The sequence below is a fragment of the Vidua macroura genome, chromosome 24 (genome assembly GCF_024509145.1).
Source record: "Vidua macroura isolate BioBank_ID:100142 chromosome 24, ASM2450914v1, whole genome shotgun sequence".
In the NCBI taxonomy this organism is placed as follows: domain Eukaryota; kingdom Metazoa; phylum Chordata; class Aves; order Passeriformes; family Viduidae; genus Vidua; species Vidua macroura.
Window position 1 is genome coordinate 1,640,328 of NC_071594.1, and position 279,678 is coordinate 1,920,005.

Genomic DNA, 279,678 nt, shown 5'->3' on the forward strand with positions numbered 1-279,678 from the left:
TTGGAAGTCAATCTGCTCTGGCAGGTCCACCCACAGTCCCAACACGACCTGTGAAAAGCTGTTTCCCCTCCTTCCCCCAGGCAAACAGGCACAAGGCCTGGGAAGGGGCAGAAGTTCACCTGGCAGGCTGTGTCTGCACACTCCCAGGACTGGGGAGGAGATGGGACAACATTTGCCCTCCTCCTGAATTGCAATCACCACACGGCCAGCCTGTGTCAGCACCAGGGAAGAGGAACTTGTCCTTCCCACCTGGTTTACTGTAGTCATTGCCCAGCTCCCCTCTACCCCATATCCAGCCCAAGCATCCTGACTCTATCCTGTCTGAAACACAGGACACCTCTGGAGTGGGAGCCTCACTGCGGACACAAACCACCCAAATCCTGGACACTTCCAGGATCAATTTAGAGGGTGAGTCAGGTTGTGTAAGGGCAGCCTCGTCCCAGAGTACCTGCAGACCCCAGCTCCCTGCAGCCAGGGACTTTGGAAGCACCACTGGAAAGATCCCCACTTCAGCAGAGGTGCCACAGCGTCACTGTGAGGTTCAGAGGGGCAGCACAGCCAGCCAGGCTCTGCCTGCTCTGCTCTCCTGCCCTGCAGAGCTGGGCACCCCTTACCTGCTGCAGATCCCACCTGAGCTCGGCCCTGGCCTCCCCCAGCACTCCTGTTCTGAGAGGTTCCCCCCTTGTGCTCCTCCTGGGAGCCCATCCCTCCTCCCGAGGGCTGCTGGCTGGAGCACAGCTCTTCCCACAGCTGAGCCCTCCCGCAGCCAGGAGCCATCTGCAGCTGTTAGGAGCGAGCCAATAGCAGCAGGACCCCACAGACCTGCTGGAAGCTGGGCTGGTGTCCTTGGCAGGGCTGGCAGGTTCCTCATCCGTGGATGTGGATGACAGCAGGCTCCGGTGCCTTCGCCGGCGCTCTCTCTGCTGCTCTTCCTCATCCTCCAGGGTCCTCTGCCTGGCCAGGCTGTTTGGGGGGAAACACAAGGACGTGGGGACGCTTATCCTGCATGGGCACCCTGAAGCCCTGGTGCCAGACAAGAAAGGAACTGCTGCACCCTGGGCAAGGCCAAGGGCTGACAGAAGTCACCTTGCTGGAGGAGAGCGAGGCCAGCAGGAGCCAAGTGCCCCAAAGTGCTCTCACTCCACCCAGCTGATGCAGGCCCTTCTCAAAGCAAGCACTTGACTTCCCAACTCCTATTTTCTCCTGCTGGGGGGAGCACTCATTTCAAAGGAGTCCCTATATTAAGCAAACCTTGCAGGGGAAGGACATTGAACTGACCAGAACCCTTGAGCTACCACACAGACCTCACCCACACAAACTGGAAGGGTAACCACTATGGCACAAGATTTTAGGCCAAAACCAGGATGTGGTGATGACAATTTAATTATTATAGAGCAAAAAGCCTCAGATGCAAAAGTATCAGAGGGTGAAGGCAACTGTGGAGAGGTTCTGCCTGGGGATGGGGCTGGCAGGGCTCCTCTTGCCCCCTGCATGTGCAAGGACTGAGAATTGTTTATAATCACAGACTGAGCCAAAAAGACAAGGTTTGGAATCATCTTTGAGCATTTTATTTTGCACAAACCAAATGTGGGGTTTTTTGGGTTTGTTGTTGTTGGTTGGTTGGTTGTTTTGTTGTTGTTGTTGTTTTTGTTTTGGGTTTCTTTTTGGGGGGGGTTGTTTTAATAAAATGCCACTTGGAATAAAATGTTGTCTGGAAAACACCAGCGCTGCCATCCTTTCTCTGTGCCAAAGCTGCCCACCCTCTATGCTGGTTCATGAAACGTGTTGGAAAATATTTTTATTGGCTAAATGGAGCTTTTCAGAGTCATCTCCCCCAACACGAGCCCTCAATCAGCCACAAACACTGCAGGGACCCCCATGGAGCTCCCGGCACCCCAAAAGAGCCTCCCTGCTCAGGGTCCACGCCAGAACCTCACCCCAGCTCCGGCCAGGCTCAGGCTTTGCCATGAATTTGACTTTTAGCGAAAGTCAGAGGGGCAGGGCCGCGTTACGGCGAGCGAGGACTCGCAGCTGGTTCCGAGTTACTGAGTAATCACGGCCGGTCACAAATTAAACCGCTTTACCCCCCGCGAGTGTTTGCGGCTTCTGTTCTTCCTGCTCGGGGCAGGCGGGAGCGCGGCGGGGCCAGCGGAGCGCGAAGGGGGCCCGGACCGGGCCGAGAGCGCCGGGCTGGGGACAGGCCGGGCTGGGGACAGGGCAGTGCCGGGCTCTGCTGCCCTGCCCTGCCCTGCCCTGCCCTCCGCTCACCCCACAGCCCAACAGCCCCAACAGCAATCGGACCCACGGCTGGGAGCTCCGGGCGGGCTCCGACGCCACGCTCGGTACCGGGACAGACGGGGCTGGCGAAGGCTGCGATGTGCCCAGGGAGCATCCCCGGCCGGGACAGCCCGGCCGTGTTTGCACAGCCCCGGCGCTCTCCGGGGCAGCGAATCCTGCACGCACCTCCCAGCGGCAGGCTCCCGGCTCGGGGGACACACATCCCGGGGCCTCTGCACTCCTGTCCCTCGAGCAGTGACGGTACAGAGCACTAATGCCGGCCTAAATCCTCACGACGACCGGGTACTTTGATTTTACACAGTCTCCTTCGAAGTGAAAATGGGATTTTCCTGCCTTGAATTACCGTGGCTCCTTCTGAGGCAGCACAAAACCTGGCACTATCCACAGGCAGCTCCTCGTTATTTGTAATTAAGTGATCCACCCATCAGGCTATGGATTTGCTCTGCCAATCTTTCCCTCCTCTTTTCAAAGAGGGATTTATTTTTCGCTGTCTTACCTTTTTTAACTCAAAGAGATAAGTAAAAGACTTTGGCTAGTGTCCCTGCCTTGTCCTCTCCTGCGCTGTCAATGATTAGTGCAGAGATTTCTGACATTTCTGCTGTTTCAGTGCTGCCTCATCTCAGGAGAGCTCAGGAAATGCCTTCGGGGTTGTGAAGCACACGGGGTGCAGGACCCAGCTGGCCTGGTGTTGGGGTAGGTCCGTGACTTGGAGAGATGGATCTGGACAGGGCTGGAGTGGCCTCTGGATCTGTCCCACCCACGCCAGAAGCAGCTGAGAGCTGGTGGCCTCCAAGCAGTGGGGTCTCAACTAAAATAAGGAAGTTTTTCACAGTGAGAGTGGGGAGGCCCTGGCACAGAGTGCTCAGAGCAGCTGTGGCTGCCTCTGCATCCCTGGAAGTGTCCAAGGTCAGGTTGGATGGGGCTTGGAGCAGCCTGGGATAGTGGAAGGTGTCCTTGTCCGTGGCAGGGGGTGGAACTGGATGGGATTTGAGATCCCTTCCAACCCAAACCATTCTGGGATTCTGTGAACTTCCCTTTCTTACACCTGGTACTGAGATTTGCAATTAAGTCTCGGAGCCATAACATCCACTTGGGCCAGAGTTCCTGCTCTGATTTGTGGCTCTGAGTTTCCATCACCGCTCCCGCACAGCCGAGGCTGGCAGGGCTGCCCTGGGGTCTGCAGGGGGTCAGGGCTGATCCCACCTCGCTCCAGCCTCGTGCGAGCGCCTGACCCACCCCAGGGTGCCCAGGAGCCTCCCCTACTCTGGAGCACTCTTTGGGAAGGCCGAGGGAGCTGGCGGTGCTGCGGGGATTGCTCAGGGATTGCTCAGTCAGTGCCGCTGAATCAGGGCTTGCTCAGCACAGGATGGGCTGCGGTCTCCGCAGGACACACACCCAGGGGCTGCATGGGCATGGGGGAGGGGAAACGCCCCCAGCCAGCTCAGAGCAAGTCTGGAAATAGTCTCAGATAGTATGTTCCTCAAAGAAAGGCAAAACAGACCCAAAATGTATCCAGCATGGGGCGAGAATGCTTATCCAGGTAATTTTCCTGTGCCTGGCTCAGCTTCCCCAGGCAGCAGAAACAAAAACGCCTCTGATCTTGCCCAGCCACAAGAAACCCCAGCAGCGCCGCGCTCTCGTGGGGCTGGCATTCACCCCTGCGAACAACAAACACCCCCAGGGGAGCTGCCCCCTCCTCCCATCCTCCCCAGGCCCCTTCGACCACCAGCAGCCCACCCTCACCCCTCCCAGCCGGTGGTGGGATTAATCCACGGCACTTACCTGGAGAGATCGGACCAGTTCCTTCTGCTAAAGGACATTCCTGCCACCCGGGAGTTTCAGAGAGCCCCCGGAACCCGAGCAGGCATCCAGGCCAAGGTGCCGTGGGAGCCGCGGGGATCAGCGCTGCCCGGAGACTCTGCTCCCCGAGAAGGGAGGGAGGGAGGAACTCCCTGCAAGGTTATTTCCCTGTGCACCTTTACCCTGCCTGCCTCCCGCTCCCACCAGCTGCATCACATGGTTCCTTATCTACCTGACACAGGCAGGGCTGTGATTTGTGTGCCAGCGGCGCGGGGCGAGAGCCGCCCTGCCCAGCAGTGCCACGCAAAACCAGAGCCCTCCTCGCTGCCAGGCTCCGAGCCGGGACCCGCGGCTCGGGCCATCCACGTCTCCCAGGGTTTCGGAGACAACTCCCTGCAGAGAACCTGTTCTACCAGCCACAATCCACCAGTCAACAACTCCTGCAGCCCGGCGGAGGAGGTGAATTACCCCGGGCCGAGTGGGAGGAGGTTGGCTCCCGGGGATCCAAAACAGTCATTAAAACACCTCCGGCTGGGCGCAGTCCAGCCCTTTCCAAAGAGCTTGGGAGGGTCCCCTGCTCCTTCCAAGCCTTTCTAGATGTCTCGAATGGAGCTGTCAAGGTCTTCTCATTCTTGAGCTTTGCTGCAGCAGTGAGCACTCACAGAGTCTCGGAGGGGCCTGGGGCATGGGGGGGATCCAATTTTTGTGGGCTGGAGCTCTGTGCCAGAGAGGACCTGTGTGCCCAGCTTTATCCTGCACTTCGACCCAGCCCATCAAACCCATCCCCCCCTCTGGCTGTGCCCACCCTTACACAGAGCAGCACCTCCTGCCAAGGGCAGGTGTGAAGCTACAGGGTCACTGGGGGAATGGGGGTTGTCTTAGGGGAGGATGGGGGGCCCAGGCACAGCAGAGCCGGGTCCCTGTCTGGATTTTCCTACAGCATGGCCACAGCCCCACTGCTCGGGCTGCCAGGCACTATTCCCTGCAGGAAATGTCATCCAGAACAGTGTCAAGCAGTACAACCTCTGCTTGCAGTGAGACCCATCCCTGCACCAGCCCAAGGAACTGGTTGTGAGGCTGGGCTGGCTCTGCATTCCTCCAGCCCACAGGGCTGTGCCATGACCTGAGCAACGATTTTAATCAAAGGTTCCTGATTAAAATCCCATTTCTAGGAGATAGCCCTGTCAAACGAGCCGCCCGCTCCAAGCAGGGCTCGATCTCTGCTCTTCTTTCTTCTTGAAGTAATCGCTCGTCTTTCAAGTGTTTTCATGTATACAGAGAATTCAGTTAGTTGTGGCATAAGGGAAAAAAAATTACTTAAATAACCTTGCAAGCATCCTGCTAATTGCTGACAGACTATATATAGCAGTCCAGCACCAGCAGCTCCTCTAGAGCAATAAAAACTCTGTGATTAATGCACGGCAAGCACGGCGCTCACAAAACTCATTGCCAAAGGACAGCACTGGAGCACAGGACTTAGCGGGGTTTTCCAAAGGATTAGACTGAACGTGGCAGTGAAAGAACACCCCCAGCTAGGATCTACACAGCAAAGGAATATAAAACCTCCCAGTCTGCAATTCCTCTGGTTATTAAGTTGAAGAAATTCTAGATGGGCATTTAGTGCCTGGGGATTAGTCAGAGGATGAGCCTGGCTGACACTCGCCCCCTCGCTGACACTTGCCCCTTCCTGGGGCTTTATTTGCAGCTCAGAAACCCTTGGAGCTGAACAGTTTTCTCTTTATTCAAGATCCCTCAGAGGGTTTCTCCTCCATGGGTTTGCCCCGTTTTCCTCAAACCCAAGGAAACGGTCAGAGGAGAAAATATCCTTCAGCAAGAAGTTTCCAGGGCCTATTCCCCAGTGCTGGGAATCTCCTCCTTTATCTTGGATGGATCCTGTTGGGCTGTACAGCAGCACAAAGCATTGACCTCTCATGTCTGGAGATCTTTGCTGCCATGGAGCTCCTGTTTTCCCTGATGTTCCTCGCATCTTTTCATGTCCACCATAACCCCAAAATTTCACTCCCAAGGAGGTAAAGCCAGCCTAGAGCCCCTCAGCTCATAGATGAAGTCATGCTTCATGGATTTTTCCCCTGTGTGTCACTTCATGCCCCTCTAAACCTCCTTTATCCCAAGCTCCAAGTGCTGCCAGATCTTTCTGAATGTCTGCATCACCAGTCTTCCCCTCTGCTGTGACAAAATCACAGGAATTATCAGCAGTTATCTCACTGCTGTTTCCTCTCTGCTGGTTGATCTCTTAGTTCTGTTTGGACTTTCCCTCTGAACTGTGCTTGACCTAAAGGTCTTTGCTTCTGGAAACCCAGGGAAATGCTTGTTTCCCAGGTCACCCTTATCCATGGGCTCATTGATGCCTTCAGCAAACAAGTCACTTTGTCAGACCGGATTTCCCTTAACAAAGTTATTTAGGCCACCCTGAGCTCATCCTCAAAGCACAGCCCAAGCTGCAGGTCCTCAGAGCTGAGGGTGATGAAATCAGGCAGAGATGAGTCTGTGAGTTCTCTGGATGCCCAGAGAACCAATCTGATGTTTATCCAGACCCACTCCATTCTCCAGGCTGTCCCATCTGCTGTTCCAGACCCACAGCCCCGAGGGGAAGGCTCTGTGCTTGTAGCCGAGGGAGCAGAGCTGCAGGATGTGCCCTGAGCAGAGAAGCCAAACCCTTCTCCCCTGCTCTGCCCAGGGGAGCTGCACCTACCCAAGGAGGAGCCCAGAGCTTCCCCTGGTGTGATCAGCAGAGCTCATTAATACCCTCTAAGGAGCTAGACCAGTTTCAACAGGGATGGTTTTTCCCTTGGGAACAGTGTCCTGTGTCTCATCACAGTGCAGAGCCTGTTTCTTTAGCTACAGGGTGGTGGAGAGCTCCCAGTTTGCACAACTGTGCTGTAATTATGGCATTCCTCAGCTTCTCCTGGGGCCCAGCTCTGAACACTCCACTTCCATCCCTTGTGCTGTGCTGGTCCCTCAGCCTCAGCTACAGCTCAGCTCCTCCCTATCTCATCCCTGCTGCTCTGCCATGGTGGAGCAGCATTTTCTTCCCAGGCTTCCCTCCTGAGCTGGGACATGGGGCTCCATGGCCAGGAAAGGGGGTTTCCACTCTTGCTCAGCTCCATCCCAGTGCTGCAGTGGTGCCACAGCTCCCAGAGGTCCCACCAGCATTTAAAAGCTCTGGGAGCAGCTGGAGGTCTCCATCCATCCCTGGGATAGTGCTTTGCAGGCCCTGGAAGTGTCCAGGACCCTCCTTCCCCCTAAAATGTACTCAGCTTTTGGAGAGATGTGTGTGATGGTACAGAGAGAGGTCTAGAAGGGTCTGGAATTGGTGCTTGCTCAGAAACTGAACCAAGCCAAATCACAGCCTTTTCTAGGAACAGAAATATTCCTAGGAAAGGAAATATCTATTGTCTGAACTGCCTGGCACCAGCTACCAGAGGGCTTATTTTCCTTTAGAATTTAGCTTTTTATTTAAAAAAAAAAAAAAAAAAAAAAAAAAAAAAAAAAAAAAAGAAAAAAAAAAAAAAAGAAAAAAAAAAGACAAATCTTGCTGCAGAAATTCCACCATGGTGACTCATTGTCCTTCAGGTTGCCATTCCATTCCCTGCAGATTGGCCCCCTCATCAGATGCCATCCCTGTCACACTCCAGATCTAACAATGGCAAACAAGGGACATCCCCCAAAGTGACATCAGTGCAAACTTCTCAGGTGATGGACAGAACAGGCCTGGCTCACTACCAGCAGCTCTGTGACAACTGCACCCCCACAGCACAGGGAGTGACAGGATCCCAGGGTGGCTGGGCTGGAAGGGACCTCTGGGGATCAGCCAGTCCAACCCCTGCCCAGGCAGGGTCACCTGGAGCAGGGGACACAGGGATATATCCAGCTGGGTTTGTCTCCAGAGAGGGACACTCCCAGCCCTCCTTGGGCAGCTGTTCCAGGGCTCTGCACCCTCCAAGGAATGAAGTTCTTCCTCATGTTGAGGTTGAACAACTTGTTTGAGTTTGTGGCCATTGCTCCTTGCTTGTCCTGTCCCCGGGCAGCCCTAAATTGGTTGTGATTCCTGAAGAGTCCATGAGCAGTGAGGGACAGGGCTCAGGCCCAGCAAGGGCAGCTGGACAAGAGGGATACGCCCTGCTCACCCTGAACCCTGCTCCTCCCTGTAGCTGCAGCACCTGAGCCTGGGAGGCTCCAGGAGGGGAAAATTCCTTCCCAGTTTTTACCACAGGGGACCCACAGGACCACGTGACAAGGCAGGGGTGACAGTTGTGCCATGGGGTCTGATCCTGCACCCAGAGCCCACAGAGGTCCCAGGGTGATGTTTCACCTTCACCTCAGGGACTGCAGCCTATGCCAGCCCTGTGCAGGGCAAGATGCTGCAGTCACCTGCAGAGGCCATGGAATAAACTTCACTCCCTTCCCATCACCACTGACCTTTCTCCCATCCTCCCTTTGCAGCACCGGCCCCCAGCTGAGCTGCAAATATTCAGGGAAATATTTGGGCACAGTTCAGGGGTCTGTGAGCATGACTGGTCAGCAAGGAAGTCACACAGCCCCTGTGTAACTTGGAAGGGACCACGTTACAACCAACAAGGAGGGATGTTTTCCGAAGTCCATACTATCTTAATTATATTTTTTTTTCATTCTGTACAATTTAATTTGAAATTTGTGTAATTTTAAGATTCTAGTGCTTTGCTTTGATTTCTTTCAGTCCAGGCTGCAGTGGAGAAAAGGGCAGGACAGTGGGGACTGGGCTCTGCTCCTCTTTGGAGGAGACAGGGCTGACTTCCAGTTCCTCTAGAAAAAGACACCAGTGACTCCTCCAGCATCAGTCTCTCTCCCTGAGAACAGCCTTGTGAACTCCCCCATTTGGGTTGAATTTTCAGTAAAAATGTACTGGAGGGTTCCTAATTCCGTGAGCAGAACCGGAGGTTGTTGTCACCTGGGGGGGAAACCACCATGGCACTGCAGAGCTGTGGGGTGAGGGAAGCCAGCACCATCCCTGCATGAAGGGCTCAGCCTTCCCCTTTGCCACGGGAGCGCTGGGATCCAGCTGGCCCAGGGCCACAGCAGCAGCTCCAGAGCAGAGATGGAGAGGAACACTTGGATCACTCCCTGATCCAGCCAGGAGAGCTCAGAGCTGACTGTCCCATCTTCCCCTGGAGATTCAGTCCCACTAAAAGAGCTTCCTCCCCCACACTTTTCCTGTGCTCCTAATAGAACTGAAATCTGTAGAATTTTTTGTTTTCCCATGGTGGTCCGTGTGGTTTTCCACCAGAGAGGGATGAAAATGGAATCCAGTGACAGGAGAACATTATACCTTGAAAAAGTAGGGAATCTTGTAGAGGGAAAAGTTTTGGGGGTGGGTTCTTCTCTCCCCACTCAATCTAAAACACAAGGTGGCCTCTTGTACAAAGCCATCTGTAGCCCGTGACAAGGGCATGTGGGCCCTGGGACCTCGCTGAGCACACTTGGCTGCCCTTGTGGCTGCAGATTCACCTTGGGGAGCCCCTAGGTTTGGCTCCGCAGCAATTTTGGGTGAGCAGGGGCAGGCTGGGCACAGGGACAGACTGGGCACAGGCATGGGGACAGACACAGGGACAGCCTGAGTGCCCAGCACTGACCAGGGCCTGGTGCACAGCAGCCAGCACCCCTATGGCCTTTCATCTCCCTTCCATCCCTCCCCAGCACCGTAAACTCCACCCCTGTTTTTTAATTACTAAATTAGCATAATTGTACTAAGCTCAGAGAACTGTACTCAGCCCCTGCTGTGCCGTTTTCTGCTTCTGTTCCAGGCCTGAAGAAGGCTTTGTTTCCATGAAACCTCTCTTGCATTTTCCAGCTCTACCAGTTGGTCGGGTCACAGTTATTAACTCTCCCTGCACATCTTTCTTCCTCTGCCAGGACCTGTGTGAGTTCCCTCTGGGGATTCCTGGAGACATCCCAGGATCTCAGACCTCGGCACTGCTCCCACCTGGGCCCTGAGCTTGGAGGGGTGAGCTGCTAACCAAAACCTTCTGCCTCCAGGGTGGGCAGGCTGGGCCATGGCAGACCCTGGAGTCTCACCACACACTCCTGGGAGCTGAGACACCGGTGTTGGCCACGACAGAGACACTTCCCAGGGCTGGGCCTGCCTGGAACCTCTCCTGGGGTGCCTGGGATGAGGACAAAGGAGTCCTGGCACCCTGCTAGGCTGCAGCTGCTTGGCCAAATTAAGCTTGAAAAGATAAAAAATGGGCAGGAAAGGCTCTGTGTGCCCTGCAACTGCTCCAGTCCTGCAGGAGGATGCTGAGGGGGGAAGGGTCAGGTGGAAAAACAAGGACTGAGCATCCCAAAGACTGAGCCAAAGGAGCAGATTTTCCAGTGGCAGCCTCCTCTGATCCATTCCTGTTCTGGGGAAGAGTTTGCATGTGAGTTTTGAATCCTCCATGAAGGAGCTGCAGGGTGCTGTGGCAGCCTTGAGTGCTGGTGGCTGGGCTAGAGAAGTGTCACCAGTAGTGTCCCCCCCTCACCCTCTGTGCCCAGGGACAGTGAGCAGCTTGGCTCAGGATCCCTGAATTGCCAAAGGAAGGGATGTGATGCCAGAGGAATTCAGCTGTCCTGGAGACTAACCCAAACCCACATCCCAGTGCCTCTCCCTCACGCCCACTGCCAGCCCTGAGTCTGCTGTGGGAAGTCCTGCAGGAGCCGTCTGTATGGGGCCATCCTTTGCCATCTCTTTCTTTGGGAATGCAGTGATTTCCTGGGAAGGCTGATCTCTCTTGGAGCCTGCACACTTTTTTGATGCCATTTCCTTCCAGCCCTGTCTGAGCCCTGCCCTTTGCTCCCAGCTTATGGCATTTTCTGCCCTTTACAGGCTCACTCCAAAGGGATGGGGGGTGCTGCAACACACCCCGGTGTGGCGTGGGCTTGAATCTGTGGATGCTGCAATTCCTCTGGATACCCTGGGAACACAGACAAGGCACTGCTGTAACTACCAAGAGCAAGCTCTGCATGTGGGCTGAGCATCTCCTGCAGTGCTCCCAGCCAGGAGACCCCAGAGATTTGAATTCTCACTAATTCACCCCTCCAGCCCTGCTCCAGAATGAGCTGACACATTCCCAGCTGCTCTCAGTGACCAGCTGCAGTTTGGGGGGCTGTGACACAGAAATGGTTGTGCTGGGGGGAAGCACAGAATGTCTGGCCTGAAATATGGGCTCATCTCTGGAATTAAGCCTTGAAATGGGGCTGCCCCAGTTGCCATAGCTCCAGTGCTTGTGGTGGGCAGCTGGTGAGGAGTTGGTGTCTGGAGCTCTGGAGGCTTTTCCAAACGCAGAGGAGAAGTGGGGCTGGAGAACAGGCAGTTCTGTTCCCCCAGCCTGGTGCCTGGGGAGCTGCTGCACCCCTGAGGCCCAGCAGGGGTGGCCCTGAACGGGGCCAGGGGGCTCAGCAGAGCTGGTGGGGTATGAGGAGCAACCTGGGGCTGGAAGGGATGAGCCCAAAGCCTGCGTGAGCCCAGGGTGTGGTGTCTGAGTGCCAGCATGGGGACACTGCAGGGTGACCTGGCCCTGGCCTGAGTTCCCCCAGTGAGGAATCCACGCGGCCTCGGCCCAGGACAGTCCTTTAATGCACGTCTGGCTGCACGGGGACATCTTGGGGTGCCACATCTTGGGGTGCCACATCTTGGGGTGCCACATCCTGGGGTGCCACATCCCGGCTGAGCCAGGCACGGGGGGAGCAGCTGCTGCCTCTGGGGCGTCTCTGCAGGGCTGGGAGGGGACGGGTGCCAGTGGCCCTTGGGGACAGCACGGCCGGAGCAGCTGGTGGAGGGGGGACGCTGTGCAGGAGCAGGGCTGAGGGCATTGCTGGAAGGAAGAAGCTCGGGTCTCCTTTCCACACCGTCGTCCTTGTGTTTCAGCTCAGTGGGAATTCAGGGAAGGGCACAAAGGGACAGGGGAGCAGCGAGGGCAGGCTGGCAGCAGGGATGGGGACGGTCTTCTTGCCAGTGCTCCTGTGGGAAAGAAACAGCAGAGGGGCGGCTTTGGCTGTGGGTGCTGCCAGCAGTGCCCACAGGATGAGGGTGGCACAGGCAGCACGCCCAAAGGGGAGCACCCAGGAGAAGAGGAGAGGGGCTGGCAGGCACCCCATGGCAGGGAGGTGTGGGACAGACCCCCAGGCAAGTGTGGGGTGGGACATGGGGACGGGTGGCCTTTTGCTGTAGGGAGTGGGGACATTTCCAAGCACAGCCCAGGAGGCTGAGGGAGCACAGGGGGATCAGGACCCGGCCCTACCTCTCACTGCCCCGTGGGGGACTTGGCAGCGTCGAACATCTTCTTCCTCCCCTCCATGCCCGACATGGCTTCCACGTTCTTGCGCCAGTCGCCCACTTCCACAGGGCGTTCCTGCCGAGGGACGGGGCTGGGGATGAGGGTCTGGCAGCCCTGCCCCATCCCTCCACTGCACAGAGCCCTCAGCTGGGAGACAGCTGCCCCCTCGCAAAGTCCCTGTCTCTCTGCCGTGTGTCCCTGCACAAGGAGCTGGCAAACAGCAGCCTGATCTCCACAGGGAGGTCTGGATCCATGTGGATACTCCCCTCCTCAAAGCCTGCATTCATGCACCAGAAGGCTCAGTAATCCCAGAAGGATTTCTTTAGGAGGAAGAAACCACGTGGGACTTTGGGTTTACACCAGCACAGTGGGGCAAATGTTTTTACTGAAGTAAAAACACTTCCTGCATTGCCCTCCCACCTCCACCTTCTCTGAGCCTTTGGTGGGGACTGGGATTGTTGGTGTGACAGTGAGAGCCTGACAGACACTTGCAGAGCAGAAGGGCAGGTGACAGCAGCTCTGGGCAGGTGACAGCAGCTCTGGGAGCCCAGGTGTCTGCTCTGCCACTGCCCAGCATTCGTAGATTACAAGCTGTGCCCCAACACCATCTCACCACATCTAGAACAAACCCAGATCTGTTCTCCTCCTGGTGCTCAGGGCTATAAGCACAGTTTTCTGTCCAAAGGGCTGGAAAAGTGCTATACCACAATGGGGGGACAAAGGAAAAACAGCTGAAAATTGAGATTCTCATCCAATTCTCATTCAATCTGCTGAGCTGGAACGAGCTGGTGAAACCCCTCTGGGGAGAGGGGATTCCCAGCTGTGCCTGGGGATGAGGCACAGCTCCTGGTGCTGGGGCACCTGCACAGCCCAGGCAGGTTTGGGCATCGCTGGCATTGGGACTTTCCCTTCTCACACCTCTGCCAGGCTGGTGAGAACCGAGTCATTTATCTCAGGCCAAGTGCTGGGCTGCTCTGTTTTATCTAATCTGGGTCCAGGAGTCCCCTGGGAGATTTCTGGGTGTAATTGTGCCCAACAGGAGCTCTCGTGGTTCCCTGCAAGATCAAAGATCAGACTCTGCATGTGCAGCTCAGCCATGGTGCTGAGGGGGCCCAGCTGAGAGACCCCCACACACTCTGGGAGGGAAAAGCACCATGGACTCAGCCCTGAATCTCACATGTCACCATCCACCAGTTGCCTGACCCAGTCAGACTGGTCCTACGTGGTCCCACGAGATCCCAGAACGGGAATGGCCTCACAAGGCTCTTTGCAAGGCTGACAAGGGGTGAACACAGGGTGCCCTGGAGAAGGGCAAGGGCACCCCTAGGAAATCTGTCCATCTCCAGCCTCCAGAGGAGTCACCCACCTTCTCAGTGTCCTCCTTCTTGACAGACTTCAGGTTGGCCCTGAGATCCATGGACACCTTGTGCTTGGAGCCCAGCAGAGCCCTGAGCATGGCATCGGCCGAGACACGAACCCGGCGCAAGGGAGGGCGCTTGAACTTCCCTCGGAGATCGAGAACTTTGATTTTCAGATCTTTAATCTGCAGGGGCAGGTGAGGAGCAGGAGTGGGAGGTCACTGCTTGGCTGCCTTGCACAAGAGCCCCTGTGGGAAGCAGTAGGCCCTGCCAGCACCGAGCCCCAGAGGGATCTGCACCTCTCCTGCAGGACCACCCCCACCAAGGCTCGGCCCACCCAGGCTCAGAGCTGGGCCCAGCCTGCTCAGGCAGCAGCTGTACCACAAGCAGCTCTCAGACTCACAGGGGTGACCAGGAGAGCGAGGAACCTCTCTGTGGACCCCAAGGACAGTTGGGATTCCCTTGGGCAGGGATGAGCCTTGCTCTGAGTGGTGCCTTGCAGAGCAAACACCAGCCCTGAGAAAACCCTGGTGCCTGTCCCACATCCCAGCTCAGCCTGGTCCATGACACATCCCCATTCAAGCCAGAGCTGCCACTGGGAGGGAGTTTCCAGAAGGAACCAGCCTGTCCTCCCTCCTACCTCCCGGGTGTTATGGTTGCATTTCGCTTCTATGTCGTATCTCTCCTCATCCACAATTTCCACCTTCTCGTGCAGCTCCCTGCACAGGTCCTGGGGGCCAAAAAAACAGGAGAGCAGTGAGCAAGGCCCCCCATGCTCCCAAGGAGCTCACTCCACCTCCGGCCTGAGGAATACCTGGAGCTGGCTCAAGGAGAGCCCGCTGGTGTGCAGTGGAGTGACCCGCTCAGACAGGTACCTCTCCTTCTCTGCCTGCTTGTCCACAATCTCCTGATCCCACTCCTCTTTGGCTTTGGCCAGCATCAAACTCTGTGAGCACAAGGAAATGGCAGAAGTGGGAATTGAACAGGCCCCTGTTTCCCTGAGCCTCTCACAAACGGTCTCTGGGATGGGGCAGTCTCGTGTGCCACCCCCTCCCTGCTGTCCCCAAGCGCACATCAAAGCCTCCCCACAGCTGGGTGGGGCGGGCGGGGCGGGCCGGGGCTGTGGGGCCCTGGTGCCGCTGGGGGCTGACGTGGGCTCTGCTGGGGCAGGGAATGTTTATCCCAAGCCAGAGTCCGGGGAGCTCCCAGGCTTGTGCTGCAGCACAAACGGGCTGAGGCTTCAGAGCCGAAGGTGTGGGGGTCTCTCCCCACCTCGGTGAAGGGGAGGTTTGTTTGGACCACAAATCCCACATGAGTGAGAAGAGAAAGGTGGAGTGGGAGCTGCTCCCCACAGCCCATCCTTGAGCTTTCCTCATCCCTGTCCCACCGACCACACGCTGCAACCCGGCTCCTTTCCCCCAGCAAGAGAAACCCCAGGGAGTTTCCAGCCCTCAGGACTCACCTTCAACAAGAGTTTGCGTGAGGCTGTGATCTTGGATTTTCTCTAGGGGAAAGGGGAGGGAAGGAAAACAGCCTTTGAAAACAAACGGGCAGCAAACTCAGAGCAGCACCAGGGTCTCTCCCAAAGGGAAAGGCACTTACCTCCCTGCAGGCAGGGGAGCAGCCAGGGAGGAGCAGAAAAAACAAGAGAAGAGAACAGGGCATCAAGGAATGAGAGTAAAAAAGAGGGGACAGTCAAGGAATGCATCTCGTGTGGTTGCAGTTGGTTCCTTATTTCTGTATCTCACAGCTGCCACCAGCACGTGAACCAGGTCTGAGGTGAAGGTGCCCTCTGGAAATGCAGTGGGAGGGGGCCACAGCCAAGAAAGCCAAAATGTCACTCAGATGTGGCAGGTGAGCTGGCACTGTGCCCATCGTGCCAACCCCAGCTCAGTCCCTGTGGTTCAGACACCCTCGTTCTCCCACTCCCAGTTCAGCTGGGTCGGGATGCTTGGATCCTGTCAGGCTCACAGGGTTGGGACATCCCCAGCTCGTTGCTCCAGGAAAGCTTTACAGGGAGTTCCCACTGGGGATTGTGTTGTATTTGTGCGATGTGCTACAGAGAGCCTCACGGCAAATCCAGAGGTGCTGCACCCCCTCAAATTTGCATTTTGGGATCTAGGAAAGCCCCGAGGTTTGAACTGGGAGACTGAAAGGGCAAACAATTTGCATTTAAAGACAGCTTTTGCAAGGGGAATGGCACAGAGGTCTGGGGCAGGGCAGGGTCTCCCAGCTGATCCTCCCCAAAGGGACAAGCGCAGCGGGGCCAGGCTTTATGGGATCCGAGGGGACCGCAGCTACTCACGGCTCTGGCATCGCGGCGTGTGCTGTTCCCTGCCAAAGAGAGGGAAAGCGGCTGAAACAAAGGTGCAAGTCCCGAATGCTGAGGCAGAAGGCGGCGAGGGGGCGATGCCGAGGTGCGGTGCTGCCCCGCGCTGTCGGCGGAGGGAAGCGGCTCCGCAGCCTCCATCCCCGGTGGAACACGGGCCGAGCCGCCGGGCTCCGGGAAAACCTGCCCGCCTCTCGGGCAAGCTGCAGCGTGCCGCCAGCCGGCCCTGCAGGGCTCGGGCTCGGGCTCGGGCTCGGGCTCCTCGGGGCTTTTCCCAAGCTCCGAGCTGTTCCCCCGCCGGCTGCGTCGCCCACCCCAGCTCGGGGCAAGGGATGGAGCCTGGAAATGTCAGGAGAAATGGGGGTGCCTCGGGGGCTCCCCCACTGTGAGGGCTCAGGGAGTCCTGTCCTGCAGCTCCCGTGGGCAACGGCAGGGATGGGAGAGCCAAAACCCATCCAGGGATGGAGCAAAGGGCAGCAACTCTGCTCTGGAACAGGGCTGAGAGAGCTGGGGGTGCCCAGTCTGGAGCAAAGAAGGATCTGGGGAGACCTGAGAGCCCCTTCCAGTGCCCAAAGGGGCTCCAGGAGAGCTGGAGAGGAGCTCTGGGACAAGGGGTGGAGGGACAGGACAAGGGGAACGGCTTCCCACTGCCGGAGAGCAGGGTTGGATGGGATATTGGGAAGGAATTCTTGGCTGTGAGACCCTGGCACAGGTTGCCCAGAGAAGCTGTGGCTGCCCCATCCCTGAAAGTGTCCAAGGCCAGGTAGGACAGGGCTTGGAGCAGCCTGGGACAGTGGAAGGTGTCCCTGCCATGGCAGGGGAGGCACTGGATGGTCTTTAAGGTCCCTCCCAACCCAAACCATTGTGGGATTCTCTAAGAGCCCACAGCTGAGCAGGTTCCTTCAGGAGTCACATTCCAGGTGAAACACTCAGGGTTTCCTATTTTACATTTGCCTGGTGATCCCAAGCCCTGGCAGCTGCTCCAGCTCATGCTGCTCCCCTGGCCCTGCTCTGACTTCACTGTCCCTTCCTGTGCTGAGCAGCTGGGGCACCCTGTGAGCCCAAGCAGCAGAAAATGGGGGAAATAGCAATCCTTTTAAATCTTTTTTTGTCCTTAAACAGCATTTTCCAGGTGTGGGTTTAGTCCTTTTCTTGGGAGCGAAATGGACAAGCTGGGATTTTTTGCCTTGATCCTTTTGCATCCCCCGATATTTGGAAACTGTTTTAGACCCCAAGGATTCGTGCTGGGGGAAATAAAAAGCTGGTCTTAGCTGCTCACAGGTTTGTGTGGAGCCTGTGCCAAGCAAATCTCAGGGCACTTCCTGGCTCTGCCCCTTGTCCCTGTTCCCACCCCATGCCCCCACAGCTCAGCCAGAGACATGTCCTGAATAAAGGAAGTTTAAGGGATGGCGGGGGGGGGGGGGGGGCGGGAAATGTAATAAAATCCCAGCAGGAATCATCTTCCCCAGAGCCCCCCAGTCCACCAGTCCAGATCCCTGGATTTACAAGGAAAAATCCCAAGAACAGGAATTTCTTTGTCCTCAAACCACATCAGACAGATTCTGTTTCCTGCCTTTGTAGAGGTTTTTGGTGCTGTGACAAACATCCCAGGCAGCACTGGTGCCTTGAACAGGCTGGGTCCCAGCTGCTGCTCCCAAGTTTATTTCGGGGTGGCAGAGGAGCCTTTCTTTCCCTGGAGCTGAGAGGGCTGGGAGCAGCCTCTCAGCGTTTCCATTGTTCCCTGCTGGAGCAGAGCCCAGCATTCCTTGGGGTGGGATCCACAGCACACCTCGAGCTCACGACCTCTGCCAAGGTCAGTCACATTTTCGTGCCAAATGGTCCTAAATTGGTTTCCCAAACAACTGCAGGGACTCAGCTGTGCCAGTGAGACATCCCCAGCAATCCCCAGTGCCAGGACTTTTGGACTGCAGCTGAATCTGGAGCATCCATGAGAGACTTCACTCCCTGATGGGGACGAGAGGATCTGAGCAAGCTAATTCTGCACTATTTGCACTGTCCCAGCTGTGAAAAGCTAATAAAGCTTATTGAACCACTGGATCCTGGAAATCCTTAAAAGAAATAATCCCATAAACCCAAACACAGTCAATCCTGACATCCTCCCCCATCCCAGAAGGCTGGAGACAAACCACAAGCACTCTCCCAGCTACCAGGACTCCACACTCTGTTCCCACCCCAAACCTCCCACCAGTGAGCCAGGCTGGAACACTCGGGCAGTGCTCCCCAAACAGTCCTGTTTGCCATGGTTTGGGAAAAAACAGGCAAATACCAGCTCAAAGTCTTTGTCCCAATTGCAGCCTCACCAATCCTCTCTCCAAGAGCGGAGGAAATGTCTGATCCACCTCAGAGAGGGGGAGAAATTCAGGCAGATTCTCGTGCTGGGGGTTCCTCTCTGTCACGTGCGAGTGCCGGGGGTCTCGTACCCATCTCAGCACCAGCACGCCCAGAGGGGGACAGGGGCAGTGGCAGTGGCAGTGCCTTACCTGGCTGTGCAGGAGGGAGGTGACGCCTGGCCTGGGGACAGCCGCGCTCTGCCGGGACTGGGGCTGAGCGGGGGTATTGAATCCCAGCCCTGCCTGCAAGTGGTCGGTAAAAATAGCACAAATCCCCTCCTCTGCAGGCATCTGCTGCAAGCCCCGGGAGTGCTGGGACTGCTGCTCACACCTGGGGCCCTGCCTGGAACACAGGGACACACACAGGTCACCCGTATGTCACTGCACTTGTGTCCCAGGGCACCCACAACCCCCCTTTGGTTCGGAGAATTCCAGGGCTGTTTGCATGCGAATCATCCCAGGCTGGTTTGGGTGGGAAGAGACCTAAAAATCATCCAGTCCCAGCCCTGCCATGGCAGGGACACTTTCCACTATCCCAGGCTGCTCCATGCCCTGTCCAACCTGGCCTTGGGCACTTCCAGGGATGGGGCAGTCCTGTGCATCCTGGGCACCCTGTGCCAAGGCCTCACCACTTTCACAGGGAAGGATTTCTCCCCACTATCCCATCTAACCCTGCCCTCTGGCAATGTGAAGCCATTCCCCTTGTCCTGTCCCTCCAGGCTCTTGTCCAGTCCCTCCCCAGCTCTCCTGGAGCCCCTTTGGGCACTGGAATGCCCCCAGCTCAGACAGCACCTGCTCACATGGGGGTTGTTGGGGACACACAGACAGGCTCAGGCTGACCAGAGCTGGTGATGCCGTGGGGATGGGCTACATCCTCCTGGCACCTCTGCCTAGGGTCTGTCCTGTGACAGCTCCAGAGATGCTGGAAAAGGCAGGGGAGGGGGTGTGAACAGCCTGGGAGCTGCTGCCATGCTGAGCCCTGCGTGGTGGGGCACACACAGGACAGTGCTGGCCAGGCGGCCTCCTGGCAGCCACCAGAGCAGGACGGGGAACCTCAGCAGGCCAGGCTGCATTGCTGAGGGTTGATGGTGCAAACCAGCAAATGTGGGGTCACACCTCAGGCCAGGCAGGGTGGGGACCAAGGAGGGCACAGTCCCCTCTCTATGGAGGAGGACCAGCCCTACTCCCCCAGCACAGCACTGCAGCTTGGCATGCTCAAGCAACTCCCAGCCCCTCACAGGCCCTGAGGTTTTCCCCATGAAAAGCAGTGAAGAAGCTGCTGTGTGTCCCCACTGCCCCCCACAAAGCCCCTTGCCCAGTGTCCCTTTGCATGACAAGGGCTGCAGGGCAGGCAACACCTGTTCCCCGGGATATTTTTAGGGACAAATTTAGGAACAAACAATTCCCAACGTGGGGCCCAGCAGGGACAATGCATGGCATGTTAATCCTGGGGCTTTTATGGCCAGGAGAGGGACAGAGCTGCAGGAGTGGGGTATTGTAAAATGCAGGCGAACCCAATGGGAAGAAATGATGATGTCCAACTCCAGTTCAGAAGGCTGGATGATTTCTTTATTATAACTATGCTATAATACATTAATATACTATATAAAGGAAGATACTAAAATTAAAATTGTTCTAACTACCATATCTAAGCACTAACAACTCGTGACCCTGTTCTCGAGAGTCCAGCCACAGGTGGATTGGCTTGGATTGGCCATCAGGCCCAAACAATCCTCACCAGAACCCAACCAAGCAATCACCCCAGGTAAACAACTCTCGAAACACATTCCACATGGGAAAAACAAGGAGCAGAAATAGAAATTGTTTTCTCTTTCTTTCTCTCTGTGCACCTCTATGAAAAATCTTGAGAGAGAGAGAGAAATGTGCTGCCACAGTGGGGCAGCTCCCATGGTGGGGAGCACAGACAGCCCCCACCCTGCAGAGCCTCCCTGGCTCCTTCCCCCTGCCTGGACACCAGCAGGAGCTGCTGGGAGATGGGTGACAGTAGCAATGGCAGTGGCAGTGCCATCCTTGTGTGAATTGCACCAAGCAAATCCCAGTGGGCAAGGGAGAAACCCCCCCCTGCATCCAGCCCACCCCCGGGACCCCTGCAAGGACCCTTGCCTGGCTCCAAACGCCAGCGCAGAGGATCTGCTGTCCCCTCCGAGCAGGAGGAGGAGGCTTTAAGCAGCCCCGTCAGACCTTTATAAGGAAAAGCCCCCTCGGGGCCAGGCCTCCAGCATCTTTCCTCCCGGATGCCTTGGAATTGTTTTCGGAGCACAGAGGAGCCAAAATTAGCCTGTGACAACGGCGCTGCATTCCCGCAGCTCCGGGGATGAGGCAGGGGCTGCTTCGGATGCCATCTGCTCCAGTCTCAGGTTTCATCCTCTGCTGGGACCCGGAGTGAGGAGGAAAGGGCAGGAGAGGGATGGGGCAATGGGACCCCTACATTTGGGGTTTGTCCATGGGTTTCAAAGCCCCAGCTCTGCCATGGGGGCTGCACAGAGGGACTGGCAGGGGACCGCGATGTCCCATCCCTCCTCCCCAGCTGACACAGAGGGGACGTTCCGAGTCCTTGGCTCACAGACCACAGGGAGCTGCCTCCAGGTGAGGGGTTGTTTTATCAGGTGCCACCTGGGCCTTGGGCACCACTCTGAGCTGGTGGGGGTGGGAAGGATCAGGCTGGAAATCTACAGGGTAGAGCAGTGCTGAGGGCAAATTCAGAGCAAAATAATGAAACTATATCTGGGATTGGCTCCGTTGGTCAGAGCTGGGTGCTGATAACACCCAGGTCATGGGTTTGATCCCCATTCACTTTAGAGTTGGACTCAATGATCCTTGTGGGTCCCTTCCAACTCAGACTATTCCTTGATTCTGTGATTTGTCCATGTGCTGCTGCTGCTACAAATCAAATATCCCCCTGTTACTGGGAGCCACTGGTTGAAGGGAAGTGTTCCCCTTGGGCTACCACCAAGGGGATGGATGCCAACAGGTTCCCAGAGAGCTGTATGGGGAGGTCAGACCCAGCCAGGAGCAGGTCCCCAGGGACAGCTGCTTGTCCCTGAATGTCCCTGGGATCTACAGCTCACCTGTGTTTAGTCTCTTACAAGTGGACCCTCTGGCATGTGTTTAGAGGGATGGGGCATTTTCCCCCTCAGGACCTTCCAAGTCCCTGGAGGGTGTTGGTGCATCAGCCCCACACCCATAGCAGGGGCTGCCAGAGCTGCCCAATGGTCCCTGGTGTGGGATGTGCCCATGGAGAGGACAGTGTGGGAATGCCATGAGAAACTACAGTCATTTAGCATAAGGCATTTCCCCAGAGTCCTCTGCCACTCAATGCAAATGAGCACATGCCCATCACCTGTCAGTTTGTGGTTGTCATCTCCCCAAGTTCTGGAAAGTTCCCTGTTCTCATTGTTCCTAATGGTTCCCTCTGTAAACCACTCCTTCCCTTTTCCCTCATTGGCCCAGTTTGTGTTACCCCATCCCTTACACCCTCTTCCCATCGGATCATTTGTACCCTAGTTACTCCTTCCCTCCCCAGTTATACTCTGGCCCCTCCTTCCCCGGGGCTCTCAGAGTCTGCCTCCCCTGAGTGTGGTTGTCTCCCTGCTTCTATTTCTGCCTCCGACTCCGTTGATCAATCCTCAATAAACCCACTCAGATTCCAGCAGCTCAAGAGTCCTTCTGTCTTCCTGGTGGGGATTTTAATTACGCTATCCAGGCACCCGTTGACCAGACAACTGAGGGTCACCCTGTGGGACTCGGTCCGGGGTAGCCTATACCCTGGCTCCTCAAGGTCTTGGGACTCCAAATGCAAAGGTACCTGACTCCTGTGAGCGGTTCAGCTGCCCCACATGAAGCCAATCTCCCTGAAGAAATGGACTTGAAGCAATGCAGGAGAGAACTCTTCCCCTCCTCAGAACCCTCCCACCCATGCTGTCCTCACCCTCTCCCAACCACCATCCTCGTTCCATCAACCCCGATGGAATTCACAAAGCCAGCAGCTCCCAGAGCATCCAGGACAGACTGAGAAATGACAGCTGAGCCTCTGGTGTCCTTTGGGACTCATCCTCACTGCCACGCTCAGAGTCCAGACTGGGGGGTGACAGGAGACCCCCAGCTGCATCAGGCTTGTCACAGGACTGGGACAGATGATGCCCCACAGACTCACCACGGTGTGGGAGAAGGTTTTCCTTCTGTGGGACAGCTCAGGGACCAGGGGACAGCGAGGTCATCCCCCTAAGCCAGGTGACTGCAGGGTCAGGTGGCAGTGAAGTGGTGAAGGGCCATGGGACTTGTCCTGAGGAATGGTCCCCCGTGGTGTTTCTCCTGCAGACCATCCAGCAGCTCTCACCCCTCCTGAGCTGCTCACCAGCAGGAGGAACCCACCAGTCCCACCTGCTCTGTGGATTGGTGGCAGTGCAGTGGAAGCTCCTGGGATGCTTCTGAGCCGATGCCTTCTGCAGCCCTGGGGCAAATTTCCTCACCCTGCTGCATCTGTGAACAAGACCCACCAAACCTGAGGGATGCCCAACATGGAAAGGGGGCCAGAATTTGGATAATTACCACAGCCCAGCCTGGGATAATCAGCACAGCCCCATGCCAGAACCCAAATATTCCCCAGGGGCTGAGAGACCTCTCCCAGCTCATCTGCCCCACTGATCTTCACCCCATTGCGTCAGCCCCACCAGGGCACCCCCATTTCCCACTGCCTGGCGAGGCAGAGGCTTCTCATCCCTCTGGGATGTGCTGCTCCATGTCCTGCTCCTGCAGCCACAGCCCCGTTCTGGGAACCCCAAACTCCAGAGACCCCCTTGGGCCTGGTGCAGCTCAGAAGAGTGCCTGTGCCAGCCCCTCCATCTGTGGGCACGGGACTCACCCTCCCCACTTGGCTACAGAGAGCAAATCCATTGGAAGCAGCTCTGGGGCTGGTTGCCAAAGCAGGACAATTATCCCAAAATGCAAGAAACACCTCCCACTTCTAGAAGTATCATGGCCAGTTTGTTTTTCTCTGCTTCAATACTTTGGGGAGGCCTGAAATGTTTGCAGAAGGTGCCAAAGTTGAGGAGGGGTCCCCAGAAGCCAGGGGGCCCTTTAGGAACAGCACAGGCTCCTGCCTCGTGCCTCTGGCACACGGAAAAGGCTTTGTTAAATAAGGAGGAATTCCCTACTTTGGGATAGTGGAAAGATATCATTGAAATGGAGCCACCTGCTGAAGACTTTAAGCTTTCAATGGCTTTGCCAGTGACACATGAAACCTTCCCAGTGCTGATCTTCTGGGCTCCTCTCACCAGGAGGGGGATTTGGGCTGTTCTGTGCCAGGAGCAGCCATGGCTCAGCAGCGACATCAGTTTGAGTATCACAAAGTCCAGGCTGGTTTCCAGCCTAAGGCAAAATATTCTACATAAGCAGAAAAAGACTGTTCCAAATAATCCAAAATTTCTGGCCCAGGCAGGGACCCTGACAGAGTTCTTGGACATTTTCAGGTATTTTCAGATTTTTACATGTCTCTGAGGCACATCTCAGTACCCACTTTGGGCTGGGCTGGGCCACCCCCGCCCCCAGAGCCACTCAGTGGCTCCTGCTTGGGGACAGTGGAGGACAGACGGGTGCTGGCATGTGCTGGTTGTTCCCCCTGCAGCTCCAGCAATGTCTGGGCCCTCGTTTTGTTTCTCCCTGCCTTTCCTGGGCTCCCACACCTCAGCTCTACTGCTGGGGAATGTCACAGTCACAGTTCTGAACCGCCTGGGACACCGAGTCCAAGACTGCAGCAGGACCCTATGGCTGGGGAATTAATGTGCAATCCCTGCAATCCCTGCCCCGACCCCCTCAGCACCCCAGGACCTGTGGAACAAGGACAGTTATTTTTTCCTGCACGCCAGTGCAGGAGGATTCAGTGTAGATGGCCAAGCTCCTCACAGCAGTGCTGGGGACATCCCAGCCTCTGCTCCCTGCAGCATGGACACACAGACATAGAAGAGCTCTGGGCAGGTGGCATGTCCCAAACCAAAATCCAGTGATTTAGGAATTGTAATTTAGGATGGCCAACAATGAAATCATTTTAGGAACATCTGGAGGAAGTTGGATAGTTGACCTAAAGCCAAAAAGCAGAATGCTACTTGGTACAGCTGGTTGTTTTTTTTGTTTTTTTTTTCATTTTTATCTAAAGAGGAGCGACCCACAAGCTCAGAGATGATCCCAGGAGAAGCAGGGCAGTGCCAGGCTCTCCGCAGGGCACCTGGTGATGGAGGAGGTCCCATGTGACAAAAGCATTGGCACCATCAGGCTGCACCTCCCTGTCTCAGCACTGTGACCCCACTGCCCTCCCTGGGGCATCCTGTCCAGCCAGCCCCAAACTGATGCCAAAGCCAGACCTGGGATGTCATCAGGTGGAAAAAACTCCTGTCCTCTGCACCCACTGCACCCTCGTGGTGCTGCTGGGAGGGTGCCAGTCCCTGTGGGTGCTGGCAGAGCCCCTGCCCAGGGTGGGAGGCACAGGGCAGCCCCCCAGAGCAGCCTCAGCACCGGGACACCCTCGGAGAAGTGTGGGGAGGGATGCTGGAACAGGGGCACTGCAGGCTGGGAGCAGCAGAGCCAGATTTTCAGGCTCCTGCCTTTGAACTCAGGGTGCTCTGGGGCACCTCTCCCCTCTCTGGGGCTCTCCCTGGAGGCCCGAGGGGTCTGGCCAGCCCCTCCTCACCACAGGAGCCCATGTGCTGGAGGGGCTGAGGGGCCACAAAGCCACCCTGCATCTCCCTGTTGTGCCTCAGTTTCCCCACCTCTGGGGGCATTAGAAACGCTTCTTGTGGGTCCTCTCCTGCTTTCCAGGCTGCCTGGGAGTGTGCTGGCACCATGTCCCTGGCACTGGGGGATGCTCCAGCCTCTGGCCCTGGCCCTACTCCACTCCCTGGCCGGGTTCCTGGGCTGTTTATTTGTTTTTCAGTCTCAGGGTGTCTTTTCCTCTGCAGAGACATTCAGCCCTCCCAGGGGAGATGAAGCCAACCCACCTTCCACCCCCACGCTGCTGGCTGGGCTCTGACCCCAGCACCTGCTCCAGGGTCAGCCTGGGAATCCACCCAGCTGAGGGTGGGGCAGGTGTGGGTGTCTGCTCAGAAGAAAATCCCAAACCTGGAGGCTTGGGGAGCTCTAAAGTCCCTGGGGGATATGGGGTCCAGGCAGGGAGGCTGGATGTGTGTTGGACTGGATGAAGGGTTGGGGATGAGGATGGAAAAGCTGAACTTTCCCATGCCTGGACCTGAAACGCTGACACAAGGATTTGTGTTCTCTTACTGTCCTCTCCCTCCATTGACTGCCTGAATTTCTCCCCAGCTCTGGGGTACCGTGGCCTCTCTGCTGCCTCCTCATCATGAGTGCCCAGGGATGTACCATGGCCAAGGCTAGTGCTTACACACCCACCTTGATCATTTTCTCTGACAGTTCGTTGTTGACAGTTGCAAAACAGAAAATATCTATTTACAGGGGGCAAGAGAGCAGAAAAATTGAAAAAAAAGGAGTCACACTGAATAAAATGGGTAACTTTTGGAACCCCCTGGCACTGGGTGCTCCCCACCCTGGCACCCACCATGGCACAGGCTTGGGATGCTCACACAGCTTTGATTGAGTCTCACTGAATCCCCTGACTCTGGGAGCTGGGGATTTAGGGGAAACCCCAGGACAATGATACTTGCCCTGGAAATGCTGTGTAAGCACCAGCACCTTCCTGACCACCCCATTCCCTCCTGACTCGTGTGCAGGGACCTGGTCTGGTGCTTGTGCACACAGGGCACCACACCTGAAGCGTGTCCTGTGGAGGGTCCCACCATCCCTAGAGCCCCCCATGTCCCTGTCATGACCCTGGGATGGTGCAGAGCTCCGTCCGTGCAGCGTTTGGGTCCAGCTCCATCTGCACCCCCGGCCTGGCCCCGTCTCCTCTGCACCCCCAGCCGGGGAGGTCCCAGTGAATGCAGCTCTGAGGACCAGCTGGCCAAGGAGGCTTCGCTGTGTGGAACCCCCCAGTGCCTGTTCCTGCAGAGCCAGCACGAGCCTGGCCCTGCACAGCGAGCAGGCTCCAGCCGTGCCACCGTCCCCAAAGCCACCCGGTGCTGCCCCAGCATGGGGACGGGACTCCCCGGGCCCGTGGGTGCAGGCTGGGGTGCAAGGTGGGGTACAGACTGGGGTGCAGAATGGGGTACAGAATGGGGTACAGACTGGGGTGTAGGCTGGGGTACAGGCTGGGGTGCAGAATGGGGTGCAGAATGGGGTACAGACTGGGGTGTAGGCTGGGGTACAGGCTGGGGTGCAGAATGGGGTACAGAATGGGGTACAGACTGGGGTGTAGGCTGGGGTACAGGCTGGGGTGCAGAATGGGGTGCAGAATGGGGTACAGACTGGGGTGCAGACTGAGGTACAGAATGGGGTGCAGGCTGGCGTGCAGGCTGGGGTACAGACTGGGGTACAGGCTGGGGTGCAGGCTGGGGTACAGGCTGGGGTACAGAATAGGGTGCAGGCTGGGGTGCAGAATGGGGTACAGGCTGGGGTACAGAATGGGGTGCAGGCTGGGGTACAGGCTGGGGTGCAGACTGGGGTGCAGGCTGGGGTGCAGAATGGGGTACAGGCTGGGGTACAGAATGGGGTGCAGAATGGGGTACAGAATAGGGTACAGAATGGGGTGCAGGCTGGGGTGCAGAATGGGGTACAGGCTGGGGTACAGAATGGGGTACAGGCTGGGGTACAGGCTGGGGTACAGAATGGGGTGCAGGCTGGGGTGCAGAATGGGGTACAGGCTGGGGTACAGGCTGGGGTGCAGAATGGGGTACAGGCTGGGGTACAGAATGGGGTGCAGGCTGGGGTGCAGAATAGGGTGCAGGCTGGGGTGCAGAATGGGGTGCAGGCTGCCGTGGCCCAGGACATAAGGACACCCCGCTCCGTGATTCCCACGCGTCCGGGAAATCTCCGCAGGATCCGCAGTGCCTCCGGCCCCGGGCTGGGCTCAGGCTCCGGCTTGCGGAGCGCGTTGCTGGCTCCAGGCGCTGCTGTCTGCGCTGCCTGTCGGGGCAGGGCCATCCCTCCCTGCTGCAGAGCCACAGCGCTGCTCCCGCGTCACTGGCACACAAACCACCGTGGGAATCCCTGGGGACACGGCGCAGCGGGACTGGTGATCAGGGAGCCTCGGGGTGCCGGGGGGGTTTTGGAGCCCACTAGGTGATTCTGGTTTAGGGGTCATGACTGGCAAAGCTCTGTGCAGGATTTGTGCTCTCCCATGCCCTGTGGGTCCCACAAATCAAAGCAACACCAGGGTAAGAAGCTGAAAGTCCTGTTAAGGGACACTTTTGGTCCAGGGAATTGGGGTCCCCAGCATTCCCCAACAGCCCAAGGACATCCCAGGGTAAGACAATGTGCAGCAGCATGGCTGTGTCACCACACCATCGCTCCAGTGCCCTGCTGAGGGGTCCCTGCTGCAGCAGCAGCTTTCCAGGCCCTTTTTAAAACTGGAACCCAGCCACAACCATTTCCCAGTGTCACTGTCACACGGGCAGAGCTCCCTGTGGCACAGATCCTTCGGGCACAGCCTCATCCATCCCCTGTCCTGCAGGAGAGCCCTGGGGTCCCCACCAGTGCACCAAGTCCTGCACATGTCACTTGAATGAAGGGTGGTGGGGCCCCAGGCAGGGATGTCACCTCCTGCCTTGTCTGAAGCACCAGGTGGTGGCCCTGCCTGTGTCCTCTGCCCCGCTGTGCCAAGGGGAGGTGGCTGTGCCCACCCAGCTCCTCTGTCCTGCCCCGGCAAGGGGGAGCCAGCGCCAGCACCGGCCTCCCCGGGGCCACTGTCCTTGTCTCCGGGCTGCGCAGCAGTGACCTCACTTGCCCGCAGGGATCCCGTTCTCTCCATCACCTGTCGAGCCGAGGGCCATCTCCATCCGACTCCTGGGAAGCTGCGATTCCCTGGGCTGTCCCACCGGGGCTGCGTCCAGCTGCACCACTGCAGAGAGAAGGCTCCTGTCACCCGCTCGGCCAGTGCTGGGACACGGGGCCAGACACCATCCCCACCCCATCCAATGTACAGGATGGCAAAGGGCCCCGTATCCCTCAGACCACCCCAGACAGAGGGAGGACGTTAGAAAGTCCCTGTCCAGGGATACAGAGAGGCCAAACCCACGGGGCATCCCAGCCAGTGCAGCGGGACATGGGAACATCAACCTGCAGACCCACCCCGGTCCACAGGACCCCCTTTGTGATTCCCCAAACCACTCAGGGATGGGAACCTGCGGCCAGGGACCTCATCCCGGGCCGGGTTCTGCTCCTCGAGCCGCGCTGGCTGCGATACCTGCTCGGCAGCTGTGCCGGGCGCGCACCTCCTGCATCGCCTGCTGGTTCTTGAAGCGCACGAGCCCCATGGTGATCTCAGCGTTCCAGCCCGGGTCCTCCTGGGCGCAGCGGAAGTCGATCTCGAGGCTGTCGTCCATCACCACCGTGAAGTAAATGTGCCGCTCCTTCCACTCCACGCACTCCACGGCCTTCATGCGGGCGAAGCTCAGCTCCTTGCGCCGCGAGCCCTTGGGCTCGAAGAGCTGCAGCCCCTTCTCCGTCAGCAGGCACCGCTTCTTCTTCCAGAGCTGCAGCAGCCCCCCGCTCCGCTTCTCCAGCACCCCCTCCCTCAGCACCTTCTCGGGGGTCATCACGGCTGCTCGGCCCCCCGGATCCTCAGCGCCCTGTGCCGGCCCAGCCGGGCATTACCCGCCGGGGGAATTCCAGCCGCCCCACGCCGGAGCCGAGCTCCCCGGGGCCGGGACCCCGCGGTGGCCGTGCTGCCGCCGGGGCTCGCCGCCCTCTGCTCCGGCTCTCAGAGGGGGTGAGCCATGGGGTGCCCCATTCCGGCCGCCAGCCTGCCGGGGCTCCGCTCCCCGCCCGAGCCGCGTGTGGGATCCGCGCTCCCGGGAGCTGTCGCTACTTGCCCGGCCGCTCTCCCACTCGCATTCCTGCCGCCTCGCCTGGCCCCTCCTGCTCTCAGGCTCCCTTCACGCCCAGACGAAGCCCGACCAGGCCCGGCGCAGCCCCGCTTCACCCGGGAGGAGCTGTTGGGGTGCCCGAGGGCAGGCGTAGCCTCAGGGCCTTCGTGTGAACAGGCAGGGTGTGCGATGGGGCTGCATGGCAGCGGTGCAGGGTGTGCGATGGGGCAGGGCTCGGGGACTTCTGCACGACAGCCCAGGGTGCAGGGACAGGTGTTGGAGGTGCAAGAGCAGCTCTTGGGGGTGCAGCACCAGGTGTTGGGGGTGCAGCCCCGTGGGCACAGGGCGATAGGGTTCAGTGCTAGTGGGGAAAGCGGGCTGTGGGGCACAGGGCCGACTGGGCAGGGGGCTCTGTGTAAAATGCCAGCCAGGCAGGGGTACAGAGTGCAGTGCCAGCGGGCAAGGGGGGCTGGGGGTTGCAGTACCAGCCAAGAAGGCACAATGGGCTGCAGTGCCAGGGCAAGGGCTTCTGGTGTGCAGTGCCAGCTGGGACAGTAGGCTGTGCGTGCAGCACCAGCCAGGCAGGGGCTCTGGGGACTCCGAGTGCAGCCCAGAAGGAGAGACAAAAGCAGAGAACGGACAGTAGCAATGGGGCAACCCCTGACAGCCACCCACCCCCCCAGCCACTCACCCAAGGGTGCTGGGCCGCCCCTCAGCACACAGAGCTCCCATCCCTCAAAGCCCCTGGGACGGGGGTTTGAAGCCCCCAGGCTGTACCACAGCAAGGAGCAGCATCCCCCAGCCCCGTGTGACCTGTACAGGGGGAAGGAGCCGTGGAGCGGGGCCGGCGCAGCGCAGCCCGGTCCTCCTGCCTGATCCTCCCCGCCCTGCAGCCAAACACCGTCTCCTTTCCAGCCCGTCTCGTTCCCGGCCACCGCAGCACCGTCTGTTCCTGTGCCAGCGCCTGGCACCGAGGTTCCCCGGGCCGGGCTGGGCTGCCGGGGGGCACATCTGGGGACTTGTGCGGGCCGTGGGCTGCCAGGGCGGGTGACGGTCACAGGTGGCTCGGCAGCTGAATGCGCCCCTGCAAGCGCTGAGTGGCTCCTTCACCCAGGTGAGGTCTGCAGTGGGAAGAAATCCCCCCGGGAATGTGCTGGGGTCACTGACAGGGGCTGGATCAGCCCCTGGCACGCAGACCCTGCTCATGCACCCCTCGCAGACCCCAACCCCGCAGAGCCCCCGGCTGGAGTCCCCTCCTTCCCCAGCCCCTCCATCACTGCCGGTCCCTGCCGGGGGCTTTGCCGGCAGCCGCCGTGGCCAGGGGGCAAGTCTGCAGCGCTGATGAGATGTACCTCATTATCCCTCATTAAGAGGGCAGGGCGGCTGGCGGAGCCAGGAACTGGTTCGTGCTCCCTGGGGCCAACCTCGGCACGCTGGCAGAGATCCCGGGTGTCCCAGGAGACCCGGGCTCCTGACGTCAGGCGGCCCCGGAGGTCACCCTGAGCACCCCAGCGCTTCGGAAGGAGCAGAGCAGTGTGGGTTCCCCCTCCAAGGCTGTTTTCCCACGCACGGGTAACGCTCAGCTCCAGGAATGCCGAGCCCTGGGAACTCGGGGGGAGTAGTTTTGGGACTGTCACTGTTCTGGTAAGCTGGGATGTCCGTGGGCAGTTCTGGCTCACCACCCAGCTCCAGCTCCATCCTCAAAGCCCGGGGAAGAGCCAAGGGCTGCCAACCCCTGCCCGAGGCCCCCCCATCCCTCTGCTCACTGCAGTCACTGCTTCTCCAGGCAAGGTGATGGTCCCGCAGCCCTGTGTGTGATGGAGCTTTGACAATGTCCTTCTCCACTCCCGTCTCCCCAGCTGTCCATTCATTCCCAGACACACCAGGCAGGGGTCTCACCCTGCCAGGCTGCGCGGGGGGACATGGCACCTCCTGCCCTGCAGCAAACCCTGCAGGACTCGCTGTGCCAGGCTGTGGGTGAGCCAAGGGCGCTGCTCCATGGGCTGCCCACGGCTCATCCCATCCCGGGGCCCTCAGGGTAGGGCACGGGGCTGCCGGGCTCTGCCCTGCCCTGAGGTGACATCCCCACAGAGCTGGGTGACAGGGTGACATCCCCTCTCACAGCCCCGCCGGCCGTGGGGCTTGGAGGCTCCAGTCTGACCCCTCAAGTGGTGCCATCACCTCCAGGCTCCAGGGGGCTTGGCCACAAGCCGATCCCGGGTTTGTCCCTTCAGGGCAGGTTTGGGTTTGTCCCATCAGGGCAGGCTGCAGCCCCCGAAGGGTGGGAGCTGCCGGGCACAGCGCGGCTCTGCTGCCTCGAGGGGGAGCTGGACCACACCTGGGCACAGGTGAGCAGACACCTCCGGCTGGGCCCTGCCGTGCTCGCTGATCAGCAGAGGGTAGCAGATGGTCGGAGTTGTCCCACTGCGGCTCTGGCAGGAGATGCCCAAAAAGCATCTCTATTCCCACCCTGCTTCTCCTGGGCCATGCCCCACCACCTCCTCCAGCCCCCCTCATGCCTCTGTCGGGATGTGCAGCCCCCGTGATCCCATCCTGGTGTCCCCATGGTGGTCTCTGTCACTCCCTAAGCCACTCTGAGCGACCAGTGCAGGGCCAGCAGGTGTGTGGCACCCAGGGCAAACCCTTGGGGCATGGTCCCTGTCCCAGAACATGGCTTACCCGGGACCTTTGGGGCTGGGAGCTCAGCGGAGACCCACTAGGCAGGAGAAAAGAGGACTTGGGGAGGCTGAACTTCAGTTTTCCACTGTCTATAGAAGGGTTGTGGAGAACGGAGACACAGCCCTGCCTGGCAAAAGGGCACCAGACACCAGGCACAGGGGCACAACAGGAAAATCAGGGATTCACAGAATCATTAATGTTGGAAAAGCCCTCCCAGGTCCCGAGATCATCCATTCCAGCCACTCCCCCAGCACTGCCATGTTCACCACTAACCCACGTCCCCACGTGCCACATCCACAGGTCTTGTGAACACCCCCAGGGATGGAGACTCCACCACTGCCCTGGGCAGCTGTGCCAGGGCCTGACCATCCTTTCAGTGGTGAAACAACCCTTTCAAGGGTTGTGTGGCACAGTGCTGTGACAAGATCCACAGTGCTGGGACCTCCATCCTCAGGGGGTTCCCGTACCTAAGTGGACACCAAATGCTCTGATCAACCTGACCTTTGGAACCCTGCCTTAAGCAGGAGGTTGCAGTTAAGACTTCTGCTGGTCCCTTCTAACCTACATCTTTCCATGGCCCTCCAAAACCAAATCCAGCATTTTCTCCTGGCTTTGACCAGGCCTCCAGTAGAATTGGCCTCTCTGGGGTCCGTCACATGTGAAATGTCACTCTCTCATAGAACCACCAACTGGTTTGGGTTGAAAGGTTAAGAACCATCCTGTTCCACCCTCTGCCACAGGCAGGGACATCTTCCACTATCCCAGGTTGCTCCAAACCCTGTCCACCTTGGCCTTGGACACTTCCAGGGATCCAGGGGCAGCCACAGCTTCTCTGGGCACCCTGTGCCAGGGCCTCCCCACCCTCACAGGGAAGAACTTTGTCCTAATATCCCATCCAACCCTGGCCTCTGGCAATGGGAAGCCATTTCCCCTTGTCCTGTCCCTCCAGGCCCTTGTCCCAAGTCCCTCTCCTGCTCTTCTGGAGCCCCTTTAAGCACTGGAAGGGGCTCTGAGGTCTCCCTGGAGATTTCTCCAGGTGACATCCCCAACTCTCCCAGCCTGGCTCCAGAGCAGAGAGGCTCCTGCTCCTCCCCTCTCTCTGACAGAACCTCTACAGTTGCATGAGGAAGGGACTAAATAAAGACTCATTGTAGCTTTATTGACCAACCAGCACTGCCTGGGCACGATCCCATCTGGGGCACATCCAGCTGAGATGCCACACCAGCAGCACAGCATCCCCCGCAAGCTCACAGAGAAGGCAGTGGCTTTCTGACCCCTCCATCCCTGCAGCAGCCCCACCTCACACCTCTAAGCAGCTTCCTGAACCCCCACCATCTCTGCAGGAGCTTCCAGAACAAGCTCCCCCTTCCTTGGGGGAGCAGCAGGGCCTCTGCCAAGTGAGGGAGGCACGTTTGGGTCTCCACACCAGGCTGGTAGCTGGGCCCTCTGTGCTGCAGCCCCCAACCCTACCCGAGCCTGGGCCGTCTGCCCCCCACACCAAGTGCCAGCAGACCCCTCACCCCAGGCACCACACAGCCCAGAGCAGTGGGTCCTGCTAGAATCGAGAGGGGGGAAGTTTTTTGAGATGGTAAAGACTTAACTCCTCTTCTCTGCTTCATAAACACCATGTAAAACTGAGGGTGTGATGAACAGGAGAAAGCAGGTTGATAAAGGAGCCCAAGTCCTGCCCCAAAAGGGGATTTCTGCCTCTGTTGTGCTTCTCAGAACACTCTCCATCTCATTTACTCAACCACAATGTTTTTATCTTTAAAAACCCAGAACTCAATTGCCTGTGGAGTCCCAAGCTGCAGCGAGGCTGATCTGAGTCTGTCCCACCAGTCCAACAGGAGAATCACAAAAAGGGAGTGAAGAGTTTAGATGGAAACCAATTAAACCTGGGCAGCTGCCAAACTGGAAGCTTAATGACCCACAAGCTGCTGAAAAAGCAGGGAGTAGGTGAAAAGCTGTTAATTACTTGGCACTGCTGGGCACGCCTGCTTGGAGAGGTGCCACCTAAAAGCACTGATAGGGGTTTTGAGAGCCTGAGCACACTGCGATGCTAGCAACACACCCCAGAAGGGCCGTCCCTGGCCTCCCACGTCAACCTCTGCTTTTGGAATAGCTATCCCCATTCCTGGAAGTCTTCAACGAAAGGGCTTGGAGCAACCTGGGTTAGTGGAAGGTGGAACAAGAAGAGCTTTAAGGTCTCCTCCAATCCAAACCATTCCATGCTGATTGTTGGTGGGAGCAGAGGGGGAGCCCATCCCAGCCGAGCTGCAGAGCTCAGCTGGGCCGTGTCAAACTGCACCGACACATTCCTGCCATTGGGCGTTCATTTCAAGCCAGGACTGCAAACGCCTCCCCAGCTCTGGGCACCCAGTGCCCGTCCCGAGCCCCAGACAGCGAGTCAGCGGCAGGGCCGGGCCCGGGCGAGCTCTGATGTCGCTGATGTTTTATTGCTTGCTCGGTGTCACGGCTGAGCACGCGGCCGGCGGGACGGGCAACGCGGAGCAGGACTTGGGCACCGGGGCCTCTCTGCAGTGGGAGGGAGTGGCCCCCCTGTGCCACCTGCCCCGGCAGGACCCCACAGGGACAATGCTGGGACCCCCCCGGCTCCGGGGAGCACGGGGGCAGGGCAGGAGGGGCCGGTGCTGCGAAGCAGCGGTGGCTGGGGTGACAGTGGGGCACTCGCTGCAGCGTGGGGCGGGCGGGCAGCGCAGGACGAGCCCCGGGCGAGTGCAGGGCTCAGCCCTGGGGCTCACTGTGAGTGGATCAGTGCCCCGGCACCCTGCCCGAAGCCAAAGCCCTTGGGACCGAAGTTCTTGGCGTAACAACCTGCAAAGGACGGAAAGGAGACAGAGGTGAGGCTGGCACAGGAGCAGGACCTCCCCAAGGGGCACACCCTGCCTGGACAGGACAAGGTTTGCCAGATTTGTTGGGCAAACAGAGGCCCTGGCTCAGCAGGAAACTCTCCAGCTCTGTGGCTGGCACAGTCCTTCCCTGAAAGCAGCTGCTGGGCCACCCCTTCCCCAACCTCCAACCCCCCTGGGTCCTTTCACCCCTCCCCTCAGAGCCCAGGACAAGGCAGCAGGGAAGGTGGGGCTCACCTTTGCAGTAGATCTCCCCATCTTTGTCTGCCAGGGTGGTGGACTCCAAGCTTTTGCCACACTTGGCACAGCGGAAGCAGGACTTGTGCCAGGACTGCGGGACAGGAGCAGAGCCCGGTCAGACCCCAGGGACAGGACAGCCAGGCTCTGCTACCAACCAGGCTCCCTGCTCTGCTCCTGATCCAAAGGGGCTGGCAAAGAGCTCTGAACGGGATGAAAGCTTTTCCCTGGAAAGCACTCCCGGTCCCACAGGGAAAATACAGAGAGGAAACACCAGGTGTGGGCACTGCTCCTGTGCTGATCTGGTTTTTGGAGCCCTTTTGCTGACACTCTAAGAAGTCATTTGTGCAGTAATTTCAACAATAATTTGTAAGGAGCAATCCTCCCCCTCTTTGGGAACTGCTCTCTCTTAACCAGCGAGATAAATCCCTCCCATTGTCCAGCTGAGACCCACGGCTGGGGTGGCAGCAGGGATGGACAACTGCCCCACACAACCACAGCTCCAAGGAAGGCAGCAAACAGAGAGGAAAAATGCCAAAAGCAGAGAGTGTTTAAAAATAACCCCCTGTGGTTCCAGCAGTCCCTTGGAGATAAATGAGCTCACAGCCTTCAGGCAGACCTTAAGTAGCCAGAGCTGCTCACCGAGGAATTTAAACAAACACTTGGGAAAACGTGAAACCTTTTTTGGAAGAAAATGTGAAATTCATGGGCTGGAGGAGGAGGTACTGGATGGAGTCATCCAGCAAACATTAGCACATGAAATGCATGCTCTGGAATCCTCTCTGGGTCTACTTTAATGTAATTGCTTCACCAGCTTTGGTTCTCTGTAAACATTGGAGCCAGAAGCTGACCAGGAAGCGCAGATCATGGTTTTAAGAGTAAATTCAGCTTCTGACCCTGGTCTGACCGTCAACACGTCCATCACAAGCCAGCTGGAGGGTGATGATGCCGAGGGGCCCTTTCTGTTGACCCCTCTCCTTGTTCTGGGGACACAGGACCAGCACAAAGCCCCAGGAGGACAGAGCCCAGCCAGGTCAGGGAGTGACACCTCATCACTGGTGAGGCTGTCCCAGCATGGCCACCTGTCCCCATGGCACAAAGCCAAGCAGCCTGGCTTGGTGTCCCTGACAAGCTCTGCATGTGCCTGACCTTGTGGGGAGGGCAGCTCCAGGCAGGGACCTCATCTGGGGTCCCAGGGCTGGCAGGGCAGAAGGGGTCCCCAGGCCTTGCAGAGGAGCTGGGCTGGGACCAGGTCACAGCTCAGGGTGCAAAGAACCGTGGTGAAGGGGTGACCTTGGCACAGGGAGTGCCAGGGCTGTGACAGTGACCTTCACACCCAACCCTGAGCTGACCCAGCCACCACCAGAAGAGCCCCAGGAATGTTCACCAAACCCGTGCCCACAGCTCCAGCACCCTGCCCGACCTGTGGACAATGCTGACCACTGGAATTCATTGCCTGCCCCAAAGTCCCTGCCTGTGGCACAGAGGGGAGAAAGAGGCACCTTTCAGTTAACAGTGACACTGGCCATGGCACATGGCACTACTCACCCTCCCAGCACATCCATAGCAGGATGTCCACTGGGACCTCTGCTGAGCAGGGTCATAAATATTTAATATAAAATGTCTTTCTCCCCCATCTACAAGTCTGTGAGAGTGCTGCAGCCTGGACAACCTGGCTTCCAGACATGCCAACATCTCCTTTTGGTGCCAGGCTTCCAGGTGAACGTGGCCATTGGACCCAAGGCCAGCCCTGGCTGAGGGCAGGTCCAGACCCTCTCTGAAGGTGCCCCTGCCATGTAGCACCCTGTGCCCACCATCCCCGTGCCCCGTGCCCACCATCCCCTCTTACCTTCCCAGCTCCGATGACCTTCTCGGCCGCGTACACGGCCTGGCCGCAGCGGGGGCACCCGTCAGCTCCTCCCACCTTCTGGGCCATCCTGGCTGCATTGGGGTTGGGGGGTCGGTGGGGCTGGCCCCTGTGGGTGGCAGGGAGCTCATGATCAGGGATGCAAGGTGCAGCAGGAAAGAACTATGGGATCCCAAATCCCAGCCCAGTTTAAAGTGAAGTTCAGGAACAATGAGCCCCATGGAAAGCTCAGACTGGGGGCTGTGTGCTGGGAGAGGGTGGGGAGCATGCTCAGTGCTCAGACATGTCCCATCCCATCCCATCCCATCCCATCCCATCCCATCCCATCCCATCCCATCCCATCCCATCTCATCCCATCCCATCCCATCCCATCTCATCCCATCCCATCCCATCCCCCAACACGGTTCAGTGGGATTCCCTGGAGGGGCAGAGGGGCCAGGCAGCCCATGGACACTGCTGGGAGCTCAGCACGGGCTGCACAGCCAAGCACCACAGGACAGGTGTGGGGAGAAGGTGCCCACAGCCCGTGTCAAAAACAAGGCTCAAACTCACTCTTCATATTTGATTCCCAGGGACTCGCCCTTGTCCGTGCTCAGGGTCCCTGCTCCCTGCCCATAGCCGTAGCCCTTGGGGCCGTACTTCTTCCCGTAGCAGGACTTGCAGTAGATTTCCTCACCATGCACGGCCACAGTGGTGCTGTCCAAATTCTTCTTACAGACCACTAGAACAGAGGGGAGGGTGTGGCATCAGCCTGCTCCGCCAGAGCTCACTAATTAGCCGGGGAAAACAAGCCCTCGCAGGGACAGCAGAGCTCAGCTCTCAGGGAGCAGGGAAAGCCTCGCCAGGAGCCAGCTGCAGGGAGCAATGCAAACCGGGCAGATAAGGATCACAACAAGAGCAGTGTCTGGCTTTAAAAGGAAGCAACCACCAAAGCCAACAGGGTGATACCAAGGGAAGGAAAGCTCTCTTAACCCTCTGGGTGCTACTCTCCTGCAGCTGCACTTAAACCATGGGCGTGAATTTCCCCTACGAATCACTGCAGGATTCTCAGGCCTGGGGATGGATGTCCTGGCCCCACGCCTTGTCCACTGCAAATCCACAGCAGGAAGCACTCGGGGCAAAGAAATATGAGCAAATGTGGTTTTCCTGGTGTTTGGATGGACCAAGAGCAGCCCTGTGGCCGTCACCACACCCGAGGCACTGCAAGGGCTTCACACATTGGGCACAGTCACCTCTCCAGAGCTCCAAGGCTCACCTGACACCTCAGCCCTGGGTTTGGGGGTGTGCATGGGGGGTCTCAGGTGAGAAACAGTAACTCGGCCTGGTGTTTGAGCCCTGGGGGTCAATGTGGGATGTAAGATGGGACAGGAGGAGATGGCAGCCAGGCTCAGGGGCCCTGCTGAGCCCACCCAGAGCTTGAGCTTGGTGCTGGGCTCAGGCCTTCTCTTGATTTTTAGGTTTCCATAGAGTCACAGACTGGTTTGGGTTGGAAGGGACCTTCAATTCGGATTATCTGATTCCAACCCTTTGCCATGGATACTTTCCACTATCCCAGGTTGCTCCAAGCCCTATCCAACCTGGTACTGAACACTTCCAAGGATGGAGCAGCCACAGCTTCTCTGGGAAGGAATGTTCCACCACCCTTTGAGTGAGAATCACTTCCTTGTATCTAATCTAACTTTCTCCCTTATATCTAATCTAGATTGCCCCTCTTTCCATTTTAAAACATCCCCCCTTGCCCAGTCATTATCTGCCTGTGTAAAAAGCCACCCTACCTCTCTTTTATAAACCCCCTTAAGGTCCTGGAAGCACCAGCTCCTGTCCCAGCTCTGCTCACAGCTGCCCTGTTCCTTCCCAGCCCTTCCTGAGACACTCTGCCCAGCCAGCAGGAGGCCACCAGCACCCAAACTCCAGGTGATGCCCAGTGCTCACGTGCCCCGTGCAGGATCCCACTCCTAGGGCAGAGTCAGCAGCGCTGGCAGCCAGCCCCAAACAGATCCGGCTGCAGCTGCCACGGCTTCCCCATCCTGCTTTCCACGCCTTAAATGTCGAGGCTTCCAGCAGCTTCTTGGCCAGCAGTTTCTTGGCCTTTCCCAATATCACAGGAATGCAAACAGAGCAGAGTTCTCCCCTCGGAGCAGCACAAACTGAGCAGGGGCAGAAGGCCCTGCTTCCATGACTAAATACAGCCAGGAGAACCCTGTGTGCCTCTGCTGGGACACGGAGGAAAAGGGAAGCATCTCCTGCCATCTAAGGAGGCTCTGGCAGAGTCCTCTCCTGGCTACATGCTCCCACCACAGCAGGAGCTGGGCATGGAGAATGGATCCCAGCTGGGAGAGACCAGAGCAGGTAACTGGTTCCAAAGCTGCCAAGCTCCTGGGCTCCTGCTGGGGTCTCTGCATTGCCCTGGAGTGACACTACTCAGCCAGACCATCGGGAAGGAATTTGGGCACTTTCACTGGCATTTCAAAGGGTTTTGTCCTGAGCTTTGTCCCGGGGTGGCAGTGAATGGTCTCAGTGGGATCTGGATGGATTTGGAGCTCCAGCCCAACCTTTCACAGTCCCTCATCTGTACTCACAGAGTTTTGAGAGGCAACAGAAAAATTTTCTTACACAGCCCCCAGGTTTGTGCATTGCAGAAATTCCAGTGTGCTGCACTCAGGAGTTAAGGACCCTTTGTTTTTCTAAGAGCAGCTGAGCTGCTCTGCAAAACAATTAGACAAGAGCTGCCTCTGCTTTCCAAGGCCATGGGGCTCATTCCAGCTCAATTCTGCTGCACTACCCAGGCAGCTGGATCATGGCCAGCAGTCAATCACCAAGTTGCTCCCTGAGCTCTAATGCACTGTGGTAGGCTTGGCTCCTTTTAGATGATGTTTTTGGCAGATCTGGTTGAAGTATTTGTTATTCTCCTCTAAAGATAATGGTTTGAAGTTCCTTGATGGGGCCCAAATGTAGCACTGGGGGAGCAGGCTGGGAATGCAGGAGCTCAGGAGCACCACCCACAACCTGTGGCACGGACTGGGAGCAGTGGGCAGCAGGGTGGGCTGGCACACGAGCCACAGCCTGACTGGGGAGCCACAGCCAGGACAGGCAGAGCTGCTGAGTACATGTGGGGTGGCATAACAAATGCCTGCAAAGCACAGGGACAGCAGCCCGGAGCCCAGGACCACTCCCTGGGCACTTGCTTCCATGAACACACACGAGGGACCTTCTTCCCCACTCTGGCCGTGTATTCCCACCTGGAAGAAATGCCTTTAGCCTCATTTCGTGGCTCCTGGAGGCCTGCCCTGCTCTCTGGGTGCCAGCATCCCATGGCAGCAGCTTTCCCTGCCAAACCAGCTGTGTACACAAGGGGTGAGGGCAACATTCCCCACCCTCCTTATCTGAGGCCAAAGAACAAACAGGATTTCCTTCTGCAGAGCAGCTGCCATACAAACCCAGCCAGTCATCCTTGTCCTGCCCAGGAACTGCCTCAACAACTCCCCTGCTGAGCCCTACCAGCCAAAGCAACTTTGCAGCCTGGAAACTCCCACAAATGGGAGCACCCGGCCACGCTGCCCCCCTGCAGGGAGCAGCAGCCTCCCTCTCCCCCTGTCCCAGCCAGCTGTAGGTGCTGAGCCCCAGGCAGGCTGGACAAGAAGGATCCAGCAGCCAGGCTGGGTGGATGTCGGGATCTGTGATATTTAAATAATCCCGAGATATTAGAAAGTCTCTGTCTTTCAGCCCCGCTGCCAAAGAAGAAGTCATAATTCATCTGTGCTGGTTTTCAAGGTTGTTTATTTCTTCTCATCTAAAATATTTTCTCTCTGACCTGCAGCAGGTCTGTCTGGCAGGACAGCGTGCGGGGCTCTGCCCCTCAGTGGGATGTTACAAACATTCTGTACTAGAAACTACGTGTGCCATATTTACAATAACATGCCAATATCCATCACCCATGTTGAACAGTGTGTCCCCAGCCTAAGCCAACAGAAAAATGCCAACAGCACAGTGAAACATGGAGGGCATGAAGGAGAAGAAAAAGGACAAGGCACGCCCAGTTTCCTCCATCTTTCCCCCTTTGAACCCCTTATCTAGAATCCTAAAATTCTACTTTTGCACCTGTACCACACTAATTACTACTTACATCAAACACTCAGAGCTTGTAATTCATCCTGTAAGATTGAAAACTCTTTTCCATGGACGGAGATCAGAGCCAGTGTCTCTCAGGGCTCTGTACAGGGGGGCTGCTGACCCCCTGCCAGGGTCCCAGAGCTTCCAGGGCAGCCACAGGGATGCCCTGGATTCCCACAGGTGGACACAGGGTCATTGCCGGGATCATCCCATGAGGACACTGGAGTTTCCCTGCTGGAAGAGATCAGTTCCAGTGTGTGCCTTGTTTCCAGATCCCACCTCTGCTTGCTGCCCCTATGGAAAAGATCCCGACTGTGCTCCCTGCTGTGATGGGATGGTGAGACTGGACCAGGGCACTGGGATCAGCTGAGGAAACATTGCAGGGAGATGCAATGGAGATGCACTTCTGCTGCTCTGTGGCAGAGGCAACGTCTCGAGGAGCCATCAGCAGACACAGGCAACGTGTGTGCTCCTGTCCACAGAATTCCAGAGGTCTGGGTGGGAAGGGACCTTATAACTCATCCTGTCTTACCCCCTGCCATGGGCAGGGACACCTTCCACTAGACCAGGCTGCTCCACACCCCATCTCCTGTAGGCACAGGAGAATCACTGGTTCTGATACGTGACAGTCTCCAGGGACAGAGGACAGCAATCTGGTACCACACAGGCTGAGGACACCGCTCATCTTTTGAGTCAAATGTCTTGCAGCCCCTCCGGATGCCCCAAGTTTAAGGAGATGCTTTCAGCACTGCAACACCACCAGCCCTGGGATCCCCAAAGGCAGGGAAGAGTGTCTGGGGGCTTGCAGCAGGATCCCAGCACTATTTGAAGGATCCTGCAGAGGGGGCAGAGGAAGGGAGCTTGGCACTGGATCGCTTGCAGCCAGATCCTGTTCTGCTGCCCCTCCCCAGAGGTGACACTTGGGTCCAAACACACACCAGAGACACCCTCAGTAACAGTGGATCTGCAGACAGGCTGGGGGTGATGCCTCAGCACTTCTCAGGTGGCTTTCCATCAGCACAAGGGCCAGGACAGGACCAAATCTCCCTCCCATCATCCCCTCAGACATGAGGAGACTCCATGCCAGTTCCCCAGGCTCAACCACCTTTTAGTGTGGCAAAGCCACTCAGAAGGCTAAAGTCAGCCCCACCTCTGAGCATTGCACGGGATGTGCCACCTCCTGGCACCATTGCTGGGAGAGGCCCTGTCTCATGCTCCAATCCTTAATATCTGGACACAGACCAGAGGACCCAGCCCGGCCTTTCCTTGGAGTAGGGATCGACCAAGTCTTTGTGTGGGTGCCAGCTGAGGTGTGCCCCGACAGCTTGGACAGCCCATGTCCTGGAATGATCTGTGCTCTTGCCTCACTGGGGGGCTGAGAGAGCCTGAGGAGCCTTGCCCAGGAAGCAGAGAGGGGGGCAGGGAAGGGGTGGTACTCACTGCACAAGAAGCAGGACTTGTGGAAGCTGTTGCCTTCACACTGCACCTCCTCAGCGAAGTACACAGCCTTCTGGCACACCCCACACTTCTTCCCTCCTCCCCAGTTTGGCATCCTGCAGGGGAAAGCACAGTCAGGAACAGGGCAGGGCTCTGCGGGGCCGGGATGGGGCGGCTGGAGCAGGCCCTGGAGCTCCAGCACTTTCCCACATCCACACATGCAGAGAGCACCCACAGTGTTTGCAGGGGGCACAGACTGCAGGGCTGGCAACGAGCAGAATCATTAGAACTCGGGGACCCAGCAGCCAGCAGTGCCAGCTGCCTCCCAGGGACCACTGGTCCTGTCTGCCAGGAGCAGCAGAAATCCCTGTCTTGGAGCCGTGGGACCTCACAGCTCCTGTCAGTGCCAGGAAAAGGGAGGAAGCAGCACAATGCTGAGAGAGAGCAACCCACAGAGTTAGCCAGGCACCTCCTCAGGTCACAGCCCTCCTGCCATGGTCAGGGTGACTGTGACTGAGCCTTGGTGCTGGAGTGACAGCTGCCACAGCCATGGACACAGTCCCAGCTTCTCCTCCCTGACCAACTTTTCCATCTCAGCCACTGCAGGGCAGGGGACAGTCAGGGCTGCCCGAGGGCGGGAGCTGGCCCCTGACACCACCAAACCCCAGGCTCTGGCACATGTCCCACAGCACCGTCAGCTCCTGCCTGACCAACCCCTCCCAGGCACTCCTGCACTCTGGTATCTCAGTCTCCTCCAGGACTGCAGGCAGAGTCATGGAGCCTGGAGAATCTGAAAACAAGAAGACAGTGCAGGGCAGAGACCTGAGCACCAGCCTAAGCCACTGTCCAGCTCCTCAGCAGGCTATAAATGCTTCTATTTCTCTTCTCATTCCTAAACTGTGTCTGAGGAGACACCATCAAGAGCCCCCTAGATCTGCAGATAACTCCAAAATTCTGTGAGTTGCTGACACGAGCAGCAGAGCTCCAGCCCAGAAGGGCCTTGACACTTGTGAAGACCAGGTCAATATAAACCTTGAGACATTCACACAGCAAAGTCCTGCAAGGAGATTCTGAGGGAGCCAGGCTAGTTGAGTATGGCCAAGAGCAAGCTAAGGAGGATCAAACAGCAGGGATTGCTACAAGGACAATAAAACACTTTTTGGAGGGATCAATGATACAAGCAAGGTCAATAGGCACAAGCTGCAGCCTGAGAGGTCTCCAGGGGCCTCCTTCCATCAACACCTCTGTAATTCCCCATCCTGCTCCCATCTGGGGACAGGCAGCAGAAGTCACCATGTGCTTCCTGACCCCTGAACAGCTAAAGCAGCAGGACAAGGTCTCCAAAACCAAACCCCATTTTCAGAGTACAAGATTTGCCAGCCCACCATGTGTGTAGGATCTCATCACCTCCCTCAGCTCAGCTGTGTGGAGATGAGGAAGGAACCTTGGTCTGCCAGGGCACACCAAGAAGCCTTGGAGCCCCCCCTTGCAGCAGATCCTGGGTCACCTCGGGCAGCTGAATCGCCATCCCTGGGCCTCCAATCCCAGTGGCTCTCCCAGCTGGGGAGGTGGGTGCTAAACCCAGCAGGACTGGGGGTTGTACAAACATCAAACAGAGATGGGGGAGCATGAAGGGCTCACAGGAACAGCAAGATCCCTTCACCTCCCAGGCCATGGGGAAGTCAAGATCTTCCCTGTGTGGGAGTATTTTGCCAGGAAAAGGGAAACTCATCCCAGCCTGGGTACCAGGGCAGGGGTCAGAACTGACTTGCTGACCCCACTTAATCCTGGCCACAGCTCCCAGACGCCTAGAGGGTCTCAGTGCAGGCCAGGCAGACAGAGAAGGGGAGGAGCAGGGGCTGGAGAGGCTGGCTCCCGGGATGCTGGGAGCCGTGTTTGGGGTGTGATCACAGCAGCTGGGAAGTCTCTTTTCCAAAGGCCCTGCAGGCTGAGCTTCCCACTGTGCCAAATCCCTCCCTTTCAGCCTGATTCTTCCAGTCCCAGCCTTTGGATTGCCTTAAAAGGACACAGGCTGTTTCTCTCCAGAGCCTGTTTATTCCCCTCCGTCAGGAGGAGTGCTTGACCTGGTTCAGGAGTTTCCTTGGAGGGCAGGAACATCCAGCAGCACCCCCTGAGCCCTGCATGGTGTGGGAGCCCACCAGCCCCTTTAGTCCCTGTGTCAGATCCCACCACAGGAATGACACATCACTGGCTACGATTCTTCCAGGTCCCCCATCCCTTTCCAACCACCACAGCTGGCAGACCCCATCTCTGGGATTCCCCAGGCCTGGTTTGGGGGCAGCCTCTTGCCAGCCCTCCCTGCTCAGAGCCAGGGCATCCACAAGTGCACCCCATGGTTTGGGACCAGCTGCTCCCCTTTGCCTCCACAGCACATTTTGTTCCCCTCAGAGCAGCAGCAGTGAAGGAAGAGGCTTTGTTTGTCCTGAACATCAAACCAAGAGATTAGCAGTGGGACACCTTCCCCTGAGCTGCCTGGAAGTCTAAAGGAGGAGAAAAACTGCTTCTGGGTGAAGCTCACCTGACATTTGCCACAAGAGCAGTCCAAGCCCTTTTGCTGCTGCTGATTTTCCTCAATCCACCATGGGAAGGTTGCAGGTGCCTCCACTCAGTTCAAATGATGCCATTTGAGCAATTTGAGCAGGTGACTCTCACCATGAAGCCCAAACACAGCCCCAGCAAAGCCACATCCCAGCAAAACCTCCTGGCACACACCAGGATGGATTTTCTGAGTGGAGAGACCATGGAAATTACTTTGTCTTGGGGATCCATGTGAGGGCTCACAGCTGGACACAGAGAAAACCTGAGATAAGATTTGCTGAGAATTCCCTGTTAGTTCACAACACACCCTCCACGTGCTGTGAGCTCAGCAGGCCACGTGGAGACCAAGTTTGTGCTACAGGCTTTCAGCAGCAGCAAAAAGAGGAAAAGAAAAACCCTGCTCTGGTGCCACGACCTGACCAGCCGAGTCCTCACTACTGCCATCCAGACAGATCCATCCTCTCAATTCCCTAAGTAATGGCCACTTTAAGATATGTCAGAGTGTTTACAATTCCTTCAGCATTATTTTCAGAATACTTTGCATATTTTGCCCAATTGCAACCCTTGGTGACCACAGTGACACTTCTCCAAGTCACTCTGGGCCCCATGCAAAATAAGGAACAGGAGGTGACAATCCTGCAGTCAATGACCTCACTGAGCACAGGCAAGGGACTGCCAAAAAAACCAAGATTATTCTCCTTCCTCCTGCAGCTCCAAAACTCCCAGCAAACATATCCAGAGCCCTACAAACACCACTCTCAGTGCCAAGCAGGGCTTGGCCCTGGAGCAGCTCCATTATCCACTACAGATAAGGGAAGAGGTCCCCAAAACCAAGATCCCATTCTTTAGCAGCAGCTGCACTGCGGGGAGCACAGACACAGGGGAGGCTTGTGCAGAAGCACCCAAGGTTGATACTTGCTGGAGATTAACCCCAGTTCCAGAGTCTGATGTTGCAGCAGTCCAGCTCTCCAGAAAAGAGCAGCTTGGATGGAGCTTGGAGCAACTGAGACAGTGGAAGGTGCTGCTGCCTATGGTGGCACTGGGTAACCTTCGAGGTCCCTTCCAAACCAAACCTGTCTGTGGTTCTATGAAATCCGGGCTCAGACTCACGTACGTTTCAGAGGTGCTGTGTTGCACCAGTCTGGGAGGCAGTGTGAGCTACACTGAACAACCGGGCATAAACCAGTATGGAACCAGTGTGTACGGGTGCTTTGGGTTGTCATCACTGGCTGTAAGGGGAAGCAGTGAGCTGATGCAGCCATCAGACAGCAGAAATACAGTCATCCTCTTGTTCGAGCGGGTTGAAAGGTCAGTGTGCTCCTGTCACTGCCCCCAAAGCTGACACCCTCCACCCTGCCATCCTGAGAGCAGCTGGGTGGGAGCTGCTGGAGCTGGAGCAGCGCCTGGGGCTGTGTGGATGCAACCCCATGGCCGTGGGATCACTCAGGGCAGGTGCTACCTGTCACTCTGAGGAACATCCCTGCAGCCACCGGGATGTCAGCTCAAGCATCAAACCTTCTGCAATAGCTGGAAAATCTTCCCGTGTCTGTGCCCTACTAAAATCCTACAGTAATTAATTGCAGAGCAATCACTTTGTGTTTGGAGATCACTGAGGAACAGCAGACTCATACTGACCCATATAAAAAGTCCCTTTTTTTCCAAATGAGAGCATTAAAACAAGTGAATGACAGAAGAGCACCATCAGTGCTGCACAAAATTCACTCCTAAGCCTGTTCACAGCAGTCCAGGCAGAATTAATCCATGCCCTGGCAAAGGGAAGAGTCAAAGGGGAGAAAGCCACAGCAGGAGCCCCATGCCCTGGGGTCTGAGTAGTGCCTTCCAGTTTGGAGAGCAGCTGGCATGGCCATAAAATGGGCAGAAATCTGAAGCAAGAGGGACCCAGACAGATGAGACATGGGCAGAGCAGAGAGGAACCAGCTCCCAGGGATACACCAGGGAACTTCCCCTGGGAAAGCCCCAGGGGATGGCACCAGGGGTTCAGCATCAGGACCTGCAGTCAGACCCATGGAGGGCTCTGCCCCAGGCAAACAGGAACTGTCACAGAGCAGCTTTCCCATCACCTGGGCACAGGTGGGAATAGCTCTACAAGGGGCAAGCTAGAACTGTCCCCTTGTCCCCTGCTGTGTCATGAACTGGGAGGAGCAGTAATGTGAGGAGACTCTGGGCCACCAACAGTGTAAACAAGGATAAGTGAAGGTCATGTGTGACCCAGTGATGTTGAACTGGTGAGCAAGAGAACGGGGACCTGAGGCTGGTGAGCTCAGAGACATGGGAAAACACTGGGAATTACCAGGGAGAAATCACAGAACTGTCCCAGGAGATGCAGCTGGATCGCATCAGACGCCTCTAAGGGCTTTGCTGGAATAGGAGGGAAGGAAGTCAGGAGGCTCTGAGCTCAAGAGTGATGCTCACATGTGGCTCATCTACTCTATGACTCCAAGAGCAGTCAGGCTTGACTCCAGTAGCAATCAAATGATTCTGGCACAAAGGCAGCCTCAGGCTGGCTGTGCAGAGCAGGGGCCTGAGAGAGGCCAGCACAGAGCTGAGCCACCAGCCAGACACGGCTCTCACAGCCACGGGCCTCTGCCTGTGCACACGGCTCCCGAGCTTGGCTTACAAAGAATTCACAGAATGACCAGGTGGGAAGAGACCTTCAAGATTATCATAGAGTGCAACCCAGCCCTAACACCTCAACTAAACCATGGCACTGAGTGCCACATCCAGGCTTTTTTAAACACATCCAGGGGTGGTGACTCCGCCACCTCCCCGGGCAGCCATTCCAGAACTTTATCACCCTTTCTATAAAAAACTTTTTCTTAATATCCATCCTATATTTCCCTTGGCGCAGCTTAAGACTGTGTCTCCTTGGAAGCAGGGTCCTCCATGAAAATCCCAACTTTATCCAGAACAAAAGCAACAGCATTTTCAGGGGTGCTAAGAAAAGCTCGTGACTCCCACAGGGATCAAGATCCATCGCTGAACTGAGCCCACTTGAGCTTCCCCAAAGCCCTGAAATGCCCCAGTTGGTTGCATCCTCCCCACTTGGTGCTGCCTTCTAGGAGCAGGGAGCGCACTCAGATGCTCTCAGGCACTGCCATCCTGCCTGGAGAGCCCCTGATCCAGGGGACAGCAGAGGCTGGCACAGAACCCATGACCCACTGGAGCAGCACAGCCCTGAGCTCCGTGGGAATCCTCCCCAGGACCCACTGCACCTTGCCAGCCTCACCCCCAGCAGAATAACTGAACATCCTGAGCTGGAATTGATCCACAAGGATCACATCCAACCCCTGCCCTGCACAGACACCCCAACAATCCCACCCTGGGCATCCCTGGCAGCACTGTCCAAACACTCCTGGAGCTCTGGCAGCCTCAGGGCTGTGCCCATTCCCTGGGGAGCCTGGGCAGTGCCAGCACCCTCTGGGGAAGAGCCTTCCCTGATGTCCAGCCTAATCCTCCCCTGACACAGCCCCAGCCATTCCCTTAGGTCCTGTCCCTACTCACAGAGAGCAGAGATCAGAGCTGTCCCTCCACTGCCCCTCAGGAGGAAGCTGCAGACCTGCTCTGACCTCAGGCTCCTCTGCTCCAGCAGGAACAGAGCAAATGAGCACAGTTACTCCTTGCAGGGCTTCTCCTCTCACCCTTCCCCAAGCTCTAGAGCCAGGAGGAGCAGCGCCCAAAGCCAGCCTCACCCCTCACACTATTTTAGCACCGTCCCCTTCACATGTAGAGAGAGACAGAAGATCTGATACAGGGACTTGGCAGAACCCGGGGCTTTTGCCCAGTGCTCCTGAACCCCCATCCCGCGGGCCGAGGGCTCTGAGGCTGGAAAGCAGCACCTGGAGCTGTGCTCGAGCCTGTGCCCAGCCTGGTGCACAGCAGTGCAAATCTCCTCTGCGAACTGACCTGAGCCCACATCTGAGCTGCCCCAGGCTCCCTGGAAATGAGCTTTACTGAGTTCAGTCGATCTGATGCAAGAGCTTTGGCTTCCGCATCCCGCCATGTGCGCGGCTGCTCCGGCACCGGGAGCAGCCTCAGGGGGTCCCACCGCTCCCGTGCCCACCCACGGGCACACGGCGGGGCTGTGCCCCGCTCTAGCCCCGCACCTCCCCCGCTGCGGCCCGCCGGGCCGGGGGGCGGCGGGGATGAGGCATCCTCAGGGGATGGAGGGAGGGATGGAGAGGGATGGAGGCAGCTCCGGGCTGGGGGAGCGGCAGCCCCGGGCACGGGCGGGGAGGCGGCCGCCTCCGCCCCGCACCCACCTGCGGCCGGGCCGGGGACGGTGCCGGGGTCGGTGTCAAATCCGCGGTCGGTGCCGGCGCCGGGGTCGGGCTCGGTGTCAAATCCGGGGTGGGTGTGGGGCTCGGTGTCGGTGCCGCTGCCGGTGTCGGGAGCCGCGCTGGGGCCAGCGGTCGCTCGGCGCTTTTGTCGCTGGCGGGGCAGGGCGGGTCGAGGGGCGGCGGCGGCGGCACTGATGTCACGGGGCTGGCGGGGGACGGCCCAGCCCGGCCCGGCCCGACCGGCCCCCACAGCGCCCGGCACCTCCTGACGCTGCGCGGGAGCCCCGTCCCACCACCAGGGGAAGGATCCTCCGGGGCCCTAAAAGCCCCTGGTTCCCAGCCGGCCGGAGCACTTCCCAGGTGTTTCGGCGCTATTTGGTTCTGCTGAACGTTTTCCTCTAAATTAAGAGACGTTGGAAGATTGGAGAATGAACAGAGAGCAGCGCTGGGGAGAAGGATATGGGGTGTTGGTGGATGAGAAGCTCAACGTGCCCTGGCAGCCCAGAACCCCCCCTGTGCTGGGCTGATCCCCCAGCGTGGGCAGCAGGGCAGGGGGGATTCTGCCCCTGTGCTCAGGTGAGACCCCACCTGCAGAGCTGCCTCCAGCCCCGGGGTTGCAGCACAGGAAGGAGCTGGAACTGCTGGAGTGAGCCCAGAGGAGGCCATGGAGCTGCTCCAAGGGCTGGAGCCCCTCTGCTCTGGAGCCAGGCTGGGAGAGCTGGGGGTGTTCACCTGGAGAAGAGGAGGCTCCAGGGAGGCCTTACTGCAGCTTTTCCACAAATAAAAAGGAGTTTATAAGACTTCAGCAGGAATTGTTGTACAATATGGGTGGTAGGGCCCTGGCACAGGGTGCCCAGAGCAGCTGTGGCTGCCCCATCCCTGGAAGTGTCAAAGACCAGGGTGGATGGGGCTTTGAGTAACCTGGGGTAGTGGAAGGTGTCCCTGGCAGGACAGGTGGGACAAGATGGGCTTTGAGGTCCCTTCCAACCCAGCCCAGGCTGGGATTATGAGTCTCTCGTAACAAATTGCAGAGCAAGGGAGTGAGGAGAGATTCTCTGGCAATGGCTCCCATGGGAACCCACCACAACAGTGCTGCTCTGGGTGCAGACAGATGGAGGGAGAAATATGCACAGCCCCAAACTGCACGGGAAAGGCCACAGAGGTGTTGGGAAAACAATCTCAGCACAGCTGGAGGACGGGTGGGTGTCTGGCTCCCTGTGAAGGGAGAGCTCTGAGAAGCGAAGAGGCCAAAGCAGTGCAGGAGCAGAGACACTGCTGCCCTTCCCTGATGTCCCACACACCCTCTGTACCCTCACACGTGTCCCTCTGAGCCCAAGCAATCCCAGAGCAGCCTACAAAAAGTGTGGTTGCAGGGCTGCAAAGCTGCTTTTCCCTTTTCCTGCATGTTTCTGTGCCAGGGCAGTACAGGAGCCCAGGAAGGCCCAGGACCTTGTGACAAACAATTCCAAGGCTCCAGGGGATGCTGTTTACACTCTGAAAGGCCGAGGGTGGTCCATGTGTAGGCCCTGCAGCCTGACCTCCCCCTGAATGCTCTGTCTGGTTGCTGCTCCATGCTCAGAGCCCTGGCAGGACCCCACATTCCAGCTGCAGTTTGGCTGTCCCCTCACATGCTCATCTCTGCTGGATGTGCAGCTTGCTGGGGTACGAACTCCCATTCTCCATCCCCTTAGGAAACAGTTTCCTGAATCTGTCTCCCTCTGGCACTCCCCCTGTGCCTGTGGAGGAGAGCAGGGATGGGAGTGGGACACCCTCCCTGATCCCAGCAAAGCCCACACAGGCTCAGGAACCAGGTGGCACCAGACAGGGGAAGGATCTTTCCTTTCTTAGGCATTTTTAGTGCCCTGGAAGATTCCAAGAAGATGCCAGCCATCAGTGTTCTGTTCCCTGGACCTGGAGGTCAGCAAAAGGCTGCCACTTCCAGGAGCAGCTGCACAGGAAGCTCCTGGAGGGGAAGTCAGGAGAATGGAACAGTTTTGCTGGTGGCTAAATGGCTTCCCACCCTGAGCTGCTGCCCTGGGAGCCCCTGGGGCATCTGTGCTCCATGAGGATCTGCCAGCCCTTGCAGCAGGTGAGGCTGGAGAGAAGCTGGATGCTCCAGTGCTCCTGATGGCAGTGGCCATGGACAGGATTGCCAAGGGAGGTCAGGGTGCCATTGGCAAAGGCTCCCATTGAATTTTTCTGGCCTGGACTGGCCTTTTTCTCCTTGACAAATGGAAGAGGATACTGAAGAACAGGCAGCCTCACACGAGGAGGCTGATGGCTACTCTCTGGGGCTCAGTGACCCTTCCTCCCACTCCTCTCCCAAGGCACCACAGCTCGCTGAGGGCAGGCATTCTGCTGGCAGGAGCTGGGGAGCCCAGGCTGCTGGAGCTGCTGGGATTGTGCAATTGAAACTGGCAGGAAGGGAGGAGGACTGGGAGGGCAGCAGGGAGCTGGTTCCTTTGGACCTGGAAAGCTTTGGCAACAGATCCCACAGGAATTTTGCTGTGAACTCTGGGCTAAGAAATTCCTGGCACAACTGGAGGCCATTTCCTCTTGTCCTGTTGCCTCCCACTTGGGAGAAGAACCAGACCTCCACCTGGTTCCAACTGCCTGTCAGGGAGTTGTAGAAAATGAGAAGGTTTCCCCTGAGCCTCCTTTTTCTCCAGGCTGAGCCCCCTCAGCTCCCCCAGTTGCTCCTGGTGCTCCAGACCCTTCCCCAGCTCCGTTCCCTTCCCTGGACATGCTCCAGCCCCTCAATGTCTCTCTTGCCATAAGGGCCCCCAAACTGCCTCCAGGACTGGAGGTGCCTCAGCAGTGTCAGCATAGAGGGACGGGCACTGGTCCTGCTGGCTACACCTGGCTGGTACAAGCCAGGATGCCACTGGCCTCCTTGCCCACTTGGGCACACTGACCACTCATGTTAAGCAGCTGTCAACCAAAACATCACCCCTGCAGCTGCTCCTGGGGGCCAGGGATGTCCCACAGGGATCCCCAAGGCCTTGTAGAGTGTTAGACATATCCCAGAGCTGATGTCACCACAGCATTTGGGAATGAGAATGCTTTCCCTGGGGTTGGGAAGCCTCTGCCAGATGGCTCAGAGGCTGTGTCTAAGCCAGGGTGCAGGAGATGGTGCTGCAGATGCCAACCTGCAGCGGACTTGGGCAGACCTGCCTTCTCCAGCCTCCATCTCATAGAAGCAAGGCAGGGGCTGCCAGGTTTCAGAGGTTCTCCTACTCCTATTTCTTTTCTCCAGAGGAGGCAGAGCAAGTGGATTAAAAGCTGCCTGTCAGCTTCGGAAAGGATCCCTGTATCTCCCAGTTCTACTGCTGGAAACTTCATCTCTGGTCTTTGCTCTGAAGGGGCCTGAAGGGGACCAGGCTTATGAAGGACCCCATTGCAGAAAGAGCGGGACCCAGGCCTGGCCCCTTCCAGCACTGGCACAGGATGCCTTGTGTGCCAGAGGAACACTCACAGCTCCTTTAGGGAATGCAGAGAGCCCAGAGCCATCCCAGCTCACCTCCCCCAGTGTCTGCCCAATGGGAGAGTTGTGTCTCTTGGGCTCTGTAACCTGGGGCTGCCTGGGGCTGTCCCTCTGCCTCTCACTTGCTGCAGCCTTCCCATCTCCTCAACAGCACCCAGCAGAACCCAGGGATGCAGGACAGCAGGAGTTTTCTGTTCAAGAACTTATAGCCAGGGGTGGGTCAGTCTCTTCTTCCAAGGAACAAGGGACAGGACAAGAGGAAGCAATCTCAAGTTGCCTCAGGGAAGGTTCAGGTTGTGTTGGGTTGTGTTAATTGGTTTGTTCTCGGTTCCCCCCGTGTACGGTTGCACCCCAAGTTGCCTCCCTCTCCTGGGATATCAATCCTTCCTCCAATCCTCACATTCCATTAGAAAATTCCCTGTCCATGAATCCCCTCCCAGGCACCTTGTCTGTCACTCAGTCCTCCATCCCCCTTCTCTGGAAACTTCCATGAGAGGCGTCTAGTGATTGGACCGGGCCAGGAACTCCTCTCATTAAGCCCTCTGAAAGGTTGTTTTAATTGTCAGTTATCCCCCAGTTTCCTCCCTTTTGTTCCCTTATTGGTAGACAGCTGAACTCCTCCTTTGTCACTCCCCCTGTACTTAAGGTGTTGTTCCTCTGATCTCGGGGGCTCTCCGGAGTTGTACCCCCTGCGGCCAGGGGCTCCTCGTTCTTCTCAATAAAGCCTTGGATTAAGTACCCTCCGAAGTGCCTACTCCCTTCCTTCACCGTCGTCAGCCATGTCCTCCCGAGGAAAGGGCTCATACCCTTAGCTGCCCTTCTGCACTCCAGAGCGTCGGAGCCAGCAGGGAAGGGCAGAGCGGCTGCCCAGGGGATGCTGTAACAGCTTGGCGCCCAATGTGGGGCCCCAAATAATACTGGACCCAATGGGAGAGACTGTCGATTCCTTTTCGGATTTATGTCTTCAGTCTTCTGGCCAGCAAGCTACCCCCAGTGGGAGCAGACCCCTTTTTGGTGGGTGGCACTCCTGGGGGATGGAAGTGGTAGCTCTCTTTGCACAAAGGGAGTCACCTCCCGTTGAAGGACACCGTCCAGGACCTTTCTTTTCCCCATGCCGGACAAGTAAGTATCCCCTTTTCTCTGTGGGTCCCAGAGGCTCTCTGGCACAACACAACCTCACACTGACCAAAACCAAACCCGAATTCACTACCGATTTCCAAAAACTGCGGTTAAGAAGCGAAAGCACCCAGATTTTAGCCCTTACCGCGCAGCAGCCTGTGCAGCTTTTAAAACTGCCGCCAGCAGCAACGCCGCGCTGTGAGAAAACCCGAAAACTGCACCACACTGCTGCGAGGGGGAGGGGCAGGCAAAGCCCCCCTGCTCCCTCTGAGCCAGCACCCTGTGGCTATACCTAAGGCTATCACTCCCGACTGCACAGGGCTGCACAGCCTTTCCGTGCTCTAAATAAGAGCGAAAAAGAACAAGTGCCTTGTCAGGGACTGTTTTTGAGCTTCCCACCCCACTATGGAGCGGGGATACTCACCCAAATCAGTGCGGTCGGTGTCCTGGTCCAACGGGGTCTTCTCTTCACCTGAATAGGTCTCCTCGGGGCAGGAGGAGCTACCCTCTTCTCCCTCTTAGAAGGTCTGGCTCACCAAAAAGGAGCTGCGTTTCCCAGAGGCGCAGGATGTCCACGAGCCTTCTGTGGGATAAATCCCAAAGTCTCTGCTGGAGAGCTATGTCCTCACAGCTCTGCCAGCAGATGCCAAGCTGCCTTAAGGTCTCCGTGGTCTTGTGAGGCTCCGAGAGCTCCGGAGTGTCCCGTTGGAGCGGCAGGCCCAAACCAGCCCCGTGTTGGGCGCCAAAATATTGGTGTTACCAATATCGAGAACGGGACATGCCTAGGCTTGTCTGGCCCCTGCTGCTGAACCAAATAGCGGCCACTGTGGTGTTTCACCCCAGAAACAGTTTTGGCTAGCTGAATGTTGCAGCACGTGGAGACAAGTCCAGGCATGTCAGAGCTCCAGTGGCAGTGGGATGGAGCTTCCTCTCGTAGAGGGTCCGCTTCCTCACAGGTTTTCCTCTGCCGGAGAAGCCTTTAAGGCTATGGTGAAGGAAAGGAGTTGGTTCTGATGGAGGGTTTTAATCCAGAGCTTTTATTCTGGCCCGCAGGCCTCTGAATGTAGCAACGGCTCCAAGCAGAACTCCCCAACTGTGTGGCTGCTCACCCTTTTACCTGGGGGAGGGGAGGAGGGAACGGGTAGGGAGCCCACCAACCAGGTATGCAACAGGAGGTCTGAAGGGACAAAAGGACACCTGGATGGCCCAATGCCCCCTGGGGGTGGAGGGCATCTTTTGAATCTGCCCAATCACTCAATGCCCTTCTGGAATGCCAGGAGTTACAGTGCTGGCAGGGGTCAGGGAGAGGAAAGGAGGAGTGATTGATACACCTGGTCTAAGCCCAAGTACCTCCAAGGTGGCATCACACTGCAACAGATTAGGAACCCCATAGAGGAGTGGCTGCCAAAATTGCCCAGAGCAGCTCAGGAACCCCAAGAGTTAGAGCTGTTGGGTTCCTCCCCTGCACCATACTGCATTCACTTTATCTATACCCCGCTATCTAACACTAATCCTTTTAACAACCTACTTGCAGTATCGAGAGGAGTTCACTGCCAAAAGATGGTGTAATATTCTAAGCCATGTCACAGCAGACAATCTGTACCATTCACATCCCAAAAGCCTCCCTAAGGTTTGTTTCTAATTTTGTGGAGATCGGGCATGGGCAGGAATCCCTTCTCAGCTTTTAGGAGGGCCCTGTACCATCGGGCAGTTGTCCCTGTTGACACCCAAATAAACCTTGATTGGCAAATGGACTCGAAAACACAATTCGGTCAGCAAAATTCAAAAGAGAAGCATTGACAATTTGGACCCAAATTGCAATTCAGAAATTTTTCACTGGGCCAAGTCAAAACAAATTGCTGCATCCCTGTTCCTTCCATGGGTTGCAGCAGCCAAAGCTCTAGGTGAATGGAGCCACCTAGAGTGCTGGGTGGTCAAACAGGTGAATTTGACATCCACGGCCATCAGCTCCCTCCAAGAGGACGAAGAGATTATCAGGCAGGCTACACTCCAAAATCGTGCGGCCATAGACTGTCTCCTGCTGCTGCATGGAGACGAGTGCCAGGAATTTGAAGGACTTTGTTGCTTGAACTTAACATCAAAAGCACCCAAAGTCCATGCAGCTCTCCGAGAAGTGAAAAGCCTGATCGGACAAATCACGCAGGAATCAAGGACTGGTTCAGCAGACTGTTCAAGGACTGGGGACTCTCGGGGTGGTGGGCTTCAATAGTGAAAACAATTCTGTTGGTTTTTGTTGTTCTTTTTCTAATTATGTTAGCATTTGGAATTCTATGTCTCATACTTTTAAAAGTCATCAACAGTTTAATCTCCACTACCTCAGAAGTCAACCACACAGAGCTTTTGGACCTAAAGCAAACTAACAGGCCCGCAACTCATAAGTGGTGGATGAATTCACATTCTGGATCAGAATAGGCCGACAATTTTCTTTTAATTTTTTTTTTTAACAGAAAAGGGGGAGGTGTTGTATTGCACTAAATAGTTTATTTAGTTGTTGTTTTGCACTGGGTAATTGGAATTTGCACTGGGTAGTTTTCATATTGCACTAAGTGGTTTGTATCACATGGTTTCTTCCTCACACCCTTTCCTCTGTCCCCCAAAGCCCCAGTGGTGGTCTCTCCCCAAGTTACTCAACCTCCTTGCCCCTCCAATCACTTGTGTCCTGTGGCAAGCACATTTCTCTCTCAGGATTTTTCATAAAGGTACACAGAGAGAAAAGAAAGAGAAAACAATATCTATTTCTGCTCCTTGTTTTTCTCTTGTGGAATGTGTTTGGAGAATTGTTTACCTAGAGTGATTGGTTGGATCATGGTGGATTGTTTGGGCCTGATGGCCAATCGGCTCCACCTGTGTCTGGACTCTGGAGAACAGAGTCACAAGTTGGTAGTGGTTAGATATGATAGAGAAAGTAGTATGTAGTTTTTAGTATCCTCTTTTATATAGTATATTAATGTATTATAGCATAATTATAATAAAGAAATCATTCAGCCTTCTGAACTAAGTCAGACATCATCATTCTTCCCATTGGGTTCGCCGACATCTACAATAGCATCCCATGGGCTGTAGCCCCTCTCCTCCGCCCCCCTTCCCCTGGGTTTAAAATCTCCTGTAGCAAGACCCTCAACCTCTTTTCCTGTCTTTGCCTCCCTTGGACTTCCCTGGAGTGGTTCCACAATAAAGTGGGACTATTGTCCCGAGAGGAAAGAGCGCCTCCAGTCTTTTACTTTTGTCCTTGTGGGATTGAGAGGGGCCGGGGGTCCAGAGCTAGCCGGGTCGGATCCCAAAGGCCCCGGGATCAATCTTACAAGCTCCTGCTGCCTGCAGGAGACATCTGGCAGCAGCAGAGTCCAAGAGAGGCCCTGGCACCCCGAATCCGCAGGTTCATACCCTGGAATGGACAGGAATACCTGGGAAAAGGTTGGCAGGTTGTCATGATGCAATGACTGCATTGGAGAGAACTTGAAGGACACTTTGCCAAGCCTTGGGAGTCACGGATGGATTGCCATGATAGATTAGTATCCCTGCTGGGGATTCTCTTGGGGATACCAGGGTGGGCTGGATGGCTCTCAGATTCCCTGCCAAAGAAAGAAATGGCACTTTGTGCAGGGGACACCTGAATGCTTCAGGCCCCACCAGAAAGATACAGGCAGAGCTGTCAGAGCCAAGGGAATTCTTTGTAGGCCTTTGTTTCTGCTGGTGCTGCGCTTTCTGATTGGAAAGGTCTCTGCCAAGGCCAGGATTTAATGAAGCCATTTTCTCCCTTAGGTATCCAAAATACTTGGATTTTTTCAATTCCTTCTGTGCCCGCTATCTTCCCGTTCTGACTGCGCTGCTTCTGGTCAGTGCAGCAACAGGTACCTGGGAAATAGCAAATGAGGATTTTTCCTTGTTTTGCCCCTTTGGAGGCTTGTAGTGTCTGGAAAGGACTGACAGGAGTGCTCCCAGCAATCAGCTGGTCAGGCCAGCTGGGAATGCACTTGAGAAAAATGGCTGCTCCCCCAGGACAGGGGTTCTGCAGGCAGCACTTTTCAGCCCCTTCTTGCCCGTCCCTGACATGGCTTCAGGCTGTGCTTTGCAGCAGATGGATCTCCTGGAGGAGGGTTGTTCATGGTGGAGGACTTGGACTTGTATCCTTTCTAAGATTTGCTTCAAGGGCCAAAAAAGTCACCATTGTGTTGGTTGTCTTGTTCTCCCCCAAAATTCTGCCTCCTAAAGCAAACCAGGAAAGTCAAAGTCCACCAAAAACATGTCACAAACTGCAGGAATACTTGAGCTGGGTGGATGGCAGAGGACATTTCTTTCTTTTTTTTTTTTTTTTCTTTTTTGCTAATTGAAGGCATTACTTTTCTTGTAGATGATTATCAAACAGCACAACTCCTGGTCTTAATTTTGGAGCTGTTGAGTTTTTGCATGGCACAAGGAGCACATGAGGGGTTACATCCTCCACTGGGATTTGCTCTTGATCAATTCTGAACACACATTTCTGGCCTTGAGTGAGTAGCCTTTGGCATTTCCTTCTCCCAAGCTTAGTATGTCCTGGGTGGAAGGTGGTCCAGGGGACACTTGAACTTAGGATTCATAGGAAGGGATGGGAATGAATTTCTGGACTGCAGCCCTGGCCTGTGGCTCTGGAATCCTTGCATTTCTCTCTTCACAAAGGTGCTCTGCACTTCCTAAGGAAGATCATTGCCCTGAAGGATGAGCTTTATACCCGCTACATCACCCAGGGAAACCTCTTTGCACCCCTTGTGCAGGCTCTGCTGGACGATGGAGCTATGTCCAACCTGCTCCACTGGGCTGTGCTGGAGCTCTTTGAATTCCTCAGACTGGTGAGTTCAGCAGCAGCTTCAGCTTGGACATGGCCATGGTCTCTCAGCTCAACAGGCCCAGTGCAGCCTCCCGCTTCAATGCAAGTGTCACAAACAGCCTCGGGACAATGCTGACTCTGGTGTCCTTTGCCATGGGAAGATGAATCATTCTTTCCAGATTTCAGCTCTTGGCTTCAGGGCCAATCTGAACTGCTTCACAATTGCTCTGGACAAAAGTGTTTTGGCTCTGGCCAAGGAATCTGTTCCTTTGCAAAGGAAACTCGGAAGCTTTCTGAACTTCGGCCTGTGACCACTGGAGACTTGAAATGGTGTGTTGTTCCTCCGCAGGAAGATTTTAAGTCCCTGGTTGCCCATGTCTGTCCCTGCGAGGGAGGATTCAGCCTGCCTGGGCTTCAGCCAGCGGGAGGACACAAGTGCCCATGGAGCTGGATTGCCTTCCCAAATGGGCCACAGTCCCTCCAAACTCTGCAAGTCATTGCTGATCCTGGCTGAGTTGGAAGCAGCAGCAAAGCTGGAGTCACTTGTCCTGTCTCTCTGCAGGGTCCCATCCCTCTCGGGCAGAGGTGCCAGAGCCTCAGACCAGGAAGAACAAATGAGCATCAATGCAGCCCAAGGTGGGGCAGCTCAGACAGCACCAATGAGCTTCAAGGGCTCCTCTTCACAGAAGGCAACCCTGTGCCCACTGCTGATGGCCCTCAAGATGGGAGAACTGAGCCCAGCTGCTGCCCTGGCCAGGGCCAGCAGAGCTGCCGCGCCAGGGCAACGCAGCACGGGCAGCAACAGCCTGGGGGCTTGCAGGGGGGCTTGGTTAGGGCTCAATTCACCCAAGCCCTGCCCATGGACACCTTGACTGCTGGGGGGAAGCCTGAAGAAAGGAGGGGCTGGCCCTGGAGTCTGGTGCTGACCTGGGGGCACAGTCTGGTCTTGCATCTTCGGCATCCCTGAACTGGGCCCACTCCTTGGCTCTTGCCCTGCCCACTGGCTGGTCTGGCTTGGGGCGTGGACAGAGGAGATGGCACTTGGGTGTACAAAAATTGCACCTTTCTAAATATTCTTTCAACATGAGAATTTCCTTTTTTCTTTTTTCTATTTGGCAGAGACCTTGACCAGTGGAGTCTGCCAATGATCAAGAGGAAGTAGTTGTTGCATCCTGTAGTTCCAAAGAAAAGATCACCTCTGGCCTAAGGAAGGAAACGCACATTTTGTTGTTTTCAGGCTAGGAACAGTTGGATGTTAAATAGTTGTAGTTTGTATTTGGTTTAGCTCTTGTTTCTTAAAACATTTGCTGTTTTCTGTAGATAACAGAGTTTGTTAGAGTTGGTAGAGTTTGTTCAAGAAGGAAAAGTTTACTTTCTGTTCAAGTTCCCAATAAAATTGTTTGAGCTTGTTCAAAAATAGGTGTTAAGATTAATAGAGTAAGGCTGAGCTGTAAAATTCAGGAACTGACATTGGACTCTGTAATTGTAGAAGATGTATTATTGATAAATGTTACTGGCATAAATGTTCTATGAAACTGGAATGGGTATTTTTGCCTGATTTCCTCCGAGTTCCTGGACAGTGCAGTCAGCCATGGAATGCCATGGGGAAAGGGGGACCTCTCCTGGTCTCATTTCCAGTCTCCTCATGCCAAACCAGATGAGGACTCCAAAACATTTCTAGGAATCTTCACGTCAATTGCTCGGGACAGCCCCAGCTTGGCATCTAAGGCAATTCCTTTTGCTTCAAGTTGTGTTTATTGCAAACTCAGACCTACAGGCTGGGAAACTGCCCCAGATGTCTGTCAAATTATATAATCTGTTTTTCATATGGACATGACAGCTTGACTCCAATGTGCTGTATCTTTCACAAATACCAGAAACAATGACACAGACTGCAGGGGTTTGGGGATGGCTATTGGTGTGGGTCACAGCCAGTTCTCCAGAGATGTGGCTGTGCAGGACTTCTTGGCATTTGGTAGCTCAGTCCAGTGTCCAGGAGTCCTGGGAAGAGGCAGAAATCTCCACAACTATGCCAGGGTCAAGTTCCCATCAGGACAAGAAAAGGCCTGGTTTCAAATGGCTGATAGGCCCAGCCAGGCAGTTTTCACAGGAGCCTGCTCTTGCCAGCTGTGCAAACAGGGTGGGCTCCCTCCCAGTCCCACGGCTCAGGCAGGGAAGGGGCTCCCAGAACCCAAAGCTGAACTGCCAATGTGGCTGTGCCCACAGCTTTGGGCCAGGGCTCCAGCTCATGCCAGCCTGGCTTCCCAGCCCCAAGGAATTCCATTCTGGAAGCAAGAGGGGAAAAGCTCAGCAGCTGCAGGCCTGCTCCAGCACAGACCCAGCATGCTCATCCTGAGGAAGAACCAATCCTGCTGGGAAGAGGCAGGCTGGGGGAGGAAGGCATGGAGAGCAGCCCTGAGGGGAGGGACTTGTGGGGTCCAGGTGGGTGAGAGGTAGACATGGCCCATCCACATGTGCCGGCACCCAGAACCCCCCCTGATGCTGTGCCACTCCTTGTGTCCACTCGGGGACTCCCGGCTCGCTCCGGCACAGCGGACGGCGGGGGACACTCTCCTGTGCCTCGGGAGGTCGGGAGGGCGGCTCAGGCTTTTGGCCTTGCAGGGTGAGACGGTTGCGACGATGGTGGATGTAAGGAGTAGACTCCAGTCAGAGGCAAAGTCCAGGTTTATTGAGGAGAGCTCCGGGGAGATCCACAACCCAGGGGAACCAACCAACAGAAGCCCCTGAACTGGGCTGTGCAGCACAATATAAACAGGGGTAGAAACATGGGGGGAGATCACCCAGCCACCCATGGGAATGTTTGGGGGAATGGAAAGTGGGGAGACAGACTCATGGGGAATTCAATAGGGGAGGTGGGAAGGAGGGATCCCTGGCCCCCATCCAGTCACTCAATGCCCTTTGTGGAAGGTTCTGGATGAATGGGATGGGGAGTCGAGTGATGGACAAGGCACCAGGGAGGGGACAGGGGAATGACCCAGCAAACTGGGGAGAGATTGACATCAGGGAAGGAGGAGGGGATTGACATACAAGGAGAGGGATAGTTCAGGGTAAAACCATGGGGGAAATGGGGGATAAAGGGATGAACCATAACAGAACTGGTACAAAACATGAAACTTAAAAACACAGTACAACACCCCCCTGTGCTGGGCTGGTCCCCCACCGTGGGCAGCAGGGCAGGGGGGAATTCTGCCCCTCTGCCCCACTCAGGTAACACCCCACCTGCAGAGTTGCTTCCCACCCTGGGGCCCAGCACAGGAAGAACATGAAGCTGTTGCAGCATGCCCAGAGGAGGCCACAGAGATGACTTAGAGAATTAAGGAAAGGCTGAGAGAATTGGTGTTGTTCAGACGGGAATAGCAAAGGCCTTGTGGTGACCTAATTACAACCTTCCAGTACCTGAACAGAACCAACAAGGAAAATGAAGGGAGACTATTTACAAGGTCCTGGAGTGACAGGACAAGGGGGAACAGTTTTAAACTGTAAGAGAAGAGATTTTATTTTGGATATTGGTAATAAATTCCTCCCTGTAAGGGTGGTGAGGCGCTAGCACAGGTTGCCCAGAGAAGCTGTGGCTACCTCATCTGTGAAAGTGTTCAAGTGTTCATCCAGCCAGACTGGATGGGGCTTGGAGCAGCCTGGTCTAGTGGAAGGTGTCCCTGCACATGGCAGGGGGTAGAATGAGATAAGCTTTAAGATTCTTTCCAAATGAAACCATTCTGGGATTCTGTGATTCTATGATATGAAGCATGGGAAGGTGATCACCCACCCCACAACCCATCTCCTGCTCCCCAGGAGTGTGTGCAGAGGGATCCCAGCCTGCAACAACCCACAGCTGAAAGCCTTTTTCAGCAAGGAGAATTATTTGGTATTGACTTACTGTAAATAATTTGTCTTGTTGCTTTCACACCCACCTGAGAGGGACCAATCTGATTTTTATTTATGCCTCAGCATATGTTATATTCTTATGGGGGTTGTAGATGTGCTGGCAGCCCTGTCCCCAGGAAGGCTTCACCTGGCAGGCAGTCAGGGCAGAGAAAGCCTCCATGATCGGGCTGTGAGTGGGCCCTCCACTGTCAGGGTCAGCTGGCCAGACCCCAACAGTGTGAAAGTCCTTGTTCTCCTAGCCTGGCAGCCAATGAAGAGGTCTGGAATGCATCCGATTGTGCTTTCATGGTTGTTTATTTCTTCTTATCTAAACATTCTTTCTCTGACCTGCCGTGGTCTGTCCAGAAAGGAAGCCATGGCCATCTGCGTGCCCTCTCGGGCAGTGTTTACCTTTTATATCAAAAGTTACATATACTATGTTTACAATTTATTACCAATACCTAACATTTATGTTGGACAGTGTGTCCCTACCTTAAACCAATAGAAAAGTGTCACTATCACAGCAGGACATGGAGGACAAGAAGAACAAGAAGCAGGCTAGGACACGCCCAAATTCCTCCATCTTATACACCCCTGAACCTCATTTAAAAAAATCCCAAAATTCTACTTTTCCACCCTGTGTTAGTTCAAATATCACACTACTAAAACCCTTGTGACTTGTAATTCCTCATACAAAATTGACAGCCCTTTCCACAGGTTAAAATCGAAGCCACAGATGTTTTTGACTTCATGCTAGGGTCTCCAAGCCCCCTGCCAGGGTCTCGAGACATCCAGGGCAGCCAGAGGGATGTCCTGGACTCCGACATTCCACCCACTGGCCAGTGGGGCAAATGCCCGCCAAACCGGGCCCTGGGAGGAGCATTAGCCCACGGCAGCAGCAGCTAGCTGCGACACACCGGGAGCCAATGCCTTTGGGCACCTTGGGGCGAGCGGGGGCTCGCCTGCTGGGTCCGCTCGGCCCCCTCTCCGCCTCGCCTGTTCTTCCCTTGAAGCGATACGCGGAATAAATAGATAGACTCCATAACCTGGGGCAGTTATGAAGTGGGTATGTATGCCAGCGCCCGGCACAAGTGAGATAGCTCTCCAAAACTTGTGCCCCGAGCCTCAGTCTGACCCACCCCTTTATTCCCAAAGATGTTCCATATGTAATATATTGCACAACTTTTTCATGCGTATTCAACCCCTGGCCCCGCCTGTCCTCGCTTCTCATGCGAAGTAAGTCCACGCCCTTCTGGGCATGCGTGGTTTGCTGTGGTGGTCGTACGGGGGTCTCTCGGTGGTCCTGAGGCTGAAGATTGTGGTCTTCCTCATGATTGAACTTTTGAACTTTTCCTCTCTGCGCGTGCGCTTTTGGTCCTTTGGTGCTTATCTGAGTACGTCCGTCAGTCTTGATAGGCTTGGAGACAGAGGAGCTTCTTTATCTGGGTTCTTTGCCTCTTCTGGTATTGTTCTTTATGCAGGAAGCTTCAGAAATTTGCATTTTCTTATGCCTTTTGTACCAGGCAGAGGTTTCTTAAGTAAAAGGTTAAAATTCAATAGATAACTCTACAAGCTAAATTAGAAATGCGTAATTCATTTTGTTAACTTAACTCCAAAAATCTCTGTTTCACCCTGTGGTCCTGTTTCCCTGCCTGCACCCGTCCTGCCCTGCTTGGCCGCTCCAGCGAGGCAGCTCGCCGCCGCGGCGACCCCTTATTCCGCTCTTCTCCCGCCGGAGCGGGCGCTGTCCGCACTCAGCCGCCGCTGCCGTGTTCCCCGACCTGAGAACGCGCGGCTGCTGCGGGGCCGCGGCCGTGGCCACGGCAGCCCGTTGTCCCCGAAGGAAGGAGCACGCAGCCTGCTGCTGTTTGGACATCGCGCCCAGCCCGCCCCAGCAGCTAGGCAGACGCACGGCGGTTCGCAGCACACTCCGTCTGCCAAGCCAGGCTGACAGACAGCCGGGGTTCTTGTCCCTGTCTTCTGTTTCGTTCTGTCTCTCGTTTTCCCTCTCTGCTCTTTTTTTCCTATTCCCCTTTAGTAACAGCACTTACCCTTTTTTAGCAATAAACGGTTCTCAGATATAACATTGTCGCGTTTGTGCTTTATTTTTGTCCGAGAAATCTTACCAAAAAGAATCCTTGCCAACTCCTCCTTTTATAGCGGAACGGACACCACCTCAACAGCCACTGTCCTTACCGCCCACTGTCAGGAGCTCCACACTGAACTCTGTCACATGAAGCCCTTGTCATCATTGCTCTGATCTGAACCATTTCTGTTCTAGCAATTCCAAACCCCATGCTTGTGATTTTATATTGTCATATTATCTGGCCTTTCTATGAATATTGAACTGCCCTGTGGTTCCTAACTGTTCGTTAGAGTGGGTCATGATATGATAGTATCTGATATCCCCATCAAGCTGGGGAAATCAGATAGTCGGCTCCACAGCTCCTGGGGGTTTTCCCTGGAACTTTGCTGAAAACTGCTGGAGTTGTTTTAAGGCTAACGAGTAAATGCCATCTGCTCTGGGGGACTTGTCACTGATCATTCAGCAGCGTAGCCGTCCTGAGATTCCTCCAGTGAACAATTTGAGGCAAATCATCCGTTCGGCAGCTGGGTACCGCAGAACAGCCTGACGGAGAGGGGCAGCCCCTTCATCGAGAACGCTGACTTGCTGTGAGATGCTCAGCGGGACGGGACGGACGCGCAGCCACGAGAGGGGGCTCGGGGAAGGCGCAACGAAGCCAAGGCAAACGTCTCATGCCAAGCCCTGAGCGCTGCCCCAGGTCCAGCTGGAGGGGAGCGGCCGAGGGGGCTGTGCCGCAGGGAGCCCCGCGGGTCCCGCTCGCCTCCCGGGGACGGCCGGGCTCGGGGTGAACCAGGGGAAGCCAGACATTGAAATACTAAACACGCTATTTTCCCCAGGGATTCTTTAAATACATCTTTAAATGCCCAGAGAATCAAAACTTCTTGTAATATTTCTTCACTAATATCCGTAACCTTGCACAAATCCTGTATTAGTGAGGCGGGAGAGTTGCACAAAGTTCTGAGAAGCCTTCTTGCCTTCTGAGCTTTTCAAGGAGGATGAATTTGGTTTCATGAAGGTTTCAGAATTCCTTTTTTTTTTGCCAGGGTTAGAGAGTTTTCACAGATGATTATTGTGTAGTTCTTGCTTGCAAATCTACAGGTTCTGGCACTTTCTCAATAAAATCAGCTACTTGTGTGGCTGGCAGCTGCTGGAGCGAGCCGCTCTAGGAGCTCCGCACCCCTCTGTCCGTCCCGACGGCAGCGGGACATTTATCCCGGGACTCCAGAGAAGAGAACGGAGCAGGGGAAGGGACTGGAGCACCAGGAGCGGCTGAGGGAGCTGGGAAAGGGCTCAGCCTGGAGAAAAGGAGCTCAGGAGGGACCTCCTGGCTCCGCACAACTCCTGACAGGAGGGGACAGCCCGGAGGAGTCGGGCTCTGCTCCCTGGGAACAGGGACAGGACAGGAGGAAACGGCATCAAGTTGTGCCAGGGGAAAGTTTCGGTTGGATATTAGCAAGAATTTCTTCCCGGAAAGGGCGGTCAGGCGTTGGAAGGGCCTGGCCAGGGCAGTGGTGGAGTCTCCATCCCTGAAGGCACGACATCTAAGGGACGACTGGACGTGCACTCAGTGCTCTGGGCTGGGTGACCAGGTGGCGATCGGGCACAGGCCGGTGGACCCAAATGGATCACACCGCTCATCCCGCAGCTCCTTCCCGCCCTCAGCGGTTCCGGGCTTCTGTGACTCCGGGGAGGGCGGGACCCGGGGAAGCCACACAATGGCGCCGAACGCGCCCGCGCGCAGGGGCCGCCGGGAGTTGTAGTCCCGGTCGCGCCCAGGTGCGGCGCCGCGCGGGGGCCGCCGGGAGCCGCGGCCGCCCCGGGGCAGGTGCGGCGCCGCTCCCGCCCGAACTACATGTCCCGGGGTGCCGCGGGGCGCGCGCGGCGCGGGCGCGGCGGCGGCGGGGGCGTAGCGAAGATGGCGGCGGGGGCGCTGCGCCCCGCTCCGGGCTGAGCGCGGCGCGGCCCCGCGCGGCCCTCAGAGCGGCGGCGGCGATGTCCGAGCCGGAGCACCTGGGCGGGAAGCGGGCCGAGTCGGCGCGGCTGCGGCGGGCCGAGCAGCTGCGGCGCTGGAAGGGCTCCCTGACCGAGCAAGAGCCGGTGGCGGCGGGGGGCGGCCGTGGCCGGCACCGCGGCGCGGGGGGCTCCCGCGTCCGCTTCGAGGAGGGCGCCGTGTTCCTGGCCGCCTGCTCCAGCGGCGACACCGAGGAGGTGAAGAGGCTGCTGGGCCGCGGCGCCCGCATCAACACCACCAATGTGGACGGGCTGACAGCCCTGCACCAGGTACCGGGGCCGGGGAGGCGGCCCGGCTGTGTGTGCCCTCGGTCAGCACCGGGCCGGGGGGCACAGCGGTACCTGCAGCCCCGGCCGGGGGTGTTGGTAAACAAAGGGCTCGGTACGCCTTGGTCCGAGCCCCGTGCGGCGCGTTCAGCCTGTGTCAGAGAACAGACCTAGGTGGTTCCAGTCGGGCAGTGGGATGTACCAACTTTTCACACGGTTATTAAGTAGGTTAATTAGCAAAATAAAGCGGGGGCTAGCAGGGCTGCGGGCCTGACCAGGCGGCCAATTTATTAATTTTTTGAAAACTTAGGATGTGATTGGGGTCTCCTGAAGTGCTGGAAAAATTTTCCGGGATGAGTATTTTGGAAGATCAGGGGTGTCTGGCCAATTCCTGTGTTGTGTTTTATCAGAGTTGCCTTGAAACTGCCCAAACTGCTCCTTGGCAGGGAGCAGAGAGTGGCCGCATGGCCGATAAGCAGCATAGATTCTATTAATACTCATCCAAATGTGAAGATGGTACAAAGTGGTCGCAGGAATTGGCTGCAGAGCAGTCAAGGCTTGACTGTCAAGAAACATGTGCTGCGTTCCATCCGTAGCTTTTGCTGCTCTTGTGTAAATGAGCAGGAATGCGAGGGAACATGCAAAATTGCATGAATATTGGGAAACCTGTTGCTGTTCAAGACTGAGGATTTATCAGGGCATGTGAAATCAGTGTCCCAGATTGGTGCATCTGGTCAGTGAAATGAATCTGATTTGGATCCAGGCCAGCTTCACAAAGAAAATGTTCTTAGCTCCAGATAGTGTAGATTAAGCATGTAGTGTAGCAACAGGAGTGTGGAAAAAAACACACTATAGGAATAACATCAGGAACTAATGTGTTTGTAAAGAATAATGTGTTAACAGCACAAATAGCAGGATAGTTCTTGAGTTAATCAGGATTTCTTCTTTGCTGGGCTGATGTTACAGAAGCATTTGGGACATGATGATGGTCCTGAACAAGGTGGTTCAGGAGCTTGCTGGCTCCTGGCTGTCAGGGAACAAAAGGGCAGGGAGATGTATTCATTTTGCTTTAGGCTTCCAAAAATAAGTAGTGAAGTAAAGAGCATGCAAGCTTACAGGCTGTCAGGTTGAATACGACTTCAGCTGGCAAAGCAGTGACCTTTGTAATGGACGGGTGTTTTTCTTGGTTATTTGTGGAGTTTGGTGTAGCAGTAGCAAATAAATTGCCCTGCATTAGTAACCTCCAGTACAGCACATGTACATTTATTATCAGGTAAATAAGTAGTCCTGTGGACACTAATAAGAACCAGCCACTGAAAATCAGGTTGTTCACAGCATTTTGACCGCCAAGAAGGCTGAATTTAAGGTGGATACGTGGTAGAATTGGGATGACTTCATGAGGGGCTTCCAGCCAGGATGGATTGTGATCCCCTCAGAAGGGCCTGGCTCTCCTGCTGCTGTGGGTACTGTGAGGTGTCTGGTGAAGTGAGCTGGACTCTGATGGCAGGTAGTGAGCTCAGCAAGGTCACACTCCTGGAGACTGTGGCAGGCCATGTATTGACAGGCAGGCTGCAAATTGAATTCTGTATACGTAAAGGATACAGAATTGTATCATATGTGCCTTGGAAGGACAGTATCGGGTGACACTGACCAGTAACACCTAGGGCTTGATACTTGGAAGAGCTTGGATGAGTGAGTGGTGGAGCAGATGCTGGCAGTACCAGCCAGCTGCTTACGTGAAGTGTTTCTTCACAAACTTGACAGAAAGGGAGGGTGACCTTACTGTGATTGGAATAAAAACTTTGTTCCAACGTCCCATGGATGTAACAACAGTTTTGCTGAGGAGTAACAAGATGTTCTTGCACACCCAAATGGAACAAACGCTGTTTTGTTAAAAGTTTTGCTGTGCATGTGTATCCTGAGTCTGTAAATCTCTATCAGATGAAAATGTTTATTAGCATGGTTGGGGAGGTTGTTATGAGTTTCTTTCTCTGAACATCTCCAAAACAGATTTGTTTTCATGTTGTTTTTTCATGCTGCCTATGGTAAAGCGTCAGCCGAGGCCAGTTAGGTTGGGGATCCCCAGAGCACTGGTTGACAGCTGGAATGATGTAGTACATGTGAGGATATTTAAATAACTTCTCTTAGTATTAGAGACACAATGTTACATTACAGGGCAGATGGTAGTGACAGTCTGTTTCATACCTGTGCAACCAAATGGCCACTCAATGCAGAAGGAAATCCCACACCTTGAGAAGAGTTGTCTTTGTTGACAGAAAGATCAGGTGAAATATTTTTCTTTGGTTAAATAATTTAATGTATGAGACTTGCTCTGGATGAGCAATCAGGTCTTTTTAGGTAATGGAAGGGTTAACCAAGTCAATTGACTTAATTTGTCAGAGTCGGCAGCTGCTCCCACAAAACCTAAGACCAATCTTACAAATCAGGTTAGTTTGTTTGAAGTGCAGGGTGGCCCCAAATATTGTGCGTGTTCACAAAGGTAAAATTACATTGCTCTGGTATCTGGGCCACTGTGGCTAAGACCCACTGTGTACTTGCTGTGTGAGAAGCTGGCTTGGCTATTTATAGCCACAAAGCTGTATTTTGAAAATAACCTTTTAAATTACAAGTGATGTTTCTGAGCCTGCAGCCTGTGTCACTGCCCTATTTGGAAGCATCAGGTGCCACACAGACCTGCACCACAGACCGTGTCTGGAACCTGTAGGGTGGCTTCAGCTGTACTTTGTCTACCTCAGTGCCTGCAGAATGTTGTTGGAGGAATGTCAGTCCTGTATTTTCAATTATTAACTTAATTATATTCACTGAATTATTTTTGACAATGGTTTTGTGTCTAATGCAGAATGGAAAGGGATATATTAGTTAAGTGTGAGTGAACATTTAGAAATCATCAAGAAAACTGCTACCAGTTGGTGAGAACTCTTGGTGGCAGTTGAACTTCTCTGGTGTTTGCAGGTGGTGGGAAATGGGTATGAACTGCTCCTCTGTCTCCTGGATGACAGATAAAACCAAAAAGTAAACTCGTATGAAAATTGAATCTTATGGGAAAAACATTCTGCTGCTTCTAGTTGGGAAAGCATCTCCCAATGTAATAATAGCAATGCTTGTTTGTCTTCAAGGACTGGTTCACAAAGGATGACAGCAAAGATTATTTATCCTCCGTCTGCCCTTTCATGATTTACTCTCTCTTTCCCTTTGGCCTGTTCCAAGGAGAAGTGAGTTGCTCATGAAATTACTCCTGTGTCATTTACAGTACTCTGCAGTACCTTGGTGCTTGCTGTTGACTTTGTTTTCAGGTGCTGGGTGCCTGTGATAATTCAGGAGCTGCTTCCTGAATAGTCAGGTACTTTGTGCAGTGACTCTGGCTTAGGTGGGGGCTGTTTGTTGTTCTCAGTTTGTTATTCTTTCTTCTGAGCCAGAGCTGTAAAACTGCAGGCATGTCTGGTTGCTCCTCAGAGCTTTATAAGGTGGCATCTGTGTCAAAAGGTTTGGGCAATTTTCAGTTGCTGCTCAGCAAGTTTGCAATTTCCTCCTACAGATTGTGTGCAGCCATAACAAAGCAGGAAGCAGCAGAATTTTTGGACAGTCCTGAAACCAGAGATATTAGAGAGCCCTCTGCCCCATCACAGCAGTCTGGAGACTATTGGAAGAGTCATTGAGCTGCTAACACTGGAACAAAATCTGGAGACTGAGGGGAAGGAGGAAAGGATTCCCACACCACTTTCATGTTCAGCACCAAACCACATCCTTAGGTGCCACAACTATACACTTTCTAAACACTTCCAGGGATGGTGACTCCATCATGTTGCTGGGTAACCTTTGCCAGGGCCTGACCACCCTTTTGGCAAGGACCTTTCCATAAGATTCAACCTGAACCTCCCCTGGCACAGCTTGAGGCTGTTCTCTCTCATCCCTGTTCCCTGGGAGCGGAGCCCGAGATCCCCCAGCTCCCCCCTTCTGTCAGGGAGTTGTGCAGAGCCAGAAGGGCCCCCCTGAGCCTCCTTTTCTCCAGGCTGAGCCCCTCAGCTCCCTCAACTGCTCCTGGTGCTCCAGCTCATTCCCCAGCTCCCTTCCCTTCTCGGGACACAAAATTTCTTAATCACCAAAAGGTAACAGCCAGTCTGTGCCTTGAAAGGTGAGGAGATAACACAACTTACAGGGGCATTATAACTCTGGAATGGATGTTCAGGTGCCCCATCACAGCTGTGGTTTAAGGTAATTCAGCTTCTGATCTTTAAGTTGGTGATGACAGCATCATAAATCAGGCTGCATTTTTTAAGTTTGGGTGGTTGCATTGCCTAAAAATACATTCATTCCTGGAATAGAAGGTTATCTAGGGAGAGTCATACCTTTCTCACCGTGCTGTGCAGAGTTCCTTTCTGAAGGTGTTCTGCCAAGAAAAATAAAAGTTGCAATCTTCTTGTGCTGCATGTAACACTGCTCGTCAAAGTGAAATATGGCACTGCCAAAAATAGGGTTTATCGCTAGTGGAATGGGGTTTTTGGGTTTCATTTATAAATGGGAATTTAGTAGCATGTACCATCCCACAGGGCTCAGAATAATGTGAGATAGGTTGGAAAATGCCTGCAATACACGAGGAATTTATGAGACAAAATAGTTAAAATCTGAAGTGCTGTTTTATCAACCTCATGCTTTTATTTTCTTCCTTTTGCTTACTCAGTCCCTGTTTTGCCTTGATGTTTTCATCAAGGATTCAATTCTCTTTCCCTCGCATCTCTATTTCCAAGCAATCTCCTGAGTGGGCAGAATTAACTGTAGACTACACAAACTAACCTTGAGCTGCAGCTAGAGCCTGGGAGAGCTGCTACTCCTGGCAGCAGGGCAGGAAACCTTCCCCTGGTTTGGTTTGGGGCACTTTCAACTGGTTGGTTTGGCTTCTGGAAACCGAAGACAACCACATCATTTACTCAATACTGGGTGCCTGGGAGGAAACTGCATTTCAGTAAGTAGATGGGTATTTGGGAGGGGAAATGTGCATCTTCATTGCTTCCTTCCTCAGCCTTTGTTTATCCTACCCAGTGATTCCATGCGTCAGGCTCCGCTGCTCCCCATAAACACTGAGCAAGGGAGCTGGTGGGATTTTCAGCAACAACTTCCTTCATGGCAGCAGCTGGTCCCTTAGCACTGCCTGTGGAAAAGTTCTCATCTCCACTATAGCTTCTGGGCAGTCTGGAGTTCTGGCCTCACATGGAAAGCTCATTTGGAAAGCAAAGGTATTTTAGGGAAAGCTTGTTGTGCCTAATGTGTGCCGAAAGCTTTCTGACTTGTGCAGATGAAATTCTTGAGCCTGCATCAGAGGTGGAGACAAGTTTTCCATGCTGCATACTTGTCTGAACCAACATGGCTTGATAAGATTGAAAGCCAGCTCAGCAGAAATGCAGGAATTAGCAATGAATGCAGTGCCTGGACAGTCCCTGTTCCAGCAGCACAGGGTACTGCAGCTCCTGCTGGCATGGCTGGAAGCGTTCAGTGTTTGTGCTCAAACATTCATGCATTTATGTGCAGAGCTCTCTGCTGTAACCTAGATGAAGCTCCCATCATCCTGGCATTATTTTTTGCAGTTTATAATATCTTTTGCTTATTTTAACAGGGAGTGTTTGGGCTGGGATCTGTTTCTATTTCAAACAGTTTTAGAGATTTTGAATTCAGAGTAGGTACTGTGGGACTTGTGAGACATCACAAGTGCTGTGTTTTGTAATATACTGAGATAATAACTGAGTAATATTAAAATACAGAACTTCTGAATTGGTATGCTGGCTCCCAGTTGAGGATTATTATATGCCATAAGTCAAAAAAGGCCTGCCAGACTGTGCATATTAGAGCAATCAGTTTTAAGAAGGTTGGGAGAGGAGAATATTACATAAGTGGTTGAATAAATCGATATTTTATTCTTTCTAACTTTTGAATACAAATGAGAGCAGGTGGAGCATTAAATATTCTGAAACATGTTTTTTAAAAAAATGTGTTTGTGCAGAGGTCTGGGGTAAAGAATGAAAGAGAAACCCAGAGCCTTTCAGGCGAATGGCAGCCCTTGCTATGCAGTGACAGGATCCCCAGCTGAGTGAACCTTTTGACCTAGTGATGATGGTATGGTCCCAGCACGGTGAGGGTGCCCAGTATAAATCCTGGGATCTGAGTCTGCAGTTTATTTTCAGCTGTCCTTCTAAAGGGAGGTGCCACAGCTGTCCCTGCAATCTCCTTTCTTGGGCTGCAGCAAACTGATCTGCACGGGGAGGAAAGGTGCAGCTTGCCCGAGGAGCTGAGCAGGAAAACTTCTCTTGCTAAAAATTTTGAGACCAGCTTGGACAGAGCTTTGAGCAGCCTGGCCTAGTGGAAAGGTGTTCCTGTCCATGGCAGGGCATTCAGTGAGATGAACTTTAAAGTCCCTTCCAGCCCACACCAGTTTGTGATTCTGTGAAGGAATGATTTAGTGGCGATTTAGGTGCCTATTTTAATGGGGCTCACTTCAGCATGAATGGACTTAAGAACAAGGTCATGGTGAGTATAGTCTATCCAGGCCTGTGCAGAGATGTTTCAAGCTGCTGTGAATGGAAGCAGTGGGACCCAGAGTATGGCTGTGAGGTGAAGCTTCAACCTGCACAGCTTCAGGGAGCCAAATTTTACTTCCTCTCGCCACTCCTGACATGTCCCACCTCTCACCGTAGTAAAACAAGACCTTTCTTAAATACCTAATTCTTCAAATGTTTTTCAGGGGAAATTTGCTTTTCTGCATTTCCAGGCTAATGAGCACGATACCCCACATTGCTAACAGGCACATCCCAGGAGTCAGGCTTCTCTTTTCACATCAAGCTGTTGATAATCAAGGACATCAAAATTCCTGATTTAGACACCTACATAATTTTTCATGCCAGTTTTCATTCCTAATAATTATCATGTGCATTGCTTACGAGTGATCAGTATTTTAGAAAATACATCTATGTGTTCTCTTGTTAAATATTTTCCTGTTAAATTTTGGAACAATCAGTCTCCTTCCAGCTTTAAACTCTTAAGTTTAAATATAGTCTTTGCTGCTCTGAAAACAACCAAAATAACTGAAAATTCACTCTTTAAGAGTAAATGGTGTGATTTCTTTTTCTTTAATGCTGATTTGTTTGGGATTTTTGTAGCTTGTTTCCTGTGGCTGGACGAAATAGAACACTCTTAACTTCTAGGAGTTTCACTGGAAATGTTTCTATAATACAATAAGCTGACCTTGCAGAGGGACACAAGCAGCTTCAGCGTTGCTTTTCCAGCATTCAGCCTTGCTCATAAATCTTTGTGAGATGTACAGAATGCAGAGTGACCACCTGCCATTAGCTTTTTATGTGTCACTGCCTTTTCAGGGTAAAACTAAACCTGGTTCTGTCCGATCCCCTGAGCCAGAGCATTGATTTGCCACAGTGGTTGCTCACCATCCATTTCTGGAATCTCTCTGAAGCCACTTCCTATTTATAATTTGTCATTCCCCGATGTATCAGTTAATGTGATTTTGTATCAAAGCCTGATGGTCGGTGGGATAGCAGCAAGTCCTAGTCCAGTTTGTCGGAACACAAGTGCTGGCTTAGTAAGGGGACTCTAGCGGTGGTTTAGGGAAATGAGGTGACTGTGTGTGGGCTCTGCCCATACCTAGCTTATGTCTGTTTAGTTTGAACCTGTAGATAGAGTAGCATCACCCAGAGGAATGTAAGCCAGCATGAAGCTGGTAGGGCCTGCATAGGGAGCTGCTCCCAGTTCACATGGACTTTGTGCTTGAATTGAAGCATCCAGAAGTGCTGCTGGGTTCATTCTGAAGTCAAAGTATGAAGCATCTTCATCTTCCAGGATTTCAATTCATATGGATTTCAAAATTCTGTTTTAGCTGTTTCCTGGATTACCCAAAACAGCTATTATGAATTATCTTGAATGACAATTATAAAAAGCAGGAACTGTATTTAAAAATTAGCTTTTTACACAGGCAGATAGTAATAGGACAAGGGGGAACAGTTTTAAGCTAAAAGGGAAGAGGTTTAGATTGGATATTGGGAAAAAAGTCTTCCCTGTGAGGGTGGGGAGGCCTTGGCACAGGTTGCCCAAAGAGCTATGGTTGCCCCTCTCCTGGAAGTGTCCATGGCCAGGTTGGGCAGGGCTTGGCGCCACCTGGTCTAATGGAAGATGTCCCTGCCCATGGCAGGGAATGGAACTGGATGAACTTTAAGTTCCCTTCAAATCCAAACCAGCCTGGGATTCTGTGATCTCTGACAATTTGATATTTGATGTGAGACATGTAAATAGGGATTTCCCCCATAGAAGATCGGTGGGACAGGGGAGCTCTAACACAGCTGGCTGTGAGTGCTGTGGCTTGCTTTAATTGTTTTGGTATACCCAAATGTATATGTGTATGTATATATTTATATATATGTACATATATATATGAGTTACATCATTAGCAGAGACCCTAACTATGCCAACAGCATTTTTTCTACCCCATTTGCTCTGTGTTTTCTGTACATGAGATGACACACTCAGCATAGACAGCTTTGGTGTTTTTGTGCATGGCACCTAAATCTGAGCAACTGGTTGCATTAGCAGAACAAGCACATGTCCAGGAAGAGGTGCACATCCTGAGCCTGGGTAGGAGTCTGACTGCACCTGTGACACACTTCACACTTGCCAAGTGTGTGATTTATTTTTTTTTTCAAGTGCTGTGAACATGCCAGTAGTAGTTTCTGTGATAATGAACCCTAGGCCCTTACTTGAGCCTTTTAATGAATATCACAGGTGACGTTGGTATGACTGACATGTTGTTTTAATGTAATCATTTGTGTTACCAAAAAATATTCCACTGGCCAAGATGCTTTCAAAGCAACTTGATGGCAGTGAAATGCTATGTTCTAGCCTATTACCAGGTCATCTTCCATTTTTTATGCAAGATACGGGTTTTAAGAGTCTGCAGCAAATATTTCAAGCAGAATTATGAGTTCTGGGCTGAAATAGCTCTCTAGAACAGAGGTAGAAAGAGCTGCTGACTTGCTTCCACAGGAGACGGTGCCTGGGTTAAACCTTCAAAGCTGGTTCCATCACTTGATCCTGGCTTTCAGTTCTTCCCTGGCTTCATGCTCTTTCCCTGTGTTCTCAGGAAGCTGACTGATCTGCTCCATGCTTCAGCCAGCTTGACTTAGTGTAGGCTGATGTTATCATCATCCCCTTTTTAGGGGAATCTGTGTACCCCACAAGGCTTTGAAAGATAGAAGTTGTGTTCAAAGGGACTCTTTCAAAGCCTTTTGAGAGGCAGAAAGTCACTGTTGAGTTGCAGAGTCTTCCAGACAGTTGTATGCATGGTCCGTAGAAGCAGTTTTTTGTGGCTGTCTGGCCTCTGTCTCCTTGTTCTGCCTGAGAGCTTGGCAGGTTGTTTGCTGCAGAGCTGCTTTACAGCCAGCTGCCCCAGTCTGTGCTGGTGCAAGAGCTCATTCTGTCCCGGGGCAGGACACTGTGTGCCTCTGTTCATAAACTCTCCATCAGTCCCTTTGTCCAGTCTGTGTAGGTCCCTCTGAGAAGGATCTCCTGCCCCAGCCATGCCAGCAGTTTGATATCATCTGCAGACTTGGTGAGAGTGCTCTCTGTCCTATAATTGGTGTTAATTGAGTTTGTTAATGAAGACATGGATTTGTATTGACCCCATATCAGCCCTGGGGGATGCTGCTGATAATCAGCTGCTGGCTGGACTTCGTACAGCTTTTGAGCTTGATATTCTCGCCAACATCAGTCATCTGCTTCTGCAGTCCAGCTCCTGCCTGTTGAAAACACTGGCAGAGATGTGTCAAAGGTGTATTACACTTGCTCTCCTGTCGTCCACACAGGCAGCTTGGAGGGCAATCAAGTTAGGCAAGATTTGCCACCAGTAAATCCATGCTGGCTGTTCCACCTCCTGCTGGAAATGGCTGTCAGGAAGATTTACTATGCAGCCTTTCCAGGGGCTATGGTGAGACTGAGATATCTGATGTTCCCCGGATCCTCCTAACATGGTGGGGTGGTGTTCACATGACATCAGGCCTCCCTTTGTCACCGTGACCTTTGAAAGTTGACAGTGATTTGCAGTGACATCAACCAGCTCCCTCTTAGCCATGTTTGCCTTGCACCTGGTCTCAAAAGTGGTCCATGGTCATTCCTTGCCCCTCATTCCCTGGGTCGGGACTCTGGTGCTGCACAGTGGAGCTAACAGGACAAGTCTGTGCTTCCTGGGACCTGCACTTCATCCTTTCCTTCGGGCCCTGCTCCATCTTGTTGGACCAGGGCTGTCATCTGGAGTGCTGCTGGAGTTGTGGGCCTGCAGGAAGCTTCAGCCATACTTGCCTCTGACTCTTTGCAGTGACTGTAAGACATTCCTAGAATCACAGAACCATGGAATGGTTTGGGTTGGAGCGGCTCTTAAAGATCGTCTTGTTCCAGCCATAGCAGGGACACTTTCCACTAAACCAGGTTGTTCAAAGCCCTGTCCAACCTGGGCTTGGACACTTGCAGGGTTGGAAAACTTCTGTGAACACAAACTAACCATTTGTAGGGCATTTTCCTGATTTCCTTATCTCCCTGATTTTCCCCTCCACCAGCCCTGCCCTGCCTCTCCCCACCCCCACCCCCCCTACAAAATGTAAGTTTAATGGTGAAGTCCCTGTCAGGAGAGAAATAGGAGATGTTCTTTCCACTTGACTTGTCTCCTAGTTCTTCAGCATTCAGTCCTGCAGGAACACAGCCAGTGAGCTGTTGTGTCATACCTGTGATGCCTTCCCTGCTTTTTGGTGCAAACTTGCACAGTGACTTCACCATCAGTTCCAAGTGGCTTGTCTGTCAGCAGCGGTTCAGTTCTAAGGCATGTTGTGACCCTTTTCTTCAGGAGCAGACACGCAATCAGAAGTGCCACCAGGTCATGTCTCCCAAGAGAGATGATGACTATGGATTTCTGCTTTCTACTACCACTTTGGTAAATGTTTCTTCCCCATCCTGCAGCACAGATATCAGTGGCTTCTAAGGTTGGGTGTATTCTCTTATCGAACTTGACTGTCATAATTTTATTAATGGATTAGCAGTTCCTTCCAGTTGCTGAGGAATGCTTCTTGCTGCTACAGTGTGCTGACACTGTAGGAAATGCTATAAAGCTGAACAGACATTTTTGGTTTCTGAGCCCACTTTAGTGGAGCCCTTTCTACTTTCAGTCCAGCTACCAATTTAATCTCTGCTGCACTTCAGATATTAAGTGTTGCTCAGTGCTGTCTGAATATGGGAAGGGAGTGCAGGAGGCACCAGGTAGGGGCTAGGCTCTGGGGAAGATGCACAGCCTCTGAGCGATAGCTGCTCAAGACTGAACAGCCATAAGTCAGCATGCTCAGCTTGGTCCTTGCAGAAAGAATGTCTCAGTCCCACTTGCTTAACCTCAGCACTCCATGAGTTTGTCACAAGTCAGTCCCATGTGCCCTGCTGACACATGTGCCACCCTGGGGAGCTGGGTTTGAGTAGCTTTGAGTGTCAAAGCTTGGGGCAGGCAAAGGCTTGCTTCTGCCAGCGGGTGAGGAAACTAGGCTGGTTGGTAGGAGTCAGTGGCACCTGTGGTTTGGAGACCAGCAAGCAGGGCAGTGACGGGAGAGCAGGGCTTGGCAGCTGCAGTCCCTCTCTTGGACCAAGTGGAATAGCCTCTGGCTAGGAGGGGAAGGAACCAGTGAGGATAACAGCCCTGTTCGACAGCTTGTGGCTCTGTGTTCTTTGGATAGTCCTGGGTGGGACTGTTTGTTTGCTGTTCCTGGGCAGTTCCACCATGTGTTGGCTGCTCTGCATCCCCAGGTGCTACTCCAGGGCTGCCCAGGTGCTTTCTGGACCAAAATGCTGCTCTGGGGCTTCAAGCTTCCCTGGAGCTGTTGAGCTTGTGCCAGGCCCTATGTCACTTGCCTACCAACTGCCACTTGTTTCCCAGACCCTCTAGTAACTTAATCTCATTAATTCAGTGAAAAGCTGAAAGGCAGTAGAGTTCCCCCCAGATCCTCAGGGGTCCATTTATCATCCAGGTGCCCTGGGGACCAAGAAGGCCGGTGGTGTCCTGAGGTGTATTGGGAAGAGCATTCCCAGCAGGTCAGGGAGGGATCCTGCCCCTCTGCCCAGCCCTAGTGAGGCACATCTGGAGTGCTGTGTCCAGGTCTGGACTCCTCAGGACACGACCTCCCTCCTCAGGAGGGACCTGGAGCTCCTGGAGCGGGGCCAGCGGAGGCTGCGCAGATGAGAAAGGGCCTGGAGCATCTCCATGCCAAGGAAAGGCTGAGGGAGCTGGGGCTGTTCAGCCTCGAGAGGAGACAACTGAAATAGGATCTCATTATTGTCTGTCAGTGTCTGCAGGGAGGACTCAGAGCAGGGCCCAGGCTCTGCTCCCTGGGACCCAAGCACTGGCACAAGAGGAATGGACAGGAGCTGATGCCCAGGGAGTTCCACCTGGACATGAGGCAGAACTTCTTCCCTGGGCAGTGGCCTAGACCTGAAAAGGCTGCCCAGAGAGGGTGTGGGGTCCCCCTCTCTGGTGATATCTCAGACCCACTAGACATAATCCTGAGCCATGTGCTCTGGGATGAGCCATGTGCTCTGCCTGAGCAGGGAGGTGGGACCAGATGAGCCACTGGGGTCCCTTCCAACCTGATGCGTCCTGCAATTCTGTGATCCGCAGTGCAATCTGAGCTGCACCCAAAATACTGCTGTAGACAGAGGTACTCAGGTATTGATGTGTCAGCCCTCTGTGCAAAGGCTCTGGCCATGGACTTTCCAAATTTCAGGTTAGATCACCCACACCTCTCCTGGGGTTTGCACCCCTTCCCTGTTCCCATACACATGGATGTGGAAGGTGGGCCGTAGGGGAGAGGTGGGTACTATTTACTGCAGACAAATAGTACTTCTGCAAACATCTACACACTGGATCTATGAAATGGGACTTCCAATGAAGAAAATTGAAAAGTGATCATCTAGTGGAATTTAAATCCTAATCATTTCAAAATGGAAAGAATGATATATTGTTCCTTGTGACATACCATCTTTTGTATGTTGTGGCCTGTGTGCATTCTCTTCTCTATCATAAATCACTGTAATAGGTACATGCTCTATTCAGGGAGCACACAGTGTCTATTTCTGGGTTTTTTTTTTTGGAGTGTATTGGGAGAATCTGAGTCTTGGATACAGCTCAACAAAATGGTTTCAAATGACAAATCTGTCCCACTTTTGGCATTGTGTACTGAATAGTTTTGTAGTGTTTTCTCAGTGATACCGGGGCTGTGTGCTGTCAGTCTTTCCTGTACAAAGATCTCTTAAGATAAAAAATTAAAATTCAACTTTCTGAGCTTTCCCAAGCTGTGGTATTGGCAGAACAGGTTCCAGAACTGCTCAGACAAATGAAAGGTGTCAGGTCTTCAGCATCAGTTGGAACTGGCACATGAAGTTACTGAGCTATTATCCATTGTATATGATGTATCATTTAAAGCAGCTACCAGAAGTTGTCAGCAGGAAGTGACAGTTTCCAAAAGGGACTCCAAGAAGAACCTGGGAAGTGATGAACCCAAAACAGGAAGCAAGCATGTGGAGAGGAGAAAATCTGGTTGAGATGGTATGTTTGGATTTCCAAAACACTTTTGACAACATCCCTCTGTGGAAACTCCTAAGAAACAAAGCTGTTGTGAAATAAAAAGATCTTATTAATTACTGTCTGAAAGAGAGAAAACAAAGGCTGGCAATAAAGAGTCAGTTTGCAGGAGGAAGGAGAGTTACCCTGTGCATCTCCTCTGGAGTCTGTGCTGTACCTTTATGTGAGATAGGAAAGGGAATAGAATGAGGTCACAGTTTGCAAAAGTTCTTGCACAGTCAAGACAGTGAAGTGTGAGCTGGCCCTGAAGGTGTCTGTATTGGCCAATTCACTGATAAAGTGGCTGGCAAAATTTGATCTGTAAATGGGGAGTAATGTTTATGGGGAAATAGTGGCTTCCAATCCAGCTGTCATGGGCTGGAAAAACTTGTATTGTGCCCATGTGTAGATTAGTATTGGCAGTTCTCTTTCTACCATCTCAAAAAAAAAAAAAAATAGTTAATGTAAAGAGATGGGAAATAACGGCAAGGGGATCAAAGTAATGGATTGGGTTCTATACCAGAAAAGAGCAAACCTTTGTGATTCCTTCTGACTGATAGAAAGCCACAAGCACAGATAGGATAAAGGTTTCCAAAATTATATGTAAAATGGCATTAGACATGGTCATGTTTTCCTACAAGGAAGGATTTAAGGACATCAGAGTTTTAAAACAAATACTTTTTCTCATCCAGTATAAAATTCAGCTGTGGAACTAATTGCTTTACGACACAGCTCATGCCAAAAATTTCAATGCGTTCAGAATCTGCATGGTGGGTACAATTCTAACTGTGTTAAGTTAAGCTCTGGATTGCCAAGCTCTAGGATGGGTGGAAAATACAAAGAGCAATTTAAAAAACATTATTTATTGCAGGTGAGACTCAAGAAGAGAAAATAGGATGGGGGAAAACTAGTAAGGCCAAAAACCTTCTCAAATGTTAAAGCAAAAGTTTCAAAATTCAAATCCAACACTTTTTAGAGGGCTTATAATAGTATCTTGCAGAAATTGTGGCAGTTCTGCTTTGTGCTTAGTGGGCAATTTTGTTTAATTTTTTAGTAACTTGCTGCAGTGGCATGAAGATTATATTTCACAGTGTCCTCTAAACTAGAAAGAATATGTATATGTGTGGGATATCATCTCGCTAATCCGGGAGGTTTTGAGCATTTTTCTCTTCCTGGCTCGTAGTAAACTGAACTGATACATCTGACTGAACACAGTGTCCAGGTGTTCATGCAAGGGATGGATTTCCTCTTTCTTCATCATCTGCACTGGCTTTTCTTTCCATTCTTGGGTGATTGACAAACAGAATTTGACCTTCACAGCCGCAAATGGTTTGTCTTTTAAATGAATATCACTTGAGTCATTCTGAACAAGCTTTCCCTCGTGCTGAAAAAGATAAGTGGTAAATGTGTCTGTCTCTCGATGAGAGACTTCAGGGCTGTGCCAGCCTGTACAGCAGCAGAGCCAGGGTTTGAACTTCAGAGCATATTGCAAGAGTTATTTTTGTTCCCTTATATTAATAGCTGCTATAGAAGGAGCCCTGTGCTTAAGGCCAAATCCTGTCTTACAGTTACTCTGAGTATTGGCTTCTCTACAGTCTACAACTCAGTCCTCAAAATCCGTTCTTTTCCATTTAGTTTAGGTGCTGTTAATCTGTAAAAAAATTGTCCAATGTTGCAGAAAGTGAACAAGGAATAAAACGTTGATTGTAGTCTTTGGGAGGGGATCCATGTGCTGACAGCACACCCAGCTTCCTGTAAATTGTGCTTGGGATTTCAGTTCAAGCCCTGGCCTAAACAAGAACTCCTGCATCTTTTAAATTACAGCATTGTGGTGATGAAACAAACCTTCAGAGTCCTGGAGATTGGGTGATACCTATTTTTGACAAAGCGACTAGCTTCTTTTTATAATTTATTTATTTTAAACATAGAGTCATGGAACCATTAAGTTTGGAAAAGACCTCCAAGACCATCATGTCCAGCCTTTGACCAACCATCTTGTCAGCCAGCCCAGAGCACTGAGTGCCTTGTCCAGTTGGTCTTGAGACACCTCCAGAGATGGGGACTCCACCACCTTCTTGGGCAGCCCCTTCCAATGCCTGACCACCTTTTCTGTGGAGAAATTCTTCCTGATGTCCAACCTGAACCTCCCCTGGTACAGCTCGGGGCTGTTCCCTCTTGTCCTGTCCCTTGTAGCCTGGGAGAAGAAGACAACCCCCATCCTACTAATGTGCTGTGCTGGTCTGGTCTCAGTCTCTAACCATTCACCTCTTTTCCACTTTGTTTAAACTTGTTTCCTAATGCCTTGGCTTCTTGGAGCAGTGCTTGGGTAATTCTCCTCCTGTGGTAGGATGCTGAAAGCTGCACCTCTTCTGCTGCCATGTGTTCTGCCTTTTGCTGTTTGCTCACAAACCAGACTGGGCTGTCTCAGTGGTGAGGGCAGATGGTTGCTGTTGGAGAGTTCCAGATGTGGCTGGAAGAGGTCACAGAAGCCCTTCTAGTTCTGTCCTCTGTACTGAGACATGACCAGGTTTAACAGAGCTTTTTAGAAAAGACAGTTAATTAATCCCTTCCCAAACATCATCACAAAGCACTTGTCTGCACCTCCCACAGAAGGCAAGAAGTCCCAGTGCATGGCAGGCTCAGCTGGAACCATGGGTGATGTGCTTCCTGCTTCAGCAGCACCCCTCTGAGTCATTCGGCCAGCCCTGTTACCTCCTGGGGATGGAGAGGAGGGCATAGAAATGCTGGATTAAAAGTAATGCTATCAGTCACTGATGCTATAACAACATATTAGTGAGTGCTGTGGTGAGACCCCCAGGAAGCAGCGTGGGAGCTGTCAGGGCCAGCGTGCGCTGCAGCACAGCAGTGCTGGGGCTGCTCTGACCTCCTCAGTGATTCCCCAGTGCTGTGTCCTTTATGTGCTTGTTTTGCCTTGAGATTCTCCCACCTAAATGTAGGAATATTCTTACTTTGCTTCATTGTAAGACTGTTTACAAAAGGCTGGGCTCTGCTCTCTGGAGCTCTCCACCTTTTCTGCTTTGGTTTCATCTCACACCAGTAAAATGTAATCTCTGATTCTCTTCTTGCTGAACAGGAGGGACAGGGCTGGGCCTCGTTAGCCTGTGCTGGTGGAGCCTTTGGAGGAGTGTTCCCACAGGCTCAGGGAATTGCAGGCTGTGGATTCCCTACCCAGCCCCATCCCTGCTGTGTAGCTGCAGTGGGTCGGGGTAGCAACTGTGGGGACCAAATGTGGAACAAATATCCTAGTTTCCCCAGCCTTTTACAGCTTGTTCTCTTTTTCTGAAATTTTCTTCAGCCAGTTTGTTTTCCCCAAGGAGTTTCTTTCTGTGGTACCCTAGAAATAGCATAAACCTTATGTGTGATGCCACAAAAATCCTTAATAAATGCTATTGGAAAATGGGGTAAGTTGTTTGGGTTTTTTGGGAGTGGGTTTTGTTTCTTGGTGTTTTTTTTTTTGTTTGTTTGTTTGTTTTTCATTTTTTAAGCTAAGCTTTTTCTCATTCATGTCCTATTCGTGTCTTGTACCTTCTTCAGCTGTGGAGACTAGAATTTCTTATGATACTGAAAATCTGTTGCATTATATAGAGGCCTAATGATATTTTATGGTTTGTTTTGTTCCACTCCAAGCAATTTCTAGAATTTGCTTTGATTTCTGAGCTTGTAGCTGTTATTTTCCTACAGCTATTTGTTATAATCCTAAGAGCTTTTCCCTGAAGTCAGTAATAAGCTCAGAGCCTTTTATTTTGTTATGTTTTGTTGGGTGTATTTTGTGCCTGTGATTCACTCTGCAGTGATCTGCACTGCATTTCATCTACTGTTTTATCAGCAGTTGCTCAGTAGTTGCTCAGTACTGTAAGATTCTTCAAGTTTGTCCTTTGCTCTAACCCTTGAATAGTTTCCCCAGCAAACTTCACCTCACTGATCACCTCCTCTTCCAAGTCCTTTATGTAGCACATTTGGTAGCACAGACCCTGGGAGAGAGCTTTCTGCAGAGCTCTCCAGGAAGATCTATCTCATATTCTGGTCTACTCATCAGGAAAATACATTTAATTGTGCAAGGATCTTCCCTCTTACCTGGGCAACTCAGTGGCTTCAGGAGCCACAATGAGGGGCCTGTGGAGAATCCTTTAGAAAGTTTCAGGAGTTGGAAGGGACCCACACGGGTCATCAAGTCCATGCCCTGGCTCTGCACAGGATAACCCAAAAAGTCACATCATGTATCTCAGGTGAATGTCATGTATCATCTGGACCTTCCATGTCTTCATGCTTATTTACCTTTCAAAAGACTCCAGTGGCTATCTGTCACATGACCTCCCTCTGTAAAAGCCTTGGTGGATATTTTCCAAAATATGACATTTTCTTATACACCTGCTCTTCTGCATTGTACCATCCACTAATGTGACCCCGGCAGGTTGGTGGTTCTTGGGTTTAGTGAAATCTTTCCCTTTCTCCATTCCAGGAGTTCCTTCACTGATCAGTGACTTTCTTTGCATCTTTTTAGTCATATAGTGACACACTTGCTGTTTGTCCATTTGTCTGGTGCTACACCAGAGGAGGCTCAGGCTGGATACCAGGGAAAGGTTCTTCCCCCAGAGGGTGCTGGGCACTGCCCAGGCTCCCCAGGGCATCGTCCCAGCCCCAAGGCTGCCAGAGCTCCAGGAGTGTTTGGACAATGCTCTCAGGGATGCACAGGGTGGGACTGTTGGTATGTCTGTGCAGGGCCAGGAGTTGGACTGGATGTTCCTTGTGGGTCCCTTCCTGCTCAGAAGATTCCATGATTCTGATAGATGTAGCCTTGACGTGGTTTCCGGGAGTGCTGCCCAAGCAATCCTGCTGTCCAGCTCCTCTTCCAAGCCATTGAGTTTCTGGAGCCTCCCCTGTCTGTGCACCTGCCATGCCTGCAGCAGGGAACTCACCTGCATCCCATGGCCATCACCACCTGCCCAGACTTGTGCCTGAAATCCACCTTCTCAAGGCCTTACTTTTGCTTCAAGCTGGGAACTCTAGCCTGCAGCCAGGGGTGCATGCATGGTCATGGGCATCTGCAGTCATGTTGCAGTGAGACAAACACATGATTGCTCTCCCAAGGACCATTTCACTGCTTCCTCCTTTGAGCTCTTCCTTCACAGCTGGCACAGAGATGGGGCTGCATTTTGATCCCTCTGAAAGTCTTCCTGTGTGATGTTTTTTGTGTCTCTACTTTTCAGCAGAAACCATAGATTCATAGAATTGTTTGGGTTGGAGGGAGACCTTGAAGTCCCATCTAGTTCCAACCCCCCTGCCATGGGCAGGGGCACCTTCAACTATAGCAGGTTGCACAGAGCTTCATGCAGCCTGGCCTTGAACACTCCTAGAAGTGGGGCATCCACAACTTCCCTGGGCTACGTGTTCCAGGGCCTCACCTCCCTCACAGTAAATAATTTTTTCTTAAGATCTAATCTAAAGCTGCCCTCTTTCAATTTGAACCCATTCTCCCTTCTTCTGTCACTACATGCTCTTGTAAATAGTCTTGCCCCATCTTTCCTGTAAATTCATCTAAGGCACTGGAAGGCAACAATTAGGTCACTCTGAAGCCTTCTCTTTTCCAGGCTGAACAATTCCAATCCCCTCAGCCTTTCCTCACAGGAGAGGTGCTCCATCCCTCTGATTAACTTGGTGGCTTTGTCTGGACTGGGGTGATCCTCTCAGACGAGAGGTAGTTCCATGCCTCTGGCAGTTGGGCATTGTTGACAAACCTTGCCCTCTCCTTAATTCTCCTGTTCACCATCCAGGTTGTAGTATGGTGTTCCTGAGGATTTCCTGTGCCACACACCTGCAGGGCAGACTGATGATCAGGAGACACAGTGAAATAAATGGAGAATTCACCATCCTCCAGCTGGACTTCCACCAGGTTTTGATTTTCTTCAGGGATGAGTAAGGGCTGTAGTTCACCCGTAAGCCCAGGCAGCTGCCTGGTGCTCCTGGTGGTTACAGAGGTGGGGAGTTTGCTCTGCTGCCAGCCCTCCCTTTACTGGATGCATTCATTGCTCTCACCATTTCTGCTGTGACCTTTTTTCAGCCTCTGCCATCTGTGTGACGCTGTGGAAGTCCTGTTGGGGCACTCAGGGAGAGTTCAGAGCTGGCTGCCAGGACCTCAGCCACGTGGGGCATGTGCACAGCACTGAGGCAATAACTGGGTTTATGTTACTCTGAGGAACACATAAAAGTTTGTATCAGCCCTGTATTTTTTAGATCACAGAGACCACAGTTTCTGATTAGATTTGAAATGTGATTCATGCCACTGGGAAAAGTCGACACCTTAGTTGTGTCCATCTTTCTGCTCTGTCCATCACTGCTCTGACAAGGAGCAGTGCATGGCCACATCCATGGCTCACTCAGCTACCCTCTGAGAGTTTCACAGGGCAGTCAAGCAGTTCTTCTCCCTCTGCAGTGACCTTATTCCACAGGTCATTTTCTTTAACAGCTCGGTGCTCTCTGTACCATGTTGGCCACCACCTCTCTTTTCCACAGACATCACCAGAATGGAGTTCCCTGCCCTTTTCTTTGGACTGCTGATGGCAGCAAGAATGGAATGTGCTCAGAAACCAGCAATGAAGGATTTTGTTACTGTAGGTGCTGTGCTGAGATTTGCTTTAGTTTGTTTCCCACAGGAATAAAAAAACCCAAAGACACTTTGCTGTGACCGAGCAGCCCTAACAGGGTCAATTGATTTCTTTTTCTTCTTTTTTTCCTGTGAATAAAGGCAAGTGCAAATGAGCTCTGCCTGAAAGTGTGGTTGGCATTTGAAAACCCATACAAATTGGATCCTCAAACATACGTATTTTTCCAGTATTGACAGTTCTTGAAAAAATTTACCTCTGCTCTGGAGCCAGGTTGGGGGAGCTGGGGGTGTTCAGCCTGGAGAAGAGAATGCTAAGAGACTCCAGGGGCCCTTACAGTGCCTAAAGGGGCTCCATGAGAGCTGGAGAGGGGCTTTGAACACGGGCCCAGAATGTCAGGACATGGGGGAATGGCTTCCCACTGCCAGAAGGTAGGGATAGATGGGATATCGGGAAGGAATTCTTGGCTGTGAGGGTGGTAAGGCCCTGGCACAGGTTGCCTGGAGCAGCTGTGGCTGCCCCATCCCTGGAAGTGTTCTGGGCCAGGTTGGATGGGATTTGGAGCAACCTGGACAAGTGGAAGGTGTTCCTGCCCATGCCTCTCCTGGAGCCACTTCAGGCACTGGAAGAGGCTCTTCGGTCTCTCCAGAGCCTTCTCTTCTCCAGGCTGAGCACCCCCAGCTCTCCCAGCCTGGCTTCAGAGCAGAGGGGCTTCAGAGCTTTAAGATCCCTTCAGAGCCAGACCAGTCTGGGATTCTGTGAAGGGATGTGCAGACTCTGTCATAGGACCATGAACTCCTGTGTTCTCCTTTACCTGCTACACTAAACTTTCCAGCTGTAGTCCAGGCTTAAATTGATACGTTTAGATAGGTTTATTTGCTATGTTTTGGGAAAATACCTAGCCTAACTTTTCTGCTGTAATATCTAATTATATCAAGGTTTCAGCAGCATTTCCATAAGAAAGCATTTCCTTAAAGCTGCACTGTGGTAAGTGATGTTGCAAATCCCAGTGATGGCACTAGAAATGGAAATGCTGCAAAATCATAGCTGTGGGCCTTTCAGGAATAGTGTGGAATCACTTTATTTTAAGAAAGATTTCTTTATCCAGCCCGCTCTTTGTCAGCTTCATCACTGTTATGCTTCAAAGAAAATTCTGTGTCCTCTGATTGATGTGGAGCCTTTTCCTGCTAGGAATAGTGACTGGTAGTTGAACCATGGTGGATGCCAGGCTCTTGTTCAGGTGTGGGCAGGAACAGTGGCAAAACTCAGAAAAACCTGTTGTTTGCTTGACTGAGAAGACTTTGAGTGACATGGGACTGGAAAATGCCCAAGCAAGCTGCCACACGTCTGTCTGGGGATAATTTTTGCCTCTAGGAGCACATGGAGTGATCCTTAGAGGGTTTTAGCCACTGAATATATAACTGCAAAGTAGCAAATTTAAACTTTCCTGCATGCTGCCAGACTGGAAAGGAAAATGAATAAATAGAATTACCGACTGTATGTTTTTCTCTTTATATTCCACCTTCTTTTTTCTGGCCACAAAGGTAAAATTCAGATCTTGAAACAAAACTTGATGTGGCTGCAAGACAGCAAGACAGGGATGTGCATGGAAACCAAGGGCTTGACAGTCTGTTTGTGAATAAACTGACAATGAATCCCTCCAAGGAATCTCCTCTTGCTCTTCACCTGTAATTGTGTTGAGGTGTTTCTGCTCACAGCCGCTGGCTTCTAGTCACTTAGTGCTAATTCAGCATTTTTGGCATTTGCAAGAGTTCATGCAACTTCTTGTACATGAACTTTGATGTCTGTACGGTAGAGCTGGTTTCTGTGAAAGCAGTACTGGCCTTGGAGTGACTTGAATGCTTTCTGTGTTGAAAAATCCATTCTTCCCTAGGCTGTAGGCAGCATGAGCTGTCTGTCTTGACATAAGCAAGATATTATGTAGCAGCTTAAGACTATCTCAGTCCTGCCCTTCCTGCTGCTCCTGTCATGTGCCTTTGACACCAGGGCAAGTGCTTATCTGGTCCCACTATGAGCCAGTTTAGCTCCTGGATCTGTTCAGTGGGGTATCAAATGAGTGTCAGTGCCCTTGCTGGGGGAGAGGGTCTGCTGGCAGGGTATTGGGTATATGAGGGCAGCCCTGGCTTCAGCAGAGCCTGCTGCAAAATCCTGTCACGGCAGAGACTAAAGAAAGCCTGGAGTGATCCACAGAGATTTTTCTGTCTGCCTTTGAGGTCTATAGTTAGGCAACACAAATCTCACCTTTAGTTTGCCAAGTTGTAGCTAAAATCATTTGCAGCTGTTTTTCCATGTCTCTGCTGGGGTAGGAGAAGACCTGGAGAGGCTCTTCCTGTAGAGGATTCTCTGCCAGAGCAGAGGGCCCTCCCCTGCCTTCCCACCCAACCTTGCCCTTCCAGCAGGTGTGGTGTGAGTGGAGCCACCTTTCCAAAGGTCCATAAAGTGATTTTACATTTTTCCCCCCCATTATTCACCAGGAAAGCCCCCATTTGGCATTGGCCATATTGTGCTGCTTAGTCACCACCAGTGGCCCTGCAAGACATTGGGGCAAGTGTCAGCCCTTGGGCTGCAGGATACCACCTTGGTTTGGCTGAAGCTGATCTAAGCCTGCATCTTGGAAGTTTAAGATATATTTGTGTTGTAGAGATGATGGCAGAACTATATCTCTGCTTGCTTGTGTTGTGAAAATGAAGTCTTTAGGAACTGCATTAAATAGTGCAGTGTAGCCCCTGATGGAGTTCCTGTCAGGACAAAGGATTGTTAGTTGACCATTTCTTTGCTGAGCAAATCTGCAGTACCCAAATTTCCATTTTCCACACAGGATTGAGATGCTTGTGAGTTTTCTAATTATAAAACATAGTTATTTTGGGCAGGAATGAAAATTTCAGTAATTTAAGGGCAAGGTTTTATATAGACTGTCTTGATCTAGTGCCAGGGAGCGCTGGCTGAGGGGGAGAGAAATTACATACTTACTGGTCAGAATGACTAAACTGGTGAGACTTGAAAAGCCAGTGCTGTTCCACACCATCAGAACACTGGCAGTCCCTGCTTTTTAGTGACAGAAAGACTTTATTTTTAGTGTTGGCAGTTGATCACGTACTGGACTCATTTCAAGCTCTTCTCAGATGGTACCAAGCATTAGCCTCTGCTGGTGAAAGAGTGGGTATTAAAAATCTTGCTGGAACTAGTGGGATGATGATGATGAAAAAGAGGGAGTAAAATTATGATCTAGAGTGAATTTTGAAGTCAGTCCCACACGGTCTGATGCTGGTTTAGAGCTGTGTTGTGGGCTGTAAATGCAAATGGCAAACCAGTCAATTGGCTGCAGAGGAGGAGCACTCTGGAAATGGAAAATCAATGTCTTGGGCCCTGTTTGGATAAGAGGTGAATTCAGTGCAAGTTGCTAGACACATGGAAGCACAAATACTGTGAGGCTGGAGGGGTTCATAGGACCATAAAATGTCCTGAGTTGGAAGAGATAATGGAATCTTAACTCCTGGCCCTGCACAGATACCCCAGCAATCTTACTCTGTGTCTGAGAGCGTTGTCCAAACCATCCTTGAACTCTGGTAGCCCTGGGGCTGTGACCATTCCCTGGACCCTGGGGCTCTTTGCATTGTGAATCCATGTCTGTGTGGTCCATGCTGATCTTCCTAGGTTTGCCAAAATGCTCTTTGATTAGAAATATTCAAGGAGAGGCAAAGAGCTGGCAATGCTGCGTGCCTGTGCCTGTCATCCTGGCAAGAGTAAAAGTAAAGCAAGTTAGCTTTCTTCCCATTTTCCTCCCCTTTCGGTAACACAGAGTGTGAGTGTCCAGCTGACCTTCTCTCTCCTTCCCGAAGTGGCTCCTGTTTCTTCACAGAAGCGGAGCTGGAAGCTTTGGCATTCCGAGGGCTGCCCGGGTGAGGGCAGGTCCTGCCCAGGCGGGGACAAGCGGAGTGTGGTGCTTCAGCACTCACTGGCAGCACCATCACTGCAGCACATGCAGGAGTCCTGGCAGTTGGAAAGAATTTCACAGACATTTAGCCAAGCCATCTCTGCTTTAGTTCAGCAGGTATTTACATCTAAGTCCCTGTAAATAAGTTGATGGCCCCAGTACATGTATGAAGGAGTTTCAAAATAGTTTCAAAATGTGGCTTCTATTCAAAGCTCTTCTCCACCTGACATTTCATGCTGCTATTTCATCTTGGAAATGCTACGTTCATGGCATAATTATGCCTTTGCACGTATTCCTCTCTTCCCATGTGCTCTGCTGGGTTTTTGTTGTGCTAATCATTGTAAGAGATTTGTTGTTGGTTTCTTTTGATGACTGACATGGATACTGCTGAATACTTCTCGTTGTATGTGGGGCTTTTTCCAGTGGAAAAATCTGACATAATCCATATATTTCTCTTCCTGCTTACATGAGAAGTATGACTCAACTGCTGTTAAAAAAATGAACATCCATATCTAATTAATCAGACTATAAAATTAATCTTTTTATCTCATTTCGCTCCCTTTCCTCTGTTATTTTTAAAACAGAATTTACCTCTTTCTCCTGGTTCTAATGTGGTTGTTTCAATATTAGATTTGCCAAGAATTTTAAAGCATAAAGATTTTTAAAGCTGGGTTGGTGGTACAGAAGTGCCTGTGCAGGGTGTTGAGGCATGAGGACCTGCAGAAGCCAAGGCTGAGGAGAGAGAAGGTGCAAAGGCTCTGTGGTTTTGTAGGAGCAGCAGTACAAGCTGTTTGTTGTTCCCCAAATCACTGGTGAGTGTAATCTGTGCTGCCAGAGATACAGGGATCACTTGGAGGTGGAATTTTTGGGCAGTGCCGGTTCTGACAGAAGCCCCTTAAGAGCAGAGCTGTGATCATGGGACACCATGGCAAGGTCATACCTTCCAGTGCCGACAGTCCAAGTGCTGACAGTTGCCAGGCTATTTTGGGAGCGCTTTCCCCTTTGTTTTCTGTGAACTCCTCTCTCTGTGCTCCCAGATTTAACCCTGATGCTGTTCAGCTGTCATCAGCCCTGCCTTTGTTTGTGGTTTTGAGGTGTGTGTTGACATCACATATTTACTCTTGCCTTGCATTTGCTGGAAGATGGACTCCCTCTATCTCCTGGCTAACCTTGTTCCATGTATTTTAGACTTATGACAGGAGAACAGTCGAGAAGTGAGTCTTGTCATTTAATCCCTTTGGCTGTGCTGTGACAGCATGACTGAATTGCCCTGCCAGTGCTTCCAGCCCAATGTGTAACAGTTAATGGTGCTGCTGGTGTCAGCGTTGGCCTCTGGTTTGCAGGAGCCCTTTAACCATTTCCAAAGCATCTCAAAGTGGTCTCGTTACACTAGTCCTATAGAAAATGTTGTTGTAAAGAAGCCCTCTCAAAGCTCAGGTTAAGGAGTGACCTGGTAGATCTTGGCTCAAGGAGCGTTGTCCTGTGACTGCCGGTCAGTCCTGGAGGGTGGGCTCAGCTCACCCTGGTGTCACTGGGTCTGTGCTGCTCTGCAGTGGGGAAGGACAGGCACATCCCACCCAGCATGGGCAGGCAATGCCCCCTGGGCACATTTTGAAAATGTGGATGAAAATGATCCTGTGCAAGGCAAGGTGTGGGAGCACATGGCTGGGAAGGAGGAACCCTGGCAAGCTGGGCTTAAACTTGCTGGTGCTCTTATGGTGGTCTTGAGCTGAATTCAGACTGCACTTACATGAACTCAGAAACCATTCTGCTTGTAGACTACTGCTTTTGATGGCCTGTATTCACTCTGACACTTCGCTTAGCACAGAGCAAACTTTTTTATAATTTGAGTGTGCTGTCTCCCCTTGGTTTGTTAAAGAAAACCGACTTTATTCACCCCATGTCTGATGCAGAGTTTTTTGTAGCTCCTGGGTGGTGCAGCCTCTGTCACTCAAACGAGTCTACATCAGGTTTTCAGCATGAGGACATCATTTAGGAGGCAAAAGCCAGAGGCTTGGGCATATAAAGCTTCAAATATGTGGAGGTGAGTCAGGTCTGGATCAGAATGGCTGCACAAATCTATATTCTTCTAGTCCTTCCCCACAATTATAAAGTTCCCTGGATTTTCAGGGAATAAATCTTGTCTGTGTATGTCTGTATGAACATATATGCACATGCTTATGCTAATCCACACAGAAACCCACAGCCCAGAAGGGTGAGGAGAATTCCTTGCTGACATTGGAGGCACTAGATTAGGAGTCTGCAGAGATACTTTCCAACTGCAGTGATTCCGTGGTGTGTCTGTTGCTGTTCTGTACCTGACTGGCACTGGGGTGTGTTGAGAGCTGGGTGCTCTTCAAGCAGTAGCAGATGATCCCTGCTCTGAGGGTCTCTCCATCTGAATTTTAAGTGGTTTCACCAGATGGAAGGATGGAGTGGCCTTCTAGGCACACGTGTGGAGAAGAGTCCTGAAGATCCGCGCAAGAATGATGGATGTGCGGTTGTGTGGAAGAATCTCAGAGGACTCAAGAGTTACAGAAATTTGGATCATTGATGGAACAGAGGGAAGCAAACCATGTCAGGGAAGGGCTGGGTGTGTAAACATGGTTCAACACTTGATTTCTAGATTGGAGGAAAGTCTGGTAGAAGAATTAATAATGGAGGTTTCATTAGCAATCTGATTTAGCAGCAGCAGCATTTTGCACAGGGCAAGGGAGCACCATAGTGCTGGGAGGCTCTGGAGATGGGCATTTCCTGGAGTAATCAAGAAGAGCTGAAGCATGGCCTCTCCTAGCCTGGCACCTCATACTCCATTTCAAAAGCCAGCATGTGCCTGAGCAGGCAGTTTATGTATCACATTTATGTGTGACAAGTGGAACTGCCAAGTATGATTTCCGTGTGGGAATCATGGGGATTGCTACCCCAGGAGCCGACACGGTAGGATTATGAGATTTTCACTCTGTGCACAGAGAAGTCACCGAGATTGGGTTCTGTCACAGGACTAGGGTATTCATAGTAGAAACACCTAACACAGCAGCCAAGCATGAAGCCCTTTCTACTTTCCCCTTCCTGCGTTTTCCTTGTGCCTGGAGCAAATGCATGGCTTCTCTCTCTCAAATCCCAACCAACCACATTGGGAGCACCAGGGAATTAAATACAGCCAAAGTTAGCCCACAGCAGTTATTACAGGTTTCCTGGCTGGCTGATGCCAAGTGTCTACATGCTGCTTTATCCCATGATCATATGACAGTGGCAGATGTGACGTATTATTTGTAAACTGACTATTGGCTCAGAGGTGCTGCAGGGAGCAGTGCCTTGTGCTCCCAGCCAGGTTCCCCCTTGTTACAGGTGTTGCTGTTGGCAGGGCCAGCACCTTGTGCAGGCTCAGGGCAGGACGTGGCCCTGCTGCTGAATAGCTCTCACTGACGTCCTGACCAGAGTCGTTCTTCCTACAAACAGCTGTGCTGAATGTTATTCTTGTATTTATGTTACATCACCAACAACTGGGCAAGTTGTGGAGAAAACAACCACCTCCACGTGGGTGCCTGTGACAGCACTACGGATGTGCAGTTACTGCCTGGCACCTGTGTTCTCCTGGGTTTGTAACCACTTTTCTCCTTGTGGAGGTGAAAAGGTTTGGTTGTTTTTTTTTTCCTCTCAGCTGATGCCAAGCAATTTCTTGGGAATTTGTGAGGCTTTAGATGCTCTCCTCGCTGTTATCCTGTGTGTATCTAATATGTAATGAAATGTAACACCAGTCCTGGGCTGGGGCTTTGGTAAATGTGTTGCACCCCTAGCAAGTGAGCAGTGTCGCACTGTTCACACCTCTTGGAGCTTGATTCCCAGTCCTCTGAACCCTCAGTCTCATCCCATCTGTCTCCTTTTCCTCCCTGATCCTCCAATCTCGGAACCAAGGGATGCCCAGGAGATATGCAAACCAAACCCTTGGCAGGCAGCTGGAGCAGATACTCATCAGGGTTCAGTGGTGCTTGTGCATTCTGGGTGTTCAGAGGAAAGAGCAAACACAACACCATTGTAATAATGAGGTTTCATTCAAGATAAGATCAGATTTTGTCTGGTTGCTGGACAAGCCTTGCCAGACAAGCCAAGTTCTCTGTCCCATTTCCTGGTGTCCCCGTTTCCTTGCTGTAATGTAAACTTCATGCTTGGAAGAAGAATGCCTTGGCAACAGCTCCTGGCAAAACTCAAATCTGCAGCAAGCGTCCCTGGCTGGAAAGGGCTCCACCTGTTCGCTGCAGAGGGGGTAAGCTAATATGCCATATCTGCAAATTTTAGAAACTGAGCACTTCCTCCCTATGGAAAAACTGCTAAATGCTGGTCTCCTGCCAGGAGCTGGAGGAACACCATGAGCTGGGGATGGAGACTTGCCCAGCAATGCCTGGGATTTAAATCCTATGAGCCAACTTTCTTTGCGTGTTGAGTGGGTAATTCTGGGCACTGGATGTGGTTTGCATCAAGGACTGCTAAAACTGTAATACATTAGTACCATTCCAGAAGCCCTTGAAGCTTATCAACCGCCAAGAAAAATACAGGGGTGGCAAGAGATTAGCCTGCTGAAGATCCACGATGAGAGGGAAAGATACCCTGTACTCCCACCCTGTCACATCACCCTGAAGGTTGTGTTAGAGCTTGTACAGAGGCAGAGGATAAAGAAGGAGTTAAAAATTTAAAGACAAAATTGCTATGCTTTGTAGTTAACCTTGCTTTTAGCCTCTCCTACGTGTGAACCAAGCAGCTGAGCGTTAGCAAGGCCTGAAATGGAAAGAATTAAGCCTATTCCTCTATTTATCTTCATGCCCGATCCCAAGGACAGTTTAAGAGAGGGAGTGTTTCCTCACATGAAGAAACTACCCACCAAAAAGGCAACATTACTTCTCAACCAGCTCTTCTTGACTGTCTCCCCTCCCTTTGGGGGCTGAGGGCAGGTGTCTGCTTTGTGACTCTGCTCCACGAAGTCGTGGTCTTTACCATGTTCCTGAGGAATGATGGATTAAATAAGAGAGGAGAACTCTGCATAGCAATAGATCCTCTCGGGTTACTAAACTTATCCACTCTCCTAAATCTGTTGGAGGATTAGTAGTACTTAAAGGAGGAGGTATCTACCCCTTTACTTCCTCTTTGTCCTCTTCTCCTTCCTCCAGTAACCTCAGGTCACCCAGTTGGCTCAGCCTGAAGGTGAGCTGTACCCCTGAACCCCAGTAAGGCTGTTTTTGCTACAGGCTGGCTCACAGTGCTTCATTTCAGTAGATTTTCACAAGAAAACACACAATAGAGATGTGCTGGAGGGGTGTCAGCAGTCAGGCCTCTCAAAAATTTTAGGTGGACAAATGTGTGCCCTAAGTACTTCTAAACAGTGCGAATTTTGTTCTTTACTGGGTATCTTGGTTAAATAATGACATGTATGCAACTATTAATACCATTAATGTATGTGCAAGTATGAATTCCCTGATAACATCAGTGGTAATCAGTTGATACCTTAAAAATATACACAGATATACATTTCAACCCCTAAAAGTTGCCATTTAATCTGTTGTAACATTTTTAAAGGCATTTTAAGGTTCTTAAAGTTCAGAAGTCTGATCTTTAGAAGTTACCAATTTTACTCATTATCCAAGTTTTTGACCTCATAATTCTTGCTGTGAGTTGTGTTAAACATGTCATATCATGTTAAGATCTCAGAAGTGTGTTCTTTTAGGGTGTTTGATTAAAAAATTATGTAAATAATCCCTTGCCTGATAGTTTCTTACATGACACCATGATGAGATTTTCAGAGCTGAGCAGGAGTTACTCAGTACTTTTTTGTCTAATGCCAGTTTTGGAAACTCCTTTTCCACCTCACTTTCTCAAATCTCAGCCAATGTAATTAGTTGCATATAATGATACAACAATGCAAGAAAATATTGTATTTTGGTATTTGAAGTAGGCATGGTCATACCTGTCACTTAAAAAATTGTTCATGTCACTCTACTGTGTCTCAGTTCCATTCCTGTGTGTCATCAGCTCATACTAAAATCAATATTTGCCAGGCAGTGTTCTGTGGCTGGATCACATACGTAGACCAGCAGTTTTTCCATGTTCACATACATTGAGCAGCAGCTTTTCATGAACTACAGAGGAGTGGAGGAGGGTTATTTCTCTTACATATTAAAGAATATTCTGCTGCTCTATTAAGGATAAAGGTGGAGACCTTTGCGCTTGGCTTTTTCTTGGTGGTGAGTGCAGACAACAAGTGTTAAATGGTCCTGGCTCCCTTGGGAGTCCTTGGTGCTGTCAGCACCCACAAAGCCCTGACTGCTCATCATCAACTGCTTTCTTCAGGAGCCAGGAGAGGCAAATCACTGCAGATTTCAGTGTAGGAACAGGTGGGGATTGATCCCAGTATCCTGCTGGTTCCAGCACACATTCCATCAGAACCGGGCAGGGTGGGGAGAGCACAACAGCAAGGCCAATAACAGGGAGAAATTTAAAAGAGTGACAGGACTCTTTTATGCATTTACACAGGCATTTAACTTCAGAGTCCAGTTTATCCAGTGGCTTGAGCAAGAACCATGCTTTTCCCTTGGCTGATTCCCAGGCTATGCAGATGTAGTGGGTGTATTTGATAAACAATATAAAGAAAAATCTCTATCAATATGTACAAAGCTCACGCTCTAGAGACATTTTTCAATCTAAATTTAGATTCACACTCAAGCTACAGGTAACACTTGAACAGACCCAGCAGAGTAGTGAGTGTGCACAGGCAGGAACCATCCATCCACCTTGCTGCCTTGGCTGATAAAATTCCTCTGTGAGGCTCCGGTGCTGCAGGCAGCCGGAATGGATTGTGCCCAAAAGAAAGGCACTGCATGGATGAACCTTTCCTAGTCATTCCTGGCTATTTCCAGAGCAATATGCTTTTAGGTGAAGTCAACACTGGTGGTGTTCCCAGGTCAAAATATAAGTAACTAGTCAGGAAGATGTTAAGTGCAGTTTATTTGAAGTATGTTGGGGGAACGCTTGAAGTAAATCACAATAAATATGACTGGCAGTAAAACAGAGATTGGATCTGAGTTTTTCAGGATCAGACTTGAATTCTCAAAGAATTTCTTCTTGAGCTGAAGAAGGGATTATGATGGATCCATGCCCACCTCTGCATGCATCATTTCCTTTGCCTTCCTACTGCATTTCAGTGTGTTGGTACAGACAGAAGACATTAATAGATTTGTTTGTGTAGTTTGCGGGATTATGGAAATCGGGCGCTTATCCTTTCTACAGTAGGTCTTAAAATTAATCAGCTGCATATTGGGCGCTGTAGTTCTCCTGAACAGTAGGAATATTTGGCTTGTATTTCCTGCCCTCATCACCTGCTGAGACTTGAAGGCTGCATCAAAAGGAACAAGTTGCAAGGAAAATCCTGATTAGATTGTGAGAAGAATTACGCACAGAGAAAATGGTGAAGCACGAGGACAGGGAGTCTCTATCCCACCATGCTGAACTGAAGCAGGCCCTGAGTTGTGTGATCTAACGAGATTTAGCCATGCTTTGAACAGGGGGTTGGACCAGGTAAACTAAAAGAAGACCAAACCCTTGCTCCTGAGGCTGGTGGTAGAACCTGGTTTGCACCCACATTGCTAAGATGTAACCATGTCCTGCCCCATCATGCTGGGACCTGGGGCTCCTCCAACCTTTTGGCGATGCTCTTCAGTCCCCAAGATTTTTTGTTTATGATGTTTTTTTTTTTTCCTAATTTTACTTCTTGAAGTAATCTGAGAGAAGCCCCTCAGAGCAGGGTTTACAGGACAAAACTGTTTTGGGCCTGAGGGTGGGAGATGGAGCCAGTCCAGACTGGGCTTAGCCATTCTGGGTTTGGAGCAGCCCCTAAAGTAAATGACTTCTAGGCTTCTGCTTGTGCTTTTCTGGCCAAGATTCAGGTAAATCAGTCTAAAGCAGGGCCAGGAAACACACTGACACTCCAGCACAGGCTCAGCTGGGATTTGAGCCTGCTCCTGGGGCATCCTTTCCCCATACTGTGGATGTTCCTATGTTGTCTCATGTTTGCCAAGTACCTGCACTAGGAGTTGGTTATCTGGAATGTGCTTCCTTGGAGGTTTCAAAGCTGGGCTTGTGCATGGCTGCTTGTGAACCAAGCAAATGGAGGAATGATTGTGCCCTAAGCAGGCAGTTTGGGATTTGCACTGAGAATCCTAGAGTGTCCTGAGTTGGAAAAGCTCCATAAGTATCATCCAGTCCAACTCTCCTTGCAGTAAAAATAGCAAGAGCTGGTTGTCCTGGTCCAGGACATGCCTCTCCTTTGACATGAGCAATGCAGCACAGAAGAACGTGTTGATAAACCAGGATTGTTTCTTTTTGGGGTGTGTGGATATTGGTTTGAGAGGATTTCCTCATTTTTATTCCTTGCTGGGACAGGAATGGATGGATAGGAAGTGCTGCTCATTTTAGATGGATCATCTGGGAGTCACTTGACTGCTGTAAACAATAGATGTGCCTGCATCAAGCTATGCAAAAGGATCAAATGTTGGGATTTTGGAGGAATCCTGGACAAGCTGTTTCCCTCTCTAGTAATGAGGAGCTGTGTTTCTGCCTGGGGATGGACATGTAGTAAAAAGCAGTGCTTGCACCTCCTGGTCATGCCCCGTGCTTCCCAGCAGAGACACGCACACTTGGATGTGTGTATTAAGTTGCCAACTCATCCTTGAACAACAGCTTCCAGTGAACTGTAAATGTAACGAAAACGTGCTGGAGACAGGAATTTTGAGGAAGGAGGAATTCCACCCAACAGAACTGCTGAGACTTGAAAATCAAGCTAGGTTTTCTTCTGGCAACTTCAAAGCAGAGAGCTCTCTGTAAATGCAGGCTCAGGAATGACTGCAGCAGCTAATCAAAGGCTGTCATTCTCTTCAGCAGCTCATGGGGCTGTAGAACAAACAGGGAAAGTTTCCTGTGTTAGACTCAGGAAAACCAAGAGGTGCTGCTGAATAAAGAAGTTATTAAGTTCCCTAGAACTCTGCTTTTGCAATGATTACCTCTGTAACTGAGTTGCATTAGTCTGGCTCCTGGAGCTGCTGCTTTCCCTTCTCATCCCTGCCCCTAGTGAGGCCTCATTGTGTTCACTGTTACCGTCTTTATTCACTGACATTTTGAGGACCAGTATAATCTAAATAAATACACAGCTTGCCTTGCTTAGAGGGATTTGATGCTGTACCTAAAACTACCACAGATCCATTATTTCAGCATCCCCACTGTGGGGAGGGAACTGTGTGGGAGAGAGGAAGATCAGTGGTGAAAAGTGAAGTTTGAGCAAATTCAGAGGTTGTCCATCTGGGAACTCTGAGTTACAATTAATTTTTGAAAGTTCTGAAATTAATTTGTTTTCATTCACAAATTGAAGTTACCCTAAGCTTTAAGGTGTGATTGCTCACAGCATGGGAAGCTCAACCCAGATACTGCCTGCTGCCAATAAGCTGCCAGTGAGTGTTGCACATTTGATTTAACACCAACACAATTTTTTTTTTCTCTCTTCCTTTTCCCTTCAATCCTTCCACCCCCTGGACATCTCCTCCCACCCTCCCTCAGGCCTGTATTGATGAGAACCTGGACATGGTGAAGTTCCTGGTAGAAAATGGAGCCAATGTGAACCAGCAAGACAACGAGGGCTGGACCCCTCTTCATGCAGTGGCATCGTGTGGCTACCTGAACATAGCAGAGTGAGTGAGTCTGGGGCTATTCTGGGAATTTATAACACTTCCCTGTGCCTTTCTGTTCAGAGCAGGTACACAGGTGATGAATACTCTAAGCCTTGTACAGTGCATTGGAAAGCAATGCTGAAAATAGGTGCTTTTCTCTTGGTATTGAATTCTGAACTTCTGAGGATTAAGGTGAAGCCTTCAACTGGTTGCCTTTTGCTGTTGCCGTTAGACTGTCTTATGATTCATTAGATACTTTAGCTAAAATGCCAACAAAAAGGAAAATGGGACAGCTGATACAGGGATGTGTAGTGAAGGGGTTCCTCCCTGTGAGGGTGGGGAGGCCCTGGCACAGTTTTCCCAGAGAAGTTGTAGCTGTTCCATGCCTGGAAGTGTCCAAGGCCAGGTTGGACAGGGCTTGGAGCAGCCTGGTCCGGTGGAAGGTGACCCTGCCCATGGTAAGAGTGGGACTGGATGGGCTTTAAGGTCCCTTCCGACCCAAACCAGGCTGGGATTCTATGAGTGCATTTCCTTACCGCAGACAGGCTGGTGTGAGCAGTGCTGTGGTTAAGTGGCTTTAAATGGGGACTTTCAAGTTCAGCTGTCAATCCAGCACCACCAATACGTTCACCACTAAACCTCAAGTGCCACATCCACTCATGTTTTGAACACTTCCAGGGATAGTGATTCCACAACTGCCCTGGGCAGCTGTGCCAGGGCCTGACCACTATTTCCAAAAAGAAATTTCCCCTAATCTCCAACCTGAACCTCCCCTGGTGCAGCTTGAGGTCATTTCCTCTTGTCCTGTCCCTTGTTCCCTGACCACTACCTGGCTGCACCCACCTGTCAAGGAGTTGTGGAGAGTGAGAAGGTTCCCCCTGAGCCTCCTTTTCACCAGGCTGAGCACAAACCCTTTATTTTTTACCAGTCATACCATGCTTATATATTTAGTCCACCATAGCTACCAGAAAGTTTCCAAAATTTGAATTAAGATAACTATTTCTTAAATGCATTGAAAATAAATTACATAAATAAAACCAGGCAACCTCACCCTCCTATATTTGTGTGCTTAAACAGATACTTCTTCTACTTCTCAAAATTCTGCTGATTAAAAGATGTCTACAAGCCAAAGATGATGTCTGTTGTTCTTCAATGAACTTTTCGTAAAGTTATAAGAGGATAAATTTTAAAATTGATGATCCTTGATGAGGCTTTTTTTAAAACTAGTAAAATTTCCTTTTCTTAAATAAAAAAAAAAGGATAGTCAACCAGATTAATGCAATAACAGGGGTATTTAAGTAACTATGGAGAAAGAAAAACTGTGAGCCCCTGAGCAAGGACCTTGCATTTACAATGAACATTTTTAGTCTAGAAATTGGCTAAGAATAAGGTCCTCATTTGGTAATTGAACTTGCATGAGAAGGGCAAATACTTCGTGGTGCTGTTTGATTGCCTGTGTCCTTGCTCTGAAGCCAAGCACTCGAGGTGTGACGTGCTGGCCTGCGTGTCCTTGGTGCAGGTATCTGATCAGCCATGGGGCCAACGTGGCTGCTGTGAACAGTGAGGGCGAGGTCCCGTCCGACATCGCGGAGGAGGCGGCCATGAAGGACCTGCTTCTGGAGCAAGTCAAGAAACAAGGTAAAAGAAGGGCTTGAATATGTCAGAGCTGGGACCTCTGAGAGTTTCTGTATGAGAATTCTGCTGCCTTGCTGTCTGTTGGTGAAGAGATCTGAGATCAGGAAGCAGCAGGCAAATTTTGCTTTGCTATCAGGACAGTGGAGCAGATGCAGGAGGTTTGTGGTCTCTGTCCTTGGGATTCTTCAAAGCAAGGCTGTGTAATCCTGAAATCTGATTCATCAGATCTAGTTACTTTTAAAGTGAGATTAAATTCTGACCTCTGATATCAATGAAAGGTCTTGTTTCACTAGGGCTTGATAAAACCGAGGTAAGATTTACAGGACTGCCAAAGGCAGGGACCAGGAAATGAATATTCCAGGCCTGGAGTGACCTCCTTTATCCTGATCTTTCCCTAGATTTCTTCTGCCATATCCCCTTTCTCATCAGGTGTGCCTGACTGAGGGGCTGCTGTCCAGGCTGTCCCTGCACAAACATCCCTGGCTGAATAGTTTTTGACTGATGTTAAAATAAAGGAATGCTTTGTCAGTCTAAAATTTTCTTCATACTCATGGAATTCATTTGGGAGTGGTTGAACATCTGCATGTGTGTGTGAGAAGTTTAAATCATGTTTATGAATTTCATCAACAATATTGGAAAAGGAACCCAAGGAATTCCTGGAGCTTCTATCCTTGGACACAGTCAAAGCTCAGCTGCATTCATGTCTGAGCTGGTTCATCTGGCTTTGAAGTTACCCTCCTTGGAGTGTGTTTGGGCTACAGACCCCCAAAGACTCTGGTCTGGATTATTTTACTCCTGTAGGTTTGGAGGAGTTGTTTGCATGCTGGGTTGAATCCAGTCCCCCTATCAGATATATTTTGACACATGGTGGTGACTTTACTTTTTAAGGTAGGAAGGAATCAGTCCCTTGGTGCTTTGTCACCTGTGTTAATGTTCCTGGGCCACCAAATTTGTCAGGCATAGCTTGCTCTCAGAGAAGCCAGGTTGCTGTCACCAATCATCTCCTTATTTTCCATGGGTTTTAGCATAGTTTCCAAGATCTGCTCCATGATCTTGCTGTGCACAGAGGAGAGGCCAATTCGCCTGTAGTGCCCCAGGTCTTTCTCTTGTCCCTATTTAAAAATGGGGATTATGTTTCCCATTTTCCAGACCATGAGAAGTTCATCAGATTGCCACAAGTTCTCAAATACAAGAGTGACTTAGATACTTCCTCTACCAGCTCCCTTGGGACCCATGGATGCATCTCACCAGGTTCCATGGACTTGTGCACCTTCAGGTTCTGTAAATGACAATAATGTGGTTCAAACCTTACAGGACATTGAGGCAGTGGTTCTGCCTTACCTGCAGGTATTTTGCCTGACACTTTTTGGGATTCTGCTTGCATTGCCTCACCACATTAGTGGCATCCTGCTAAGATACCCTGAAACAACCATCTGTCTCCAGATGAAGATTCCCATCTCACAGTTTAAAGGATCATATTGCTGGAGGAAATGGGGTTGAACTTTAAATAAGCATCTGTCCAGCTCTGCAGTCTGTCCTCAATGGGGGCTGTGAGCAGATGCCTGCTGCAGACTGTAACAACAGCTCAAGTGTGTACAATTGCCCTCCCAGCCTCCAGCCATTATGCCTCCAGAAATTCCTGAGCTAAATTGGCTTTCTCTGTATTTGTGAGTGCCCTGTGGCTTTCTGTTTCCTGAGCTCGTGCAGCCCTCCTTGGGAACTCCAACATGTTCAGGAATTGTGTGTAATAGCTACAAACTTGTCTAGTCCTTGGTCTGTAGCCAGTTTATTTCTGATCTTTGCAAAATCCTGCAACAGTGGGTCTCACAGCTCAGACTCTGAGTTAAATGTTTTCCTTGGTTCTGTTTTAAATGTAATGCCCCATAATTTAATTGGCAATCATGTCATTCTTATAACTGAAATTATTAATCCATAGGAACACTTGCTCTTCAGGATCCTTGATTTTTGAGATTTGTCATCTTCTAATTTGTATGTTTTCCTGAGTCAGAGTGTTCTACTCTGATTAATCTTGTTTGTGATTGATACATTGTCCTTCTATGATCTCATTACTGTGAAAACTCCACTTAGGAAAACAAGTCAAAGTTGGTTTTTTGGTCTTGTTTGTTTAATGACAGTTGACACAGTCTGTCAGCCAGACACACCTCCCTCTCCACATCATCCCCCTGCCTCTCCACATCTCCACCTGCCCCTAAGCAGTCACTTAGGCCATCAGCATAGATTTCTTCTGGCCTTCTAATGCCAAAATTATTTCAAATTGTGTTTTGTCAGAATCTGGGGTTTGCTGCTCGGTGGAATAACTCAGTACTTCTCTCAGCATGTCTGTCATGAACGCCTCTGGAGCAGTGCAGATTCCTGTGTGTGTCATAGGCAGTGTCCTGAATATGGAGTGAGCACAGAACTGGCATCACCGTGCTCTTGCAGGAGACATCTGAGGGTCCTCAGAGCTTCCCTGTCTGAGATTATACCCTCACTGCAGGTCAATTGAGTCAGTTAAGCTGTTGTTCATGACTTTGTTATTTCAGTCTGAGACACAGCCCATGTAGAACTCAATCCTTCTACCCTTAATGCACACCTGAACTTTTAGTCAGTTGGACTGGGTTGCAGCCACTGGCCCAGGTTTCAAAATTTTTAACTCAGGCAGTTTTTGAAGTCTCTGTCAATGACACAGAAGAGGCTTTTGTTGATTGTTTTTTGGAAGATCAGAAATAGTTTACTAATATTTTATAGTAAATGGAGCATAGGTTAAGTATAATAAGTACTTCAGAGCTTTCATCTCTTGTTTGTTTTTTGTTCTGTGCTTCACCCCCTTAGGTGTAGACCTAGAGCTGTCAAGGAAAGAAGAGGAGCAGCAAATGCTCCAGGATGCTCGGCAGTGGCTGAACAGTGGGAGAATTGAGGATATAAAGCAGCCCCGGACAGGAGCCACAGCTCTTCACGTTGCTGCAGCCAAGGGATATTCTGAAGTCATGAGGTAGGAGCTCCTCCCAGGGCTGATGCATGAAATTAAGGCTGAAGACATTTTGCTTTACATTCAGAGAAATTTGTTCCATAGTGAGATTTTCAGGCTGCTGTTTCTCAAAAGGCTCTCTGGTTTTATGTACAACCACAGGGGTTCACCCAGAAATACACAGGGACAGGAGGATTCCCTTTCATACCTCCAGGCCTTTTTGGAGTAATGAAAGCTTTTTAGAGAATGAGGCATAAATTAGGAGATCTCTAATTTTTCTAATCACAAGGTCTGATTTTCACTGTTAGAGTAATAGTTTCAGGACTAGCAAGTTAAATAATAGTAGGGGATAAAAGTATAATGTTGACATACAAAGTGACAACACATACTGCATGACAGTCACAGACATGACCAGTCTTGTGGGAAAATGCAGTGTCCACCCCTGTCTCACTCCTCTGCCCCTTCTTGCTACTGCTCCTGCAGTGACAGAGGGATTCCAGCACCTGACAGCTCTGCTGTCCTGGCACTAACAAGATTATTATGTACATAAACCTGCCCAGTGTAGCATTTCCTGGTAAAAAAAAAATAATATTGTTGCAGGTAATGTCAAATTAGGCTTTACACCAATAAAGCTTTCTTCTCTGCTCTTTATGTGTGGCTGGAGCTGCCCATGAACATAGAGCTCATGGAATCCCAGACTGGGTTGGGTTGGGAAGAACCTTAAAGCTCATCTTCTCCCACCCCCTGCCTTGGGTAGGGACACCTTCATCTATCCCAGGTTGCTCCAAGCCCCATCCAACCTGGCCTTGGATACTTCAGGGATGGGGCAGCCACAGCTTCTTTGGGCAGCCTGTGCCAGGGCCTCCCCACCCTCACAGAGAGGAATTTTTACCTCATGTCTAATCTAACCCTGCCCTCTGTCCATGTGAATCTATTCCTCTTTGTGTTGTTATACATGCTCTTGTAAGTAGTCTTTACAAGGTGTCGTGGTTTGACACTCCCCAACGCTGGCACCCACAGGAGTCTCTCACTCACCCTCCCCTCCCACAGCTGGGCTGAGGAGAGAAAAAAATTAACAAAGGCTTCTTGAGTTGAGATAAGGCCTGGAGAAAACCATTCAAGGGCAAAACAGGCTCAGCTGAAAGTTGCAAAGTGAACTTATTACTAACAGAATCAGAGGAAGATAATGAGAAGTAAAAAATAAGCCTTTAAAACACCTTTTACCCCGAGGCCCTCCCTCCTTCCCCACTGACAGCACAGGGAAACAGGGCATGGGGATTTTGGTCAGTTCATCACCGAGATTTTCTTCACTGCCCTGGGAGAGGAGTCCTTCCCCTGTGAGACCGTGGGGGCCCTCCCACGGGAGACAGTTCTCTGTGAACTTCACCAGTGTGGGTTCACTCTCACAAGCAGCAATCCTCCCAAAACTGCTGCAACATGAATTCCCCCCACAGGCTCACAGTCCTCCCAAAACCGCTGTAGCATGGGATGGGTCTCTCTTCCCGTGGGGTGCAGTCCTCCAAGGACAGGCTGCTTCAGCCTGGAAACAGAGCCCCCTCTCTCCACTGGCTCTTCCACTGGATCACAGCATCCTCCAGGCATCCACCCACTGCAGAGTGATCTCCTCCCCCATGGACTGCAAGGGATCTCTGCCTCCCTCTGGATCCCCACAGGCTGTGCGTGGATCTCTGCATCCCTGTGGATCCCCATGGGCTGTGGGTGAATCTCTGCCTCCCTGTGGATCCCCATGGGCTGTGGGTGGATCTCTGCATCCCTGTGGATCCCCATGGGCTGTGGGTGGATTTCTGCATCCCTGTGGATCCCCATGGGCTGTGGGTGGATCTCTGCCTCCCCATGCATCCCCATGGGCTGTGGGTGGATCTCTGCATCCCTGTGGATCCCCATGGGCTGTGGGTGGATCTCTGCATCCCTGTGGATCCCCATGGGCTGTGGGTGGATCTCTGCATCCCCGTGGATCCCATGAGCTGCAGAGGCACAGCTGCTTCACCATGGTCATCACCACGGCCTGCAGAGGAATCTTGGCTCTGGTGCCTAGAGCACCTCCTCCCCCTCATTCTTCTTGGTGTCTCCACATCATTTCCCTCACATGTTCTCACCTCCTCTTCTCTGACAAGAAGAAAAACTGTGCATGCCAACTTTGTTTTGATTTTCTTAAATCTGCTGTCACAGAGGTGTCACCAACCCCTCTATTTGGCCCAGCTTTGGCCAGCAGCATGTCCATCTTCAGAGCAATCAGGGATTGGCTCTGCCAGACATGGTAGAAGCTTCCAGCAGCTTCTCACAGAAGCCACCTCTGTGGCCTGCCTGCTACCAAAAGCCAGGCTGTGTGTAACCATCACACAAGCTTACTCTACTGCCTGTGTTAAAATCCATTCTGGAAGTGTTCATCTATCTTGATCCTAAGTTTCATAATTTTAAGTGACATGACTTGATGTTGAAGAGCTGTTTCATATCAAGCTCAAGCATTTTATTGTACTTCATGTTTCTGATTTGTATTCAGTTATTAGAACTTATAATTGAGTTATGAGCTGTCTGTGCCTGTACTGTGACCAAGAGCAGGAATCTAACACAGCACATGTGAATAGAAATGTAATGTCTCTGAATCTGAGGTGTTGGTCCTGTCACCTGTCAGGGGAGGGTTGTGAATCCAGTGCTCCTTGATGAAGTTCAGTGTGTGCAGGATGACTTAGTTCTGGACAGCCTCTCCTTGGCATTAATTATGGTAATGATAAACACATCTCACAGCAAACTGACATTGTTTCCCTCTTGTGTATGTGATAGCTGTGCTGAAGTTCAGATCCAGAGCTTTAGTGACTTAAACCAAAGGGGCTGACAGCCAGGAGCCAGTTAACTCTAAATGAGACATGGAATTTGTCTGTGACCTTGAGTCTCTTAGCAGCTCTGTTTCTCCCTTCTGCCAGCTGGAAAATCAACAGAAACTCAGCACCTAATTTACAATTTCTTTCACAGAGAAGCCCACAGCTGCTCTGCTGTGACTGTGTTTTATTTAGCACAGTAGCACATTGGTGTAAAGCTGCAGGAGTTTTGAAGCTATTGGTGCCATGTTGGGGTCGTGCTGGATTTCCCTCATGCTGTGCAATGTTGGCTCTGCATGGGGGAATTTCCCACAATGGAAATTTTCAGGAGCAGTTTTACCAGACTTGCAGAATTCCCCTGGGATGTTATTCACTATTTAAGCAATTTGGATAATAGTTTTGATGCAGGAGCTGCTCAGTGCTCTTGTCTGATTACTGCTGCACCCATGTGCGTGTGCTCATGGCTCTGGAGCTCCAGACTACCCCAAACCTTTTGTGTTTGTTTCAGTGTTAAATATTCAAGCTCCAGGTGCTGTGAAACACCAGTGTTCTCCTCTGATGGAGAAGGGAGGGTGGAAGGGGCACAGCAGTGAGGGTAAGGAAAGGAGATCCCAGGCAAGTTCACTGGTGGAGGATTTGCTTGAATTGTCCAAGGGCTACTCTGAAAAAATGCATTTGGGGTTGTTTAATCCAAGTGAGGGTTGTTTAGCATACAGATTTTACCTCTGTCACTGTCACTGGTGCTTCCCTGGCAGTCCTGTTGGTCTCCTTGAGGACCACCCCACACTGTGGCCTTGTGCTCTCGGAGAACCAAGCTCGAGCTCCAGTTCCCAAATGTCCCTCTCCTGGCAGGTGCTGTACTTGGCTGCCTGGCACAGGGGTGGCAGTTGCAGGGATGCAACTGAGCCAGTCCAGACTCTCTCCTCTGCTGGAGCAGGAGTTCAGACTGGGTCACCAATGCCAGTTGAGAAATCAAGGTGTTGTCACCAATGCCAGTTGAGAAGTCAAGGTGTTCTCCCAGTTCAGGACATGCTGAAAGGGAACCTTGTCGGTTTGACATGTTCCAGCAGGTTTTACATCGAAGTCACTTTTCGTTCATTGCCCTTTCCATTACAGTTTCGAGCACATCAAGTGGGATGTTGCTTTGGTTAATAAACAAGTCCAGAAGCTCCTCGCTGTTAGGGAGCCAGGCTGCCCACTTGGTGCCTAACAGGGGAAACTGCTCTCTCAGGAAGTCATTCCTGATGGGCAGAGATCAATCCTGCTGCTTTCCTCAGGCTCCTGATCCAGGCTGGGTTTAATTTGAACGTCCAGGACAATGATGGCTGGACACCACTCCACGCTGCTGCTCACTGGGGAGTGAAGGAAGCGTGTTCCATCCTGGCTGAGGCTCTGTGTGACATGGACATCAGGAACAAGCTGGTCAGTACACAACTAATGCAGGGTATTTTTAGCCAGATTAATATTGACTATAGCCTTCTGCATGATCATGGAATCATAGAACCCCAGACTGGTTTGTATTTGGAGGAACCTTAAAGTTCATCTCATCCCCCCCCCTGCCATGGACAGGGACACCTTCTACTAGCCCAGGTTGCTCCAAGCCCCGAACAGCCTGGCCTTGGACACCTGCAGGGATTGAGCAGCTGCAGCTTTTCTGGGCACCCTGTGCCAGTGCCTCACAGCGAAAGTTTCCTTCCCAATATCCCATCTAACCCTGCCCTCTGCCATTGATAAGCCATCCCCCCTTGTCCTGTCCCTCCAGATCCTTGTCCGAAATCCCTCTCCAGCTGTCTTGGAACCCCTTTAGGTATTGGAATGGACTCTGAGGTCTCCCCGGAACCTTCTTTTCACCAGGTGAACCCTCAGCTCTCCCAGCCTGGCTCCAGAGCAGAGGGGCTCCAGCCCTGTGGTCAATTTAGTGGCCCCCCATCTCAATTCTTTCCAGCAGGTCCATGTCTGTCCTGAGATGGGAGCTTCAGAGCTGGACACAGATCCAGGTGGGGTCTCATAAGAGATCCAACATCATGATCCATCTACATGACAAAGTCATAGCAGTCCTCCTTGCCTGTACATTGGATAATTTAAATACATCAGTAAATGAAGAATATTGACTGGGAGAAGACAGAAAAGATTTCAAATATTATGGGAAATGTGACCTGATTAAACTTTAACACTGAGCTTGTAAGAAGAGATAGGAGCTGATCAGTGCCATTCTGAGTTACCCTGAGAAATCAAATGGCAGCAAAGAAACAGTCCTGGAGTGCAAAGTAATACTAATATTAAAGGTATAAGGCACGGAAAACAAGTGAACCCATGAGAAACTGGCAGTTTTAAATACTTCCTCTTCTATGTATTGGTAATAAAAAAGGAAATTGAAGATTTGTAACACATGAGCGAAGAAAAATAGGATGGAAGAAAAGGAGCAAAAACATTTGCTTTCTAATAGTTACAGGTTTTTCCTTGAGGAGCCCTTGGATTTTCAAGAGCTTGTCCAGGGCTGCTTTTGGTGTTCCCATCCCTGCTGGGATGTCCACACTGGTCTGTGAGCTGCTTCCCGCTGGACCAGGCATGCCTTGGCTGCCTCTGGGGGAGGAGGGAAGGTTGAATGTGCTTGGAAGAGCACCAGGGGATGAAAGCAGGCAGGAAGATGTGGTAAGAGAGAGCCCTGTGTGTTCAACTGCATCCAGCTGTGCTGGAAACTGCTGGAACTCAAATGCCCCATGAGGAGCCCTTTCAGCCTGGTGAGCTCTTTGGCACCCAAAATACGGGGAATCTTTTCTGTTTAAATGCCATCAGGTGCTTTTCTGAAGTGTTCAGGATGTGTTTGGGGTCTTGTATCATGCCATACTTGAAACAGCCACAGTTGTGTTTATTGTGTTACCTGCTCCTTCCAGTCCAGAATTGTCTCCTTGTTGGGTCAGATGGACAAGGCTACCTTTTATTTTTTGACCTGTAGCCATTGGCTTTCAGGTTGTTAATGAAATGGCATTTAGAACTCTAGTTTGGTGAAAATGTAACCAATTTCTTGGTTTATGCACTAGAGTATTTTTTCTGGTTTGTTTTAGCTCATAAATGCCCATGGATGTGGAAATGGACCCCAGATTTTTTGGCTTGCTGGCAGCCTTTCAAAACATTTAAATACATGATGATAAAGTAACACAGAATCAGGAATCTCCTGAGCTGGGAGGGACCTACAAGGACCATCCAGTCTGACCCCTGCTCCTGCACAGACACCCCAACAATCCCACCCTGGGCGTCCTTGGGAACATTGTCCAGACACTCCTGGAGCTCCGGCAGCCTCAGGGCCGTGCCCATTCCCTGGGAGCCTGGGCAGTGCCCAGCACCCTCTGGGAGAAGAACCTTTCCTGATCTCCAACATAAGGAGAGGTTGATCACATTCCCTCTCAGTGCAAGAGTGTCCTTTTTAGAAACTGGAAACTCAAGCATAGTCCTGGCTGTTGGATTTGAGCAGCAGCAATCGGGGAGCTGCACTCCCCTGGTAAAAGCTGCTCACTAAACATAAACATGATCTTAGAGGTCTTTTCCAGCCAGAATGATTCTGTGATTCCATGACCACTGTCACATGGATTTCCTTGCTCTGGAGTGAAACAGAGTGTTACTCACCATTTGGGGAGGGAGGATGTGGAGCATGTGCACTGGTAAATAGGACTTTGTGGAATATTACCACTGTGCCATCTCAGATATCTTCTTGTGTTCTCTCTTTGCACCAGGGCCAGACACCCTTTGACGTTGCTGACGAGGGACTTGTGGAGCATTTAGAAATGCTGCAGAAGAAACAGACTGTGGTGAGTTTCTGGAGGTTGTTTTCCAATTACCTCTCCGATTACCTTTCCACACACAGGTGTTCTCCAAGACACATGGTGCCAACAGATGCAGGAAGCTGAGGCCCAGCTAATTTCTTTAGTTACTCATTTGCAATCTTTAATCACAGCAATATTTTTGATAGCTAGAAATCTAGATGACTGGATGACAGCAGCAAGGAGGTCAGTAGTGTGATGGCATGCAGAATTATGGGAACTGGTAAGGAATTTTGTCTTTGTTATTATCTTGCAATTGCTTTGTTGGCTGGCAGGCTCTCTAGCATCAGACTGCTCTGTTCCTAATAAGTGATTACCCAAGTCAGCTTTGTGTTTGCATCCAGGGAAATGCACTGTCAGTGTTGAGAAAGAGATCTGTTACCATGTCTGCCTTTCTTAAAATAGGGAGGCTTTGGATTGAGGAAGAAGAAATTATAAAACTTCAGGGAATTCTGGACTGAAAAAATGGGTAGTTTCAAAATTATATTAAATTGCCATTTCATAATGCAGTGGAAGGGATTGGAAGGGATTATAAGCCAAAAGTTGACATAAAAAAAGGAAAGCAGAATATATCTTGTTCAAAGTAAGGGCAGTTGTCAAGCCAGAAAGTTTGGTTTGGATTGAATTTTTTCCTATTTCATGTGGTCTACTCAATTATCTCATTTGGGTGCTTCCAAAACACAAGCTAACCTTCTTTCAAAAAGAATTAAAAATCTGTAAGTATCACTAAAACACTGGGTTCAGAAACAGACAGAATGGGAACACTGCTGATAAACCCCAAGAACGGATTTTCAGGAACTGACAGCGTGGGTGGTTAGAACTCCAGCTCTGATCACAACACAGCTGCTGCCATCCTCAAATAGCAGCCTTAGTATTCACAGGAACTTCTTAAAAGTTAATCAGCTTCTCCCTAAATGAGGTGTTGATAAATACTATCAAGGTTGTATTTTGGATTCCCCTCTCTCTCACTACCCAGGATTTTGCAGATAACTGCACTTCTTAAAAGAAGAGAAAAAGAAAAAGAAGAATTTTTTGGGTGACTGCTCACCCCTTTTTAGGGCTGCTTTGCAGGGGCTGCAACCCTCCTGTTCTCTATATAGAAGCACTATATAAAGGCCTTCTCCATTTATTCAGTCAGTGTAGAACTGGGCAAAAGAATCTGGATTTTTTTACACTTTTTTTTTTTAGTGGATATGATTTTTTAGTGGAAAAACCAATTTAACATGTGTTTATCATGTGGCATTTTTATCACTTAAAACCAGAAAACTTATATTTGTTAAGGATAAAACAGGCAGTTCCATGATGTTATTTCTGTTCCAAAATGGCTTTCAAATCAGATGTGTTTTTCAATCTAAGGCAGAGCCCTGTGCCACCCTTGCTGAAAGATTTGCTGCCATTATTGGAAAGCAGGGGGGATTTTTGTATGCTGGAAGCAATTTGGTTTGGGTTTGGATTTTTTTTTTTCCCAGTTACTGAATTATCTGTGAATGGAGCAGGCTGTTTCCTGGACTTCCCTTTGCTGTGCTCCAGCAGTTTGGTCAGCTTAACAATGCTGTGCTGCAGATTTTTGCTCTTCACTGGAATCCATGCAGCTTTTCCCACTTCACAGGGTGCCCAGAGCAGCTGTGGCTGCCCCATGCCTGGAAGTGTCCAGGGCCAGGCTGGACAGAGCTTGGAGCCACTGGGATAGTGGAAGGTGTCCCTGCCCATGGCAGAGAGTAGGGCTGAATGTAAGGTCCTTTACAACCCAAATAATTCTGGGATTCTATGATTCAGAACTTACAGTGCTTTTACTTCCTTTGCCTGGTGTCAACTGCTGTCAAAAGAAAAAGAAAAACCTGGTGAGCCATGACACAGCAGAGTCAGCCTTAAACTGAACCCCTAACTGCCATCCCTACTTCTGCCTGAGCTGTTTCTGTGCTTCTGGAAGGTACTTAAACAATTTTTGGGTGCTGTTTTGTCCACTGATGGTGGTAAAATTAATATTGCTGCTCTCTAGACAAAATCTTTCAATTTCTGTGTGATCCCAGGTATTCTCATGCAATGACTTTTTGTGCATTTGAGAGATTTAAGAAGTGACCCATCCTCACAGGAGTTCCCTGGTTGCCTGTACAGGGCAGACTTAAATGCTTTCCTCTGACAGCAAGTAAATAATAACCACAAAGGCAGCAAATTTTTAGCTGAATTTAGCCTGATTTCATGGGCACACACACATGGACAGACCTCCAGCAGAATTCCAGAATGGTTTGGGCTGGAGGCAACCTTAAAGCTCATCCCATTCCACCCCTTGCCATGGGCAGGGACACCCCCACTATCCCAGGTTGTTCCAAGCCCCATCCAACCTGCTTTGGACACTTCCAGGGATGGGGGTGCCCACAACCTCTCTGGGCAGCAGTCAAGGTTTGTCCCTGGTCTTGGCAGGGGCAGCTGCAGGTGCCTTTGGAGTTTTTATTAAATGGCAGCTGCATTCCCACGACAGGCTGGGTGCTGTGCCCTGGTGGAGCTCCAGTCCAAGTCTCAGAGTGCCATTGCAGATGTGCTGCTGTTCAAGTGGCATCTTACACAAATCTGCAGTGGCTTGGTCTAACGAGGCTGGGCTGACCCTGTGCTGTGGTGCTCACTGGGTTATGCTGACAGGGCTGGTAAATGTCTGTCCTATTCTCTCTCTCCCATCTTCCTGGACTTTTTAACAGCTGCGAAGTGAGAAGGAGACAAGGAATAAGCTGATTGAAGCTGACATGAATGGGAAGCCTCAAAACAGACTCTTCACCAAGTAAGTCTCCCTCTTAGTTGAAAAGAAACTGCCCAGAAAGTAATGGAGAGCAGCTTCATCTCTCACAGCCAGCTGGCCTCAGCTAGGTCAAAAACAATTCACTGCTGTTTATTTAATGCATTTTTTTTTTTAATCTGAGCACTCTCCAATGCAGTTGTCAAATTCAGTTTGTGTTGTGTCTTAACATACCCAGTGAGTGGTGGAACAAGGGCTTGGGCTGGTGTTTGGTTCTCCAGCTTCTGCTCTGGTTGAGGATCAATCAGATCTTTGGGCTGAGAACTACACATTTTTGTTGCACAAAGCCCTACAGCCCAACTGCTGTGTTATGTGGCACTAGAAAAGGAGAGATCACAATTTTGTGGATGGAAAAATGCTTGCAGAAAATGCGAGACTGGCAGTGGAATCCATGGCAAACTGGCCATGATGGAAGTTCTGGAGTGTTCAGTCTGTAGATGGATTTTATCCTTTGCTTGTTCTGTGTGTAATAAATCATGTCTATGTCTTCCTGAGAAGTACAACTCAGATAACTTACTTGCCTAGTCCTAAAAATTTCCTATTTTGCAGCAAAGAGAAGATTCTTTATGAGGAAGACACATTGAAGACCATGGAAACTGAGGAAGAGAACAAGGACTCGAGCAGTTCTAGTTCTGAAGAGGAAGAAGCTGAAGATGAAGTTTCAGAATCAGATGCTGAAAAGGAATCAGGTAAGACTTAGTACAGCCTTGGATTTAATAACTAGCCGAGCTGTTACCATTATTAATGTTGTTATTGTTATTGCTAACTAATTACATAATTAGTTGTTAAGGACATCTGAAAGTTTTACTTCCAGTGTATATGCACAGAATTTGGAGAAACTTGGAGCTACTGTGCTACAAGCGCATTCAAATGCTGACTCGCAGGTCAGCATAATTATTTTTAAAAACTCCTTCAGATCCTATTTTAATTCCTACTTCCAGCTCACATGTATTGAAAATAACACATTGTCCATAGCTTGTTCTCAAACAGGGTGTTTTTCTTGTTGGCCCAGTTCAAGAAGAATCCTTCAGGTACTGCAGGATGGTAGGGGAGCAGGTGAAGGTGTAGGAAGGCAATAGCCTGTTGTGTTTGGATATGTCTGAAATGAAGGGCTGAAGCTCTTCTGGCTGATTATAAAGGTGAGGAACTTCTGTTTTCCAGGCTGTGATGAATAAAGATTGCAAAAGATAGTGGGAAATAAGGATTAAGTACACAGAGTCACAGTAGCATTTACATTATAGTATATTGCTGGCATCTTACTCCCATTCCTTTTCCATCATTTCTGTGGCTACCTTAATTAGTTTTAAAAGTGTATATGTGCAGCACAGAAAGTTTAAAGACAGATACTTAATTTTACAGTAAGCCAAGACTTGTTTGTACTTAATATTCTGCAAACACAGATGGATCTCGTACTATGATGTATTTAATGGTTAAACTACTTTTAACATCAATTTACTTGGTCTGTATCCAATGTACTAAGAAATAGGTCCTGAGGAGAAGTGTAAAATAAAGTTTTGTTGTGCTTCTGTGCCGTGAAATTGTCACCTGTGTTAGGATTGTGTCAGTTAATGCTGTTGGGGCAGGGTGAGAGGGGTGGGAAATCCTGGCTGGGCTCTGCAGAGCTACTGCTGCACCAGCTGGGTGGGCATGGCAGTAACACAGGAAAATGATCCTGGGGCTTTTAAATCAAGCAAGTCTAGTGGACATGTCAGTGGTAGAAAGAGACATGCAGTACAGGTCACATATATTTTCTCCATAAATCAGGGGTTTACCCTGATTCTATACATATTTATATAAATATAAATTATACCTGTCTAGCTGGGAGCCAGTGTTTGTAATCCTTGTAAACGTGGTGGCAGTTTGACCAAAACAACTCAAATGTTTGCACACTTATAAGACCTGGAACTGTGTGGGGTTTAACTGAGTCAGGAACAGCCTAAGATCCTTCAGCAAGAAAAGGTCTACAGCACTCAGCATTAAATTTTGTTTAAAGCCAGAACAGGTCTTTTTATTGCATTAATTCACTGAGCAAAGCACATTATAAGAGTATATGTCAAAGCACTGAAGCTAATAGAAGTGGGAGACAAGAAGCATTCAGGTAATGATTCAGCTTCAGGCTCTGTTATCTGTACTCTCCTTTCCTGGAAAGATTCTTGAGTCCTTTGAGAAATTTCCATCAGAATTGAAACCCCACCTTGTAAACTTCTGAAATCTCTGGTAAAATGAGTGTAGACTTGCCCACCTGGGTGGAGACACAGCTATCACTTGCTGCATATGTGAGTGGAGGGTCACATCTTTTTAAAGCAAGGGTACTCTTTTTAAAGCAAAGTTCTGTAAGGTAACAGCATCAGCCCACATTATAGGAGGCCTCCAAAGAGAAGGAGAATTTTTCATTTTGGTAATGAAAATAATAAATGTCACAGTATTACTGATTTCAAAGACAGACAGTGGTATTCGTGGGCTGATCCCCCAGCATGGGCAGCAGGACACGGGGGGATTCTGCCCCTGTGCCCCACTTAGGTAAGACCCCACCTGCAGAGCTGCCTCCAGCCCTGGGGTTCCAGCACAGGAAGGAGCTGGAGCTGCTGGAGTGAGCCCAGAGGAGGCACCAGGATGGTCACAGGGATGGAGCAGCTCTGCTGGGAGGAAATGCTGGGAGAATTGGGATTGCTCAGCCTGGACAAGAGAAGCTTTGGGGTGACCTCATTGTGACCTCCCAGGACCTGAGAGGAGCCTGCAAGGAAGATGAAGAGAGACTGTTTGTGAGGGCCTCGAGTCACAGGACAAAGGGGAAAGGCTTGAAACTGACAGAGAGTAGGTTTAGATAGGATATTAGGGAAAAAATTCCTCCCTGTGAGGGTGGTGAGGCCCTGGCACAGGGTGCCCAGAGCAGCTGTGGCTGCCCCTGGATCCCTGGAAGTGCCCAAAGACAGACTGAATGGGGCTTGGAGCAACCTGGGATGGTGGAAGGTGTCCCTGCCCATGGCAGGGGGTGAAATGAGATGAGCTTTAAGGCTCCTTTTGGTTCAAACAAATCTGGGATTCTGTGGTTCTGTGTTTATCTGGTCAACATTTTACATGCTTGGATTGTATAGGAGGCAGGGGTATGAAAACATGAATATTATTCCCTTATTCCTCTTCATTTTCTGTAATATTCCCATAGCTTTATTATTCTGAGCAGTGCTGGACACATAGATTATGACTGTTGTTCTAAAGTGTTCAAAGTCCAGATGAAAAAAAAAAATTCTGAGTGGTGTTTTTAAACCTAAAAATTCCAACCCCTTTGGTAGCTGAGCGTAAAGCAGGACATGTAGAAGCTGGCAATGTAACATGCAAGTTTATTTTGAGGTGTGTTTTGAAGAGTCTCATGTTGCGATTAATTTGTTGAATTTGCAGAGACTATGGGAGGAAGAAACTGGATGAGGGAAGCAGTGAAATTGTTGGAAGGCTTCAGAGTAGTGTGTTTCCTATAATGCGTAAGAAATTTTTGTTCTTCAGACAAAGGAAGCTAAGGGCATTAATGTCACTTTATTCATTTTGAAGACAATTAATTTGGCATTGACCTCTTGTAAACAAGAGAAAGATCAGTATAAAATTCTATGGTGATTATCTTTGCTGGGAACTATTACAATATGTAATTACTGGGAATTGAAGTAGGCCATGGAAGCTTTTAGTGTTTTTTGTTTAGAAACCAGCCAAACAAAACCCTTATCCAAAAACCCTTACAGAAAAGGAATTAGAAACCTAAAACGAAACCTAAATTTTTACTCTTACCAAATTTATTTTGAGGAGACTGAACTAATCAAGTTTCTGTTGTCTGGAATTTATAATGCTTATTACTGAAATTTTGGTAGAATAAAATGTGGGATCCTGCCCAAAGGCAGCCCTGCCAGCACAGAGTCCCTCCGCTTGTTCCTCTTCTGCAGTCACAGAAGATGTCCCAGAATGTCCCAGTCACATTGCTCACAGTTAGTCCTTCCCAGCCTGTCATTATCACTTTAGGTTGTGCCCTTCTAATTAGGCTTGACCTTAAAAGCTGATCTGTGTGCTATAAACTTGCAGAACAGGCTCCCAGTGCCCATCCAGCCCAGCCTGGAGAGCTGCTGCCACCTTCCCCTCCTGCAGTGCCCTGTGTTTTACAGGCCTCAGTCACAACAATGAGCAGCTGGCAGCAAATGGGCATGTCCATGCACTTGGATGCCAAATGTGGCAGGCCAGGCCTGCAAGGAGGAATGGGGGATCCATTGCCCCTTCCCCAGGGGTGGGTGAAAGCTCTGCCCCAGAACTGAAATCCATGGCTTCACAGAGAGGGAAAAGTGGCAGAGAATCCATTCCTATGCAGACCCAAAGGAACAGCTGGAGCTGTGTCAGGGGAGATTTAGGCTGGATATCAGGAAAGGTTCTTCCCCCAGAGGGTGCTGGGCACTGCCCAGGCTCCCCAGGGAATGGGCACGGCCCGGAGGCTGTCAGAGCTCCAGGAGTGTTTAGACAGCGCTGCCAGGGATGCCCAGGGTGGGATTGTTGGGGTGTCTGTGCAGGGCTGGGGTTGGACTGGATGATCCCTATGTGTCCCTTTCAACTCAGGACATTCCATGATTCTGTCTTTGTCTCTTTAGTTCAGGCTCTGTCAGTCCTGATAACTTCCTCTTATTTTAAAACGTTTCTCTTGGCTTGCTCTTTTCTGGTTTTTGTGTCCTTTGAATCCTTATTTTTCTAGTACTGAGAATATTTGTTACAGAAAGATTGATCTTCACGCTCCAAGGTGCCATCCTCCCGGATGCTCCATCCCAAATGACTCTAAATATGTAACAGCAGATTTTTATTCCCTACACATACATTAACATAACATTTATGTTAACATAACATATGTTATTTGCTAGGACTGTTTGGGTGCTTATGCTTAAAATTATTTTATTTTTTCCAAGCCATGACTGTGTGAGCACTCATAGCTTTAAGGAAAGCTTTGATAGGTGGGTTTAGGCACATCATTTCTCAGGCAGGTTCCATGTGCCTGGGTTTATGATGAATAGTCTGTCTCCAGCCTGTACTCTCCTGTCAAGTGAACCTTCTGCCTGAGTCACACTTTCTGCATACTCTCCCCCTGGTAATGTCTGACGAAGGTTCTTCTGTTGAGCATGTGAATAGATACAAAAAATAAATGTGATGCTGGACAGCTGCACTTACTTAACAAGCAGGGAGCCAGCTGTGAGCTTGGACAAGGGTTGCTTAGCTTGCTTGGAACCCAAGTAAGGGTTTTTGTTGGGCAGCAGTCCTGGCTTCCTGTAGAAAAATTGATTTTGCTGCAGAAGACCAGAAATTCTGCCCAGCAGCACAAACAAACCCAGTGAAACCCAGCACTGGGCACACAGGGCTGTGGGCTGTACCACACTTGTGGTACAGCAAGGAGGAACAGCATGTGCCCCTTTTCATCCCAAGATTTACCAGGGAAGAAATTCCCAGACAGGAAACAAAGTTGTGAAAAACAGAAAACCTGTGTGTCCTTTTTATGGTGCTTTCTGCAAAGATTTTGCTTGTCTGTGAGAATAAAGTACAAAAACTTTGCCTGGCACATGTATCCGTCCTATTCTTTAGGAAGTGGGAAGCTCCTTGCAGAAAGCCCTGACATCTGACAGTGCAGAAGGCACTGATATCTCTGTGATCCAAGGAGGTCACACAGCACTGAACTGGAGTGCAGACCACACTCTGTGTAAAGAAGGGCCTCAGAAGTGCAATACTGAAACATTTGGTTTCTCTTCTTGTTTAAAATTGTAGAGAGAAAGGAAGAGCCCTTTGCCAACCACTCCAGCCGTGAATCCAGGCCCAGCATCACTGAGCAGATGCCACCACCCGAGCCCAACTCGTTCACTGCATCTGCCAGAAGAGTAAGTGAGTTTGGAATCAATGGGGACTCCAGTGGTGCTCAGAAGCAGAAGGTGTTACTGGGAGATGGATGCTCTGAAACCAGTATTCAGAGGACTTTAAGACTTGAATTTAGAAAAGCCTGATAGCATGAAATTCTGATAAAGATGTGTGTTAACAGCAGTGTAGGGACAATACGGTTCCTCTTGAATCTCTGACCCTCCAGAGCCAATTGTGGTGAAGAAAGCCAGCCTGCAGCACATGCTCTGTGTGCTGTCAGTTCTGAGGGGGCTGGTGCCAATGTCTTCTCAGAAGGTCACCAGAGCTGATTTCTGCCTGTGTGCCAGTGGTGAGTTCGGCACCATCATCCAAAGTGCCTCTGACTTGCCAAAGCCAGTTGAGTCAGCGGTGTGATGTTATTGCCCAGCAAGCAGACAGTTTGCATGTGGCTGGCCAGCTGGGCTATAAAAGCTTTGAAACGTGAAGTGGTCACTGAAATCTTACGTGAATCCTCTAGCTCACAGCTCACTCAGCTAGATGGCACCAGGAGACTCTGCTCTGCACAGGACTCCTGTTGTGTGCTGCTGCTTTCTTTTTGCACCAGACTATGGAGAAAACCACACAGACCCCTGGCCCAGGGCTGAAGCTTGTCAGGGGGAAGAGTTTCTTACTTAGTCACAATTTTTTATTTTTCGCATGTAACAGAGCGTAACCATGATCAAATGAAACAGAGCTCCTCTGAGCATTGTTCAGCTCAGGCTGGCTTAGCATGGGAACTGTTAGAGCTAGAAGGATGCTGGGAACTGTGAGTACTTCAGTTAACCTTTTCCCAGCTGAAGAGGTTTGGTCTCTCACTCCTTTGAGCTGTTTAATGCAGAATAAGGGTGTTAGGGTGCAGAAGCTGGCCTGTGAGCAGAGAAATTATTGATTTGACCTCAGTCACTTAAGGTCAGTTTCTTTACCTTCTCTCACCTGTTTGATTTTTCTGTAATTCTCTTTGACAGACTGGGCTTTAGATTGTGTTGCCCTCTGTTAGGGGAGTTATTAGTATGTGCTGTTCCTGTGTTGTTCAGAATTTACAGATGGCAGCTTTTGCTGTGGTTTTGAGCATTCTCTGAGGAAAGCATCAAAATTACATAAAAATGTTACAGCTGTGTAGCTCAGTAGACTAGCAGTGCTGGAAATGGTGGAGTACAGATTAACTCTTTGCATCTGCATTGAAATGACATGAGCTGAAAACATTGCTCAAATACTGCAGGGATACTTTCAGTTCTTGGCAGTCTTCAGACAGTGAGTCTGAGGGCAGAGCTCTCCAGTAGCTCCATTTATTCTGAATAGTGTCAGATGGTTTGTGTCAAACAATGCTTAGATCAGCTTTGATCAAAAGCCTTGTCTGCCCAGTGTCCTGCCCAACAGTGACCATCAGAAACTACTAGAGAACACAGTCTTGTAGGAATTCCCTCCCACAGTCCAGCAATTGGCATTTCAGGGACTTGCTGAACCTGGTGTATTTTTTGTCTTCAGTAGCCTCTGTTGGGCTTTTCCTTTATGCAGTCACTTTTTGACTGGGATCCTCTAATGTCCAGTGGTAAAAAGAGTCCTTCAGCTTAGTTAAAAACTCTACAAAGCTCCCTGTCCCATTAACCAACCACACACTGGGTTTATTTGCTGTCCCTCATTCCTTTATGGGAAGGACTAAGGAATAATTGTTCCTTACTCGCACTTCTGTGTGCTACTGAGGGTTTCATGTATCTTGGTCATATCTCAGCCTGGAGACTACTGATATACTGAATATCTCCTCATGCAGAACCTCTCTTGCTCTACTCATTCTTGCTGCCTTTCCCTGAACTCTTCCCTTCTTGTCAACTGCTGCTGAACCCTGGACCTGAGCTGTGTGCAGTAACACAGAGCCACAGTGGTTGTGCGTTTTGTATTCTGTACTTTTCCAATAATTCCTAATAATTTGTTTGCTTCATTTCCTGTAGAGCTTGGTGCTTAGCCCTGTACAAGTATCTCTTGTGATGCTCAGGCTCCATTCTTGAATGACAGTGTGCAGCCTTTTGAAAGACTTGATAACTGCAGCTAAAGTCATACATTTAAGCAATTGTGTATTTAAGGACTAATATATGCAGGTCAGAAGTGCCTCATGTAACAAAAAGCACAAAGGCCCATTCTGTGGTATGCACAGTTACCTGCCCATGGAAGGGGCCTTTGCAAGGCTGAAGTCCAACGTCCTGCTCAAAGCAGGATTAAGCTCATGTCATGTTATTTGTCCTGCCTGAGCTCAGCTGAGTATTAAAAGGTCTCTGAGGATGGAGATGCTCTACTCCCTTGCTCTCTGTCCCAGCAGCTTCGATCTTGCCAGGAGTTACATCTCCATGTCAGCTGGGATTTCCCAAGCAGAAACTTGTCTGTTCTCTTCCTTTCACTGTAGACTGTAGAGAAGTCTGGTTCCATGTCCTCTGTAAACCCACCCCCAAGTAGCAGAGCAACTAAATCCTGTCTTTGCCTTCTCTTTTCCATGCTGAACAATCCAGGTTTCCTCAGTTTCTTCCTTTACAGTGTTGCTGGCTACAGCTCCCTGGTGATCTCAATGGCTTCTTCTGGACTCCACTGGTGTGAGGGGTTTATTTGCAGCTAGTTCCGTAAGACCTGAGTATTTGTTTTTGGTATTCTGCTTTCACTGAATAAGTCCCCCTTCCTAAATGGGTGATAATAAAAGCTTCATTGTTCCTTATATTCTTTCCAAAAAGCTGGAGGAGGGCATTGTGTAGGCAAAGACCTGCACAGTGACAAAAGATTCCTTTCATCCTCTGTCCTTGGGGATGATGCACTACAGCAGTTTGTGTCCCTGTGAGTTCACCTTGAGCTCTGTCCTGTAATTAAAGTGAAGCAGGAAATAAGTCATTCTATCTTACAAGTCTAGCCCAGCAAAAACTTTTTAAAACACTTTCTGAACTTAGAGTGTGCCTTGCAATGCTCTTCGTTTTTCCAAATGTTCGTTTTCTTCTCCACAGTTCAGTTGGCTCAGCAAGTCAGACGAGCAGAAGGATGAGTCACCTTCGTCGTGGCGGCTGGGCCTGAGGAAGACTGGCAGCCACAACATGTTGAGTGAAGTTGCTGCCACTCGTGAGGCACAGAGGGATAAAACTTCTTCTATCTATCGCTCCTCGTCCAGCCCTCGGATATCTGCACTGTTGGACAACAAGGAAAAGGTTTGGCTTTCAGCAAGGATGTTCCAGTGTATCCACAGGTGTAAACCCCTTTCCCTTTGAGTTATTGCTGGGGTTTGTATCCATAACAAACGAGGGTCTCTTTCATTCTTACCTTCTTTTTCTTTTGAAAAATATTTTCCTCCTGTCACTTGTTTCTCCAGAGCTGGGGTTTGGTGCCCCTTTGGCCTAATTCCTACTCAGTTTGGACCGGGCTGCCACTGAACAGGGGCTGCCAGTCTGGCACAGCCTGTTCTTTACCAGAAAATGTCCAATCAAGACAACAGCACATACCTGCAGTGGAGATTCTCCTTCTCCATCATTTATATGGATTCCTCCTCTATCTACCAGCTGCATTTGTAAATCCCCTCCCACGTATTCAGTAACTGTAACTTTTCTGCCCATGGGTAGATGCCTCATCCCTGGAGGTGTTCAAGGCCACCTTGGATGGAGCTCTGGTCTAGTGGACTAAAGATCCCTTCCAACCCAAACTAATTCTCTGATTCTGTGATTGACAAGTTATTCTCTAAATTAGAAGATGCTTTTATTCACTACCATGGTCATCAGGAAATCCCTTTCAGAAAGTGATATTTCTATGCTGTGGTGTGTTGCTTTAAGCAACATAAGAGAAGTAAGAAGTTGCTTTAAACCAGCTGGTAGGAGAATGCTTTCTTAGTTGAAGAAATTTGAACATTGAATTTATTTACCACTGAATGTGCTGGAAGGGTGAGAGATGTGTAGCTGAAGTTCCTCTTTTGCTTCACCAGGACAGAGACAACAAGAGTTATCTTGCCACCATAGTCCCCAGAAGACTGAGCAGTACGAGTGATACAGAAGAAAAAGAAAACAGGTGAGACTGGTTGAAGTTAATGCTCAGCTTCCATCCTGTAAATAGTACTTCTGGAATATAATTTTTCTGTAGTCATGCTCTGTATATTTTCTCAGCAGTCTCAAGTACACAGGAATTCAAAACATCAAGAGCCAGCTCTGTCTATAAAAGCTCTGGTACGTTGGTTTTCATTTAGGTGAGCAGGAATCAGCAGACTGGTTCTTCCACCCCTGTACTCACACAGGCACAGGCTCCATCCAGACAACCAGATTTATGGATCCTTTTTCCTTTTAATATGCAAGTGCCTCATTTTGTAGCTGCCACCTGCACTTGTAGTTGTCATTTGCTCAGCAGTCACCTTCAATCCCTTTGTTCACACCTCTGTCACTTGAGATTCACTTGAGCTTGTGAACTCTCCCATGCAGGAACTCTTTCATTGCATGGCTGTTTTTACAGTCGGTGTGTGTAAATGCCCCTGGTCCTAACCATGGTCTAAATGGTGTGTGTATGTCCAGGAATTCCAGATGTATTTGAGGAGCTGGTCTCTACCAGCAGCTTCTTCAGGGGCCTTCCAGTGCCTAAAGCGGCTCCCAGAGAGCTGGAGAGGAACTTTGGACAAGGTCCTGGAGTGACAGAACATGGGGGAATGGCTTCCCACTGCCAGAGGGCAGGGTTAGATGGGGTAATGGGAAGGAATTCTTGGCTGTGAGGGTGGGGAGGTGCCCAGAGCAGCTGTGGCTGCCCCAAGCCTGTAAGTGTCCAAGGCCAGGTTGGATGGGGCTTGGAACAACCTGGGCAAGTGGAAGGTGTCCCTGCCTGGGCAGGTATTAGGACAGGGTGAGCTTTAAGGTCCCTTCCAACCTTGGCCATTCTATGATTCAGTTTGTACTAGACGGAGTAAAATTTGACCTTAGCCTCAATTCCAGCTACTTCCCCAACAAAGGAGGAAAGGCACATGCAGAGCAGTGGTTGTGAACTGTTAATTGCTGGGCAGGAGCTGTGGCAGATGACACCCTGAGAGAATTTCAGCACAGCTTGAGAATCTTTGCTGATCTTTTGCTGAAATCTCCCAGCTGTGTTCTTGTTCACTCTCGGGCAGTCTCTGAGATCCAGAGTTTTGCAGGCAATTTGTGTTGATCAGCTCAAGAAGGTTTGACAGAGGTTGCTATTGAGTGGCACATCCCACTGTAGGAGCTGACAAATGTCCTTTTCTGGGTGGAGATGGGACTGGCTGAGAAGTACTGGCCTTCAGGAACAGGTGGTACCCAGGCATGCTGTGTAGTACAAATTTTTTCCCAATATTCTTTCCTTTCAAAACATTTGGGTCTTCCTTTCTGGATCCCACGGGTGTCTTGAGAGAGCATCAGTCTAGGCATGACAACTGGAAATGAGAAAAAATTGCATGCTTATAGGGGAATGGAATTAGTGCTGCATTGCAAGCTCCAGGTCCTGTCCAGCACCAGTAGAGAGCAAGAAACACTGCCAAAGCGTGCATTAGCATTAGGGAAAGAGCCCTGTTTTCAGATAACCAGGGTAAACAGGACTACTAGGAATTTCTTGATAACTTGTCAAGTAGCTTTAGATACTGTAAATATTTTGTTTGTTGTTTTCTGCTTCATGATTTTGTGGTTGACCTGGTAGTGCTGGGTTAATTATTGGATTCAATGATCTTAGAGGACTTTTCCAGGCCTAATGATTTTGCTGTGCTGAATTGCTTTTGTCTTTGCCTGGATACCTTGAAGAATAAAAGCTTCCCTGCAGTTCCAATATCTGCCCATTTATACCTTGTTGTTTGATACAGACAGCAGTGCAAATATTAAATGCAAATATTAAATGACAGTATTTAATATGTTAAATTACTTTTATGGACAATCTGAATTTCATTTTCAAGTTTCCTGACTAAAAAGGATCTTGTTCCTCTTTATGCAAAACATTACATCATCTGTGGTTCTTAAGTGAGCTGGCAAGAGCAGGAGCTGATGTTAAGGCCAGAGCAGGTGTTTCTCTGAGCTGTGTCACCTGAACAATGAAGCACGTAGGTGTAAGGGAAGGATCTGTGTTGTGAAACTGTGAAGGAACCAAAAGCAGACTTTTTTTTCTAAGCAAAGCCTGTGCTCTGTCCTGCTGTAGGGAATCTGCTGTGAACCTGGTGCGGAGCGGCTCCTACACCCGGCAGCCCTGGAGGGATGAGCCGAAGGGAAACGAAGCTCCCCACTCTGGTGCACCCACTACCTATGTATCCACCTACTTGAAAAGGTATGTTCAGGTCTGTCTTCCACGGGTTCTCAGGCAGGCAGAACCACTCTTAACACGCCTCCGAGACATCAGCCTCCTGCTTGTCGCCTCCTGCATCTTGTAACTGGCCTTGGGACCCTCTTCTGCTGAGAGCAGGAAAGAATAGATTTTTTTATATTTGTCATGCTAAATAGTGTCTTTAAAGGCTATAATTTTCATTAATTTGCAAATTGCTGGACTGAATTTAAATACTCTTCTTCCCATAATTCAAATGCAAAGTTTTCTCTGCTTAATGCTGGTGTTATGGTTAGAGAATAAAACCGAAATTGATCATAAAAACAGATTAATGTAATAAGAGTCCAAAATAATTGTTCAGATAGCTCTTGGTGAGGAAGTTATAGCTTATCTCTAATTTTGTTTTATATTAGTCCATGTTTATAGTATTACCAGAAAGTGGCAGTGATCTTGTGCATGATGTACAGCACTTGCTAAGCAGTAAAACTGATGCTTCCACCGTTGTTTTGTAAGGCAGTAAGGAAGCAGTTTGTTCACTGTGTAGAGTCAGTGTGTGTGGAGTTGTAGTGGCTGATTATTGGTAAAGGAGCCAGGAAGAAGCAGGAAGGCAATTCCAGGCAGAACTCCTGTAACTGCAGTGTCCTGGACCCTTTGGGAGGCGAAGCCTCGGTGTCCTTGTGGTGCCACCTAACAGCTCTCTCTGAGTGAGCTGAAGCAATGCCCTACTCTGGTGAGATTGCTGGGTTTGCATGTGAGCAGGAGGATCAGCAGTGCCAGCACCTCGCCTTTATTTCAGCTGATACTGGAGACCATCAAAACAGCCTGTAATAAACATATCACACTGCAAAGCCATTGTGTTTCTGCTTAAGGAAAACAGCAGCAATAGACTGAGGTTTTAGATTGAGTTTCACAAGATTCTAGACCCTGAACTAAATAACTGTCCTGAAGATGGAACAATTGCTTAAGATACTTGGGAAGAGGCAATTAGTTCCAGTGTTTATGCTGTGTTTATGTAGAGGTAAGTGGTGCTCAAGGATGTGTGTGGCCAGTTGCTGAGAAGGTACAGATCCATTGCCACAAAAGGTGAAGCAGCCCCTTCAAGCAGAAGCTTCTGCTCTGCTGCTCCATTCCGGTGACTTCACAGCTATCCTGGGACGTGATGACAGCCCAGCCTCCATGGCTTGTCTCTCTCTGAAGCTGGTCTGACAAGCTGCAGCTGAATACATTGGAAAACTTTTGCCCCTTGCAGCTGGCACACCTGTGCTGCTCCCTGAGCTGAGGGACAGCTCCCTGAGTCACCCCCAGGCAATCTTACAAACATTGCTGGTTTATCCCAGCTAATCCTGCACCAGATTTAGTGTTGCACTCACACAGTTGTATTGTATTTCCTTGGTAAACTGTACAGAGAGTGGGGAAGGTTTAGGCTGCATTGAGATGTCACTAATACAGAGTTCTTGTCACAAAGGCTGAATTCTGACCTTTCATAAGAGAGTGACTGGTTCACAGGAAGGTACAGAGAATAGCTCTGTCAGGTAGGAATAAATGTGCTTTTAAAGGAGAGATCAATGGGTTTGCATTTCATTTACAAAGAGTAAAACCATGATCAATTAGACCTTTGTCCCATATAGTTTTCTGTAGAAGAGAACAGAGAAATTGAATACAATTATATTGAACTTTTGATTTCTCCAGCCTTGTGCATCCACTCCTAAGATGAGGAAAGAACCTGGTTAGACCTAAGCATTTTGTCATTTCCAAGTATTAGCAAAACTCTGAACCCAACTCCAAAAGGTGAAAGCTTCTTCTTAGAGAGGAAGATTTTGAGGGAATATGACATGCTTGGATGTCACTGAGGGGATGACGGTATATATCTGCAGCTCCCCTTTGCCTCAGCATTTGATTAATCTCCATAGAGATCACAGACTGGTTTGGGTTAGAAGGGACCTTAAATCCCATCTCCTTCCACCCCATGCTATGGGCAGGGACACCTTCCACAAACCTGTCTGGACACTCCCAGGCATGGGGCAGCCACAGCTTCTCTGGGCAATCTGTGCCAGGGCCTCACCACCCTCATAGGGAACAATTCCTTCCCAATATCCCTTCTAACCCCTAGTTATGTTCTTTAAGTGATTTATATGACACCCCAAACATAGAATGAACAACAGCAGCAGATCATCTAAAGATGGGGGGAAAGCTGGCATTTTTTTCTTTTTCTTTTTTTAATAAAAGGGAACAAAATAACTTGCAGCAATGTTACAAATGTCCTTCAGTTTCTGTTGAAGCATATATTGATGCTCTCTCTCTCTCATGGTACTGGCAGTTGTTGTGCTTTCTCTGTGTGTGCCACTGGCCCAGAAATCTACAGAACCCTGCTCTAATATCCTGGTGTCCATTTTAGTGCATACTGGCCTTCAAAAATCCAGGTCACTTTGACTGTAAATGAAAGGATGTGGAGGAAAACTGGCATAGCAGGTTGGATTAGTTCAGCCTTAGACATCAGCCAGAAGTGCTGCCTCCCCAGGAAGGGCTCACACTGGAATGAAATCCTTCAGCCACACAGTTTCTCCTTCATTTCACATTTATGCAAGTACCTCCTTGCTGGTTTTGGTCACATAAAAGCCATTGCAGTGAGCCAGGACAACAGTCCCTGCAGCCCAGACTCTGTTTCTGACAGCAGCTGGTCTTGAAGAAGTTGCAAAAGCCAGGATAACTTCAGAGCAGTTTGCTCCCTCCCACACTCTCCAGCAATCATGAATTTAGGAGCCAGGGGTTATATGTAAACATTGTTCTTAATAGCCACCACTACAGCCAACTTCCATACCCACATCCTAGTTTGATCTCTGCAATACCCCATGGCAGTGTGTTTAAAAAAATAGTTATGTGCTTTGTGCAAACCTTTTTTATTACCACATGTGGAAGCTTTTTAGGAGTGTGAAGGTTCCTAAGTAAAAGTTTTTAATGCCTTTAAAGTATTTCCTAAAGTCAGAAGTTTTTTTGTTTGTTTTTTTTTTAATTGCTTTGAAAAGTTGCTTTACATTTCATCGCTCATTCCCTGATGGTTCTGTTGTGGTGATAATGTTAGAGAATGAAGAGCAGTGTGTCAGTGCCTATTTGATTTCTGATGTTGAACTATTCAGCATAATTTCATAGTCCTCCCTTGCACACACTCCTATGGACACAGCTGTTAATTAACAGGATTCACTGACTAACCTTTATATTGCAGTTTTCTGGTCCAGTTCAGATCAAATGTGAACAATGGAGTAAATGCCTTGGAGTGCTCCTCACACTGTGCAGTGCCACCCATGCAGGGGGACAGGCTGGGAGGTGGATTCCCACAGAGGTGGCAGTGCCTTGGCTCCCTTTGGGGCAGGAGTGTGTTCCTGGTGCCCAGCATCACATTTCTCTGCCCATGTGTGTTGGAGATGGCACAATGCCATCCCTGTGCCCTCTTCTTCCGCTCCTCCTCCTCCTTTCCTCTTATCCCCCATGTCACTGCTCTCCCAGGCACCTGGTGCTGCTTCCATCCTCACCCATTGCCTTTCCCCTCTGAAAAACAATCCTTGTCAGGGCTTTTTTGATAACCCTCCTGCATCCTCCTTTCCTGACCAAGTTCCTTCTCTCTCTTGCAGCCACCCTTGTGCCCCAGCCTCTCTGCCTTTGGCTGTCCTAGGATGGTGCCACATCAGCTCTGTTCCCCCAGGGCTGCCATCACCTTTTCCCCTGCTGATCCTCTCCTTCCTTCCCCGGCCACAGGCTCTCCTGCCCTCCTCTCCTCACAACACTCATTTGTGCAACTCCACGGCTGCTTGCTCCACCTGCCCACCCCAGCCAGGCTCCTCTTCCCACTCCCACCCTCCTCCCAGCCCATCTCCAGGGCTTGGCTTTTCCCTCTGGAGCAGAGAGCCAAGAAGGGAGGTGCTTGCTTCCAGCAGGGCTTCCTGCTCCTGCATCCTCCAGGCAGGGCTAGCATTCCACAGAAAGCTCTGTTTAGGGTCTGGCAGAGGTTGCTACCTGGTGACAATGACGTGCTTGTTCCTGTGTGACCTGGATATGGCAGGCAGCCATCAACTGAGGAGCCCAAATGGGAGGTTCCTCCCTGTGGAGGCCTTCCAGATGCTCTGTTGTCCCCTTTGGCTCCCCAGGGACCAGCTGCTCATTCTGGGCTTGCTGGGGGCATTGGTATGTAAAACTGGCTTGTAAATTGGGTGCCTGGGTGAACAGGACTGGATCCTTTCTCTGGTCTCCTGTCCTTGGATGTGTTCCTGCCCCTTCCCAGTGCTGTTTCAGCCTCAGGCTGCTCTCTGGATTCTTACTCTAGAGTTGATTTCCAGTTTCATTCTGTTGTCCCTGGCTTTCCCTAAAACCTGCAGCTCTGTCCTGGCCTGCTTCTTTCCTCTAGGTCAGCTTTTATTCCTGTGCAACCACTTTGGTCCGTGTGCCCTGCCATGGGAGCCATTAGGATGCAGAAGGTGAGAGCCAGCCTTCCTAGCCTTTGATCCTTCAGACAGTCCAGTCTGACCAATAGCAAGCAGGCATGCCAGATGCTGGGAAAGGTGTGACAGGGCCCTAGGAGCCACTGAATTGCTCTGTGCAGGCAGTGAGCAGCTTGTGTGCAGGGCTTGGACATGTGCAAGAAGGAGATCCTGCCAGATTTCATCAAATCTGTTTTCAGAGATATGCAGCTTTTCCCACTAGAATGGATTTTCTGTCCCATTAGGGCAGATTTTCTCTCCCCTTGGGCTGGATTTTCTTTGAAAAAGTGAAAGGGTCCATCCTTGTATAAGAGCCCTTCTTCTTTCCTCCTCCATCTTCTCCAAAATATGAACACAAACATAGCTTTTCAGTAAGATTGGTTTTCAAGGCTTGCTTTAAACTGGCAAAATACTATTTCCCTTGCTCATTCTTGAATATCTTCTATTCTGAATATTCTGAATAGCTAGCTAGCCAGCTGTGCTAGCTATTTTCCAGAAATACAGTTTGTGCCAAACATGTCTTAGAGAGAATTAAAGCCTGAACTGATCATCTTTGCCAATACTTTAAGCCATGGGAAATAAGTTCTTAAAACTGGAAGTCCTGGACATCCTCAGGGGTGATGCAGCCAGACCAGCTTTTGTCACTCTCTTTTCCTGCTTTAAGCATCCTCATCCTTGCACCTGCCTTTCCCCAGGGCACAGGGTGCTCCATATGCCCTGCTTTCACTGCAGCAGGATTTTTTCCTTCCCTGATCCTCCCCAGCTCCCCATGCCATTATTCTCTTGCTGGAACTGAGCTGGGCTTAGCTAAGCAGGGCTCTGCTGGCACTGGCCTGTGTGGGTAACCGGCGACAGCTCCGCTGCTCTCTGATCTCCTTGCACACGTTTTGCTGCCATGTGGTACCTGCTCCCTTCCCAGCTGCCAGCCCAGCTGTGGGATGTGCTGTTGAATATTTACTGTGCTCTGAAGGACGTGATTTTGTGATGTTTTACAGTGCTTCATTTGGTAGAAGTAGTGACCTGAGCAGTCCCTACATTTCAGCCAGTCGCAGTCCATCTCTAGCTACCTCACCCACTGCCATTGGCTCATCTACCTCCCCGGGCACCCCGTGGCAACCTGTCTCTTGCTGTCCCACATCTCTCGGTGTGAACACTCCTGCTTCAGCCTCCCACAACACCAGGTAATGGCTTCCAGCGGAGACAACGCTCCAAAAGTCAGCGTTTGGGTTGTAAGTTCTGGAGTGGATTAGGGCCTGGAGGTGTGCTTCCACATGGGACGTGCTGATAAGCAATTCCAGAATGATAAGCAATCCCAGGATGGTGGTGTTGGACAGTCCCAGTGGTGGGTGTGACTGGCAGGCAGGTGACAGCCCACAGTGTGTCCCTTGTGCCCTCTGTCCCTGTGACACAGCACATGCTCAGGCTACCCTTGGGTGCTCAGTGTACAAGCTCTTGGAGTTCCTTCCTTCTGCTTTTTCACCAGGTACATTTTTCTGATAATTTTTGCTACTAACAGGGATGTGAAGGCTATTCATTCCTCCTGCTCATTCTTCTCCAAGTTTTGTAAAATTCATTTTACTGTGGCTGTTCTCTACAAACACATGAGTGTAAAGTGAGGAGGATGAGCTGTCCGTGCTCCGTCGAAGAGGTTGGACTTGGTCAGCACTGGAGTTCACTTGCTTTGCTTTCCATATGTCTTCTCTATTTCAGAGCCCCTTTCAGGCAACAAACTGATTCTGCTGTAGAGAAAAACACAGAGGGCAGCTGTGCCAGCACCCCTCTAGGTGTAATCACAAACCATGCTGTGCTCGGCGCTGCCAACGGCACCGGGAATGCCGGGGCTGCCTCCGCCCCGGGGAAGGACCTCTCGGCTGAGGAGGCCAGGGAGCGCAGAAGGTCAGTGAGGAGTGGGCTCTGGTGGCCCTCTCCATGGGCAGCTCTCACATGGTGGTGATGGTGGGGGTGTAAGAACTGGTTTTTAGGTGTTCCATGAAGTTCCCAGGCTGCTGTCCCTACTCTGTTTGAAGGTTTTGAACTGAATCATCACTGGCTTGTAGGTTAGTTTCATAATTTTCTGTCTCTTCTGCATCTCAGCCTTTTTCTTCAGTACTAATCTCAGCTCCTAATCTCAGCCCATCCCTGTGTGTTTGCAGGGACGCACAGCAGAGCAACCACTCACAGTGGGTTCTGTAAAATGAATCCCATCCTAAAAAGACCATTGCACTGAGATACATTCAAATAAAATCTGTCCCTCTGATTCAGCTCAGCTGTGTTTACTTATACCCTGATGGAGAAGTCTGTGCTGCACAGGTCCCCCAGATTCCCTTTGCAGTTAGTGGGAGAAAACAAGCATTGCTGGGGCGTGTAGGTGTGTGGCACAGTAGGAGATGGACTCCAGCAGCAGGTATGGCTTTGACTGACTGGAAAGGCCAGAGGTAGGAGACTGCCATGTGCAGCTGGGGCCGTTCCAGCAGTAACAGCAGTGGGAATGACTCTGACTCCAGCTGGTGGTATCTCTTTCTTATCACATGGTGTTATTTTAAGACTGGGGAAATACAAACAGACAGAGCTCTTTTCAAAGGAGCTCTACCCTGTGCATTAATTACAGAATATGAAATGATCCATATATTCTTCCTGCAACAGATTAACTTTTCCAAAACGTGTCTCTTCTAATGGCATCAGTGAAAGCAAATAGTAATAAATAAAATCTAGTGATGAGCTGGGTGTTTCTAATCAGCAGTGAGTTCATGCAGAGTACATAGTGCTTGGATTCTTCCAAACTGTCATAGTGATTTATTGAAATACAACCCTTCCTGAGTGCAGATAGTGCTCTGACACATCTTAAATGGCCTGAGGCTGAAGGATGGCAAAAGCAATAATGGGAGTTATCAGCCTACAGGGCTCAGGGTGGTGGGGCTGAGCTGCTGCTCAGCTTCACCTGCAGCACATCCAAGCAAGGTGGGCTGTGCTGTTGGAAAATACTCAAACTTGTAATGCTGCTTGGATTTTTTTTTCCCAGAGCTTGCACAGGGAGCTCTTAGAAGGTATTAAAACATTCAGGAGGAGCCACGTTCTTCAGCTTTGTGTGCAGGCACAATTTGCACTAGCCACTGCAGGGTATCTTTGGTGTGAAAACACTTGGGTTAGCCCTGGAAGTGCCTCTGTGTGCTCATATTGCATAGCTGGAGGTCACTTGATTTGGGGTCATTTGCTATTGAATCGAGATGAGCTGCCAAAAGATAACTGCCAGTGCCCAGTGAGGTTGTGCAAGAGGACAGAATGAGTATTGTGCTCTCAGTTCTCACTAAAGACCTTTCACAATGGTCTCTCCATTTTCGCAAGCCCAGAATCGAGTTGCAGAAGCAGGTTTTTCCCTGCTCAGAGTCTCCCCAGACTTCTGGCACTGTCTGCAGATAAAGAACTGGACTGGGATAGTTACTTGTAGATGTCCAAAAAAACATCCATTAATATTACTGCACTGGCATTTAGTGCCAAATCTGTTTCTATAAATAATACAGAAGATCTCTTTGTCTCCTGCATTTTTATTAGAGAATCCTCTCCTGTGAATTATGGTAATGTAAAGAGAAAACACCAGAAAATTCCTCCCACCTTTAATTGATGCTTTGAAACTACTGAGAGGAAAAAAGCCCAGAAATGATGCAATGTGCTCATGGGGGAGGAAACCTTACTGATGAATGTACATCCTCACAGAGGGATAAAGTGACTGGGAGCTACCTGCATATTGGAACTAGGACACATGGACCCAGGGAGACAGGAGAAGTCACCTAAACAGAAAAAGCTTATTAGGGAAGGAGACCAATTCCAGTAAAATAAAAAGGCAAACGGCAAACAGTTGTCAGAGCAGTGCTGTATGGATTTCAGTTCCCAGTGGCAGCTGTTGCATGAGTGCTTGGGCTGCTTCGGTGTTTCCAAAGCACCAGCTTGCTCTTAGCAACAAAAACATAAACAGGCTGATCATCTAATTTTAGATCAGAGGGATATCTCCGAACTTGTGGCCTTAAAATTATCTGTGTGAAGCCAAAAGGTTAAAGCAGAAGAAGCTGCTTAAGACTGGGAATGAACGACTGGCATAGTGCACTGGAGTGCTGGTTTGCATCCTCTGGTGGCCAATAAGCCTTACCCTGCCCCACCACAGTTTGACCCATGGTGGCTCACCTGCTCCCTGTTTTCCAGCTGAATTGGTCAGGCTCCAGTAAATGCTGGAAAATAGTGTAAATTACAGGGGGAGAAAAGAGCAAACAGCAGAGGGGCAGTGGAGCAGAGATCTGTTTGGGGCGTGTGATGCCACGTGGTGCCGGCTGGACGGTGTCCGGTCAGGGCTGGGGCCCAGCTGCTGCCAGTGTGTTCCATGTGTCCTGCTGCTCCTCCCAGCCTTCCATGTGTCCTGCTGCACATCCCAACCTCCCGTGGGTCCTGCTGCTCCTCCCAGCCTCCCATGTGTCCTGCTGCACATCCCAACCTCCCGTGGGTCCTGCTGCACCTCCCAGCCTCCCGTGTGTCCTGCTGCACATCCCAGCCTCCCGTGGGTCCTGCTGCACCTCCCAGCCTCCCGTGTGTCCTGCTGCACATCCCAACCTCCCGTGGGTCCTGCTGCACATCCCAACCTCCCGTGGGTCCTGCTGCACCTCCCAGCCTCCCGTGTGTCCTGCTGCACATCCCAACCTCCCGTGGGTCCTGCTGCACCTCCCAGCCTCCCGTGTGTCCTGCTGCACATCCCAGCCTCCCGTGGGTCCTGCTGCACTTCCCAACCTCCCGTGGGTCCTGCTGCACCTCCCAGCCTCCCGTGTGTCCTGCTGCACATCCCAGCCTCCCGTGGGTCCTGCTGCACATCCCAACCTCCCGTGGGTCCTGCTGCACCTCCCAGCCTCCCGTGTGTCCTGCTGCACATCCCAACCTCCCGTGTGTCCTGCTGCACCTCCCAGCCTCCCGATGCTCCTCCGCAGCACTGCGGTGTGCTAATGCTGTGAGCTGGAAATGTGCCATCTCCCACAGCCAGTGCTTGTGCCAGGCAGTTTCTTTTGGGTTTTTTTCTGGGAATTTTGGAGCTGCTGATGAACAGTGCGGTCTGGCCATTTGGATGATCTCCTGCCAAAAGCAAATTGTCTCCCATTCTCAGTGTGTTTGTCCACTGAACTCAAACAGCCTTTGCTCTGCTGAGGGTGGATTTCAGCTGTGTGGATGTTGTGCCTACAGTACCTCACACAGACTCAGTTCTTCTAGGGCAGAACTAACAGCTTCCTCATTTCTGCTGGGTGCCCATAGATGGTGGGGAATGGGGGGTCCTGTTGGTTGGAGCCCAGTGCTGGATCATCCATCTTCATCCAGGGTGACAGCGGCCTCTAGTGCCACCAAAAGCTTCTTACCCAAGTTCTCTGCATCCTTGTCTGTGCAGGTTCAGTGCAGGGCTCTGGTCACGGCTTCTCCCAGCAGCCCTGCACTGCAGCCCCCACCAGAGTATTCCTGGTGTCACAGGGCTGGGCTGCTCAGAGCTCTGTCCCCTGGGCTTAGAAAGGGGCTGCAGGAGATTCTGCCATACTGGAATGTCACTTGAGCCATGAGATATCTGTACTGGAAAGAAAGTCTGGGAGATATGGCTGAAGCTTTTCATACTCTTCTTATAGAAGTTTTACTTCCCAGAACAGCTGGAAATGTGACCGTGCAGCCCACAGCTGGCATGTGGGGTGAGACATGCTTTGCCTGAGAACTTCTGAAAGGCAAGTCTGTGCTCTCAGTTATGTGGCCAGTTTAAAAGGACTCTTGATTTTGAAATCTCTCCTGGTTTTCCAAGAATTAGGATTTTTTTTTTAACCCCCCCACCATTGTGTTTATACAACTGAATTCTGCCATTGTCTGTGTTCTTCCTGTTCCTCAGGAAGGTTACAGCAGGATGGTTCTAGCACTTGCCATCAGACATGCTCTTAGAGACAGGAAAGTCACCTCTCTCCTTAATTTTTAATTTATTCTGACCAGTTTCTCACATAACTGCACAATCCCTGGAGGTGTCCAAGGCCAGGCTGGACAGGGCTTGGAACAACCTCATCTAGTGGAAGGTAGCCCTGCCCATGGCAGGGGGTGGAACTAGATAAGCTTTAAGGTCCCTTCCAAACCAAACCATTCCATGATTCCATGACAAATCCAGAGTAGGAGTGAGATGGACTTGTTTTCTGGTTGCTTTGGGGCTGGGGGCTCTGCTCAGCCCATGCTTTCTTGCCCTCTAAAGTCTCCCCTAGAAATACTTTTCAGCTGAAGGAAATTCACTGACATGCCAGGTAACTGTTTGAGAAACACTTCTGTTTCCTGCTTCATTCCCAAGAGGAATTTATTTTTCATTCTAAGGATCCAGCTGCTAATTATAGTAGCATATATTATTAATATATTATTAACTGAATCCTCCTCCACCAGTACTGCTAGATGAATTTTTGGCAAGTCCTTTTACCTCATGGTTCTTGTCCTGTGGACATTCTGAGTGTGTCTCCTCTAGGAAGAGCATGGATGTGTCACCTGATATGTCCCTTAACCCTTATGAGCTGACAAATGGAATAAAGGACCCTGATCTCTGTGAAAGTTAAACTATGAGATTTGCATTCAAGGAATATTTAAATGTCGCTTGAGAGGAACTGGCAGAAAGGGCTGTGAGCAATAGCTCACTGCTGCCATATTTTTAATAGCATTTGACTCTATAATCCTTATCACTGACTGATGTAAAGCTGAGTGGTCTGAGTAATCTCCTGGGAAGGGTCGCTGGGGAAGCAGAGCGGTGGGATGCTCATGCAAGGAGCTGCTGCAAGGCAAGGGAAGGATTCCTGTCCACACTACACAGTGGACAACAAGAAGTTAAGAGGTTTCTCTCTCCTGTGAAGAGCTGAACGATCATCTGACACCTGCTGTGACAGCATTTCCCTGCCACTGCCTCTGCCTCTGCACTTAATCGCTTTCAGATAAAGTTGTCCCTTTTTTCAAAGGCTGCTGGTGCAAATGACGTGGGAGGGCAGGAATTCTGCTGGCCATGGGATTGTCCATGTTGGGAAGAGGCGAGATTGCTCCTGCTGGATCAGAAATCAGGCTGCATTTTTATTTTGAGTAAGGTCGAGGTGTGGGCCGGGGTCAGTGCGGTTTCCTGTAGGGGCGGCGAGCAGGTGTGTGCTGCATGCTCAGCCAGCAGGGCTTTATCCCCCCAGGCCTCAGGGGAAGGGGGGTGGATATTTTGGCATTTGCTTTGGGCGGGGGAGCCCAGGCTGTAGGTTGGCCTGCTAACAAAAGCAGGAATCCATGCAGGATCCTTCAGGAATGATCAAGGAAAGGAAGCAGGGACCACTTGAGCTAAGCATTGTAAAAGAACTGCAGCTTGGCAGCGTGGAGCAAGCAGCAGGTAAAACTGCCTTTTCCCCAGCCCTGTCCATGCCCAGTGTGTGTGCAATTCCTCTTGCCTTACTAATGGGAACCACTGCCCGGCTGCACGCGCTTCACCCTCGGTCTAACAGCAATAATGGCACCTTTTGGCTCCAGTGCCATCCCAGTGCCACTGCCTGTGGCTGGCCTTTACTAACTTTGATAAGTTCAGCTACTTCTCTGTGCCCAAAATGGCTATTAAAGCCAAGGATGTACCTGAAATACTTGTAGAGATCCTCTGTGTCACTACAGCTGAGAGATAATTCAGCACTAAATCAGCTAGTCTATTAAATTCTGTGCTCCACAGTATTGACCTGGGGATGTGACAGTTGGAGGAGCCAAAGAAGCCAGGTAACTTCCCTGGCATTTCTATTTGAAAAGCTTTTGTGCAGACTTAATTTTCTGTACTTGAGAAAAGTGGACACTGGAAATTGAACCAAAGCCACTGGCTAAGAAATTGCAATGTGAGCTCAGTAGGAAATGGAAATATTTGATGCATTATTAATATTCAGTGATATTTTGTGTAATTCAGCTGGGGCTGATGTGTGATCTTGTTCCTTGGAGCTGCTCAAGCATCTCCTGCTCCCACAAGGTGGCAGTGGAAGGCTGCTGGGATGCACTGGCAGGCGAACATCGCTCCTCGGGCTTATTTGGTTCAGCAGCTGAATTTGATCACTATCAAGTTTTGATTTTATTTTTTAGTTGCAGAAGGCAACTGAAAAACTCTACTCAGAGTTTTGACGAGTTTTTGTTTTTTTTTTTTTTTGTTTCCCCGGGGATTTTCTGCCCTGTAAAATTTCCTGTTTCAGACTGCAAACCAGCTTTTGGGAAAGCTCTAACAGGTCTGCTTAAAGTTGTTGAAAATGTCAAATTGTGTTGGTTCAGTTGCAAGTGAGAGGAATGCTGACAGAGGCAGGACATTGGTTTCCTCTGTCAGTGGCAAGAAGTCGAGTTCCATCCTGTTCCAGTTCCTGCAGCAGATTTTTAATGTAAGGATGCAGCTCCTGGGAACTGCAGACAGTGCACCTTGTTCCCTGTCATGGTGATAACCCACTCAGTGCTGTGTATTGACACCTGAAATCCTGTGCTGAACACAAACAATTCCAAAATATTCCATCCTGGTAAGCTTTGCACTTGTGATGGTCACAGCTGACACAGTCAGTGACGGGGTCATACTGTCAGTTCAGGTGTTGTTGGCTATCTCTGCTCTGGGGTTGCAGCACTCTTTGCTTTTCTCTAACAGAAAGAATTCCTGGATTGCTTTTGGTTTTTAGAAAAGTACGTGTTCTTCTCTTCTGGCAGAAGTTTAAAGGTCTGAGTTCACAGCAATGGTTACTGCAGCCAGTTTAGGGAATGTGATCACTGTGATGTTTGTTGCCTTTTCACTCTTCACCATAATGCTGAGTGACATTAATTAATGTGAAGGCACTACACAGATCATTAAAGGCTTCTCATGTATGTGCTGAGTCCCCCAGAAGACCCAAACTTGGTGAGCTCTCAGGAGTACCAATGCTGTATTTTATTCCTCTGGCAGAGGGATTGCAGGGCTGTGTTCCCACCTGGATCTGCAACCTGAGCACTCCTCACCTTGTATTGGAGCCATCCAGGCTGCCAGGGAAGCACAAGGAGCTGCTGTGGGGACACAGCACAGAAGGAGCAGCTGTGCTGTCTGAGGGGCACACACAGAACTGAACATGAAACCATGGAATGCTTTGGTTTGGGCTGGGAGGTTGGTCAGGATCTTACAGCTCATCTTGTCCCACCCCTGCCAGGGGCAGGGATGCCTTCCACTAGACCAGGTGGCTTCAAGCTCCATCCAAACTGGCCTTGAACACTTCCAGGGACAGGGCATGGGAAGGGATCAAAATTGTCCAGAACTCCCTGATGGGAAGTGTTCTTGTAGCCTCAGCTGTCATACGTGTAACCTCACCCCATTGTAAACGTCCCATGGAAAGAAGAGTTCTGCAGGTACAAAGGGAGCTGGTTGTTCTGAGTAACAAGTGGCAAAGATCAGCACTTGAACATGTTGAGCAAAGCAGAGCTATGGAAAATAAAGAGGTTAATCTGCTGCTAGTGAACGTGCTAATCAGCCTGTAACCAAAGGGCTGGAATTCAGATGCTGAAACTTGCAGAAGCTGAGAATTCTTTGTCCAGATTGAAACACGACAGCTCCCAGCAGCAAAAGCCTGAAAATGGGGAATTCTCAGCCAAGCCTTTTTGAGTCAGCTGTGAAAGGCTTTAGGACTATGATGTTGTTATCCTTCAGCTTATTAAATAACTCAGCATTGTCAGACTGCCTCCCCCCTCATTCTGAGCTCCAGCACTCACAATCTGATGTGTTATCCTTCTCTCCTGCCTGGAAGGGTCTCTCAGAGTTTCTCTAATGACTATTTCCAGTTGCAGTGGTCTGATGGGCAGAACATGTCAGCACAGGGATAAATTCAGGGAAGAACCAAAACCTGTTGCTTGGATAAGAGAGCAGAAAAGTTTCTTTTTCTGACTGTTTCCATGTAGCTGCCAATGATTGACTTGCTGCTGGGGACATAGTTCATTTTCTAACTTAAGGAATTATATTTTGGGAACTGCTGTCAGCATTGTTGCCTGCAGAACTTGCACTTGCTTCTCCCTCGTCCAGCTTACGGATAGTTATTTGCTAATGGCAGCTCTCCAGTTTGTAGGAATGCATTGCTGTGATGCTGTACTTTTCCAGTTGTTTCCAGGGGAACAGTATCTGTACTTGAGGCTTTTGCTGACCTTTTTTCTTTAATCTTCCTTTTTACACAGTGCATGTGAGTTTTTAATATACTTTCATGTATATTTAAACATATATATGTGTGTGTATGCCTGAGAAATAGATGTATGTGTGACAAAGACTTTTTAAATCACTGCAGTGTTTGGAATAGGGATACTGTGCTCTTCTTAAGAGAAATTTCAAACATTTTAAGTCTGAGTAGCCACATAGCTTTCTATGTGGTGAACACACCTCCTTGTGCACAGGGAGCCAAACCTGTGCCTGGCTCCCCTGACCTGTGTTACCTGGATTTGGAAGAGCCAAAATCTGTCCTGGCTTCCAAGAAAACTGTCACTGTTGGTTCTACTCTAGTGAGCGTAGTACAGAGTCACTTCTAAGCTAGAAAGAGGTGAGAGGATTTGGAGAGGGCCTAGGTAGAACTTTCCTCCAGAAGAGCCCCATCAAGCCCAGCTCCAGTTCACGACCAGCAGAGTCTCGTTTCCAGAGACTGGGGACAGCTGTGATGATGAACCAGTTACTGTGTGTGCAGTGCATGTTCTTACTGTTCTGGCTGCAGGACCTGGATTTATTGAAGTGGGACCTGATAGGGATGGAGGGAACCTGTCATGGCCCAATGCAGCTCGTGTTGGGGGTGTATCTCAATTTTCAGTCCTGACAGCAGAACAAAATTCCTTGAAGAAATTCTGAGAAAAGAGCAGCTGTAGAACTTGGTGGATGTTTAGCTTCCAAATTTCTTGCTAGGTGTTCACAGAATACCAGAAAGATTTGGGTTGGAAGGGAACTTACAGCTCATCTGATTCCATCCCCTGGTATGGGCAGGGATACCTTCCACTATCCCAGGTTGCTCCAAGCCCCATCCAACCTGGCCTTGAACACTTCCAGGGATGGGGCAGCCACAGCTGCTCTGCCACATGTAGGTGATGTAAAACTCCAAGTTTTGCACATTCTTGCTGTTCCCTCTGGGACTTGGTGATATTCTGCCAAAGAACTCCATGGTGGTGAGTGGTATTTGCCAGAAACATTTAAAGCTCTGAGTGCCTGAAGGAGCTCAGGATGGCAGGATGGATACCAATGGTCGTAAAAGGATTATCAGAAGACTGTATGTTTCTTGGAGAAGTTAATCTTTTGTTCTTGTTACCTCTGCACCAACCAACAGAGCATTGTAACTCTCTTCTCAGCATCATTCACCCTTGACTTAGGAGGGGTTTCTCCTCACAATATTTTCTTTCCCTCTGGCCAGCATTCTCTAACATACAGATTTGCTCCTGTATTCCTGGTTTACTAGCCTGTATATCCAGCCTTCCTATTTCCTGTGTTGAATCTCCCCTTTTATTAGTATTGTATTGTAGCTCCTTTTGCCTTGATGTGGTGATGAGTAGTTGGGATCCATTTGAGGTTTACACTATCCTTGATGAAAGAGTTGACAGATGAAAATAGGTGTTTCCTTGAAAATAGGCAGGATTAAGTGGGAGCCAGGTTCATCAGTCAGTTACCAGGTTTTTTCCTAGCTAATACACAAACCAGAAACCTGTAGCTCTCTCAGGGCAGCAGGAGACACTTTTCTCTGTCTGTGGGAGCTGCAAACCTCTGCAGTGCTTTTGCTGACCCTCACATGCACATCTTGAACAATTTCTATTCTTCTCCTTGAACTTAAAGCCAAAACTTTGGTAAAAATTTGTTCTGCTTTATACGTGCCTTGAGCTTGGTGTGATGGCTGCTCTTACTGCAAGTATTTCTCAGAGAGAGTTTATTGCAAGGAAACAGAGCCCATAGGGCCTTTCCTTTGAAGATCTGCTTGGACCCTGAAATGTTTGCTTGAATTAAGAGAGTGACACAGGCTCTGCACTTGAGGCAGCAGCATGTTCCTTTAAAACATAATTAAAAACTCTGTGGATTGTTCAGAGGCTGCCTCACACCCCATTTGGTGCTTGTGCCCTGCAGCCTGCTGTGCTCTGCAGTGTTCCTACTTTGGAGAGCAGTGTGCTGCTCTGCCTGTGCCATCCAGGCCAGCCCAGCCCTGAGCTGCATCCAACTCGCCATCTCCTTCCTGTGCATTTGTTCTCTCTCTCTCTTCCAGCCCATTTAGCACACTCAGGTCTCTCAAAATTCAGTTTGTAAGCAAAGCAACACATTGTAAAATCTGTCTTTTCTCTGCCTTCCCCCAAAATTAAAAAGCAAAGCACGCAGGGTCCCAGGCAGGGCACACCTGGGCCTGCATTGCCAGGCTGCTGTGTGCAGTTACAGGTACTGACAGCACCGCCCCTCCTTGGCCACCTGGAACAGCCTGTGGCTGCTCCCTTGCAGAAACCAGCTCTGTCACTGTGCAGTGGCTCTGCTGACTTGCCTCAGAAAATTCAGTTATCTCATGCTGTAAATGGCTTTGGGTGAGCTCCAGAAAGTGATGAATTGTGTAAATGGAAAGAACCCAAAAGTTGGCGAATGATTGTGGCTGTGGCCCAGGCTGAGCCATGCTGACCTGCAGGATGTGCTCAGCTGAAGATCAAGTCCCTCTTACAGGCTGGACTCCCAGAATGGCTAATGATGCTGTAAGATATCTGTATTTTTATATAAATTCTGGGGGAGCAGAGGGAAAAAGGCCTGGCAGGATGATGGGGTAAAAGAACCAAAATAGGTTTTCTCTTGCCATACCCAAAGCAAAGCTGTGGCTGAACTGCACCAAGGAAATCCTGCAGCCTCCTGCAAGTGCCTGGGCTGCCCCTGCTGCAGAGACCCTCCCCACACCCGGGGCTCACCTGCTCCCCACAGATTTGCCAAACCTTTCCTGGAAATCATTTGAAAACCTGTTTTGTCCTCTCTGTATATACCTGTAGCTCCTACATACCTGCGTCCTCATTGCAGAGTAAATTCCACTGATTAAAATTCCATGATTCAAAGCCATTGCAGCAAACTGCCTGCTGTACTGAGTTACAGATTTACATGGTTTATATATTTCAGGGATTTATATTTTTTTACTACTGCTCTGAACTTCATTTGCAGTATATTTTGCAAATGCCTTCTTCCTGTAGGTGGCTTATTGCTTCTGACTGCTGGGCAAACAGCAGTGATTCTGCTTGTGTCAAAAGCTGCAGAAAATGCTTATTGTTTCCTTAATGTGCCATTACCTGGACAGTGCACACACTGCAGCAGAGAGAGCAGGAGAGCTCCTGCTCTGCAAAATTAGGAGTTGCACAGCTTTCACTCATCAAACAGCAGCTTTTTTTGTTCATGAAACAGCAGATTCTTGAGAGACAGTCATCCCTCTGAAGTGTAGGCACTTCCCTGTTGGCATATCCATCACAGCTCATGTGTCTGTCTGGATAATCAATAGGAAGAAATGAGCTCCTCTGCAGTGCATGCACATGGGTTGTGCTGGAGGCTCCTCGTGAAGGTAATAAATCACATCCTGGGAGTGCAGCTCTGCAAGCCCTCATCTCCATTGCAGGCAGCTCCCAGAGCACAGTTCAAAGAATCATGGAGTCTCCTGAGTGGGAAAGGATCTCAGGGATCATTGAGGCCAACCCCTGGCCGTACACAGACACCCCAACAATCCCACTTTGTCCCTGAGACCATTGTCCAAACACTCCTGCAGCTCTGGCAGCCTCGGGGCCATACCCATTCCCTGGGGAGCCTGGGCAGTGCCCAGCACCCTCTGGGGGGAGAACCTTTTTCACAATATCCAGCCTGACCCTCCCCTGACACAGCTTCATGTCATTCCTTTGGATCCTGTGCCTGGTCACAGAGAGCAGAGATCAGTGCCTGCCCCTCCAGGAGTCTCCAGTGCAGCATCCTGGCACAGACTCAATCCTTTGCACTTTTCTTGGCCTCTGGAGATCAGGGATGTTCAGTGCATTATATATCACATCAAATCCTTGCACCAGTTTCAGGTGAGAAGGCTCTCACATGAGCCCCACAATACCTGAGGAGCTGGGAGGTGACTGTACCTCCCACAAGCCAAGAAACCCCCGTAAAGGGGATTCCTCCCTGGAGGCCAGGCTGCTTTTGCTGCACAGCTGAACCAGCACTGAACACAGGTCCTGAGGGTGGATAAAACCCACCATGGTAGATTATTGTAGAATGATCCAAATTTCTGGATTCTCTGCGGTTTTGTCACAGTGCAGCAGGTTAGTGAACTTTCTTATAAATGTCTTAACGTAGAGGATCGGATGCAAATCCTCTTCAGCCCATTACCTTTCCCATGAAGGTGGTGGAGTAAAACCAGGAAAAGTCTGAGGACAAAGTAAGTGTACTCACCTTCATCCCTCACTTAGCTCACTGCCCTTTGAACACATCCAGACCTTTGTTAACCAGGTGTTAACCTGGCAGTGATAGACCTGCAAAGAGCAGTCCAGCACCCTCATCCCTGTACAGTGGGACGGTGTGAATAATGATTCCATATTAACCAGGCTGAAGAGTAAAGTTTAATTAACTGTTCGTAAGACTGAAGCTGCTCCTCCAGCATGGAAATAATTTACTGCTGTGCACTCCTTGACTCAGAGCACTGCTCAATTCCTCACCAGTTCCTCCCAGTGAATGCCAGGGCACCGGCTGTAGTTTATGTATTTTCATGTGAATAATTCTTTCGAATTCTCCCAGCTTTGATGAAATCTAGTTGTGCCCAGGTCTGTGTTTAACTGTGGGTGTTTCAGTGTTAAGGAGCTTGGTTTACACAGAGTGTGAAGGTCATTTCTTTATTTCCATGGCTCTTTCCAAGGCATGTGTTTCTGTGATGCCTGCAGTTCAGCAGCTCCTGGCGTGATGGTTTTCATATTGATGAAGGCAGCAGATTGCAGGAATATGATCATGACTATAATGACAGGAAGGAGGGTCTGAGGAATGCACCAGTGCAGGATTTCTGTTCTGAGATTTTATCTGAGTGAGAGGGCATTTATGAGGAGTGGGGTTCTTTTCCTAATGATGCAATGATTTGGAATGGAGCAAATAATCTAGAGAATAGGTGCACTTTTTAAACAGAACATGTCCAGCACGAAAGGGTTTATTGAGAGGCTCTGGGGAGAAGGTGCTGTGAACATGTGTGTATTGCGTGCTCATGGGGAAGTTGTCCCAAAGAAACAGCAATAGCAAATGGAGCTAAAACTAATTTTTGTCCATGAGAAAGAGAATAATAGCTCAAGAATCTACAGAAACAGGAAGGCAGATCATCTGCCTTTACTTTAATCTCTTCTGCACCTTCTTTTTTTCCAGGTCATATCTGACTCCGGTGCGGGATGAGGAAGCAGAATCACTGAGGAAGGCACGATCCAGACAGGCCCGGCAGACTCGCAGGTCTACCCAGGTAAAGAATGGAAATGTTCACATTCATGTGTAGGATGAAGAGAGCTGGTTAATTGGTTGCCCAGAAAAGCTATGACTGCCCCATCCCTGGAAGTGTCCAAGGCCAGATTGGACAGGGCTTGGAGCAACCTGGGATAGTGGGGGCCATCCCTGCCTGTGGCAGTGGGTGGAATGAGATGAGCTTTAAGGTCCCTTCTAATCCAAACCATTCCATGATTCTGTAAAGAGGCAGGATTTTCTTTTCTCTTACTTTATTTCTTAGGATGAGGGACTTGCCTGCACTCATACTGTTTTGGAGAGGTTCTGGCAAAATTTCCTTCAAGCAGTTATTACAAAACCCTCCCACAGACATACATGAGTTAGATTTCCAAGCTTTGCTTTCTGCAATGTACCTGCCTCTTAGTTTGTAGTGTGATCACATATATTTGGGTTGCCTTGAGTCAGTGATTATGTCAAAAGGCTGAGAAATACAGTAAAGGCAACAGAATTCTTCCCTTTTTCTTACCATAAGGATGAAACATGAGCCTGACCAGATGTGAGTCTGTGGCATTTTAAACTGACCTGGAAGACTGAAAATGTAATTTCAGGCTGCAGAAATCTCCAAGGAGACTTTAGAGTCCTTTACAGTGCCTAAAGGGGCTCCCATAGAGCTGGAGAGGGACTTTGAACAAGGACCTGGAGGGACAGGACAAGGGGGAATAGCTTCCCATTGCCAGGGGGCAGGGTTAGATGGGATATTGGGAAGGAATTCTTGGCTTTGAGGGTGGTGAGGCCCTGGCACAGGTTGCTCAGAGCAGCTGTGGCTGTCCCTGCATCTCTGGAAGTGTCCAGGCCAGACTGGACAGGGCTTGGAGCAACCTGGGCTAGTGGCAGGTGTCCCTGCCCTTGGTGGGGGTTGAGATGAGATGAGCTTTAAGGTCCCTTCCAAGCCAAACCATTGTGGGGTTCTGTATTCTGTGCATAAATGGAAGGCTGATGTCTCCCTGCAGGGAGTGACCCTGACGGACCTGCAGGAGGCCGAGCGCACGTTCAGCCGGTCGCGGGCGGAGCGCCAGGCGCAGGAGCCGCAGGGCGACCGAGCCGAGGACAGCGGCGACCGGCCGGAGAGCCGCGCGCGGTGGGGACGGAGCGCGGACGACGAGGTGATCCTTCTGCCTCAGTACCCCTTGCCTGAGAGCTGACATCAGGAGAAATTCTTTGGGGGTTAGCTTTTTATTCTGAGGGGGACAGACTAGCTGGAAAGAGGCACTGCTGACTGAGGAGCAGCACTTCAGCACAAGGGAGGTGGATGTGGAGGTGCTGGAGCTTAGCTCTGCCTTTGCTCTCCTCTGGGAATTTCACCTTTCTGTCTCTTGCCAGAAAATAAAACGGTGTAAATCCCAGAAAGTGTAATGAGAAGGCTAATGATAGAAATGTGGCCTGGATCCATCCTGCTGTGCAGTCTAGGCAGAGGCTTTGTGTTCACGTTTTTCAACAGATGTTCCATGTGTAATGGAAAACTGGAGAGACCAGTTTTCTGCCCCTGCCACCACCTCTGTTTTTTTCACTCTAAATCATATCTTTCTATTAGATAACTTACGTCTCCTGCCATGAGCTGTAGGGACAAAGGGATTGGTCACAGATCTCCCAGCTGTGGAGGGTGCTTTTACACTGTAGCTATGCAATGACTTTAACATCCATCCTTATCTGATAGAATGCACCTGATCTGGCAAGTTCAGGTGCTCACTTCCAGCATCAGTGAAGAAAACATTGCACTCTGAAAAATTACTGCATTCCCTGAAATCTAAAATCTGGTACTTCCTTTTCACTGTACTATTTTTCTGTCATGGCTCTTTGTTTGCAGACCGTCTATCGGCGATTGAGGGGCCCAGCACAGCCCGACAAACCCACGACACCTGTGTCTCCTTCCACAGCAGCACCTCTGCTCTATACAAGCTCCTACCTGACTCGAACAAATAAATATCTAGGGCTGGACTCCGTGAATCCAGCAGATTTCAGAGCAGCAGGCACAGAGATGGAGAAAAATGGTATGTACCAGGAGAGTGAGGAACAGACAAAACTCAAGGATTTTCATGTGGTTTAGAACTTCCAGTGTGTACAGATGGAGAGAACACGTTTACTTGTTACTCTGAGGGAAGCTGTCATGTCACAAAACAAATGTTATTTGTTTAAATGAAGTTAAACAAATTCCTATTGCTTTTAACAGAGGGATAAAAGGATATTTCCCCTTTTGGATGAATAAATGAGACAGTGATCATGGAGCATTTAGCTATTAGAGCTGCGGAAAGAGGTTCCCCCAGTACAGTTTGTCCTCACAACAGGAATAAGTCAAGATTGACTTGGTGAGAGCTGGCAGCTGGGGTAACCTCCCTGGCTCTGATGAGGGAAGGAGTGTGAGTATCCAGCTGTAGTAAGACACTGAGATTCCATTTCATTTGGTTTAATAACTCCTTTGTAATATAACACAAGGCAAGATAACCTTGATCAGCTTGAAAAGAACCCAGAACCTTAGCAGAAGCACAGATGTAAATCACTGAGACCAAAGCAGTCTTTCTTTGCTTGGCCAGAGTGTGAAGATCAGGATTCAGATGACAGATCCCTGAACAAACAGTCGATCCGAGAGCGACGACGGCCAAAAGAGAGACGGAGAGGCACTGGCATCATCTTCTCAACACAAGATGTAAGTCTGAGTTCCTTAGAAACTCCAGGGTGAATTTTCTTCTGATTCCAAGCTTCATGATTTTCTTCCCAGTCCTCTGATTTCTCCTTAGTTCTTCCCTCTCCAGCTCTTTTTTAGACTGGCATATCCAAAGGCCTCACATCCCTGTTTGGCCTATGTCAGACTGAGCAGCAGGCTCTGAGCGCCTGTTCCTGAGCCATACCATGGGAACCTTGCAGGACTGGGAAAGGGCCCACATGGGAGAGGAGAGATTCAAAGTCTGATTCCTTTGGAAGGAGGTCACAAGCCACCTGAAGTATTTTCAAATTTCTTCAAGCCCAAATTTGTCTGCTCTTTAGGCCCCCTGAAAGAAAGACAATAGGAAGAAACCTCGTGTCTGGGTCCCCTCCCAGCACCAGGGAACATTCAGAGCATAAGTGCAGAAGGGCTGTCTGTGTCATGGTCATTTCTCTTAGTCCTGCTTTCAGAGGATTTCTTCAGTCTGAGGGAAGGAATCCAACCCTTCAAACTTTGGTTAGAGCCTCAGCTAGGAAAATAGATCACCTTTTTCAGGTGAATTAGGAAATTATGGTTAATGAGTTGAGTCCAGAATCAGCTGGGATGCCATGGTAGTTCATTTGCTCCATGAAATCCTGGAGCAGTTACAAAGGGCAGTGGCTTAGAGAGGCTATGCAAGTGCAATATACCTGGATGGTGAGTCTTTCCACCTGGAGTCTAACTGAACTGGAGGTACTTTCGGAAGTCAGTATTATGACAGTATTTCAGATGTGCAGTTTTTCCAAGTTTTTTTCCCCCAGTGTATTAGGGACTTCATCCCAACTCCTCAGAAGCACTGGAATGGCAGGAACCATCTCAAGAGAGTAATTCTGTCCTCAATACCAAGATCTTCTAAACGGTTATTAGGACACCAAACCTGATCTGATAATTAGCCAAAAGCATTTGGACAGGCATTTCTTTTGACAGATGTTTTCCTAACATTAGCATCAAATAATTTTTTCACTGAAAGGGTGGTTAGGGACTGGCACAGGCTGCCCAGAGCAGTGGTGGAGTCACCATTCCTGCTTGGGTTCAAAGCACAGATAGACGTGGCACTTTGTGCTGTGGTGGAGTTGACGCGGTGTGTTCGGTCAAAGGTTGGACTTGTTGGTCTTGGAGGTCTTTTCCAACCTTAATGATTCTATGATTCTATAAACAATACATTATCTTCTTGGGCTAAAGTTTTGTTGTCTCCAGAGCTGTCTAATTATATTGTTTGCCTTTCTTCCTAGGATGAAGATGAAGTTGATGGAAACGAAGAAGTGAAGGAAACTCGGGTAAGTGAGACCATGTATCTGAATCATGGATGTGTCACTCTTGCGTGTTGGTGGCAGAGTGTTCTATACTCTTATCTGTAGAAGAGTTCAGGCTTTGCTCAGGAGCACGAACAGGGAGGTAGTTCCAAGCAGTGAATTCCTTATGATTTCTCTTCTGAAAGATAAGGTATATCTGCAGAGTGGCCTGAGTTCAGTGTTGGCTCCTGGAGAGCTGCACAGGAGTTGTGGAGCCTGGAGGGAATGCAGCGGTGGGGCTGCAGTGCCGGGGCAGTGGGACCCCAGGTGTCCTGGGGAAGGTATGACCTTGGATCTTGGAATTGTTGCTATTTTGGACAGGATGTTTTGTATTTCTGAAATCTGCTCTCCTGTCTTACAGATTTGTTTTCTTGTGGGAAATGGTCTTTGCAAGCAGCACGTCAGAGGTTGTTCAGTGTTCCCGTTCTTGCAATAGTCTCATCCTTTGAGGCCCTTTCTTTCATTTTATAATAATTACTGAGTCTTTCCAAATTGCCTTGGTTTCCTTTGGTTTTGTTTGTCTTTGTCTGAAACACATTTGAGCCTGACAACATGACTGACTCTGACAATGTCAAAGCTAAATACATTTCCAAGCTATTAAAGTGCAATGTGGAAGGCCTGGGAGAAATAGCAAATGTAAGGTTGCATAGGGGTCAGCCTGCTTTGGGATGTTTCATTTTTGCTGAACCTGGGGTAGTCTTTCCCTATACTTTGCAATGCAGTAGAGTGATTGAAGCATCATTTAGTTGGAATTAACTGGTTCTTTGCTGAAAATTGGCAATAACACTCTTCAGACTCTGTCTTGCAATATTCAGTCAGAATGCAGCAAAGTCATGGTGAGCCTTGCTGGGGCCAGAGACTCACGTGGTGCTGGGATGGTGTTTAGCATGTGCTTATCTTTCCATGCCAGCCGTTACTTTCCCAATGCTTACTTTGCACTTTACTCCACTTGAAATGTGAGATATTCCTGCTCACAGAAGCATCACCTGCTTCAAGGAGGCCAGCTCTTCCCGCAGGAGTTTCTGCTCATCACAGTGCAGAGCTTCCTGAAATCTTCACTGAACCCTGCAGCAAAAATTCGGCCATTTATTGTCATTAAAATTGTTTTGGCATTTCTGCTACCTCACAGCAAGACTGAAGGAGGGGAGTTTTGTAATGTGTAAAAGTAATAATCATAATAGGGACACCTTGTTTCCAGCAGGCATGTTTGGGACTTGCTGGGAATGTCTTGTTCTTCTGGGAAGTTGTCCCAGATTACCTAAATTAAGACAAAAGAGTAGCTGAGGCTGCAGGTTTGGAGGCTTCCTGGAGTCTAGTTTAAAATTGCTGAAGATTTTATTGAGCACAGTCCTCGCTGCTCATGTAAATGGACAAGCTGCACTTTGGGAGAAACCAGCTACCCAAAAATTCAAAGTCACCCAGTCTTTTACAATTAATAATGCTGGTTTTGCCCAAATTAACAGTAAGGATTCCTTTTGTCTAACACTTCACGTGATTTTCTTGTGGGATCCATCTAAAAGCAGAGCAACTTCCCTTCAGTTCCATCATCCCCTTTGTGCAGGTGCTTCAGGACACCACTACCATGGTTTCTTATGCACCCAACGTACCTTAGACCTGGGTTACACTCTCCTTCCCTTCTGCTAGAGCTGCTTTTCCCATTTTTCCCAGTCCTCTTGTTTTTATCCTGTTCCCAGTTTATTTTCTTGAATGCATGCCTCCAGCATCATGTCACTTGGTTAGTCTTCCCTGGTTTATTTGAGATCCAAATCAGAGATTTCTGTCCTAACTGGCCATCACTTTGGCAGGAATCATGGAACAGCTCTGTTTTCAGTTCTAGTGCCAATAAGAAAGTACAGTTAATAATCATGAATTCTTCAGTAACTATAGTTCTAGAATGGCAGGTGCCAAATGTCACCAAGTTGTGAACTTGAACAGTCTGGAGTGTCCCGTTTTAGTAGCAGAACCCCAAAGAATCTGATTTGTGGGAACGGTTACATTTTCCCTTCAGTGTTTATATCTTGGCTGATATCAGGATGATTCTCATGGAAGCCAAAAAAAAAAACTCACTTGAAATCCCTCCTCCAAGCTCTGCAGTGCTGGGGACTAGCACAGGAAAGGTAAAAGCAGTTTTGGGAAGAAAAAAAAGGAGCAAATACATGTTGTTCTAATTCTCAGAAGTGGATGAATTATTTGGCTGAGCTCATGAGCACCAGAGTGGGAAACCAGCCCAGACACTTTGGCTGAGGTTTAGGCAACTAAGAGATCTCATAGTGGGATGTGTCAGTGTCCTCCATGTGTTCTGCTCCCACCCCAGCTCCCTCCTTGGGACGCAGACTGCCTGGATGCACTGTGGAAAGTTGGAAGAGCAGACAAAGTTTTATTGTGGAATAAATGTTCAAGGGTACAAGGACTTCAGCTGGAAAAAGCCTCTGGGGAAGCAGCTTTAGGAGAAGTTTTTCCATGATTCCAGTGGGAAGGAGCTGCAAAGGAAGAAGTTTTTGTGTGGTCTGGGGAGACCTGAGCTCAAAACAGAGGTGGGGGAGAAGCTTGGCCACAGTCTTGTCCCTGTTTCTCAGAAAATAAAAACTGGGAGAGTCTGAAAACTCGTGTTATACCCAGACTGAGCTGGAGGGAGGCTGGAGCTGGGAAACCTTCCCTGTTCCCTAAAGCCACTGACTGCAGAATATCAGTGGGAATTCCAGTCTTGGTGAGGCCTGTGAGGACAAATGCAGCAGAGTCAGTGTGGGTAGGGATCAATGGGCTAGTCTGGGATGCAGTGGGAGGATGATGATGAAGACTAAAGAGAATGTCCCGGTGTTCCATTTCAGGGCAGGTTTTCTTTATCCCTGACTCTGCTGGCTTTGACTTGGCCCTGACTTAAAATAATAGAATCTATTACAGACTGGTTTGGGTTGGAAGGGACCTTAAAGCCCATCCAGTCCCACTCCCTGCCATGGGCAGGGACACCCCCACTATCCCAGGTTGCTCCAAGCTCTGTCCAGCCTGGCCTTGGACACTTCCAGGGATCCAGGGGCAGCCACAGCTTCTCTGGGAAACTTCTGCCATTGCTATTGCACTGCAGGAACAATTAGGAACAAATTTGGAAGAAAAGTATATTTTAAATGACAGAGCATAGAGAACAAGTAGAAAATGTTTATAATCATTTAAAGAATTGTTTCTCCTTGCAGTTCTCTGCTGGAGCATTACAGATGTGCCTCACTCACAGGAGAGTTTGTCAAAGGAAAACTTTAAAGTCACAAGAAGACACTGAGTGTTATGTTCATAAAATAACAATTTCTGAGCAGTAAAAGTATCAAACAAAATGTCTGTTGTCATGAACTACCTTCAGGACAGTCTGTAGAGCCCAGTATAAACTCCAGACACACTAATGGAATTAAGTTTTATGGAGGAATAGCACTGAAACGTTTGATTGTGAATTACAATTGCAGTAAGTGGATTAAATAGGCTCCATTCCTGTCTCCCTACACGTTGATTTATGGAATGAACCAGGCTCACTCTGGTTTGTAAATAAGTGTTCTGCCTACTTGTACAGTTACCATGAAATCACCAGATGCAACTGGATACCAATATAAATTAAATCTGACTTAGAAGGGCTGAATTTCTAAGCTTAATTCCACAAGTTCTATGGGAGGACCAATGAACTGGAAAATTCGTTATACAAACTTAATGTCTTAATGTTATTGCTGATTCAGAGCTATGACCTGGGAGTCCTGATTTTGGTGTGTCTTATTTTTCACCTATATTTTTGCTTTTAGTGCCACTTTATCCTTCCACAGAGGCTTCAGCCTTTGTCACCATGCTGTTTGCCTTTTTGTGAAAGATGGATGTGATGAATAACTAGAAGATCAGGAATAGCTTTTGTTGAGTGCTTTGTGAATGTCCTGTTGTAGCCAGACTGGGTGTACTGGGAGCCCTGGGAGTCCCCAGTCGTTGCTGCCCCTTTCCCGGTGTCGTGCGGTCAGCCCTGTGCCTGTGGACTGTGTTTGGAAGCCAAGGAAGGCTCAGAGTCCTCCACTTTCAGGGCTCACATTGCCTAATATGGTAAGGTATGTCTGCAAGAGCTGAGCTGTTTTGCTGGGATACAAGGGAAAGTTGACCAGTAAAAGGAACAAAATAGGTGAACTTGTGGCCAGCTGATAAGAAACCAAAATCCTTTCAATCCAGACAGTGCTGTATGGTGCTGCTCATCCTGTGCTTCATTGCCGCTGGCCCGGGGTCCCTTCTGGGGATTAAGGATATGAGTATTTTCCCCTGGTTTTACCCTTGAATGTTTATTTCTAGAAGAGATGTGGTGTGATGTGGGAAGGAAACCATCTGGCTCCTGTCCAAGGGCACGTAGATGGCACCATGCGTCACTTGCATCATGTAGTTAAATTAGAGAGCATTTAATTCTGAGTAGCATAAGGCTGGGAGAGATTGGCTCTGTTTAGTCCTGTTTATAAACAAATTGCTCTAATGGGCTGTGTATGCTGCAAGGAAAGATCTTTAATATGTATAGCAATATGAAATAGCAGCAAAGTGCTGCAGGAAGAAGCATGAGCTGAGGCTTTGCCATAGAGCTTGAATGTGGTGAAAAGTGTCCTCATCATGTTTGGAGTGCCCTGGGTTCTCTGGAAAGTGGAGGGGGCAAACAGCAGATAAATTAAACTTCATTCTGCAAATATTCCTACAAAAATGCTTCACATCTGCTCAGAGGATTTGCCCTGTGAGTTCTCCAGCCTGATGTGCTTGTGTTGTTTTTTCTTAACCTCAGTATGTGGAGAAGGGCATCAGCCTGGGTGGCTGATCTCCTTGTTGGTACAGCACTTCACTCCTCAGCCTGGCTCTGAGCACCAGTTTACAGCTCTGGGAAAACATATTGTTTGTGCCTAAAGCCAAGTGACCCAAGTGGGTTATGTGACTACAGGGTTACAGCTAAATGCCTTCAGGTGAATTCCTCTAACTCACCAAGCTGCTGAATTAGGAAGGTGTAATGTGAAGCAGTGATGGGGATGGGGATGAGTAACACAAAACCAGTTAAAATCCAATCTCTGAGTCCTGGGAAGATGAAGCAAAACAGCCAGTCCTCCAGGAGTGATTCCCAAGGTCACAAACTCATAACTATTTAAGGTAACTTTATGCTGTAGCATCTTGTTTAGTAGATTGCTGTCAGGCTTGTGGTGCAGTCTGAGGTGACTGATCTTTCTCAGTTGTTGGCAAGTCATTCCCCTGCAGCCATGGTTGGCCCTGCAGCAGCCACCCACAGCTCTCTTGGCTGCTGATGGCATTGCTGGGAGGCCTGTGCAGTCAGTTCAGATGATCCCAGTTCACCCCAGGCTCCTTTTCCTTTGCACTCATGGCAGCTATTGCACAGGGTCTTGGGATTCTGCTGCTTTCTTCCCAGAAGGAGCTGGGAGCAGCAGTGTGATGGACAGCGTGGCAGCAGGGTCCATGACACGTGTGTGCTGCTCTCCAGTGCTGTATGGACACAGCACAGCCACTCCAGGAAATGGAGTGCTCACTCCAGGGTGAATGTTAGCCCAGACCCACCAGCCTGAGGAGCAGCATTGCTCCTGGACCATATCCCAGAGACAAAATAAACCTCACTATTGTTTTATGTCTATTTATGATTATAATTTTTTACTTTCTAAAGGTTAACAATGTATGGTTTGCTTATACATGTAACAGAGCATCCCATCACTTTTTGTGGGAAACTGTCAAAATCATGACATGTTCAAAACTATGGAAAGGAGAAACATCTCTGACTGCTGAACTGCTTGGAGCAGGTTCTGGGCCCCTCTGGGAGCTGGTGATCATACCTCAGTGTCAGTCATCCAGTGGGCTGGGGAAGGATGTCTCTCCTGATGTGAGTGAAGTCATCCTCTAAAAAATCTGATCTGCTGAATTAAAATTCCTGCCTACAGCAGTAGATACCTGGGTGGGCTGTGTCATGGTGACACAGGTGTCTGCCTTGGAGAAAGGGATTGGGGGCAGTGGGAGGGGGCTGCAGCACATGGAATTGGGATGTGCCATGCTCAGGCCCTGCTGTGTGCCCTTTCTCCCCAGTGTGAGAATCTGCATCCAGCTCTGGGGTCCCAGCAGAGCAAGGATGTGGAACTGCTGGAATGAGTCCAGAGGAGCCCCTGGATCTCCTCTGAAGGCTGGAGCCCCTCTGCTCTGGGGCCAGTCTGGGAGAGCTGGGGGTGTTCACCTGGGGAAAAAAAGGCTTCAGGGAGAGCTCAGAGACCTTCCAGGGCCTAAAGGGGCTCCGGGAGAGCTGGAGAGGGACTTGGGAAAAGGCGTGGCATGACAGGACAAGGGGGAATGGCTTCCCACTGGCAGAGGGCAGGGTTAGATCAGATATTGGGAAGGAATTGTTCCCTGTGAGGGTGGGGAGGCCCTGGCACAGGGTACCCAGAGAAGCTGTGGCTGCCCCTGGATCCCTGGAAGTGTCCAAGGCCAGGCTGGACAGGGCTTGGAGCAACCTGGGCTAGTGGAAGGTGTCCCTGCCCATGGCAGGGGTTGAAATGAGATGAGCTTTAAGGTCCCTTCCAACACAAACCATCCAGTATTCTATGGATGCTTCTCTCTGGCACAGCCAGAAGCTGATTTTCCTCATCTCCTGCCATCCTGTGCAGGCTGGTGCCATTACACATTCATGTGGTAAATTATTTATCTCCCAGACATGTCCAGAAGGAACAAAAAGCAGAAGCTGTATTGCCTCGTGGCTAGCAGAGCACTTAGGAGTAATCTAAATTTGTTGGGAAAATTGGAGTCAAATTCTCTGGCAATAATGTATCATTTGGAAACAACCACTGTAGGAAAAATGGTATGTTGCTGTGATATGTGTGGTGATGTGGTTTGTCCCTTGTGTCTCTAAAAGGTCACTTTTTGTTGGGAGTTTATATCCTCCCACATGCCTCTCTTCAGAAAAAGCCTCATGTTTGGAAAGTCATTGTTAGTTTTCTGCTCTTGGACATGGACTTCCCCTATCAAAAGTGACATTATGTGGCATAAGCTGCTTCATTGTTTGGTATGTCAAGATGTTGAATCCTTAAGCTGCAAAACTCCTCCTGGCAGGAATTTCCCACCTGCTCTAGTTAATTTACACCTCATTGCTCATTATAGGGAACCTATAAGAAAGATGGACAAAGACTTTTTACAAGAGCATGTAGTGACAGGACAAGGTGAAACAGCTTCCCACTGTCAGAGGAGAGGTTTAGATCAGGTATTTGGAAGAAATTCTCATCTGTGAGGGTGGGGAGGCCCTGGCACAGGTTGCCCAGAGAAGCTGTGGCTGCCCCTGGATCCCTGGAAGTGTCCAAGGCCAGGCTGGACCGAGCTTGGAGCAACCTGGGATAGTGGGGGTGTCCCTGCCCACGGCAGGGAGTGGAACAGGATGAGCTTTAAGCTTTCCCAGGCCATTTGTGATTCTATAGTAGGTACCTACCAGGTACCCAGTGCTGGGCACTGTTGTGGGTGGGTTTGAGTGGCTGTTGTACCACATAGGTTGACTTTTCATTCATGTTAGATTTCATCCTTGGCAGTGGACATAACCTTCTGCACCACAACGTGCTGCTGCTCAGGGATGGTCAGAAATAGGCTTGAAGCACAGTTAGATGACAATGTGTTGAAGCTACAGATTTGCCTGGCCAGTGGCACTGGAATATTGTTGTGTGACAGCCATTCACTTCCACAGCTGAGCTGACAGACAGGTTTTACAGCCGTGGAGTGGCTGTGCTGGGTACAGAGAATCTGATCAATGTAGATAAAGAGCAGAATGCATCATGACTATTGTGAGAGCCCTGAGATTTTTATTTCTCTACGTCATATTTTGGAAAGTCCCTTAGCTTGAAATAGCTGTTTCCATCTGGTTCTTGTACTGCTGTTTGCTTTCTCAGCTTCTCTGGCATGGCCTGTTCATAGCTGCAAATTGTGTTGCATTCTTCCTTGTAAGAAACCTGGTTGGGGAGAGGGAACCTGTCAGGAAACACTTGCTGAGTGCAACTGCCAGACAGCTTCCCCTGGAAAATACTGTGTTCCAGCACTACTTTATCCTTTAATGGTTGGAACTGGGTGAAATCAATTGATTTTTTGCATGAGCAATGCTCAAACTGGACTTGTGAGTGGACGGAGCAAAGCATCTCTCTGGATTTGCTGAAGCCTGTCCAGAGAGGGGCAGCAGAGCTGGAGAAGAGTCTGGAGCACAGTTCTGATGAGGAGCAGCTCAGGGTGCTGGAGAGGCTCAGCCTGGAGAAAAGGAGGCTCGGGGGAACCTTCTGGCTCTGCACAACTCCCTGACATGTGGGGGCAGCCTGGGGGAGCTGGGCTCTGCTCCCAGAGAACAGGACAAGAGGGAATGGCCTCAAGTTGAGACAGGGGAAGTTCAGGTTGGTTATTAGGAAAAGTTTCTTCCTTGAAGAGGTGGTCAGGCCCTGGCACAGCTGCCCTGGGAGTGTTCAAAAAACAAGTGGATGTAGCACCTGGGACATGGTTTAGTGGTAAACATGGCAGTGATGGGGGAACAGTTGGGCTCAAAGGTTTTTCCAGCAATCCTTGATCCTGTGATTCTGTGATTTTATTGTGATGCTTTTTTTGAACAAAGCATGGTACTGAGTTCAGAAAAGAGCCAGGTTTTGGGTGGACATGAAGCAACCCCTCCATAGCCACCAGACCAATCTCTGGTGTACAGACCTGGCCAGGATTATGACATGACAAAAGGCAGTACTGGGGTTGCCTCAGGGGTTGTGCCCATGGCTACATTTACAGCCTGAATGGAATCCTGTCTGTGATCTTTGAGACATTTATATTTTGCAAAGCTGCCACATCTGTCCCCTTCAACAGGAGCCCTTTGTGGTGGTTTGTTGTTTCTGGTTATTGCCACTGTGGCCACCCATTTCTGTAACCTCTCACCATCAGCTTGTGTCAGGGGAGATTTAAGCTGGATGTCAGGAAAGGCTCTTCCCCAGAGGGTGCTGGGCACTGCCCAGGCTCCCCAGGGAATGGGCACGGCCCGGAGGCTGCCAGAGCTCCAGGAGTGTTTGGACAGCGCTGCCAGGGATGCCCAGGGTGGGATTGTTGGGGTGTCTGTGCAGGGCTGGGGTTGGACTGGATGATCCCTGTGGGTCACTTCTGACTCAGGATATTCTGTGATTCCATGAAATACAGTTTGATAGCACATTCAGAGAGGGAAGGTGAACATCTGTGGCTCTCTCAGAAGCATTTCTGCCTTTGATACCGTCGAGCTGTGGGTTTGTCTGCCCCCTCCAGGCCCTGTCTCAGGTTCCCTGTGCCCTTGCTGTAGAAGTGCAGATGTAGATTGGTTTACTGGGCTTATCCTGAGCTTTATCTTCAAATGATGGTGAACTCAAGACAGTGAAACTATCTTTCTCTCTGCAGCCTTTACTTTAGATCCAGTTCTCCCCCTCTGAAGTTAGGGATGCCCCCAGAGGGGTCAGTGAACAGCCCAGCTTCTCATCCTGCAGTACGTGTTGGATTTGAGTGTCTGAGACACCTTACCTTTTCTTCCAAAAACTCAACTTTGCTCCACAGAACTGCTGGAAAGATGTTTCTTCTGCATGCAAAATTGGGCACTTGCAGGTGCTAAAATGATGTTTCCCTGCTGAGAATGCTGCTTTTTGAACTGTCTTCACCCTTGCTTTTTATTACCTCTATTTATAAGAAATGAAAAAGAAAATAACTCTGAAATTTTATATTTAAAATGTGCTATTCTCAGCCTCCACTAAATGATCTGCATGTGCTGCTCAGTGCTAATCCTGGTATGCCTAATGCATGATACTTCCAGCTTTTTTGTGATAAATTTTGAGATGGGAATAAAAAGTGGGAGAAGAATGATGCTATAGTCGCAATTATAGACTCTCAGCTGCTGTGTGTGTCTGGGAGGAGAGAAAGACCCTTTCCTTCTACTCCCTATCTACGTGGCACCCCAGCAGATCTGCTCCTGGGAATCCTGGCCTGTGCTCTGCAGATGGAAGTGTTCCCTCCTCCGATCCAAATTCCATGTATGGAAAACTCCAGCAGAGCCTGCACATCCCATTTACAGAGCAGCTACTGCCTGACCATGTTGCTTTGCTCCACTCCTGCAGCCCAGCATAACCCTGACTGCCTTCTGCAGTGCTAAATAAACCCTGCAAGCTCTATTTGACCCTGGTAAAGCTTGAGGTTGATTTAGAAGTCATTTATTTGCAGTAGAGTTTATATATCATGTACAGTTGCTGTACAGAAGTAGCAGTACTAATAATAATATTAACAATTTGAATTATTAAATCTTGAGATACAAAGTTCCATTAAATAAGCTAAATCAAAAGCCCAGAAGTACAAATTGTAGACTAGATTACTAGTAACTTCTTTTAAAGGTAATAGGTGTTGGCCTTGTTACTGCTAAAGAAATTCATACATATGTGTTTATACAGATATTTACAGACAGTTCCTTGGCTGCTCTATACACACAGTTCCTTGGCTATATTTGCTGTATAGCACACTAATTTCTGTAATCCAGCAGCTCCTCAGCTGCCTATGACTGTACCCCAGGAATAAAAATCTGTATTTTGAAGCCAGTTTTAGTTCTCTCACTGTACAAAGACATACTTGGTCAAAATTACCTGCTCAGGTTACCTAGTGTCATGAGAACATGACTGTTAATAAGCAATGCAGAGGGTAAGAGTGGAGCTGAATTACTACATTTTTTAGGTTGAAAAAGACCAATTAAACACAAAAAACAACCAACCAACCAGTGCCACCAAGCCCTGAACTGGAGTCCAGTCCTTCTCCTGCTCCATAAGCATCTTCATAACCAAAGCAGAAAATCCTTGTCAGGAAAAAAAACACAAACACCACCCAAAACACAGAATAGGTGACAGGACTTGTGATATTTTTCAGACTTAACAACACTGGGATTTTTGGGTTCTATGATCACTTTTGAAGATTGGCTTTTGGTCACGTCCCCTGGGACAAGTGACTGTGCTGCCAATTCCAAATTCACTCATTATGCACCAGAATGAGCAGTTTCTCTCCAGAACAAGCAGAATTTCTTTGCACATAATGCGATGGGTGCAGCGAATAAAGAGGTGGGAGCAGGAGGCTTAACAAGACTCAGCCTTTTCTTTCCAGGTGAACTCCTTTCCCCGTGTTTTGGGATAGGATAGTCTAGAGACATTTTACTGCAAGATCCCATGTGGAGAAAGCAGTGACTGGTTCCCTGGTGCAATGGCCCCCTGGGTGTTACCCTTTCTCTGCCTATGGAGCCCTGTGTGTTAAACCCTGTGTGTTAAACTGTTCCTGGCTGCTGGAGCCACCCTCGGGCTTGTCCTTTGCAGATTACAGCTCTTGGTGTGATCTGGATGTAGTAGGAGACAAGTGTAAGGTGAGGAAGGTCCTGCCCCAGGACCGAAGCAGAGGTACCATTAGGGGTGCACAAAGAATGGCTGTTATTTTGGGCTGAAGTGAGCACCAATACAGGACATCCCGTGGTGATGCCAATCCCAGGATTATTAAACTTTGCCCACAATATAAACGCTGTTGCAAGGGGGAGATGCAGGATTGTGGCGCTATGGATTTCAGTTTTGTGGGCCAGTCCAGTGACATAAAAGCAGTGGGAAATCTAATTCTGACTCCGTTCTCTAGAACACATGAGGGTAGTTGGATGGTAAATTGTTTTTTTATGTTTAAACTGAGTTTCTGGCACAGGTTGCCCAGAGAAGCTGTGGCTGCCTCATCCCTGGAAGTGTTCAAGGCCAGGCTGGAGCAATCTGGTGGAAGGTGACCCTGACCATGTAAGGGCTTAGAACAAGATGAGCTTTAAAGTCCTTTCCAACCCAAACCATTTCAAGGTTCTCTTTTTTTTTCTGGATATTTTACAGAACTGCTTTATATCTAGAAACACTATTTTCTGGATGTGTAATGACTTTGTAGCCTGACTCTTGGAAAGAACTGCCAGATTATTTTGTTCCATTTCTCCAGAGAAATGTCATGAGAATAAGTACAGTTTTACAGTTGATTTAGGTACTGCATAAAATTACAGATTTCAGTGATTCCCTGGACCAGCACATGACTCAACAGACAAACAGCACATTCTGCTCCTGCAGTGGGAAACCCAGAAGGGGAGGATTGGGGAGATTTATTTACTTGAAGAGCAAACAGCTGAACTCTGTAGAAGGAGGTGCCAGCAGGTATCAGAAGTGTCTGGAGTGGCATGAAGCGATTATGGAGGAGCAGGACATTCTCTGCTTCTCAAAGAAAAGTGAGCAAAGTGGGCTCAGTGATAGGCTGGGGGGGCTCAGCCTGGAGAAAAGGAGGCTCAGAGGAACCTTCTGGCTCTGCACAACTCCCTGACAGGAGGGGCAGGCAGCTGGGGGTCAGGCTGTGCTCCCAGGGAACAGGAGGAGAGGGAATGGCATCGAGTTGTGCCAGAGGAGGTTCAGGTTGGACATTGGGGAAGATTTCTTCCCTGAAGGGCAAGCCCTGCCACAGACTGCCAAGGGCAGTGGTAGAATCAGCATTCCTGGAAATGTTCAAAATATGTGTGGATGTGGCACTTGGGGACATGGTTTAGTGGTAAATGTGGCAGTGGCTGGGGAATAGTTGGACGCAACCTTAAAGATCTTTTCCAGCCTCAGTGATTCTGTGACAGGTTCAAAGGAAAACATGAAGCCTGCTGCCTGCCTCTCCCTGTTCTGCTCCTCCAGTTGAGTTGTAATTCACAGGTAGCTGTGAATTACATGTTCTTGCCCCATGTTCTTGCATCACTTGGCCCAGCACAGGAGGGGTCGCAGCAGGGGCTGTGCCACTGTTGACAACCCATCCTCAAAGGCTCAGTACCACAGTGCCATCTTAACCTGTTGCTAGCCCTGAGGCCAGCTGGGAAGGAAGGCTCATCGTGTGACTGAATCCTCCCACCCTCCAGATCAGTGTCCAAGGTGCCTGTTGGGAATGGTCCCTAGGAGTGCCCAGCGGTACCTGAGGAGCCCTGCTTGGCCAAGGACGAGATGGTGCCAGAGACCTTCTCTGAGACCTGAGACCAGCTCAGTGATCTCAGGGTTGTGTGCTGGGGCGGTCCCTGGCTGTGATTAATTTAGCAGATGTAGGCAGGGAGGCCCTGGGGGAAGGTCACAGTGCTGAGAATGTCCTGGTGCTGTGTGAGCCCAGTTTGTGTTTTCTGCCCCAGCTGAGCCCTGTGTAGCTGGAGACACCACTGTGCTCCCTGGGATGTGCCTGCACTGGGAGATAGAGGAGGTTTGGCTGCAGATGAAAGAACTCAGCTGGATGGGAAGGAATTCAGTGAGGTACGTGGTAAACCTGGTGTGAAAAATGACAGCTAGGACTTTCAGGAGATAGTTTTGGCATAATTTGTTCCAAAAATACCAACTATTCTCATTCTTCAAGTTGTATTAGAATTCTGGTGTCCCGAGAGGGCTTCTCCTCCTCTGCACTCAGGGAATGTGCCGGGAGCTTGCATGACCCCTGGGCATCACTGCAGCTCTGGCTTTAACTCCCAAATTTGTTTCCCATTTTTGTCTGCTGCAGGTTGGAATGCTGCAGCGCTGCTGACATTTGTTTTACCAGCATCATGTCCTGTAGGTGAATGTTTTCAACACAGATAAAAAGGCTCAAATATTCAGCTCAGGGTTTCATCCTATTTCTGATACGTCATTTTCGTGCATATGAGTTCTCCTGCCTAACTAATTTTTAAAATGTAGTACAAACACAGGCATCATCACCAAAGGAAGGGAGAGGACAGACATCTGAATGAAAAAGGAAGTAGCAGAATCTGCTGAGCTGGAAGGGACCCACAAGGCCCATCCAGTCCAACTCCTGGCCACAACAATCCCACCCTGTGCATCCCTGAGAGCATCGTCCAAACACTCCTGCAGCTCTGGCAGCCTTGGAGCTGGGACAATGCCCTGGGAAGCCTGGGCAGTGCCCAACACCCTCTGGGGGAAGAACCTGACCAGTTTTTGGGTGAAGGTGTATGAAGAGTGATCATAGCCAAGACCACAGCTCTAACTATGGGAATATACTCTTTCATATAAATATGGGAAAGACATAATACTATAGTATAGTTGTGCTGTAGTCCAAGGTGAGAAGAAACTTTAAGGTGATTTTGCCCAGAAATAGGTCAGAGCATGAAGTCAACATTCAGACAGCCTGGGGAAGGTGTGTGCAGTGGCTGTGGAAATGCTCATGGAAGATGATTTTTGTGCATGTCTTTCTGAAAGCTGCATAAATATCCCTTATAAAGTACACAGCACCACAGCTAAAGCATGGACCAGCCTGGTACTGACTGAGGAATCTCCTGAACAGACAGGAACAGTCAGATCTAAACAATGACCTTGAACATGACAGAGCTGAGACTGTGAGGAATAGCAGCACTGTGAAGGAGGGTCATGTTTCATACTTCCACTGGGGACTACTTGAAAGTAAACCGTGCAAACCAGCAGGAAGAACCCCTAAATCAGGCATTTGTTGGAATAATGCTGAAACCTGGCATGTTTTGCCATATTGCATCTCTTGCTGCTCTCTGTGTTCTGGCTAATCAAGCCTCCCCTTCTCTCTAAATTGAGTAACTGTCCACCAAGCTTTGTTAATCAGTCTGTGTGAGATCTACACTGGGTCACTAAATAATTAGTATGGAATGGCTCAGGGTGTATTTTGGATTTGGGCTGTGAGTTCTGTACCAAAATGTTGATTTTGGAGCTTTTCTGCCCCTCCTCAGCATAAATGTGACTGTGGAGGGATGTGAGAATTTATTTGGGAGTGGGTGGGAGGGGAAGCCAAACACTGCAATTTAGAGCTGTGTAGCTCCACCGGGGTGATTAAGCTGGGTTTTGTCAGCCCTGGAGCTGGGATTGGGACACCCCAGTGCACCACCAGCCAGTTTGCCCAGTTTCGCTTACACTGTTTTGAAACTCCAGAAACTGAGGCTGGTGTGAAAGGATCACCGTGTGTGCAGGGTCTATAAATATGCATCTAAAGCATCTGAATTACCTTGTTGTACAGCAGAGTCGGGCTCCAGGTACAGGGAGAGGTGAGTGATGAGTGCAACAGATGGAGGCTGGAAAGATCAAGGTCCTGCCCCAGCCCTCTGAAGCAGCAGGGTGCCTGTCACTGCCTTCTTGTGTGTCTGGACTTCATTTCCTTACCTTGAAAGGGGAATGCAGAGATATTACCAGACAGAATTAGACCTCTCCAAACCCCTTTCTCCCTCTCCTGCACTCAGTGAATGATTAGTCCCCTCCTTCCTTGTGAAAAATATCAAGAAACCTGATATCACTGTGACTTTCTTAGAGCAGGAAAATCTGGCAGCCCCACCTCCTGCTCTCCCTGGTTACACAGTGATGCTGCTTTGCCCCTGAAAAGTAAAGATGCTGGATGGCAGGAGGAATTACTGTAGCTGCTATTCCAAGCCCCTTCCCTAGCTCTGTGCCAGTTAAATTACTCAGGTGCCAAGTAGGGTGCAAAAAGGAGCAAGATTTCAGAGCAACACAGAGTGGGATAATACTCTTAAAATATTTTAATATAGATACTATTCTGCACTCCACAGAACAGTTTGAATTGGAAGAGACCTTAAATCTCATCTCACTCCACTCCACTGCCATGGGTAGGGACACCTTGCACTTTCCCAGGTTGCTCCAAGCCCCTCCCAACCTGGCCTTGGTAGGAAATGTTTGCTATTAAGCAGATGTGAACCTGGAGCAGGACAGATGCTGCTGATGCAGTGACAGGACAGGCACTTGCTCTAAGTGGCCCTGCCTTGACAGGGGGGTTGATCTCCAGAGATGCCTTCCAACCCCAACCATTCTGTGATTCTCTGTGGTTCTGTGAGCTTGTTTGAGGCATTTTTCAAACGAACATTTCAATGGGACACGAGGGACACACGCTCACCTTTGCAGGGAGCCATCTTGCCCCTCCCAGTGAGCCTGTGCAGCAGCAGAGCTTGGCAGAGAGCTTGGAGTTTGGGAGAGGTACATGCTCTCCACACCCTCTGTCCTTTCATCAAGCTCCTCTCCCTCCTCCTTGATTCCAAACGCTCCCTTGAACCAGTGTATGTTACACAAGCTTTGTGCCACCCTTCCACAGCACAAACAGGCTTCTGAGCAAACAACAAAAATCTTGTTGTGCTGTCCAAGTGTGTCCTCCCTTTCACGGCACGAGCTGCTCCGTAGCCTTTAAATCATCTCTTTTTGTCACAGCCACACACAACTTCTGGAATTTAGCCCCTGCAAAGGGCTGTCAGCTCACCTTCGGCATCCCACTCAGCTCACCAGGCCTCAGAAGCTTGGGAGGGATTTTCTCTTCTCTCCCTTCCCATTTTTTTTTTCCTTTTTTTTCCTGCCCAAATCCCAAGACCAATCCCAAACCCAATTTGGCAGCCCAAATCCCAAGCTGAAAGTGAATCGCTGCTGCTGGCTGCCCTCCAGCATTCCTCTTGGAGCGAGTCAGGATCTGGAATGTCAGAATGTCAGAAGGCAGCGGCGGGAGGGACTGGAAGAAGCCTGTGCGTGGGTAAGGGCGCCAGAGGGGGGGGAGGAGGAGGAGGTGGAGGAGGAGGATGGAACAAAACCCAACTTCAGCTGGACTGCCCCTTTCCAAACCAGCGTTTGTTCCTGATTTATGCTTTTGTGTTTCATTTAAAACGTGCAGCTCCATGCAGCAGGGGCAGAGCTTGCGGCCGCGCTCCGGAGTAAATCAGGGTTTGCTTTTCCTTTCCTTTTTTTAGCTTTTTTTGGCAAAAGCTTCGTGTCTAGATACACCCAGCCAGTTTCCAGCTCTCTCCTTGAGCAGAGACTTTCTGCCTCCTGCAGTTCTGGGGAGAGGTTGATCCCTCTGGGCCTGTGGCACGCTCTGGACGAGGGGAAATGTCCTTTTGCGGAGAAGTCGGGATGGGGCCCAGGCAGTGAGGCTGGCACAGAGCAGCACCCGGCACTGGAGCACAGCGAGTCCTTGACACCTTCTCTGCTTCTGCTCGGACAAGAAACATTGTGGAGCCTCAGCTCTTCCTGCAGCAGATTAATGCCTAAAATTATACACCCTAAACAGGAGGGTTTAATTACCAGAGCTGTGAATAGTTTAATTAGTTTGTTCTGACCTTGGAAGAAGGACCTGCCCAGCACCGTAGAGCGACAGGAGAGCAAGACTGGTGTTGCTTCTCACAGCCAGCCAGCCCGTGTGGCCATGTCGTCCCTGTACACCAGGAGTAAGGAATATACTCGCAGCAGGAAGGCTCAGTCAGACTCTCCCCCGTCCTCTCCTTCCCCGATCGCAAAGACACTCAGAGTAAGCAGCTTTTTCCTTTCTGTATTACCCTGCTCAGCACATGCTCTGAGCAGAGCCCGGTGGTGGCGGTTTGTTGTCTTACCCTTGGAGACCTGTGCCTGTGGTTTCCTTTGGAAAGAGGATGGTTTAAATGAAACTTGGGATGGTGCCTCTGCAGCAACAGGTTTTAAGCAGCTGCCAGAGTCCCTGCACTGGGATTAGCTGTGTTAGTGGTGTAGGGAATTGCTGGGATGGTGGTTTCCACCTATCCTGGAACATGGCTCTCCTGGTAGGCTGTTGCTGGATGAAAACCTCCCTGGTAAAAACAAGGCAGAACCTGACCAGCTTGTTAAACTGCACTTTTTCCATAAACACTTTGCTATCGCTAGTGAAACAAGGTTTATGATCGACTTCCACCCCTGGGGCTGAGCTGGCCTGTGCTGTAGTTTAGTAATTCCAACACCACAAAAAAATTGAATAAGACCACCTGTAGCAGGAGGCAAGTCAAGGTAGTTACCTGTACTCCCCAAACCAGAGCTGGTATCCTCCTCTCCCAAGGTGTTGGAAAGTTGGGAATGCTTCCAAGCAGTACTGCTGATAGCTCCATAGTCATGGGAGAAGCTGTCACAAACCCTCTGGGTCTGTATCATTATACAGGCAGCCTCTTCACCATCAAGAAATTTATCACGCTGGAGTCAAAGCCTGGAGGAATTAGTTTTTAACAGCCAGGCTAATTTTAGACGGGAGCATTAAATTAATTCCAGCACTGGTATTTGCTCAAATCAGATATGCATTGCCTGCTCTGTTGGAAGGGACAGATCTTGGTCTGGAAAAAGTATTGCCTGAAATATTTGAGTTTTAACCCACTGCTGTGGCATTAATGGAAGCAGTTCCTGACCGAGGGAACTTCAGCCTCGAGGCTTCTGTGGCTGCTGGTTGCCCTGGGCTGTTAACTGTAATCAGGAGCAGAACTGTAATCAGGAGCAGGTCCTTCTTCCTTCTGCAGCTGGAGTGTCTTTGGGATGGTTCAGAGAATCTAAAGCTATCCCCCGTGGGCTTGGATGGACCTCCCTCATCAGATGAAGCACTGTGCTTACCACTCCTCCCTGAAGGGCTGCGCTATCGATCACCAGCCTGGTAACAGGTGGGGAACCATTCCAGTGTGCTGGGAATGGTTTCATTTCTTTCAAACCGCAAGTTTTTAAGGTCAGGCATGTTCAGACTGACTCATTTCTCCCTCTTATGCATCTGGGCATATGAGTGAGTGACAAACATCTCACAAGAGCCCTGAGCTGTGCCTGGAGCAGACTGACAGGAGGGGCTGCTTTCTCTGTCCAGAGCCATGGGGGCACTGCAGAACTCCTGAGGGTCCGTGGGTGTTGGAGAAGGTGGTGGAAACTCTCAGGTGGGTAGAGGTGGTGCTTGTTTCTCTGTCCATCACTGCAATGAGATTTGCAGGCTCCTGAGGAGCTGTGGGTATTGGAGAAGGAGGTGGGAGTTCCCAGGTGGTTACAGAAAGATGCCAGGTGGGAATGAGAGGGCCTTCTTGTTAGTGGGGTTTTGATGAAAACCAACACATGAGCACAGAAGTCCTTGCAGTGGTAAGGCACTGCCAGCTGTGACTCCACAGCATCTGTAGGGAAAACCAGGCGGGGAGTGCAGCAGCATCGACTCAGTCAGTGTAGGAAACAGCCCTGGTGCTATCTGGGTTATGGAAATAGCCCATGCCTTAAAAGGCTGATTAGGGAAGGATTGACTTCAGGCTAAAAGGATCTGAGTTAACTCTTTCTCCAAGACAATGTAATTTTGCCATGAGCAAGAGAAGGGAATTTGGTTGACTCTGGGTTTGTCCCATGAGTTTATTCCTCCTCACCCACTCCCCCGTGCCCACAGTAACAGGCCTGTGCCACGACGAGCCACCCTCACAAACAAGGTAGAAATGTGATATCTTGGAGTCTTTTATCTTTCCATCCAATCCATTCATACCAGCAGAGCTGTGGGCTCTAAACATTCCCAGCTGAGCAGGGGTGTGAGCACACACGAGCAGGCAGGAGCCTCACACATGGTGCACACAGGGAGAAAACTCCTGGAGAACCAGGCAGAGCAAAGGAGGTTTGACTTCTCGAGGCATCAGTGCCAAAAGCTACATTAGATGTCGTTTGCCAAGCAGTTTCCCGTGGCATTCCCTCTGCACTTGCACTGCTGCTTGGAATGTTCCTCCTTAGCAGTTAGGATAATATTGCCTGGGGTTTTTCTTCCTTTGATTGATGGGAAGTCCCCAAATGCACAGCTAAGGGAGGGGGGCACTTTGCAGTGAACTCATGCAATCCATAGGAGAGGGAATATCCCTGCACAGGAGCTTACAGTGACTGTGGGATGAGGTCCCTGTGCCAGGTCAGCACTGTCCCACAGCCCTGGGACCTCCACAAACTAAAATACACAAATCCTGTTAAATCCCCCAGGGTAAATGTTGCTTTAATGAGGATATTCCTCAAAAGAGGAAGCTCAAACCCCTTTGAAATTCTATTCAGATCATCCCATTGTTTGGCACAAGCTTCAAGTGTTTGGCAGTGGGTACCTTGTCATCATGCTTTGCACCACAGTGATTTAGCTTGAGGTTTCTCCTCCTGAAAAAAATAATATTCACTTCCAATAATGTAATAGGCATCCAGTGGCATGAAACCTGTTGTGTGCATTTAAGCAAATAAATGACAGGATTGGAAGGGTGAGAGTGAAGTCAAGGACTGGAATTTTATTTTTTTTTTAATTCGTATTACTGCTGGGCTGGTAATTTTTTTTCATTGGAAGGGAAGTACCATATAGTTTGTGTTTAGGCTTATCCATCTGTTTGTTGTGGTACTTTGTAATCCTTGTGCTTCTCCACAGGCTATTGGTTAGGTGGGAAAACAAAAGTTAAGGAGAATGCATGCTCCTAACTTTCTGCAGAGATTCCAGTTGCAGCTTTTTATTTGTTTTCCACCTCTTTGTCAAACCTTCCCCTTTTTTATAAACTGCTCCTTCTTGATTTATTAGCTGGGGTTTTTTTTTAATCAATTTAAAATTGTCATAGATTTTTGTGGGCTGCTGTTTCAATAGTGGCTGCATCTGTGTGGCTGCCATCACTTGGAATCCCAGAATGGTTTGGGTTGGAATAAGTCTTAAAGCCCATATTGTCCCATGGGCAGGGACGCCTTCTATGAGCCCAGGTTGCTCCAAGCCCTGTCCAGCCTGGCCTTGGACACTTCCAGGGATCCAGGGGCAGCCACAGCTTCTCTGGGCACCCTGTGCCAGGGCCTCACCACCCTCACAGCCAAAAATCCTTCCCGATATCCCATCTAACCCTACCCTCTGGCAGTGATAAGCCATTCCCCTTTTTTCTGTCCCTCCAGATCCTTGTCCCAAGTCCCTCTCCAGCTCTCCTGGAGCCCCTTTAGGCACTGGAAAGGGGTCTGAGGACTCCCTGGATCCTTCTCCAGGCTGGACACCCCCAGCTCTCCCAGCCTGGCTCCAGAGCAGAGGGTCTCCAGCCCTCAGAGCAGTTCTGTGGCCTCCTCTGGGCTCACTCCAGCAGCTCCACATCCTTGCTGTGCTGGAACCTCAGGGCTGGAGGCAGCTGTGCAGGTGGGGTCTCACCTGAGCACAGGGGCAGAATCCCCCCTGCCCTGCTGCCCACGCTGGGGGATCAGCCCAGCACAGGGGGGGTTCTGGGCTGCCAGGGCACGGGGCCAGGGCACGTTGAGCTTCTCATCCACCAACACCCCCATGTCCCTCTCCCCAGTGCTGCTCTCTGTCCATTCTCTGCCCAGCCTGGTTGTGAAGTAGCTGCTTGATGGTTGTTACTCACTCCTCAAGAGATTCTGTATAATTCTCCTTGTTCTGTCCATGCTCACGCTTTCACTGCAAGGCTCTTCCCTCTGATGTTAGACCACTCCCATGTTAAGCCACCTTCAGAGTACATAACCTGAGCTTTCCAGCTGAATTTTATCAGGAAGAGCTCAGCAATAAAGCTCTAAGTGTACACAGTGGTCTGCACTGATTTATTTTATTCTGCCTTTCATTGGAGCATCTGAAGGAGCTGCGCTGGGTGAAATATGGGATGTAGGAGCATCACCTTTTATGGGCCATATGTTTGCACCAAGTCCCTTGATAGTAATACTTGAGTATAAAAAGCAGCCGATCCCAAATCACCATCTCTGTTAAGGAGCCCCCACACGAGCCCGTGGTGCTCTGAGCAGGGCTCTGAGCACTGATTGCCATGGCAGCAAATGCACCATGGCTGGCTACGGTCGTGTGCACACGTACGTCGGGAAGGCAAAGCGAATCTTGCGGCAAAAAGAAAAGCTAATGCACAAAAATGTGAGTGGCTGAGCTGCAGGTGCTCAGCATGTAAATCACACTGACAGGGTTCGTGTTAATGTTTAAGTGATCATACAATAACAGAATCCCAGAATTATTTGGTTGGATGAGACCTTAAAGCTCATCTCATCACACCCCCGCCATGGGCAGGGATACCTTCCACTAGCCCAGGTTGCTCCAAGCCCCATCCAGCCTGGCTTTGAACACTTCCAGGGATGGGGCAGGAAGAATTTCTTCCAGATACCTGATGTAAATCTTTCCTCTCTTACTTTAAAACTGTCCCCCCACTTGTCCTGTCACTTGCCCATGTAAAAAGTCAATGTCCCAGAGTGCTGCGAGGTCATTAGAAATGCCTGATAGGATTACAGCCTTCCTCAAGTTTGGAATATAAATGTGTCAGATGGTCAATGCTTGCTCTGTGGTGTTTTTGCAACAGGTTCCATCCATTTCAGATATCCCTGGTCACAAGTTTATTCTCACATGGGATTTTCATGAATTATTTAACTTGCTGTGCTGCCACTGCCAATGTATTAGAGAATAGAAAGTGTTATGAAAATATTTTTCCAGGAACCTTTACTTTCCTGGGTTTCCATTTAGTGGCTTGGACCAGTTTGGTTGTGATAAAAGTGATGCCGCATAAATTGAAACAGGATCAAATAAGTTGTCTCATGACAGTTTCTATCTAATTTCTGGATTGCTGACTAGTTACGCAGTGCTTGTGGAAATGATACCCTTCTCTCCCAGCAGCCAACAAAAAATGTGGGATACTGAAACTTGAACTTACAGGCAATCAGCCTTTGTCTGTGTTCTCCAGCACCTTGCTTTGTTTTATCTCTGGTTATTCCTCAAGCATCGTGTTTCTCAGATGGATATCGGGATGAAATCCTTCTACGTTGTTTGTCCTTGGGTTTTTTTTTTTTTGAGTTCTCCTCTGTAAATGTCCATATCTGGAAGCATATCGGGAACTTGTGGTCATTCCCAGGGCACCACCCATGAGATGTTCCCTGCTGTGACTCAGTAGCCAGACGATGCTCCTGCGTGTGGATGTATAAACAAGATGGGTCAGGGCATCTGCTGTGACCTGTGGGCTGAACGGCTTCTGTCCCTGAGGCTGAAGTTCCTTCTGCTCTCCTCCCTGAGCAGCAGAATTGATCCAAGCCAAAGCTGGAGCAGGGAGTCTGTTAACTATTAAAGGCTCTGAGTGGTCACGGATGATTTGGAAAGGACCTGATGTAACACTTCAGCCTCATTTAAAATTCCCATTTGACCCTCAGCTTCCCTGGTTAGAGGTGTTACCTTTGGAGAAGCTGGTTAAGCAGTTGGAGAGCAATCTCTCAGGATAGCTCAGCCTTGAAACCACAGCTCATTGCAGGAGGTCACAAGGTCAGGGGCAACTTGAGGTTCCACCAGAGCTGGGAATCAGTTGGGACTTTAAAAGGGATGAAGGGAGGAGGAGAAAGACGATACCCTTAATTTGGGTCAGTTAATGGTGCAGCCACAAAACCAGGGACAGAGAGAGGGGGAAGTGCTGCAGGATGGGAATGAGCAGCCACAGGAGTGATGGGGAGAGTGGGTGGAATCTCTGTGAGCAGCAAACCACTTCATCCTGCTGAGCTGGAAACCAGTGTCTTCTTCCCTGCAGGAGCCCGCTAGAGTTCTGTTTTTCATAAAATGAACACAAACCCATCAAAAATAGGGCTGGAAGAGAGACAGAGCCCAGTTCATCCATTTGCCTGTGTACTGGTTGCTCTACTTGTGCTATTCATGGGACATGGTGCATAGAATCATATAATCATGGAATCATTAAGGTTGGAAAAGCACTCTTAAGATCACTGAGTCCAAACATTAACCCAGCACTGCTGGGTGGGGATCAGTCTCTTCTCCCAGGTAATAAGCAACAGGACAAGAGGAAATGGCCTCAAAATGCGCCGGGGGAGGTTCAGGTTGGATATTGAGGAAAACTTCTTCCATGAAAAGGTGGTCAGGCAGTGGCTCAGGCTGCCTTGGGCAGAGATGGAGTCACCATCTCAGAAGTGTTCAAAAAACACGTCGATGTGGCACCTGGGATATCACATCTGGGGACATGAGTTAGTGGTCAGCATGACAGTGCTGGGGTAATATTTGGGCTTGATGGTCTTCAAAGGCTTTCCCAGTCTTCACAGTTCTGTGATTCCATGATTCCAGTCTCGCTGCCATGTGCTGCCTATGCCCACAGTGCTGTTGTGGGAATGTGGCCGCTGGCTCAGGAGCTGTTCACTGGATTTTGGAGTGAACTTCACACTGAAAAGTTGCCGGTTGGCTGTTGGCAGCTCTCACCTCACTGCTGGTTCAAGAGATATTCAATCCCTAATGAAACGTCTGAGAACATCCTGCCAGAGTTTTTTCAGGGCAGGGAAGAGGTTCCTGCAGACCTATGGCATTCTCATCTGGAAGAAATTTAGGACTAGAAATCACTTGGCTGCTTGGTTTTTATTTCCACACGTCTGGAGAGTTTTGTCTTAAGATCACGTCGCTTTGCAAAATTAAATTTTTCACCAATAAAATTTGATCCCTTAGAAAAGGGGAAAAGGGCAACGAACCATGGGTTTCAGAATTACAGCCTTTCCTAAATTAAAATACTATCCAGCCTGATGTTTATCCCCAAGAGACAATGGGAATAAACTGCAGCTGTTGGAAAGCCCATGGTCCATGAGAGAGTTTTGGAGCACAGAGACACAGGCTGGCCATGGCACACATGACACAGACCAGCATCTAACTGTAGTTTGTTTGGGTGGCAGGAGATGTGACCATCAGTACCTCACAGCCCTGGATGTTTGTTTCTGATTAAATACATGCTGTTTGTACTGAAAAGGATGGGATCTGCTGCAGCCAGCTGCCAAAGCCACTATTCCATCTTGGAGAAGCTTTTAATGTTATGCTTCAGTAATAGCAGTTTTTCTTAAGCAAAGTTTATTGATTTATAGTTTGAGAAAACATATTTTGTATCAGGCTTTGGGGAGTTGGAGGTTACATGGAGGTGCTTTGGCTGCACTGGATTATTAATCATATCCACAGGATTTTGGAATCCTTGCATTTGCACGATTGCAGGCTCAAGCTGGAAGCAGCACATCCATCACACCAGTGGAGCTAAGAGGATGCTGCACAAACCACAGCTCTCAGGTCAGAGGAGCAGCTTTCTGAGGGAGGCAACGACCTCAAAGTAACTCTCAAAAGTAGAGTTCAGCCAGACCTTCAAATTATTCTGCGCCCACTGAAAAACTAAACTTGATCCCAGCCATTCCTGACTGGAATGACAAACGCAGCTGGAGGGGAACACCGACCTGAATTGTACCCACCGGGGATGGTCCGAGGTGTCCCAGGCAGCCTCCTCCTGGCTTCTCTTCCTTCCAGCTCAGCTCTGGCTGCAATGGCTCCTGGAGGATTCCTGCCCTCAGCAGTGTCCTGCTCTGCCCTGGCGTGGCCTCACCTCAAGTCTGGGGGGCAGTTTTGGGCACAGCAACATAAGAAGGATCTGAAGTTATTGGAGAGTGTCCAAAAGAGTGAGACAGAAATAGGGAAGGGTCTGGAGGGGCCACACGAGGAGCGGCTGAGGGCACTTGGTCTGTTCACCCTGGAGCCTGAGGTCAGACCCCGCTGGGGGCTGCAGCTCCTCCCAAGGGGCAGCTCTGATCTCTGCTCTCTGTGACAGAGACAGCACCTGAGGGAACAGCTGGGCCAGGGAGGGTTAGATTGGAGAATGGGAAAGGTTCTTCCCCCAGAGGGTGCTGGGCACTGCCCAGGCTCCCCAGGGAATGGGCACGGCCCCGAGGCTGCCAGAGCTCCAGGAGTGTCTGGACAGCACTGCCAGGGGTGCACAGGGTGGGATTGTTGGGGCGTCTGTGCAGGGCCATGAGGTGGGCTTGATCCTCATGGTACCCTTCTAGCTCAGGATTTGATGCTCCTGAGAGAGGGAGGTTGTCCTTTGGAACGCACATCAGCCTGGCCCAAACACTGGAGCTCGTGTAGGATCAGCTGAGCTACGTAACTGCAGGAACATAGTGACTTCTACTTATAAAAGGGAAAGAACCCCAAAACCAGCTGGCTTTTTTTTTATATTTAATTTCTAAAATAAACACAGCTCATCAAGAGGACATTTGCCAGCACAAGAATAAAATTTGAGGGGTTTCTAAAACTTCCCTGGTTGCTTAAAGGAGGACAGAGCTGGAGCTATGCCCCTGGGTGTCATTAAATGGTGGTTAATTAATCATAGGCATTGATCAGGATTTCTGAGACAAAACACACCAAAATAAATTCCTTGACAGCTCCCTTAAAATAGTGTACACTGTCCCGAGATTGGCCAGTTGGAGATAAAGAAGCATAAAATGTTCCCGAAGCATCTATTTTTTTCTCTTTTTTTCCTTGTGTTTTTTTTTTTTCCTTTTTCTTGAAAAAATGTAAATAGTAGGGAATTGTGCCTTCACTGGCTCCAACCTCAGCCACAGAATGCAATTGGAAGCAATTAGGGCAGTTTCTGCCTTGGCGAAAGCAGCAGCCAATCCCCCTTTTGTCACTGCAGTTCAGGGCTGTATTTTATTGAAACCTTCCATGAGGAATTTGGTTTAAATTATTCATCACTGAGCTCCCAACAGCTGCAAAATGTTCTGGTTTTGAGGGAAGGCTCCTGCCCTCCACAATCCAAGTACATTTTTAAAATCAGTCCTGGATGGTGTTTCTGGCACAAGGCAGCATCCCAGCACTCTGGGTAGGTGGACCCAAAGCCAGTACCCAGCTGTCCCTTTTTCTTGAGACTGACCAATGTCAGCACCCCAAGAATCTCTGGAAGTGTCCAAGGCCAGCTTGGGCAGGGCTTGGAGCAACCTGGGCTAGTACAAGGTGTCCCTGCCCATGGCAGGGGGTGGAACTGGATGAGCTTTAAGGTCCCTTCCAACCCAAGCCATCCTCTGATTCCATGGTTCTATGGTGCTCTTCGCCCTTTGTCTTGGGTCCCATTTCAGATCCTGGTGATTTTCCAGCCCACCTGGGTTGGATAATCTCTGAGCTGGCAAAATGGGCTGAATCCCTTCAGCGTCCTCCACCACCTGGATGTGCTACCCACCGTGAGATGAATGGGAGGGAAGGTGATGGGATCTCTGGTGAGAGCTCTGAGACCTGAGGATTACCAGATGCTTGTGAGCATGTCTGCAAGTGCTCTGTGCTTTTTCATTTTCCTTTAGAAGTCGCCCCCTCGGGTGTCTGGGCAGCAGCAGCAGGGCTCAGCTCTGCTGCCGTGCTGGATTCCGAACCAGGACAGCCGCCTCCAGCCCCGTGTGTTCCCCCCACCCCAACCCCTGCAGTGCTCTGACCCTGTTTAGATTATGGAAGGATAATTTCACAACTCGATGCTTCCCTGGCTCTTGATGTTTTTAGTTGAATTTTGATCCCAAGGGAAATAAATAAATCTGGGCAAAACTGCAGTGCTGCTCCAAATTTGCCAGGGAAAGAAAAAAGCCTCCAGTGCATTTGTTGATAATGACTCACAACCCTAACAATTTCCTTCAGGAAAGTCAGGAAGGAAAAGACCCTTCTTGCACCAGCTCATCACGTGTGATGCCTCAACTCTTCATTCCCTCTGTTCATTCCCAACTTCTCTTCCCAGCAATGAAGGAAGAAGAGTTTTGTCCTTCACCTTCTCACTCTCACCTTGGAATTTCCAGCTCTGGGATGGCATCTCTGAGCAACTGACCTCCTTCCTCACTTGCATGGGCAGCACAGGGAGCCAGCCAGTGCTGCTGGAATTCCAGTGAATATTTGGTGGTTGTTGGACAGGACAGGGCAGTGCAGGCAGGGCCAGTGGGGGCTGTGCTGATGGAGCAGGTGCAGCTGGAAGCACGTGGAGAGGGTTCCAAAGATGCCATGGTCAAACACAGGGTAGATCTGAGCAGGAAATAAGCTGTTTTCTGCTGAAACTGTCTCCAGTGTGACATCCTAGTGGCCTCTGAAGAAGTTTGTCTCTCTTTCAACAAATGGCAGGGATGTCTCAGTTAAGCACCTCCTCCAGTGTTCCATAGAATCATGGAATCACAGAGTCACTGAGATTGGAAAAGCTCTCTAAGATCATTGAGTCTACCACTGCCATGTTCACTGCTAGCCCATGTCCCAAGTGCCACATCCACATGTTTTATAAAGACTTCCAGGGATGGTGACTCCACCACTGCCCTGGGCAGCTGTGCCAGGGCCTGACCTGCCCTTCAGGAAAGAAATTTTCCCTTTTATCCAACCTGACTCTCCCCTTGAGGCCATTTCCTCTCCTCCTGTCGCTGTTCCCTGGGAGCAGAGCCCAACTCCCCCAGGCTGTCCCCTCCTGTCAGGAGTTGTGCAGAACCAGAAGGTCCCCCCTGAGCCTCCTTTTCTCCAGGCTGAGCCCCCTTCCAGCTCCCTCAGCCGCTCCTGGTGCTCCAGACCCTTCCCCAGCTTCATCATTCTTCTCTTAGAGGGCTTTTTCAACCTTAATGGTGCTGACATTCCGTGATGCCAGGTTACTGCAGGGTGGCTCTGCTCAATGCTGACAGCAGCAGGAATGCCTCCCCTCTCATCTGACACTTAAACACATAGAGACAGTCACAGTCTGAACCAATCCATTGCAGTATCCATCACAGGAAAGTCATAAATACAATAAACCTGAGGGGTTTCCCCCTTTTTGCTGTGTATGTTTAAGGTGATTGTTTTCTTACCCCAGCCTGCCTTTGTGGAAGCATGCCCTTGATTACCCTGCATATGGAAATTCTCATTTCTTAGAAGGAAAAAAAAGGACAGATGTGGTTTTTCCTCTTGCTGCAAGCGCCCTGGCTGGCTCAGGGACCTGCTTGGGTTCATTGCCTGGTTTCCATGTCACCTTGCCCAGCCACGTGGTGTTTCCCAGCACTGTTCAAATCCATTAGCAGGTGCGTTTGCTGAAGTAAATTCAGGCTTGCTAAGGAGTGGATTACTTGCCCAGCCATTTGTCATCATATCAAAAGTCATCACTGAAGGGGATTAGCATAAAGTGCACAAATAACTTTCAGCAAGAGCCTTGTAATTCCCTTCTCCAGTTCTTCAGGGGAGGTTGGGTCATTGGGCCAGGATTCAAAAGGAGCTGTCAGACAAACAAATGTTGAAAGCTCAGCTAACAAAGCACCATGGAGAGATCAGCATGTGTGTGGCTGAAAATGGGAAATCCTTTGTAGAATCCTAGAATCTCAGACTGGTTTGGGTGGGAAGGGACCATCTAAGCTCATCCAGTCCCACCCTCTGCCATGAGCAGGGTCACCTCCCATGACCAGGTTGCTCCAAGCCTTGTCTAGCCTGTCCTTGGACACTTCCAGGGATCCAGGGGCAGCTGTGCCCAGTTTTTCTGAGCAACCTGTACCAGGACCTCACCACCCTCACAGGGAAAAATTTCTTCCTGCTAGCACAAATAACCCTGCTCTCTGCCAGTGATAAGCCATTCCCCCTTATCCTGTTACTCCAGATCCTTGTCCAAAGTCCCTCTCCAGCTCTCCTGAAGCCCCTTTAGGCACAGGAGGGGACTCTAAGGTCTCCCCAGAGCCTTCTTTTCTCCAGGTGAACACCCCCAGCTCTCCCAGCCTGGCTCCAGAGCAGAGGGGCTCCAGCCCTTGGAGCAGCTCTGTGACTTCCTCTGGACTTGCTCCAGCAGCTCTACATCCTTGCTGTGCTGGAACCCCAGGGCTGGAGGTAGGTAGGGTCACAGCTGAGCAGGACAGAGGGGCAGAATCTCCCCACCCCTCCCCATGAGCCCAGGATGTGGTTGGATTTGTGGTCTGTCTTTCTAACAGCCCTCTGCAGGAGGCCATCTGCACAGAAACTGTCCCAGCTTGCTGCCTTCAGGTTTCATACAGGGCATGGCCTGAGCCAGGGCTGTTTGGACAAGAGGAGTGTGTCCCTGTCACAACATCAGGCAGCTGCTGGGCATTGAGTGGCATGAGATGCTTCCCAGACAGCATCCAGCATGGCTTGTGGAGGTGCAGCAGGGCTTAGCCATGGTGGAAATGCATCTGCTAGCTTCCTTGAGAGGTTTCTCACCTCTAAGATGAAAAGAAGAGATTTTATTAGAGCAAATAAAATAATACTAAGGTGGACCTACAGCCATGGCTCGGGGCCCGTGCCTGCACCAGGATGGCCTCCTGGAGCTTTGGTTATGGTATCTACAGGGGGGGCTGTGTCTTGGATTGAAAAGACAGGTGGCTGCTAAGGAAGGCAGGAACCCCCTTTGAAATGGAAAATGTAAACCCTCTCCCTCCAAATTATTATAATTTTGAAATTAAGGGGCTCTCAGGCAAATATATGGGAATAGGAATAACGGTTCTTTATTAGGAAAATTAAAAATACAAATGCAGTAGTACAAATCAAGCCAGAGTCAGAGCAGGCCCTGGCAGGCTGTGGGTCAGGGTGGTGGCAGCAGTCCCATTCCATGGGGGCTCAGCCCTCCTGCAGTGCCAGCTGTGCTTCTGCTGGAGCAGGATCCTGGACAAGGCTGGAGTTTTCCTCTGAAGCTCCAGGGCTGCTGGAGATGGGCCTGGGCTCCCTCTGGGAATGCAGTGGGGCAGAAAGCTGCTCCTCTGGGAATGCAGTGGGCAAAGGCTGCTGTGCTGTTCCAAGGTCAGATTGGATCCAGGTAGGAATGCTTGGCTGCTCCCCTGGGTGGAGCCTCTCCCCATGGGATGATGGAATTTTCTCAGCCATGCAGGGACACTCAGTGGCCATGAACAGCAGAGATCTCCTGGAGGGAGGATTGGTTGTGGGAGAGATAAAGAAAACTGCCCAATGAACAGCAGAGAACTGCCCCAGCTCTGACAGATGGGAATAGAATGCACCCCCCCAGCTGCATCTTGCAACTAAGACAGGCTGGCACTAGACCTGCCCAAGAGCCTGGCTGAGGATGGCCCTGTGGGCACAGCTGGAGGGAGAATGTGCTAATTCATAGCAGGCTTTGCTTGTCCTTTTGATCTCTGTATGTAGCAGCTTTGTCTGAGTGTGTGGTCCATCCTCAAGGGGTCCCGGCCGTTCATTTTCCAGGTGCTGGTGCTCACAGCACAGCGTGTCAGAGGCTGTGCTGCAGAGCCCACATATTGCAGGCTCCCTAGGCACCTTCCTGTCCTCAATCAGGATGCAAGATGAGGGTCACATTAGGCTGGGATGAATTAAAAACTCAGCAGCCAGGTGCAGGTAATGGGTTGCCTGTCCTGACAGGGCTGGGCACGGGGCGGGATGCTCTGGGAGCTGCCCCCTGCTCCTCTGGCTTGGAGTGGAGAGCTGGCCGGGTCACTTGTCCACCATCCTCCATGTAATGTGTGACTTACTCCCTCTCTCCATGGGGTGTACTCCCAGATCCCTGCCCAGGATCAGAGGCTTTGTCTGGGTGCCAGGCAGGAGCGGGTGGTCTGAAGTCTTCAAGCACCAGGGTTCCAGACAGGCAACAAATCTGCCTCCCAGCAAGGCCTTAGCACTGGATTTACTGGTGTAGCTGACAGCACAAGCAGTGTGAGCATGTCTGGGCACAAAAGGCCTGACCTCTCATCTGCTCTGTGATGTCCTTTGTGTTGACTCTGTTAAAAAGAGCAGAGGGAATTGGCTGGAAGTGCCTGTGGGAGGTTTGTGCTCACTCAGAACACTGATCCTACTGATAAACCAGCAGAGGAATACTGGGCTCAACTTCCAGTTCAAGGGACCATAAAGAGTTGGAATGCACCTGGAATTTGAGTAAATGTCTGTCAGAGGAGGTGACTGTCAGTGTGGCATGTCCTGCAGGATAGTGCTGCTGTCACCACTGGATTTATGCAACTGTAGGAAGGAACTGTTCGATCCAGAAAATTTCACTGAAATGGTGGTTTGCCACATCAAGCCTCTGTAGGATATTCGTAGAATCATGGAATTAATAAGTTGGAAAAACCCTCTAGGTCATTGAGCCCAAACTTTCCCCCAGCATTGCCATGTTCACCATTAAACCATGTCCCCAGGTGTTAGATCTATACATTTTTTGAACATTTCCAGGGAGTGTGACCACCACTGCCCTGGGCAACCTGTGCCAGGGCCTGACCACCCTTTCAAGGAGGAAATTTCCCCTGATATGCACCTAGCCTGGCACCTCCCCTGACATCACTTAAAGCCTTTCCTTGTGTCCTGTCCCTTGTTCCCCGGGCCCAGAGCCAGGTCCCCCCTGAGTCTCCTTTTCTCCAGGCTGAGCCCCTTTTCCAGCTCCCTCAGCTGCTCCTGGTGCTCCAGACCCTTCCCCAGCTGCATACCCTTCTCTGGACACACTCCAGCCCCCAGTGTGTAAGGACAGCACAGCAGAGGTTTGGATGTTGATGGGGAAAGAACCCAAGACAGGCTTCAACCACCCTGGTGTAAGGGTCTTCTCCCTCCCTCCTGCAGCCACGGTGTCTCTGTCTGCCACGATGAAGCTTTTCTCCACGGGGAGGTGTTTGCCCATGGAGAGAGGAGTGTTTGTGATTTTCTCAAGTTCAGCACAAACACTGGGAGATCCCTGTGTCTGTTAATCTCCTGCACACACATCACACACAGCACAGTGATCATAGTCAGGAAGAATAACTTCACTGGAAAAGGGAAACAATGGATTAGTTTGGATTCCAGGGAAGGCATTTCAGTTCTGGAAATGAGGATTTGAACACCAAGATTCAGGATTTCTTAGGTGAGTGAAATAAGTGTTTCAGAGGAGCTGAAGCAGTTGACGATTCAGGCAGAGATTGGAGATTCCCAGTTTGGGCTGGGAAATCTCTGTGTAGCCTGGCATGAGCTGGGTGCTGGTATCTGAGGTGGGAAATGGCTGCTGCCTGGAAGCTCTGCAGTTTTTGAATTGAATGTTTAATTCTCATTATTAATTAACTTTTGCTTTCTTTATTTTTTTTCCTTCAGCATGAAAGACTTTCCAGGTAAGAATTTTCTTTTTTTCTTTTTTTTTTTTTTTTCTGTGTAATATTTATTGGCAGCATATTTTTGTATGGCTTGGAGGATTCCCTGTGCTTCAAATCCAGTCTGGTCTGGCTATTTGGTCCTTTCCTGAGCTCAGCTGTGGCACCAGTTTGCTTCTATTCTTTACTCCCCAAATTATTTACCTCAGTGCCCTCTTAGAAATGGAGCTGGTTCCCACCATGAAGATGAGAGGTTTGTGGGAAGTCAGTGCCCATGGGAGGCTGGGCTGGTACCCTGGGATTTTTTCCAGTTGTTGTAGTGGTGGTGGCTGCCAGGTTTTGGGCAACGATCCCCAGGGCCAAGTGGAGGGTGCTCCCATAGACCCCAGAGCCCCAGCTCAGCTGGGTCTGCCACAGCCTCCAGTCCCAACCAGCTGGGCCCTGTGCTGGCTGTTCCAAGTTACCACAGCTCCACAGTGCTGGATCTTGCTCCTGTTTCAGGTTGGAAGCAGCTACGAACCCCACCACGAGTGACTCGTCCTACAGCGACCGTGCCTCCGGCCGCTCCAGTGCCTACAGCCGCAGGGAGAACCGGCTCGCCGCCCTCAGCAGCCGGGCAGAGGAGGAGAGCAACAGGGACTACAAGAAAGTAGGAAATTTTTAATTGATTATTGTCACTGCACACACTACAGAACCTGCCTGTTGCTGCAGAAACCAGCCCCAAGAATCAGTGGGAAGAAAGAGAAGACGTTTATGGTCATTTTTTCTGTTTCAAAGAATCCAATGGTTTGGGTTGGAAGGAACCTTAAAGCTCATCCCATTCCACCCCTGTCATGGACACTTTGCACTATCCCAGGTTGCTCCAAGTCCTGTCCAGCCTGGACCTGGACACTTCCAGGGATGAGGCAGCAACAGCTTCTCTGGGCAACCTGTGCCAGGGCTTGACCACCCTGTGAGTAAAGAATTACCTAAATTAAAACTGTCCCCTCCTAGCTGTGTTTAAACTCCCTACAAAATTCAACAGCTGTTTTCTTATTTCTAATTCATGAATTATGAAAACATAAGTAAAGCATCCAAGTTGGTTTTGTTTTCCCTTCTCATCTGTTGATGTGTGGGAGCAAAGTGAACCCCTCAGCTCAGTGCTGAGGGCATGTGTCTGCTCAGAGCAGTGTGGCGGGATGGGGTTAATTAACCAGGAGCAGCCTGGTTAATTGAGCTCTTGTTTTGCATTTCAGTTATATGAGAGTGCCCTGTCTGAAAATCAAAAGCTGAAGTCAAAGCTGCAAGAAGCCCAACTTGAGCTGGCTGATATCAAAGCAAAGTTGGAAAAAGCAGCCCAGGTAAGGGAAAATCCAGATCCTGACTGGAGAAACTGAGCACTGGCCATGACAAACCAACACTTGTTCCAGAATAGGAAAGGGAGGGAAGCTCCTGGAAGGATGTTCTTGGGAGGGAAGGTGCCATAGAGGAGACAGAAATAAGCACGTAATTTTGTAAATCAACATGTTGCATCCCAAGCAAGAGCATCTATGGGCTGTCTTGGCCTTTGTGCAGCACCCTGTGAGTGCTCTTGGGTTTAATCACTTTCTATTTTTAATTTCCGTAGCAGAAACAGGAGAAAACTTCTGACCGGTCCAGCATGCTGGAGATGGAGAAGAGGGTACGTGTCTCTGCTTTCTTCTGAGTCACAGCCTGTGCTGTGCAGGGCAGTCATTTCTAGAAGGGAAGCGTTAATTAAAAGATAAGTTGTATTTTTGCCTTGAGGAGCAGTGCACAATGATAATTGTGTTCTGACCTTTGCAGGGCCTGAGACTCTGCTGCTCTCTTTGCACATCAGCTTCGTTCTGATTCCTCTCTTTGGTTCTAAGCAGCTGAGGACCAAGGGATTGTATCACACTGAGAGACTGTTGGTCCATTATGCTTTAAAACATTCTTGATCCTTACAAATAAAGACTGGTTTGGGGTGGTGGGGGAACAAGGCAAAATCCTGGAAGGGCTCTCAATCCCTTCTTTCCCCAGCCTGGGTTGATACCAAGGATTGTCCCAAGCCAGGGGCAGGACCTTGAATTTGGCCTTGCTGAAGTCAGGGCAACATCCTGTAAAGCTTCTGTTCAATTAGGAACACAACAGCCACAAATTCTGTGAGTTAGAAAGTAAAAACATGTCCAGCTGTTCTCAGTGAAGATGCATTAACTGTTTCCAGGATGGCTCGTGCATTTTGCACTGATGAATCCCTGGATGAACCGTGCTGTGGACAAAATTGACTCAGAACTCATCATCCACAGCACACTGAGATGCTGCCTTTTCCTAACTCTCCTGCCCTCATAGCTCTTTGCACAGGGGAAAGGAGCAGGACAGACAGTGTAAATCTTGGTCTTGATGCATGTTTCCCACTTCCCCCTCCCCAGGGCATGTCTCTGGAGCAGTTTGAGCCCCTTAGGAAAGTCACTGAAGGAGTCCAGTTCTCTTTACTTTGGCACAGATGTAGCTGAGGCCACTCACACAGCAGAGTCTAATCCTCACTTTCTAAAATGCACCAAAAGCAGTCAGCTTTGCAGCCCTGGATTATCTGGGAGAAACAGGATTTCCAGGCAGGGAATTTCCTTGTTCCGTTTCCTATTTGAGCGGCTCAGTGACTTTTCTCCTTGCCACCTTTAGTGGAGTATAAGTAAATCCATGGCTTCACGTACAGAGCTCAAAATCACATTACATCAGCAGCTCCTGAGAACTGGGATCACTGAAAATGGGTAATAATTTCATTAGGGGTATGAATGGAGCTTGCAATCTGCCCAGAAGGGCCCAGCTTATATCCCTGCTGGTTTGCCAGCTGCCCTCTCCCATCTGATCAGCTCCTGGTTGTAACCTCTGCCTTGCTTTGGGATACTCTTCAGGGAATGCTGCTACAGAAATACAAGACTCCTATTTTTCTTTAAAAGAAAATATACTGTAAATTTTTCTTCCAAATCCTTTTGACCTTCTTTGTCATGAATCCTTGTAAACAGGAGAAGCGAGCCCTGGAGCGGAAACTCTCTGAAATGGAAGAGGAAATGAAGGTAAGAAATAATATTCACTGTGCCTATTCCATTTTATATGCTTTGTATTCATGTCTTTGGGGATTGTCACCCAGGAGGAGGATGTTAAAGGTGACCATGGGAAGGATCTCATTTTCCTTTCTGCAGTCAGAACTTGCTTTAATGGCCCTGTTCTCCAAACATGAAATGCTAATAAACTGTCCTGGTTCTTATTCATCTGATTGCTCCTATGTTTGATTTGTTCTGCTGTTTGATCCGAGAATGGTGAGAGCTGTTCTCCTTAAATGCCTTCCCAAACTAACTTTTTGTGGCATTGCTGAGTTCCAGTGTGCTGCCCCCCTGTGCTCTGACTAGTCTGCAGCCCAAGTTAAGCCACTGAGGTTCTCTCCGGATGGGTAAGAAGACAAAGCTGGCTTTTGACTCACGCACACTGGCCAGGATAAAACACAGAGTGGTTGTGTTCCTATACTCCCTTCCCAAAGCATGTCACTGGGAGGCCACGGCAGCCTGGGATAATTCCAGCAAAGAGGAATTTGCTTCCTGATGGGATGTGCAGCATGGCTTGCTGTCACGAGCCATGGCCACTGGTGCTCCGGCACGTTCTCGCTCCCATGGCGTGGCTTCCAGGACAGCCGTGTCCGTGAGGGGAGCCCTGCAGGGCCCCGGCAGCGTCTGGCTGCCCACACAGCCCTAAAGCCTCACCCCGGTTCGGCAGCGCTGCGTCACCTTCTGCTCTGTGTCAGTGCTCGTGTTCACAGAGTGAGTGTCCCCTTTGCTCTGCCCCATGCTTTCCTTCCCTTTCAACATGAGCAGGTGGCACCAAGCTGCTCTCAGAAGGAAGGACCCACCTGAGAGCTCTCCCTGCACCATACGCTGACAGAAACAACTTCCTGCCACCCTGGAGGAGGTTCCAACTCTGTTTCTATTTGAAGCTTTGTGTTTCTATCAAGCACATACCTTTGACAGGACCATTGGCTTGTGCTGCATCTTCTGCTGCATGAGTAGCACAATGATATGGTGGATTCTTGCTGTAAAGGCTCTTCTCTCAGAGAGGAGAAAATAAGCGTGGATGTGTGAGCCAGGAGGAGAAGAAGAAAGGATTGAATATGTCTAAATTCCAAACTCTGTTCAGTGAGCAGGTAGGAACCTTTAACTGCACAGAGACTTTCCTGTAATTACAGAATTGTGGTTTTCAAGAGAGATAGAGGCATGAGCAGTTTGTGTTGGTCCTTCAGCTCTGCAGATCACTGCAAACCTGCAACTTCAGCCCATGGAGTAAGAAGACAAGGTGGTGGCCCCTAGTGGCCTCAGTTTGCAAACAAACTGCTCTGGAAAGCAATTAATGAGGGAAGGTGCCTGTAGGTCTGTTGGACACAGCCAGAGCACGTCCAGTTCAGGTGGTCTGGAGCTGCAGAGCCAAGAAGCCAAGGCAGTGAAGAAGGAGAAGTGCTGCTGGAGGTTGGACATGTTCTCACACTGCCTTGAGAGACATGAGCTGAAGGAACCTGTGGTCCAGCTGAAAATGAGCTTCAGGTCCTTGAGAGTGGTGCTGACTCTGCTCTCTGCCTGTTCTTGCTGCATCGGACAACCAAAGTGGCCTTTTGTTAGTAGAACAAATAGACAAGAATTTGGAAAATCTCTCTTCTGAAGTGCTACCACATTTTGACTAGTTTTTGCAAAACCTTAAGCATGTCATGAGTACCTCAGGGCACTGTGACATGTCTTGTTTGACATCTACTCAAAAAAAAAGGAATATAAAATCTCTTAAGAAAGAAGCACTGAATTGGACCTTTCCAAAAGGAAACTGTTGTGTCCACTTTCATGATACTTTGAAGTGGGAGAAACAGCCTTGCTGTGTTTGCCTGGAGGGAGATAACGGCTGCAGAGCATCCCTGTTAGTCACTAGTGTGGGAGTTGAGCCAGGAAAGAATCTACTCATTCTGGCTGGACTTCCATTCTTGCTCCTTGCACTACCTGAGTAGCTGTTGTGCAGAGTTAGAATTTCCTTTAATGTGGAAAGCAGCAAGTGGAAACAACCAAACCTGTCAAGTGATTAGGTCTCAGGTTGTTTTTGGGAATTCTTCCCACTAGTCTTTGAATCCAGCAAGACTCACATCCAGCTGTTGGATCCAGGGGTGTCTGTGTCCAGTTGTGCACACGAGATGTCCTGGCCAGGGCTGTCCTCTCCTTGCAGCTGACTTCTGAGGAAGAGGAGGCAGAGGTGACAGAAATGTACAGTACTTCAGCCTGTATTTGAGAGAATGAGCTTTGTTCCTGTCTGGAGTGTGACCCCTGCTACCAAAGCTATAGAGAAGTGAAGAGGAGCAAGACAGACTTGGTAACTTCAAGAACCTTGGTGGCAGAGCTGCTCCTCTGACCTGCTCTTGCAAAGTTGACAGAGCAGTGCAGCATTTCCTGAGTGCACAGTTTGACTGGAGATCTAGAACCTTGGCTGAGGCAGGAGAAAGAAAATTAACATTTGCACTGAGCTGAATTCAATGCCAACTGCCCGAGGTCCCAACTTAACACAGCAATTGTTCTTGAAGGTCACAGAAGCTCCTTTATTCCATAGCAATGCTGCAGCTCCTGGCTTCAGCCATCGTGCAGACTCTGGGCGTTTTTATTTAGTGTTGCAGGCACAAAATCTGTTAATTGAAGGCAGGTACAGAGAACTGAGAAACCGCTTTTGCTAAGCCAAGTATCAAGCAGAGTGATAAGCAATCACAGCGGTATCATCCAGATCCTGCTCTTTGCCCTTGGCCTCAGTCCCAGCTTCCCAGCCTTTGCTGGATTTGGTGCATAAACAGGAGCCTGGCCTACCTGCAGCACACACACATTTTTACATAAATGATCCTTTCTGTGGGCTGTGCAGCATGTGGAGGCTGAACAGCAGCTGATGGGACCATGCTGAGGTTCCATGCTGTGCTGGTGTGGAAAAACAAAGGTGGTCTCTGAAATGATCACAGTCCTTTCCACCTCACATAGCACAACGCCCCTACTATGTATGTTAGATGCTTTCTGCCAGTGAGCCCTGTTATAAAACAGAGGGTCTTTGTTATCTGTGTATCATAAAATCATGGAATATCCTGAATTGAAAGGGACCCACAGTCCAACCCCTGGCCCTGCACAGGCACCCCAACAATCCCACCCTGGGCATCCCTGGCAGTGCTGTCCAAACACTCCTGGAGCTCTTGGGGCCGTGCCCATTCCCTGGGGAGCCTGAGCAGTGCCCAGCACCCTCTGGGGGAAGAACCTTTTCCTAATACCCAGCCTAAATCTCCCCTGACACAGCTCCAGCTGCTCCCTGGGTCCTGTCCCTGCTCACAGAGAGCAGAGATCAGAGCTACCCCTTGGGAGGAGCTGCAGCCCCCAGTGAGGTCTGACCTCAGGCTCCTCTTCTCCAGAGTGAACAGACCAAGTATCCTCAATCATTTTTGGTGCCATCAAAAGAAGTGACTATTCCAGTACAACCATTTTCCAACAGCTCCTGGTGTGATGTATCACAGGACATCTGTGCCATGTCCATCTGTCCTCACTGAGCACAGTGGAGGTCAGCAAATCTTGGGCAGGTGAAGAGATGGATGGATGGATGGATGGATGGATGGATGGATGGATGGATGGATGGATGGGCTATGGTGAGCAGGGATCTCACTGCTGAGGTGTCACTGCAGCTTTCCTGCAGTTTGTTTGCTGTAGCTCTGTCTTGGGATCTGTTGATTATCCAGTGTCAGAACTGTGTTTGTGTGTCCCAGGACTGCTCTGTCAGTTTGATGATCTCAGGGCCTCAAACCCCATCCTTTGCTGGCTCCCTGCCTTCCTGTCTTGCTTCTCTTGGTTTTGCAAAGCTGTTCAAAGAGGTGTCTTCATTCCATCATGGAGAGTAAATGTAGTGCTTTTGGGCAGTTAAGAACGGAGCTGATGGTTGGGGGCTATACAGAGTGCTTCAGTTTGTACAGGAGTGAGCCCTTGGACAGAATGTCCTGGGACACAGCAGATTCCTTGTCAGCTGCAGTCAGCTCTGGGTCATGCAAAATCCCAGAGTGGTTTGGGTTGGAAGGTGCCCTTCTCATTTCACCTCCTGCCATGGGCAGAGACACCTTCCACCATCCCTCCAAGCCCTGTCCAACCTGGCCTTGGACATTGCCAGGGATGGGACGGCCACAGCTTCTCTGGGCAACTGAGTAGAGCAGTTTGGGTGGATGGTCACTGTCTTTATGTCACAGTAGATTCTTTCATAGTGCTCCTTGTTCAGGACAGACAGCACCTCCCTTTGAGTGCTTTTTGGTAATGAAATGGTAGAAAGGCACCCTCTTATAGACCATAGACCCTTCCCTCTGTCTTTTTCTGCCACTAAGTGGACATGGGGAGGAATATGGTGCTTTGTGGGACTGCTTTGGTTTGGGACTGGGATTTTGTCATTTGAATTTACAACTCTTCTTGTGAATGTTTCCTGCCTGCCCCTGACCAGTGTTGGGGCTCCCTCCATCATGCAGGATGGGTTCTTGCTCAGGAGGGGTTCTTGTTTTCTTGTGGCCCAGCTGCCCAACCTTTCAGGAGGGAGGAGGGCAGGGATGTTGCTCAGGAAGCAGCTCCACAGCTCTTGGTATCTCCTGGCACGCGCAGTGGTGTAAATGTCCAGCACATGAATTCACTTTGGCATTACTGGGAACAGTGTCATCCTTGTGGCCCTGGGATGTCTGCATGGCTTGTACCATTTCCCTGTTCTGCTTCATCATGGCTCTTATGTTCCCAACCTCCCTTTGCTGCTGTACCTGTGCAAGCCCCAGTTTGTACCCATGTCCAGTTTGTATCTGTGCCCAGTTTGTACTTGTGCAAGCCCCAGTTTGTACCCACACAGTTTGTACCCGTGTCCAGTCTGTTCCTGTGCAAGCCCCAGTGTGAGCCTTGATCTCTGCCCTGTCCTGTGCCCCTCACTGTCACTAGGAGTGCCCTCCTGGCACATCCCCACTGTGGGAGATGCTCTCATTCAGGCTCCTCTTCCTAAAATGAGCAGTTTAAGAGGTTCAGACTCGTCCCCTCTGAAGGTCAGAGATAAATTGAGCCCTGAGACAGAGAAGAGTTGAATCTGTGCAGGGATGAGAAATCCCCCCAAACCACAGAGGTTTTGGCAGGACTGAGCCTGGGCAGACCCAGGAGCATCATTCAAGGATGAGAGACACAAGCAGACACAGTACCTGTCTCCATGATCTGCTGTGGGACAGTGACACTTCGAGGTGCTTCAGTCTGTGCCTTTGGGATATTCCAGGAAGTTCTGATTTCTCTTTGCTCCACACAGCTGCTTTGGTTTTTAGAGATACATGAAGAAAAGGAGTTTTAAAGAAATTCTCAGTTCCCAGCAGTGCTTTCAGAGCCTGTGTAGGTGTTAAGTCACTGGTGATAGGTCTAACAGCAGTTCCCAAGTCCCAGGGCTGTCTGGGTAAACTAGAATATAATCCTGCTTTGTGGTGGGAAATCCCTGTATTTGACCTTTTTTAAGACTTTGGGGGCCCCTGGAGAAAGGGCTGATTCCCAGAATATCCTTGGTGTATTGTCAGGCTTTCCCCATCCAGCACTCACTGCTACTAATTTCTTTTATTCTTCTTTTCTTTCACTGCCTATGGACTAAACTCCCATTTCTGTGCCCATTCGTTTCCATGATGTTCTCTCTGTATTTCTCTGTCCACTCCTTTCACTCTCTGCAGAATCTCCACCAGCTCAAACAGATTCACACTCTGAGGCAGATGAATGAGCAACTGCTGGCCGAGAACAGGGCTCTGACCCGGGTCGTAGCCAGACTTTCTCTGCCCGCCAAGCCCTCGGAATCAGAGGAGCTGTAGCTGCTTTCCCTCCGGCTCATCTTGCCTCCCTCTTCCACTCTTCCAGGCAGGTCTCCGCTCCTGGCCAGGCGCTTCCCGCTCGCCTCTGCTCTCCAGGGTGTCTGGTGAAGCTTGTGGCTCAAAAGCTTGTGGCAAAGGATCTCCAAATTCCAAGAGCATGGTGCTGCTGCCACGGCAGGGCTTTGCTGGAGCTCTGCTCACCCTGCTGCCTCTTGCTCTGCTTGGCAGATGCTGCTGCCCTTGCCAGCTTAGCACTGGGGAATGGCTTTGGGGTGGCTTGGCAGTGCCAGCAGCTCCTTGCCTGGTACTTTGCCTTGAAACAGAGCCCACAGAATGGTTTGTGTTTGAAGGGGTGTTAAAGTTCATCTCGTTCCACCCCCCTACCATGGGCAGAGACACGTTCCAGTAGACCAGGTTGCTCCAAGCCCCGTCCAACCTGGCCTTGGACACATGAAAATAGGTGATTTATGCTACATGTCTGCTTATAATATAATTCTTTTTTAAGTGGACTTAGTTCAGGGAGAAGCTGGCACTCAGCAAATCAGATTATCCAAAGTCAGGAAGTTTTCAGGGATGTTGTGAAAAGCAAACATTTTAGACAAAAAGGGTATTTTTAGAAAGACTACAAACTGAGTTGTCCTCAGCAGGTTTTCTTGGTCACTTGAACAAAAGGACAATCTCCTTTCCTTATTTTAAACTGAAATTTTTGAGCATGAGTCCACAGGCTCAGCACCCCCCCTGCCTCCTGTGGGCTGGCACAGAGTGGGGGATGCAGCAAGAGCCAGACCAGGAGGGCTCTGTGTTTTCATCTTCTGTTTTAAATCCAGTGCAGGACAATTACTGGTGGAAACCCAAGGATGAGTCTTCCCTAAGCTTTGCCCTCACACATCACACAGTTAAATTGCATCTCTTCCTGCTACTTCACTGGTTCAATGCTAAAATAAAGCTGTAAATGCTCCTTTCCTGGGGCCCTACCTGTCCTTTGCAGGTTAGTAGGGATATTCACATCCCTTGGGAGACAAGAAGTTGTGTGCTCTTGTGGGCTGGAAGTGGCACCACAGAATAAAAAAATCTATTCTTAGAACACAAATTATATCAAGGCTGATTAACCATAGAAACAAACTAATCAGGGGAATTATGGCTTCCCCTCTCCAGGAGTCTCAGCTCAAGCCCACATGTGTGTCACAAGGGCCAGGAGAGTTGGGTGTTATATTGTGTGCCCCGGATTGTGCAGATGGTCAGGTGAAATGATCTCGCAGCCTTTCTGCTTTTAATCTGTGGAACCATCCTCCAACCTGACCCTGCCTCATTTCTTCTCCTAAACTGTGAGTTTAAGTTATTCTCCTTCCCCACATACTTTGAGATCTGAGAGGGAAAATTGGGCAAAATTATTTCCAGACTCAAAGAACTGATGTTCCATAACCTGCAAGTCACCTCTCCTCTTCCCAGGACGTGCCCATGTGATCACTGCCCTTCCATCCCCCCTCTGTCTGGCTGAGGCTCATACTTCCCTCCTCACTTACATGTTTGCAGTTCCCTGCCAGTGCCCAAGCTGGGGGAGAGCCATGGTCTGTGAGCTCTGCTGATTTATTTTCACCTCTTTTAGTAGGTCTAGCACAGGATGTTGCTGGTGTGTGTAAACTCTGCCTCAGTGGTGTCTGTGGACATCACAGCTGTACAGTGATGTCACTGGTTTAAGCTCTGCCAGTTGTTCCACACTCTGGCAGCAGTGCTTTTCAGTGAATCTCATTTTCCTGAGTGTACATAGTTTCTGAGGAGCCGTGTTCTCCAGTGCCCCAGCTTACACACAGCCCTGCTGCTCAGAGCAGCCTCCGGCCCAAACCAAGGTGACGCCGATGCTGCATCATGGTCAGCTCTGCCATTCCCTGGAGCTGGCCCACATCCCTGCTCACCATTCCTGTGAGACATCTATAAAGCTGCTAGAAACTTCCAGCCCTTCCAGCCTGTTCCCATGGGGTTCATTTCACCTGACTTGAGACTACTCTGCTTCAAAGGGAGGAACGCCCTGGGCTTGTATTGTCTAAGGCTGATGTGCAGCTTTCAGGAAACCTCACTGGGCACTGGTGGAGCTGGGTTATGACCAGGAAGCGTGTCCAGAGGCACTTATTTCACATGTACTTACACTCCTTCATTTTCAAATAAGTGACACAGGTTGCACGAAGCCCCCCATGAGGCACAGCCCCATCAGGCTCCAGCTGAGCCCTGGGATTGGAGTGGTTCTCTCTCGCATAGTTTCTGGGAACTGTGACAGATTCTCTCTACCAGAACAAGTGTCAGGACTTCACATGCCCATTATCACAGCAATGGGCACTGCAGAGCCAGCCCAGGCAGTGACAGGGGCCTGACAGGACTGCCCAGTGGGTGGTGGGGCTCTTGCAGGGCACCGGGAGGCACCAGTGTGAGTGGCAGGTGAAGCTCAGGAGGAAACAGAGGAGTGCAGAGATATCAAGAGCTCTGCTGTGTCTCTGAGGTCCTGATCACTTTGGTGATGGTGATGGCAATGCCTCTTCTTTGGCCATGAGGAATGGCACAAGGAGCCACGAGTGCCGTTCTGGTGACAGCCCAGCCATGGTGATGCACCTGTCACACCAGCACTGGGTCCTGGGAAGCGCACTCAGCATCACTGGCTGGAGCTCTGGGCAGCCCAGCACATGGATTTACCCTTCCCACAATATCCCACCATGCAGCACCAACCCCTCTTCCCTCTCTAAAAAACCTCCCACCTGAAACATCCACCAGCAGTGCCCACAGGAATGGAGTTGGGTGTGTTGGGGCCCACCATGGCTTGGCCCAGCCATGGAAGAAGGGAATTGCCTGGTGGGAGTTGGTATTGCCCCAGGAGCTGCCCACACTCAGAGCTGGTGGTCATGGAGGGACTAGAGGTGGAGCGGGGCAGAACATTGTGGTCAAAGCTGAAACACCAGGTTAGGAGGAAGGAGAAGATTTAGTGCAGATTTTTCATTTGAGGGAATTCCTCCAAGATGCCCCTTGGCAGACAGAAGTCGTGGCTGAGCTCATACAGGTGCCATGTGTGTGATCCTGCTGTGCCCTGTCTGCCCCTGCAGGCTTGGGGCTGGTCACCCTGTGATCTGCTGGCACCCGTGGTGGGAGTGACTCCTTGTGTGTCATACCCCAGACAGGAGCAGGGGTCTCCTCTGGTGCCCAGTGGCTGGGAACGGCCCACGGAAAGTCACTGACTGCAGCACAGGAAGTCAGCAGGGCTTAACAATGGGAAATGCTGGAAGGGTCTTGTTGAAGCTATTCTTCTCTATTTCCAAAGGCTTTTGTCTGTTGCAACCTCAGTTGAGCACCCAGGAGGTACCTCCAGTGTTCTGCCATTCCTGTGGCCTTGGCACTGGAGACAATTACACATCTGTAGGATCCCAAGGAGATTTGTGGGTATTCTAAAGAGATTTGGCAAGGTCCAGTCCTAAATGAAGATTCCAGACCTTTGGTTTCCCTTCTAGACCTGGCAAAATGGAAAAAGCATATCAGGAAAACCAGCTGTACTTGTCTGCTGAGCTGTATTTAGCCTCTGGGCACAGGTTTGGGATCAAACAGCTCAGAAATGGTTCCTGCCCTGCTGGTCTGGTCCTGACCTGCTGCTGGGGCTGTGGCCTTGCTTTGCACCAGGGGCTCCCTGGCTCGGGAGCCCTGGTCAGTGCTCCTCTCACCCCTCACGCCTGGCAGCCAGCTTGTACAAGCTCTGGAGATGCTGCAGAGCCGTGGAAGTGTGCTGGGTGGAGGAGATGCAGTGTCCCCTCTGGCCCCCTGAGCCCCTCTGATCCCACCTTGTCTTTGTCTCTCCACAGATTTTGACAGAGCTGAAGTCGGACAACCAAAGGCTGAAGGATGAGAACGGAGCCCTCATTCGTGTCATCAGCAAACTCTCCAAATAGGAATCCAGAGCAAAGGAAGGACAAGGAGGGGTGTCCTACACCAGCTGCCAACCCTACCACCGAGCCCTACTCCCTTTTCTTCCTGTCACGTACAGCAAGTGTTTCAGCCGTGGGATCAATGTCACACCTGCCTTGCCCTGCCCTTTGCTGTACATTCCCTTTCTACCCCTATTTCCCCCCAACACACCCCCTGCCATTTTATTTTTTTTAATTTATGCATGTTGTGGTATCTCGGACATTTTATGCAAGGGAGAAATGTGAGGACTGGGTTTGAGCTGCCAAAACTTCTTCCAAAAGCTCAGTATTTGGTTTTGGACTCTGACCTGGAGTGGAAGCTCCTACTGTAAAAAGTGACATCTGAAGAACTAATCCAGCATATCCAAACCCTTTACAGGTGGGAAATGTGAACATGGGCTGGGACTCTGAGGATGCACATCAGCCCGTTGAGATGTGGGACTCTGGTTAAATGTGATGCTGTGAAAGCCACCAGAGCTCATGTTTGTCACAGGCTGATGAGCTGTTTTGCACAGACACCTTTTCTTCTTGCCCCAGTAGACTGAGACTTCTATCTTAGATAAGATTTTGAACCTGTTCAGTAACATCAGTGCTGACAGTGTCAGACCTGTATCCCTCACCCTCCCTTTCCCCCACAGCCTGGGTGATCCTGTGTCACGTTGTGTCCTTCCAGGGCTCCTGTCTCTGTGGTTGGTAGCATCCAGTCGCCACCTGGATATTTGTTCCTTGGGACAGGATATATCCCAGGCACTTGCTGAGCTTTCTGAAGGACAAACTTGAACCCCTGCAGACCCTCTGCTGCTCTCACCTGTGTGTGAGCAGGAATCATGCCCGTGCCAGAAACCAGCCTCGTCTTCCCAAAAGCCATCTGGGACATTCTCCCGCTGCCTCCCTGAAGGCAGAGCCCCATAGCAGAGCCTGGTCTGGTATTTGAGGTACCCTCCCTTTGATTAGCAGCAGGATTTGTAGACAAAGAATGCCAGCATCCTGTCCCACACACCTTGGAGAGGTCAGGGTGTGTCAGTGTCAGAGGGACAAGGAGCTGCTGGGAACTAAATTACCATGATGAAAGTCTTCTGACCTGTCAGAAACTTGTGATAAGCTTTGACCTGGAAGGAAATCCCCAGAAATAATCCTCTTTAATGTTACATGCACTCTAAACAGTTTGGAATTGTTCTCTCCCATGGGCATTTAGACATTGGCTCCTCTCTCCGTGCTGTGGGACTGTTCACGTCTGTTCAGCTTCCTGTTAACAGACTCCTCTCAAACAGTACCTTCCCTCTCAGACACGTCCTGCTGTATCCAAAACCTTCTCCCATCTACATCCTTCCATATTTGTCCTTTCATCCCCTTTGTCCCTCAACTCCCCAGGCTCTCTCTGGCCAAGGGCAGCACTTCTTGGTCACTGAACCTGGAGGTGGCCATGGAGCAGCTCTACCATGTTCCTGAGCAGCTCTGCTGGCTCCGGCTGGGACTCTCCACTACCAGAGAGATGAGATACTTGAACATGAGCGGAATACTTGAGCTTGCTCAGCAGGGTAAAACTTATCTCTGTTGGGCAACCCTGGGCTTTTTCAAACCTTTTGCTGGTTATTGCCTCAGAAAGCATCTCTGTTTTCCTCTCTCTGGGGTTTTCTCTCTTTGTTTTTTTCCCCCCCTAATTCTCCATTTTCCCCCCCTTCCCCTCCCTGTCCTGCCTGTTTCCACCTCTCTTGCTTTTCCTGGAGCTGCCAGTTCTCCCCAGGCAGCTCTGACCACAAGTTGCTCTTCAGCTGGTGGAGCCGTTTGTGCAGCTGAGGCACCGTTTCACTGAGGCCCTGCCTCTGCTGCTGAGCTTTGGGAGGAAGAGACCAAAGCTGGTAAAGGCATCAGGGTTTCTGCAGAGCACTGCCTAAGCCAGGCATCCTTTTTATATTCCTTGATTTTAACCCTGCTCTATTTAACAGCTTTAAGTCTTGAGATCCAGTCAATGCTTCCCCTGCACGCCGTTCCCTCTTGGTGCACTCTTTCTGTGAGTACTTCTGCCGTTCTTGATGTTTTCTCTCTTGGTGACCGCTCCTCGCTTCAGCCTCGGGCTCTGCTCTGGTCAGGAGATCGGGGATCAGGAGCCCGGTCCCGTCTGTGCCACGTGGAGGAGGAGACGCTCCCCAGCCGGGCTGGCACCTCAGGCCATGCATCCCGGCAGGATGAGGAGGAGAGTTCAGAACCAAGATCCTGTTCTTCTCACAGGCAGGTTCCTGGCAGCAGGAAGAAGCCTGGTGTCTGTTTTAGGGAGAGGGTTCAACCCAATCTGACAAATCCATCCCGCACTGATGTTTTGCCCCTGTTTTTGTCACCGGGACACTCATGCGCTTTTTCCCAAGGAGCAGAGTGCAAAGGCTGTGGGAGGCTCGTTCCTCTGAGTGGCCCCTTGCAAAGCCAAACCACTTTAGCTGAAGTGTCTGCTTAGCACTGGATTCTCCCGAGCCCTGGGCCCCCACAGCTCAGAGTCCCTGATCAGCCAAAGCTGTGAGTGTCTCGTGGTGACAACGCGACTGCAAATCAAATTCTTGAGAATGGATTTTTTTTGTCTCACTTCATGCCTGACATAACCAGTGCACTGAGGAGGTGACAAAGAGGACACCTCAAACCCTGTGCTTGGCGCAAGGTGCAGAGCAAATAGGTTTTAAAATTGATCCCTCTTGGAACCAGAGCATTTGCCAGACATGGTCTCCCTTGGGGAACATGAGCTTTTTTTTCTAAGCAATTGCTTGGGGTGAGTTAATTTTTATTGCTTGGGGTGAACCCACCTTGTTGTGGCTGCAAGTTTGGTGATGGCTCTTTGTAAATAAACTCCTTGGAGAAGCAGGACTGGCTGACGAGATGGGGAGAGAATGTATTTTTATGCAACTTTTGAGTGGCCTTTCAAACCCTGAGATGAATGATTTGTTTTACTGGTTGTTGTTATATAGTATTATAAGTATTATGTGTTTGAAAGTTTGGGAATAATATTCACAGCTATGATGCTTGTAAACACAACAGTATTTATAAATGAATAAAGTAAGAGTTGATAAAATAGAAGCTTTGACTTTGCTTCCATCTTTCTGGAATTGCAAGTTGTTTGTGCTAATATTCCCCGTTTCTCCCGCAGTTCTCATGGCATAACAATAGCCATCATCCATAAAAGCACAAACATTTTGCAGCTACAGTACAGGTGCCTTTTCAAGGGAAGCTGAAATGAAGGAATTGGGATGCACATCCCTGAAAAGCGGGAAGATAAAGCAGGAGAGGGTCCCATCTCCTCCTTGGCACCACACTGGGGATCAGGCCCATTTCCCACTCTGCTGGCAAGCCTTGCTTTCGCTCTGCTCAGAAGCTTGGTCAGCACAAAGTGTGGCACAGGCAGGAGGTGGTGCCACATCTGGGAACCTGTGTCTCAGATGAGGCTGCTGGAACCTCCACATGTTCCAGTCTTCAGAGGTGGTTGGTGCAGGTTGAGGTGTTCTCTTAGGGTGGGGGGTGTCCAGCATCCCTGTGGAGCAGGATGTGACTGTGGACCAGACTCAGTGTGCCAGGGGCAAAGAATTCTGTGGAGACCTTTGGTATTTCCCACCTGTGCCCCATGTCTGGTCCAGCCTTGCTCAACTGGGGTTCAAGGCTGCCCAGAGCACAAATCAGAGGGAGCTGGAGGGCTCAGGCTGGAGAAAAGGAGGCTCAGGCTGGAGAAAAGGAGGCTCAGGGGGACCTTCTGGCTCTGCACAACTCCCTGACAGGAGGGGACAGCTGGGGGATGTCAGGCTCTGCTGCCTGGGAACAGGGACAGGACAAGACAAAATGGGAAATGGCCTCAAGTTGTGCCAGGGGAGGTTTAGGTTGGATACTGGGGAGAAGTTCTTCCCTGAAAAGGTTGTCAGGCAGTTGCACAGCTGCCCAGGGCAGCGGCAAAGTCGCCACCCCTGAAGTGTTCAAATGGTGTGTGAATGTGACACTTGGGGCATGGTTTAGTGGTAAATGTGGCAGTGCTGGCCTAACAGTTGAACTCCATGATCTTAGAGGGCCTTTCCAACCTAAGTGATTTCCTGATTCCGTGTTTTGGGGGACCCGAGCCCTTGTGAGGTTCCACCCACACCTCCATCCCTCCATCACCCCTGGGCTCACTGCCCTGGCTCTTGCCCCTCACCATGGATGCTCCGTGAGCCCCAGCAGCAAGACCAGAAGAGAACCAGCTCCTTTCAGCTAATTTCTTTAATAAGGAGACGTAAATAATTACAAAATAACCATCAAACAATCAGAGACGGAACGACAGAGTCCACACGAGGGGAAGGGGCATTAAAAGCAGCTTCCGCCGGAGCCGAGCGCTGCGGGGCTGGGACGGGGCCCAGTGGGGCCGGCACTGCGGGTCCAGGAATGGGCAAGCCTGCGACTCCCAAAGGAGCTGGCTCCTCCCTCCCAGATCAGGAGAAAAAAGGAAAAGGAACCCGAGCAGGTTGCCAAGACTCGTGGATTCACTTCCTTTTTTAACCCCGGGAGCATCTCCATGGCACAGCTGGGTTTGCTCCGCGGTGCCGCCAGGAGAGGGAAGTGCCAGCTCTCGTCCCCAAAACAGAGACCACCAACTGGACATGGCAGAAATAACCCAAATTGCTCCAAAAAGCCTTTTCACCACCAGCAGGTCAACCCCAACATCTGTGCCCAGTGTTTTCCCGTCGCCTTGCCCGGCGTGACAGCGGCACCCAAGGCCAGCGAGGCGGGGAACGCTGTGGCTCCTGGCAGCCTGAGCCCCACGAAACCAGGGGGACGTGGACACATGGGGGAAGGAGGTCACGGCTCACCGTGGGCCTGTCCCCGTGGGGTCCCGGTGCACCGTGCTCTAATATGGCTTCTAAAGTTGCTCTGACGGTGAAATGCACCAGCACGACACAGGACACCAAAGCCACGATGTTGCTGCTACCCGGCCATGGGACAAACGCGACAAAATACAGGAACACGACACACATGGACACCACGGCTGCGTCGGTGATAGCTCACTCTCCGCTGGCGGGTCGGGCTTGGCATGCTTTGCTTCTTGGCATTATTTTCTTCTTTTATATTATTTAATTGGGGATTTTCATTTTATTGGGGGGGGGTGGGAAATAATCAGGGCGGTGGAGAGCTCTCGAGCGATGGGTTTTGGTAATCGCCGCCTCCTCCCTGGCGGGAGGCCGGAGATGGGGACGGCAGTGCCGGGGCGGTGGCAGCACCGCCGGGCTGGGGCCATGCTGCTACTGCTACGTGGCTGCATCACATGCACTGCTCGTGGTATATACAGCTATGTCTCCATATAATTTACCTACACACAGCTAAGGGGCGGGTCAGAGGCAGCGCAGATGGCTTCAGGATGTTGGTTGGTTTTCCCTTTTTTATTAAAAAAAAAATTAAATCATGTATTAAAGTCACAGTCTTCCCCCTTCCCCAAGGCTTAGAGTCTGAATGGAAAGCAGCCAGGTGGGATCACCACTCCTGGCCTGGATCCCCAGAGCCCAGCTGATGTGGTGGGTCTGGGGGCAGAGGGGAGCGCACAGGAAGGGGTGCATCTGGTGTGTGCAGGTGTACAGGTGTGATGTGCAGGTGTGCAGGTGTGATGTGCAGGTGTTCAGGTATACACACCTCCACCTGCTTCCCTGGGAAGGCTGTGGGGCCATGCACACTTGCTGGCTGCAAACAGTAGGATTTCAGTGCTTTTTCTAATTCCTCCTTTTTTAACCCATTCCATGTAAGGCAAACGCCCACACACACGCCACCCCCCCACCCCCCGATGCCTGGATGGACCCCAAAATGAGACTGAGTCCTACGAGTGCTCCTGACCATGGGGCATCAGACCCCCTCCAGCTCCCCATTATTAAAAGCATCCAAAGACTTCTCCCTTTGGCTACAGGGGCAGGGCAGGACCCCATCTGTTGACAATGACACATCCATTAGGAAAAGGGACTAATTAAAGCTGGAGATGGCCCTGAGAAACCACTGGCTGGATGACCCCTGCTGACCCAGCATGGCCCCAGTGCCACCTTCAGCAGGGCATGGGCCAAGTGCAGCCACAGTGGTGCTGGAGGTGGTCATTAGAGGTCCCGTCCAACATCGCCTTCCCACACTGCAGCTCAGCCATCCGAGCCCCAAACCTCCCACAGATGGAGATGTCCTGCCCTGGGGACCAGTCCCAGAGCTGCACAACCCTCCTGGTACAGTCCCCATGTCCATTTGAACCCTCCGAGCCAAGTTTCAAACCCAGTGACTGCCACCAAGTTTCCCATCATGTCCCCACCTCTGGAGAGGGCTGGAATGCCCTTTGGGAAGTCAGAGCTGTGGGAGCTGCTAAAACATCCAACAGCACTGGGATGAGCTTGGTTTTGGCACTGTGTCCCTGGACCTGGGACACCCTGCACCATGGTCCCAGCCCAGGTGTTGAGCCCCCAGAGCAGCATCCCCAGTGCCAGCACATCCCTGGGGCTCGACCCTTCACTGCTGCCGTGCCAGAACGCCCAGCACTGAGTCCCGGGAAGCCAAAGGGAGCAGAGCACGAGGCTGCTGTGGAGCTGGGGCTGGGACAGGGACATGAGCCAACATCAGTGCTCCACTACAGACCGGGCAGGGCTGCTGGACCCTCTCCCAGCTGCAGAGAACTGTGTTGGCTTTCTGACTCAGGGGCTTTTCTGGGACAGTGGCAGAAGTAGCCTAGAGAAGCTCTTAGCCACTGTCAGGGTCATGGATTATGGCTTATACCCCCGAGGGGAACAGGACAGGGTGGGTTTAACAGCCAGTGGCCTGGTGGGGAGTAGCAGCTCATGGGGGTTGGGGGTCTGGGGCTTATTGGCCCCAGGCTTGCTCTTGCCATCCCCACCTGCAGCAGGTGGTGGGGCTGGAGCTCCCCATGGCCCCCTGGCTGCCCTGAGGCTGAGGTGCCCACAGCGATGACGGGACACGTGATGGATGGTCCCTGGGGAGACACCGGTGGCTGCCCCCATCGCACCTGGAGACCTCTCATTGTAAACCTGCCTTGTGGAAGCATTTTGATCTTTGGGATTCACCAAGCATGGTGAACAGGACACAGATGCAAATCACCCAGCGCTGCCCCTCTGGGGACAAAACAGAGGTTGTGGTGCTGGTGGTGGCGGTGATCCACACAGTGCTGCTGGTGCATCCACATTTCACACTGTGTCTCCTTGGAGCAGCCCTCCTGAGGATCCCTGTGCCCAGACTGGCCTCCACAGCTCCTGCTGCAACACTGAGGGCTTGGCACCCCACCACCAGCCTCTCCTCAGAGAACCCAAACCTGGAGCTGTCCAGGGGCACTCAGCTTTCCTTGGGCAGGGCCAGGGGGAGACCCCTGGGTCTCTTCAGAGGGTCTTCTGCACCATTTTTCTGTCTCACTGCTGGTCATGCCCCAACCAAGCACAGTGGGTCTGGTCATTTCACACCATCAGGCTCCAGTATCACCTCCAGGCAACGTTCCATGGTTCCCCACGTGATCCCAAGGGCAGGATGGTGTCAGCAATGCTGCAGGCTGGTGACACAGCTGCTGGGGAAGGTCCCAGGTGTGCTGCTGGCTTTGCACTGGGAAGGGATGGCGAGCAGAGGCAATGGGACATGCAGCAGAAGGGAGCGATGCTGAAGAACAAAAAGAACCATCCATGTCTTCAACCTCTTCCCCTGGAAGCTATTGGGACTGCCTGGATACCCTTCCAGAGGCATCGAAGGGCATTTCAGCTTAGAACAAAAACCAAAAGGAAGGTTGCAGAACTGAGGTATCAGTAGCTCTGGGTCAACTGTCCGCAGTGCCGCGCCGGCTGGCAGAGCTGCCTATTTGTTTTTCCCGAGAGCTGCATCTACTTCTTCCTCTGGCTTCAGCGAGTGCCACTGGGCAATGGGCCGCCGGGGGTTGGCCAGCATGTCGGACCAGTGCCGCAGCTCCGTGCCGGTGGAGTTCAAGCCTGTGAAGATCTTGCCGATGGCTTCGTTCTTCCCCAGCTTGTCGTAGTCCAGCACTGTGATGACCACTTGCACTTTCTAAAGGAGAAAACCTTTTTTAGAGGTGTGGGAAGGTGCAGTGGCCATGACAGCTGCATAGCCCCAGGGATCCCCCAAGGATGTGGCCCATTTCGGGGCAGGGCCCCCTCCCTGCTTCCTTCACGTCCTTCCCCAAGGAGCGCAGAGCACAGTGGGGGCCCAGCTCATCCTGAGCTGATTCACTTGGGAAAGGTCACCAAGGTGTGGTGTGGGGCTGGGCAAGAGCTGTGGGCTACTGGGCAGGGGCAAGGGGCACGTGCAGGGACTTGCATAGGACATAGAGGGGCAGAAGGCAGTGGCCAAGAGTCCAAAATGCTCCCAGGACCACCCTGTTATGCTTAGGGTGAGCACTGCAGGATCAGGAGCAGAGGAAAGCCCTATTTCAGCCATGATCTGAGTTGGGGTTCATCTCCATGGGCACTGCCCAGCCTCCCACCTCTGCCCTGCACCAGCTGCCCTCAGCACCAGCCCAGGCCCCAGATGAGACTGGAAGAATCTCCTGGATAACCAGAGCAGGAGCTCAACAGGAGCAGCTCAGGCTGCTGGGAAGGTTGGGATAAGGGCTCAGGCAGCTTTAGGACATCTTCCATCCCAGGGGAGTCATCAGACAAACCTGTATCTGCTCAAAGGGGATCTCAAAGCTGAAAGACTCATTGAAGTAGGGGTTCAGGGTCTTCTTCTTGACTGTGGTCTTCTTCTTCTTCAACCTCTTGCCATTCTGCAGCAGGTGGATCTTCACGTAGGGATCTGGGGGTCAGGATGGGGCATTAGCCAGGGCTGAGGTGCCCTGGGGATGCCTCTGGGGATACCCCTGGGATACCTCCTGGTCCCAGGACACTTCTCACCCAGGGGGAAGGAGAGACTGCCCTGAGTAAGGATGGTCTGAGGTTTGTGGATGGATGCCAAAGACAAAGTGCTTGGGCTGGAGAAGTTTTGTGGGAGCAACTGGCCAAGGGATGGAGCTCTTCTGCATTCAGCAGCACTGGGGAAGGGTCTGGAGAGTCAGACATATGAGGAGAGGCTGATGGAGCTGGGAAATGGGCTCAGCCTGGAGAACAGGAGGCTCAGGGGGGACCTTCTGGCTCTGCACAACTCCTGACAGAAGGGGGCAGCCTGGGGGGGTCGGGCTCTGCTGCCTGGGAACAGGGACAGGAGGAGAGGAAACAGCCTCAAGTTGTGCCAGGGGAGGTTCAGGTTGCACATCAGGAAGAATTTGTTTATGGAAAGGGTGGTCAGGCATTGGAACTGCCCAGGGACTCCAGGTGGTGGAGTCCCCATCCTTGGAGCTGACCAAGCAACGCCTGGACATGGCACTGGGTGCTCTGGTCTGGGTGACAAGGTGGGGATCAGGCACAGAACCTGATGATCCGGTAGGTCTTTTCCAACAGTAATGATTCTGGGATTCTATGCTGTGGGCCCCCTTGTAGGAAGGCAGGGGACAGTAGGGTGACAACCAGGCTGTCAGGTGAGTGACATTGGGTGGGTTCTGGCCTGACCCCTGTTTCTGGAGCAGGAAAGCCCACAATAAAACTGAATCCTTCTAGCCTTGCAGGTACTGCTCTTGTCTTGGTTAAAGCACGTCTGGAGAGACCTGAGGACGCCTGGGCACAGAGTTCAGCCCGAGGATGGGGCTGGGATGACACTTTAAGCACAAAACATGCTGTCGACCAAGGTCACCGGCCCCCAGGTCAGGGAAGAGTAGGACCAGGAGCAAATGGCAGAGGAGCACTTTCACCACCCAGGTCCTGCAGCATCCTGGAGGACCAAATTTGAAGTGTCCTTCCCAAGAGTTGGGGATGCATCCCATGCCCATCTCCCCTCACCCCCCAGCCAGACCTGGGGCTGCCTCCAAGGCAATGAGGAGGCACTGGGGGTTTTCCCAAGCTCTGCCAGACAGGTGGCCCCAGAGTCCTTTCCCACAGAGGATTCTGAGAGCCCCCAGCAGGGCAGGGGGAGGCTGCCTCTGAGCAACACTCACCTGAGAGGCCCCCAACATCCATCTTCTTCAGGTTCTTGGCTTCCAGGATGCAGACAGTGAGCTTCCCGGCTGTGGGCACGTACCGGAGGGAGATGCAGATATCTCCCAGCTTCTCTGGCTGCCAGGCAGAGCAAGAAGGGAAGATCAAAGCCTTGCCAGTGCCTGGGACTCCAGTGTTTGGACATGATCACACATGCAGGTCCCCCCAAACTCTGCTCAGTCCAGGCACAAGCTGGCACCCTGTGCACCAACACAAGAATTTGATCACTTCGTCCAGGACAAGCCAGGCCCAGTACAGCACTCAAGATGTTTTATAGTCTTGATTTTTTTTTTTTTTTTTTTTTTTGTTATAGAAACATTTTCACACAGAGGAACAACAGCTCAGACCCCAGTAATGACTGCCATGGTACCCTGGTGGGACCCCACGGTGATTGTGACCCCGAGCACTGTGGGATGGCCCTGAAAGCAGAGCTCACCCCATGGCAGTCCCCATCTCAGTCCCCAGGCCAGGGGTTCAGCTGGCTCTGGGCTGGCTCTCACCTCCTCCTTCTCGCCACTCTGCAGGTCCCGCCACTCCTCGATGGGCTGGCCCAGGTCCACTGTGTTCATGGGCACCTTCACCTCACCGATGATGTCATGCTTGGAGAAGCGATCAAAGTCGTAGATGGCCATCACCAGCGTCTTCCCACCCAGCTCCTGGTAGGGCACCTGCACAGAGGGACAACAACCGGGCTGCAAGGGGCACCCCGAGCCAGGACCACCTGCTCCTGGAAGGGAAAGTCAGCACACAGGACTGCTGCAGCCAGGGGGAAGGACTGGAGTGGGAGACAAGGCCCTGTGTTATGGATGAAGGGGCTCACCTTGAAGGTGAAGGTCTCATTGAAGGCAGGGTTGAGTGTCTTCTTCTGCACTTTGGTCTCATACTTTTTCTTCTTGTCAGGGAGCAGAAACACCTTGACGTAGGGGTCTGAGGTGCCACCCATATCCAAGGCTGGCAGTTCGGCAGCTTGGAGGATCCCCACTGTGAGCTGGAAGGGCAGAGGAGTCCTCAGTGAGACAGCCCAGCCATGCCCTGCAGCTACCAAGGGCTCATCTCCAGTCCAACATGGGGCAGGATTTCCTGTGGCACAGCACCCACCCAGCTCCTCCTTCCCTCATGTGCCTCCCAGGTCCAGCACAGAGACCTGTCCTCTTCTCAGCTCCCCCGCTGGGCAAACCCCACTCCTCAGCTGAGCCCCAGCCCCTCCATCACCTGGTTTGCCTGGAAATCATAGTCCAGTGAGAACTGCAGCTTGCCCAGGTTCTCCGGCTCCTTCTCCTCTTCCTCACCTTCCCCCTCTGTCAGACCCGTTTCTGCGTCGTCGTCGTCCTGTTGGTCCTGGAACGGCAACCAAGGTGTCCACCTCAGCAGAATGCTCACAGCCCAGCAGCCCCAGCCCCACAACTCTGGGGACCTCAGCACCCCAACCCTCCTGGTGTCTCAACACCCAGGTTCTCCCCACCGGAGGAAAGGAGATGCACGTGCTGGGGACATGAAGCACTGACAGAGCAGGCTGGAGGTGGCACTGGCTGGGCCACAGCCATGCAGCTCCCAGGCAGGCCCTGGTGCTGGTCCAGCCAAAATGAAGGGGGGTGCTGCCAGGGGTGCCAGGACAAGGGATTGATTCCAGTGGAGTTTGGTGCTTGCAGGTGGTGGGTCCTGTGCCCCCCAGCCCATGCTTGGAGGAGCCAGGGCCATTTCCAGGCTCTGTAGGCTCAGAAATAGATTGTCCCCAGGAAATCCACCCCTCTTCCTGCCTCTCCAAGCACACTCCCTGTGTGGGAGTCCCAGCCCCTTGTCCCCTCTTTGATGTGTCCCCAGTCCCCCATCCCACCCGGCAAGCAGATGATGGAGAAGGAGGCTCATGGTGACACTTACGTGGAGGGTGTCCCAGAGCAGAGAGGCAGCCAGGGCAGGACAGCGAGGGCACCGTGGGCAAAGAGACACACGTCACACAGACACCGAGGGACCGTGGCAGGGTGGGGCATCAGGGCTTGTACCACCTGTGGAGCCCGAGGACGCAGCCCTCACTCTCCACTGGGGAATCCCACCTCACGCCTCCCCCCTCTCCTGCTCCAGCCCTGTCTGCATGCCCATGGTGCCCACATGGCTCTGAAGAGCAGGAACAGATCCTCAAATCCTCCCACCCCCTCCAAATGGCCATGGGTCAAGGCCATTGGAATGGCCGGGGTGACCACAAGCCTGTGGGTACCAAAGCCTGCCTTGGGCTGGCCACCAGGATGAGTTACCAGCACCTGCCACTTCACCATAGATGTTTTGGGGATCCCAAACTGGCCAGTGTTTTGGCCTGGTGGCCCTCCCCTCTCAGCTAAAAGCTCAGAGAAACAAGTCTGACCCAGAGGGAGGCAGGAGACACAAGGGGTTAAATCAACATGTCCTGGCTCAGGTGAAGCACTGGCAGGTCCCAGCCAGCTTGAGCCTGGTCCATCTGGGCCACCAGACACGGGAAGAGGACAGCGCTGCTGTCTCAGGTCCTGCCTCCACTGTCCCATCCCGGGGTCCGGGTGCTCCCTCCCAGTCTGCTGCCTGATCTTTGAGTGCCCTGACACAGTCGGAACTCAGCCAGAGAGGCTGCTGGCCAAGCAGCCCAGGAGGACATCACCTGGTTGCCTGACTTCATGTCCTTCATGTTCATGGCATTCTTCATGCCTTTGCCCTTCTCCTTCTTGTTCTTCTTCTTCTTGCAGCAGCACTTCTTGCAGATGCAGAAGCAACAGGTGAGGATGAGGAGTCCGGCCACAACTGCGATGGCGATGAGGGCCCAGGGTGGCACTGTGGGCAAAAGCCAGTGTCGTGCTCAGCCCTGTGGCTCCCTCCCAGCCACCCAAAAACCTTGTTCCAGAGGTTGTACTGGGACCAGTGCCATCAGGAGGGTAACACCTGGGAAAGGAGCTACTCACAGGGGATCTTGTTGAGCTCATTCATGAACTTGTCCCTCAGCTTGGTGAACATGTCCTCCTTGCTCTCGCCTGGCCCCGCAGCCTCAGTGGAGTTCTCCATCGTGCTCATGGGCAGCGTGCTGGCTGTGGCCTCTGGGGCCATCATGGACGCTTGCTTGAACGTCATGGTGGGTCAGGGGCTCCCTGGAACACATCATCTCACTGGTCACACAGGTCCCTGCTGCCCCCACTCTGCCCCAGTGTCCCCAGGACAGTGCCTGTGTGGGCAGCAGGGCTGCACCAGGACACCTCATCTCCTGCTAGAGGGGAACAGACCCAATGTCTGTGAGAGGTCACCTGGATCCCTCACAAGCCGTGGGAAGCCCAGCTGGCCCCTGGGTTTCCTGGTCCTTGACATCTCCAAAGGCACTGGGAGCATCACCCAGCCTTGCATCAATGATGGTGCCAGCTCCGAGCCTCCTGGGGACAATGGGGACACTCCTGGGAGGATGTTCACCTGGCAAGGCCCCTTTGGGATGAGGGGAGGGGGTTTGCGTCCCCAGGAGAGAAGAATGAGGTTAGCTGGGACAAATCCAGCCCTCCCATCTCCTCCTTGTCTCAGGCAGGGACCTGAGGCATGGGGCACCCACAGGGACCCAGCGCTGCTGTGGCACCCTCAGGACTTGCTCCCAGCCCCAGGGTAGCTTCTAAGTCTGGGAACAGCAGTAGCACACTGCTCTTCTTCCAGCCCCCAGGGAGCTTTGGCAGGGCACATTTTGAGGATGGATGGAAGCAGGGAAGAGTTGGCTCTACACAGCAGGGGTGGGTTCAGTATGCAGGTCAGTGGGTCAACTCATATGGCACAGGTGCCATGTCCTGGGTGCCACATCTCCCAGCCCCACAGGGCTCCCTCGGCCAGCTCTGCTCCTCCGTGGAGCCAGGGAAGGTGTTCAGGTCACACAGCCAGGGCTGCAAAACAGCCCAACACGTTCAGCACCCCCTCCCCAGCCCAGCTGGGTCTGAGCACCCGCCTAGGATGGGGACAGCCATTGTCTTGCAAATGTGGCTTTGACCCCTGCAGGCAAACCTGGTACAAAGTACCCCCACAACCCCAGCTCCAGCCCCAAAGTGCCTCCACAACCCCATCAGAAAGCTTGCAAGAGAAGACCAGAGCAGGGAAGAATACCAGGGAATGCACAGTGCCAGTGGGGTTAAGGAGAACACCAGGCTCTCCAGCAGGGGAAGCAGAGACGAGCAGGATCACAGATAGCTCAGGAAGGAGTTTCTGGGGGCAGGTGAGCTGTGGCTTGAGTGCACCCCCTTCTCTGCATCTCTTCTTTCCTCCCCACCCTCAAGAAGCCTGGCGGCCAGAGCATCGTCCCCTGGGGCCGGGTGCTCCTCTGCCTTTCTGCAGAACTCGGGAAGGAGTGCTCTCACCTCAAAAAAGGCAGCCAGAGAGAGCTGGGGGTGTTGCTGCCCCAAACTGACACTGCCACGTGTCTCCAGCCACCTCGCAGGTGAATCAAGCACTGAATTACCCAGAGTGTGGCTGCACACCTGGACACCTTCCTCCTGCACCACTGCTCCTGGGGGAATGTGGTGTGGGGGTCTAGGGAGGCCCCCATGAGGCAGAGGCAGTTCTTCACACAACAAAATGTGATTATGTGGCTCCCTCCTCGACAAGGCCCCTGCTGCCAGCCTGCAGCTTTGCCACCCAATGGCTTGGCCACAGTCACCTTCCCACCCCACCAAGGGGCTGTTTCAGGCCAAACACCAGCATCAGCATCACCTGGCCCTGAAAGCAGGCACTGGGGGGCTGGAGCAGGATGCTTGAGGTCCCCCACAACCCCCACATCCTTCTTGGGATGAACCAGGAGCTGCTGCATTTAAGCCCCTACACAGCTGATCTTGAGGGCCTCGAAGGTTCCCCAAAGCTTCCAGGATCTGAGAAGACATGGATGTGTGTCTGGGTCTGTCCCCACCACTGGAGGGGGTTGTCCCCATCACTACCCATGTGCACCAGGGTGGGTAGGAAGAGATTTGGAAAGCAGGATTTGGAAACCAGAGGCTGCTGGGGGTAACCTCCGAGTGCTGGATCCTGCCCCCTTGGTCCGGGGCAGGGGTCCTGGCTCTGCCCTGCACCCATGGACAAAGGGTGTGGGGTCCAGGCCACTGACACCCTGCAAGCTCCCCAGAAAACAGGAGGTGGAGGACCCCAGGGCTGCACCCCACCACAACACACCCCAAAGCACCCGCTCTGCACCCAAACCTGCCACACAAGGTGGGCAGCACCCAGAGGGGGCACCTGGCTGAGCCGCCAGCCCAGCACTGCCTGGGGGGCAGGAGAGCCCCGCTGCAATGTGGGGACGCGATGATCACAGGGCTGCTCCTGCAGCACGGAGCCAGCCAGGGGTGGCACAGGGGAGCACCCCAGGACCTGCCGGGGTGTGTCTGTGCACCTGCGAGCTGCAGGGGGGGTGTAGTGCAAGGGCCAGTGCATGCACACAGCGGTGTCTGTGCGTGTCTGCACACGCGTGGAAATGGAGGTGCAAGCGTGTCCATGCACTCGTGCAAGCAGGCATGCATGGGACATGCAAATGTGTGAAGGTGTGAACGCTTGTGCAAGGTGCGTGCACAGGGTATGAATGTGTGCGTGTGCGTGTGTGTGTGTGTGTCTGTGTGTGCACAGGGTATGAACATATGTAAATGTGCACAGGGTATGAATATGTGTGTGTGTCTGTGTCTGTGTCTGTGTGTGCACAGGGTATGAACATATGTAAATGTGCACAGGGTATGAATATGTGTGTGTGTGTGTGTGTGTCTGTGTGTGTGTGTGTGTCTGTGTGTGCACAGGGTATGAACGTATGTGTGTGTGTATGTGTGTGTGTAAATGTGCACAGGTATGAACGTGTGTGTGTGTGTGTGTGCGCACACAGGGTATGCATATGTGTGTGTGTGCACAGGGTATGAACGTATGTAAATGTGCACAGGGTATGAACACGTGTGTGTGTGTGCACAGGATATGAACACGTGTGTGTGTGTGTGTGTAAATGTGCACAGGGTGTGAATGTGTGTGTGTCTGTGTGTGTGTCTGTGTGTAAACGTTCACAGCGTATGTAAATGCTCGTGCACGGTGTGTGTGTGTGTGCACAGGGTATGAATGTCTATGTGTGTGTGTAAATGTGCACAGGGTATGAATGTCTGTGTGTGTGTGTAAACGTGCACAGCGTATGTAAATGCTCGTGCACGGTGTGTGTGTGTGTGTGTGAATGCTCGTGCCCGGGGCCGTTCCCGGGCCCGTGCCCCCTGCCCGGGCTGTGTCCCTTGTCGGCTCGGGCAGCACCCAGCGTGGGTGTGCGTGTCCCAGCCGTGCGAGGCACTGCCCGCAGCCCGTGCGAGGCTGGCACACACCCGCACAGCCCGGGGTGCCAGCGGCAGGAGCTGGGTGCCACGGGGGGCTGAGATGCAGCACAGACACTTGGCCAGGGAACTGCCGATTCGGGGGTTGCTGGGGGCCTCTCGGGGGCTGCCCGGGGCTGGGGGGCTGCAGGCAGCATCAGGCCTCGCTGGAGGGGTTGCTTTTGAACCGGGCATCCTAATTAGCATCACTAATTGCTTGCTCCATTGTGGTGCTCACCGGGCGCTGGCAGAGCTGAGGCCCGGGGGAAACTGAGGCCCGGGAGACGCCTGCGGGGGGCCAACCTATGGAGACCGTGTTGCTGCTCCCCCCCGCAGCTGAGCAGCTACAGCCCCTGCCATGGGGGCGGGGGGCTCATCCTGCCCCCCAGGCGAGGGGACCTGCCTGATCTGCCTCCTGCATGGGCAGGGCAGGGCGGGGCAGTGCCATGGGGGCAGCCGGGGAGGGATGGGAGGCTGGGAGGGCAGGGAGTGGGGCAGTCTGTGGGGCAGGGAGAGAAGCAGTGGGGCAGCGTGATCTTGGGGATGTCCCCTCACCACCAGGTCCGAGTCCCCACTGTGCCACCGCCTCACCGGGCGTCCTCGGGCAAAGCCCGTGTCCCCAGCAGGCACGGGCGGGCAGCCCAACCCCTCAGCTCTGGGGGCAGAGCTGCTGCCACCCCAGGGCGCAGATTCTCAGCGTGTGGGGGCCCGTCCCAGCCCCTGTCCCAGCGCCAGCCCCTTCCCCCGGCAGCGGGCGGGGGCCGTGCGGGCACGGCTGCGGCACTGCATTGCAGTCCTGCTCCGGCTCCGCTGCCTGCTTGGTTTTTTTCGTTTTTTTTTTTTTTCCCTCATTCCTTTTGCAATTTTTTTTCCCCTCCTCTTTGCAAGTTGCGGCAGCCGCTGGCGAGGAGCCGAACGGCCGGCGGTGCGGGTGGGAAGGGAGCTCGACCCCCCGAAATCCTCACCGCACCCCCAAACCCTGCCGGGCTGCCCCTGCCGAGGACTCGCTGCTGTTCTTCAAGTTTCCTCTTTATTCCTGCCTGGTTTGGAGTTGTTCCCCGCCAACCCCCACTGCTCCCGTCCCCCCCGCGCCAAGATCACAGGTTAGGGACATAAAGAAAATATGAGGGTTATAATTAACCATTTCTATCAGTCCGTGGCTGAAGAACAAGCGTGAGTTAAGGCATCATTAATAAATACTGGCTAGGGAGGGACACCTTGCTGCCTTGCTGGTCCCTGGGGATCCCCCAGCCCCTGCGTGGGGTGCAGCACACATCAGGGGAGGTTGGTGGCAATGGTAGGACCCACTGCACCCCTCCCCTCACAAAAAACCCCACCAGGAGCTCCCCATGGAGCAGGACAGGCTTCAGCTCGGCAGCTGCTGCAGAGACCCCACAGGGGCAGAGGGTGGGGAGGGTGGCACATCACCCATGCACCTCCATTACACTGCCCCTGCGGTGTGGGGTCCCCCCAGCCCCCCAGCTGCCACCTCTGCCCCCACAAGACTTTGTCTTGCTCCGTGTTGCTCCAGCCCCCCAGTGCGTAACCCCACCAAACCCATCACCCTCACAGTGCATTTCTCCCCTAATGCACCCCCTGCAGCCCCCAGTGCCTCATCCTGCACCCTCCGTGCAGCACCCCAAATCCACCACTGCAGCATCCCCACCCCCAGAGGACATCCCATGTCCTGTGCCTGCAGCAGCTTCTCAGACGCCCTAACCTATCCCCCCAGCCCCACTTCATGCATGCACCTGCATGCTGCACCACCCTCAGAACCCCTAAAACCCTTCTGCACCCCACACTGTTACCGTGTACCCCCTCAGGCAGTGTCCCCCAGCTGCAAACATCTGGCCTAGGAGCCCCCAGGGGCTGTATCCAGTGAGCTCCCTCCAGGCTCAGCCCCCAAACTCGCCCCAGGTCTCCATCCCCCCTCCCCCCGGTAAAGCTGATACTGAACCCCGAGAAACCGCACTGAGCTCCAAGGCAGCCCTTCCTGGTGTCAACCTCCCTGGCTCCATCGCTGATGGTAGGGAGCAGAGGGGGTGGGGGTGTCCCCCTCCCTGTCACACGTTCCATTTGCTGCACTCCATTTGCCGGCACCACCCCAAGGTCTGGCGGGATGTAAATCCCAGGCTGGAGCCAGCGATCCCATCCCCATCCATCCCCAGGGCATTCCCTGTGTTCAGAAAAGCAGTTTAGACACTGAAAAATCCTGAGCCCTTCATCCCTCCTCCTCCTCCTCCTCCTCCATCAAAGGAGCCCAGAGACCCAGCCCAGAGACCACCCCCCTGCACTGCTGCAGCACCTGGCACAAAAAAGGAGATTTGGGGTTTCTCCAGAGCTGGTCCCATCATGGTTATCCACTGCCCCAGCAGCAGCTCCCTGTCTGGGTGGGATGGGGAGGACAGAGCGGGGATTCACTGGTTGGGGGCTTTGAGGATCCCTCATCAGCCAGGATGTTCTGCAAAGGACCAGACCCAGGATGAGAATTTGGGGATGCACAGAAGGACTGGGATGTCCCTGGACACAGCAGCACCCAGGGAGCTCAGTCCCCATCAGGGTGAGGCTTTTGGGGAATGCAGCTACTCCTCTGCAGGGACAGAAGGAACCTCCCCCCTCCAGCAGCAGGAACCTCTCCCCTCCAGGAAGGTGAAGGCCGCGGGGATGATGGAGAGGGGGAACAGCAACAAATGAAGATTAATGAGGCTGAGGCAGAAATTAGCAGCAGCCGGCGCTGACTGAGCATGGGCTGGGTGTGGGTGGTGGGTACAGGGGGGTCCCAGCTTTGGCCCCCCAGCCCAGAGGGATGAAGTGTCCCAGGGAGACCCCGATCTGGAGGAGGCTCGTTAGCTAACGAAGGGCAGCTGCCACCGTGGGCCCAGAGGGATGAGTTATTGCTCCTTTACGGGATGACAAAGCCAGGTCTGAGCTGTCCTGCTGGGACAGATGTGGGAAGCCCTCAGACCTCCACGAACAAGGAGCTGACCCGAAAACTGTGCTGCTGTGTGCCAGGGCTTGGGCTTGGATGACCATGAGTGAAAATCCCGAGCCAGTTTCAAGGTAAGATCTCCCCCACCCCAATGCCAGCGGGAAGCCTGGGCCCTACAGAGCCTGCACAATCCTGCAGTGCAGCCCGGGGGCAAGCAGAGATTCCAGAGTACAGCTGAGATATTTGGCAGTGCCCTATCTGGATTTTGATGCCAACAGGTGTTTTGCTTCTGGGGTCAGGAGCTGGGGGGGGAGATCCCATCTCTGCCGGACCCAGTGGCACAATGCCGGGGCATCCCTTGGCCGTGCACTGCGGCGCTGGCTGCCCGCGCTCCCATCGGTCCGGGGTGGGACACGGAAGGGACATGCTGGGCCGGAGTTCCAGCTCACAGCAGTGAGACAGGAGACTCTAATTAAGGCAAAAACATGACTTGGCTTCTAATGGTCATTTAATTAACAGAGAAATCCTGGCAAGGGATGTGTGAAGGCACCAGACCAAAGGATCAGGGAGGAGGGAGGGGAGGGGGTGCTGGGTGGGGAGATGCTGCAGGACCCTGGTGCAAAAGGACTCTGCAACAGCCCAGCAAACCATGGAATCTCATCTCTCTTCCCCAGCCCCGGCACAACACTACAGCAGCTGCATCAGCAGTGCCAGATCAGAGCCTCAGCACCCAGGATGGTGCAGCAGCTCCCAGGGCTTGGGGAGCGCTTTCCCCCAGGATCCCCCCACATTCCCACCCTGACCCACTGTGCTGAGGGCAAGGGGAGTCTCTGCTCCCCCAGCTCCACATTTTTCAGGTGTACTCCTACAGCTGAGGGGTGTCATGGGGCGAGGATACTCTGGTAGCAAGTGGCATCACAGAACCTGAGCTGCTGAGACATCACCCTCACAAGCCACATTCCTGTTCCCAAATCCATGTAGGACCAGGCGCTGCTGGCCAGACACCCCCACTCTCCAAGGGAAACTGAGGCACAGCATGGGAAGCAGCGTCCTGAGAGGAAATTCCAGAGCAGGGCTGAAGCTCAGCATTCCCCCAGCTCTGAGAGGGCCAGTGACAGCCACCAGACCTCACTGAGACCCCCAGCACTGCTCCCCATCCTGCAGGCTACAGCAGCATCTCTGGATGGGACCAGAGCTGGCCAGCACCCTCCTCCCATCCACGGCACACTCCACTCATGGCCTCATCACCCACCAGCTCCCTAATTAGAGCTAACGACTTGCTGGGGTTCAGCAGCCCCAGCCACAGGCTCTTCCCCAGGGATGAGGAGGGCACCACACTGCCCAGCTCGGGATGAGCTCCTGCCTCACTGCCCCATAGCCAGAACCTGAGCTCCTCATCACAGAGCCCCTGGCCTCAAGGAAGAAGACTCAGCCCCTGGCTCACCACGGGGAGCTTGTAAAATAAAAAATTTAAAACGGATGGTGGTTTTGCAGCCAGTGCTTGCCTATGAGAGAGGATCTGCGTTACTCACAGCAAAACCAAGTGAGGTCTAGCAGTAAATGCAGCCTTAAGGCAGCCTTGTCCATCATCTCGGTTCCAGATTGATGGCTTCTGGTGTTCCCAAGCCAAACCATCTGCTCCTGCTGCCAGAAGTCTCCCACTGGATGGACCCCTAAAGGTCAGTGTGGGGAAGGGATGATTCCAGCCTGCCCTGCTCACTCCTGTGCATCTCTTTCTGCAAAGCAACCCCTCAGCCAACACCCACGAGCTATTGGGGTGCTTCTCAGCAATGGCAGGGCCCCCCAAAGCATTGGGACCCAGGGAGATGGCAAGTTTGTCCCTCCCCAGGGACACCTCCCTGCATGGGGACCACTGATGGCACCCACCAGCGCCAGGGTGCCCAGTGAGGCAGCTCAGGGATTTTCTGTGCCTTTGCCTCTAAAATCAGAACAGCAATGAGGAGAAATGGGGGACAAGGGCAGTGAGAGCCCACGATGCCAACGCCCACATCAGAGGAGAGAAGGACCCACTGCTGGGCACTCAGAGCCCTGGCTGGCACCCAGAGGTGCTGATCCCCCAAAGCCCACTTTTTCTAGAGGGATCAGGCCCTGGCTCTGGTTTGCAGCTGCCCCAGGAAAGAAGGGCAGGAGGGAGCTGAGCTGGGACTGGTGCCAAGGTTCCCACAGGAGGCGGGACAGGCGCTGCCACAGCCACTGCCACCTGAAATTTGGGTGCCAACAGCAAAGGGACTGATGAGCACCTTGTCCCCCTCTCCACTGGGCTCTCTGCTTCCCACTGTCTCCCATCAGTGCTGCACTGCTGTCTCATCCCACAGGAATGCTCCAGGGGCTGCAGGCACCATTCATCACCAGCACTTCCTCCAGAGGGTTTTGGCTCCTGCCACGTGCCACCATGGCACAGGTAGCAAAGGCACCTGGGCATGCTGGACACCACATCCTGAGCTGTGGGGACACCACCCCAAGGTGTTGCCAAGGACAGCGGGGCATATGGGACATCCCACATGGCACTGACCACTGCCACAACAAACCACCGGCTCACCCCAACCCCAGGCAGCGCACGCAGTCCACCCTTGGCACACAGAGCCATGAATGGCCAAAGAAGCCTCCCAAAAAACAGGTTCCAGGTGCTGCCAGAGCCCAGCCCACTCCCCAGCACTGTGATGCCACGGCAGCAGTGTCTTGCTCTGAGGGCAACACGAGAGCAGCTAAATAGGGCACCAGATGGTGATGGGCTGAGCTGCCCTGGCACTTTGAAGGCACCACACAGCCAAGAGTTCCAAGTTCTGCCCTCCCGGGTGGGCATCATGCTGCTGGCACCACGGCCACACTGCCGGCACTCCCGGCCATGGCCCCGTGCCACACTGATGGCTCCAGATCAGCTTGGGAGGAGAGAAAAGGAGCCAGATCAGCTCCTGGGGAAGAGCCAGAAGTGGCTCCAGGAGCAAGCTGAGACGCGGTGGATCGATCCCAGACGCTCTGTGCTGCTCCCCAGCTCAGCACATGGGCCAAACAAGCAGACACAAGCCACGAGGGGCCATTTCCAGGGGGAGGCTCCAGGGAGATCTCCACAGCTCCCAGCCAAGCACGAGGTCTTGATGGGCTGGTGTTAGAATCCAGGAAACCACCTCCTATCCCTGGGGAGCTCCCAGCAATGCTCATCCCCCTCTTCCCTGTCAGCCTGGGCTCAGTCCCCCAGGACTGGATGCCTGTGGGGGAAATGTTGGTGCTGCTTGCCCAGCTCCAAGGCATGGAGAGCCCAGAGGCAGAGTAGAGCTCTGTGTCCCCAGGGCCTTCCGGCCTTGTGGTATTTGGGGTGGCAAAGGGAATGGAGAAAGCACAATGATGGGATCAGAAAGGACACAGCACCACAGCAGCCCGGGGGATTTTGTTGTGGCACAAAGCCCCACCAAGGCCAGGACACAGGACTGACTTCCACAAATAAACCTTGTGCAGATGGAGAAATGTCGCTGGGAGAGCTGGGAGTGCAGCTGGGGTGATGAGCACAGCCCCTGAACAACACAGGGAGGTCGTCTGTCCCTGCCCAGCCCCTCTGAACTGCATCCCTGTGTGACTCCAAGTGCTTTATTGGCACAAGCACAACAGCACACACTTTCAGGGCTGCACAGAGGAGCTGCTCCACCAGTGCATCCTGGAGAAGGCTGTTCCTCCCCTGGAAAAACCTGAGGAGCCCAGATGCAAAGCACTCTGGTTCCTGAAGTGGTGTTGGTGGTCACCATCCCTTCCAAGGGTCTCCCATGGCCAGGCCCATGCTACTCCAGCAGGAGGGCTCTGCTGGGCTCTCCCACGGCACAGAGCAGTGGCTGAGCTGGCACAGCCACACGCAGCTCACTGCGGCACCAGGCAGGGGCTGTGCCAGGCTGCTGGCAGTGCTGCCACCATGCTGCATGGGCAGAGTGGGCACAAGCCAGCACCTTCATCCCAGGCACTTACCCAGCTCTGCCAGGCCTCAGTTCCAGGAGAAAACCCTGGGACTCCCCTGGGAACAGAGCAAGACAGCAACAGAGCCCACAGGGAGCTTGTAAATCCATGCATGGCTCTGAAATTTGGGGTTGTTTTCTTCCTTGAATCCTCTGCTCAAGGCCGGTGGGAGCTGTGGTGCCACTTGGGGTTCCCCAGAACCAGGAGCTCTCAGTCCCAACATGTCCCCAGGGAGACCCTGTGTCCTGCAGGAGAAGGTAGGAGGCATCTCCCTGGGACCATGCTGAGCAGTTTGGAGGCTCCATGGTGTTTTGGTGGAATTGCACTGGTGTGAGGCACCACATGAGGCTCACAGGAGTCAGGGATGCCTCATTCCACGCCAGCACTGCCAGAATGTCAGCTGCCGGATCAGCTCTGCTGATCCCAAACCAGCCTGGCACACAGGCATGTCTTGGGCATCCTGCTGCTCACAGACACTCCCAATGCCCTTGATTTCAGGCCCTGGAGCAGCTGCCCAGGTCCCTGGCAGCAGGACAGTCCCCTCTGGCCACCTCCAGCTCAGCACAGACTCAGGGCTTAGACTCCATCACATCCCACAGCACCCACCTACACCTTGTGCCACAAGCACCCGCTTTGCTCTTGGTCTCCCCATATCCCCAGGGATGCACAAGCCCAGCATCCACGTCTGCTGCACCCTGCAGGGCTGGGAAAAGCTGGGGAGCATGAAACACCCTGGATTAATTAAAACACACCAGCTTTCCTTAAGATGCACAAGGAGAAGGACACCCTGGACACCCTGTCAGTGCCAGAGGTGCCTTCCAGGCCACAACCAGCCAGTGGGGATGGGTTTGGTGCAGCAGTCAGACAACTGCCTGTGTGGGAGAGTGGGATGTGGCTCCAAATGGCAGGAATTTGGCACAGCCCAGCACTGCCACATGTACTGCCAGAGCTGTCACCCCTCCCAAAGCACCAGCACCAGCAGAACCACCCCGGGGGGACAGGGAGCTCTGCCAGACTCTGACTGCTGACCAGCAGCTAAACTCAGGGGCAACACAATTCCTATTCCAATCTCCAGATCTGATGAAACATCACAACTTCCAGCATGCAGGAAGCAATGGAGCAGGTGGTCCCACTGGGATGTGGCAGCCCCCAAACTCAGCAGGAGACACCAAGATCCCACACCCCAGGGCTGACAGGAATGGGCTAGCACCATCCCCAGCAGCAGGATTACACCAGTTTGGGGCATTCACATTCCAGACGCACGCTGCCTAATTTATGGTTTAATTAATAAATGGGGAATTATGCCAAGTTTATCCAATACTTTTGGATGCGTGATGTTATCAAAATCCCATTACTGATGAAGGAAGGCATGAAGAGCAAAATTAGCTTTGGCATCTGAAACAGTTCAGTCAATGCGATAACACAATTATTAGGGCTAATAATCAAGGAGCGCTTGGGGGAACGCAGGCTCATGCAGAAGCTGAGCTGAGGGCATGAGCCAGGGAAGAGCCGGGTGCTCATCCAGGAGGGAAAGGCCGACCGCAGCCAAGGGCAAAAGCATTTTGCCGATTGCACTGACAGGCGGCTCCAGATAACTGGCACGGGGAAGGTGCTGGTGGCCACCAGGCCGAGGAGGAACACGGCCGGGCACAGTGCCGAGCTGCACTGCCGGGAGTAAGGAATTAAAAAATACAGGCTTTTAAACCAGTGGGCACTGGGTCCCATCTGTACACTGGGCATTGATCCTGCTGGAGGACATCACGGCTGCCAGCTCGCAGCTCTCTGCGCAGCCCGGGGAAGGAGAAATTCCTGTCGTAATGAGGAGCCGCAGTCATCCGGCTCCCAGAGCTGGGACTTTGCCAAAACCGTGGTGAACTGGAGGAAGGACCTGCGAGGAGTGGGAGTCCCAGCTCACTTCAGTGGCCTCTAGCTCTAGCCCAGTGACTTATAAGCCCTGGGGCTTATGGAGCAGGAGGCAGTGCCCACGGGAGCAGTCGGCCTCAAATGCCACACTGGCTGTTTGGAAACCCTCTCCCCAAGCATATTTATAATATATATCCATGTACCTGATGTATATATAGGGTCTATATGACTGTATTTGTGTGTCCTCCCTGCTCTGGGACCGCAGGCACTGTCGGCAGTGGGTGCAGAGCCAGGGTGGCCGGCAGCACGCAGTGCTCAGCGCCGCTGCCATCGCCGGGCTCACAGGCAGCCAGGGACGTGTCCTCGCCCTGCAGAATCGGGGGCACCAGGGCTTCAGGCTGGCTCCCAGCAAGCAGGGCAGGGGTGCTCACCAGGGGAGGCCAGGCAAGGTGCCAGGGGATCGGGCAAGGTCAGACCCATTCCTGCACTACACCCATAAGCAATGAGGAGACATGCCATCACTCCACGAGGCGCTCAGGTTTGGGGGCACTGGGGTGCTTTGCTGGGTTGTGCTGTTCTCGAGCAGCACAGGTGACTCCCACTGCCACTGCTGGCCTCAATGACCTTGGGTGTATCAACCTCCCCCTTGATGTCTCACACTCCACCTGCACACAGACCACCACAAGCCGCACTTTCTCCCACCCAAAACCTGAGGCCAAAAGCACCCGCACGCAGCAAGGGCGAAGAGCCCCGGGGATGCCCCAGGGGTGCCCCGGGGCTCCGGCAGCCCTGGGCAGCGTGCGGCCGAGGCACTGTGCTAGCGAGCAATAATGCAGCAGGCTGGAGACTCCTGCCGGTGGCTGCGCTGCGCTCGGTGCGTGCAGGAGTAACACCGCTGCAGCAGCAGCTCGCGTACCAGCCAGCCTGCGCTCAGGACTGAAGTTTTGCTGCAGCAGAGGAGCAGGCGGGGAGTCCAGCAGCGCCCTGCAGCTCCACAGCGCAAGAGGCTGTGCTGTCGGACACTCTGCAGTGGGTGACACCCCGCAGCACCCCGGCCACTCTCACTCGGAGGACAGAAGAGCGCTGCGCCAAGGGGCGCCCGTGCAGAGAGAAACACAGAGGCACTGATACAGTTGGAGACCACGAAGCAATGGGTGACACAGACTTGTGTCCCCCCCACTCTGTGCCACAGTCACCTTGCAACGCTGCCTGTCCCCTGCGCAATTTGCAGAGCTCCTTTGGGATCACTCTTTAAAACTAGGCTGAGGGGAGCAGCGATGTGCTGAGCACAGCAAGGGCTGCGGCACCCCAGTGTGACATCCCCGGCCCTGGACCGAACCCCTCTGCACGGCTGCACCCTGACGGCACCCAGCCAGCGCAGGGACTGCTGGAGGATCCCGGAGATGGTGTAGCCACGGCGGGGGAGTACAGACGGAGGGTCTGTCTGGAGCTGGCTCCTGGCCAGGCCGCTATGAAGAAGCCGTCAGTGCAGCGGGGCTTGTAGCTGCCCACGCTGGGGCCACGCCGCTCCCCGAGTACCCAGCACCAGGGTGGGATCCCCGCAATGCTGCGGGAACAGCCCCGCGCCCCCGCCACTCCCGGGGCCAGCACACCAAGGGCACCCATTGTCGGGCATCCGCAGGGATGAGGAGCTGGAGCATCCCGCAGCGCCCAGAGGGCACCTTTGACCCGGCGGCACCGCGCGGCATCCTCGGGGTGGCCCCGCATTCCCAGGGGGTCTCACGTTTTCGGGAGAGTCCCCACGCCCCTGGGTGCTCTCCGCCAGTTCCGCAGCCTCCTGCACCACTGGCCGTCCCCTCTCCATCCCTCCAGGCTCCGTCCCCAGCTGCCTTCTGGGCGCAGCCCCCCGCGGGCAGCCTCCGGGCGTTGGGCAGCTCTGGGACCCGTGTCCCGGGATGGGTTCCTGTGAAAAGCGCAGCTCCCTGCCCTGCTCCCGGCACCGGAACACGGCGAGGTGCACTACCCGGTGCCCGCGGCGAGTACTCCATCCCACCCCACGGGGGACAATCGCACCTCGGGTGGCGGCGTCGGGACGGACTCGGCGAGAGGTCGGGCAGCCCCGTCCCGCAGAGTCCGCGCCGCTGCGGCACCGGGGGAAACTTCGGCGGGAGTGCGGGCGGGCACTTACCGGCCGGGGCGGAGGCGGGAGCGGTGCGGTGCGGTGCGGTCCGAGCGGGCGGGGAGAGCAGCGCTCGGTGCGGGGCGGGCCGGAGGGGAGCGGTCGGTGCGGTCGGTGCCGGGCGGGCGGCGGGACCTGCGCGGCGCTGCGGCAGCCCCGGCCCCTCCGGGCTCGCGTGCGGCGGCTCCGCGAGGCTCCTCCCGCCACCGGGAGGCCCCGCCCGCGGCCCCGCCCGCGCACCTCGGCCCGCCCGGCCCCCCCGGGGCGCGCACCGGGACTCGTGCGGGAGCGGCACCGCCCGCGGGCGTCTGGGAATCGGTACAGGGCGCCCCATCGGGCCACCTCATACCTGTCACCGGGCACCTCATGGGGTCACCTCACACTGGGCACCGGGAAACCCCCACTGGGATCACCTCACACCGGGCACTTCACATCAGCACCGAGCGCAGGCACTGGGCACAGGGACTCCGCGTCGCGGTCACCTCACACATAGCACTGGCACCTGGCACTGACACCAGGAACTGCCATCAGGCACCTCATACCGGGCACTAACACTGGGCACCAGCACCAAGCACTGCACATCAATCGCCTCGCACTGGTCACGCACGCTGGTCCCTTCTCACCAGTGACCGTGCGCAGATCACCGCCCGACAGTCACCCACCACTGTGGCCACCACCGCCACAGGGACCTGCCAAGTCCCTGCTGCGGCCACAGGAGAGAGGCGCTGGAGGCAGCTGTGGTGGTGGCACCTCCATCGTGCCTCCTCCCAGATCCAGAGGGCTCCTGGGAATCCAGCTTTGGTTTTAGAGCCAAAACATCAGGAAAAAGCTGATGGGATCCAAGTGAGGAGCCCCGGTGAGGAGCGGAGGGCAGTGGGGGGACAGTTTTGCCACTGCTGTGGGATCCCCTTCCCATCAACAGAGACTCCAGTGGGAAAAGGGAGCCCTTGGACAGTCCTTACTCCCCATACATGAGCCAGGGACAGGGAGGGACACTGTGGGTTCAGCCCAAACCACCCAAGCTGAGGGTCCACCACCTCCATTCCAGCAGCCCCTGCTCTCAGTGTCGCAGCCAGAGCATCTGAGCTACACAGGGAGGTGGCCGGCTGCTCCAGCCGCTCCAGCCAGAGACACTCTGGAGAGGTGGTGCCTGGAGCAGAGAGGGCATCCCGAGGTCCCAGCCCAGCTGGCAGCTGCATCACCCAAAACCTCTGCACACCCTAGTTTTGCTGCAGCAAAACCCCCTCCCAGCCTTGCACCAGCCCCTGACAACATCACAGAGACAGGCACGAGCTCCGGATAGGAGCTCCGGACGGGCACAGGCACCGGATACTGGGGGCAGGGGAAGGGCCCTGCATGGGGCCATATCCCCACTGCAGCACCCAGGGGTTACTGGGGGTTCGGGGGATTCGGGGTTGCCCGAACCGAAGGGATCCTCCCCTGCCCATCACCCTTGAAAAGGGCGGCTGAGTGTTCGCAAACGCAGGAGTCCGTCTGAAATTGAAGCGTCAGCATCATCCTCGTGTGGTCCTTCTGCATCCCCCCCACCCCCGCCCGATGGCTCTGGACCGATTCCTCTGGCTCTGCGCCATGGTAATTCCCGTAGTCACGATGTGCGGGACCCTTCTGCCTCTCCCCTGCCCCCTCTCCCGCCTGCTCTCCTCTCCTGCCTGCTCTGCTGCCTGCACAGGGCTTGGAGTCAGCACAGGTCGAGGTGCACGCACCGGGCACATCTCTGCGGCCGAGGGGCCGGGCGTCACCAAAACCGGTCCCACTCTCCGTGTCCGGGGCCGCACCCAACGTAAAGAACTCGTGTGAACTCGCCCTGCGGGAAGAGCGGGAGCCGATGGGAAGAGCCCTCTCCTGGCCCTGGATCCGCCACTGCAGCCTCTTACAGCTCATCGCCATCCCGTCATTAATTAACTCCTGATGCATCTGTCCCTGCTCCAGCATCGCTCTCCGGAGGGGAAAACAGATTTGGAGATGCCATGGGAAGACTGGGCTCTCCCTGCCTGCTTCAGCCTTCAGCCGTGCTCTGCTGCAGGGCAGAGCAACTGGATTTGCACAAGGGACACCATCCACCTCTGTCCCCCCTGTGCTGACGCAGCATCTGTCACCATCATGTCCATTCAAATGGGAGACTAGATCAGACCTGGTGAGGCAAAAGGGGCCCTGAGAATGCCTACCCGCCCGAGCCCTCCACCCCCCCTGCTCACCTCAGGTGGGACCTGTCTCTCCTGCCCCAGGAAAGGGACCTCCTGCTTTCCATGTCCTGAACTGTGAGGATTCCAAATCAGGATCATTTCTGCCCACCCCAGACTTTACAGGTGTGTGACCTCAGGAGAGATGTCCCCAATCCCTAAAACTGCTCCCAGCATCCTGCAAAACAGCTAAGATTTCAACCCATGAGCATTTCTACTAAGGATTCCTTCCCATATTTTGCAGGAAGGCAACTACCAAGGACAGGGGTAGATGCTTTGAAGGCTTGAGCCCCTCTGCTCTGGAGACAGGCTAGGAGAGATGGGAGGTGTTCAGCCTGGAGAGAAGTCCCTCTTCCTTTCAAGAGAGCTGGAGGGACTTTGGACAAAGCCCTGGAGGGACAGGACAAGGGGGAATAACTTCAAACTGCCTGAAGGCAGGGTTGGATGGGATATTGGGAAGGAAATCTTGGCTGTGAGGGAAGTGAGGCCCTGGCTCAGGCTGCCCAGAGAAGCTGTGGCCACCCCATGCCTGGAAATGCTCAAGGCCAGGGACTTGGAGCAACCTGGGATAGTGCAAAGTGTCCCTTCCACTGACATGAGGCTTAAGGTCCCTTCCAACCCAAACCATCACGATTCTATGATGTGAACAACTGCCCTCCCCTCCGCCACACAGGGACAGAGCCACAGACACAGGACCAGGAGCCGACAGTACAGGAGATCACTTTATTGAATCCAATGGTGTTAGACAGACGACTGAGAAGAGACATGCCAGTTGGTGCGGGCAGTGTGGGCAGCAGGAGCTGACTTGGTGCAGGGCTGGATTTGTTTCTGTCTTTTCAGAATATCTTCAAGCCTTTTCCTGGCTTCCTTTTATGTTTGCTTTAAAATTTCTTTGAAGTAAAAACAACTAATCGTGGAAAGAGTCCAGATGGTGTTTGTTTGTTCCCTATGATTGTTCCCGCAGCTATATACAACGTGGGGCTGGGTCTCAACATCAGGTATAAAATGGAGCGAGTTTACAAACGTGGAGGGTGCAAGGAAAAAGCAAAAACAGACAGGCGTGAGTAGAAATCTGGACCAAAATCTTAAAGAGAAATTTAAAAAGTGCTATAAAACCCCTCGGCAGGAATACCATGCAGTTAAGAAACACAAAACCCAGTCAATTACACAGATAATCTAGAACAGGAATTTGTCCATTTCATCTTTTATTTAATTAAAAAAAGGTTGTTTGTTTATTAGAAAAAAGCTAAAATTGTAAGGTTCAGGCCACCAGGCAGCAGCAGCTCGAGGGGGCAGGAGGGTGAGGCACTGGCATCACCCACCTCCAGCCCCTCAGGGGCATTCCCGGGGACCACGGGGACACTTGTGGGCAACTGGCACCTCTGAAGGTGGCAGAGACCCTTGTCGGGTGATGTGCACCTTTGGGGACAGCAGGCACCTTTGGGGACAGCAGGCACCTTTGGAGGTGGCAAGAGGAGTTAGAGCAATTCTTGGACCCTTTCTCTGGGGACAGAGGGACTCAGCCCACAGCCAGGGGTTGGCCCCCAGACAGCTGCCAGCCCTGGGGACATGAGGTGCTTGGTGTAAGCCAGGAGGAATCCATCAGGATCTGGCCCCTCTGGCCAGGTAACCCCAGCCAAGCCCCCCACCAGCCGATCCCAGGGCCCACCTGCTGGCATGGCCCTTCTCCTTCCCCCAGAGATTCCTCCTGGATCACACCCTCACTGCCCGCTCACCTCCAGCTGCCAGGGCCAAGGTGATGGGATGAGGGGCAGCCCTGATCTGGGGAGGGATGGGGCAAACCTGCAGGACACAGGCCAGGGGATGCTCAGCAGTGGGGGACAGCTACAGTTTGGTCCAGGTTTGGGTGGCTCCCTAGAGGAGTCAAAAAAGAAAGCTCAGGCAAGGCTGCCCCTCCTCCCATGGGACTCCTCAGGGCACCTGGGCACAGGGCAGCCCCCAAAGGTGCATCAGTCCCTTCCCACCCTGGGCACCAGAGTCCCAAGGAGGGTGCGAGGGGCTGGAGGGAACAGCTGCATCCCCATTGCAGACCTCGAGTGGCTGCTGGGCCGGAGTCTCATACAATCAGAAAAGAAGTCAGCACAGCACAGTCATCACAGAATACAAAAAAAAACCCAAAACCAGGGACAAGGCGCAGGGCCGGGCCCCCCAACCCACACAGGGCGTTCCACGACGGATCTATGTACAGCGAGTCCTCGACAGAAGAGAAGGAGAACAGAAAGCCCTAACGCCCAAGCCAGCATGGGGAAGAGATCCCAGAGATCCCCGTGGGAAGGGGCCGGGCTGGCTGGCCCCGGCGGCAGCAGGAGGCTGTCGGACAGACGGAGAAGTGGGAGAAGTGAGCACCATGGGGCGGCGAGGCAGGACGCATCAGCCAAGAGCACCGAGGGCAGAGGTGGCGGCAGCCTCCGAGGGCACTGCGGGAGATGCCCGTTCCAGAGGGGTGTGAGGCGTCCCTGAAGGCCACACCAGCTGCAGCACAGGGGGCTGAGGCTGCCCAGTCCCCAGCCTGGCAGTTTGGGGACAGGGTGGGCTCAGTTGATGTGGCCCTGGGGTCACCTCTCCTCATGTCTCTCCAGGGCCCCAGAAGAATGTGGGGGCTGAGCTGGAGGGCAGCAGGGAGGAGGGGGCCCCCAGAGCCCAAGTGGGCACAGGATGGGAGTGCAGGCCTGCAGGACACCCCGCAGCCACGGCTGGGGACGGGCCAGCGAGGGTGCTGCAGGCAGCAGTCCCAGCACCTTCATTCCATCCCAGCCAAGCTGGCTTTGGGGACAGAGAACACTGGAGCTGGAACAGGCTGTGACAGCATTGTCCAAGCTCCATGTGCCCCCTTCCCACATGGCCAGAGATTAAGGCACCACTGCAGCACCGGGGCTGACCCTCTCCATGGAGTCTGGCCTTTTGACAATGTGGGATAAGGCCAGGAGGACACATGGCAGCCCCAGGTGCCCCCAGAGCACCAACACAGACCCTGCCAGGCTGCAGGAAGGCACAGGGCCAGGGGGAGCAGGCAGCATGGGGAGCAACCCCAGGCTCATTGACCCACAGCCCCAGGCCTGGCAGCACCAAGGGGATGACAGGTTGGTTGGGCCCCCCTCCACCAAGGGGACAGGGATGGCATCCAGCTGCCCAGGGATGGGGCAGCAGCAGCGGCCTCCCCATGCCCCAGTACCTCAGGGAGGGTGGCATCCCAGCCTGGTGGGAGACACCATCCCAACGCTCTGTGCCTCAGAAGAGGAGGGAGTTGCCATGTGAGAGGCTGCTGTGGGAGCCTCCTGCTGCCACCTGCCTCCACACTGGCCTCCAAGTCCCACCTCAGCCAACCTGTGCGGCCCCAGAAAGTGGGTTCAGGGACTGGAGATCATCCAGTGAGCACCAGTTTTGTGACAGAGGCGGTTTGAGTGGTGAAACCAACAGCTGCAAAAGAAACCTAAGGGGAAGGACACTGCTGCCAGGGAAGCAGTAGGCACCAGGCCACAGGCTCCAGGCCAGGAGAGCAAAGTACCAGAACAAAAAAAGGGACCAAAGCAAAGTCTGGACTCGGACAAAGGAAAAGGGGAAGGGGGAAACAAAAAAAAGTAAGAAAAGCAGGGGTTTTGGGCTGTCCTGGTCACAGCGGCTGCCGTGCAGGTGGAACAGGGAATGCACAGAGAGCAGTGAGAGCCGTGCTCCCCTCGGCTGGCACGGGGTGGGAGCTCCACAGTGGAGGCTGTGGCTTTGCCCAGCGGGCGCACAGGGAGCCAGAGCCCCTCGTGCCCTTGCGCTCATCCTGCAGCCCCAGCTCCTCCTGTGCCTCCAGGTGGCTCCCGCGGGGTCCCTGCCCCACGCAGGGGCCTTCCTGCAGCTCTCAGGAGTGGGGGCTCAGCCTCAGCGGTCACCTTGGTCCCAAAGCCCAGGAGTTTGCAATAGAGACAGAAAAAAACCAAGAAGAGAAACCAGGATTCTCCTACCCCCATGGTTGGGAGGGGAGATGGTAACTCGTGCTCTTTCACAGATGAGCCGAGTTTCCCCAGGCTCCACTAGGACACTCCAGAGCCCTGCTCTTCTCTCCACTTGCACACCAGCCCCACGCTCCTGGATGCCAAAGTAAAAGGAGGGCAGCCCAGCAGCAGCTCCCCTCCACCTGGGCTGGCACATCTGGGCCTCACAGAGTCGACTGCAGGTCCGGGTCCACCATGGTCTCACGGTCTGGAGACTCAATGTAGTTGGCAGCTTCCTGGAGCTTCAGCAGCATGGCCATCTGTGGGGACAGGAGCATGGCAGGAGCCCAAGGGGGACAGGAGGCCTGCAGGTGACTGGGGAGGCCACTTGGCCCTTCTTGCCCTCCCAAACCAGCCATGCTGAGAAGCTCCTTAGAGGATAAAGCAAATCCCAGAGATGCTGCAAAATCCCTCCCTTGCGCCAGGATCCAGCCTCAGGCACAGCTGGAATGCTCAAGACTCAGTGTGCCATCAGCTGGTGTCACCTGTGGAGCCAGCAGCCCCTCCAGGTGACATATCAGGACATTTAGGAGCACGTGTGCCTGTCTGTGGCTCTGCATGTGGACATGATGCCTCGTGGAGTGTCATGTGCCCTTTCACTGGCATGTCACCATGTGTCCTGGTGTGCAGCCCACCTGCAAGTGTCACCACTCTGTACCCACTGCTTCTCCCGGGAGCACAAAGTGTTTCTGCATCCCCAAATCAGGCTTTTTACACCGACAATTTACTGGGAAAGTGAAGCTCCGCCCTGCTCTGCCACCAGCTCCTCCCAGCCCCTCCTGCTGGCCAGCGTACCAGTGGGTCCGAGTCCAAGGAGCTGGGCGTGGTGTCCTTCACAGTGCGCTCCTCAGGGGGGGACACGGTGCTCTGGGGCCCGATGGTGGGCGGGGGCAGGTGGTACAGCTTGGACTGGTCCTGCTGTGCTGACGGCCAGGGCAGGGTGTCCCGCACCCACTCCACGGGGTCCTCCCAGGCTGCCTTCTGCCCATGGACCTGTGGCAAGGATCAAGTGGCAGCCACCCCCTCAGTACATGCTAGAGGCAGCAATGTGGCACCCTGAGCCCCCCAGGACAGTGCTATGTCCCACAGCAGCCATAGGGTACAGGGATTTACAGAGATGTCACCACACCCACAATCCCAGTGCCTCCCCTCTCCCCCCGACGGCTGTATCAGTGCGTCCCCGCACTGGTTTGTGTTCTCATGGGCCAGCAGCACTGGCTACCTTGAGCCCATCTTTCGCCCCCTCCTGCAGGTAAGGGATGATGGAGTTGTTCCACAGGTCGATGAACCAGGTCCGGAAATCCTCAATTCCAATAGGGCAGGACAGAAAGAAGCAGGGACCTGTGGGGGGAAGGCAGACAGAGGAAATGGGAGCTGGGTGCCCCATCTCCAGTCACTGGGCCTGAGGCTCACAGCACTGAGGTGGGCACACCTGGCTGGAAGGGGGCCCTTGGGAACAGTGACTAGGCACCATCCGCCTGCACAGCAGACAGACAGCATCTTCCAGGCAAAGAAGGGGGCTATCAAATCTATCCCCCAAAAGCCTGGTGAGGCATGGGGGATCCACCTGGGAAAACACAGCTCTTCCATGCCCAAGGAAGAGCGCTGGGAGGACTGGCAGCCTTGGATGACACCCCTAGTGACAGCTCCCAAAGGAACAAAGACCACCCAGGGAAGAGCAACGCTTGTGTGCATCACCCACCAGCTGTGGTTTGTGGGACTGGGAGACACAGGGAACACATCAGCCCCCTTGAGCTCCTCTGGGAGGGTTTGGTCCCACTCCCCAGGGCTCCTCACAGCCCGGGGCAGAGGAGGAAGGTGAGGCAAGGCCGTACCGATGAGGAAGTCGGATGTGCTGTGTTTTTCCAGAAAGGTGTGCAAATGGTACCAGAGCTTGGGCACCCAGTCCAGCACCCGCAGCAGCTCCTCCTTGTTGGCGTTGATGTCTGTGTCTGACTCCAGCAGCTTCCGCCGCAGGTAGCGCACCAGGAAGCCATTGGCTGGCTCCACGTTGTTGGAGAAGGTCAGCATCCTGGGGGAGGACTCCAGTGGTCAGGGCTGGGTCAACACACAAGCTGCCCTGCTCCCCAGCACTCTTGAGGTCCTCCTTGCATCCCCACCCTGCATTTGTCTTAGGCTGGGAATATCAGGCCCTTCTGGGATGGCAGGGACAGGCTTGGGGGCTCATTCCTTATCAGGGTCCCCAGCCATAGCATGTGACCACAGAAATGCCCAGGTGTAAGTGATGGCTTCTGTCCCCCGCAACTGCACAAGGATGATCCCCAGGGATGTACAATTCCTACCTGAAGCTGAGATGGAGGCCATGGTTTGGGGTCATCTTCACAGGCTGGTTGGTAGTGCCAATGATATACGGACTGAGTGAGTGACAGAGAGACAAGATTCATGAGAAAAAGCCTCTGAGTCACCCTGCCCAAGGCAGAGGTGATCTGGGCACAGCAGACATGTGCAGCCTCATCCCCACAGCCCAGCGACCTCGGTGAGAGCAGCGGGGAGCACGTGTGTGCCATGGGGCTGCACTGGAGGTTTGCAGAGGGGTTCTCACCATTTGTGGTACTTGCAGGTGAGTGCACCGTTGACGAGCTCGCTGATGGAGCCCGCCTCACTGAGGTCGTCCAGGAGGATCACCAGCGGCACGTCCGCCGTGCCTGTCTCCCGGTCGATCTGGTTGGCCAGGTTGGACAGGTACAGCTGAAGATCCTGGAACAAACAGGTCAGGTGTCGTGTGTGGGGCCATGGCATGATGGCCACAGGGACCATGGCACCAGTGCCCACAGGGACACTGCTGTGTGTCCTCACCTTGCAGGACTGCTGGTGCATGTTGAAGGTGCTGACGATGCCCTCGGTGACGTCCCGACCCGAGCGCTCCACCAGGTACTCGGCCAGGCGGTTGGTCAGGTAGGTCTTGCCGGTGCCACTGGGCCCCGAGAGGATGAGGCGGCGGTGCTTCAGCAGGAGGCTGATGTAGTGCTGCATCATGGGCTTGGGGATGAGTGTTTCGAACACCAGGCTGTCCACGCACTTCTCTTTCAAGCCTGTGGGCAGGGGAGAGCTGAGGGTCCCACTCACACCCTGCAAGACTCCGAGACAGCAGGGACATGGCACAGCCACGGAGCCCCTCTGCCACACTGACCTTTGAGTGTCACGACAACGCTGGTCAGGCCCCGGCGGCACAGTGGCAGCTCCGGCGGCTCCGTGTCCAGCACCCGCTTGATGTGGCTGATGCTGTAGCCGTAGATGGACTCGGTGCTGAGCCCCAGCGTGGAGGCAGGATCCATCTTAGTGATGTAATCCTACATGGGGAAGGACAGGGCTGTCAGTGCCCCTGAGGCCTGGCAGAGAGTGGCTCCAAGAGAGCATGGGGAGGACCTGGGCCAGGGAATAGCAAGCCTGGTGGCCTGGTGGAGCAGTGTCGAAGGATAACTCTCTAAAGAGCGTTTGTTTTGCTCTTACCTTGAAGACCTGGCAGACAGCCTCATCCAGCATCTTCCAGTCTACCTTCCCGCTCACCTTGGTCCAGCCCAAGAAAAACTCCTGCTGCTTGAGATCCTAGGAGCCAAGGCAGAAGTGTGCAGTGCTGCAGCACCATATCCAGCCCCAGGAGGCATCCTTTGCCCCTCTGTCAGGGCCATGACACAGTGAGCTCACACTTACCCCCTTGATGATGTGCTGGGGCGGCATGCGCACCACAATCCGCAGCGTCAGCTCATCCTTCTGGGTGCCAGCGCTGACAGCATCCATGGGGGACACGTCTGGGGATGGAGCAGTGAGGCTGCTCAGTGAGGCTGAGCCACCGAGCCTGGCTATGCCCAGCCAGAGACAAATCCTGCTGTGGCTGACAGCGGCACCAGCAGCACAACAGATCCCCTGCTCACTCCAGGTGAGCAACAGCATATTGCCACCACACACACTTCTCCCTGTCCCAGCCCTTCCCCATCTGCCAGCAGCTCTATCACCCCTACCTGCATCCCCCGGGCTGGGGCTGAAGGCGTGACCAAGGGTGAGACCCAAGGAGCGCCGTGGTGAAGAGGAGGCCGCCGTGCTCGTGATATGGCTGGGAACAGCACCTAGCACTGCTGAAGGCCCAGGGGCCACCTTGAGACGGTCATTCTCGGCCTTCAGGAGATCTACCTCCAGCTGGGGCAGAACAAGGTAGGGCACAGGGTAAGGAGCTGTAGGCCAGCAGCACTCTGGGGTGCAACAGAGTGGTGAGAATACAGGGACTGTGGGCACCTTGGTACTGAGAGCAGCCAGGCTGCTGGCAGGGGTCCTCACCTGCATGTTGTGCATGGTCTCCCGCAGCTGCTCCAGCTGGTGGGCTGAGTTAAGGGCCTCCAGGCGGATGTCTGTCAGCTTCATCTCCTTCTCCCACAGCTCTGACCGCAGCTCTGACACCTCCTTCTTCTCGGGCTCACCCTCACTGTGGGCCTGGAAGAGCCTAGGCCAAGGGAGAGACCAGGTCTCGCACGTGTCTCTGGCAGGAGCCTGCAGCCCCTGCCACTGGCCCTCCCTGGCCCCACGTACTCAGCCGTGTCAATGCCCACGGAGGAGGATGTGGAGGACTTGATGGAGGGCGAGGCAGTCTCTGTGGAGCCATGCTGTAGCTTTGGGGAGGAGGGGGCTGACGAGTCTGGCGTGGCGATCTCCTCTATGTCAGAGTAGGACGAGGCTGATTTGGGGCCCTTCTTGATACTGAAGGCCTTATTGAAGGAGCTGCGTAGCTACAGAAGGAGAAGTTCTTGCTAGAGACAGTCAGAAGTGCAGCCCCACAAGCAGACATCTGGCCTGGTCCTGCCCTGTCTGTCCAGGACCCACAGACAGTCTGAGCTGTACAGTCTGAGCTGGGACCAGTACGACCACACCCATCACAGAGGCAGCACCACCACCATGCTGGGGAAGGCTGCAGCCTGACCCCGCTCTGCTGGCATAGCAAATGGATGGGGTGCACAGCCCTCTGGGCAACACTCACCCCAGCCTGGACGGCACCAGAGCCCCAGAGAGTGGGACCCACGTCCTGGTCAGGATGTCTCCCAGCCCTGCTCCCCACCAGCAGCTACACCAGGCTGTTCAGGCATGGCACCAGCATCCTGGTCCATCAAGAAGGGCCAATCCATCCCCACATTCACCCCACCACAGCCATTTCAGCAAGAGGCATTTATTTACAGGGATGTCCGTTGCTCCAGCCACTGCAGAGCCAGGGTCCTGCCCCACACCTCCCTCTGCCCCGTGGATCCTGCTGGAAGCACAGAGGGGCAGCCAGCCCTCCACAGAGCATGCTGGTGTCTCAGCTGAGCATGCAGCATGCACACAGCACACACAGAACAGTGGTGGGTGAGCAGCGGGCTGGGGCCAGGGAGGGGGGGATGAACACTGCACAGGGACCAAACTAGACCCAAACTGGGTCCCACCAGCTGGTAGGAGAGCAGCAGGATAGGCACCGTGCACTCACAACATGTGCCCTGGAGTGCCAGGGCCTGCTCCAAGGGAAGGTGGGAGAAAGAAGGGATGGAGAACACACAGGATCTGTCCCAATCCCCACAGGCACCAGCAGACTGCTCTAGGGTGTTCCCAAAAGCAAAAGCATCTCATTTCAGTGTAAACAAAATAGGTATCCAGCTCTGCTGATGATGGAAGCAGGGAAGCACTGAGACCTATGTGGGTGATGGCAGGGACAGAGCCACTTGAGACCACATCAGGCAGCCCTGGAGAGGCAGAGATGGGCAGTGCACTCCAGTGTCCTCAGTGACACTGGCAGGGCTGCACCGAGGTCTCCATCCCAAAAGATCCGGTTACACAGGAAGTCAGGAGAGTGCCTGCCTTCCCTAGGCAAGAAGGGGAGTGTTCCCATCCATGGGGCAGGTCCCATGTGAGCCTTTCCTGCTGTCTATGGCAGTTCAAGCCCCTCCTTGTGGGTGCATATTTGTCCTCAACATCAAAGGAAGCAGCCAAGGTGGGCACAGCCTGGCTGGGGACCCAGGATGGCCTGTGCTGGGGTTAGTGCCAGTGGGATGGATGGGATAGGGAGTGTATGAGCACCGTCCCATGAAATGGAGCAAGGGCCCTGTCTGGGCACAGGTGGATTGGACAGCGTGGGACTTACCTCATACACCTGGAAAAAAAGGGTTGAGGTCAGCATAGGGGAAGAGAAACAAAACAAAGCAAGACTTAATTGCACATCCAGCTCAGAGCTGCCTGGTGCAGGGAAGGGGCTGCCCGGCTGAGGTGTCAGCCCTCCACACTGTCAGAGCCTGTGTGCGCAGGAGGGACACATGGGGGAATACACAAGGAAGCAGGCATGCAGGGCCAGGGCTGGGAAACTCCTGAAGGGGCTGGAGAAGTCCCAGCCAACAATTCAAGACACAAATCCATGGCAGTTACACTCTCCTCACCACTGCTGTCCCCAGGGAACAGGGGGCACCAACACTCCAAAGCCAAGGCAGACCGAGAGCAGCTGGTTTGTGTGGCTGACCTTGAGCAAACCCTGCCAGTGGCTCCCCAAGCCCCAGTTCTCCTGCCAGTGCCCCATCCAACCCACCCAGCTCTTCTTCTTCTTCTTCTTGGCATCAGCGTCCTTGCTGCTGCCGATGCTGGAGTGGCTGGTGATGCTGTTGAGGCTGGAGATGCTGTCAGAGGAGTTCTGCCGCTTGATGCGCAGCTCTGGGGTCCGCCAGAGAAGCAGGAGAGATTGGGAAAGGAGGGATCAGCTACCTGCAACTGTCTCAAAGCCAGAGCATCCTATGGTCCCCCCTTCCCCCAATCTGTCCTCCCACCCAACGCCTTCTGAGCTCTTGGAGCCACCTTGTAACAATGACATGGGACTCGGACACCACATGGGCACTGCCAGAGAGACGCCCAGGCACATATCACCCTGCTGTTGTCCCAGGCCATCTCCTTGACAGTCCCTTGCACTCACACTGGGCTTTTGGGGCTACAAATAGCACTTATGGGAGCAAAGTCAATACCAACAGGCAAAAACTGGCTGTTGGCAAAGAGCCTGGCAAAGAGGTCTCTCAAGTTTGACAAACAACCATTCCCTTACATGCCAGCACTGTGACCTCCCATGGTGACAGCTCTGGCTGTCCATTCCTGGTTTCAGATGCTCAAGGATCCAGGGGAAAAACTGCTGCCCAGGGCACCCTGCCTCCAGATGAACTTCCCCCATGAGAGAGTGTGCCCTGGGGCCCTGCACTAGTCCCAGCAGGAGCATCCCAGCTCAGGAAGGGCTGCAGCATCATGCCTTACCTTTGGGGGTGACATCAGTGCCATTTAGAGCACCCTGGATCACAGCCTGAGCCTCTGAGTTCTTCTTCTTCAGGAAGTCAATGGTCTCTCGCAGGTCCAGCAGCTCCGTGTCCTGGGGCAGCAGAGTTGGGAGTCATGGAGTGCATCCCAATGGTGGAGAGCCTACCCCTGGTAGGCTCTCCTGGTGGGAGATTGGGGCAATCTCCCAAGTCCAGCACCCACCAGCCCCACTGAGCACCGCGATACACCCACCTTCTCCTCGGCGGTCTCAGCCAGGTGCCGCAGGCGGGATGTCATGCTCACCAGGCTCTGCTCAAAGGCTGCCACCAGGTTGGCCTGGGAGAGGAGAAACAGGTGAGCCCCCATATCTAGGCAAAAACCCATGGACAGGTGAGCACCCACTGCCAGGTGTGGGATGCAAAAGACTGAACGGGAAATCAGGGCTTCCATAGGCACATCCAGCACCAGCCCTATGCCCTGCAGGGATGGAGTGGGGTGCCCCACAGGGGCTCCCAAGGGACTCACGTTAGCAGACAGCTGGGACGTCAGCGTGGCCACCTTCTCCTGCGAGGACTCCAGCTCGCGGCGCAGCTTGCGGATTTGCTATGGGGAGAGAGGGGAGAGATGAGAGGGGCCAGGCACTCGCCCTCACTGGGGGCAGGGGCAGGCATGAGCAAAGGGGGTGGGCTCACCTCAGACTGCATCTTCTCCTCAGCCTGGCAGCGTGAGAGCAGAGAGGGACAGACAGACAGAAGCAGGCAGTCAGGGGGGCAGCAAGGCACAGACAGGCTCAGCACCAGGCAGAGGCATGCAGAGAGCCCCCCCCAGCCCCACCCGGATCCCCCAGCCATGCACAAAGCAGCGCAGCACGGAGGCGGCTCTTACGGAGGAGTAGGTGGAGGACGCGCTGGAGGCCAGGGACAGCACCGATCCATGAACTGCAACACAGGAAAACCCGAGGTGTCAGGGTGCCCTGGAGAGCAGCACCCAGGGGCTATAGGTCAGGGCAGAGCTAGCGACTGGGCTCTTAGGGGTGGAGGGCTCTGAGGTGGCCTGGGGGAGATACAGGGTGGGACGGCAGCTGCTCAGCACTGCCCATTTCTCAGTGTGTGCTCTCCACCTGCATCCTGCTCTCTGGGAAATCTGGGGGCTCTGCTGCCCTCCCTGTCTGCGTGGATCCCCTCCTCCCCAGTGTCACAGTACCCTGGGGGCAACCCAAGGACACTGAGTACCCATGGGGGTCAGGGCAGACCCAGGGCTGATGCCAGCACGGAGTCCAACAGACCCCTGTTACTGTCCCTGCTCTGATGCCAAGAATGGGACACAGCGACCCATCCAACAATGCCACGGCAGCACCGGTAGGAAGGGACAAGGGTGCAGGGAGCCCCACCAACCCTCTGCAGCCTCCTCTGCCTGGACAGGAGCACAGCACACTCTCACCATCGTCCACAGGGTCCCGGAAAGAGCCCGAGCGGATCATGCCCTTGGGCTTGTCGGCCAGGGAGAGGGTGCTGCCCATCTGGGAGGTGCTGTACAGCTCGAAGGTGGAGTCGTGGGTGGGGATGCTGTTGGAGCGGGTGATCCGCGGGGTTGTGGTGGCAGTGGGGCTCACTGAAGGAGAAAGCAGGGAGGAGGCAGGGTCAGAGTCACGCTGGGGACCTGCCATCAGGATGGGGAAGCAGGACTGGGAGTGATCCACAAGAGCTGTGATGCAGTGAGGAAGCAGGGATTGTGGTCCCAAAGCAGGGAGGGGCTGGGGAAAGCTAAAAGGCAGGTTCATTCTGGCAAGACCAGGACACCAGCACCAAGGTAATCACAGGGCTGAAAAACAAATCCATTGCCCCAGGGAAAAGTGGGTACCATTATACCACAGCCTGCAGGTGCAGGAGTGGAGGCTGCTGCCCCAACTTGTCTGCCTGGACCCCCAAAACCCTCCAGGAACATGCAGGTCCTGGTCAGATCAGGGCAGGGCTTACCCCTTGCCCTGCCAGGCACCCCCAGAGGAGCAGTTATGGCCTGAGGCCCAAAGGTGGATGAGATACCCTGAAGTAGAGGTGATGAACATCCCTGGTCCCAATCCAGCACCCGAAGCACCAGGTGCTGGTGTTGGTGGTGTCAAGGAGACAAGCAGCGCCCAGGGGAGCACCAGCACATCACACAGGGAGCACAGGGAGCAGGAGGGAAGGGGCTGGCAGCGGAGGGCACTGACCAATGCTCGTGAGCGGACCCTTCCCGACCAGCGCCATGGGGAGGGCGGGGGGTGAGGGCAGCTCCTGCTGCTCGTCCGACTCGGGGAGTCCGCTGACTGCGTGGGAGTGGCGCCGCTCCTTGGCCTCCTCCTGGGAGTGGAGCTGGTACCTGGGGAGCCGCAGACAGGCATGGTAAGATCGACCAGCACCGTCCAGCTCCTGCCCACTGCACTGTAGCCCAGCTTCCCTGGCTCAGGGGCACTGCCCTGGAAAGCTTCCCCTTCCCACCCCAGCACCACCCAAAAGTGTTTTGGGCTCTTTTACCTCAACCCCTTCTTGGGCAGCGTGTTCCTGTCGCGGTTGGCACTGGAAGGGAAGGAAAGATCAGTGGCATCCCTGCACAGACTAGGGAAGGAACCATGGGAATTGAGCTGCAGGGACAGGGAGCTTTTCCCTAGAAATGTAGCAGGAAGAGACTCTGAAGCAGGCAAAGGACATGGCAGAACAGCAGGGAGCAATGTGTGCCCATGAAGGTGCCATAGCGGCCCACCAACCTCCTTCCAGCCATACCTGTCCAGATGTGTGAGCCGGGGGCTCCCACTCCAGCCCAGCTCTCCTGCCTCTTCTTCTTCCTCTTCCTCCTCTGCGCTAGCAGGGGGTGCAGCAGCAGGGGTGGGGGTGGTAGTGCTGCCCCCTGAAAAGGCACTGGGCAGGCTCATGGGCATCTGCAGGGATTCCATGCTGCGGTGAAGGCTGGAGAGCTTGGGGTACATCCTGCCCTCCTTGGGGACACTGAAGCCACCCATGAGCTCCAGGCCCTGGGAGAAGCTCGCCGAGTTGATGTTGAGGATGGGGGCAGGGCTGGGGCTGAAGCAGGGTGCAAGGTGCCCGCCAGCTGGGTGCAGGTCCTGGAGCTTGGCAGTGTGTGGGGTGTGCAGCTCGCTGGAGGAGGGCAAGTCCAGGCTGTTGGAGTTGACCTTGTCCAAGTTGGCCAGAGAGGGAGGCTTCACGTAGGTCTTGGCAGCTGCTCTGGAGGGGGGAAATGGGTAAGGAAACAGGTGAGACTCAGGTACTGGTGCTGGGCACAGCCGTGCCAGGCACCTGCTGCCCTCAGAGGTGGAAGGACCATACCTGAGAGGTGTAGGGGGCAGCTCAGCCACCTTGGCTGCTGGCGGGAGGTTGGCCTGGGCTTTTGGGGTGCTCTCGGGTGAGCTGGCACTCTTCAGGGTGCTGCACTCAGAGTCAAGTGCCACTGCCTTGGCTTTGGCCTTCTCCTTCTCACGGTCTGTCTGGTTCACAGGGGCCGGTGTGCCACGGCCAGTGCCAACCTTGGATGGCTCCTTGAGCCGCGACACCGAGATGCCACCCTGCTTGGTGCTCAGCAGGCTGGGGTCAATGCTGCTGCTGACCGGCCGGGCTGCGCTGCGGCCCCCGGTCACACTCATGGAGCTGGACTTGGCCGGCCGGGGCAGGCTGCGGTACTGGATGTTGGAGCGAGCCCCTGGTGCCAGGAACCCAGGCTCAGGTGCATTGGAGACATCGAGGCTTGTTTTCCTCCCACTGACTGGCTTAACAGGGATGCCAGAGCTCTTCTGGATCTTGCCGAGAGTGGCCGAGCCCCCAGCCTGCATGACAGTGGCCGTGCCAGTGGCAGGAGCTGGTTTCTTGTAGCCAAAGGAGCTGGAGGATGAGGGGCGTGCAAGCCCTGATGGTGGCTTCTTGGCGTCAGCGGTGCGGTCACGGCCAGCATCGGAGGAGGAGCGCTGCAGGCCCGTGTTCTTCACTGACAGCTTGCTCTTGTCGGTGACTTTGGTCTCTGGCTTGCCTGGTGGCAAGAAAGGACAGGTTAGTGTCACTGGAGGCTTTGGGGGCATTTGGAAGTGAACGAGCCCAGACAAGACATGGGCACCAGAGATGCAGAGACATGACGGAGGAGGGACATGCCAGACCCTTGATGCACTCAACGGTTCCCCAGCCTGGTGTGTGGACATGAGACCATGGGGCAGGCACAGACCCCCAGCCTGCTTGCAGCCCGCAACACAGCCCTGTCTCCACTTCCAGCCCACACTCATCTCCCAGGTCTGAGCACAGCCATAGGCCATCCTACGGCCCACATGCTCGGGGAAAGCACACAAAGACAGCACCCAACCTTCTCTCCATCAAAGGAGCTGGACCCTGCCCAAACGGGTTTTTACCTGCCACTTTGAGGGTGCTCTGGGCCATGTGGGTGATGGGGGAGGTCACAGCCACTGGAGGAGTCTTGCCCTTCTTGAGAGAGCCTGGGGTGCCCAGGCTGACAGGCTTCTTCAGCTCACCACCCTTGGGCCCCTCCTCTCCACCCTCCGATGGCTCCCGCCGCCACTTGGAGGAGCCATGCTCCATCTTGAGGCTGCTGCTGTCGTAGTCCAGCTTCTTGGGTGCCTTCTCGTCGCCCTCACCGTACCAGCTCAGCCCGCTCTCCGCCAGCGAGCGCTTCTCTGAGTCCGTGCGCAGCTGGGGGCAGAGCAGAGTCAGGGGCACTCCTGGCACCCACCCCAAACCCATCCCCAGAGAACATCAGCCAACCGGGAGAAGGACGCAGCAGACGCCCTGTGCCATCCTTGTTTCCGCACGCTGGCACCCTCCATGCCCTCCTTCCCACCGAGGTGGTGGCAGGAAAGCTGGGATAGGTGCCGGAAAGGGTCCGGGTGCCACTGGCACCTACCGCTATGGCCGAGTTCCTGCGCGAGGCAGTGGGGGTGGAGGGCAGAGAGTTGAGCGAGGAGCTGGCATTGAACTCCTCTGAGCTGAGGTTGTCGGAGGCATCGCTGAGGCCACTGCTGATGGAGCTGCTCTCATCCCAGCTGTGAGGGAGAGATAGCATCAGACCCCTGCTCAGCCCAATGGGTCCCACCACCCACAGGATCTCCCTGTTCCAGTGGCTGCCGGGGCAAAAACCAGCTCCTGGTAGTGCCCATGGCAGGGACATGGCATGCAGGGCCCATGGCTGGCTCCAGCCCAGCCTGGTATTGGCTCCTGTTCCTATGGCACACAAGCCTCAGTGACCCTGCTTCTCCCCATTAAGGCTCTGTGGGGCTTTGATGGGGATGGAGGGACACCTGCAGCTCAGGGAAGCCAACACACACACCACAGGGCTAGCAGCATCACAGCTGGCAACAAGCCCCTGGCAACCTGCTCTGACCCTGGAGGCAGGTTGGGATTGTCAGAAAGGGCAGGACTTCTGGAATAAACAAGCCAGACACCCTATAGCATCCACCCTTCCTGGGGTGGTCCCCACCCACTTCACCCTACTGCCCCTCTCCAGCCCCCAGCAGCCAGAGGCAGCAAGTCTGGGATCTGCTGCTGTGCCTAGGTGGCTGCTCCATGCCACCTAGGTGGGGGCTAGGTGGGGGCTCAGCCAAGTGTGCAGAAGCCCATCTGTCAGCACCACAGTGGGGCAGCAGCTGCCTGGGTGCCCCAAGGGCATAGCTGGTTCCACAGCACTGGGCTGTACCCATGTCGATCTGTCACAGGCAGGCATGGAGCACCTTCCAGCAGGACAAGCATAGCACCTTTCAGGTCAGCAGCTGAGTAGGTCAGTGAAGCCTCGCAGCCTCCCAGGGCCTGTGAGGGGCTGGGGGAGACAATACTGGAACAGGATGCTCAGAGAAGCTGTGGCTGGCCCAACACTGAAATGTTCAAGGTCAGGTTGGATGGGGCTTGGAGCAACCTGACCTAGTGAAAGGTGCCCCTGGCCACGGCATGGAGGGGCACAAGATGATTTTAAGGTCCCTTCCAACTCACACTATGCCATGATCCTGTGACTGTGGCATAGGATCCCATGAGCTGTGGCATAGGAGTGCGGAGCAGAGCTGGGAGCTGCAGCCAGCCCCAGTCCCTGCAAGAGATGCCTGTTTATTTACACTGGGGCCACAGAGGTGCAAGCAAAGCCCAGCAAACAGCAGAGCCTCAACAGCAGTGGCAGAGCAAAAGCAACAGTCACCACCATCCCTGTCAGATGTCCAAAGCTCAAGAAGGAGCAACAAAGGCAGCTCCAGAACCATAAAACCTGCACTGTGTGTCCTGCTCTTTCCATAGGGGAGGAGTTCATCAGAGACTGGCCGAAGCCAGGATGGACACAGCCCCCTGTGCCCCCACAGCAGCCTCTGGGACAGAGCCAGCAGGTGCTGCTGCCCAGGAAAGGATTTCAATAGGATCATGCACTCAGGATGTGCTGCTGAGCTCCTCAGCTCCAAGCCATGTCTCACCACCAGCCCTATGACCAGGGCGAGTTCCCACTGGGATGGAAATCCTCACCCCAGAGCCTGCAGCAAAGCCCCTCTCCCAGCCTGACCTCACCTGGCAGCAGGCACTGCCAGGAGTGAGGCCAGGCTTTGTAGGACTGTGTCCTATGGCAACACAGCTGGGGCCACATGTGGTGCTGGGTGTCTCAGTCTGGCTTTTGGGGCCAGGCAGGGAAACCCCAAACTCTCTCAGCCACACATGTGACATCCCCATTGCCCCAGGCATCCAGAGAGCCACTGAGAAAGGAGCACAGGGTCAGATGTTAGGCCAAGGCAGGAGGTGACTCCAAATCCTCCTCCTCCAAACCCTGTGCCAAGAAAAGACAACATGGAAGGTCACATCCCAAAATCACTAAAACCATGGCATGAGGCTGGGGACCCAGCTGCACACTGCGAGGGTGTCTCTGACTCTCTTATGGGGCACACAGCTGGTGCACTGAGGGATCCTCCAAACTGGTACATGTTTGCCACAGGCAGCACAGCAAGGAAAGCCTCAACCACAGCACCACTGGCCCCTCAGCAAGTACAAACTCCTGGAGCATGGACGAGCCCTGGCACCTCGACTGCCCCCCTGAACCCTCCAACAGGGGGTAGCCATGTCAGACTGCCACTCCAGGGCAAAACTGACGCCCTGCTTTGTGCTCCATCTTATCCATCTTATCCAGAGCCATTCCCAGCTCCTGCAGACGGTCCCGCATCGAACCCATCCGCCAGCAGCCCCGCGGCAGCTCCCAGGAACGGGGATGCTCAAGGGCAGCGTGTCCCTCCTGCCGCGCTCCGCGGCGCCGGCGGGCGGCCGGGACCCGCTGCGGGCGGGATGGTCCGGCACGGGCTCGGGGACGAGCACCCCGGCCCCAGCCCCGGCGCGGGGAGGCGGCTGCACCGGTGGGGAGCGGAGGATGGACTGGAACCACGGCGCGGTGCGCGGGGATGCTCCGCCCCGCCCCGGCCGCACCCCGACTCGGAGCCCCGCGCCCGGCAGCCCCGGGGTCAGACCCGACGTCCGGAGGCACCAGAGCCTCGGGAGCCTCGCGGAGGATAGGCCCGGCCGTACTGCAGGTGCGGGACGCGGGCCGGGGCGGAGATGGGGGTGCCGGGGCGAGGATGGGGAGGCCCGTGGGAGCCGTCCCGACGCCCCGATGCCGCGGTGCCGGGCGCGGCCGCGCTGCCCCGACCCCCCTTTTCCCCCCCGCAGCGCGGCCGAGACAAAAGCACCGCCCGCGGAGCGGCCCCGGGGCGCGGGGCTTTGTCTGCCGGGGCCGAGCTCCGGCCGCGCCCCCGCCCGCTGCGGTGCCCGTTCCCTGCCCGTGCCGTACCTGCTGGCGAGGCGCGGGGCGCGGCGCGGCCTCCCCGTCCGCAGCATCGTGCTGCCCGCGGCGCGGCGCGGCCCCGCCGGGCGGGCGAGAGGGGCGGGGGGCGGCGGGACCGCCCCGCTGCCCGCGCCTTAAAGCGACAGCGGCACAGGACCCCCTCCGCCGTCCATCGGCCCCTCCCCGGGGTCCCGGCTCCAAGCCTCCCCCGCCTCAGCTCCGCGGCCACGTCTCTGCATTCTGCAGCCCAAGGCCCCGACCCCTGTCCCTGGTGTCCGCCAGCGTCCCCCCAGAAACCCGCAGAGCCCCCAAACCACGAGTCACATCTCCAAACACAGCACCAGTGACCCCCAGACCAGCCCACAGTGTGATACCAGAGGCCATTCCTCAGCACTGGGCCTGGACCCAGTGCCCCCCAAACCGCCCTGTTCTCTGTCCCCAAAGGAACCACCTCCTCGATGTGGGTCCCGCTGCGGGGTGCTGGGACAGCTGCTCCTAGCAACCTCGGCACTCATCCCCAGAAAGGACACCCATGCCTGCCCCGCTCTGCCTTTCATTGACCAAAACCCCTAATTTTGTCCCTTTTTTCTCTCTCTCTCTCGCATCACAGCAAGAGCCATGCTGCAGGGTAGGGTCCTCACTGGGATGGTAACACCAGGGACAATTTCGCCAGCCCCGCCACATAGGGCAGAGAGAGTTAACTGCAGCCTTGGCAAGATAGATCAGACCCTGCAGGCTGGGAAATAAGTAATTCCTTCCTTGAAGCAACGGCAACGCCTCTTGGCTCCTTCCCCACTGCCCCATCACTCACAACACAGGGCTTGCCCCAGCATGGCATGGTACGGCACAGCATGGCATGGCAGGACAGGGGTACCTGCCCATCCCTGTCCCCACTGATCAGCTCGTGCCCACACCCACCAAGCCCTGGCAGGAGCTCATGGCCAGGGGCTGGTGGTGCAGCCAGCCCTGCGGTGTGGTTACGGCCCCACGGCCGCGTGCGCCAACGGGTGCGGCGGCACAGCCCGTCCAGCACTGCATCCCTCCGGTCCCTCCGGCCTGGCACGATGCCACATGCTGTCTGTCCCTCCTCTTCTCCTGGCTGCCTGCCTCAGCCCCGCCACGGCCGGCTCAGGGAATGCTCGGAGCAGCTTCCGCTGGGTGCAAATCTGGGCATCCCGGGTGGCAGGGGAGCCAGCCTGGCACAGCCCAGCACTGCAGCCTCTCAGAAAGGCAGCTCTGACCCCACCAGAGCCACGGGCCTGCTGTGAGATGACGGCAGAGAACGACTACTGGTCACAGCAGACCCTTGGGCACCAGCACAGGCACTGAGCCCCATACAGAGGAGTACCCCCAGCACATTTCTCAGCAGAGGCTGCTGTTGGAGCTGGACAATTTTGACCTCTCCTTGCTTCACCTGTCTCACACTAGCACGGACACCTGCCCATGTGGCATCCAGACCCATTGGCACCAGCCAGGGCTCCAGACACTCGTGTCCCTGCCAGGCTGGTCCAGCCAGATCCTCACTGCCATCCTAAAGCCCACCCTGGATGGAAGCAAGTCTTGGTCTGCCCTGGCCCCTTCCTCCTATCGCAGGAGAGGAAATGCAGGGGGTGCACTGAGGGGGTCTCACACCCCACATCAGCAGATCGCTGGCATTGAGGGGGCTCTGTGGCACTGGTGCTCACAGCCCCAGCCTCATGCTGTGACTTGAGATAGGAGCAGTGAGGAGAGCACAGGCACAGCCGGGGCTCTTCACACCCTCCCCCTCTCCTCCACTTAATGGGGCAGAAAAAACAATTAGCTTCATAAATCCTGTTGAGGGGGTTGGGAGCTCCCCGTGGATGTGGGCAGGGCGGGGTTCTGCATCCCCCTCACATCCACATTAGGAATCAGAATGTAACAACACTCCCTGACTTCCCTGATCCCCACAGCCCTGTAAACCCCTCTGTACCCTCCAGGATGCCCCCCAAACCACCGGATAACCCCTCAGAGAACTCCAGTCCCTACAGAGAGTCAGGCTACCTTGACCCTAGGTGTCTCCTGCTTGGATTTTGGGTACTGTGACCTGGCACCTTTCTCTGAAGCTGCACTCAAAGGAACAGGGGTCTGCAGAGATTTGATGGGGAAACTGAGGTAGAGAAGGGGGATCTGACTTGCCTGAGCTCACCAGCGGAAGAGTACCAACATTACATCCCGCAGTTGATTCAGGACCCCATTCTCCAGGTAGCACTGCCTCTGGTCTCTGGCCCCCCAGAACCCTGAGGGGTGCAGAGGACTCCGCCACAGGACCCTTGAGGGTGTGTGTCCCTGCAAGGGGGGACCCGTGGCCAGGCTGTGCCTCCACCCCAGCCCTGCGCCATCAACCGCAGTAACAGGGGTCTGATTTCCCCGCGGCAGCAAGGCCAAGGCCGTGGGGGGTCAGCCAGCACTCACTGCCTGCTGCACTGACAGCAGCCATGGACCCCAACCACACTTCTGACTGAGAGCTCACCTCTGGTCACCCCTCTACCCCCCTCCAAGTGGTGGAAACCCTGGAGGAAATGTGTCCTGGTGCGGGGATCTCCGCTGGCAGTTTTGGTGACATATGGAGCCTCACCGAGCCACGGCGGCACACGGGGCTGCAGAGGCCACGTGCGATGCTCAGAGAGTCCCAGGGCAGTGCCGGGGTGGGGAGCAGTGTGACTCATCTTGGTTGTGAAATTCCTATTTTTCCTGTTGTCTGGACGAGCCGGTGACCTTGGATACCTCAGTCCAGAGTGGCCAGGCTCCTCCACAGGCGGCAGGGTGGCACATGTTAAAGCCAGGTCTTGAGGTCCCCAGGTGCCATGCAGAGAGGCAGGTAGGTTTGGGTCAGATTCTCCCCAGCAGCTTTCCCCAGGGCACATGGGTATGTGAGGTCCAACCCTGCGCTCTGCTCTGCCCTGTGTCCGTATCCAGCCTCATCAACAAGCCGCAGGGGCCAGCAGCTTCCCGCATCTGGGGCGTGCACTGACCCCCGGGTGCCCTGTACCCCCAAGCCTCACAACCCCAGGATTCCCTTCCCAAAATATACCTCATGCAGCCGCTGTCACATCTCCAGGGGCCAGGGATCAACACTGGGTGCCTCAATCCAAACCCCAAAGGACGGAATTGCTAGAAAGCAGCGCGCAGGAAGGCGCTTCAGTGGTGCTGATGCCCAGCGGGGTCCTGGGGCCCCTTTCCGGGAGCGTCCCCTGTACCCAGCTGGCGAGAGGAACTCGCCAAGCCCAGCACGCAGCGCAGCCCAGCAAATATTTATACAACATTGCTCCCTGGCCAGCCAGGGTCCCACACACACGCCAGGCCACGTGCAGGGCCGCAGCCGTGCCCCACGGGATGTCCCTGATGAGGAATGACTTCATGGGCTCACTGTGACAGGACATGGGGTCATCCTGCACTAGCCAAAGTGAGCAAGGGGCGTTCAAGGGAAGGGAGCAGGCTCCAGCACCAGTCCTGCTTGGAGCAGGAGGAGGGTGGCTGCTCCCCTGCTGCTCCTGGGGAGCTGAGCCAAACATCTGCTCCCGCCTACGGGCTGCGCCGAGCCCGAGGAGCTGCGAGGAAGCCGGAGCCAGGCCAGCCAGAGCGCAGCGGGTGTCAGCTCCAGAGCATCCCTCCCGGGAGGATGCTGCTGGCAGCCCCCAGCCCTGCAGGAGGGGACCACAGGCTCTGCAGTGCTTGGCTGCCAGCAGCACCATCACAGTGACCTGGGACGGTGCCTGGGGTGTGCTGTGGGCTAGACACATGTGCCCTGCGCTCCTAATTCCAAAAGCTGCTGCCTCAGCTCCATTTCATGCCCACGAGCAGAGTCAGGGCAGTACCCAGCTCATGAGGGTGCAGATGGTGCCACTGCTGTAGTGGGATGCAATGCTGCCTCCCTTTCTACCTCTAACAAATGAGATTCAAAAGGACACCCTGAAATCACAGCAGTCCCAGGGTCACACAGACATACCCCCGGTACTCTGGAAGCCCCAAGGGACATGCAGAGCCCTGAGGACAGGCTCCAGAGCTATGCCCCCACACCACAGCCCAGCAGCACACACAAACCATCATCACTGCTCCTGCAGCCACCACAGCACAAGGTGCTGACTCAGCAGCCAGCCCCGCTAGTTCTCTCTGCACCCCAGGAGCTCCTGACTGCAGCAAAGCCTTGCAGCATCCCACTGTGACCCAGCTGGCCCTAGGAACACCCAGGGACGGTGCTGAGCCACTGCTCAGGACACACCACATCAGGTCAGGTTCTGGGCACACAAGGCACAGCGGGAGGCACACCAACACATGGCCACACTGTGGTGGCACTGCTCAGACATGTGGGACATGGCCAGAACAAAACCAGGCCAAACCTGGCTTGCACATCCTGCTCCATGCTCCTCACCACTGCCTGGTTCATGTGCAGGTCTGCACACAAAGGCACCCACGCTGTGGCTGTGGCTATGCAGACAGAGATGTCCCTGGGGAAGCTCCCAGTGCAGTGACCTTGGTGGGGTGACCTCCTATGTTCAGGAAACAACCCCAGCCTGGATGGGTGGGAAAGCATCACAGGTGGCACCGCACCCTCTCTGGAACTGGCCTCAGGGCAGGGAACAGCAAGTGGCCACTGAATAGTGGTGGGTGGGAACCAGAGTTGACCAAGGAATGGAGTGAATATGTTTTAGTGTTGGAGAAACAGCCCAAGACTGGGTGCTATCCCTGCCCATGCCCTGCCTAGGCCCCAAGGACAGGCAGGACAGGGCAGGAGAGCAGCAGCATCCCTTCCATCCCTTCAGTCACCCCAGACACATCCTAGTGGGTGCTCCCTGTGCCAGGTCCCTGCCCTGATACAGTGCACAAGTAGGACATAGTGACGTTGGGAAAAAAGGTATTTGCTGCCAAACGGGGCCAAAGCAAGAGCTTTCCAGACCCTGAAACCAGCAGCAGGTAGAGAGGAATGGCAAGTGTCATGCCAATGGATGCAAGCACAGCTGGGCAAGGAGCCAGGATGCCGGTACATTTGGCTAACACAGGAATGCTGCTGGGGTCTTGCTAACACAGGAATGCTGCTCGGGTCTCGGGTGTCCCCAGACAATCCCTGCTCAGACCTGACCATCCCACTCCCTCTCTGAGCTGGGCCTCAAGTCCCCCACAGCCTCCTTGGCTGGGCTCACCCCAACCTCCACCCAGCTGAATCCACCCCAAAAGCTTGCGGGCCGTCCCCTTGCCCCAGCCGTGTCTCACCTACCTCAGCCCTCGCTCCTGCCAGTCTGCTTCCCTGCTGAACCAGGGGGATGCCGGGGTGCATCCCACAGCCCCACACGTCTCCAACAAGGACAGGGACGTGTCACCACGTCCTCTGAGCCGTCTCTGACCTACTGCCCTACAAGCTGGGGTGTGCGCCGGCGCGGTGCAGGGGACGCTGCCCCGCGGCCAGGGCTGGGGGCTGCTGGCCCCATCTGCAGCATGCGGCTCCTGCCCGGTGCATTAGCAGCACCGGGAGATGGGGCCTGGGGCGGTGGTGGCTTTCTAGGTCAGAGCCAGCGAGGAGGCTGGGTGAGGGGCTGTGCTGGGGCGAGGGGCTGTGCTGGATGATGGGAGGCTGGATGAGGGGCTGCACTGGGTGAAGGGATGTGCTGGCTGAGCAGGGTCTGGATGAGGGGCTGTGCTGCATGAGTGCTCCTGGCCAGCTCCTTGTCTCACGTGGCTCTCGGTAGGAGGGAATGCCCCTGCTCCACTTCCCGGGCTCTGCACCCAGAGTATGCAGGCTCCTGGACAGGGCACCTCAGTGTACCCCAGTACCCAGCCAAAGGCATGCTCTGGGACAGAGACCCTGCCATGCTGCCTACTCTGGGAGACCCCCCGAGTCCTGCTGTGGGGACATGGGGGATGAAGCCGTGAGGCTGTGTAGGTCACTACACAGCTCTGTGCCTGCAATGACCCTGGTGAAATGGCTGATCCCCAGCATATGCCCCTGTGGATAAGGGGGTGCTGTGATGCCCTGCCTCACTGCTGCACTCCTCCTTGGGGAGGGTACCCAGCACAGAGCACCCAGTCTGTCTCTGGCATGGCAGAGAACTCCAGGCACATCCAGGACTCTGCACAGGGACTGTGGCACCTGCCCATGGCCCAGCTCACCGCAGCACCGACAGCCTCACCCACGCCAGGGGATTGTGGTGCTGCCAGGGCCTCGCAGAGGCTCAGCCATGCAGGGATCCATCCCCAAAGCTTGTACCTTCCTGAAGGAGAAGAAAATCCTGCCCAAAGCAGTGCAGGGCTGAGCTGTCCTGGGTCTCTGACCCTGCCCACACTCCCCCTGCTCAGTGACTGATGAATACAAAGTGTTGCTCCAGTCACCCCTCCCAGCACTGCCTCTGAAGCCAAGGGCACCCCAAGGTTATCCACCTGCATGAGCAGCACCAAGATGAGACAAGGAGGGAGATGGGGAGCAGTGTACCCTTCATCCCCACAGCCAGCCCTGCTGCAACCTCAGCCATCCAGGGCAGTCCGAATCTACCCCACTGCCAATCACACCTCGCAGTCCAGTGGCCAGTGGCAGAACATGATGACATGGGACCTCTGGCTGCCAAGCAATAGATTTAGATCTACAGGAGGGTCCATGTTGAACCAGCACAAGGCTCCCTCATTCACAAGCACAGGGCAGCCCCCAAGGTCACATGCCCATGAGGAGGATGGGTCTGACACCCACGATGGCACAGACACTCTCAGCACACAGCTGGAGCATGGCAGGGCCAGAAGGCAGCAGATAGCCAATGGTGTGTCCCCCGCAACTGCAACAGTGCCTACAGGCCATATGTGGGGAGCACTGGCCCCAGGATGGGTGTGAAGCCATAGGCTGTGCTCTATCCTGCACCAAACAGATGTGACTACAGCCACCCTAGGAGGGCCAAAGAAGCACTGTCAGGAGGCCAAATACCTCATCAGGCTCTGGGACAGCTCAAAAGCCCAAGTTATTTATTTTCTGCTGTGCTGAAACAGGAAACCTCCAACATGCTCAAACCCTGGACCCTTGCCAGAGTCAGGGGCACCTCAACAGTGCAGCAGGAGCTGGACGCATCTGGCAAGAAAATGTGAGCCCTGGGAGTGCTGGGTTGTGCCCATCTGGCAGGAGATGCCCCTGGCCCCAAGGGTGGAGGGATGGAGGCTGATGGGGGTCCCAGAAGGAGGGACTCTGCTCAGCAGCATACCCTGCTCCATGTGGAGTCATCCATCAGCAATGACAACTCGGTGCCCAGTTCTCACTGGGGTGCTGAGATCTAACCCAGCCTGTCCCACCACGGACCACCAGGAGTCCCACAGGACGTCCCCACAGTGCCTGGGTCACTGGAAGCCACTCAGACTGACTGGTGTAAACTGAAGAGCATTTCTGAAAGCAGCAGCATTCACCCCAGCAGGACTGTGGCTCAGGGCTTCTGCAGCTACAGACCATACACTTTTCTCAGCTCCTTGATCCAGGAACACTCATATCAAGCTGGACACTTCCCACATGCTGGGAGAGCAGCTCATTCTGGCTCAGAAGCCCATCAGCCCCAAGAAGACCCAGCTGGCCGAGCACCACCAGCACTGCTAGCAGGGAAGCATCTCCTGGGATGTGGGGACATGATCCAATCCTAACCAGACTGGCTGTAACCTATGTACCACTCCATCCACCCCCACTGTGCCAGGTGTTCCTGCACCGCCAGCCAAACAGGAGCGGGTGAAACCTCCTGCAGAGCCCCAGTCCGGGCACGACTCCCCGCACGGGCACGTACCCCGTGGTGATGTCATCATCCTCCGTCAGCGTCTTCCCCATCAGGTCACTGTCACTCATGTACCCCGACTTCAGCTCCACATCGTCGCTGTCCAGCGCCTCGACCAGCTCCAGGCGGGAGATGTGGCTCAGCTTGCTGGGGCTGCGCATGGGCATGGTGTGTGAGTAGTGCGCTCGCTCCCCGTGCATGTACCAGCTCGGGGTGCCCTCGGAGCGGCAGGTGCCCCCAACCGATGGCGCGTCCCCGGCCTGCAGGCGAGGGCTGGACTGCCCGTAGCGCCAGGACAGAGGGGAGGAGCGGTTGGAGAGGCTGGAGACACTCCGTGGGTTGGCTTCATCACTGTCATAGCAGGTCATCTCGAGGGAGCTGTGAGGACAGGCAGTCAGGGAGTCAGGGCAGGGCACAGGGGGCAGTGGAGATCTGTGCCCTGTCTCACTCCCCTGGAACTGGGTCTGCAAGTGCTCAGATACCAAAATTGCCCATTTTGAGGCAGCCTCTCAAGGCCAGAGGCTCCCAAGACTGTGGTTGCAGGGACGCTGTCTGTCTGGACCCCCTCCATGTCAGCTGGCAAGGGACAGTCCCCTCCTTCCCTGCCTAGTGCCAGCCCAGTGTCCCATAGTCCAGGACCTGCTGGGACATGCACACCACAGTTTTTAGTGATGCCCATGTCTCCCCAGGGATGGTGGAATAGGACATGGGGTGTGATGGGGGCCCTGTGTCCAGTCAATCTACAAAGGCAACACTCTACCACAGCCCTGTCCATCTACCTTGGAGCAGAGCCGGGGGTGCCACCAGGACTGGTGGCAAACACACCTGGGAGAGGGGTCAGCACTATTCTGGAGACTGGCTCCAGCCCCAAAATCCAGCTGTGCTGAACTCATCTAATAGGGCACCTTTAGTGGAGAGCCTGGACATGTTCCCCTGTGTCTGGGCTGCTTCTGCTCAGCCACTTCTCCCCCAGCACTTCAACATCTGCACCTCAAGATCACACCAGACCCAGGACAGGACAAGCTGGGCTGGTGGCACCGATCCCAGGGAATGTGACTGTGGGCCATGCCAGGGAGTGGAGGCTGTGAGTGAAAGGATGCCGAGGGACAGACTTGGGACCAGTCCCTGCAGCAGCACCTCACACGGAACCCCTGTAGACTGAACCCCCAACATCTGGGCAGGAAAGATGACCGCAAGAGAGGGCTGCCCAGCCCCAGGGGCTGCCCACAAGCACAGCGCTCTGCAGCCAGCCCAGAGCCTGCAAGTGCTTCAGAAATGGGGAGTTCCGACACTCCCTGTGCCTCTCGGGGTGTATTTTGGGCAAACAGTGATTCTAAAACTAAATTTAGCCACGAGAAACTATTAATCTTGGAGCAGCTCCTTGGGAACCCACAGTCCTCAAATTGGCTCCAAACACTAGTGTCAGTAAATTATTCCCTAGCTTGGATTAAACGTTCCTGCAGGAGCACCCAAAGCCAAACCTGGGCTGCAGCATTGAATCTAAAACAGGGAACTACATAAAAAAAACGAGGAAGTTTGTTAAAGCGGAACTAAAAGGGGCAGCTAAAAGGGTTTTGTTTTTGTCGGCAGCACAAAGGCTGTTTGAGGATGTGCTCCCAGCAGCTCAGAGCAGATGCCAACCATGTCTCTGAGCAGGAGGAACAGAAGCTTCACCTCGAATCCTGGGTTCAGTTCTGGGCCCCTCATGACAAGAAAGACATTGAGGAGCTGGAACGTGTCCAGAGAAGGGCAACAGAGCTGGGGAAGGGTCTGGGGCATCAGGAGCAGCTGAAGGAGCTGGGGAGGGCTCAGCCTGGAGAAAAGGAGGCTCAGGAGGGACTTTGTGGCTCTGCACAACTGTCTGACAGGAGTGGGGAGCTGGGGAGGAGTCAGGCTCTGCTCTCAGGGAACAAGGGACAGGAGGAGAGGAAATGTGCCAGGGGAGATTTAGGTTGGATATTGGAAGAAAATTTCTTTCCTGAAAGGGTGGTCAGGCACTGGCACAGCTGCCCAGGGCAGTGGTGGAGTTACCATCCTTGGAAGTGTTTAAAAAACGTGTGGATGTGGCTCTTGGGAACATGGTGTGGTGGTGAACACAGCAGTGCTGGGGAAATGGTTGGACTTGATGATCTTAGAGACTTTCTCCAAGTGTCCTCCAAGTGTCCACTGAGTCTCCTCAGTGACTCTGATTCCATGATTCTCCAAGCCCCAAGGATGTCCATGCAGCCCTGCTGCCAGGAGTATGGTGACATCTTTCAGGAATAACATTATGCCCTAACAAGGCAACAGCAAGGACTGAGCCCTCAGCCACTGGACGGAAGAACACAGTGAGGGTAACAAGAGAAATTTGAGGAATAGTTTGTGGAATGAATAAAGAGAGAGCCCAAAGCAGCTACAGGACACCAGTGATGCAGGCACATCCAGAGGACTTGCAGATGACATCTGTATTGGACAGGCTTGTAGGAAGTGTTCCCAAGAGCAGAATGAGTGGGTACGTGTGTAATTACAACGTACCAGGGAAGAGCTGACACAGCTTTGGGAAAGGAAAATCTGGCTCACAGCCGCAGAGGAGCTCCTGGAGGGATGCAGGGAACTGCCGAGGCTGCTGTGGGCTACTGCAATAAAAAAAGCTTCCAAATAAATTCAGCTGTCATGGGATAAGAGGGAAGATCTTCAGATGTTTAAGTCACACTGAAAGGGACAGAGTGCAGGGGTAGGGATCCCTGGGCTATCCATAGCCATTTTACTCCATGGCAGGAATGCAGCTGAGGCATCCACCATGTGATGTACTCACAGCTCATCAAGGAAAGGAAGTGATAGTGAAGAGTCAAATCCCACCAGCAATGCTAATTTAATCACCCTTAATGTCCTCGCCCTATTTTCGTAAGACCTGAGCTGAGAAGGATTTCTGAAGGAGCTGAGCACTGGGGTGAGGAGGGGGGTGGAGTTTGACACTTTTTGCTTGATGAAAGCGAAATTAACACAACGCAGCCCTGGCTCAGCATGAGCAGTGCTGGGCTCTGACCCAGCTCCTGCACCGAGCAAAGGGATGGCAGAGCTGTAATGGATCATTTCAGGAAATGGCCAGCTCAGAAAATATTGTTGTGACCCCATGCAAATCCCACTGCCACAGCTCTCTGCTGCTCCTGGCTTGGAAAACATTCAGGAAGCACAGCAAGGGCGAGCAAGGTCTAGAAATTTCAGATGATGAAGAGGGAGATCAAAGGGCTGCTTCATCCTGGACAAGGCTGGTTGAGGGGTGACACGGGAAGGTCTGTAATGGTGAATGGTGGGTGAAAGGTGGGAGGAGGAAGCTGCTCCTTTTTGTCCCTTCCAAGTCAAAAAATAGGATCGAGGGAGACCACGAGGTGGCAACACACTCCAGGAGAAGGATGTTCCCGCATCCCCACTTTCCCAACCGGCTGACACCCACACAACCTTGCAAATCCAGAGCGAAGCACAAACCATGCAAGATCTTAAGTGAATGACCCAGGGGGACACAGGCAGTCCCAGACGTGTGTCAGAGCCCCCTAAGCACAGACACTGTGCTCTAGTTGTCCACGCAGTGCTCACCCTGTCCCCATCCCCACCATTCCCTCGCTCCAGTCTGGCAGGGCACCTCAGGGTACCCCCAGCTCTGCTCCTGGGCTCCAGCTGAGAGTTCCTCCATTATCACCCTACACAGAGCAGAAAAACAAAGTCACAGATAGGGATGGAGCCTCTGGTGCAAACTAGGGTGGGTACAAGTGATATCTTCACCTCTGGTGATCCGTTCAGGGTCACCTGAACACTGGAAACAGACCTCACACCCTCTCTCTGCTCTGTCAGCTCTCCTCACTGCCACCACTCCCCAACCTTTGCTGTACCAGAGCACTTTTGGGGACAGCACTCTGCTGCAGCACCACACGACACCCCATGGATTTGAGGGCTTCTCTCCAAGCCTCCATGCACAGGGTCCCCAGGTCACAAAGGACTGCTGATTTCCTCCCACCCACATCCACATGGCCCTCACCAGGAGCAAAGCGGCTTCCCATCCGCCCCAGGAAGGAGACTGACTGTGGGGAAGGGATGGGGGGGTCTGGTGCTGGGGCCTCACCTGTGAGACACCTGAGAGCCCCTTAGGCTGGACATGGTCTCCTCCAGGTTCTGACGTAGGTCCAGTACATTCTGCACTGTCCTCTTCCTCTGGGACTCGGGATCTGTGGAGAGACAAGGTGAAGGCTTTAAAAGGGATAGATGGATGGATGGATGGATGGATGGATGGATGGATGGATGGATGGATGGAGCAAACCCTTGCCTGTGGCCATGACCAACAACCCTGGCTCTGCCCATCAGGGAGGGACAGGGCAAGTCTGGCACCAGGCTGGAGCTGCACCACCCTGAAATGCCACTACCAAGCATGCAGCTGGCATGGTTATGTCTAGTCCAGAAAGGATGAGCTGGCAGAGACCAAGTGGGGCCACAGGACCCACATAGGTGACAGGAGCAGCAGTCCTGGAAGAATGTCCCCAAACCTGCCCCTGCATTCCCCCAGGCCCCAGGGGTGCTCCAGCCTGGGAACATGGGTGCTGGAGCAGCATCACTTGGTGTGCAGCCAGTGGGACCGAGGGAGGTCGGGGGTTGGAGGACACTGAGCCCCACTCATGAAGGAGTGGCTGCTTCTGTGCAGGGCTGGAGCAGCTGGTGGGACTGAGCCCCCACAGGCACAGCCCAGAGCTGAGGATCCCCAAGCTCTGTCTGCCCTGGGACTTCTCCAGGTGTACACACATGGCATGGGTGTGTACACACACACAGAGCCATGCACCCCCCAAAATGTACTTGAGCACGTGCATCTACCCACATCACAACCCCTTGTGTATATGTGCAGATATATACAGGCATGTCCACATACACATATGTACACCTGCACACAGAAACGTGTGCACACTGCCCAGAGACACCTGCACGGAGGTGTAAGAACACAGACACCTGCACAGAGGAGGAGGTCACTCCTGGCATAGCCCCAGCAGTGCTGTGGGCGTGGGGCCACGGCTCCAGCCCCAAGTCCCTGTCTCGTTCACGTGCACCCCGGGCACTAACAGCCGTGCCACTGCGGCTTTGATCCCTGATTTCAGGCCTTTCAGCTGCAGCCTGCCACGGATCTGCAGTGACGGCAGGCGTGAGGGACATGGGATGTGGCTCCTCCTAATGTAACGTGGCAACCAGCGCTTCAGGATTTGCAACGGCACCGGCACCACGTGAACTGCAGGGACAGGGGGATGGGGGACACTGACAGCACACACCCCAGCTGCAGGGACATGAGGATGGGGGACACCGCCAGCACCACCCCAGCAGCTCCCCACAAAGGCACAGCCACATGCCAGTGCTCAAGCAGGGCTCCTTGTGTGTTCCTTGTCCCCATCACACTCTGGCCACACCTCAGGCAGCACCCATGGGTGCTGCTCCATCCCCAGGCTCCCCTTGCCCACCTGCCTGGGCAGGAGCACCTCAGACCAGTGAAGCGGCCCTGATTTACGCATGAGCCTGGAAGGGGGTGACAAGCAGGAACAACCCCGATGAGACGGGTTCAATCAAGCAGGTTAAAGTCAGTTGTAGATGAGGTAAAAGGGCTGGTGAGCCCACAGGGCACCCAATGTGACCAGCCACATCAGAGCATAAGGACACCCATCCCTGCATGTATCCAATCACTCCAGTCCAGCTCCCAGAACCTCAGGACACAGGCTCAGCAGGACACAAGTCATTATTAACTCATTATTAAATCTCCACTGTGGAAATTGGAGGATTTTATCAAAGGCAAAGAAGCTCCAAGTGCACGTTCCAATGGCACTGACCCACATCCCCAGCTTCAACCATTGCACCAGTGGAGGAGTTCATCAAAGGCACAGAAGCTCCAAGTTGTCCCCAGAGCCACAGGGTGGGGATGCACAGGCAGTACAGGAGAGGGATGGATCTGAGGTGGCTACACACATGGAACCAGGGTGCAGGAGAGGCTTGAGAGGCCCTCAGTGCTGAAGGGTGGCACCCACCTTGCTCTGCAGCCAGGGACAAGGGAACACCATGCCTGTCTGGTGGGGCAGCAGAAAGGATCATGTTGGCACCTCAAAGCTGCAAGGTCCTGCCCTCAAGTTGCCTGCAAAGATGGATTTTCAGGCTTGAAACGGCAGGGCAGGAACCTGTGGCCAGGTTCCTGGCTGTCACACTGCAGTGTGTAGGGCAGTGGGAGATTTGGGCTCCTTGAACCTCAGGGAACAGCAATACAAAACCACCAGTGTCCCCAAGTGGGTCTCCATGCAGGAAAGGACTTAGCACCTTCAGCTCCTTCACCCTGGCCCCATTCAGTGGGTGCTGTCACCCAGAGCCAGCTCCTGCAGCCAGAGAAGGTGGCACGCACACCCCAGCAGTGCCACGTCCCCGCGTGCTGGAGCAGGACAGAGTGGGACGGGATGAAGAGTCATCGTTGTCCCCTGGCGCCGGCAGTGGCTCCCATCCTGCCAGCTCGGCAGCGTGCTCCTCCTGGGCATGGCTCCATCCCAAAAGCCTGTCTGCCTCCCCCACGGCCACCCGCAGCCATTCCCCTGGGCACAGAGCCAGCGCCGGGCCTGGCGCTGCCTCCTCCCCGGGCGCCACTGCCAGCGGGGCTGCTCCAGCCATCCCAATCCAAGGAGCAGTGGGGCGAGCCTGCGCTGTGTCCCCAGCTGCCCTGACTGAGGGGCCGGCACAGGGGTGCCACCTCCCCTGCTCTGCTCTGCTGCTGGGGCACCAATGGCAATAAGCAGCATCCCAGGGCTCTGGGACAGGAGTTCCAGGGCAATGGCACTGACCCACATCCCCAGCTTCATCCATTGCCCCATTCATCACCCATGCCTGGATGACATCACCCCAGTTTTTGGGTGACAGTCCAGGTCACTCTGGACTCCAGGAAAAGCAGCAGCTCTCATCCTGGAAAGGGCCAAATTGGGACTGGAAGAGCTGCTCACTCACCTCTGGCATACATCCTGCTGCTAGCACTGAAGTGCTACCATCTGCCCCCACAGTGCTGTCCTGGTGGTGACACAGGGACTCCCGCAGTCTGTTCCCCAGGGGCAGCAAGGGGCCGTGGGCTGGCTTGGAGCTCACCGAGTCACTGCATGCCAGAGTTGAGTTGAAACCAGAGCCACTGGGAGAGGATGAAATGTGGGAACAGCAGGAGAGCGCTGGATTCCTCCTCACATCGATTTAGTAAGCTTGTGCAGACAGATGTTTCCAGCTGCTGGAGCACAGAGCAGCGGAGAAGGCTCAGCCCATGCCGTGGCGGGGTCAGTCAGACACCCGGCCTAGGCCAGGCTCAGTTTCCCAGCAGCTATGGCTGGGATGTGTTCCACAGCACTCCCCACTTCACTGGAGCTGCAGACTCAGGGACTGATGTCTCCCTGCCCCAGCCCCAGGCTGGCCTGCAGCCCCTCAGCAGATCCCACTGCTCTCGCAGGCTCTGACCATCCTGCTGTTACAGAGGGGAGCGCTGGCTCTGGCCCTTTGCCCCCCGTTCTGACCATCCACAGGGCAGCCATGAGAGGCAACCACTGTCCCCAGGCCCTCCACTGGGAGGTCACCAGAGCCCATTGCCCAAATCATTTGTCCTTGTGCCAGGCTGGCTCTCACTTGCCTATACCCTCTGCTGTGCTTGAGCAACTCTCACTCAAATGAGAGCTCTCACTCAACACTCCTTTCTCAACTGAGCCTTTTCAGTGCTCTCTTCAACATCAGCAAATTTGATACAGCTCCACTTGGCACTCGAGAAAACTGAAGCAGGAAGCCTCAGCCCATCCCTGACTACCCCCTCACCTGCTGCACTCCCTGGGCATGGCTTCCAGCGCTGACCACCACATTACACACACTCAGCAACCTGGCACTGCGGGCGCCTGGCCCCGACTCACGCAGTGCCCATCGCCCCCATCTCCTGCCTGGCCAAGCTGGGCAGCAGCAGGCACCATCACCACAAGAAGGAGCATCTGCAAGGTGGGATACAGGGCCAGAGGCAGCCAAGGAGGAAGAAGAGGAGGAGGGAGAAGGAGAGAGCTGTGCTGGAATAGCTGGCTTTGGAGCACTGTTTGCTGTGAGTCTGACTGTGACGGGCAGCACAGAACCATGGCTGGACAAGGCCAGGGAGCTTCAGGCTGTGTTCATGTCCAGCTCTCCCTGCCACCTCCCAGAGCAAGTGGCAGCAGTTCCTTTGTCCGTGTGTCGGGGTGCAGCCCCGACCCTGCAGCCGGGTGCTGCCGACGTGGCCAAGTACGTCAAGGAATGAGGAAATAATCAATTCCAAATGGCTCTGACAGCTCATTTCAAAGAAGCATGTGGCCACCAGCACCCGCTGGGTCGAGGCAGGGCTGCATCCGTGGGACACGTGTGCCCCATGTGCCTTAGCACAGAAACTCACGCATGCGTGTGTGTGTGTGTGTGTGTTTGCATCATTCATGTGGGTGCCACATGGCAGCAAAAGCCTGCAGAAAGATGCATGTGTGCATGAGTATCACTTATCACTTATGCCTGTGACCTTGCACATGTGCCCTGTGTCCATATGCAGGCAGTGGGACAGCAGGACATGACACCAACACTGGCACAAGGGTGCCAGGCTTGCATGGGTGCACTGTCTGCACTCAGCATGAGCATGGCACTCACACCTGTTTTCTTGCCCCCGTGACCCGACTGGTCTCATTTCAGAGGATCCAACTAGGAAAGGACTCCTGTTGGCCCAGTAAAGATTTCAACAGCAAGCAGGAATTCACCGAGAAAGGCTGCGTGGTGTTCCTGAATCATTCCGGTGGGCCCCTATTACACAGTAGCTGTAACGAATTTCCCCAGGCTGGAAAACATTTCTAACTGCTTGCTCAATTCCTTCCAGTGTATTGAAAAATCCACTAATAAACTCTGCAATAAAACCCATTCTCATGGGGCTGTGAGCCTCCTCCAGCCCTGCTGCACTCCCTGCCTCCATGAACCCTAGAGCAGACTCACACTGTTCCCTCCATCTGCCCCAGCCTCTGCTCCCAGTCCTGTTTATGAATGAATCTGCACAGGCAGTGTTTTGTTGGTATTTTTCTTGAAAATCTTCCACTCTGGCACTCGGGAGACCACCTGAGGGGAAATCCAGCAGCCCTGTGTGAACCTCACTGAGCCCCGTGGGTTCCACACTCACACCCTGCAGCCTGTGACTCCATCACCAGCATCTGGATGTGCCACCAGCAGAGTCTTCCTGAATGGAGTAAATGGCTTTATCTTGCATTTTTATGTCCAGCTCTGATTCCCATTCCTGGATGGCTGGGCAGGGGGATGGTCACAACCTGCAATCCTTCTGTTTGGGGCTTAACTGTCTTTTCCCCCCAACAGCTCCCAGACAGGCAGAATGAACAGTGGAGATGGCTAACAGGGCTCTGTGGGGTGACTGCCAAGTCTGCAGTGTCGGCCTTGTTTTCCAGCTCAAGCCCCATCCCTGCAATTCCTATGTGCTCCCACCAAGGATGTACCAGTAGCCCCAAATCAGCCCTCTCTCTCTGGAGATGTTCCAGGGCACCCAAGCTGGCAGAGAATGTCTTCCATACTTGCTCAGTGCCCTGGGAAAGCACCACACTCTTTCCTGCAAACCTGCTGCCCCACCCAGAAGGCAGCAGGTACATTAGCACTCGTGGTTTTATTACTTTCATTGGTGTGGGCAGAGAGCTGGCTGCCAGCCCTGCACCCTCTGCAGCAGTGTCAGGAGAGGGTCCTGCTCCCCGACGGGCAGGGACAGGGCCACGCAGCACCCTGGTAATGGGGTACCAGGGTACCTGGACAGCTGACTGGTGCTCTGCTGACCCCAGGCAGATGGATGGAGAAAGCCTGGCCACCATTCCCTGAAAGACAGCAGCAGCTCCTCAGCTGGTGGAGCCAGAGGTGCTACTCCCCATGGACATGGAAGCACAGCCTCCTGCCATCGGTGATGGGGATGTGCAGGGGAAGCTAGAGATATCTGAGGTCTCCACCTGTGACTTCACCAAGGCAGACTGGCCTCTGCACATGGTGCTGCCCTGCACATAGCCCTGCAAGGCTGTGGGACGAGGCTGGACACAGCCCAGCACGTTCTGCACTTGCCCTTGGCTGAGGGAAGAGAGGCCAGCAGCAAGTCTTGGGGGAGACAATGGGGTTACAGCAGGCAGCACTGTTGGGCTAGCATGTGTCCTGCAAAGCCCAAGTCCCCCAAGGAGCACCAGCCCCTGTGGAGCCAGAGCCAGAGAGGTGACAGGACTCCGGTTTGGCACAGCCACTCCACATCTCACATGGTGGTGGACCCTTCTTCAAAATGACAGGGCTCTGCAGGAGGTTCCAACAGTGGCTGCAGAGGAGGAGGAAGCCAATTCCCTGCCTGCACTCACTGACTCTACCATTGCACCTCACCACTGTAGTCATCATCTCTGCCATCATCACCACCAGCATCCCCATCACTGCCAATATCCCCACCACTGCAGTCATCACCACCATCCCCATCAGCACCATCATCCCTATCACCCCGCCATCCCCATCACTGTCAAAATGCCCATCACTGCAGTCATCATTACTGCCATCATCAGCACACCATCCCCATCACCACACCATCCCCACCACTACCACCCAGTGCAGGCAGGGGCAGCCCCACGCTGTGGGAGAGGGCCACCATCTCCCGGCTGGAAGGTGAGAGCAGACAATAAGCAGCTGTGCAGCAATGACAGGCTGGGACTTGAGCCGAATCAGCACTTTAGGGGCGATCATGGCTGCTAAGCCTTGCGAATCACTGCTCATAACAAGGGCAGGGCTGAGAGACCTGGAGCCTGGACCCCGTCTGGCTCCAGTGAGCCAAGCTTTTAAAAGGGATTCAGACTTTCTCAGGCTAGAGCAGCCATAAATCTACTTAATTGGGTCTCTCCCATGCACAAGTTTCCAAGTGAATCCACTGGAGAGATCCAGACTGGGCCTCCAGCCCATTTGTGGGTTATTCTTTCAATGGATGCTGTGCTTGGCCCCAAACCACCCCACCTGCACATCCAAACCACAGCTCCTTTTCCAGATCCAGAGCCTTTAGCTGCTCCATGTCCAGGCATTCCACCTCTGTGCTGCCCTCTGCTCCTCTGTGCTGATATGCTGGGGGAGCCCAAAATCCCCTGTGTTGGGACAGACCCTGCTTCTGCACAAGGCACGACTCATCCTAGAGCCACACCTGCCTCCAAAGCTGCTCCTGAAAGCATCAGAGGAGCTGGGAGCACCCCAATACCCCTGTCCCCAGCACCATGGGTCTCCAAAATAATCCATGCAAACACTTGTGCAGCTTAGGAAGGAGGGGGATGGTAGGTTAACAGGCCAAATCCATGCTCCAAGGGATGCCCCGAGCCTCTGGCCACTGGCACACGCAGCGGCAGTCACACATGGTGACACTAACTCCCTGCTGACAGCCCCAAGGCTTGGGAACACAGAGACAGTGTCATCAGCGGTCACTGCACCTGGGGTCTGTGCTAAGCTGACAGAGGAGGGTCAAATTGGTCACGCAGCACTCCATGCCTCAGTTTGCCCTGGAGCCCGCCATTCTCCTCACGGTTCTGCATCACCAAGGTGTGCTAGTGCCATGCTGGCACAGCTGTTTCCAGCCTGGTTTCAGCACCCCAAACACAACACCTTTCCCACAGCCACCAGCAGATGGTCAGGGCAATGCTGCAAACCCTGGGCAAAAAAAGCAAAAAAGTGGGAAGAAATGGAAAAAAGCCCTAATTCCCCAGGGTGAGGCAGAACAGCACAGCCAGGCCCCGGCACAGAGGCCCCGGAGCAGCCAGCAGCAGCGGGTTCACACTCCCCACGCATCACCAGACGCAGGTTGGACATTGTGGAAATTCAAAATTCCAGATGGCTCTTTTTGGGTGGGTTTTTTTTTTTTTTTTGCCTTGCCTCATTTCCAAGGCAACAAGACTCCCTGTCATCTGCCAGTTGCCATAGAGATTTCACCTGATTCTGCTTCAGCGGAAGAGAAAGCCGGGCTCCTCGCTGCTGCCGAGGAGCCACGAGCCACGACCGCCTTCAAACTTACTGGGAACAGCGGAGATAAATGGGGCTTTATATGAGGAAGGCAATGGGCTGATTCAGAGGATCAAAGGAAGGAACTGCGGGTTTCTATAGCACAAATCAGCCCTTCACTTAACTGCTTTGGTGCCCTCCAGATGTGCCTTGCATCTGGGGACGTCGCCAGCTCTCGCTCCAAGCTTTGCCTGGTGGAGGAGGGAGGATGTGGGTGCATGGGGAATCTGCACCCACTGCTTACAGTGTATCAAGGACCAATCTGGGCTCCCTGCAGGGAAGGGAGGGCACACGGCCTGTGCAGGTCACAGCCATGTCCTAACCCCATAATGACCTTCCCTCACCATGTACAGCCCTTCTCCAAAGGCCATGTGACTCAAAGAGCCAAGGTGAGGATGGGGAAATGCAGGAGCAGCTAGGGAGGAGGAGATGCCCATGGGCTGTGCTCGGCACAACTTGGCTGTCACAGACATGGGGGTCAAGCACCACAGGTCCCCAGGGCAGCCACATGCAGGCAGACACAGGGTATGTTCCTCTTCAGCACCAATGCCATCCCAACAGCCCCATCACTGCTGGGGATCATCCATGGAGACAGTGTGGATGCATCCACACCCCAAGCCCAGGCACAGCATGTGATTCAGTCATTCCTCCCAGACTCACCCTCATCCCAGGCCCTTGTGACAGTAGCCCATGGACTCTCAGTCAGATGCCCCAAATCAGTAGATCTGATGTCCCCCTGCCTGGGGCTCCCTGTTGTTGATGACAATGAATTCCTTGGGCATGGGAGAAGGTTCCAGGCATCGGCAGGGTGCTCACGGGTGGCAGTCACCCCTGCATACAAGAGGCCAAGGTCCCCACACTCATGCCTGGGTGCCTATCCACTCAGACCTGGGTGCCCAGGTCTGGCTGAAAGGGCATTTATCAGTCCCCAGAGCCTCTCCCCTCCCCAGCCTGCATCCCTGCACCAGGGCAGGCGGAGAAGGGCCCAACTGGGCAGCTCTTGGCTCAAGTTGGCTCTGTTTTGTAGGAGAACAGTCATTAGCAGAGCCAAATTTCCCATTCCCAGCCAGAATATGGCCATGCTTGGGGAAGCTTTATATTCACAGAGACAAACAACTCACATTTGCTTTTTAACTGTTGGAATCGCACCCACTGGGACAGAGCTAACAGGGAGCCTTTTGTCCCCCTTGCCTTGTGACTGAGAGCTTTGTACAGAGCAATGCGTTGCAAACATAATTCTCCCCGGCCTCAGCTGGGCTCTGGTAGACACTTGGTCTGTCTGTCCATCACCAGATCAGCCAAAGAGTCCTCATGTGTCTCCAGCAGGAATGCAAAATGTCTTCCCCAGCTTGCCTGACAGCCTGTGGAGCTGCTCCACACTGAAACATCAGAGACACTCAAATGCACCCAAAACACAGCTGGTGATGGGGGCTCTTCATCTCCCAAGTACCTGGGGTGGGCAACCAGAGTGGCAGGCGGTTACAGGCAGCAGGGTTGCTCTCTGGGGTTACAGCTCGCCTGGATGCAAGGAAGAGCAGCTCCGAGCATGGAAAATCCCAGCATGGCACAGACACAAAGAGCAGCTCATCGTGAGCCTCCAGAGAAGGTGCCCCAGTCATTCCCCAGACAGGGCGTCTCTGGAAACCTCCAGCCCACTGCCGAGCTCCTGAACATCGGAGCTGGCACTCACTAAGCTGTGAGCACCAGCAGTCTTCAGAGCTCTCTGGAGAGGGACAAGGGACAGCTCTCCCAGAGCGGGACATGTCCTCGAGGCACTAGCTGAACCCCTATCTCGGCCCAGCAGCACCACCCAGGGAAGAGCATCCTTCACTCCAGAAGAGGGAGATCCTGGAACAGCTGCTCCCCTCCAAACACTCAGCTTCAGGAAGGGGCTCAGCATTGCAAGCACACCCTGGGCTCTCTGCAATGCCTGGGGGATGAGCACCACGAGGGTCCAGCTGACAGCAGGGCCAGACCCCAGGGCAGGTCATCAGCCCTTGCACAAGAGGGTCCCTCAATAGCCCATCGAGAGAAGAGACTGGGCAGGAGGCAGAGCACGTCGCGGGGCAAACCCAGCTTAACGAGTTCCAGGCTCGTTAGTAGATCTATTGTTACCACATCCCGCGGGAGGAGGGAGATAACACAGGCTATTTTTGCTTCCATCTGGGGAATCGTTTTCCTCCAACATGTACTGCCACGATGCTAATTTTTAAGGCTGATGATTAATTGATGTCAGGCTCATTATGGGGCCAACGGATCTCTCTTCCCTGGGAGCGCCAAGGACAGAGGGAGACGTGTTTTGACAGATGTCGTTGGAGCTGCGTGTGAGTGACGTCCTAACAACGGAGGAGAATAGGAGCCATTACCATGGAAAGCCCTGGAAATGGGAAGGGAAGTGCCTGCACGCGACCCCAGCACCCCTCCTTGAACAGTCCCTAATCAGCCCTTCACGCTCTGCCCCGTGGTTACCAGGGCTTTGCTCCGGAGATAAACGGTCTTTGTGCACACCCAGGGAGAATTGAATCTCCTGCCTGCGGCGAGGAGGGCTTGGCCTTTCTTCTCCCCCTCCCCAGCCTTGCAGGAGGGCCAGGTGCCAAATTCACTCTGGCATCAGAAGCAGCAGCCTGCAGGGAGCCGGAAACAAGTCTGCTACACATATGATCACCAGGATCCCGCAAGGCTCGGGCTCTCCCTGCACCTGTGATCCCCGGGCAGCGGGGTGGGTGAGCACTGCTGGGGTGCCTAGGGCTGCTGGTCGTACCAGGCACTGGGCAAGGTTCACCCTGAAAATCGTGGCAGCATCTGCAATAGCAGCCCAGGCAGGGCTGAAGACCAACACGCATATCACAGATTTTGGGGTCCCTTCAGTCTTGCAGCATCAGCTGCCCAGGTGATGTTCACCCCAAAGCAAACCCCCCATACCGTCCCAAAGATGGAGCTGTGCATGGTGAGTGGCAGAAGGATTGCTTGAAGAGGGTGGCATAGCTCTTACAGCAACACAATGACCTCCTGCATTCCCCAGGTCTCCCATGCCCCCTGCCCAGAAGCAGGATGAGGCATCCTGCTAACTCAGGGGAGAGCATGGGGTGATCCTGATCAGTGCAGATGATCTCCCCTGCCTGCTGTGCCAGCTCCCCAGGGCCACCCTCACTGCAGTCAGGGGGTACAGAGCATCATGCCCTACTACAGCCCTCAGCTTGCTCCCCTCCTCACCAACATTACCATTATCTCTGCTGGCCTTGTTACCTGTTCCTCCAAACTTCCCTAGGAAAGGTACCTAACCCACTGGAGCCAGGAGCAGCACCAGCCCCACGTCTCTCCCCATCCTGGGGCTCCACAGCCAGGACCCCGGACTCCATCCTGTTGCCCCACAACAGTGCCTCACATCCCCGTGCCAGGGACATGCTGGGTGTGTGCTGGGGAGCTCAGCAGCAGCAGTCTCCCACATCCATACTCAGCCAAATCCGACACCAGCTCCAAAGGCTGCACTGCCAATCTGCCAGCAGTGTTATTACAAACTTGTGTTAATTGCTGCACAGTGCCTCGAGCATCCTTAACAGGGGGAGGGATGCAGATAAACTGTCTATTCTTAGCACTGATGGTTCCCCACTCCTGGTGCCGGCCCACACCATCCTCCAACTGCTTCCAGACCTGCTCCCTCTCTCAAAGTGCACTCGGAGAGTCCCCACCGCTAGGGAAAGGTTTTCTTGAGCAGTAGTTGTGCTTTTCCCACTAAAGGTTATTTGCAGAGAAGGAAGGTCCCATCTCCTTCAGGAAATCTATTTGTGCCACAGGAGGGAAGGGCATGCTTGGGACCAGAAAGCTTTGTGGGAGCCCCCACTTTGTCCTTACCCAGGTGCCCCAGGGGCTAGGGGCTGGCATGGAGGAAGTGTGCTTTCCCTCCACCACCTGCGTTACAGCGAGTGAAGGGATGCTGACACACTCTACTATCCTTCGCAAAGAGCTGCTGTTCCACCTACAACTCCAAATTTTACTGGGTGCCTGGCAGCACCTGGGATGGACAGGGTGGAAAATGCTCCCAAACAGGCACCAGTGCCAATCAGAGGGATTTCACTGGAGCCTCTGGACTTTCCACTGTGCAGCTCCTGTGGCTGCCCTCACTATGCACCTGCCAACACCAAGGGCTGAGTGACATGTGATGACAGCAGCCATGAGTCTCCGGGCACAATGGGAGAGCAGCCACTCACCTCTGGACCCCACACACGGACAAGCCCCATCCCCTGCAAGCTGCAGGATCCCTTTAAGCATGCCGAGACCACACGGAGTTACAGCTCCAACTTGGCCAGTTGGGATCCCCAGCCAAGCTTAAGACAATGCCATTCCCTGAGCTGTCAAAGCGCCAGCACACACCGTCCCGCAGGCAGACCCTCCTGGGAATGCCACATTTCAAGGATGGCACAGAGAGGTCCCTGGCAGCACTGCAGCTGGGATTTATCTCCTCTAAGAATATCTCAGCTCCATGCAATGGCTGCCTGCACAGCACAAGCCCTCTTCGCCGTGGGAAGCAGCTCTGCAATGTGCTTTGAGCTCTTCTCTCCAAATTTGCTCCAGGGGCCTGTCCAAGCACTGACGATGCGCAGCCCAGAGCCACAACTGCTGCAAGAGAAGCCAAGCCAACTCTACAGCTTGGGGGGAAAGCATCAGCCAAAAGTCACTCAAACAAGGAAGCAATTTGTCTTATTCTGGCTACACTCCCTTGAAAAAGCAGCGCGGAGCAGGGAAATCAGGATCACGTGCAGCGCGCTGACCGAGCATCCACCGCAGCAGCAATGGGGAACGTTCACACCAGGAGCCTGACAGATAGAACAGAATAGGGGAAAAAGGATAGAAAAAGAAATGCCATGTGACCCCTCACTCGATCCAAGGCAGACACCACATCCAATAGTTCAGAATATGAAATACGCACAATGAGCTCCAGTGAGTAATTAATCCCTTCAGGAACACTGTAAGTGAATGCAGACAGCTTACCAAGAAAAAAAAATTGGAAAGTCATTGAAAATATTACCACAAAGTGTTTCTTTTTCTTTTCCAGCCTGAAATACAATGAGATCTGCAAGGAGCAGATCTGCTCTATACAGTGTGACAGCAGTGGATTTCCAACAACCAGCTGGTTTTCCAACAACACTCAATCTACCTGCTAAGGTGACAATTGTGAGAAACCAGCCCGGCCTGACAGAGGCAGCAAGAGTGGCTGGTCCCAGTGCTGGGCCCTGGCCTTGGCATCAGTGGGACATGGTGGAGGGACGTTTCTGGAGGGACAAGGCATGGCACAAAAAGGTGTCCGTGATATCTCACAACTTCATCGGCGATTCAAACTCTCTGGATGACTTTCGCAGGCCAGAGCTTGGCTTATGGAGCAGGTCAAGCCCTCCTGGTGATGGGATTTGGGCTCCCTGGTGATGCTTAGCTTGGTGAGCCAACCTCCCCTCCTACCTCCACCTCTCCTCTCCATCCTTGTGCTCCCTCTTGCCTTCTTCCACTTTCTCCAGCACTAACCAGTCAGTTCTTCAGCTGGAAGGCTCCAATTTCGACCAAATTCTGACCATTGCCCCCAAAGTCGCGCATCTGCTCACTGCCCTGCACCACCAGGCAAGGAACCACATCTGTCCACATTCTGCCCTGTGTAAAGTGACCGTGTGTAGGTGATCAACCCTGCAATCCCCTGTGAATAGGTGGACAAGCATCCAGAGGCATCTCCAGGGGAGTCTATCTCATCCACTCCTCCAGCCTCAGTCCCCCACCTCCAGGGAGCACTGACCCCCAGCACAGCCAGGGAGAATTACAGAGCATAGCAGCTGCTTTTTACTTCCATAATTCCATGGTATTTTTCAACCAACTACTACTACTTCTACTTGTAAAACTGGAGTTTATTAAAAAGAGTATTAGGAAAGGTATTTTCTCCTGTCAATAAAGTGACTTAAAATTAGTTGGAACTTTCAAATTAAAAACACACCTAAACTTCCACTTCCACTTGCAATCACTCTGATTTGAAAAACAGAGTTTTTTCCTCATGTAATCTCCTGGGTTTTCTCCCCTCTCTCCTGTTCTCTCCTCACCATGTTTTTGTTTAAAAATTCATCAGGCCAGGGAAAAATGCCTGGGCAGGAAAAGGGAGTAGGGAAAAAAAAAAAAGCAGAAGAAACTGTAGCTTTTGCAAACCTATCTCAGCACAGGGGAGAAGAAGAGCTTCCAGACTCACCTCTCTGCTCTTGGAAAGCAAGAGGTACTCGGAAGGACAAGGGAATATTGTATATTAACCAACCTCCCGCATGCTCTGGCAGCGGATGCGGCCTCGCTGACCCTCCTCAGAGTTCTGTGATCCTCCATGGCCTAACAGATCCTCTAACATGGCAACCAGGGGAAAAAGGCATGGATGAGGCAGGAAAACAACCCTAGGTGTTGGTGTGGGATGCAGCCTGCTCCAGCACTGACCATAAACCCCAACTGCTGCTCCCAGCTCACGACAGGGCTCTTAATCCACAAAGACAAGTGCCAGCTCATGTCTGGCCATGGCACGGCTCTGAGCTGGACACTGGCTGATGTGAGGCACATCCCACAGGCGATGCTGATTTGGGGAAGGACTAAGATGATGTTTGCACAGCAGCAAGGTCTCTCCTGTACCCAGTGGTGCAGGGACACAGAACCACCACAGAACAGTTCGGGTTGGGAGGGACCTTAAAGTCCATCTTGACCTAACACCTTCTACCAGACCAGGTTGCACCAAGCCCCATCCACCCTGGCCCTGAACGCTTCCAGGGATGGCACAGCCACAGCTTCTCTGGGCAACCTGTGCCAGGGCCTGACCACACTTACAGTAATTAATTTCTTCCTAATATCCCTTCCTGCACCCCTGAGCATCCCTGCAGTCTCAGGGATCACTCTCATCCTAGGCAGATCCCTCTCTGCTGTTCCAGAGCTTCCCTCTTACAACATGATTTTTGAGGACAGCTGCTGCATTCTCCACACAGGATGTGTGTAGCATCGGCTTACGAGTGAGCACACTCTGCCAGCGGATGAAAAGCTATATGGAAATGGAAGATCATTACCATGATCTCTGTGGAAACATCCCATCAGAGCAAGTTTTTTGTCCTCCTCCTTCTCTCTCCCCATGTGCACAAATTCTGGCACCCCATGCTCCACTTGGCGTTGCCTCAGCACTGTGGGTCCAAACTGCAGGCGTCTGAGTTCTAAAGCCATTGTCTGGGATGTGCTATTGAGCTGCTAAACATGGAAGGTTTGGGATGGAAAACAGGCATCTCCTGAAACACAAAAAGAAGCTGGCAACCCAGATTTTATTTGACTTTGAAGTCATAGAGAATGTCAACCAAACACAATTTGCTTTATTCCCACAAAGGGAATGAGAATCTCAGCCACAAAATAAACCCGCACCTCTGCCCCCAGAAGGCAGCAATGGACAAATGGGGAGCAGAGCAAAGAGAGAGCGGCTTCGCCCTACTGGTCACTGCTGCAGCACAGAGCAGCTGGGCTTGGAAACGCATTACCATGCTCCGCCTGGGAATGAGGCAGGAAAAGCTGCTTTGTGAATTTACTTTTGATTTGGAGCTCAGGGTTCGTGTCCCATTACATTTAGCCAGTGCTCATTTCTCAGTTCCAGGCAGGGAGGTTTGCAGGAACCCCCAGAGTTTCACCCATTTTAATTTTAGCACAGTGACTGTTTGCACCAGTTACCTGCTGTTCATTTTTGAAAGGGAACAGGGTGGGAAGTGCCCAGTGGTGCAAACAGCAGCTGAGCTGAGATCAAATCCTGCCTCCAGGTTACTGTACTTTCCCCACCATAATATCTGAGGCATGACTTCTCACTGCAGAGTGTGCTTTCAGAGGAGCAGCTTTAAAAGCCCAACCTCCAGGCCCTACTCTGCACAGTCCTTAAAGCATCTCACAGGCTCCAAGATGAGATTCCCTCACTCATCCCCCATGTTGCTTTATGAGTGGAGCCATTCCCCTCCCCTCGCAGGAATCAGCCACATGTTCTCCATCTGGGAGCAGATGCCCATGAGCCAATAAGCTCAACTTGGAAAACTTCACTGAAAATATCACCAAATTTCTGAGTGCTCTACAGACCGCAGCCAGATGATGGATATTAGTGCTTCAGCAGTCCCGGGACGCTGTTTGGCACAGCACAGCAAAAGCACAGCTAAAAGGGCTCAGGGAAATGGAAATGAGATGGCTGGAGGTGCTGCTGCTGGAGTGTCTGCCCTCCTCCAGATGATCCAGCCTGTAAGGAGGGAGGATCTCGGTCTGCTGGTGAATCAGCCCCCAAAATGGCTGCTGTACTCAGCCTGGAGCATTGAAGGACACCAGCTTTGGCCTTAAGGCAATCCCTGGCACTGCTGGGGCACAGGGGAGAGCCCTGGGGAGAAAGATGAGGGACCACGTAGGGCAGGCTCACTGCCCCATCCCAGCCATGCCCGTGGCACTGCTGGCACAGAGCTGAGGAGCAAGAGGCCTGGGGTAGGTCCTGGGCACTTCCCCTCCCCACAGGGTCAGGATACAGGCAGCTTTTGATGCATTCAACCACCGACAGTGGGAGACAGGAGGTCCAGACAGTGATAAATCCAGCCTCACACCACCCTGGGTGAGACATCAAAATGGAATTTACCAAAGGACCTTAAACTGATGAGCTGTGAGCTCCAGGCTGCGTAGAGCCCGAGGCAGAGAAGACTCAGGCCTGCTGGGAGTCAGGCAAATGCTGGTACTTCCCCTTGGCCAGCAATCACACTGTTCTCCAGGCCACAACAGATTTTAACCCCAGATTTTAATGAGTCTATGCACACATTACTTGGGAGAGAAACCACCACTACCAGGAGCCAACAGGTGCCAACTGGCACCTCTGCCCCAGGTCCTCTCTTCATTGCCCACCCTGACATACAATGCACGGCCTGTCCAGGGTGACTCCAATTCCCTGGAAGGGTTTTGTTATATTTTTTAATGAATCTGGGGTCAGAGAGGCAGGAGTACAGGGCAGCCACCTTTCACCATGCCCAGTGGATGGGGGAGCCCCAGAGAAAAGCCCCTGGGATGTCCCCATTGACTTCCCACAGCTGTTTCCCTCCAGCAGCCCTGCCCTGATCCAGCAGGACAGAAAGCCCCATGCCAAGCACCAACGGAGCCAGACTCAATTTATTCCCACCCTTTAGTCTGCAGAAACTCAAGCCCTGCACAGTTCGGCTGCAGTGTGAGTCCAGCTCCTCAGGATTCAGCACACGCTCCTCTGGGCTCACAGCAGCAGAAGTTTGCAGGACATCATCTGTCTGTCCTCCCTGCTGAGATGGGAGGAAGCTGAACTTCATTATTTCCCCTGCTTCTGCACTGCCTGTTCGGAGTTTGGAGCCATCTCCTTGTCACTGCCTTAGTGCAGTGAAGTTCTGGAGGCTAAATGCAAGGTGGCTCTGAAAGGTCACAGCTGGATGGCCAGGAGTCCTGCATCAATGGTGGCCTCAGCATGCTTGGCTCCACATTGGTCCTGCCCTGGCAGAGCTGGACAGTCCCAGGTTCCAACCAGAATTTGTCAAATGCCTTTCCTCCTGCTTTTAAAGACGAAGGGAACTTTGTTGTTTCCCTTCCCACAAAGCAGTGCTCCCACCTTGGAGCCTGCCAAAACAACCCTGCCTTACCTGATTTCACCACTGCCAGGTTAGCCCATGACTCTGTACCCACCCTGACAATGCTGCCTCAGGCCTCTGAACCACCAAAGCTGGGAGAAGCCTCGGGATGTGGGAGCAAGCATCCACGAGGCTAACAACGTGTCCCCTGCGGCACCACACCGGGAAACAGCCGGGGAGGGACGTGCTGGCCCCATCGAACGGCCCACAGCACGTTTTCTGCCAGCCCCAGCTCACCTCGGGGAGCTCCCGCATCACAGCCATCAATGTGAATTAGCCGCTATCTGTTCTTCCACTTGTTTGCATCAGCTTGGAAATTTAACACCAGGCCAGAGATAAAGTGAACTGGAAATACCCCTGCAGCGCCTAACACTTCCAGCCCGAGGGGTTCGTTCAGCTGATGAGTTTCACCATCACAGGTTCCAGCCCGAAGAGCAGGTTCCTGCACTCCCCATGCACATCCCTCCCTGCCAGTGCCTGCATCTCACATGCTGGGCTATGAAAGGGCTGCTCTCTGTGAGTGGGTTTTACAGAGCCCAAACTGCTCCCCACCACGCTCCCTGCAAAGGCTTATGATGTCCTGACAAGGACCATGCCACAAAGCCCTGCCATTATTAACCAGCTGAATCTCCAGGCCAGAAAAAACAGCGGGGTAAACCCCTTTTAGTGTCAAACCGGGCTGGCACAGGACCAAGACAGGCCCCAAGCTGACATGTGGGAAGCTGAGACGATGACGCTGCGCATGGGCGAGGGACGTGTGATTTTGAGAAGTGTCTCCTCAGTGAGTTATTCTCAGTGCACAGCAATGCTGGAAGCTCACACGCTATAAATAGCCAGCAACAGAGTTGTACCTGCACCACAGCTCCAAACGTGCTTCAAGCCAGCTCGTGGAATTGGGAGAGCCAGGCTGGGGCAGAGCCAGTGCCAGGGACTCTTGAGGCCCATGACAAAGCAGAGGTGTGAGCTTCAGGCAGTCTGGGCTCCCAACAGAACCAGTAAGGGCTAGATTTGGCCACGACTGGGTGCTCTTGAAAAAGCTTATCTGGTTGCAGGGCCTCACTGCCAGCTTTGTCACTCTTGATGACACAACCCTGCATAAGATGAACAGAGGTGGGACATGCAGCTCCTCCAGACATGCAGGCTGGCAGCCAGCAGGGCTGGCATGCGAAATAAAGGTGGTTCTACATTTCTCCAATGCTATAGGCATGGTACTAGCCATCTGCCATGCTGCAGTTAGGGGAACAGTTTTATATTGAATGGAGACTAGAGATGGACTAGAGATTAGGAAGAAATTCTTCCCAGTGAGGGTGGTAAGGCCCTGTCACAGGTTGCCCAGAGAAGCTGTGGCTGCCCCATCCCTGGAAATGTTTAATATCACGTTCATTGGGACTTAGAGCAACCTGGGCTAGTGGAAGGTGTCCTGGCCCATGGCAGGGATTGGAGCAAGATGATCTCTAATGGTTTAAATCCAAACCATTCTATGGTTCTATAATTTCCCCTCAAGCTCACACAGCACAGGCTGCAGCACCCACACCACAACTCCGTCCTTTTTTCTGGGTTACATGAAAACAACCAGAACCTCCAGCAGCTTCAACAAGGATCTCATCCCATCCTTCCAGCTCACAAAGCAAGAGAGGGTGTGATCCCACAGCCGAAGCCAGCCGACCAGCTGGTGAGCCAACAAGCTGGCACAGAGCCCGGCCCTCCCGCTGCATCACCTGTGGCTGCGAGTCAGGCTCGCAACCTGCCCGGGGAACCGCGGCTTTGTGAGCGCAGCTCAAACCCTCAATTTCAGTTCCCCACTGAAAAGCACCTCCTGGGTCCCTCCTAGCCAGCTCACCATCCCCTCCCTACCCACTGGGCAAGATCAAGCCTGAGGGGAAGGCAGTGCAGCCCTACCTTTACATCTTCAGACACTCATTTCTGGATTTGCCATAAAATCTTTCTGTAATTTCACGGGGATGCTTGAGGCCAGACCCTCACAGGTACAGAGGAGGCAAAGTGCCCACCTCTGGATGAGCAGGACGGCTAAGTAGAGACACAACAAGGCTGACACAACACCAGAGCAATGTGGAGTGATTAAGAATCTGATACTTATGCCAGGTGGAAAATCCTGTGCTCCCAACACGCTGGTATGCTCATATGTTCACAGAGGTGGAGGCACATGTCCAGCTGGAGGACACACCTGCATTTCACTGGGCAGCATGGGAGCATGTGTGTGCCCAAGGTCTGCTCAGATCCCCCCTCCAGGGAGCTCACATGCCATGCTGTGCCAGGGCCACAAGGCTCTGGAGCCACCTCCCCAATTCATGGCTGCTCCCAGGAGCAAGGAAAATGTCCTGCCCAAACGTGCTGAGCTTCTGCTCAGCTTCCCTATGTGGATTCCAGCAGTGGTCCTTCAGTGGGAGATGAATCTCAGTCCTCCTCCTGAAGTAATAAAAAATACATTATGCCCTCAATTGAATAAGACAAATACCAGCACAAGGAATGAGAGAAATGCTGGCATGAAACAAAATGTGGAAGAACTGGATTAGAGGAAGGACCAGCAAATCGGTGGGCACTGGGCACCACTCCTCAGTGTCACACCCACCCTGACACAAGCACATCTCCATTTGCACAGCTTCTAATCTCAGCTCTGCAATGCAGCATCCCCTGACTTCCCAGCTTCACGGCTGCAGCATCCCTGCCTTCCCAGCTCCCCTCCTGCTCAGCTCCCTGCTCCGAGCTGCAATGCAGCAGCGTGGGCAAGCCTTGCTCTCCCTTTTGCCCCTCCACCCCACCACGAGGCAACATTGAGCCTCCCAGCTGAGCTGTGAGCCTCACACATCCTCTACCCTCCCAAGCTCACTGCTTTCCAGATGGAGAACTGGCAACCCCTTCCCTGGCTCCCCTGGGAGAGCTGCTTCGTGTGCCTGGAGGAGGACGTGACTTTGCAGGGTGGGGGATATGGCAGAACGGCACCATTATCTGATCCCCTGTGTCCCCACAGCTCTGCATGAGACACAGCCAAGGTGCAAAGCCTGGAGAGGACAAGGACTCAAACACCACAGAGGAATGGAGCCATCCCCACTCCACCCAAGGGGTTGATCCAGGCTCAGCAGCTTCACCATTGCCACCAGTACCAGGAACACTGCACACACAGAGCCCAGGACACCACTGTCACCAGTACCAGGAACACCACACATATGGCCCAGGACACCACTGTCACTGGTACCAGGAACAGCACACACACAGAGCTCACTGCACAGCTGTCACTGAAACAGCCCAGGACACCACGTCACTGGTACCAGGAACACCACACACACGGAGCCCAGGACACTGCAGCCACCAGTACTAGAAACACCACACATGCACATTACCCCAGGACACCGACTGTACGTGCAGGGCACCAAAAGCCACAAGCACAGTGCCACAAAAGACACTCTGGGCCAGACAAGTGACTGATTCAGAGGATGTGCCAGTGGGTCCACCTGACAGCACAGAGCCAGGCAATCTTGATCCCAAGACTGCAGCCCTACAGCAAACCACCCAGTCACACCTGCAGCTAGCCAGGGAAGCCAGGAGGCACATACTGGCCATGGCAAACGGGCTGGCACTGGCATCACTCACAGGCTACGCACCTCAGAGGGTGTGCAGGCTCTGATTCTGTGCTGAGCTGGAACAAATCCTACCCCGTGCAATGAGCACAAGCATCAGCCAAGGGCTGTCCTCGGATGTTCAAGTGAGAGTGGGCAGGGGGGTCTTCAGGTAGAAGGGATCAGGGACATTGTCTTCTCGCATCACGAGAAGCTGCACAGGAAGACAAAGAGCTGGGAACCGAAATGGGCACAACAGGGCAATTGATGGTGGGAGGACTTGTGACAAGGGAGTGCTGTGGACACGGAGATACATGCCACAGCATGACAAGCCAAATACACAAAGTTGGGAACAGAGGCATGTGGAAGATGCTCTCTAGAAGGACCCAGAACTGCCAATGATTCCCTGAGTGCCACCCACATGGAAGCACGTTGCTCATGAGGCACCAGGACCAGGCAGGAGCCATGGGTGGGCTGGGTCCATCCCAGCAGCATTCAGCAGTCACACCCATGGGACTGTAAAGCCTTGTGGTGGGCATCACCCAGGTCCCACTGTGGTTACATCCCATCAGCAGATCCCAAATAGCACTTCCAGAATTTCCATAATTTTCTATTCATTTGCATATTTTCTTTTTAGATATGTTGGATTTGGGGGCGAGATAAAGGCAGTCACTGAAAGCCCCATTTGAACAGGGGATTTTCAGGCTCTTTGGAGAGAACTTTGTTTCAGCAGTGCATCCCCAAATATGTTTGTTTTCAAGTGTTTGCTCTGCTATCTTTCCATAGGAAATTTTGAAAGACAAATCTGGGTTTATTTTTTCTCAGCCCTTTTTCCACACTGCCATAATCACTGGGAACAGACCACATCCCAAACAGCTTCAGAAGTTCTGGGGCCCCTGGATCCCATTTCCAGATCTTCTCCCCAGTCGCTGCAGCCATCTCAGCTGGAGAAAGCAGACATCTACTACTTGCTGTCAGCTCCTGAGAGCAGGCTGGAAGTAGCAATACAACTGTGTACCACTCCCCTTTCTCCTATTACCCCAAAGGCAGAAGTCCAGCTCTGTGGGCAAAAGGAAATAAATCCCCATCCCAATGACCTCGTCACACAGATGCTGTCACACAGGGACCTTAAGAGAGGAATATCATTAGTGGTATCAGGACAGCCGCAGCACTTTACGAGGCAATAATCCGCTCTCATCACTGTGAAGAGCTACTTGGTCTCTGACCTCCTCATGGTCTCCTGCCAGGGAGCCTGGCTAGTGCTGGCAAGTGCTGCCACGGGCACATTAGTGCTTAATTAAACTGGTAGGAACAACATGGGGCAGAGGGAGGAATGCCATGGGGCAGAAGTGCCTCTTTGATCCCACCCCATGTGTTTCCCAGCAAAGATGGCAATCAGAAAGGAGTAACTTGGTTCCCATCTCCACTAGGGTCAGGAATGCCCTTGCATGGGACATGTCAGATGCCAGTCTTTTCTGCACTGTGGTTTACTTTTTAAACCAGAATCAGATGCAACCTGCAGCTCCCACCTGTCACAGAGCCCATCTGCCCATTCCAGCTCTTGGCTCTCCTCCCCACCACTGAGGGGCTGCTGGCACCCACTGCCCACCCAGCGCCAGCCTGAGCACAGCTGGGTTCTGCCCTGCCTGCGTGTTGGCACCAT

The 279,678-nt window shown here is 52.6% G+C and overlaps 7 protein-coding genes across 15 annotated transcripts in view; 1 reads left to right on the top strand and 6 right to left on the bottom strand.

The window, feature by feature from the left end:
• LAD1 (ladinin 1) overlaps positions 1-4,401 on the bottom strand; it is a 10,320-nt gene extending 5,919 nt beyond the window's left edge. Inside the window, exons 1-2 of the mRNA XM_053997891.1 lie at positions 4,081-4,401; positions 823-963 (exon numbers count right to left, since the gene is read on the bottom strand). Of these exons, the coding sequence (XP_053853866.1) occupies positions 823-963; positions 4,081-4,118 (179 nt within the window). The 5' untranslated portion in view covers positions 4,119-4,401. The remainder of the gene's footprint in view (positions 1-822; positions 964-4,080) is intronic.
• Positions 4,402-11,764: 7,363 nt separating this feature from the next.
• On the bottom strand, positions 11,765-16,101 carry TNNI1 (troponin I1, slow skeletal type). Of its 2 annotated transcripts, none has more exons than XM_053998307.1 (7): positions 16,070-16,101; positions 15,231-15,272; positions 14,583-14,714; positions 14,409-14,498; positions 13,777-13,953; positions 12,375-12,485; positions 11,765-12,094 (listed from the first exon to the last, which is right to left on the bottom strand). In XM_053998307.1, the coding sequence occupies exons 3-6, from the start codon at positions 14,706-14,708 to the stop codon at positions 12,378-12,380; spliced, it is 501 nt and encodes a 166-aa protein (XP_053854282.1). In that variant the 5' UTR covers positions 14,709-14,714; positions 15,231-15,272; positions 16,070-16,101; the 3' UTR covers positions 11,765-12,094; positions 12,375-12,377. The 2 variants fall into 2 exon arrangements, with proteins under 2 accessions (XP_053854282.1, XP_053854281.1); XM_053998306.1 differs by lacking the exon at positions 16,070-16,101 and adding an exon at positions 15,371-15,407.
• An 11,647-nt stretch (positions 16,102-27,748) lies between these two features.
• PHLDA3 (pleckstrin homology like domain family A member 3) lies at positions 27,749-29,311 on the bottom strand. 2 transcript variants are annotated; one of them, XM_053998302.1, is made up of 2 exons: positions 28,804-29,311; positions 27,749-28,430 (listed from the first exon to the last, which is right to left on the bottom strand). In XM_053998302.1, exons 1-2 carry the CDS (start codon positions 29,125-29,127, stop codon positions 27,768-27,770), a joined length of 987 nt encoding a protein of 328 aa, XP_053854277.1. In that variant the 5' UTR covers positions 29,128-29,311; the 3' UTR covers positions 27,749-27,767. The 2 variants fall into 2 exon arrangements, with proteins under 2 accessions (XP_053854277.1, XP_053854278.1); XM_053998303.1 differs by having other exon boundaries at positions 28,222-28,430; positions 28,776-29,311.
• Positions 29,312-34,511: 5,200 nt separating this feature from the next.
• CSRP1 (cysteine and glycine rich protein 1) lies at positions 34,512-49,638 on the bottom strand. Its single transcript, XM_053998305.1, has 6 exons — positions 49,437-49,638; positions 42,601-42,713; positions 37,603-37,771; positions 37,033-37,159; positions 35,184-35,277; positions 34,512-34,911 (listed from the first exon to the last, which is right to left on the bottom strand). Exons 2-6 carry the CDS (start codon positions 42,710-42,712, stop codon positions 34,835-34,837), a joined length of 579 nt encoding a protein of 192 aa, XP_053854280.1. The 5' UTR covers position 42,713; positions 49,437-49,638; the 3' UTR covers positions 34,512-34,834.
• A 17,144-nt stretch (positions 49,639-66,782) lies between these two features.
• PPP1R12B (protein phosphatase 1 regulatory subunit 12B) lies at positions 66,783-199,588 on the top strand. Of its 4 annotated transcripts, XM_053998295.1 has the most exons (25): positions 66,783-67,133; positions 100,957-101,087; positions 102,586-102,704; positions 105,534-105,693; positions 109,784-109,928; positions 112,238-112,312; positions 115,018-115,097; positions 115,662-115,801; positions 120,885-120,994; positions 123,989-124,186; positions 124,951-125,033; positions 127,143-127,268; positions 132,727-132,912; positions 133,442-133,627; positions 147,096-147,186; positions 148,175-148,327; positions 149,029-149,212; positions 149,753-149,865; positions 151,134-151,178; positions 183,729-183,745; positions 184,226-184,373; positions 184,960-185,064; positions 185,331-185,384; positions 186,727-186,777; positions 196,427-199,588. In XM_053998295.1, exons 1-25 carry the CDS (start codon positions 66,846-66,848, stop codon positions 196,511-196,513), a joined length of 3,075 nt encoding a protein of 1,024 aa, XP_053854270.1. In that variant the 5' UTR covers positions 66,783-66,845; the 3' UTR covers positions 196,514-199,588. The 4 variants fall into 4 exon arrangements, with proteins under 4 accessions (XP_053854270.1, XP_053854271.1, XP_053854272.1 ...); XM_053998296.1 differs by lacking the exon at positions 132,727-132,912; XM_053998297.1 differs by lacking the exons at positions 132,727-132,912; positions 133,442-133,627.
• Positions 199,589-202,283: 2,695 nt separating this feature from the next.
• On the bottom strand, positions 202,284-223,905 carry SYT2 (synaptotagmin 2). Its single transcript, XM_053998301.1, has 9 exons — positions 223,766-223,905; positions 209,487-209,669; positions 209,189-209,358; positions 207,778-207,894; positions 207,386-207,553; positions 207,066-207,233; positions 206,526-206,643; positions 205,161-205,294; positions 202,284-204,547 (listed from the first exon to the last, which is right to left on the bottom strand). Exons 2-9 carry the CDS (start codon positions 209,650-209,652, stop codon positions 204,341-204,343), a joined length of 1,248 nt encoding a protein of 415 aa, XP_053854276.1. The 5' UTR covers positions 209,653-209,669; positions 223,766-223,905; the 3' UTR covers positions 202,284-204,340.
• A 2,756-nt stretch (positions 223,906-226,661) lies between these two features.
• The window catches only part of NAV1 (neuron navigator 1), a 62,312-nt gene continuing 9,295 nt past the window's right edge, over positions 226,662-279,678 (bottom strand). The window contains exons 4-31 of one of the 4 annotated variants that reach the window (XM_053998433.1): positions 256,842-256,944; positions 252,758-253,123; positions 242,112-242,250; positions 241,603-241,900; positions 240,539-241,232; positions 239,978-240,436; positions 239,732-239,773; positions 239,428-239,576; positions 238,659-238,829; positions 238,104-238,156; positions 237,911-237,934; positions 237,744-237,821; positions 237,471-237,554; positions 237,219-237,330; positions 236,512-236,633; positions 234,501-234,697; positions 234,252-234,414; positions 233,939-234,113; positions 233,631-233,728; positions 233,430-233,525; positions 233,110-233,269; positions 232,776-233,011; positions 232,522-232,676; positions 232,262-232,333; positions 231,794-231,990; positions 231,181-231,299; positions 230,754-230,951; positions 226,662-230,218 (exon numbers count right to left, since the gene is read on the bottom strand). In XM_053998433.1, the coding sequence (XP_053854408.1) occupies positions 230,123-230,218; positions 230,754-230,951; positions 231,181-231,299; positions 231,794-231,990; positions 232,262-232,333; positions 232,522-232,676; positions 232,776-233,011; positions 233,110-233,269; positions 233,430-233,525; positions 233,631-233,728; positions 233,939-234,113; positions 234,252-234,414; positions 234,501-234,697; positions 236,512-236,633; positions 237,219-237,330; positions 237,471-237,554; positions 237,744-237,821; positions 237,911-237,934; positions 238,104-238,156; positions 238,659-238,829; positions 239,428-239,576; positions 239,732-239,773; positions 239,978-240,436; positions 240,539-241,232; positions 241,603-241,900; positions 242,112-242,250; positions 252,758-253,123; positions 256,842-256,944 (4,856 nt within the window). In that variant the 3' untranslated portion in view covers positions 226,662-230,122. The remainder of the gene's footprint in view (positions 230,219-230,753; positions 230,952-231,180; positions 231,300-231,793; positions 231,991-232,261; positions 232,334-232,521; positions 232,677-232,775; positions 233,012-233,109; positions 233,270-233,429; positions 233,526-233,630; positions 233,729-233,938; positions 234,114-234,251; positions 234,415-234,500; positions 234,698-236,511; positions 236,634-237,218; positions 237,331-237,470; positions 237,555-237,743; positions 237,822-237,910; positions 237,935-238,103; positions 238,157-238,658; positions 238,830-239,427; positions 239,577-239,731; positions 239,774-239,977; positions 240,437-240,538; positions 241,233-241,602; positions 241,901-242,111; positions 242,251-252,757; positions 253,124-256,841; positions 256,945-279,678) is intronic. The other 3 variants (XM_053998435.1, XM_053998434.1, XM_053998436.1) reach the window with 3 other exon arrangements.

Excerpts from the sequence above, each read along its gene's own strand:
- TNNI1 (XM_053998307.1), bottom strand. The coding sequence starts at position 14,708 with ATGCTGGCCAAAGCCAAAGAGGAGTGGGATCAGGAGATTGTGGACAAG. Across the intron at positions 14,499-14,582 it reads TCTCCTTGAGCCAGCTCCAG|GACCTGTGCAGGGAGCTGCA; the intron begins GTATTCCTCAGG and ends TTTGGCCCCCAG. Across the intron at positions 13,954-14,408 it reads GCAACCATAACACCCGGGAG|ATTAAAGATCTGAAAATCAA; the intron begins GTAGGAGGGAGG and ends CTGCCCCTGCAG.
- CSRP1 (XM_053998305.1), bottom strand. The coding sequence starts at position 42,712 with ATGCCAAACTGGGGAGGAGGGAAGAAGTGTGGGGTGTGCCAGAAGGCT. Across the intron at positions 37,160-37,602 it reads CTGGGAATCAAATATGAAGA|GGGCCAGCCCCACCGACCCC; the intron begins GTGAGTTTGAGC and ends TGCCACCCACAG. Across the intron at positions 34,912-35,183 it reads TGGGGAGATCTACTGCAAAG|GTTGTTACGCCAAGAACTTC; the intron begins GTGAGCCCCACC and ends CGTCCTTTGCAG.
- PHLDA3 (XM_053998302.1), bottom strand. The coding sequence starts at position 29,127 with ATGACCCCCGAGAAGGTGCTGAGGGAGGGGGTGCTGGAGAAGCGGAGC. Across the intron at positions 28,431-28,803 it reads ACCAGCAGGCGATGCAGGAG|TGGTGCAGCTGGACGCAGCC; the intron begins GTGCGCGCCCGG and ends TTCTCTCTGCAG.
- PPP1R12B (XM_053998295.1), top strand. The coding sequence starts at position 66,846 with ATGTCCGAGCCGGAGCACCTGGGCGGGAAGCGGGCCGAGTCGGCGCGG. Across the intron at positions 112,313-115,017 it reads TGCAGAAGAAACAGACTGTG|CTGCGAAGTGAGAAGGAGAC; the intron begins GTGAGTTTCTGG and ends ACTTTTTAACAG. Across the intron at positions 186,778-196,426 it reads AAATGGAAGAGGAAATGAAG|ATTTTGACAGAGCTGAAGTC; the intron begins GTAAGAAATAAT and ends GTCTCTCCACAG.
- SYT2 (XM_053998301.1), bottom strand. The coding sequence starts at position 209,652 with ATGACGTTCAAGCAAGCGTCCATGATGGCCCCAGAGGCCACAGCCAGC. Across the intron at positions 209,359-209,486 it reads TGAGCTCAACAAGATCCCCT|TGCCACCCTGGGCCCTCATC; the intron begins GTGAGTAGCTCC and ends TTTTGCCCACAG. Across the intron at positions 205,295-206,525 it reads GGATGTTGGGGGCCTCTCAG|ATCCCTACGTGAAGATCCAC; the intron begins GTGAGTGTTGCT and ends CCTGACCCCCAG.